General features: G+C 37.3%; 23 protein-coding genes, 4 long non-coding RNA genes, 2 other non-coding genes and 5 pseudogenes across 56 annotated transcripts; 13 read left to right on the top strand and 21 right to left on the bottom strand.

Annotated features, from left to right (window-relative positions):
• Positions 1 to 1,400: 1,400 nt before the first annotated feature.
• Positions 1,401 to 5,126, top strand: LOC104709743 (uncharacterized protein At4g04980-like). Its single transcript, XM_087460660.1, has 8 exons — positions 1,401 to 1,732; positions 1,937 to 2,320; positions 2,424 to 2,519; positions 2,665 to 2,788; positions 2,872 to 4,009; positions 4,084 to 4,249; positions 4,329 to 4,646; positions 4,723 to 5,126. The coding sequence occupies exons 1-8, from the start codon at positions 1,667 to 1,669 to the stop codon at positions 4,942 to 4,944; spliced, it is 2,514 nt and encodes an 837-aa protein (XP_087316786.1). The 5' UTR covers positions 1,401 to 1,666; the 3' UTR covers positions 4,945 to 5,126.
• LOC104707670 (uncharacterized) lies at positions 5,046 to 5,681 on the bottom strand. The gene is given in 3 exon segments (XM_010424066.2): positions 5,046 to 5,323; positions 5,325 to 5,394; positions 5,500 to 5,681. Coding segments are annotated over 3 exon segments (345 nt in total). The 5' UTR covers positions 5,648 to 5,681; the 3' UTR covers positions 5,046 to 5,196.
• A 168-nt stretch (positions 5,682 to 5,849) lies between these two features.
• Positions 5,850 to 9,367, top strand: LOC104707669 (heat shock 70 kDa protein BIP2 pseudogene; annotated as a pseudogene). The gene is made up of 5 exons (XR_015564548.1): positions 5,850 to 6,129; positions 6,790 to 6,866; positions 7,085 to 7,615; positions 7,968 to 8,758; positions 8,837 to 9,367. The product of XR_015564548.1 is annotated as a heat shock 70 kDa protein BIP2 pseudogene (transcript).
• Positions 9,368 to 9,664: 297 nt separating this feature from the next.
• On the bottom strand, positions 9,665 to 12,668 carry LOC104707667 (uncharacterized). Of its 2 annotated transcripts, none has more exons than XM_087463217.1 (7): positions 12,486 to 12,668; positions 11,625 to 12,089; positions 11,337 to 11,453; positions 10,825 to 11,255; positions 10,104 to 10,739; positions 9,987 to 10,033; positions 9,665 to 9,881 (listed from the first exon to the last, which is right to left on the bottom strand). In XM_087463217.1, exons 1-5 carry the CDS (start codon positions 12,589 to 12,591, stop codon positions 10,527 to 10,529), a joined length of 1,332 nt encoding a protein of 443 aa, XP_087319343.1. In that variant the 5' UTR covers positions 12,592 to 12,668; the 3' UTR covers positions 9,665 to 9,881; positions 9,987 to 10,033; positions 10,104 to 10,526. The 2 variants fall into 2 exon arrangements, with proteins under 2 accessions (XP_087319343.1, XP_010422367.2); XM_010424065.3 differs by having other exon boundaries at positions 10,126 to 10,739.
• A 6,047-nt stretch (positions 12,669 to 18,715) lies between these two features.
• On the bottom strand, positions 18,716 to 19,820 carry LOC104707666 (uncharacterized). Of its 2 annotated transcripts, XM_010424064.2 has the most exons (4): positions 19,603 to 19,820; positions 19,448 to 19,511; positions 19,266 to 19,374; positions 18,716 to 19,143 (listed from the first exon to the last, which is right to left on the bottom strand). In XM_010424064.2, the coding sequence occupies exons 2-4, from the start codon at positions 19,507 to 19,509 to the stop codon at positions 18,868 to 18,870; spliced, it is 447 nt and encodes a 148-aa protein (XP_010422366.2). In that variant the 5' UTR covers positions 19,510 to 19,511; positions 19,603 to 19,820; the 3' UTR covers positions 18,716 to 18,867. The 2 variants fall into 2 exon arrangements, with proteins under 2 accessions (XP_010422366.2, XP_010422365.2); XM_010424063.2 differs by having other exon boundaries at positions 19,448 to 19,676.
• Positions 19,821 to 27,178: 7,358 nt separating this feature from the next.
• Positions 27,179 to 28,748, bottom strand: LOC104707665 (uncharacterized). The gene is made up of 5 exons (XM_019228799.2): positions 28,454 to 28,748; positions 28,244 to 28,290; positions 28,044 to 28,146; positions 27,660 to 27,961; positions 27,179 to 27,451 (listed from the first exon to the last, which is right to left on the bottom strand). The coding sequence occupies exons 1-5, from the start codon at positions 28,562 to 28,564 to the stop codon at positions 27,382 to 27,384; spliced, it is 633 nt and encodes a 210-aa protein (XP_019084344.2). The 5' UTR covers positions 28,565 to 28,748; the 3' UTR covers positions 27,179 to 27,381.
• A 253-nt stretch (positions 28,749 to 29,001) lies between these two features.
• LOC104707664 (uncharacterized) lies at positions 29,002 to 30,463 on the top strand. Its single transcript, XM_087460429.1, has 5 exons — positions 29,002 to 29,273; positions 29,436 to 29,482; positions 29,580 to 29,682; positions 29,770 to 30,071; positions 30,188 to 30,463. Exons 1-5 carry the CDS (start codon positions 29,163 to 29,165, stop codon positions 30,288 to 30,290), a joined length of 666 nt encoding a protein of 221 aa, XP_087316555.1. The 5' UTR covers positions 29,002 to 29,162; the 3' UTR covers positions 30,291 to 30,463.
• Positions 30,464 to 47,610: 17,147 nt separating this feature from the next.
• On the bottom strand, positions 47,611 to 49,072 carry LOC104707663 (uncharacterized). Of its 2 annotated transcripts, XR_015564743.1 has the most exons (4): positions 48,889 to 49,072; positions 48,564 to 48,775; positions 48,275 to 48,378; positions 47,611 to 48,171 (listed from the first exon to the last, which is right to left on the bottom strand). It is a non-coding gene; the product is annotated as an uncharacterized LOC104707663 (long non-coding RNA). The 2 variants fall into 2 exon arrangements; XR_015564742.1 differs by lacking the exon at positions 48,889 to 49,072 and having other exon boundaries at positions 48,564 to 48,883.
• Positions 49,073 to 49,140: 68 nt separating this feature from the next.
• LOC104707662 (putative FBD-associated F-box protein At1g05080 pseudogene) lies at positions 49,141 to 53,127 on the bottom strand (annotated as a pseudogene). Its single transcript, XR_015564741.1, has 2 exons — positions 49,671 to 53,127; positions 49,141 to 49,584 (listed from the first exon to the last, which is right to left on the bottom strand). The product of XR_015564741.1 is annotated as a putative FBD-associated F-box protein At1g05080 pseudogene (transcript).
• A 3,173-nt stretch (positions 53,128 to 56,300) lies between these two features.
• On the top strand, positions 56,301 to 58,432 carry LOC147940363 (uncharacterized). The gene is made up of 4 exons (XR_015563108.1): positions 56,301 to 56,657; positions 56,754 to 56,816; positions 56,917 to 57,007; positions 57,585 to 58,432. It is a non-coding gene; the product is annotated as an uncharacterized LOC147940363 (long non-coding RNA).
• A 27,229-nt stretch (positions 58,433 to 85,661) lies between these two features.
• On the bottom strand, positions 85,662 to 87,095 carry LOC147940362 (uncharacterized). Its single transcript, XM_087461273.1, has one exon. The coding sequence runs from the start codon at positions 87,093 to 87,095 to the stop codon at positions 85,662 to 85,664; it is 1,434 nt and encodes a 477-aa protein (XP_087317399.1).
• Positions 87,096 to 94,706: 7,611 nt separating this feature from the next.
• Positions 94,707 to 95,432, bottom strand: LOC147940361 (uncharacterized). Its single transcript, XM_087461272.1, has one exon. It carries the CDS (start codon positions 95,430 to 95,432, stop codon positions 94,707 to 94,709), a length of 726 nt encoding a protein of 241 aa, XP_087317398.1.
• Positions 95,433 to 101,906: 6,474 nt separating this feature from the next.
• Positions 101,907 to 106,669, bottom strand: LOC109124873 (uncharacterized). The gene is made up of 3 exons (XM_010424055.2): positions 106,498 to 106,669; positions 104,318 to 106,069; positions 101,907 to 102,483 (listed from the first exon to the last, which is right to left on the bottom strand). The coding sequence occupies exon 2, from the start codon at positions 105,112 to 105,114 to the stop codon at positions 104,320 to 104,322; it is 795 nt and encodes a 264-aa protein (XP_010422357.1). The 5' UTR covers positions 105,115 to 106,069; positions 106,498 to 106,669; the 3' UTR covers positions 101,907 to 102,483; positions 104,318 to 104,319.
• A 1,733-nt stretch (positions 106,670 to 108,402) lies between these two features.
• On the bottom strand, positions 108,403 to 112,910 carry LOC147940359 (uncharacterized; annotated as a pseudogene).
• LOC147940360 (small nucleolar RNA R71) lies at positions 112,255 to 112,361 on the top strand. The gene has a single exon (XR_015564950.1). It is a non-coding gene; the product is annotated as a small nucleolar RNA R71 (small nucleolar RNA).
• Positions 112,911 to 117,035: 4,125 nt separating the features above from the next.
• LOC104707660 (uncharacterized) lies at positions 117,036 to 118,158 on the bottom strand. The gene is made up of 5 exons (XM_087461271.1): positions 117,983 to 118,158; positions 117,655 to 117,872; positions 117,460 to 117,571; positions 117,250 to 117,380; positions 117,036 to 117,157 (listed from the first exon to the last, which is right to left on the bottom strand). The coding sequence occupies exons 1-5, from the start codon at positions 118,156 to 118,158 to the stop codon at positions 117,036 to 117,038; spliced, it is 759 nt and encodes a 252-aa protein (XP_087317397.1).
• Positions 118,159 to 129,009: 10,851 nt separating this feature from the next.
• On the bottom strand, positions 129,010 to 133,463 carry LOC104707658 (disease resistance protein RPS6-like). Of its 5 annotated transcripts, XM_087462160.1 has the most exons (7): positions 132,810 to 133,413; positions 132,208 to 132,744; positions 130,942 to 132,061; positions 130,521 to 130,817; positions 129,999 to 130,406; positions 129,572 to 129,906; positions 129,010 to 129,477 (listed from the first exon to the last, which is right to left on the bottom strand). In XM_087462160.1, exons 2-7 carry the CDS (start codon positions 132,660 to 132,662, stop codon positions 129,465 to 129,467), a joined length of 2,628 nt encoding a protein of 875 aa, XP_087318286.1. In that variant the 5' UTR covers positions 132,663 to 132,744; positions 132,810 to 133,413; the 3' UTR covers positions 129,010 to 129,464. The 5 variants fall into 5 exon arrangements, 3 of the variants coding, with proteins under 3 accessions (XP_087318286.1, XP_087318285.1, XP_010422352.2); XM_087462159.1 differs by having other exon boundaries at positions 129,010 to 129,906; XR_015564026.1 differs by lacking the exon at positions 129,010 to 129,477 and having other exon boundaries at positions 129,579 to 129,906; positions 130,521 to 130,683; positions 132,810 to 133,463.
• Positions 133,023 to 139,206, top strand: LOC109125870 (uncharacterized). Its single transcript, XR_002033013.2, has 3 exons — positions 133,023 to 133,231; positions 133,346 to 133,434; positions 138,719 to 139,206. It is a non-coding gene; the product is annotated as an uncharacterized LOC109125870 (long non-coding RNA).
• A 358-nt stretch (positions 139,207 to 139,564) lies between these two features.
• LOC104707657 (uncharacterized) lies at positions 139,565 to 141,316 on the bottom strand. Its single transcript, XR_754690.3, has 3 exons — positions 141,024 to 141,316; positions 140,278 to 140,418; positions 139,565 to 139,998 (listed from the first exon to the last, which is right to left on the bottom strand). It is a non-coding gene; the product is annotated as an uncharacterized LOC104707657 (long non-coding RNA).
• Positions 141,317 to 152,731: 11,415 nt separating this feature from the next.
• LOC109125970 (uncharacterized protein At3g43530-like) lies at positions 152,732 to 154,273 on the top strand. Its single transcript, XM_087461270.1, has 3 exons — positions 152,732 to 153,451; positions 153,531 to 153,692; positions 153,773 to 154,273. The coding sequence occupies exons 1-3, from the start codon at positions 152,732 to 152,734 to the stop codon at positions 154,271 to 154,273; spliced, it is 1,383 nt and encodes a 460-aa protein (XP_087317396.1).
• Positions 154,274 to 155,648: 1,375 nt separating this feature from the next.
• On the bottom strand, positions 155,649 to 157,127 carry LOC104709736 (protein FAR1-RELATED SEQUENCE 4-like). Its single transcript, XM_010426300.2, has one exon. It carries the CDS (start codon positions 157,125 to 157,127, stop codon positions 155,649 to 155,651), a length of 1,479 nt encoding a protein of 492 aa, XP_010424602.2.
• Positions 157,128 to 159,971: 2,844 nt separating this feature from the next.
• On the top strand, positions 159,972 to 162,018 carry LOC104772953 (uncharacterized; annotated as a pseudogene).
• Positions 162,019 to 162,673: 655 nt separating this feature from the next.
• Positions 162,674 to 163,404, top strand: LOC104772002 (uncharacterized). The gene is made up of 2 exons (XM_010496640.3): positions 162,674 to 162,941; positions 163,012 to 163,404. The coding sequence occupies exons 1-2, from the start codon at positions 162,750 to 162,752 to the stop codon at positions 163,249 to 163,251; spliced, it is 432 nt and encodes a 143-aa protein (XP_010494942.2). The 5' UTR covers positions 162,674 to 162,749; the 3' UTR covers positions 163,252 to 163,404.
• Positions 163,405 to 163,474: 70 nt separating this feature from the next.
• Positions 163,475 to 165,431, bottom strand: LOC147940358 (uncharacterized protein At3g43530-like). The gene is made up of 4 exons (XM_087462154.1): positions 164,536 to 165,431; positions 164,281 to 164,442; positions 163,825 to 164,199; positions 163,475 to 163,721 (listed from the first exon to the last, which is right to left on the bottom strand). Exons 1-4 carry the CDS (start codon positions 165,259 to 165,261, stop codon positions 163,599 to 163,601), a joined length of 1,386 nt encoding a protein of 461 aa, XP_087318280.1. The 5' UTR covers positions 165,262 to 165,431; the 3' UTR covers positions 163,475 to 163,598.
• Positions 165,432 to 166,576: 1,145 nt separating this feature from the next.
• Positions 166,577 to 172,795, bottom strand: LOC104707656 (callose synthase 11). Of its 16 annotated transcripts, none has more exons than XM_087462148.1 (5): positions 171,676 to 172,791; positions 167,266 to 171,569; positions 166,958 to 167,178; positions 166,791 to 166,872; positions 166,577 to 166,691 (listed from the first exon to the last, which is right to left on the bottom strand). In XM_087462148.1, exons 1-2 carry the CDS (start codon positions 172,684 to 172,686, stop codon positions 167,277 to 167,279), a joined length of 5,304 nt encoding a protein of 1,767 aa, XP_087318274.1. In that variant the 5' UTR covers positions 172,687 to 172,791; the 3' UTR covers positions 166,577 to 166,691; positions 166,791 to 166,872; positions 166,958 to 167,178; positions 167,266 to 167,276. The 16 variants fall into 16 exon arrangements, with proteins under 16 accessions (XP_087318274.1, XP_087318275.1, XP_087318276.1 ...); XM_087462149.1 differs by having other exon boundaries at positions 166,962 to 167,178; XM_087462150.1 differs by having other exon boundaries at positions 166,958 to 167,158.
• On the bottom strand, positions 169,552 to 169,630 carry LOC147940357 (small nucleolar RNA J33). Its single transcript, XR_015564913.1, has one exon. It is a non-coding gene; the product is annotated as a small nucleolar RNA J33 (small nucleolar RNA).
• Positions 172,796 to 174,288: 1,493 nt separating the features above from the next.
• On the bottom strand, positions 174,289 to 176,841 carry LOC104707654 (L-type lectin-domain containing receptor kinase VII.1). The gene has a single exon (XM_087462394.1). It carries the CDS (start codon positions 176,481 to 176,483, stop codon positions 174,423 to 174,425), a length of 2,061 nt encoding a protein of 686 aa, XP_087318520.1. The 5' UTR covers positions 176,484 to 176,841; the 3' UTR covers positions 174,289 to 174,422.
• A 6,506-nt stretch (positions 176,842 to 183,347) lies between these two features.
• Positions 183,348 to 186,731, top strand: LOC104707653 (allantoinase). Its single transcript, XM_010424038.2, has 15 exons — positions 183,348 to 183,688; positions 183,784 to 183,886; positions 183,979 to 184,102; positions 184,206 to 184,279; positions 184,375 to 184,451; positions 184,549 to 184,585; positions 184,670 to 184,755; positions 184,851 to 184,910; positions 184,993 to 185,132; positions 185,224 to 185,350; positions 185,437 to 185,592; positions 185,673 to 185,783; positions 185,923 to 186,033; positions 186,133 to 186,231; positions 186,344 to 186,731. Exons 1-15 carry the CDS (start codon positions 183,593 to 183,595, stop codon positions 186,470 to 186,472), a joined length of 1,530 nt encoding a protein of 509 aa, XP_010422340.1. The 5' UTR covers positions 183,348 to 183,592; the 3' UTR covers positions 186,473 to 186,731.
• Positions 186,732 to 193,416: 6,685 nt separating this feature from the next.
• Positions 193,417 to 195,165, top strand: LOC104709733 (putative FBD-associated F-box protein At1g05080; annotated as a pseudogene).
• Positions 195,166 to 195,399: 234 nt separating this feature from the next.
• LOC104707651 (uncharacterized) lies at positions 195,400 to 197,267 on the bottom strand. Of its 2 annotated transcripts, none has more exons than XR_015564134.1 (5): positions 196,693 to 197,267; positions 196,498 to 196,552; positions 196,302 to 196,351; positions 195,874 to 195,947; positions 195,400 to 195,793 (listed from the first exon to the last, which is right to left on the bottom strand). XR_015564134.1 is itself a non-coding variant. In XM_087462398.1 (5 exons), exons 1-4 carry the CDS (start codon positions 197,028 to 197,030, stop codon positions 195,942 to 195,944), a joined length of 426 nt encoding a protein of 141 aa, XP_087318524.1. In that variant the 5' UTR covers positions 197,031 to 197,198; the 3' UTR covers positions 195,400 to 195,793; positions 195,874 to 195,941. The 2 variants fall into 2 exon arrangements, 1 of the variants encoding a protein (XP_087318524.1); XM_087462398.1 differs by having other exon boundaries at positions 196,498 to 196,529; positions 196,693 to 197,198.
• Positions 197,268 to 208,683: 11,416 nt separating this feature from the next.
• LOC104707650 (monothiol glutaredoxin-S17) lies at positions 208,684 to 211,041 on the top strand. Its single transcript, XM_010424035.2, has 3 exons — positions 208,684 to 208,984; positions 209,075 to 209,149; positions 209,614 to 211,041. Exons 1-3 carry the CDS (start codon positions 208,814 to 208,816, stop codon positions 210,832 to 210,834), a joined length of 1,467 nt encoding a protein of 488 aa, XP_010422337.2. The 5' UTR covers positions 208,684 to 208,813; the 3' UTR covers positions 210,835 to 211,041.
• A 6,508-nt stretch (positions 211,042 to 217,549) lies between these two features.
• Positions 217,550 to 223,929, top strand: LOC104707648 (uncharacterized). Of its 2 annotated transcripts, XM_087462387.1 has the most exons (18): positions 217,682 to 218,011; positions 218,114 to 218,141; positions 218,264 to 218,364; positions 218,528 to 218,731; positions 218,840 to 219,083; positions 219,444 to 219,619; positions 219,702 to 219,784; positions 220,088 to 220,160; positions 220,526 to 220,591; positions 220,770 to 220,812; positions 221,169 to 221,308; positions 221,612 to 221,824; positions 221,946 to 222,030; positions 222,150 to 222,444; positions 222,548 to 222,812; positions 222,924 to 223,149; positions 223,233 to 223,447; positions 223,539 to 223,929. In XM_087462387.1, exons 1-18 carry the CDS (start codon positions 217,886 to 217,888, stop codon positions 223,686 to 223,688), a joined length of 2,733 nt encoding a protein of 910 aa, XP_087318513.1. In that variant the 5' UTR covers positions 217,682 to 217,885; the 3' UTR covers positions 223,689 to 223,929. The 2 variants fall into 2 exon arrangements, with proteins under 2 accessions (XP_087318514.1, XP_087318513.1); XM_087462388.1 differs by lacking the exon at positions 218,114 to 218,141 and having other exon boundaries at positions 217,550 to 218,015; positions 218,242 to 218,364.
• On the bottom strand, positions 223,906 to 226,409 carry LOC104707649 (sphingolipid delta(4)-desaturase DES1-like). Its single transcript, XM_087462396.1, has 2 exons — positions 226,051 to 226,409; positions 223,906 to 224,905 (listed from the first exon to the last, which is right to left on the bottom strand). Exons 1-2 carry the CDS (start codon positions 226,234 to 226,236, stop codon positions 224,078 to 224,080), a joined length of 1,014 nt encoding a protein of 337 aa, XP_087318522.1. The 5' UTR covers positions 226,237 to 226,409; the 3' UTR covers positions 223,906 to 224,077.
• Positions 226,410 to 227,923: 1,514 nt separating this feature from the next.
• On the bottom strand, positions 227,924 to 235,628 carry LOC104709732 (mediator of RNA polymerase II transcription subunit 16). 2 transcript variants are annotated; one of them, XM_087462385.1, is made up of 16 exons: positions 234,880 to 235,628; positions 234,730 to 234,798; positions 234,549 to 234,637; positions 234,338 to 234,450; positions 234,090 to 234,191; positions 233,647 to 233,737; positions 232,831 to 233,427; positions 232,021 to 232,639; positions 231,847 to 231,926; positions 231,432 to 231,514; positions 230,763 to 230,999; positions 230,196 to 230,367; positions 229,344 to 229,846; positions 228,906 to 229,082; positions 228,394 to 228,768; positions 227,924 to 228,285 (listed from the first exon to the last, which is right to left on the bottom strand). In XM_087462385.1, the coding sequence occupies exons 1-16, from the start codon at positions 235,191 to 235,193 to the stop codon at positions 228,139 to 228,141; spliced, it is 3,768 nt and encodes a 1,255-aa protein (XP_087318511.1). In that variant the 5' UTR covers positions 235,194 to 235,628; the 3' UTR covers positions 227,924 to 228,138. The 2 variants fall into 2 exon arrangements, with proteins under 2 accessions (XP_087318511.1, XP_087318512.1); XM_087462386.1 differs by having other exon boundaries at positions 229,344 to 229,843; positions 234,880 to 235,593.
• Positions 235,629 to 236,023: the final 395 nt, after the last annotated feature.

Here is a 236,023-nt window from a genome sequence, read left to right as displayed (position 1 = left end):
GTATATACGTACACAATTAACGCATACATTGGTTTACATGCATATCTAGAATTTTTTTAAAATCAAACCGAAATGGACTAATTAATACAAGGAACCAAAAATTAACTCTACATGCATGCACCAATTGGTATATAGGGCTATATGATGAGTTTTTCAATGATATCCTTCTTCAACTACAGTATAAGAAGTTAAAAACAAACTCTTCTAATTTCTCTACTCAATGCATCATGCATGCATGCGAATATGAAATGCATACAAAAGTTGTTTAGCTCATCGATTAAGATGTGTGTTCTGTTTTGACTGTTTCCATAATTGGGCAGAAAGTGTAGTTACGTTTATAATATGGAGTTTGGTGTGGAAAATTCGAATCAATACAGGCTAATTTCATTTTAAAAAATTTCTCATATGGAAAATGATGGTGTATGAAGTTTCGAGGCTCTTACCTGTAGAGAATGTAGATTGGGGTTTCATCACCTAAAAGATCTCAGTGGGTTACACACACATCATCTTGAGTCATTATGACGCTGACCAGTCAAAATTCATGTCGAGTGACAAAAGAATTTGCATTGCTATATAATTCGAATCTTGACTTATAAATTTTCATGTTGAAGGTCAAAACTCAAAATTTAAAATATTCGAGTCTACGACACTCGTTTTGAGTAATGTTTACAATTCTTAGCAAGAATAAGTTTTAACAATTTGCTGTCTAATTGTCTAATTTCTGAATTCCTTCAATTGACATTTTTTTTGTTTTTGTTTTTGTCATTAGAGCTTTGGATGAATTTATATTTATGTAATTATGGTCCGTCAGATAATGCCCTGCCACGGAAGAGCAGAAGATGCATCATGCATGGACTGTAATAAGACGTGAGCAGTTTATTATATATAGCTCGTCATAACGATTACTAATTTACTACAGAGTACTTGTATATACTTACATAACATTTATCTATATTTTGTGACCCAATTTTATTTTGGGTTAATACTACTGAGCTACCTTGTCATATTTAATAAGGGTCTATGACTCAATCCACACCACACACATGAATCGGTTGCTTCTTTGTCAAGAAACTGATTTAGGTTTATGCAGATTAACTCTTCGATCCTCTGTTTTTCTACTTGTAAAGTCGATTTGAATGATAACTTGACTTAGTAAATCGAATTTAAGAAAAAAGCGTTCTTAGCTAAACAAATCTAATATAAGGACTCTAAAAATATTTTCAACCGTTGTAAAAAAAGTCCTTACGAAACATAAGAATAACAGCTAAAGTCCAACGTAATATAGCATAACCTTCAGGAGAATTTTAAGTGTTTTAATAGAATTAACAGCAGTGATAATAATAGTCAAAGATTTCAATCATTCGAAAGTTTCTAATAATAAACCAAAAGGGTTAGAGATCGAGATAGAGAGAGAGAGAGACAGATATGGATACAATCTTTCTAGGATTTTTCAGACTGATTTTGTTTCCGAGTTTTTCTTCCACTGTTTTTTTTTTTTTTTAAAGGGTTGAAAGAACAAAAAAAACACATTTCTTTCTTTCTTTCTTTCTCCTGAAAAAATATTCATTAAGAAAGAGAATCCTATCTCTTTCCAATGGATTCTACTGATTCAATCCTTTTTCTTAGTTGAGAAATCGATTTTCTTTTGTCGATTTCACAACTCGCAATGTCAAGCGGGAGGCTTTGCGGCTTCACGCCGATAACCTTCTGTCGAAAGATCACAAAGTTGCAGGTTTTGTTTTCTGTCTTTAATATAAACATCATTTGTTCCTTTTTTACGTTTACTTTGTGTTTGTATGTTACTCTCTTATTTTATTAAAACTTTTAAAAGCAGTTCATATTTTTATAAATTAGATTTTTTTAAACTGACTTTTACATGTATTTTTGTGTTAATTTGCCTCAAATATGTTAAAGCTTTACAATGTTGTTTTTATAGGTCGCTCGAGGGCTAGCTCTAAAAAGGCTTATCAAAGGAAAACACGAATTTAGACGTGCAGCAACATCAAAGAACAATGTTGATCAGAAAAACAAAAATAAAGAGATCAAACGCACAGCTTCACAAATATCTTCTGTTGTAGAAGCTTCTCCAAAGAGTTTGCATTCTACAAAACATGTTTCTACTCCCCGTGGCGCCGCATCTCCTATGTCGGTAAAGAATGCAAAGAATCAAGTGAATACACCGAAAAATAACACTTCGGATGGTTCTTCGCCGAAATGTATGGCAAATTTCATCTTGATGGTGGAACTAAGGAAGAACATCTTTGCTTTTAGAGATATGATTGATTTACCTTCTCTTGATGGTTCTCTATCTGTCACCGAGGTCAGTAGCCACAAATAAATCATTTCTTTTAACAAATTAGTGTCCAGTTTATTATATGATAAAACCTTCATGTCTTTGTATATTTGTTTTTGAGTGTTTATAGATTATAACACAAACAATGAAGGATTTACAAAAGCTTTCTCCTGAGATTGTAACCATTAATCAATCTTTTGTAATGGAAGGAGCTGACATGGATAAGGTATACACATATATGATTTAAACAGATTTTGAGTTACTTGAAAAACATTCCAACAACAAAATAAAATAATAATAACAATTTCTTGAGTTAGTGTCATTTGTTTACTTGATGAGTCTTGTTAATCCCAGAAATGTCCCAAAAACAGATGTTGATTTTCTTCTACGAAGATCTCAGAGCTATTGGGGATTCTTGGATTATGGATACTGACTGGATCTATCGATCCAAGTACAAAAACAGTGGAGTTGGCAAGAATAAGTCTGATCGTCTAGGTTTGTTTACTAAAACACTTTATTTAGTTGAGAGTTTTGGTGTAAACATATAGACTAAGTTATTTTTTTTAATGTATGCACAGTGGAGCATGTATTAGCAGCTCTTGATGGACTAATCAAGACGACAAGAGAAAGGTTCGGTATGATGGATCATGAATCTGAAGGAAGAAAGAATTTTACACCAAAGGGTGTTTCATCAGAAGCAAGAAGAAGCTTTACAAGATCTGCTTCTTATTCAGAAAGTAACAACTCTTTTTACCCATCCCCATTAACACCAAGATCAGTACTTCCGGGGACAATGCTAATGTCTAGTAACTCAACATCTCCAAGTCTTTGGAACTTGAGAGCTCAAGCTTTGGATAGGTTAAGCCCTGTTGATTTGAAGCGGTTTGTGCAGATCTTGTCACAAAGAGACTCAGAGAGTGTTAATGATATGAAGATTAGTATCGAAGAAGAAAACGAAGAGAGCGATACATCATTAGCAGAAAAGGAAGAGGAGGAAGAAGAAGATAATGATTCCTCTGTTTTCGAAACAGAGAAGCATGATATTGAAACAGAGGATCATAGGGAAGGTTCTGGAACAGAGCATGAGACTGAAGCAGAGCATGAGATTGAAGAACAGAATCACATCGATGGTTCTGACACAGAGCCTGAGATTGAAACAGAGCATCATCTTGTAGGTTTTGAAACAGAGGACCATAGTGAAACCACAACTTCAGAGAGTAACTCAATAGACTATTCTCAAAAAGAAGAAGAATCAGTACCTCGATCGCCTCCACCTCCGCCACTTCCATCACCGCAATCGCCGTCACCAATAGCCTCAATGTTAAACAACAAATCCACTCTTATCTCGCAACCACCACCCCCACCTCCATCACCACAGTCTGAACTCAAAGCTCCGGCTCCTCCACCACCACCACCTACGTCAAAATCATCTGAAAGTGGAGCTTTTTGTCAATTTCCGAGACAACAATCAATGCCGGCACCTCCAGCACCACCAGGTAGCGTAAGATCTTTGCGTGCTAAGAAAGCAACTAGCAAATTGAGAAGATCAGCACAAATAGCAAATCTCTATTGGGTTCTCAAAGGGAAGCTAGAAGGCCGAGGCGTTGAAGGGAAAACAGGAAAAGCAAGTAAAGGGCAAAAGAATGTTCCAGAGAAATCTCCTGTTAAAGGTGCAAGATCAGGAATGGCTGATGCACTTGCAGAGATGACAAAGAGGTAAAATGACTTGCGTCACATGTCATATCTATGTTATGTTTTGAGTTTAACTAACTCATTCATTTGTGTCACAGGTCAAGTTATTTCCAGCAAATCGAAGAAGATGTTCAGAAATACGCTAAATCAATCGAAGAACTGAAATCTTCAATACAAAGTTTCCAGACAAAAGACATGAAAGAATTGCTTGAATTTCATAGCAAAGTGGAATCTGTTCTTGAGAAACTAACTGATGAAACTCAAGTATGTTTTCTCCTTGTGTTTTTTTTTGAATCGGCTCGCCATTTCTAGCTGAGATGTAAATTTTGGTTTGGTAATTTAGGTTCTCGCGAGGTTTGAAGGTTTCCCTGAAAAGAAACTAGAAGCAATAAGAACAGCAGGTGCCTTGTACAAGAAGTTAGATGGGATTTTAGTTGAGCTCAAGAATTGGAAAATTGAACCTCCATTAAACGATCTTCTAGACAAGATAGAACGTTACTTCAACAAATTTAAAGGAGAGATTGAAACGGTTGAGCGAACAAAAGACGAAGACGCTAAAATGTTTCAGAGATACAACATTAACATCGATTTCGAAGTTCTTGTTCAAGTCAAAGAAACTATGGTTGATGTTTCATCAAATTGCATGGAGTTAGCACTAAAGGTATATATAATTATATATACATAAATCAAGAAATTGATTCTTTGACGATGATTGATTGACTCTTTATGAATTCTAGGAGAGGAGAGAAGCAAACGAGGAAGCGAAGAACAGTGAAGAAAGCAAGATGAATAATATGAAGGCAGAGAGAGCTAAGAGGATGTGGAGGGCATTTCAGTTTGCTTTCAAAGTTTATACATTTGCAGGAGGTCACGATGAACGAGCAGATTGTTTAACAAGACAACTTGCACATGAGATTCAGACAGATCCTGATCAAACTGATTCATCGAACATGTCCTGAAATCAAAAGAAAAAAAAAAGCTTCATCATTTGTTTTACTCTTTGAAACCAAGAAGAGATTGATGCGTGAAGATGATTACAATTGTACATTTTTGTGTGTCTCTAGTTTTGATTTGGACCAATGCAAAGAGACAGGAATCAGATTTTTTCATTACATATATATACATATAATTACATGACAAAGAAGCAATCAAGCAAAGATCTTAAGAAACGAAAGAAGTCAACGTAGAGGTCATCATAGAGAAGAAAAGTTTCAAAAGAATCCACCAAAATCAACGACATACTCTTCTTCATGAACATTATCTTCCATGATCTTGTCGTTAACTCTATGATCCTCTCTTTCTGTATCTTATTCGGTCATATCAATGTCTTCTTCTTTTTTCTTGTAGAGGTTCTTGAGAGAAGGCTATTCTCTTTACTTCTCTTTCATCATCTTTCTTAATAATCGTATCTGTCAATATCAAAAATCATTGTGATCGATCTTATTAGAGTCAGTTTTTAGTAGACGAAACACAACGCTAAACTTGAGTATGAGTTTTGTAATAGAACAACTTACTTATCTTTCTCTTGCCTAAAGAAGTTTCTTCTTCATCTTCTCCGGATTGAAAAATATTTTGCACTTCTGGGATCTCTTCTTTGTTTACATCGATAGGAGAAGAGCTTGAGAGTTCATAGGAAAACATAATGATCTTGTCTTTTGACATTTCGAGACGAACATATCTCTTTACACAAAAAAAACAAAATCCTAGTGGATAATGATGTCCTATAACGAACTCTGGTTATGAAGTGAATTATTTAAAAGACTTTCAAATTACTAGAATATCCCCGGTGTAGCTCAATTCAATGTGTGATGGACCTTGATGGTTATATATAGCAAATAGTACTAATCTTGTCAACGTTTCCAAACCACTTTGCCTTTGTTCTAAGAGACGTGTCAGCATTGTATTGGTCCAACAAAAAAATATAAAAGGGGAAAACAAATTATTTGGATCCCATATCATTTCTTTCCTTCTCTCTATTTCTCTCGCGACTGCGAAAAAACGAAGATTTGTATTTGGAATCGAAGGGTGTGGAGGAATAGGAGATTGCGGTCGGAGGAGATGCTCATCATCGTGAATTGATGACTCAGCCGTGTCCCATCGCGATAGATTAAATAGGAAGAGCTTGAATCAATTGGAATCCCAAGGTAAGGGTTCTTTGATGTTTGTTGTTTGAATCAATTAGGGTTCTTTGAATTTGGACCGAAAATCTGTAAGATCTCTCAGACACTTTCTCCTCTCCCGTCTTTTTCGATCGGATTTGAATCGATCACGTTGAGGTTTTTTAAATTGTACCTTGAATTCACGTGCGTGTAATACATCTCGTCGGAGATTCAGGAATCAAACATGGGTTCCCTCTTACTTGGCAGATTTTTTGATATCTTTAATTTGATTTCTTAATATCCTAAGGTATGAATTGGTCGTGTGTCTTGTGTAGATTTGATTGCTGCATCAATGTTAGTTCCCAGGATTCAACTGAACGTAAAATCTCTTCTGAAGATGATTGAATATTTGAACTCTCTTACTCTTGGAATTGAGAATTGTAAAACGGGAAACACTTAATAATGGGTTTCAAATTCTTTGAATTGGGTTGCTTGACGTGGTGATTTCTTCAAGGTAGCTTGGTTGATGTTAGAAATAGTACTATAATGGTTTTGTTTCTTGTGCTCTAAAGATTTTATGGATGTGTTCAAGCTTTGTAATTCATAGTCTGTCTTCTTTGTTTCTTGACTATTTTTGCTTTGAACTCTCGTTCTGTCAACATGTAATGGAGTAAAAATATCTCATCTAAATTTCTCTGATAACAGGATACATCTTACCTTGGTCATTGCCATTCCCCAAAACGAAGCTGAATCTCCCTTTTGAGATTACTACATCCCACAATGTATTAATGTTTTTTATGTTTACAAATTAATTAGACTCGAACACGTTACATCAAAGGCTCTTAAAGGGCGAACATAACCACTATACCACCACAACATTTCTTGAAATGATGCCCTCTCAATGATTAATGGCGTGTAAAGTCCTCGCTTTACTCGCTTCTCTGTCGATTTTTTTTTTTTTTTTTTTGGATTTTAATTTCTCTGTCGAATTATGAACCAGCCATGGTTTCTTGGAGAAAAGGTGGAAGCTTTGATTCTGAAGGAACTGCATAAAGTTTGGAGCTTTGTCAAAGAAACATAATAAGAAGGAAGCTTCGAGCTAAATTAAGAAAGTTCTAAATTTTTGTCAAAAAAGCTTAAGTTTTACCAAATAAAGGTGACACCCTGTCCCTATGAAGCTCGGAAGACGGAGGCATCGCGAACGGGAGGATAGAGAAGAATCGGGACTAGTAGAAAGTTGGAGGATGTTGCGAGATCTGCAATTAAAAGCAAAGGAAGAAGAAGATCGTTTGTTGTAAATTGTAATCACAGGAACGGTTAGATCCAAGAGACTGAAGGGAGAACACTAGGTCATTGATGTTGTTAAGAATCTGTGGTTTATAAAGTAGCATGAGGATGGTGTTTGGTCACGGTTAAAGATGGATTCAGGGTTCATGAGAGGCATGAGACAACTTTCTCTGGCTTAATTCTATGAAATGGGAATCGGTTCAAATCTTGAAAGACAAATTGTTTGATTCCCTGCCAGTACAAGGTATTTTTGCGATTATCTGTACAGTTGTTTCTGTTTGTTCTTGATCTGCATAGTAAGAGGATTCTGAGTCCTGATAGGACACACGTTTGTATGTTGACCTCTAAGAGGATTCTGAGTCCTGAGGATTATTGCAAGTTTTAGTACCGGGTTTCTCAGTTGTTGTTTTTTGCTTGGGTTAATCTGGTTTATAAGGTTGGATACAGTGAAGGTTCAAGACTGTTAGATTGATGGTTGTTGTAAGTTCATAGATTCTTGGAAATAGGGGACGCGCTAATAGTTAAGAAATCTATGAGCTGATGGGTGTATTGGTATATCAGCTAAGGGTTAAGATTCAAAGAAAATTGAGTTGCAGGTGAAGCATTCAGAGACGTGATCCATCATGTTTACAGTTGGAGACAAGACAGGTTGTGGGCAGTGTGGAATTTAAGATTGGTTAAGATTTGTGGTTTTGGTTGCAGGATCAGTCTCAGTCTCGATGTTAAAGGTTAGATTCTTGTGAGTCAAATAAACTCATGTTTTAATAATCAAGGCAGATCATTAATGGAGCTTGTAGCAGCAAAGATAATATCCATATAAACTGGATTAAGGCTTCTTTGTGTTTGTTCCTGGTTATTTTGAGGTGCTTGTGTGCTGGAACAGTTGGACTTATGTTGGAACAACAAGCAAGTGTTTTCTCAATGATGGACAGACAGTCATAGGCTCATTAAGTAGGGAAGAACTAAAGTGACATCAGAGTCAATACGGAGGCTTTTGACGCATTTGATACATGTGTGAATAACATGATTAAGATCCGAGATAAGATTTTGTAAGTGGCTGACTTAAAACTCAAGGTTTAGAGTTTCAAGGCCATGGATGATGCTAGTCTACAGAAGAGCCAGATCGATGAGATTGTCCTTGTTGGTGGAAGCACCAGGATCCCAAAGGTTCAGCAACTATTGAAGGACTTCTTTGGAGGTAAAGAGCCAAACAAGGGTGTGAACCCAACCCGGACGAGGGGCTGTTGCTTATGGTGCTTCTGTTCTGTTCAGGGTGGTATTTTGAGCAGAGAAGGCGGTGATGAGACCAAATATATTCTTCTTCTCGATGTGGCACCACTCACACTGGGTATTGGGACTGTTGGTTATTCCAACCAAGAATTCTCAGGTTTGGTCTCTCTTCTGTTAACTGTAAAATCTGGCTCATTTGAACTTCAAAATAATCATCATTCTTCTTTTTTGACAGGGGAACCCCTCAAACTAGACGCGGTAAATCAGAGAAGATTACAATCACAAACGAGAAGGGTCGTCTGAGCCAAGAAGAGATTGACCGGATGGTGAAGGAGGCAAAGGAGTTTGCTGAGGAAGACAAGAAGGTGAAGGAGAGAATCGACACCAGGAATGCCCTGGAGACATACGTGTACAACATGAAGAGCCAAGTGAGCGACAAGGACAAGCTTGCAGGCAAATTGGAAGGGGATGAGAAGGAGAAGATCGAAGCAGCAAACCAAAGAGGCCTTGGAGTGGCTGGATGAGAATCAAAACTCAGAGAAAGAAGAGTACGATGAGAAGCTCAAGGAGGTAGAAGCAGTGTGTAACCCCCAATCATCACTGCAGATATCCGGCGGAGCACCAGGTGCTGGAGGAGAATCAGCGACTGAGGAGGAAGATGAGTCTCACTACGAGTTCTAGATGTCTAATTCTTTGTTTTTATTGTTGAGTTGTTAAACCAATAGAGACAAGTTTTGAGGATGAAATTAAAGAAGTTTTTAGGAAACAGAAGAGATTTAAGTAACGTCCCTTTACTTGTCTCCCTGTTCCTCTGATACCTTTCTGACTTTCTTCATAGCAAATACTTTTTTTTTTCCTGGCAACAAAATATGATTGCTAAAGGTACAATTATATTGTATTGGTCACAACTGTTCAACCATTGACATATCTTGATTTTTTTTGTATGGCCCCTTTGTGGTCTAGATCAGTAAAAAGTGAACTTTGTGCACTAGAGTTCTAGCACAATCTGGTTATCCCTAAGCTAATCACCAATTGATACCTCATGTCTTCTATGCTCTAACTGTGATCGAAAGCAGGGATCATTGTAATTGATTGTTATGAGCTCATGGATCGGTGTTCATAGTAATTGGTTTACAATAAGGAAAGAGATTACAGAGTAGATCAGAGATAGGAGAACTTAAAAAGAGTATTATTACAAAACAAACGACAAACAAGCTACCGAACAATGACCTGCGTAATAGATGTGTTCTGCTATCCTCTCAGAAGAACTTGAGCACCTCCTGACAAAGTTGATCAGAAAATTTCAGTTGCACATTTATGGGTTTTCTGTTTATTTCTTCCATGTCTAATTAAATTGCAATCTACACTATCATAACTTAAAATACCTGACATAATGCAATTTTATCCATTCTTATAATCACCAGACGATTCCCTGCAATAATTTATACTATCAAAATTGTGATAAACAAATCAACAACATTATCATTGAGTTTGATAAATACCTCGACTTAGTTGGATAAGTACCTCTACAGAAAACGTCGACGTCTATGCTGCAAGAAGAATTTGGACCAATACGATGCACGGATCATACCAACGAGGAGTTTTAGATGCATTGCTATGAATGATATCCCGGTGAAGAGAGCCAAACACACTAAAGTGCCAGCCCTCCAAGCAATCTTTGAATGGTGCATAACTATCACGGCGCCACAAAAGGCTACGACCATTGCTACTATAGATACGAACAGCATGAGAAGTCCCAACATCAGGCTCGAAGGAAGCATCGTCCGGAATTCGTTAGAAAAATTCCTGGATGTCAATATTGACATGAAGAGTATAATGGCCAGTGATGAGCAGATGAATGCCACAGTAGCTGCACCGTAAAATGTCTGAAACCATTTGCTGCCCGCAAAAACGGGATATGCATCTTAGTTGAATCCACCAGGGACAGATATAGAAGTAGCAAATACCAAAGTAGCAATCAGAGTTGCAACGATCATGCACGTAGTTGATGCCCCTTTTAGCCACTTCTCTCCTTCTTTCCGCAGAGCCTGATGCTCCTCTGTGAATATGACATCTGGTGTATTATGCTCACTAGTATTGCTTTCTATGCATCTAGGGGGTACCATATTTTTCACGGCCTTAAACACACACACACAAAAGCTGTTTTCAGAGAGTCTAATTAGAAAGAAGGGAAAAAAACTGAGGAATGAAGAATTAAAATACCTCAAACCAAAGCAGCTCGCGCTGCATCTGAAAAGCTGCTCCGGATACTACTTGAAGCCGATCATATGGAGGTAGCCTTGCCGTAAGATGCAATATGTTGCAACCTGTGTTATCAATTAAGTCTAGAATTCTACTCTTTGCAGGACCTAGGTCGAAGATCAAACCAAATACGCCCTCATGACGGTTTTCCGCAGCTACGTGGAATATGCTTTGGTTCTTCTCATTAACAAACCAAATGAGATCTGGGAACTTGGAGATGATAATGGCTAGAAACTCTGCGTTCCCAACACTTGCAGCGTCAAAAAGCATATTTTTTGGCTGTGTAAATGAAGTGAAGGTGCCATGTTGATTCACAAAATGGTTCCATAGATTTTCTATCAGTTCCCGAGCTGAGGATGACATTCTTTCTCCACGGAAGAAATTGGACAACACTAGAAAAGGGAGTTTGATTTAAAGTAGTAAAGAAGAAGAAAAAAACTGACGACAGAGATTGTATGGATCAATCAACTTACTGCGGTTAGGCGAGAGAGCATAAGGCTTTAAAGCCATCAAGTGCAAAGCTGTATAGCCGTTGGAATCTTGAGAGGCAGCTACTGTGCTCGTTCTATCCAACAGCCTCACAGCAAAATCTGAACATAAATGTGGATCATTATTAATTATGCATGAAGAGTAATCAAAAGCAACTAATATATAGAGAAGTGAAGCTGATAGCTATATATAGAGTGTTTAAGCCAAATGCTGATTGCTATATATAGAGTAATAGATTGGACCATAATGAAAAAAGAAGAGGATTTACGTACCAAAGAAATCTGAATATATGAGATTATGAAAGAGCTTTGTCAACATCTCATTGTTAATGATATTGAAGTTTGTTCTCTCGAAGAGAAGTGAAGCTGTCTCCTTGTGCCCAAGCATGATTGCAATCAACAGTGGAAGGTCTCCCTCATTTCCAGGTATCTGTGCAAGACTAGGGTTCCTGTCAATCATCATCTCAACAATCTCTGTAGCCCCTGACTGAGCTGCAGAATAGAGTGCTGTGAAACCGAATCTGTTTCGAAGAGCCAAATCATTATTCTGCAGCTTCTTCAAAAGTTCTCTGACAAATGCTACTTGATTCATTGAAGATGCTACATGCAGAGGAGTATCAAAATCAATAGTAATGGCTGTGCGAACTATCTCGTTGCAACCATTAATTATTGTGCTGGCTGCGTTCCAATCCCCTCTCATTGCAGCGCGACTCATTGGAGCACATGTATAGAGAAACTCTGTCAAATTCACAAGTAAATGAAGTTACATTATTAGAGATAAATTTGTCGAAACTCTTTCCTAATCTGTCAAAATTGAACAAGCTTAGATAAAAAACACCCTAGACATATACTATTGTTAACATTATCAGTGCCTAGTGTAACTAAATAGGTCATAAGGTTCGACAATTGATTGATATATGGTCGGTTCCACATATATAGTTTGAAAGAGCTTTAAGATCTAATCGAATATTAAAAGCCATATATTCAATCGATGATCAGTATCTAAGCAAACTTGAAAACTAAACTGCTATCATCGTAACCATTTAATCGATTTGTAAAACAGTATCAAGCAAACTTGAAATGCTATCATCCTAACCTAATCTGTCACAAAGCTTGGATTGGTACACTATGTACCTTCGTTATCGGGGTATAAGCTACGACTACGAGCTGTTCGAGTTTCGTCAGGTACTCTAGACTCTATCTCTGGGTTCGCCGATGTAGAAGCAGAGAGATTCGCCATGGTTTCCGTCGCGCCGTCAGCGCAAATGTAGGGTCGTCTGTCAGCGAAAATTTAGGGTCCGTACGTGTTGACAAAATCTAAAGGGTCGCAATCATTGGTAATCATTTTAATGGGCTCAAAGATTCAGGTGCCCACCAATATAGTGTGTTTTTATCCAAAAAAAGAAAGATTCAGTAGGCCCCCAGGATTTGTATTTTATCCCACATTGATAAATTACTAACGCCCACTTAATTTATTTTTTTCCCTATGTGTAAGGGTCGGGGTTTTTTCAAATTTTTAATGTTAAATACTCCTTATGTTTTGCATCATTTTAGAGATTATTTTTTTCCATTTTGTGTGTCTTTCTATATTCTTAATGCATTATTTTATATTTCTAATACATCTTTTATATTATATTTCTTAGTTTTTTTAACAAAAAAAAAATATATCTTATATAATACGAGAAGGTTTTCTCCTAACTTTGCATAACAAAACGACATTTGGCAGCATATATTTCCGACACCTGTCCTCACTTCTCAATTATTAAAACTTTTCAATTTATTTTTCTCAAAATTATATATATTATTTTTCATCTTCACTAAATATAAATGATATTTCTGTATTAAAAAATATATTAACAATTATACAATATCCTTTTAGTAATTATATATAGAAAGGTTTTCTCCTAACTTTGCATAACAAGACGACATTTGGCAGCATATATTTCCGACACCTGTCCTCAGTTCTCAATTATTAAAACTTTTCAATTTATTTTTCTCAAAATTATATACATTATTTTTCATATTCACTAAATATAAATGATATTTCTGTATTAAAAAATATATAACAATTATACAATATCCTTTTAGTAATTATATATAGATATCATTTATCAATATTTTATATAATTACCATAACATTATAATTTTGCAAATAAGAAATAATTAAATAGTAATATTATAATTTTGGACAAAATAAATTTCCAATAATTAAAGATTCAAATATTAATATCATAATTTTGGAAAATATAATGTGATGGTTATTAATTTCTTTACTAATTCAAGCCATAAAAATATTATAATGTTATAATAATTATTTGTTGACAAAAAAATTACAATATTTGTTTCACAGTTTTTATGCCAAAAGATCAAATCAATTTATTCAAAAATAATTTCAATATATAAAACAATATGATATTTTATTTTTCTTTAATAGTAATCATTAACACAATTTATTGCATATTAATTCTTTAAAATGCAACTCCCATGATGTTTGAAAATTTTTAGAAATACATCTTTCATCATATGAATACATTTATATGTATTAATTGCAATACAATTTGTGTGTTTACAAAAAAGAAGAAGAAAAAAAGAACACATACAAAACATATATATGGTATATTTATTATTTGAAATGTAGTCATAACTCTCATGATGTTTGACAAAAAAAAAAAAAAACTGAACAACCTCTCTTACTACTACAAATTTATCTATAAATAGTTAGAAAAAGTTTTCATCAAACATCATATTCTACATCTCACATAATTTTCAAAATTTTGTAATATTTAACTCTTTTTTTTTTGTCATATTTAACTTTTTCCTTTATGTGATATTTGTAGGTTTTGAAATAAATAAATTGAGTCAACATTTTGGAGCATATATAGAAGTGAACATGTGAAATGTCGTTATTAATTAGAAAGAGTTAGATGAAGAAGGCCTTAGGAACATAACATATTCTCACTTGTAAATGTTGTTTCGAATGTCTATTTTGTATATCAATATTGTAATTTGTTTTTCTTTTGATCCATTTGATATTTAGATCATAATTCATAAACCCTAATAGATTTTATATCTAAGTCACAATATTTATGCTACTTATTACTCATGCTATATTTTATACAAGTATGTTTGATGTATTACCATGAAAATGAGTTTAAACAAATATTAACTGTTTTGAATACTATTACCTTGAATTTGTTCCTTAACGTTACAACTGTGTTTGTATGTATTTATTTACTTTCTTTCCGAGAACCATTTCCATGGTCCTTTATTTTATTTATAGGTTATGACTTTTGATGAGAAATATTTTGCGATGGTTTAGGGTTTAGGAACGAGAAAGATTTGGACGTCTAGGTGATATATATCTCATGATATGGGTTTCCAAAGCCATGTGATTCTTCCAAATTTAGTTTTTATTTTCTTACAAAATTTAGTCTTAATTATTTTCTTAAAATATAATTTCTTTCCACAACATTATTGTTTGGGTTATACTATGTAATTTCTTATTTTCTCCTCTCATATGTTCCATTATTTTTCATAGCCTTTATTGTTGATGATGTGATGATAGTGTTTACCCGCAAGCAGAGCAAGACAATAGGATTTGACCATGTGTGCAAGTTTCATCAATATGCATTTAGCAAGACTCACCTCTAACACGTGTTTATCAAGTCTAAATATCCAAAGATCATTCTAAGCTAATTCCAATTGCATTCTAGAGAGAGATACGGAGGGAAAGAGAGAGACAAACAATGTCTTGGAGAAGTAGGAAGATTTGAGTTATCTCTTCTTCCATCCATCACATGATTTTAGAAACAAAAACATAGAAGAAAAGTTAAGATTATCTGGTGAACAATTATTTTATGTTTTCTTAAGTTATACAGTTAACACTAAAAAAGTAACTCGATAATACAATGGTATGTTTTTACTCTTTTCCGTTGGTCATTTTGAGTATAATACAACATATATATATATATATATATATATATATATTATTTTTAAACAGAAAACTATAACACAAAAATAAATTTTTATTTGATACATCAATATATACTAATAACATTGATTTACTCAATTCTAAACTAAATTGAATTTAGTATGTTCAATATATATAAAGTATGTGATAAAAATATAAAAATATCTAACAGAGAACTTTCTTTCCCAAATGCAATTAATCAAGAAACAATAAAAATTCTACTTCTAGAACACAAATGCATTTGAAGTCATTTGTATAATTCATTAAGATTAAAATATTATATTGCTAAAACATTCAAATTATAATAATAAAACCTTTTAAGCATGTGTGAAGCAGGCTGGTAATCTATAAATATTAAAATTATTTATGCTACCTTTTTTTTTTGTCAACCAAACATTATTTATGCTACCTTTAGTTATCTAATTAATGAAATTAATTACACAGAGAATGAAGAAAGAACATGAGTTTCGGCTCAAGAAGAGGTTATTCGAAAAATTCAAACTATTGTCTCGTCCTTCTTGGAGGAGTCTGGTTTTAGAAGATATTGATGTTTTATAGATTATGGTGAAAGTAGACAAACTAACACATAATGTCCATGCTCAGCCGCATTTTATTTTATATGTAATCAATGTTCTTTTTCCCAACGTAAAAAATGTTTGTACATCTTGATTGTGCATCAAAACATGAAGATTTCTATATATTATGGAATACAAACTAAATATTTTAAAGTAACCTTTCATATTAACAAAAAAATTCAGTTTAATCATTAATGCTTAACTAATCAATAGTCATTCATTTTAAGGGACTGGGAATACTTATTTAAAAACAAAACAAATAACAAACATAAGATAATTTATGATTTATTTATCAAAACACAAAATATAAAGTTTTAAATATTTTAATAAATCTAAAATATGTTAAAATTATTATAAAGTTATCTCGCGCATCGTGCGAGTCTACTTCTAGTATTATATATTTCATAGTTTTACCCTTAATCTATGACTAAATTAATCCATTAAACATTTCTTAAATAAAGGCATATATGTATATTTTATTGTTTTCTTAATTTATGTGAAATGAGTCAAAATGACACTTTTTGTACAACAGAGGAAGTAGTATGTGGAGAAAAGATCCCACATCTGAAAGATATGAAGGGACTTGAGTAATATATAAAGGGTTAGGGCCTCTACACTCATTGCCAATTGGTTTTGAGTTAGAAGCCAATAACAAACCCTAATTTTACATAGTATATTACTTTACTAGATAACGAGGAAGGGTTCCTCGCTACAACGTGGGGGATTATTTTCGGTTAATTGATATGTTAAACATTACATGGTGTGATATTTTGATCCTAACTAATCATATTGTATTTTATGTGGGAAAATTTAGTAGTGTTATGATTTTGTAGGAAATAGTAGGAACAATTCAAATGTAGTAATTGGTAATGTAATATGCTTTTTATGCTTTGTCTTCATTCGCATAGTTCCGACAATCACTTCCTGGAAGGTCACCCATCCTGAAACTACTCCAGCATAAGCACACTTAACTGTAGAGTTCTCTCACGATCTTTGACCGGAAATATAAGTGCACTTTGATGACATAGGTGGCCAACACAATTTTTTTAGCCTCTCCACAAACCGGGATGTCACAAAAATATTTTGTCAAATCGGATTACATGCTAGCATGAGAAATGGTTGACGAAGTTGAGTATGGTCCGACCTGTACAGCTCTCTGAGTTCACGCTTGGTAACTTAGAGTTGCACCAAAACTTCAACACTTTTTTGGCAAATTTCCTATGGATTTCTCCTTGTGATTGACCAGCTAGCTCACCGAGGTGTACGGTGTGACACTCGGTTTAAAAGATGTGACTCTGCGGTCGATACATTTAGTCACGCCCTCTTTGAGTGTCCACATTTGCGTAAGATTTGAGATTTTTCTCCGGTTCCAATAGTATCAGTAGGTTTCCTTTATACTTCGGCGTATTCAAACTTAGATTTTGTTTTCTGGAAAGGATCGCCTCAGCCGGGAGAACCAGACACACAATTTCAGTTACCATGGATTTTTTTGTCGCTCTCAAAATATAGGAATAAAAAGTTTTTCAAGGTATAAAGGTAGAGCCAATAAATGTTATAAATCAGGATTATTTATGTGATAAGTTATTATGGGAGGAGGCACAATCTTTCTCAGAGGATTCCTCCTTTGGTCCTTTTAGTAGTCCGAGATCAATTACCTTGTTGTCAGATTGATAACTTTTGGAAGGCAACAAATTTAAATACTGGCTTAGGCTGGCGGTGTTTTAACGGTGAGGATAAGACTTTGTTATTGGGAGCAAGATGTCTTCGATGAAGCCCTTCCAGCTCCATTCGGAGTTAGAAGCATTGATATGAGTCATGGAAAATATCCTTTTGTTGGACTTGTTTATCAAAGTTTCGAGATGGATTGTGCTGAGCTAGTCTCGATGGTGCAGACTCCTGAAGATTGGCCGGCAATTTTCAACCTGCTGAATGAATTAAACTTGCTCCTAGATTCTTTTCCACTCTTCACACTGTTTAAGATTCCACGTGCATAAAATTTGAAGGCAAATTGCCTCGCTCGATCTTCGAGAACACTAATCTCTGAAACTTCATTTGTAAATTCTTTTCCTCTGGTTTGGATCACCAATCTTGGAATTCTCTTCTAATAAATGTTTGGTTGGCAAAAAAAATCATCATGCATGCAACCACACATTGCATGGGCTAACACCTAGCTATCCTAAAAACAATAGTTTCTTTGGTTTAATATTGACAGAGTAGCGAGCGGCTAAGACTAAAAGATTCTTAAAATCTACGGTCATGATTTAAAAGAAGTTAGGCAAAGAATAGCTGAGATTATAACATAAAATCGGGTCAGAATATCGGGTTAATTAATATAACTCGTGTTTATCCAATTTCAAAACTATTATAATTACGTTTTTTACCTCTTTCACATATTTTTTTACTATTATAGTTACGGTTTTTTACCTCTTTTACATATTTTTTTGTTTTGTTTTCATTGACATTTAGATGTATTTTTCTACAAAACTAATGTTAGTTTTATTAAAAACTTTCCGGTGGTTAATAAGAGGAAAGTGTTTGACAAAAAAAAAATAAAAAAAAATAAGAGGAAAGTACTAAATTTTTAAGAGCAAACATTTGTTCCGATAAAAGTTAAAAAGGCTGATTACGTAGTAAAACTTTAAGGAAAGTTAAATTAAATGACAATTGCCGCCTGCCGGTGAGAAGAATCAAACTCACCACCTCTCTTATTCTCATACCCACTTTAAACTATTATTAACATGACGACCGTTCCAATAGTCAAATCGAATTGGGCCAAAAGCACAAACTTGTATTGCTTGGTTTCAGGGCCCCACTAGTAATTGGACAAAGTGAAACCTTTGTATTGCTTGGTCTCGGTGGATACTTAAGATATTTCTTTTAGATGTGATTCCAATGCTCGCAAGGACGACAAATTATCTTTTCTGCCAAAATTTAAAAGTAATTAAGGCTTTCACAGAAAATAAATTAACCATCATACTACAGGAAAAATAAATCTCGGCCCTTCATTGCATCTGTTTAGCCTCTCAAAAAGCACGGCATATGTTGGCCTGAGGGCGTGTCCAAGACTCCAGCGAATACGATTCAAATCGCCATCGAGATCCGGTGTAGATGTTTCTGTCCGGCTAATGATCTTGAGTTTGACGTACTGATCAATGAGTTCTCGGACATGAATCCTGTCGATGTAATACTCTTTGGCCAAGATAAGCAATAGCTTCTTACGATCTTCGCATGAGAGACTCAAGTAGGCCTACGCACATGCAGGAAAACTCATCAACCCCGAGTATATATCCGTCCACACTCACTATACACATGACACATATTCCTTGTAAACATGAACAAACACACGAATGTACAAAATCTTATCCTTACCACTCTGAATTCATCGAGAATGGTGTCCAACATATTGGTTCTACTCATTGAAATAGCCAAATGCATCTTCTCACGCACTTCATCAAAGTCGCCGCTTTTGGATAACCCTCTTTATCAATTAAAAAAGATATGAATTACAACTTTATCATCAGTATTGAGATGGAATTATCAAAATGCATTACCCTTTGTCGTCAATAGTAATAGGAAGATGAATAACGTGCGATGGCTGAAAATTCGAGCTCATTACTATATAATAAGAACAACACATACGTTTCAAAAATTACGGTAATTACTAACTAGATTCAAACCAGAGATATAGTCACGTAAAAAATCATACGTTCTATTGGGTTCGTATGCCTAAACGTTCAATATAATTTGAAGGGGGAAAAAACACACGACGGGTGCCTATTACGACATAATGTTCACAAGAATCTTATGCTTGCTCAATACTTTTACGTTGGCCAATCCACACCAGGAAAAACAAAAGAATAATAAAATAAAACAAATACAGAGCATATGAGTTACTGCTCACTGCTCGTAAGAAATAGTATGCTGGGTTTTTATGCTCACTGCTCGTAAGAATATAAATAATGAAATTTGCTAATTATCATCCGTGTTTTACTAAGTCACAAAATAATTTACTTATGAAAGCCAAAATCTTTGTTGCCCATTTTTAGGATATTGTTCATTCTCATAATACCTGATTTAACGCTAAGAAAACGGATCAAGATGCGTAAGTGCCCTATATTGCGGCAACTGTCATTTACACATCTTCTATTTCTTAAAGTAGGAATATTATAGGAGAATTTTGTTTATGCATTTGCACGATAATTTTTTTTGTGAACACCGAGTCGCACAACAAGAAAAATTGTCCACATCCGCAAATTAGCTACAAACATGTTGTGACTAAGTAATTTTGTACAACAAATAAGACACAATCTTGAAAGTGCAAAATCCTTAACTATTTTGTGTCTAATTTGTGGCCATGGATACAAAACGTCAAAACCACAAACATTTCTTGTTATTATTTGTGGCACAATAGCTAAATATAGCCACAAATTTTTTTCGTAACTATATAACCACGGTATAGTCAAACATATCTTCTGGCAAAAGATAATTACAACCAAAATTTGTAAATATTTGTTGATATAGCCATAGAACTATCCTCACTATATCTGGCAAATGTGTTGCTATTTTTGGAATGAATCCAGTACCTCTTATCATTAACTATGAAAAAATCATAGTATGAATCGTGCTTTACTCATGGTTTCATCGAAGACAAATCAAACTTAAAATTTTGAAATCTTCCAAGAAAATTAAAAAACAAGTGTTTGGTGTTAATCCAACAAAGAGACGAAATGAGTTTGACATTCATGGTTCATATTAAGTTTGATTATATGATGAAATAACTATATAGCATAACCGCATGTCCAAATTATACGTTTGTTTTCACATTTCCGTGTAATTAAATCGGTTTTGGGCCTTCTGGACACATTTTCGTTCTCATCACGTGATCACTAATCAGTCGCCAACAAAAGTAAATAGGTATACTCAAATTTGAAACAAGTACGTAGAAATAGAAATGAAACACAAACAACAATTAAAGTGTAAGATCAGAGAAAGGAGATGAATATTTCTGTGTATATATCTTTGGGTATCAATACCAATATATATTGTTACAAACGCGTAGCTAGCAAGACGTAATAATTACAGAGATTTGGAGAGAATATACAGTGCAGGATATGGAACAAATAAAACTCTAAGGTCGTGATATATGGAATATCATTGCAGGGACAATAATATCCCATTATAAAGGAACACATACCAACAACAAATGCAAAACTATGCCAAGTGGGAAAGTAGACGGAGAGGATGGCAGTATACGCAACCACGCCTCAAACCAATACGTACTGGAAATATACGAAACCACGTTCTCCGGTATCAACTAAACCAGAAAAACTACTTGGATTGGGAAGATTGAACTACCTAACACAAGCCAAGAGGCCCAAGACATAGAGAACCACAAACAGAAGAAGGTGAGGAAACAAACAACGACACCGAAGTTGAAGCAAAAACAGAGGATATATATAGGAGAACCGTGATAATCCAGACGGAGGTGAAACGCCTAAGGAGCTATCATTTTACGATTGTTGAGATGAGATTGAAAACTGAGCAGCAAACAACCACAAACTGAGGCGAAGGGGAACCAAACAGAGACATGGACTACTTAACCTTTTTGAATAGAGCACTGTGTTCAAGCGCCAAAAAAAAAACAAAGAAGAGAACCTCTTTCAAGGAAACCCATACCGCCAATTCCTTGACCACGAGCAAAAACTCCTAAGTCCCAACCACGAGCAAAAACTCCTAAGTCCCAACCACAGAAAAATAAATACCTAAAAACCACAACAACAACGAAGCCACTCCACCAACACCGCCACGAGACAACCGCAATGAAGCATCCCAGATTTAGTTCATTGTCTTATGCAATCTAGAGATGACACACCGTAGGAAGCAACTCTAACGCCCCAGACCGCGACCCGGTCACTCGGCCGGACAAACCGCGGGACGCGGCCCGGGAGAGCGTCACGTAGGTCAACCGCCCGCAGTCTAGCCGAGGTTCCACCAACGAATTAGGATCCCCAGCCGGTCCGCCGGCAGACGCCCATCCGCTTCGCACGCCCTCAGGCTTTGCAACCCTATGGGACGCACACGGCGTTGTGCTAGTCCAGACTAGACCATACCATACCACTTGTCCGAATATATAATAAAATAGCAAGATTTACATATATATACTTGCAAGGTTCACAAATGATAAAAATCATTCAAGGAAAACAGTTGGATCCAATCGAATAACAACAAATTCAAGAGACACGGATTTGCAATACAGCACGAAAACATCCTATCCAGTTTCCTAATCCAACTCTACCCACTTACTTTCCCTGCAAGAAAAACAATGGAGGAGAGGAGTGAGTAATCTAGGATTACTCAGTGAGTTGGACATCTAACTACATGCTATCCTCTAACATGCTATCTCATCTCAATCCTCTACCCCAAACAATCCCAACAAAGCATGCAAAGCGGAAGCGTAACAAGCAATCAATCAAACAAGCAATCAGTCAAGCAAGCAATCACATAATCAATCTAGACAACAATCAAGACACTTGACTCTTCTAGACTCCTCAACCTAACTTGGCCTTCACACCACCACACCCGCAATCACTGCCAGGTGGAACTGCTAGCGGTGCATCACTCACTTGATCACCCTAGACTTCTCATGAAATAGGACCATCAAGCGGATCCCATCAACGCTTGAGTCCTACCATGATCAACACACACTTCCTAAGGAAACACTTCCTAGGAACCAACCACACATCCTAGGCCCCCTCGATTCTCTATCCCATCCCATCACACTCCGCGTTGAAACCACACAGGTAACCAACCGGACTCACACAGGTCTCCGTGTTGAAACCACACACGTAACCAACCGGAGAACCAACACTTCCGCGTTGAAACCACACAGGTAACCAACCGGACTCACACACGCCGCATCGTCATGCGGTTCGGGCTAGTAGCTAGCTAGACACCGAAAGATTGTCCCAACATGAGATCCCTCTAGAATAGCTCACCGGACAATTCACCACTCAACTCATGATGGGAATAGAGATCGACTTCTAGCTACGACCTGAGACTCCGACTCAGACTCTACCTATAACACACACTTAACTCTATGTCTACCACACTAGAATTAAGCATACAATCACATAAGCAAGCAAGAAACAAGCATACAAGCAAGTAAACAAGCAAGCAATCAAACACACAATCACCCCAAAGCTTAAGATGCAAGATGAATGCACATGCAACCTAAGATACTACACATGCATGCAACCCTACATGCACCCACCCCAAAGTTTTAGGTTTAAATTAAATTAATTCTTCCAATTAAATTTCTTTTTAGCACTTCACCAATTTAACACATGCATGCGACTCTCTCCTCCCTGGAGATTCACACATGACTTCACCAAAAATGATTCACCATGTCCGAGCTCACATCAAGACCATGGGAACATTTTTCTCAAGTTTTGGGCCCTCATGCGGCTTTCTCCTCCCTGGAGATTCTCGCATAGACTAACCCAAAACAGCCCATACCGTAGACTGGTCTCACATCCAAAGTCATGAGGAGCCAACTCAATTTCGGGGCTTACATGCGGCTCTTTCCTCCCAGGAAATTCTCACATGGCTAACCAAAATTTCTCCACTCATGAATCAACCTCTCACCCAGTCTACGAGGGATTACCACCACAACCACTCAAGCAAAAATTAAAATAATTAATTTTAATTATGCTTAACTCTTCTTTAAATCTCCGACTAGACATTCTAGGCATTTCACACTTGCAACTAATCTTAAAAATAATTTCTCCAATTTTAAAAATTCTTAAACCCCAAAAATTAAGCATGCAAGGCATTTCACACTTGCAGCTAATTTTTAAAAATGCCATTGTTCCCTAAGAATGCATCAACCCCTTCAAATCTAGCATGCAACGCGTTTCACACTTGCAACCAGTTTGAAAAATGCAATTCTAACCCAAGAATGCATAAACAAAAACCCCACAACCCTCTTGACTACATGCAACCATCTAGATCTACATGTAGCAAGAGAGATCAACCACACTACAAGGCCGATGCAAGAGCAAGAGAGCTAAAGCACCTCCTTAAGCACGATCTCCACTTGCTCTTAACAAACAACCACTCAACACATCTACAACCAAAGCCTCAACTCACCTTAGCTTGTAGATCTTGGCAGATTGATCTTCACCATCCCACTTCTCCACCACGCCAATCTGACAGCACTTCCTCTAGATCTTGAGTTTCCCTTCCTCTAGATCTCTCCTTCTTCCTCTTCCTTGGTCGAAAATCAAGAGATTTTCTTTTCAAAAGCTTGAGAGAAAATTTTAGCAAAGTTTATTTGTCTAGAGAGAGTTTTGGTCGAAAATAAGAGATTGAGGGGTATATATAGTCCTCTCTCTCGTTCTCTTGGCTGGGCAGGTGGCGAAAATCAAGTGACAAATGTCCAGAATTTTGCATGTCACTAATGCTCACTCTCACTCACTCGCGTGTGTATCTCACTCTCTTGCGAAACACACTTAATCGCGCGACACGTGGCGTTTCTCTTGCATGCAGAGAGACTTTTCCACTTCCTCGTCCGTCCGCGTCTCTCTTGCGTCCCAAGCTCCCGCGTTCGACCGCAAAACCGAACTAAACATATGCGAATTGATTCTGTGCCACTCTCCGGTCCTCCCGACCGTGGCTTCAATCTTTCCTGACCGTTCCCGGACTCCTCGTCCGTAACCTTGGTCTTTCGCGTCTGTCTCCGGACCTTGCGTCAGTGATTCCGACCATTCCAGTCCTACGATTATTTGACATCCATTTCCTCCTTGGACTTGGTAACTTTTCTTGCAAATCACTCATTCAATTTTTGAGATTTTATTTTTCTCCGTCTGCCAAGGGCATCGCACGTCCCTGGCACATCTTCTCCGTCCGGTACGTACTTCTTGATACGGGTTATTACAGCAACGCTGCAACTTTAGAAGAAACCACCTAAACACAGAGCACCACGAAACCCAATATGAAGCCAAATATAGGCATGAATAAATAAATACGCACATGAATACCCATATTTTATTGCTTCATGCTATGAATATGATAACATGTAAATAAATTACTTACATTATAGTTGATGAAACACAAAAGTTACTTTTTTTTTAATTTATTTTATGTACGTTACTTGATTTGTGACCGCTCCGACTACATCCTAGGTAGTTTGTTTAGACAATATTTTTGCTCTGTTTTGAGTTAATAAGCGTGAATTTTTTCTATGCAGAGTACAATGAGCGAGCTGTTTTTGGAGAAGTGAAAATTTTCACTTGTGATTCATGTTTCCACTAATCATGTCACATCAATTCTTGATCGTCCCATCTCGAAACTCATTAAAACCAATCTCCTATAAATAATTATACGATTAAGATTATTTGTGTGTGCTTTATATAGTGTTTTGAAGATATATGTTGTAAACATATCTTCTTTGTTAACTAAAACAAACACTACATGCATGCAACCGTCAAATGCATAGTTAAAATTAATGGTGTCTAACTTCATTCATATTCATCAAAATTTCATTTTCAATAAGTTATATTGTTAACCAGATTTCAAATTAATACCACACACATATATAGCAAATGTTGTCGACTTATCAATATAATTAGGTTTGAACTCGCGGTATACCACAAAATAATTGTTTATTATATATATATAGATATATATATTCGATCTTAATTTTTTACTCGGAGTGGTATAAAATTGTTTTTTCTTTTTCATATTGTAATGTTGCTCTATAAGTTTATTTTCTTGGGCAAAATAACTATAAGTTTTTAATAGTCCACATAAATATTTAAAATAAATATAAGGTAAAACACGCAAGGGTTCTTAATTTGTCAGCCATTTTTCTCAGACAAAAAAAAATATAACTTTATTTAAGAGAATTTGAAGTAGATTGTTTTAATAAATCCATTATAGAAAATGTAAAATACATATAATGAAAAATCAAAGTTTGACAATGTAAAAAAAACCTAACTCCTTGATAAGCTTATTCCACGTACTGACGTACGACACCTTCGAAGTAAACGGTGCCTTATACCTTGAAATGAAGTTTACCATTAGCTTCTTGTGGACAAAATACTCGCTGCAATCCCATGCTTCCCAGGAGCGTGTGAGTATATAGTTTCCTATCAGAACAAACATTTAAGAAGCTAGTGCCACAAAAGGAAATGTTACAAACCTGTTCTACAATAGAGTTATCAATTATAGCCACCCTCTGGTTTAGCTATCTATATCAGCTCTTGTGTAAATCAGTTCATTTGACATTCTTCAATGTCGGTTTAGATTTACAAATGAGGTGGTTAGGATTTAAATTTTACAATTAAAACAAAATTTTATGTCGGTTTGAGTTTACAAATGAGGTGGTTAGAATTTAGATTTTACAATTAGAATAAAATTATATATCGGTTTGGATTTACAAATGAGGTGGTAGGGTTTAGATTATACTATTAAAACGAAATTATCGATCTATCGGTTTGGTTTATAAAAGAAGGGTTTGAGTTTTAAATTTTACAAAGATGCATACAGATTTTGTTTCTTTATTTTATAAAGAAATGAACAAAGAAGTTTACCCCTAGGGGTGAACCTAACTATTGTCCGTTTCAATAAAGTAACCATAATTAGTTTCCAAACACCTCTTTTTTGTATGAAATCCTTCAAAATACAACCTATAGAGATGTGATCATTTGGGTCATATATTTCAGCTAAAAATTAGAAAAATTCTCCTAAAATCAATTGCAATAATATTTTATGGAACTATTATAATAATTTGAACAATAGATTTGATTAGCGTTTACAAATTATTGATTAAATATATAACATGTGATTGTAAATTATTTTAAATGAATTTATATAAATTTCAAGATCAATAACATCGGATTTTTGAAGAATTTTAGCAATCATCAGTTGAATACTCTAAAATTTTCTAAACTACTAAAATCAATACACCCCCATATATCTCAATTATATTGGTCAGTTCCTTCGACACAATGTTATACCTCCCTCATTATGTATGACCATACTAAGAAAATATAATTTTCACCTATGAAGAGTAGAAGAACAAAGCTATGGCTTCTTTGGAAAGCTGAGTTAGAGGTGAAGATTGTTCATCGCCAGTATGTCGTTTTGTATCAAAAAGATTGATTTTATAGAGTTTTCACACAATATTAGAAAGAATATGTAATGCTTAGCTTGAAATGCATTATTTATTCATATTAACATATTTCATAACTATTAACCAATTGTAATTTACCAAGTTTTAAAATCCTCAATTAATGATTCTTAAATTATTATTATTTTTTTTTTTTGCATCAATTGATAAAGATTTACATAAAATCACAAAATAACACTTCAGAAAATCAATGTTTGTGATACAAAGGAAGTATTATTTTAATCAGTTAATTCCTTTGATCCATTTTCATGCCTCCCACCTTTATGTTTCCCTCCTCCAACTCATTCCACTTGATTACCAGTAGCCTCGGAGCATGTCCATCACCCGCAACTCTAATGCTCGCAACGATGGCACATTCTCTTTTCTGTTTAAAAAATATGGTTTTATCATAATATTTCCATTTTATAAGAAAAAAAAAAAGATGTTTTAGGCCCATCCCCGTATATATAGATCTTTACTAGTTGAGCTATTGACTTTTGATTAATATACTTCCAATTACATGGGATGAATTTACCAACGTTCATTAGTTAGGCTAACAAAAGAAAAACAAAAGTGTGGACAGTTGTACTTACGTGAGCATTGATAGAATGTCTACTTCGAGAGTGCATAAAAACTTGACTCCTCCGGAACTTTTGTGTAGCCTCTCGAAGAGAATATCATAGTCTGGCCGGAGGGCATACTTGAGATTCCGCTCAATGGAGTATAATGCATCGAGATTATCATGCGGCTCCATCTCATTCCTTGGGCAAATCTCGAGTAGTCTGATGAGATATTGGTCAATGAGTTGTTCCACTTGAATGTCATCGACATAATATTCTTTCGCCAATCCAAGAAGTAACTTGTTCCGATCATTACATGAGAGAGTCAAGTAACCCTTCATGGATGTTAAAGAAAAAACCTCATCAAGACCATATATACCTATGTGAATATATAGCACGACTATATTATGCCATTACCTCTTTGAAATCATTCAAAACAGAGTCTAATGCCTCGTTCCGATTAACGGAGATTGCCAAGTGCATTTTCTCAAAAACTCCATCAAAATCCTTAACCGCATTTCTAGTTAAACCCACGTTTCACATTTAGTTTTTTCTTGACTACTTATAAAAATATTACGTACTTACCATAATTATTGCAAATAACGAGAAATATGTACCTTCCTTGGCTACACAAATAAAGGTAGTCTAAGTTGTTTGGGTACCTCTGTCAACCATATATAAAACACATAATTAGAACATAGAAGTCGCCCATCGCTCAACCTTTTCAGTATGAGCTTTCGGTTTCCGTCTAGATATTAGAATTACAAAACGTTTGATGACTTGAAAAACCATAGCAATTCCAGTGAGGATTCAGAGAGAGCACTTACTCGTACTTCATCTGTGAAAATAACGTTCTCATTTGATGGCCTTTTGATGATGCCTTCTTTCTTATTAACACTTTTTTCTTTGTTTAATAATCCAAAAAAAATCTTCTTCATCGTCCTTTTCGAATAACGAAGAGCTTTTCAATGTGATAGTATTTAGTGTTTGAAACTGTAAAAGAAAAAAAGCCGGACTTAAATTTATGCTTTTCTTTTCTTTTTATTTGTTGAAGGACTTGAATTTATGGTTATCCATTAAATAACGAATTTGTAAAAATCACATTTTCACAAACAGATTAATATCTTGCATAATTGTTTTAAAAAAAGTTTTTATGATCACTATCACTGATCACATAAAAAAAGTCAAATTAAAACCCCAATTTAGAATTTATTTCCACATTTAGCTCTTCTCTGACTTGGCTTTTTTTTCTCCACACAACCCTTCCCACTTTTTACCTAGTCAAGTCAGAGAAGAGCTAAATGTGGAAATTAATTCTAAATTTGGGTTTTAATTTGACTTTTTAATGTGATAGTGATCATAAAAACCTTTTTTTAAACAATTATGCAAGATATTTATCTGTTTGTGATAATGTGATTTTTACAAAATTCGTTATTTAAAAGAAAAGCATAAATTCAAGTCCGGCTTTTTTTCTTTTACAGTTTCAAACACTAAATACTTTCACATTAAAAAGCTCTACGGTATTCCAAAAGGACGATGAAGAAGATTTTTTTTGGATTATTAAACAAAGAAAAAAGTATTAATAAGAAAGAAGACATCATCAAAACGCCATCAAATGAGAACGTTATTTTCACAGATGAAGTACGAGTAAGTTCTCTCTCTGAATCCTCACTGGAATTGCTATGGTTTTTCAAGTCATCAAACGTTTTGTAATTCTAATATCTGGACGGAAACCAAAAGCTCATACTGAAAAGGTTGAGCGATGGACGACGTCTTCTAAGTTCTAATTACGTGTGTTATGGTTGACAGAGGTACCCAAACAACTTAGACTACCTTTATGTGTGTAGCAAAGGAAGGTACATATTTCTAGTTAATTGCAATAATTATGGTAAGTACGTAACATTTTTATGGTTAGTCAAGAAAAATATAAATTTGAAACGTGGGTTTAATTAGAAATGCGGTTAAGGACTTTGATGGAGTTTCTGAGAAAATGCACTTGGCGGTCTCAGTTAGTGGGAACGAGGCATTAGACTCTGTTTTGAATGACTTCAAAGAGGTAATGGCATAATATAGTCGTGATATATATAATCATTTAGGTATATATATGGTCTTGATGAGGTTTTTTTCTTTAACATCCATTAAGGGTTACTTGACTCTCTCAAGTAATGATCGGAACAAGTTACTTCTTGGATTGGCGAAAGAATATTATGTCGATGACATTCAAGTGGAACAACTCATTGACCAATATCTCATCAGACTACTCGAGATTTTCCCACGCAATGAGATGGAACCGCATGATGATCTCAATGCATTATACTCCATTGAGCGGAATCTCAAGTATGCCCTCCGGCCAGACTATGATATTCTCTTCGACAGGCTACACAGAAGTTCCCGAGGATTCAAGTTTTTGTGCACTCTCCAAGTAGACATTCTATCACTGCTCACGTAAGTACAACTGTCCACACTTTTTTTTTTCTTTTTTGTAGCCTAACTATAACGAACCTTGGTAAATTCATTCTGTGTAACTGGAAGTATTATGATAAAATCATGTTTTCAAACAGAAAAGAGAATGCGCCATCGTTGCGAGCATTAGAATTGCAGCTTAAGGACAGGATTCGAGGTTATTGGTTAACATGTGGAATGAATTGGAGGAGGGAAACATAAACGTGGGAAGCATAACAATGGATCATGCATGAGTGAAAGCCTCAATTTTGTAGCGTGATTATCTTTGCTTTGTTTTTTTACCATAGCAACCTAAACTCAGTTTAATTTTTCAAATTGTATGGTGCTAAGGTATGGACTTTAATTCGCCAATATTGACAGATCACATATTATAATCCACTGACCAAATATACTGGCATTAAAACATTGTGAGCAATAACAAAAAGATAAAAACCATGGCGGTAACCCAATCATAGGTGTTTGTGCAATTTGTGTGTCATGTGGTTTTCTAAATGGCTTCCATTCAAGAGGACGTCAACGATTTGATCGGGTAAAACGCTTTCTTATATATTATATGTTGACAAATTCAAATCAGAGTGAAGAGTGGAGTTTTCTGGGTTGAGTGGGCCGAAGTGGAGATGCACTAGAGATTGCTGCCTCGTTAAAACTCCTTCGGTAAACCCAATTGGAACAAACCCGAAGTAAGAAAAGATTACAGCTTCTTCTAATGATTTAGGGATGTCTTCATGCTAGCGTGATGGTAAAGACACACATATCAAGCTTTTCAAAGCTGGTCGCACCCAAGCTCCTTCTTTGATGATGTGTTCCATGAACGCTTGGTGTACACATTGGAGCTTGGCTTGTTAGGTAGATATCCGTTGAAAGTGTCCATTAGATGACCTTGACTTGCTCCCCTTGATGATCCTTGGAGGCTTTTTGATGCCACAGACCTTATCCTTGACCATATGTTGATTGCTTGTCGTTGGCTCCTGTGGTTTTGGTCGTACCGCGGTATGGCCGGTACGCGGGTCTCATCACTCTTCCTCGGTGGAGACCTTACCATGGCGAAATAACATAGGGCTTTCAAACCTCATCCTCTTACTTTCTTGCTAGAGGACTAGCAAGAGATAAGTTTGGGGGTGTTGATGTCTCTCTATTTTACACATTTTTAGGTATTTTTTTAGTCATATTTTGCATTGTATAGAGTCTAACCTTAGCTTTTTTAGGTCCTTAACCTTAGATATTTGCATTTAGGTTGTTTAGGTGTTGCATTGTTGCATTTTGGATGAAAACAGGTGCTTTGGAGCCTAAAAAGAGCACGGATGAGGAGTAACTCGAGCAGGTACCCGATGGTATGATCATGCAAGAAGAAAAAATTGAGGCCTTAACCCGATCAAGCGGATCTAAGCTCAAAAGAAACTACCCAAAGCCCAACCCGAGGAGGTACTCGACCCTAGCCTCGTGTAGGTCTTTGGATGACAGCTGTGCAGCTAGGTCAAAGGGTTTCCATATATAAACTCTTTCCTATTTTCTCGAAACAGAACCGGCCACACAAGACAGAGAGAGAGAGAGAGAGAGAGAGAGAGAGAGAGAGAGAGAGAGAGAGAGAGAGAGAGAGAGAGAGAGAGAGAGAGAGAGAGAGGAGAGAGAGAGAGAGAGAGAGCTACTCAGAGAGATTGAGAGCCGATTTTACTTTCTTACAAGCTTTGATAGTTCTTATATTATGTTTTTACAACTCTTTTACACTGATTCTGTATTACACGTTGTTCCTTTTAATACATCATCTACTTTTATTCTATGCAATTCTTATTCGTTTATGCTTTCATGTTGATTAAGATGAGATCTGAGTAGTGAGCCAAAGTTTCTAGGGATGGGATAGGCTAGTATGTATTCTTAATCGATTAGGATGTTTTAGCTTGCTTGATTTTATGAAAATTCCCTTCTGGATTGGTGTTCTTAATGCTGGTTTCAGACCGAGAGGTTGAAACTAGATCCTAGGTGTTTCCTTACCGAGAGATGTTCGATGAAATGCTTGAATCAACTAATGCCAGAGAATTATTCACTTAGCCTAAGAGATTAGATGAGTAAGGGATTTGTGAATCGTATTTTAATGCATGTTTGGTCATGTTTCTCCAACGAGAGTTGTGTAGGAAAGTGATTAAGGTTGATTGTTTCTGCAATGAGAGTGAATTGGCAAGGATTAGAGATTCATTGTCGAGAGAATAGATTGTTTGAGACATTTAAAATATTCTAGGTTGATTACGAATACTTATGAACCAATTACCCCATCCTTAGGAGCTTTCTTATATTGATTGTTTAAGCTTTTATCTTTAACTCGACTCCCAACCCGATCTGGTACTTGATCATAAGCATTGTGTGGAGTCTCGAGTTGTTCATAATCCTGTTCTTATTTTCTTGTCACCTTATCACCTACTCGATCTGGTACTCGACTGCTTGCATCGTGTACATAGGTAGAGTAGCTCTTTGCTTTATTCTTTTTTAATTCTGTTCATACTTGGACTCAGACCCCCGCGAAGTTGCAAAAGAAGTATTTCAAAACAAAAACAAGTTAGATTAAATTTCAAAGTATATATTATAAAATCATTTGCTCAGGCTCTTCAACAAAAACAAGTTGTATTGGAAAAGACCTCCTAAAAGCCCAACTTGGTAAAGCTATTGGCTCAGGCTCTTCAACTATGATTTGGAGTGAACCATGGCTATCTATGACCTCCCCTGTAACACCTATAGGCCCTCCAACGGAACCATCCCGAAACATGAAAGTCCAAGATCTCATATGTCTGGTCTCAAAAGCATGGTACCTGGAGATAATCGATAATATCCTCCCTCAGTGCAAAACGGATATCCTGGAACTTCGACCAAGCAAGCTGGGGGCAAAAGACAAATTCTTCTGGCTGGCGACAAAAGATGGGGAATATAGTGCGAAGACGGGGTACTATGAGGCATCACGACAACTAGAGGACCAACCCTCCCAATCGAACCAGGCTAGGAAGTTTAACTGGATCAAAGACATCTGGAATGTCCAATGTCCACCTAAAGTAATATTCCTACTCTGGAAAGCGATAGAAGAATGCCCTTCCAGTGGGCAAGAACTTACAAGATCGAGGAATAAACTTGACTGCAGCTTGCCCCCACTGCGGTGTTGAGGAATCATGTCTCCACTTCTTTTTCCTGTGTCCTTTTGCGACCCAAATATGGGCTTCGACCGCCTTTAAGACGGCTTTCCACTCCTCGCAGGTAACGTCGGTCCATATGGGAATTGAGACCACCACAAAACTGATCTGTCTCCCCCCGTTAGGTCTTGGCCTCGACCCCCTCCCACCTTGGATCATGTGGTTGATCTGGAAAACTAGAAACCAACTACTCTTTGAGCAAAAACAGTGTTCACCGGGAGAAACCCTTTCAAAAGCTATCGTCCTAGCCAAAGAGTGGTTGTTGTCCCAAATCCGAGATACGAGAGATCGAAAAACCCTGGGACCCGCTTTCCAATCTAGGTCATAATACTGGATAATAAAGATCCGCGTGTTTATCTGTTTTGGGTTAATTAAAATATCGCTTTTACCCTTTTTATCATCCTTATCCTTTCTAATATTGTATATTTATCTCCATCCTTATCAAATTTTCCATTTCTTCTAAATGTATATGAAATATTTTTATAGATTAATGAGGATAATTTGTTAAGATTAGATATATTTCAATACTTGTTTTAGATGTATACCTTTCTTAAGATCTGGCAGATTTATTTTTTTAATAGATTTCAATATATCTCAATTTTTAAATTATTTATAAACTTTTAAAACAATGATATTATGTTTTTTCTATATTTTATATTGCGTTTAAGAGGTAAACCATCTCAATCTAGCTTAGTAATTTAAATTACAATCAATATAGCTATCTATATCTTGATGTTATAATGATTCGCTTAATATAGCATCTAGGTTATTAAGATAATATGACCGTCATAGAACATTACAAAACCAAACTTAATATGTGATCATATTCGTCGATTTACTTCAGGTATTGTGTTTTATCATTTAAAAATATGGGATCATATTTTTCCAGTGGATGCACTCGAATAATCGTATATGGGTCATGTAGAGATTAGTCGTTCATATTCTTGAATCTATTATTCTTGCATCCAGATTGTAGAGAGATATATAAAAATGATATAAATCAAAATTGTTTATTAATAAACCAAAGAGAAAATTTACAATTCCTTACATATTATCTATCTTTCTAAAACAATTTCAAATAGACACTAATTGTAAATTGTTTGAAAACTCTGCCTAAGCTTCTTTAATCTTCCTTCTTTCTTGATAAGTATTGAGAAATTAAATCGCGAATCCAATTAATATTCGTTCATTCTTCTTTCTATCAATTTAAGAGGGAAAAAAAATATTAGTCACAAACGTTATATTATTATTTTAAAAAATTAACATAATTAGAATTAAATTCTTTATTCGTTCTATTTATTCTTTATCTGAGCTTCCCTTCAAGCTCCTTCTCGCTGCAAAATCGTAATCCTTCACAACCATCGATTCTCCAATCGATCTAACATCAAACCAACACAACTTACCTGGATAACAGCTAGGAGAGAGTCTCCTTGTCTCTCTCAATCCACCACTAATTACTATCATCCTTCCTCCACACCCATGAGAAAGATCTATCACCTTCATCCTTCTCCTACGACACAACGGAACTCAGCCCTCTCCGCTCCTCACCCCACAAACAAACTCGGCTCACACTGGAGACAACAACCCCATCTCTTTTTCCCTCTCCCTTGGTGGTTGTGACCAAGAGACGTCCAAATGAGAAGAAGATTCTCCTTCCCCTTATAAAACTAGGGTTCTTGTTTAATTCCACCAAACCAGCAAACTGTTCGCAAAATAAACCAAACCTGTAGCCAGAACCAACTTGTGGTGTCAAGCGACACTACGCCATGGTGTCGGTCAACAGTCTAACTCCAAAGTTGGCTCCCGGGCGTTATAATTCTTTCCCTCTAATAAAAAAATGTATCCTCGAATCTGACAACAGCGCAGCCCAAACTGCAAAACTCCTCCAACAACCGTTGCAATGGTTCACAACTCCACTTGAAACCTACTGGTCAAAAAACACTAGCCCCGCCGGCCAACACAAACTTGACCGCACAGGTCAGCACAACCAAGCCGAGATTGAACCACCATCAACCTCTGAGGTCTACATCCAGTCATTATGCTTATATCCACGTTTCAGAAATTGTTTGCTCCATCACTCATCCATCTCAGGTCATAACCTTCAAACTGCACCTCCTGCACTCTCAGACCGTCGTCCTCGAGCCATACCGTCTCAATCTCGGATCTTCATCCTCGAGATCTTGGTACCAGGGGTACTACTCATCCCCTCCGAGGAAATAATCATCTCCTAGAAGAACTAATCATCTCTTCTGCCGCTCTCAGTATCGCAACTCCTCAAGCCCTCGGTGCATCAGGGGAACTAATCATCCTCTCAGGAGAACTAATGATTTCCTCAGGAGAACTTAATCATCTCCTATGGAGAACAACTCATCTCCCTAGGAGAACTAATCATCTCCTCATGAGCAAACAAGTCATAATATCAATAAGCACCTCCCGATCGGAACTACCTCCGGTGGTTTGCGTAAAACATCACAACGTCCTACCAATCACCATATTATATTCCCTCACCGGAATATCAACACAACTATGACCACTCATTAGGCCAACCCCTAAACATCCCAGCCACTATGGTGTTTACACATGCCTTATCTATAAATGGAAAAGTTATAACTATTCATAAAACTTCTTATTTTGAGCACCGTATACTCAGTAAACTCCAACATACACCAAGAATCCATAAGAACTAATCATCTTATTAAATCCTCTCCCACCAGCATTGTCAAAACAATTTGCCACACGGTCAACTGGGCGTGAGCAACCTACTACCACACTCACAACACGTGTGGAACTGACACCCACACTAGCAACACTCTCATACCCCCGCTTGACCTGCATGAAAATTCCTGACCTGCTATCCCGTGGCACTCCAAGCCCCGCTGGAACACCGAACAATTTCTTTCCTACTTGATCACTTCTGGATCCAATATCTCAACAACACCTATGTGCTTTTTCCGTAGCAGTTATCGTGTCTAAACGACCTAGATAAGTCTATAACCATCATAGAGTCTTTCATAGAACCGTATACGCTCTGGTACCAAACTAAGATGATCGCACCCGGATTCTCAATCGTCACACATGATCCACGGGAAATGATCTCACCGGAACCTTATAATTCTGATAAGACAAACGACGTAGAAATCACTCCTTGCAAAAACTCCCACAAATAAACCAAATCCGAACTCATCTAGTTACTGAGTCTATGACACTCTGATTTCATGGACATGCGGAGAGGTTTAAAAGAATTGATTTGGCCACCTATGTTACCAAAGTGCACTTATCTTTTTGTCAAGGGTTGTGAGAGAACTCCAGAGTTAAGCGTGTTTGATGTAACGCCCCAACCGCCACCTATTAGTGGGCCCCATGTCCAATCCCATTTCATGGACCCACATTTCTTAATGGACCTCACGTCTTCTCACTAGGTCCGTGAGCCCATCAATATCTGACGGTCGGTTTGGTACGTCTATGGGGTTTTAAAGACTTTTTACCGTCCATACAAATCACCATATTATCTTTTCCTGTGTTTTGTCTTCACTGGCACATCCGACAGTCACTTTACGGAAGGTCACCCATCTTGAGACTACTCCAGCATAAGCACGCTTAACTGTGGAGTTCTCTCAGGACCCTTGACCGAAATGATAAGTGCATTTTGGTGACATAGGTGGCCAAATTAATTGTTTTAAACCTCCCCGCAAGTCTCTGAAACCGGGGTGTCACAATTCACCTCCACTAACATATCACAACGTCCTCATTGCGCACCAAGACCTTCACTCCCTGACGGTGTGAGTCCACTCGACTCCACACTCTTCTGAGTTCGGCTCTGATACCACTTGTAACGCCCCAACCGCCACCTCTTAGTGGATCCCATGTTCAATCCCAGTTCACGGGCCCACCTTCCTTAATGGGTCTTACGTCTCCTTACTAGGCCCGTGAGCCCATCCAAATCTGACAGCCGGTTTGCTACGTCTGAAAGGTTTTAAAGACTTGTTATCGTCCCTACAAATAACCACATGATATTTCTCTGTGTTTTGTCCTCACTGGCATATTTCCAACAGTCACTTCCCGGAAGGTCACCTATCCTGAGACTACTCCAGCATAAGTGTGATACCATGGTTTGTGGAGAGGTTTATAAGAATTGACTTGACCACCTATGTCACCAAAGTGCAGTTATGTTTCCGGGAAGTGACTGTCGGAACTATGCAAGTGAGAACAAAACACAGGAAAAGATCATTTGGTGATTTGTAGATATGGTAACAAGTCTTTAAAATTTCCCAGACATAGCAAACCGTCCGTCAGATATATATGGGCTCACGAGCCTAGTGAAAGGATGTGATGTCCATTAAGGAAGGTGGGCCCATGGACTGGGAGTAGACATGGAGCCCACTGAGAGATGGCGGTCGGGGCGTTACAGAGTCGCACTACCAACCACTCCTAGCGATCGAGTAACAAGAGAGGTGGACTGGAAAATTTGATTTTGTCCAGCCATGGACAGCACTTCTCCACGAATACTCTGATTCACTATCACTCCTCCAGTGTTAATCGACACCTCCACCTGGTATCGATCGTCACCCAACGCACCACTTGCGATCCAACACACATGGTGTCGATCGACACTCTCCTAGTGTCAGTCGACACCGACACCCAAGGCACCACTTTCGTCGATCTCTCCTCATCCAAACCTGACTCCAGCTATTCTCCTATGACCCAAACACACCACAACATGCTGCTGGTGTCACTCGACACCACAACATTGCCACCACACGTCCATGGAAGACGTCTATGTTAACTTTCAGTTAGTTCACAAACTAACCATTCATTCCATAAAACCACCGTTGGATATCAATTCCATAGCACATCAAATTTCAGCCAAATCGGACTCTATTTTATCCTCCAAACATTGCTCTAAAGTAGCCATCTCGAACCAGTCTACGCAGTCCATCTGTAGGTGTTGGTGTCGACCGAAACCACAATTGTCTCAAACGACACCATCCCAGAAATCACGATCCGAGCCTCCTTTCAAGCTCCTTCTCTCCGCAAAACCCTAATCCTTAACAAGCATCGATTTTCCAATCGATCTAATACCAAAACAACACAACTTACCTGGATAACAGCTAGGAGATAGCCTCCTTATCTCTCTCAATCCACCACCAAGTACTCCCATCCTTCCTCCACACCCATGAGAAAGATCTATCACCTTTATCCTTCTCCTAAGGCACAATGGAACTCAGCCGTCTCCGCTCCTCACCCCACAAGCAAATTCGGCTCACACTGGAGGCAACCACTCCATCTCTTTTGCCCTCTCTCTTGGTGGCTGCGACCAAGAGACATCCAAGGGAAAAGAAGATTCACCGTCCCCTTATAAAGCTAGGGTTCTGGTTTAATTCCAACCAGCAAACCGTTCACAAAATAAACCAAATTCGCAGCCAAAACCAATTTTTGGTGTCGAGCGACACTATGCCATGGTGTTAGTCGATACTCCAACTCCAAAGTTGGTTCGTGGGCGTTATAGGGATCTAATAAAGTTTCTCTTGGTTTGGGTTTATATTTCCACTGAAAAATAGGTTTAGTCATGTAACAACCTCTAGGTTAGAATGAGCTCTCTTGTCCATAATATAAACGGCACTGAGTAATAACACTATAAAATTTAGTCTTTTTTGGGTGATATGTATCTAGTTTGATATAAATAAGAAAAGTAGCAGTATAAAATGTAGTATTTGTTTTTGAGTGATATGTATGTAGTTGATATTAATAAGAAACAAATAAAAAAACTACAAAATCCTCTTATAATAAAGTAGTAGTTTACTTTGGATAATTGGATATTATTATTCATAACATAAATATTATAATTTTAAAATCGAATCCAAACTTAGCTAAAGTGAATTAAACTCTAGATTAAACATCATTCACAATTTTCAACCACAAAATTGTAATTTTTTAATAATTTTTTTAATTTATTTGATATTTTAAAATTAAGTAATTAACTAATAATTACTCTGGCTTCAGTAAGAAACAACATCTATTATTTATATCCTAAACATAGAGTTTTTTGAGTTTTCATTAATACTATAATATTTTACTGTGTGTGTGGATAAGTAAAAATTTTCTCTAAAAACTTGATAGATAAAAAAACCCAAAAGATTGATAGAATTATTAAAAAATTAAATATAATAATTTCAGAGAACTTTCGTCTCATGCCATTGCCAACATTCCTCAATCAACCTACATATATATAATCACGATTCTTGACCTACTTGGTTTATTACATTACAGTTTAGTACATCCCATTGATGTGAACATGGTCTCTTAATTTTTTTTGTTATGGATCTGGTCTATTGTTAAAAGTACTTGCTTATTTTGTACTAACTTTGTAACATTCATCATCTACACTATTAGGAAATGGCATTATAAAGACCCTAGCTATCTTTATGAAGACCAATGTTAGAGTCAACACAATATAGCAAATATAAAAACACATAAATTGTAAATACAAAAGCTATCTTGAAAACAAATCATCAAAAAACTTCTATTTGAATTTGTTCTCTGAATCTCTCTCTCACACACATTACCAAGTTGTGTTATTACAGCTTTAGTAAAAAAAGTGATTCTTATAAGTGCAAGTTTTCAATGATTTGCAACACCGACTTAAACACAGTTAGTTTATGTGCAATATAAGATTGAGGGATACATGCAAGTTATGGTATTGTTTCAAACTCCTCCAGCCCTTTTGTAATCTTATTTCTAATCAATCTTGTAAAAACATAAATATTAAAAATAGATATTCAATACATAATCATGTTTTTTGTTGGTTTAACTACATAATCATAATCATGAATTGTTAAAAAACAATTCTTTAAATATTATAAGAACAAGTAGTAAATATAAGTGGTTAGATGTTTATATTAAAAATTATGAAGTAATTAAAATCCTTACAAACAATAAAGTAAGTAATTAATAGTCATATGATTAAGAAGGTAGAAAATATAACACCAAGTAAGTAGTAATATATTACATGAACTCCAACTAAAACCTAATTGACAAGTAAGTAGTATTATATTAAATATTAATATAGTTATCTCTCTTATTGATATGGTCATTTTCAGTCTTAAATAATGTATTTAGATTATGTATAAATTTCATGTGAACCATATTATTTAATGCTATACAAAAATGCTTGAAAAGATAAATATTATACATGATTTCAATATTAAACAACCATAAATTCTTATAATTTATAAATCAGTAAATATAAACTTTTTGTAAACATGGATTGAATATCTTCAAATTTTATGGTTTTTGGATTAGATTTGGCTATATTGAAGGTCAAATACAATAATATGATGATTTAGTGAGAGGTTTGTAAATTTTATTTCAGAGTTTTATCAAATTTTTGGATTCAACTTTTTTAAAAAGTGTAGTATTGAATTCAAATGCAATAAAAATTAAATTCAAATTTAAGGTTATTTGTTACATAGAATGATAAAAACAAATTCATTTTCTCTAAAATCTTGCTTTGGACGTTCATGGCGGCCTACGACGAGTGACCGTGACTAGTGTGACTACGGTGTATGAGAGAGAAAGAGACATCTTATAAAAAAATATATTTTTTTCTCTCCAATATCAAGATCATAATTGACAATATTGCCCTTTCGAGATAATTCTGAAGAGTATTTACTTTGGATAATTGTATACTATTATTATTCATAACATAAATATTATAATTTTAAAATTGAATCTAAGCTTAGCTAAAGTGAATTAAACTCTATATTAATAAACATTATTAACAATCTTCAACCACAAAATAGTAAATTTTTAAAATTTATTTGATACTTTAAAATTAATTAATATTTACTAGGAAACTACATCTAATATTTATATCATAAACATAGAGTTTTTTTTAGTTTTCATTAATACCATAATATTTTACTTTGTGTGTGTAAGTAAAAATTTTCTCTAAAACCTTTAACAGATAAAAACCCAAAACAATTGATAGAAATACCCAAAAAATAAATCTACCAATCTCAAAGAATTTTTCCCTCATGCCAACATTCCTCAATCAACCTATATATATATATCACGATTCTTGACTGACTTTGTTTAGTACATCCCATGCATTAATGTGAACATGGTCTCTTATTTTTTGTTTTGTTTATGGACCTGGTCTATTGTTTAACGATTTGCTTATTTTGTACTAATTAACGTTTGTAACACCCATCATCTCCAGTTCTCCACTGTTATGAAATGGCATTATAAAGATCCTAGCCATCTTAATGAAGACCAGTGTTAGATTTGATATAAAACACACATAAATGGTAAATACAATATAGCCATGTTGAACACGAATCATCAAAAATCTTCTTTTTAAATTTGTTCTCTGATTCTCTCTCACACACATTAGAAGTTGTGTTATAGGTATAGCTTTAGTAAAAACGCCATCCGATTACGTAATTTAGTGTAGGACAAAAATAATTGTAGCGTATTAATAAGCCGTCCGATGATCATCGTTTCACGTGTCATAAGATGAGGCAGTTGCTTCAACTTTCGTCTGGTAAGCTGGGAAGCCACATTAAATAGCATCTTATATTTATTTTTGATAAATGAAGGGGGAATGAAGAGGAAGAAGGATAAATGAAGAGAGATAAGTTGAAATAAAAATGTGTAAAGATTGTAAATGTAACTTACCTCACATTTCAGACAAGTTACTATTTTCAAAGGTTAGCTTCTTAATTCTTTTCCATTTCATAGTTATTTACTATAAATACTCTTTTTTTTTAAAAAATTAAAAGGTTTTACAAGGTTTTTATAAGACTTCAAAAGAATTTAAAAAGCTTTTACAAGGATCTTATAAGATTTAAAAGGTTTAACAAAGATTTTACAAGTATAAGTTTTATATGGTTTTAAAAAGCTTTAACAAGGCTTTTATAAGATTTAAAAGGTTTAGGTTTTAACAGATTTTAAAAGGTTTTTGAATACTTTACAAAGTTTCTATAAGAATTTTTAAAAGTTTTTACAAGGTTTTCAATAGGTTTTACAAAGTTTTTCGAATATTGTAAAAGGTTTTTAAAAAGATTGTAATAAACACATTTATATTCCTGTTGTAGTTGTATTTGAAGTCGTGATGAAATATCAAGTTGAATTATAAAACTTTGGCTAGCTTACGCTAGCTTGTGAATTTGTTTTGGCAGTGTCTTTGGACGAGGAGTCCGAGGACGAAATCTATCATATCACAATCGACCCAAGGATATGTGTACGCTTGAAAAGAACTCACCAATTCTCACCCTGTCATGTTATTCATGAAAGGTACTCCTGAGGAGCCTAGGTGTGGGTTTAGCAGGAAAGTAGTTGACATCCTGAAAGAGGAGAAGGTTGATTCGGAAGCCTTGACATACTTTCCGACAACAAACCCTGTTTGATGGGACTTTTCTCCGGGTCCGATTCCTCTGCATTAATCCATCCAATCTTTTTCTACTTGAATATATAGCAGATTTTTTTGGTTGAGCCTTAGGAGTGAATAAAGACGGCTGTTGCCTTCTACTCTCGTATTCACTGTTTACGATATATCACAACTGTCTTCTACAGATTGTGTTTAACCTCTTTCAAAAGACTCCTTTGTAATGTAGCTCTTACTGGATATATGGACCAGTAGTGGTAACGCATCTATGATGAGGCCTTGCTGATAATGCATATATTAAATTAATTAGATAGCCCTTCATAGATGCAATTCTTTAAAGGAAAACTTGTAAACTCATAAGAATGATCTATCATAACTTCATAAGTCATAACACAATTGAGCCAAGGATATGTGTATTTTTGAAAACAAGTCATTAAGCTTTATGCGTTACTATTGTGTTGTTTTCTTTTGACGAGGATGAATCATTCTATACATTTGACTCGTTGACTGTGTATAAATGAATAAATAAGAAATAAACAAGAATAAGAAAAGTAAAGGAAGAAAAAAAAAAAAGGAGGACAAAGGCTTGCATATGAGAAAGTGTGTGTTTAGCTATTCATAGTGTCATATGAGCAAAACTGTCATTATTATAGAAAATATAAAAAATATCATTGGGTGATGGTTAGAATGGTTAGTGAATTAATTAAAATTTTTTTGTTGGTTACTTCTGCCAATTTCTCTTTTACTTTTCTTATTTTCTTGTTTATTTCTTATTTATTCATTTATACTTTACAGTAAAATCTAGGACAATTCTCATAAATCTTTTTACACAAATTATTTGGATTTCACAATCTTACTTAAAAATAAACCTTTTTTATATTTTTATTTGATTTTTTTTATATGAACAACTTTAACTCAATATGTAACTAAAATAATGTAATTATTTATTCTACTATCCTATATAGAATACAATAATATTCTATTACATTTTCTTAAAAAATATATATTCTATTAATTTAATTTCCTTGTAACCTAATTTTAGTATGCACTTAATTCGATAGTTTGGGTTCTCTATGTTATATCCCTTAGGGTATCATTTTCACCATCACTGTTGTTTAACATGGTTGCTTGGTTTTCTATATTGTATCACTTACGGTATAACGTTTTTTCTGTGTTGTGCGTTTATTTTGATTGTTTATGTTTTATCTCTTATAGTTAGCATTTACATAGTTGCTTAGGTTGTTTATGTTATATCTTTAAGGTATATCGTTTTTTTTGCTTTTAATTGGATTTGAGTTATTTATGTTCCATACTATTTTTTTGCTATACTATTTCATTATAAACACTATTCATCACTTAAAGTTTTCAACTTCCGATTTTAAAAATTCAAGTTATGTTGAATGCAGAAAAAAAAATCCTATTTTTTTAAGATAAATTTCAAAGTTTTAATTAATTTTGTTGAAAATCTATATCACATTAAAATGTAATGGGTTAAGAACTATTTTATCCAAATAAATAAAAGAATAAATAAATAAAAAATTGACCTTGTATTCCAACACCTTTGTTTGCTGCGTGTACCATTCACATTACCCTTTTTTTTGTCTTTTTACATTAGCTAATAGTTATTTACTTAATTTTTTTCATTAGTGTGCTATATTCTTAGTTTGTTTTTGTTGTTTTGGTCATCTGGCAAATTCACCCAAAAGTAAAAGAAAAAAAAAAAAAAAGGGAGGTTGCACGTGAGAAAGTGTGTGTTTAGCTGTTCATAGTGTCATATGGGCAAAACTGTCATTATTATAAAAAATATAAAGAATATCATAGGGTGATGGTTAGTGAATTAATTAAAGTTTTTTTGTTGGTTACTTCTGCCTATTTCCCTTGATTATACACTACAAGAATTTGGAGTATTTATAGCGTCCAATAAACGCTATATATTGTTTTTATAGCGTTTTAATAAGCGCTATATCTACCTCCGTCATCGTAGATCGGACACTTTACATAGTGGTTTTTTGTTGTGCTACAATAGAGTTATTTACTATAGCGATCATTTTGGTGCAGTTCTAGAGTTTATAATAACATTAATTTTTTGTTATTGTTTATTTTTTACACAGCAGTTTTTACTATAGCATTCATTTTTGTAGTGCTGTTATTTTTGGTTTTCTTCTAATTGCTAAATACAGAAACCTGCTTTCAGTAATAAATCTGTGAACGAACCAAACATTTTTTGATGAAAAAAGATATGCTTATATTCTCAAAGCCACATCTGACAACGTATGAGATAACAAGTTATTAAGGAAAGCCACATCTGATAACAAGTTATGTAACACACACAAAGACAATGTTTCAGATAAAAACTATTTTGTCATTTGGCCAAGCCACTGTAGTACCTAATAAAACAGCAATGATTTCGACTTCTGAATTTGGCCTCCAGACTAGTGCATCTCCAAGAAACTTATACCCAAACCTTGGTAGCATTAGCGCTTTTTTCTCCTGTTCGAGAGCAATCTAAGAGGATGCATTTCTTCTTTCCACCTTTGATGGTGTTGGTGTTGTTACTTACACTAACACTAGTACTCTACAATCAATAGTAAAATCATCTTAGATTTAATCACTACAACAATTTATTCTCAAAATGCAACAATCCAACACCACAAATCAAAAAAGGTTTAGAATTATATCTTAGGTGATGAGTTTTTGGAAACTGGTTCAGGGCGTGACTGTGGTTGAATGAACTGTATCTTATTTATAGGCCAGAGAAATGCCCTTAGGCGCCTCTTGAGTCCATCACGTCTCACCGACACTCTATACAACAAAGCACCTTAGGCGCCTCTTGAGTCCATCACGTCTCACCGACACTCTATACAACAAAGCACTGACATACATTAACAACCCAAATAGGTTAATGACAGATTCTACGGCTAGCAAAAGAAGAATGATACATGTACCACTAATAAAAAGAGCTATACTAACAACGCAGAGACATCAATTTATTCAGATATATGTATGCCTATACTAACAACGCAGAGACATCAATTGGGATCAAAACCATCAAACTTTGACTTCATAAAAAATAAATAACACAAAAAACATATATATTCTTTTGTCCCAATTAATTGGATTTAATGGCCGAGATGGCAAACAACTTTGTAACATCAATTGGGAACTAACCATCAAACTTTTTTGGAGAAAACTAAAACCTTACCTTGTTTAATGGTCTGCTATTTTGATGCAGCACAAAGAACCTTCGAGATATTGTAAATAGTCCGGCTTTGGTTCAAACATAGAAAATAAGAAAGAGCAGAAAATAAAACATACATAACATAAACTAAAGATAATAACTTTCATATTTAAGAAAAAGAAGAAGAAACTTACAACTGAAGCTGCAAAGACACTCCAAAGCTGTGAAGCTTAGTGGTGTGACCATCCCTCTTTTTCTCACATAATGCAAACAGGTTTGGTTCAGTAGCATCAGTTAGCATATATTCTAATCATGACATCTTCCTGCAGAGGAGTACATGTTCTTATCAATGGTTTCAATCAAACATTGTCTAGCATTTGAATATAAAACCTCAATTTGATATGATCCTCCTAAGGAGTCGACACTCTAAGGTGGTGAAACGGATAAACTTTGCATCCAAGAGACTGTGAAGTCTAAATGATCAAAGGATGTGGAGCGAATGGTTGCACAAGAGCTGCGGAAGACTCCTAATATACCGGTGGATCGATTCTTTGGATATTACACACCAACAAGGAATGGATAGAGAGATGGATCGAGAGACGCCACAAAGATCTGTGAAAGGATCTATGATAAGTCTGAACCAACCATGAACATAGATATGATGCACCATGAACATGGAGTTCCAAAAAATACAAGATATCACATCTTGAAAGAGAGAAACTTCTCTGATTTTTACTTAACAACAAAACTTATTTTTTATTCATGAATTAAGCCTCATTATATAGAAGAGATACAACAATTTCCTATAACAGTCAGCAACTTGGGAATGCAGCAACTTGGGAATTGAAATTCAAACTCTATAGTGCGTGCAAGAGAGAGAAAACCACATAATTAAATGTTGTTTTGAGAATGGACGAAAATCTCTCTTTTCTTCTTGATTTTGGGATGAATCCACTTTGTTGGGCTTCTCTGATGGACCAAGATTATAGAACAATTTGGTTTGTAGCTTAATTCAATCTGGTCTGGTCAGAATCCTCCTTTGAATAGGCGTATGTCTGAATTCGCGTAAGCTGGAGATCACCTGTTTTGTAAATTGCGTAACTCTTTCATCTGAACTCTGTTTGATCTGATTCTTCTTCGAGGAGTTTTGTAATTGAGCTGAGCACATTCTACAACTGGTTTCATGCATAAATTCCTCGTGGTTGAGCAGATACGCATCAAACAATGAACACATGTCATGACGCTTCCCATTATCATATCATACTCTCCCTCTTGAAAAAAGGATTTGCCCTCAAATCCGGATACTATTCTTTTTTTTTTCGTTCCATTTCCTTCTTCTTTTTTTTTGACAAAATAAAGAAATAAAAATAAAACAGAAATAGAGGATGAAGAGATGAGAAAATGAATGAAAGAAGATGGAGAGATGAGAAGATGATAGAATAATAGACCAAGCTTAGAGTGTTGCTCTGATACCATTTGATATGATTCTCCCAAGGAGTCGACACTCTAAGGTGGTGAAAGGGATAAACTTTGCATCCAAGAGACTGTGAAGTCTAAAGGATTAAAGGATGTGGAGCGAATGGTCGCACAAGAGCTGCGGAAGACTCCTGATATACCGGTGGATCGATTCTTTGGATATTACACACCAAAAGAGATCGACAACTTGCTGAATATGACACACCAACAAGGAATGGATAGAGAGATGGATCGAGAGACGCCACAAAGATCTGTGAAAGGATCTATGATAAGTTTGAACCAACCATGAACATAGATATGACGCACCATGAACATGGAGTTCCAAAAATTACAAGATATCACATCTTGAAAGAGAGAAACTTCTCTGATTTTTTACTCAACAACAAAACTTATTTTTCATTCATGAATTAAGCCTCATTATATAGAGGAGATACAACAATTTCCTATAACAGTCAGCAACTTGGGAATGCATTAACTTGGGAATTGAAATTCAAACTCTAAAGTGCGTGCAAGAGAGAGAAAACCACATTGTTAAGTGTTGTTTTGAGAATAGACGAAAATCTCTATTTTCTTCTTGATTTTGGGCTGACTCCACTTTGTTGGGCTTCTCTGATGGACCAAAATTCTAAAACAATTTGGTTTGTAGCTTAATTCAATCTAGTATGGTCAGGATCCTCCTTTGAATGGGCGTATGTCTGAATTCGCATAAGCTGGAGATCACCTATTTTGTAAATTGCGTAACTCTTTCATCTGAACTCTGTTTGATCTGATTCTTCTTCGAGGAGTTTTGTAATTGGGCTGAGCACATTCTCCAACTGGTTTCATGCACAAATTCCTCGTGGTTGAGCAGATACGCATCAAACAACGAACGTCCTGACGTTTTCCATTATCATATCACAATCTATCTACTTTTCTCCAACAACCGTATCTCAAGAATTAAATAGAAACCAAATCTTATCGGACCCAAAGTTGAAACCTTATGAGCTATTGAAGCAAATCGTTGGAAAGTGAAATGAGTTAGCGAGCTTACGCAAGGTTGCTTGACAAAACAACAGGAAGGTTGTTGTCTGCACCACGCATCTGCAGAAATCTTATGAAATTAAATTGAGTATTCCTCCATAGCTTTGATACATACTTGTATGTGATTATTTTATTGTTGTTGAATCCAGAACCCAACAAAAAAAAGATTAAGAACTTGGCGAAGTTTGAGGAGCAAAATTAACCAAAATCGAAATCAGAAATCAGAAGAAGATGATACAACATACCACGAGACGCATGTCTCAGAATCTCTCTTGAGTGGTGCTGATTGAGAAAGCTCGATCCATATGAGGCGAGATTTCTCGGCGTTGAGCTTTTTACCGCTGTTGACGAATCCATTGGACAAGACCTCTTCTTTGCGACAACACTTCTACCGCCACAAGGTCTAGAGTTTGCTATGATTCTTCTTCCTTCCATCATCAATTGCCGAGAAAGAAATCTACAGATCCGGAGGAATCAGAGTAAGAAGAGGAAGAATCAGATGAACATGAGAGGTGCTGGCGTTGCCGGTGTTGTTTCGATATAAGACAGATCTTCTTCTGTAATCTGTACCTTGAGGATTTCGTCAGAGGAGAAGCATGGTTTCGAATTGGTGACCAAAAAGCAAGTGATTTCGATGAGTATATGTGGTTTACTTCAATGTTTTTGAGAAAAAGATTGAGAAGATGAAATAATTGAGTGAGAGGGAGAGTAAACGAGGGTTAGAGGGAGAATGAAATTTTGAGAGCCACTTCTTGTTTTTCAGTAAGTTAGGGTCCGATGGTAAATACATTATTTTATTTTTTGGGTCAACAATACATAGCGTTTCGAAACTTACCACGTTTCCAACATTAAAACCTGACCAACCATACATAGCGTTTGCATCTTGGCTAACGCCATCTAAAACTATGAGATATATCAATTATAGCATAAAGGTCTTAAACGCTATATTAATCTGCTATAAATATTTCAATTTCTTGTAGTGATAAGCTGGGATTCTGTTAAAACCCTAGGAATGTCTTTCAACCGATCCATCGTCATCTTCTTTGCAAGCTCGAAGTCGGATTCAAACTCGCAGGTGAGTAAACTCAGAGTGATTGTTGCAAGCTTTAAACAGTTGGAGTTTGCTAAGACGTATGTCAAGACCTGTTCCTCTTCTTCTCTCCCTACATATCCATTCCACTCAAAATCCTTGAGTTGTGACGACACGCATCTAGGAACAGAACTCGGTTGGATCCAAGTAAGTGGAAGATCCTTGGTGGTATGTCCCTGCAAAGCAAAAACCGCTATATATATATCAAACACAAACATTCAACCTTTTAAGACATCAAACTTGGAGGAGGGAGGATACGTACGCAATAGATCACTCGATCTACTTCTTCTTGCTTCCCTTGCTGCTTGTTATCTCTTTTCAACTTCCAGCAATCTTTCTTCAAGTGTCCTTTCTTGTGACAGTAGTGACACTCCATATTAGCAAATTTATTAGATTTGCTCCTGCTCCTGCTCCTGTTCTTATCATTCTTGGGCTCTCTAAATGTACTCCTCCCCCTTGACTCAGTAACCAACACATCTGAACGCGAGGAACTAGCATTAGACTATCTTCTAGTTTCCTCATTCAAGACACTATTCTTCACTACATCCATCGAAATAGCACCATTCGACACGGAGTTACAAAGAGACATCCTAAACACCTCCCAAGAATATGGTAATGTACCAAGAAGCCACAAACCGTGAATCTCATCCTCAAACTTGACTCCCATATCAGAAAGTTTATTAAGCAGCCGCTGAAACACATTTAAGTGATCAGTCATCGGAGTTCTCTCCTGATACCTCAACTCAATCAACTTCTTGATCATGTACATCTTATTATTTCCGATCTTTCGAGCAAATAGTTGCTCCAGCTTCAACCATAAAAAACGAGCATTAGTCTCATTTTCAATATGATTCAACACATTATCATCTACCCATTGCCTTATCAAACCACACACTTGGCGATGCTGCAACTTCCACTGATCATCAATCTTATCTTCAGGTTTCTTCTCCTCAAAGACAGGAACATGAAATTCCTTCATGAAAAGCAAATCTTCCATCTTGCCTTTCCATAGATGATAATTAGAACCATTCAAGCTTAACATTCTACCAATATTTTCCATCGTTCACAAAAGCAATCAATAACCAAAGTTATTAAACCAGTGCTCTGATACCATTTTGTTGGGGAAACAACGCACAGTTGCGCAGCGGAATAAAGTTTCACCCTAACATATGTGAACCTGTGAGGAAAATATAATAATCTTGGTAGCAAAAACTTCAAAGCGTCAAATAAACGAGACACAGAATTATACGTGGAAAACCTCCGCAATGCAAGGAGTAAAAACCACGGGACCGTAGTCCACTCAAAATTTAACTATCACCAATGTATTTGAGTACAACCACGTCCTATCCAGAGACTAAGGCTACAAGTAGCAATCTCAATAAGAAAACAACACAAGAGAGAGAACACAAAAGGCTAAAACTATGCAATTCCAAACGACCCTATATTCACTAAGATTCCGGCAACCTATTCAGATCTCCACCGTACAAATCCTAGATAAACAAGTCAGGAACAACTCTGCAAAATTTCAGCTCAAACCGAGAAGATCTTACCGTTGGATCTTACAAACACTCACGATAGATGCTGTAGAAAAATCTAGAAATTCCATATACGACCAGCCACGCTAAAACTCAGATTTCTCACAAACCGTTGAAACAAGATCTCCACCGTCAAATATGTAGAACACTGAGTCACGAAGCTACCCTCCAAAAATCAGCCAGATCGGAGCTCGTTTAAATGTCCAAACGTGCAAAACACCAAACCCTAAAGATTCTGTTTTTCTCTTCTCCTCTAGATCCGAAAATCAACTCTCTCCTCTCTATTTTTTTTCTTATACCAATAATTAGTTTAAGAATGTTTATATAGTGTCTCATAACCTAAAATACAATATTAATCTCATGGACTAATATAATGGCCCAAGTCCAGGTTTGGTTAACCAAACCCAATTGGTTTCCCCACTAGGAGGAAAACCCAACATAAAGCACAATAAGCTAGGCGATACCACATTAAACTTGGTCACATTGTCATCCTTCTTGTGTCGTTTAACGAACAGTTTCTCGAGAACAGGACAGCTTGATAATAACTTAACAAGAGAATCATCGTCATTATAGACCACAGAGTGAAGCTTGAGAGTTGTGAGAGATGGAAGGGATGCGGAAGAAGGAACATCCATGAGAATCTTGTTGGAGAGAGTCAGTGTCATGAGAGATTGGCAAGAGTAAAGGGTCTTGGGCAAGCTGGCTGGATCTGCGGACCAGAGGAGTTTAAATTTCATCTCAAGCACCCAGCGATCAACAGCGTTTGCAACCAACTTCCCGACATCAGCATCGGTAGGACAATTTGGACCGAGTACAATACACAAGTTGGATATTACGGGTGCTTTGTGGAGTTGCAATGATTTTTCAAGAAACCACCAGACGCTCTTTTTGCTTTCATCCTCCACTTTCTGATCCTCATTCTCGTTCTCGTTATCACTGTCCACATGCTCATGCTCATCATCATCACTGTCCACATGTTCATGCTCATCATCATCATCATCATCATCATCATCACTATTATCACCATCACTATCATCATCACTATCATTATCATTATCATTCTCACTATCCTCCTCCTCCTCCTCCTCCTCCTCCTCCTCCTCCTCCTCCTCCTCCTCCTCCTCTTCGCTGTCTTTGTACTCAAGTCTCTGTTTCATCGTCCAAACAGAGAACCATCTTTTGGACAGAAACATGGTGGCCACTGCGTATTTTGTCGGAACAAGATCCAAGATCATTACGAGCAAATCCTCGGGTAATGCACTAATCCAGTCTTCACAAACAATTTCTTCGATTCGACTCACACCACAACAATTTGCGGTTTGTATCATCTTCACGAGGCAAAGCTCTAAGACCGTAGAGAGACTTGCGAAGTCTACACACTTTAGTCTCATCATCCAGATAATAACCAGGAGGTGGTTTCATATACACTTCCTCAGTAAGGTCACCATGCAAGAAAGCATTGTGCACATCCATCTGATGCACATGCCAGTTGTTACCTGCAGCAACTTCCAAAAACAGACGTAACGTTTGCATTCGCGCCCCTGGTGCGAAAGTTTCACCGTAATCCTCACCTTCAACTTGTTTATTCCCAACAGCAACCAATCGTGCTTTGTACCGCTCGACAGTCCCATCGGAGTTGTGTTTTATCTTGTAAACCCATTTAGAGCCAATCGCCTTCTTGCCAGGAGGAAGATCCTCAATGGTCCATGTTTGATTTTCCTCAAGAGCACTGACCTCAGAGGTCATTGCCTTCGTCCAGACTATACTTTTTATGGCTTGTTTGTACGTCCGTGGCTCAATCGCACCAGTGATAGCAACCAAATAAGCACAATGAGTGGCAGAAAAACGAGTACACCCAACATAATTTCGAATTGGATAAGAGGATTTCGAAGTACCCAATAACTTTATTTGAGCCGTATTGACGACATAGTCGTGCAAGGTGACTGGTAACCGGCGTGGTCGAGCTCCACGACGAAGAGGTATCGGCTCCGCCGGTGGAACAGAAACCTCTTCTTCATCTGATTCAGATCGTTGCGGTGAAGAAGACGAAGAAGTCGACGAAGCGGGAGGAGTCGATTGTTGTGAAGACTGAGACAAAGTCGGCGAGGGTAACACAGGCGGCGAAGATGGTGAAGATGGGGAAGATCTCGGGGAGAGGTCAGAGTTGAATGTCGAGGAAGAAGGATCCGACACGCTTGTTGGACCCGAGGAAACAGGGGATGCTATTGGGCTTTTCATAACAGTTGGGCCATGGGATGAAATAATAGTGGAAGGCCCATTATCATCATCGTCTACAACACCACTCACAGGAGAGGCCCGTGAAACATTGGCGTCGTCATCGTCCGTCGAAGTAACAGCGGCTGAGAATGGAAATTCTGTCTCACAGAAGACGACATCCCGAGATACAAAAAATTCATGGGATTCAAGGTCATACAGTCTCCAGGCTTTCTTACCGTATGGATAACCAACAAAGATACTCCTTCGACCCCGAGGAGCAAACTTGTCCCCTTTGTGAGCCTGTGTATGAGCATAGCACAAACTCCCAAAGACCTTGACATGTGCATAATCAGGAACCTTACCATGTAACTTCTCATACGGGGTGATACCATTCAACAGAGAGCTTGGAGTTCGATTTATTAAGTACCCTGCCGTGAGAATACATTCTCCCCAAAAACGAATTGGTAAGTGCGATTGAAAACGCCAGGCACGAGCAACATTCAAGATGTGCCGATGCTTCCGTTCAACCCTGCCGTTCTGTTGTGGTGTGCCCACACATGATGTTTCATGAAGAATACCCTGACTCTGAAAGTAGGCTCCCATGCTTACAAACTCTTTTCCATTGTCACTCCTCACACGTTTGACTTGCACATGAAATTGTCTCTCCGCTAAAGAGATTAAATTTTTCAGATTTGTGGATGTTTCAGTCTTTTTATGTTGTAGAAAAATCCAGACACTTCTTGAGTAATCATCAACAACCGTTAAGAAATATCTAGCACCAGAGGAGGAAGGTGTGCGATATGGCCCCCAGAGGTCACAATGAAGAAGCTCAAAAATGGAGGAGGTTTTATTATTACTAATCGGAAAACAATAATGAGTTTGTTTGGCGCGAAAACAGACATCGCATGTTTTATTGGAAAACTGAGAAGCAACATGTAAAGAAACGTTTGGAAGTAAGCCAACAATGCGTGGAGATGGATGGCCTAGCCGGTTGTGCCAGTAGGATTTGTCATCATGAGTGGTTACCGACGCCACTGTCTCCATCCTGCAGAGACGGAAAGTGCCACCATCACGCATCCCCGCACCAATCGTCATCCTCGAAACACGGTCCTGAATGACAATGAATCGAGGTGTTAGTTGAGCAACACAACAATTCTCATCCATCAACTGACCCACTGAAATAAGATCAGACTGCAATGCTTCAAAGTAAAAAAACTGATTTCAGAACCAAATTAGGGCCAACAACAACAGTGCCTTCGATGTGAGATACCCGTTCCCGACCATCAGCCAAAATAACTAAGATAGGAGCCATTTGTCTAACATCTGTAAGAAGATCAGAATTTCCGGTGAGATGATGGGATGCCCCACTATCAAGTATCCAAGAGGGAGAAGAGTACTTACCAGAGAGTTTTTCGGTACTAGAACTTGCACCACCACCGGCGCCAGCATTGAGTAGCTTCACAAAGTTTTGCAACTGTAAGTCGGTGAAACCGCTGACTCCGTCACGATCTGCATCCGTCACAACGTGGTTTGCTTTTTCATGACTCATGACATTAGGAACATGAACCGCATTGGCATAGCTTAGGTTCCTTCCACGACCAGCCGTAGCACCTTGCGAAGCTTGCCCGCGACCTCTGCCTTGCATTGTGCGACTGCGTGGGCGGTCTCCCCACCATTCCGGATAACCAATAACAGCAAAACAGCTTCCGTACGGGTGACCTCTACGATGACAGTGTTTACACAAAGATCCCTCATCGTTGCCACGAACAGGAAGTGACCGTGATTTTTGATGGACAGCAAATGCAGTGACTCCACTAGCATCATCATTGTTGGAGACACCTTGACGCAAGTCCTCCTCTTGACGCACCACGTTATACACACCTCTTCCATTGGTTGAATTGGTGTACGAGAGACCAAGCTTGATCGAACCGTCTGGAAAGAATCATGAAGGCCGGACAAAAGATCATGGACTTTGTCTTCCTCACGATCTTGTTCTTGCAAGGAGGTGAGATTACACTCACATTTGCCACATTTTCAAACCGTAGAGGCCTGTGATTCGCCATGTTATCCCAGATTCGATTCAACTTGCCATTATAAGCTTCAATGGCAAGTCCTCGTTGCTTGCAACAAGCAAGTTCGGCCTTCAGTTGTTGAAGACAGGTCCATTGGTGACGGAGAAGCGCTTCTTCAGGTGATCCCAGAGATCCTTGGCAACGTCCCGATGAGAGATGTTGGAACGTAACGAAGGTTCAATCGTCATGCGGATCCACGAAACTAGCAACGACTGAATTGTCCACCAGTCGTCAAAGTTAGGAGATCCGTCAGCAGCTCGGGCAGTGGATCCATCAAGAAATCCAAATTTCTTCCTTGAGCAGAGAGCGGTTTTGAAACCAACTGCTCATTCTTCATAATTCATCCCCTTGAGCAGATGATGAGAGATCACAGCGCCGGGATTGTCAGCGGCGGTCAAGTCATAAGGTGAGATGGTGCGTTTCACTTCGAGAGTCGTCGTAGTCGGGGTCGGGGTCGAAGAGTCGGAGACTCCATTTTCATTGTTACGAGACATGGTGAACAAGAAAAAGAACAAGAAAGAAAAGAAAGGACAAAAAATTGATCGGATTTTCACGTTTCTGGTTCTAATACCATGTAGAATCAGATGAACAATGTTTCTGTATATTTTATTGTGAGAAGAGTACATGAATATATATTACAGAGATGAGATCACTCAGTCTTAATGACAGAGATTGCAGAGAATATACACTAGAGAGTAAGGAAACTATTTACTGTAATTGCTAAACATACGGGATATGATTTGTGTTAACTAATATATCCCAATAAAAACGACTCTCTGACGTGACCCCCTTCAATAGAGGAATCAACAAGTTCCTTTCGTCTTTTTTTCACACAAAGAGGTTTCGTTATGATTTTTTTTGGCAACGACCTGTGTCATCCTAATTTTATTTAGTGAAAATAGACCACATTGATACAATTTTGCAAAAATATTGCTAGATTGACACTTTTTTTTTGGGAAAAATTAAAATGACACAATTTAGTGTTTAAATTACCAAAAGCTCAATTAAAACTGTAATAGGAAATAAAAATTAAGTAATAAAAGAAAAAAAATCGATTAAATCAAAAACACCCCAAACCCGACATTTTTTTTTTAAACACTAGAAAACTTTGTGTCGTCCGCTGGCAAAGAACGAAGAAGAGGTTTTACAGTCCCCAAAAAAAACCCGATCTGTCGTCATCTTCCGCCGGCGATTAAGAGCTGTAATCACGGTGTTCACTGCTCCATCCAAATACAGACGCCGGCGTAGTTGGGTTAAAGAATTCCGACGGCGAGATAAGAACTTAGCGGCTTCGGTGGTTGGTGATTTGTAATCACCGGTGTTCACTGCTCCATCCAGTTACAGACGCCTGCGTAGTTGGGTTAAAGAATTACGGCGGCAAAATAAGAATTTAGTGTCTTCGGTGGTTGGTGATTTTCTCCGGCGGTGAGTTTTTAATTGGATTATTATAAGAATGAACAGAATTGTTAATTGCAATTGTAGATTAACCTTGTTTTTGTTTGGGTCTTGCTCTTGTGACAGATTCGGTGGGAAGGATTAGGCTTCTTGTTTTGGGTCTTGATCCTCAATAGCTTCATAATTCCGGTTAGGCTTTATGATATGATTTTTTTCTCCAATTATCCATGTCTACATTATGCAAGTTCTTTGATTTCCATTGAATTGTATGATGTTTGTATGATTTTAGAGTCCTAAGGAGGATTTGATATACAAGTGGCATTGGAGTTAACAGAAGATTAAATCAACCATTTGCAGATAATTGTGGAAACTAAAAGCAGGTATATCTTTTATCCTTCTTCACGGATGGGATTTTTGTTTTTCTGTTAGTAAATTTACAGGATTCTATCAACTATGGCAATGTTTATAATTTGCAGATTAAGATTATTGCTTTCGAGAGTTGAATGTTTGTTTTTTACATTGGTTCTTGATGTCTATACTGAAGCTAATAGTCTAACAAACCTTTTTTCTTCTTTTCTTGGTGACTCTTGTTTGGTGTTAGTTATACTACATCTGAGTGTTGGTAGTGCGTGTCGGAAATCTAGAATATATAGTAACCAAATGGCCATGAATTGTTACGTAAGTAGTTCTCTTTTGAGATCATTGGATATCTAACATTTTTAAGTAATAGAGAAATGATTATATTGTGTCACTGATCAAGTTTCAATTCCAACTGTTGTCCACAAGTCTCAATTGATGGTCATGAGCTTCACTTTTTATATATTTTGGGTCTTTAGTTATTGAAGAATTTGGTCTTGATTTTATATATTTTTCTGTGTCGATTTGTTGTTTTTTGATATAATTGTTTATCGGATTCTCTTTGACTTCTATTAATGAGAGATTTGATATATTGTTTAGGAATGACATCTTCAAGAATAGCATCAAATATCCTCCTCTACTGTATGAAGAAGGGAAATCGCCTCTCCAACGTAGGAGCATGAACCACAACTGTTTTGTGTCGAAAATTGGAATTTTGAGAGAAGGATTAGGGGTGGATGTGTGGGAGAAACTGAAGCAATCATCTCTTGGAGTGTTTATAAAGTTTGCTAAATTGGAATACACATGGGCGGCGCAGAGAGTTCATTTTCTACTAACACATCAGCTAAGAATCAACAACATTCATGAGGTTTGGTCTTTGATCGGTGATAGACCAATTAGATTTTCTTTAAATGAGTTTGCAGAGATAACAAGCTTAAATTGTGATGCATTTGACCCTTTAGACAACTTTGATGTTGATCACCATGATTTCTGGAAAGAAATGAAAATACCAACAACCCTTGATGGTCCTATGTGGAGTGAGTTGCTAAAGGTGATGGATTTTAGCAAAACATGGCATGTTGATAAGAGGATGATGGTTGGTAGGTTATGTCTATTGTCAGTATGCGTACATGGAATTCATCATACATCTAGAATCCCGATGGCGACCACTGAGAGTTTTAGATCCAGTTACTTTTGAAAAACATCCATGGATCGGGTGACTTTTAGTAGTCTAGTGAATTCTGTTAACATTGTAGACTATGATAGAGATTCATACACATGGGTGTGTTCATGCTACACTATTTCCTTTTATCAATAGCGGAAAAAAAAAGTAAATTTGTTTCACGATCGAAAGAGGAATAATAGGTGAATTAAAGAAACACAACCGATTACTAAAATATTCCTTTCAGAATTTATAATGCAATATTTTTACAATCAGAAATAAAAAATCTCCTCCAATTACAAGTTGCATCGATAAATTTACATCCAAGCTGAAAAGAAAATTAAAAAACAAACGTTGATGGACCAAAAGACCCGTGACCACCTTGGTCATGCTAGTTTGATAGTTTTATTTAAAAGTAGTTTGACAAGTAATAAAATTATTATGTATGAGATTATTAAAATTAAGTAAATATGAATTTGATATAGTGTATATTATTTTGATATGAAAATTATAAGTCTTATCAATTGAGATTAAGTGCATATAATTTAAATTTTATTTATTTTTATGTAATATACAATTAAATTGTATTTCAAAATGGAGTGTGAATACTCTATATTAATTTTTTTGAGAGTATCTGGGAAGAAGATTATCAAGCAAAGTGGTTTCACATTTGTGAGAGGGGAACTTGGGTTTTAGAGAAGGCAAGCATGTTGTCTAAAAAAAAAAAAAAGAAGGCAAGCATGTTTATGATGCTTGCGGGCTTCAGCAGCTTGAAACTAAAAAAGAAATTATCCGCAACACTGTAAGAAATATAAATATGTTATCAAGCCAATCATCGCTAGCAAAATGAAATCAAGAAACAAGAATGTTGAGATTAATTCAGATTGATGTTGTGAAGCAATGAGTGAGTCTAAAGTGTTCTGGTGGGTTTTGAAGCCTTGAACTCAGAAAGTATGTGGTGCATCATTGACCACCAGGCTACTTGCATCACTAATAAGTAGGCATAAATTAGGGGGTATTGGTTTGGGATTTTAAGAGAATTTTAATAACTTTAAAAGTTATGTAAAATATGTTGTTATTCAATCAAGACGTTTTAAAACTCTTTTAAAATTTGGTGTTATTGGTTGTGGATTTATAAAAAGTTATCTAAAATCTTGATAAATCTAGTGTTATTGGATTAAGAGTTTTATAAAGTCATTAAAACTTTTATGTTATTCAAATAAAACAAATGAATCTTGGATTGTTAATGAATTCAAATTTTATGTTATTGGTTTAGGATTTTATATCATTTTCTTCATAACAAAAGTCATGAAAACTCTTTCATCAAATAGCTCTGTTCTAAAACGCGTTAGGCGGTCTCTAGGCGATAGACGAACGCCTAGCGCCTAGTTGTATATGCGGGTGTTTAGGCGGAGTCTAGGCGGATATTAATATATACTAAATAATTTTATATATATATATATGATATATAGAAATTATAAAATAGTTATATTTTTAAACCAGTTATTTATGCAGATTCAGTCATAGTTCATAGCAGCTGAATTTTGATAATAATCCCCTCTAATTTTTACTGAAAAACAATACAAAAATATAAACAAAAATAATTAAATAATCAAATCATGACAACATAACATGATTGTTACTCCCACAATCGATGTTATATAAACACTTCACAAGGAATAGCCACGAACAATAAACCAAAGGTATTAGAGGCATCAACAAACTATTAGTAATATAACATAATATTAAATAATAAAGAAAGAACTGTACCGCAAAGACTGCGATACACGAAAGTGACCATGAAGCAGCTTACTTTGAGAAGAAGGTCAATCAGAGTAGAGAGATAAACCAAAGAGGAATACCGAATAACAGAGAAGAGCAATAGAATTTAACGAGCTATGAAAACGAGTTATAACCAGAGAGATATCAATATTAGTTGGGATTGTATTTAGGGTTTTCATTAAGTATCAAGAAACTAGGTTTTTGTCCAATTAAGAACATGTAGGGACGACGTCTCGGCGGTGTTGTATACGCGGACTATGCGGTACCCAGGCGCCCGCTTTATAAGAAAACGCATAACAAGCCGTATAGGATGTATATGATACGTTACGACACCGAATAGAGAATAAGCGTCGCATATACAGGCAAAGCGCCCGCGTTTTAGAACACTGTCAAATAGAGAGATTGTGACATAGAGTCCATGACTTTTTTTTGTTGTTGTTGAAAATGAAAACGTGGGTTACTGGGATATATATTCATAACTTCTGTCCTCATCTCTTCATACTTCTCTCAGACTCAACAGCAAAACAGAACAAGACTTTTTGGGAGGCGGAGAAGAATCGCAAATTCCCAATCATCTTCCATCATATCTCCACCCATCTCAACCAAACTCATATACCCAGCATCTCAACCAATAGAAGATTGCGAGAGAGAGAGAGAGAGATAGAGCATGTGAATTGTGAAAGATATTATTAGCTACTAGCTAGGGGAGAAGACGAGGAGAGAGCAATGAAACAAAAAACAAAACAAAAACTTCTGAAAGAGAGAGAGGAGCATGTGCATCCTCGTGAAACAGAGAGGTCAATGTATAGTATATTCATCTCTCTCTCTCTTTCTCTTAACTTTCACTTCGAGTACCCTCTCTCTGATCTTCTTTCTTTATCTCTCTTTCTTCTTTGTGTGTGTGTGCATGTTTGTTTATGTAAGGATCATGACACCCTTATTGTATATATTAATGAGACACACAACGAGATCGCCACAATTTACGCAATTTATATAGATCAGAGAAGAAGAGAGCCTCCGTTCATGGCTACCACCACCGTGGTGTGCGGCGATGTTGAAGGTTGCGATGTCGAGAGAAGAACCGTGAGCACAAAGATTTTTTTTTTTTTTTTTTTCACAGAAGTGTTGAATCAAAAGAATATTGTGCAATATTTGTTGAGCAAGATTGTACAAGATTAGAAAACACAAATCAGCAAGATTTTAAAAAACTTTCTAAACAATCACTAAGAATTCTCAACTTTATACTTTCCATGATTTTATTTAAAGTCATTAAAACTTTCTTAAAATCTCAAATCAATACCCTCTAACTTTTTATATTTTTATATGGTGCACCTGCACCCCTTTCTAATGAACGTGGGTGCTCCCCTGTTTGTTGTAATGGTTTGTGTAAGTGTATAATGTAAATCACAGCTAAATTTATCAAATAAAATTGTTATAATACATATAAAATTTTCATTATTTTTTTAAAATATTTTTTTAGTAATTTATATATAATAGCAAACCCATTTTTTAGGGGATTTGCTGACGTCATCTTTAGATCTAACGGTTGAGGTTAGTTTTTTATTAATCTAAAGGCTGTGGTTTACTAAACCAAAGGATGTGTCTTTCAATTGCAACTTTTTATTCACGTACTTTTGTGAAGCATCACTTCTCCTTCGTCTCAACCTTTTGCTGTGCCCCTTCACTCCGCTTCCTTCAAGCATCACACTCCTTCAGTCGATCATCACACTCCTTCGCCCTCATATATAGAGATTCTTATTCCTTTAAAATCTCCCTTTTGCATTTACCCGGCCACTGATTGCTTTATCCTGCCTGTAGTTGTGATTTCCCCTTGGAGATGCCACCGTCACATTTGATATTTGAAGTCTTCTTTAGTCTCCAGGTAATATGTCGCTTGAAGTTTTCATAGTTCCCCTCCTTTAGTTATAAACGGAGATGATATGCAATAGATTCAATTCGTGCTTGATTCCAATTTGGAAAACCCAAACAAAAAAAATCGAAAACCCTGAAACTAATTTAGAAGACGGCCGTAGATTAACTCAGTCCATTGTTCTTGTTGTCTATCTCTAAAATATAGATAATTCGGATTTCTTTTTGTTACATGTCATCAAATAGTTAGTCTTGTAAATTTGGTCGATTCTATATATTCATATCTCATTGATTGATGAGCCGTTTGTGAAGCAGGTATATGAATGATCATTGAAGTTTTGGCAAAAAAATTGACGCTTATATCAGCAGATTGAAAATTTTCCTATCATTTTTAACTTTTTGTTCCTTAGAAATTTTCAATCCATTCTTCTTTTTTTTGTTTTTTCTGATTTTGTTCAGTTGAGAATAAGAAGATTCCCCATATTTCTGTGAGGTTGATTTTTCTACTCAATTGGTGTAGTCTATATGTAGATTTTTCTTTAAACTGTTGAAGGAGAAACTGATTATGTTGATGTTTAAACTGCTTATGTTCCTTAAAGTACTAATCTATGTTCTAGTTACTGCTAATAAAAGGGACAATTTGAACCCTCTTAAGAGTATCCACATCAGCTTTTCTACATTTGTTCTCAAATTGCCACGTTAGCATGTCTCATTCCTACTCTAATTTGTTTCCAAATTACCACATCAACTTCCTTCCAGTGTATCTTAAATTAAAAAACGTGTTACAATCCCAGTTATAACGCCTCCCTCCATCTCTCCTCTGCTACATGAACCAGCACAATCGAATTTACACCAAAGGTGCATCAACGATTTATTCATCAATAGTGCATCTTTCTCTTTCATATGTTCTCGTGATCACCGACGTTGGTTTGCGGTTCTAGCTAGGTCGCCGATGTCGTTTGAAAATCTAACCTTTGGTGTAAGGTTAACTCTTTTCTATTTCTCTTGGTGATTTTCTTTGTTCGTATTGGCTAAAGAGCGAAGAAAATGTTAATATGTTTAGTGAAACGTCTATGGAAAAGCAATTAGGAACATTTATCACTCCCCCTTTTAACCTTAACTCATCTGTTTTGAGTTCCATTGGGTTTCTCAGACTCTCATAACATGTGATTCCAATTTCATCTCTTCTCCACACTTTTGGTTTCCTAAAACTCCATTGTTCTACAGGTATTATTGTCTTTGTATTGAACGCTATACAAATCTTCTAGGTTCTTTAATTTATGATATTCTGATGAATTATCTGTTCAACCATGTTATTTTCCTTTTTTTAAGGCAAAAGTCCAATCTATGGGTTCAGTGTGGTGGTGGAGCAGTCGAGAAGAACCCACGGGAGTCATCTGGTGAGTAGTATATAATAATTGGAGACGAACATTGGTGGCTTTTTGTTTTGTTTTTTTTTTTTTGACAAACGGTTTATTTGGTTTTCTACATTAAAAAACAATAGTGCTTTCAATCTTAACGTCCCAATTGTACCAAAGTATATATATGTTACATGGAATCATACAAGTTTAAGAATATACTACATGTATATTGTTTCAAAAAATCTGATAGTGGTAATTAACATTCCTTTTCATAAGTCGTCCGTGTGGGATATACTCATATACATAGAAGAAGAGTAAAACCGATGTGACCATGTTGTTAAGAAGGAATATTAAAAACTAACTAAAGCTATGATGCGTAATTGTTTTAAACATATATTTCCTAAATCATTTTAATTTTCAGATCATGAAAAAGTGGGTGACAGGGAAAAAATCTGTAGGTGGTTAAATTAAAAAAAAAGCAGCTTCATAATAATCATATAGTTCATGTTTGATGGTCATTTTAGCTTTGAAATCACGTTTTTCGTCAACTCTGATATGAAAATCTATTTAATGCAATACCACCAATGTGAAGAAGTGTAAAGGCTTACACAGCCGTTCTAAAAAAAAAAAGATATTCACTGTAAATCTTGGGTTTAAAACCATATGATTTACTCCTTTTTACTGTTTTGCAGGGAATGTCGTCTCATTGTTTAAAAAAGATGCAAGTATAGCTAAAGCAAGATAAGTATATGAGACTTGAGCAACTTTATTTTTGTTTCCTCGTATATCGAAATCTAATTTTGATGCAAACTTTATAGCTATTTAGACCTTATACTACTATGTTTCGAATGTCAATTAAATGTAAAATTTGAAAGTGTACAAACTATAATATAATCTCCATGTACGTATAGATACGTTGCAAATTTGAATTATTTGCTACATTCATTTTGTTACTTCACAATCTTTGTGATATATATCACATTCACCAAAGTTTTTAGCAAACAAATTCAGTGGTTGTTCATTCAAGCTACATATAACGTCCTTCCAACCGAAAAAATGAACAAAACCCGAGTACAGAGGTGTTTGAGGAAGAGAACTTTAAGACTGGTCAATGGGTATAAAGAAATTGGTTCTTTACGGTTTTGTTCAGTTCTTATCTCAAGTTCATATATAAAAAATGAACTTATATGAATATGTAAAAATATTTTGATGAATAATTGTAAAACACAAATACATATAAATCACAGAAAAACCAAGTACAAAAATTCAGGCTCCCATAGATTAATCCAGAATCCATCAAGTTTTTTACACCATTAGCCATTATACTCAAAATCCGATAGAATTTGGGTTTTAGTAAGCTAATTGAGTTCAAATTCAGGCTGAGCTTGGTTTACTTACCCACACACAACATCTCTATTTGTGGCCAGTTGACCGTATTGTCAATGTATGAATGATTTAGTATTACCTTAATTATTGTAAGAATGTTAAAAAACAACCCACGCGTAGCGTGGTCTAACCCCTAATATTTTTAATATGCTCATCATCATTGCTTTTAGCTTGATCATCCTTAAGAAAACAAAACAACAATAACGCATAAAGCGTAACGATTTATTTATATAAATATACATTATCTTTGGATTAGTTGTAATTGATAAGTTTGTCCTCGTCCAAAGGCATACGCTTGAAACACTTCTATCAAATTCTCCCCTATATATTGCCAAAACATATTTACAAGATCGTCTAGTTTCTTAACTAAAATCTGATCCTTGGTAATATAAGTATATAACTCTCAAAGATAATAAATTTGATTTGCCTAACTATTTTTCTGGAAATTAGTTATGGAAGAATAAACTAGAAAAGTAAATATTTACGGGAAAGTAGGTAAGCAAAGAAAGAAAGAAAAAAAATAGTTATTTTCTGATTTAGGCTCTGTTTAGAAAAAGGTTTGAAAATAAATGAGCTCATTACACTATCAAACATTTTCTATATTATTAGTATTTCAATGTTTGTATTTTAGTGAAATTTAAATTAAATTGACATTCCTTTGATATTATGCTATGTATACTTTTATAAAATTCAACTAGATTAGGACCCGTGCTAGAGCACGGGTTGAAATTTTTTTATTTACATTATAATTTTAGAATAAAATATAATTTCTATTATTGTTTTTAAAAGTTTTTTTGGATAAAACATTATGTAATGAAATTATATGCTAAATATGATGGCTTGAAAAAAACACATATTATGTATGAGAGAAAAAGTTATGTTTGTTGTTTGTTTTTATTTTAATTTTTGAACATGTTTGGTGAAAGTTTTTTTTAATATGACCCGTGTTTAGATAAGATTTTATTTTCAACTACATAATAAGATCTTGGAAATCATGATTAAGTGTGATAAATTGCCAAAATTTTATTCTTTTATACGCCTAACAATATATGTTTATGTCTAACAGTATATATTTTGTAACAATACATGGAATACTAAAAATTTTATTTTGGAAATTGTATAAATCATTGGAATATTCTCTTTAAGAAGATTTTTTGGGATATTCTTAAGTGTATTCATATAGCCCACTAATTCACCAATTAATCTATAACATTTTTTTTGTAATCAACCTATATTTAATGTATAACATATTTTGTAACCAACTTATAAAAATTAGATATTTTACAAAAAAAAGTTGTGTACTTCCGTTTTATTATATAGGAGATAAAATGTTTTCTTTATATATGTGTTTGATATTATGTAACTAATCAAATCTCCCTTTTTTGTAATGGATTATACAATTAGAAGTTTCAAACCAACACAAAATTACCACGACAGAAATCGCCTGAGGAAGAGGCGAGGGCGGCGGGTTAATGGGTCAGATCTAACTAACTAAACGTTTTGTACAATGAAAACCCATTACGGATCGATCAAATGTGAACCGTTATTTACATTATACACTTAAACGATTACAACAAATCTATTGAGTTAGACCATCTTCTAATGTATATCTTTATTTTTTCCCTAAAATAGAGTAACTAAAAAATACAATATTGTTTTTCTCCAATGTACTATTTTATTTTTAACTCTAAAATAGAGTTAGTGTAAAAAATAGAGTTGCTCTATATATAGAGCAATCCTATTATTTTCTCTATTTTAGAGTAAAATATAAAGTAGGATTGGAACAAATATTACCCTATAATAAAAATTTGATTTTAAAATAGAGTAGGATTGGAGATACCTTGGTTCAATTACATAAGCGAGAGAGTCTTATAAAAAAGGAATATTTTATGGATGCAAAGAGGAGTTTTTTATTTGTAATTCCATTATAAAAAAGGAATATTTTAGTAATCGGTTGTATTTCTTTTGATTCTCCTATTATTCCCCTCCTCAAATTTTTTTTTCCCTCTATTGATAAAAGGAAATATTGTAGTTATATAAACAAGTCGTTGCCCAAAAAAAAAATCTTAACAAAATCTCTGTGTAAAAAAAAAAAAAAAAAGAAAGAAAAAACGAAAGGAACTTGTTAATTCCTCTATTGAAGTCACGTCAGGGAGTCGTTCTCTTAGAGATTTGCCTCGTGAAGATGATACAAACCGCAAATTGTTGTGGTGTGAGTCGAATCGAAGAAATAGTTTACCTAAACCAAATGGAGCTCGCTCTCGATGAACTCCGGAACAGAGGACCTACGGAAACAGAGGATAAGGCTCTCTGGAAGGGTAAACAAGACCGCTATAAAGACTCTTTCAACACTAACGAGACATGGGAAATCTTGCGTGTGCCACGAGGGAGGGTAAGTTGGTATAGAGGGGTTTGGTTTCCTAACGCCACACCGAAGTACTCGCTCCTTGTTTGGCTTGCAGCTCTAAACCGATTAACAACCGGCGATCGTATGCTACAATGGGGTGGTGGGGCTCTCACTAACTGTGTCTTCTGCCACTTCCCCATTGAAACACGCGATCATCTTTTCTTCAGTTGCCCCTATAGCTGTCAAATGGTCCGTCCATGTACCATTTGGGCGAGTCCATCTGGACATTCTTTTGCATGGGCCAAATGGACAATGATCCACAAAGTGTCCATGTCCATTAAGACCATTTCCAAATGGTCATGACCATGGACAGCCCATTTTTTTTTCTATTGTCATTCATTTATAAAATCTGAATTTTATTTTTGTTATTTTTTTTTCCTATTCACTTATAAAATCTGAGTTTTATTTTTGTTATTTTCTTTTATAAAATCTGAATTTATTTTTGTTGTTATTCACTTATAAAATCTGAGTATTATTTTTGTTATTTTCTTTTATAAAATCTGAATTTTATTTTGTTATTTCTTTTATAAAATCTAATTTTTTTTTGTTATTTCTCTTCTAAAATTATGAGTTTGGTGGAAAATTACGTAATTACAGTTTCTCCTCGAAACCAAAATTAGAGAATCCACATTTTTTGCCAAAACCGTAAAACTGTGTTTTCCCGCCAAAACCGTAAAATTACGTTTTCCCACCAAAATCGTAACACTGTGTTTTCCCGCCAAAACCGTAAAATTACGTTTTCCCGTCAAAACCGTAAAATTATGTTTTTCCGCCAAAACCGTAAAATTACGTTTTCCCGCCAAAACTGTAAAATTGTGTTTTTCCGCCAAAACCGTAAAACTGTGTTTTCCCGCCAAAACCGTAAAATTACGTTTTCCCGCCAAAATCGTAAAATTGTGTTTTCCCGCCAAAATCGTAAAATTGTGTTTTCTCGCCAAACCCGTAAAATTACGTTTTCCCGCCAAAACCGTAAAACTGTGTCTTCTCGCCAAAACCGTAAAATTACGTTTTCCTGCCAAAACCGTAAAACTGTGTTTTCCCGCTAAAATCGTAAAATCACTTTTCCGCAAATACAATAATTTATCTGTTTTATGAAAAAAAAATTAGAAATGTATTTTATGAAAATAAAAATTTATAAATATAAAATATAATAATTTAAAATTATTTAGTTGTAAATGGAATTTCTCATTTTGGTAATTGGGCAACCCATTGTCCATTTGGTTAAGCTCATATGGTCAATGGACAAAAATGGTCAAATGCCCAAATAAACCATTTATTTTTTGGTCTGACCATGGTCAGCCCATATGTATATGGACATGGGCATGTCCATGGGCGGGCCCGCCCAATTGACAGCTATAATTGCCCCTACTCAACTGCGATTTGGACAGACCTCATGTCAAGGCTTCTCGGTCAAAACTTCTCCACGATTTGGTCAAATAATGTCACCCTCTTAACAGATGCAACTCTAGGGAGGGATAAACTCTTCCTAATGAGATACGCCTTCCAAGCCACAGTTCACTCTCTCTGGACAGAAAGAAACAGACGCGGCACGGGGAATCACCAACACCAGCAACTCTCTTCATCAAGACTCTAGACAGGACTGTCCGAAATCGACTACTCTCCATTGATCAGGGGAATGGTTTTTACGCGATTTGCATGCTTCTCTGGTTAGGCTCGAGATTTTCCTAAGTTACTAAAAGTTTGTATTTCTTTAAATTAAACAGCTATAGCTCTTAACAAAGCTCAGAATCAAACGCTTATGTAAACAGTATTTTGTTTGAATAAATTTTACATTTTATTCACAAAAAAAAAAAAGATAATGATAGTGATGATGATAGTGATGGTGATAATAGTGATAATGATAGTGATGGTGATAATAGTGATGATGATGATGATGATGATGATGATGATGATGATGATGATGATGATGATGATGATGATGATGAACATGTGGGCAGTGATGATGAAGAGCATGAGCATGTGGACAGTTATGATGATGAGCATGAGCATGTGGACAGTGATGACGAGAACGAGAATGAGGATCAGAAAGTGGAGGATGAAAGCAAAAAGAGCGTCTGATGGTTTCTTCAAAAATCATTGCAACTCCACAGAGCACCCGTAATATCCAACTTGTGTATTATACTTGATCCAAGTTGTCCTCCGATGCTGATGTCGGGAAGTTGGTTGCAAACGCTGTTGATCGTTGGGTGCTTGAGATGAAATTCAAACTCCTCTGGTCCGCAGATCCAGCCAGCTTGCCTAAGACCCTTTACTCTTGCCAATCTCTCATGACACTGACTCTCTCCAACAAGATTCTCGTGGATGGTCCTTCTTCCGCATCCCTCCCATATCTCACAACTCTCAAGCTTCACTCTGTGGTCTATAATGACGATGATTCTCTTGTTAAGTTATTATCGAGCTGTCCTGTTCTCGAGAAACTGTTCGTTAAACGAAACAAGAAGGATGACAATGTGACCAAGTTTACTGTGGTATCGCCTAGCTTATTGTGCTTTACGTATGATAACCATAGGCGCTGGCCAAAAGACAGCGATGGTGGAGATAGTGGTAGGTGCTTGGTCGTAATACTCCAGCATTATCATACTTTAAAACATATGATACCACGGGAGACTCTTGCTCCATCGAGATGCCTTGTCTTGATACTGCTATAATCGACACAAATTCTTGCCCTGATGACCAGTTTCTAAGATCTCTTTCATCTGTCTCGTATCTTTGTCTCTATTTAACTGATGAAGCGGTAGCTCTCTCCCTCCCTCTCTTTGCTTGTGATCTCATTGTTGCACCTGGCTTATTTACTCATGTGTTTCATCGCAGGTTGTGTGGTGTAGATAGTGTACGATATCTCCAGAAGAATCAGATTGGATGGAACCGACTATAATTTTACATGAAAATGCCCCGGAACTAAAACATCTTATTGTTGATTATGTACGTATCCTCCCTCCTGAAGAATAAGCTCAGAGCCTCTTTTAGGTAAAGAACATTTCTCTCTTTTATTCACCTTAAAGATTTCATTACATTGTTTGGCCTTTTATAGTAGATACAATTTTAGGGTTTTTCACCCTGACAGCTCATACCAATGATTAGGTGTCTAGTGTGTCAAGACACTCAAATATGTTCCTTAGGTCGATTGGATCCGTACCTGCCATCTCTGTCTTCACTCTGATTTTTGTTCTTTTGTGCAGAAGAAGCTTTTGTCTCATTGTTGGGCTTTATGGAAGTGTTATTCTTGTTGGGCTTCATTGAAGTGTTAATGGGCTTCTGCTGTTTTGACACATTAACGGGCCTTGGTGATTTGGTGTCCACCAATGTCTCTATCACTTCAGTCAAAGCAATCTGTTCAGCTTCTTCTTCTTTCAAAGCTTCTCTCGATCGGATCTGGGAGGCTTGAGATTGAGTCTGAGACGATCGATTTATGTTCTCGACCAAAGCTGGTGGAACACTGCTGATACTCGCCCGTAAACTCTGTGTGGGAGGAAGGATCACACCGAGTTTGTATCATAGAGAGAAGAACGGTCTTTCAGGGAAAGACTTCCGTGAAGATATCTGCTATCTGCTGAATCCGAGGTATGTGATGCACAACGATAGTTCCAAGAGCAACCTTTTCCCTGACGTAGTGATAGTGATTTTTGAAGTGCTTACTTTTTTTGTGGAACGCAGGATTAGTAGTGAGATATACAGCGGAAAGTTTGTCGCAATATAACTCAGGAGGCTTGTACTGTGGAACTCCAAGTTCCTTGAGAATGTTGCAGATCCAAGTGATCTCTGCTGCGACATCAGACATGGCTCTGTATTCGGCTTCAGTAGAGCTTTGAGAGACAGAGTCTTGTTTCTGGGATGACCAAGAGATAAGGTTCGTTCCAAGGTATGTGCAATAACCTCTTGTTGATCGACTTATTTCTGCACAACCACCGTAGTCACTATCACTATAGACTTGTAAAGTGTTACTTTTCCTTCTGTCAAAGTTGAGACCCATTGTTAATGTGCCTTTGATGTAGCGAAGGATCCGCTTGAGGAGGAGGAAGTCAGCAAATGTCAGAGCATGCATTTTCTAACAAACGAAGTTGACCGCAAATTGGATGTGTGGTCTGGTAAGTGTCAAGTATTGAAGTTTTCCAGCCAAGCTTCGAAAATATGTTGGATTTGTGAAAGGATTCTGATTCTTTGCTCTTGCTCTTGCTGTTTCCAGCTTTTGCGGTAGAGGTGTCGAGACTGAGGTACACTCACTCATTCCTGCTACAATCAACAGATCCTCTACATATCTTTGCTGAGAGAGGAACAAGCCAGAAGAGTGAAAGTGAGTCTGTATTCCCAAGAAGTAATGCATCTGTCCAAGATCCTTCATTCAGAATTCAGTGTTGAGAGCAGCAAGAAACGATGTCATCGCAGCAGAGCTGTTGCCAGTGATGAGCATGTCATCAACGTAGAGAAGAAGAATGATGATTGCTCCATCTTTTCTGTAAACAAATAAGGAGGGATCGGGAATGCTACAGGTAAAGCCAAATTCTAGTAAATAATTGCTTAACCTGTCAAACCAAGCTCTTGGAGCCTGTTTTAACCCATATAACGATTTGTGCAGATGGCAGACCCAATCAGGTTTATCAGGATCCACAAAGCCAGCTGGTTGCTTCATGTAAACTGTTTCTGTAAGATCCCCATGAAGAAAGGCGTTTTGAACGTCCATCTGCTTAATATCCCACTGCATCTTGGCTGCCAAATCAAGGACAGCTCAAACCGTAGCTGTTCGCACAACGGGACTATAAGTCTCCAGGTAATCAATCCCTTCTTCTTGATTAAATCCCTGTGCTACTAATCGAGCTTTAAGCTTTTGTAAAGAACCATCAGCATTAAGCTTAGGTCTAAACACCCATTTACTACCTAACACACATGTCAGGTGTAGGAGGAGTCAAAGACCAGGTGTTGGCAGCTTTGCAGTTTGTTATTTCTTCTCCCATTGCACCAGTCCAGCCTGGATGTTTAAGTGCCTCTGCAACGGTCTTGGGTTCCGGGTAAGCAACTTTGTGAGATAGAAAAGCATATCGTGGATTCGGTTTACGAATTCCATCCTTTAACCGAGTTACCATTTTATGACTAGGTTGAACTTCAGGAGCAGGGTCTGCTTGAGTTATGTCTACTAAACCTGAAGAACCCGGGAGTGAAGCAGTAACAGATTTCTGATCTGACAAAGTTGGAGATGCAACAGATGAAGCATGTGACGATGTCAGAGGGGTATTATCACTTTGAACAGTTGTAGGCCATATAGGGATTTGAACAGGAGTTTGAGTAGGCGTATTGACACTGGATTCAATTACAGGTGTAACCGAAGGTGTTGGAGTCGGTGTTGGAGCCACTGACACATCAGAGTTTGAAGGCAGCGCAGGAGTAACTATCGAAGTAACTAGATCATCGCAAGGTGAAGGCTGCTCAGGAGTATCCATCCTGATAGGAGAAGAAGGAATGTTGTTGCCTATAAAAGCAGGATCACAGCCTGTCGTACACCCAGGACTTTCCTCCTCTCTCTCAGTAGACACTCCCAGAGGCTGACTTCTCTGAGAACTTGTTGTTGGTAAGGATGGAAAATCTTGAGGTGTGAACAAAGGTGTGATAGTAGATTCATCAGTACTCTTACTATTTGATTCCTCTGTCTGATCTGATCGTGGTTCAGGAAAACTTTTATACCAAGCAGCCATTAGAGGCGTACACTGACGTTGATTACCAGAAGAGAAGCTTGAAAAAGGAAATGCTTCCTCATCAAAGATAACATGCCGACTGATGTAAACTCTTCCCGTAGATGGAAGTAAGCAATCTGTTCAGCTTCTTCTTCTTTCAAAGCTTCTCTCGATCGGATATGGGAGGCTTGAGATTGAGTCTGAGACGATCGATTTATGTTCTCGACCAAAGCTGGTGGAACACTGCTGATACCTCCTTCCTCTAAACAATTTGACGGGATAAAAAAAATGTTGTGTTTGATATATATATATATATATATAGATAGATAGATAGATATCTAATGTAGTGATCGTTGCTTCTCAGATATGCACAAATCAACCTGAGGATCTGCCCCTTTCATGGAACCAACCGAGCTTTGTTCCCAGATGCTTGTCGTCACAGCTCGAGACTTTTGAGTGGAAGGCATATGGAGGAAGAGAAGAAGAGGAACATTTCTTGGCATACGTCCAAGCCAACTCCAATTTTTTAAAGTCTGCAACAATCTCCATCGGATGCTCATTCAGTCTTGAAGAGAAAAATATGATGATAGAGGGCTTGAAAGACATCCCCAAGGAGTCAACAGAAGCCAAGCTTGTATTCAATATTTGAACATGGTTATGTAATGAATAACTACTTATATATATATATATATATATATATATATATATATATATATATCTATGTTTTATTCATAATGATGGAGATGCAATAATTAGAAACATCAAAAAAAAAAATATGAATAAAAGAGCTAGAGGAGTTTGAATATCACTCGTCAGATCAGGCGTTTTCCTCAATCTTGCTAAACGGCCGGAGATGGTTCCCATGAGCCTCTGAACATGCTAGAAGGAACTGTGGTGACATGGTATATGACAAAGAATTGAAAAAATGCTTTAAATCCACTTGTACACACGAGTAATATTTGCATTTTATCTTGACTACGCTAGGCTCAACTCTTGTGACAATCAAAATGTTCAGCGCTAAATGAATCTATAAAAACTGTCAAGACCAAAGTCCCACCGATAAGAACTTTGAGTTCAATTGCTAAATTTAAGGATGATCAAGCTAATCTCCCGAGTAAATTAGTTTCATGTATCTCCCGAGTAAATTAGTGAACCTGGCTCAAGGGAAGAAATGTTGATATCATACAACAACATTATGGAATGATTTTTGAGTTTTATACATTAGAATTATGTTGAAAGAAAACTAATTAACTCAATTCAATAAATTTTTATGCTAGAAGCTGTTGCTTATAACTAGTCAGTACTAGTCCAATCTGTGAGGATATCTCTCAGGAACACAAAGTATAATTTTAACTTATTTGTCTTAGCCAGAAAATACAACAATAGAATGAACCAAAACATTGATCTTGTATCTTCTCTGGATAACAAGAAACCTCTTCTCTGCACAAAGAAACTCGTAAATTGTACCCCGAAAGCTCTTTTACGGCCTACTACTAGTGGTGCCAACCAAATTAGCTTCACTGAATCAATTAGCTCATTACATTCATTTAACAGTTTTGGCCTTTGTCTAGGTACGTAGGTCTTCATAGTGTAAGCTTACAAACTTGAGTCTCATAACTCTCTCCATTCAAGTAAGCAAATCTTCCTTACAAAACCATTGCTATACCAGACTGATGCCTTTGATGAGAATCAGACGCATGAATGTTCTGAGAGGTCTTAGCAAGCCCTAGAATCAGACAAAAGTAAACAATCGACAACACTCTAGAGTTAAAAGAGACAAAAAAAAAGTTGAAAGGAAGATTTGACCTGTCAGACAACGATGCGACCAACCGGGTGGCGAATCGTCTACAGCGCAGAGAATCCCGAAGGAGACACAGCTGTCAATCACATTCAAGTCGCACCGGCTAAATGTAATCATCCAGGTTAAACGGTCTCTCTCCTCAGAAACCAAGGACACAGAGGAACGAGCATATAGTTAGGTCGTGACCATGAATGATCTCTAGCGATATATAAACAACAAAACTTAACCCTCACGTTGTCGATGTGGGACAAAGAAACGAGTCAAACCTTTTCTAAACAGAGCCTAAATCAGAAAATAACAATGTTTTGAAACCCAGACCGGTTTAACCGCGAACCGGTTGATATCCCAGTCTGGGTTACCTCTAAAAACCGGACAGACTAACCAAGAAAACCCACTAAAAACCCGCGAACCGGTGGGTTGGGTCAAGTCACTTAACCAATTCAGTCTTTAATGGCCAAACTAATTTACTAATTTAGTGACAAATGTTACGATTTAATCTAATCTACTTAATACTCGATGTGGGACAAGGACAACATAAATTATATCAACGTGGCTTTTTTTTTTTTTTTTTCTTATGGTTTGTCTTTGTCCATTTTTTTTGTTCTTCTTTTCCATCTTGTTTTAGGTAGACAATTTCATTACTTATAAAGGATTTTAGTGTTTTGTCCAAAATTTTCTTTAAAATTGAATTTTAGTTCCTTAGTCCTAAATTATGTATGTGTTGTTCATGGATTTATAGAAAATATGCATATTATATTTATACACAAATAAACAAAACTATAAATTAATTGATCCGTGGTTCAACCGGTCCGACCGATTGACTCAGTGACGCAAAGGACTTCCGGTTCACTTTCTGGTCCGGTTTTAAAAACATTGGAAAATAACTAATTTATTTTTTTCTTTCTTTGGTTACCTACTTTTCAGAAAATGTTTATTTATTTAGTTTATTCTTCCATAACGAATTTCCAAAAAATGTTCGCACAAAAAAAAAAACTAATTCCAGAAACATACTTGAAGTAGGCAAATAAAATTTATTATCTTTGAGAGTTATATTACCAAGAATCATATTTTACTTAAGAAAATAGACGATCTTGTAAATTTGTTTTGGCAATATATAGGGGACAATTTGGTAGAACATGGAAGTGTTTCAAGCTTTATGCCCTTTGGACGAGGACAAACTTATCAATTACAAATTCCAATCAATCCAAAAGATATGTATACTTTTGAAAATAAATCGTTACGCTTTATGCGTTATTGTTGTTTTGTTTTCTTTAGGGTGATCAAGCTAAAGGCAATGATGATGAGAATATTAAAAATATTACAAAAAACAGGAAATAATGAAAAATCTGTTTGATATATGTATTATAACAATTTTATTTGATAAATTTAGCTGTGTACCGGTTATTTACATCATACAGTTAATCAAACCATTACCACAAAATCTATTGAGTCAATCCCACTTACATAATAAGCAAGAGAGTCTTTTAACCTTACTTGCAGTATTGGTCAAAGACTCACTCATTAATTCACAACGTCAATCTGAATAAATCTCAACATTTTTGTTTATTGATTTCATTTGCCAGCGATGACTGGCTTTTTCTCTACAAGAACCGCATGGTCCGCATGCAGCACCAAGAAGCTACCAGCTCGAGGGTCACTCCAAACTTTTTAATATAGTTCTTTTATGGTAAAAGAACTATACTATATTCACATTTATGGTAAAAGAAACTTTTTAATATAATACTATAGAAAGCTTATCTGATATTACTATATACATATTTCCTTTGAAAATATCTTCAGGTGACATGCACACGAGAAATCGTCTCAAAAATCTCTAAAACTGATATGAAAATCTCAAAACTTCTCCTTATAAAATCATTTTCTTTTTAAATTATTTTTAAATAGAAAACAAACAAAATTACACTCTTATCCAAAAAATAAATCAAAAATTACATAAAATACGTGAGTTTTTTTCCTCCACCTAGAAACCCAATCGGGTCTACAACCCGATTTCTATTTTCTTTACTTTTTTTTTTTGACAATCCAATCTTCTTTTCTCACGGTTATTTCCCACGAGAACTCTATTCCCCTATGTTCTTGAAAAATTAGGGTTCTGTTATCGATCTCTCCTCAAAACTTAGGATTTCTCATAATTATGGCGAAGACAAAATGGTCGAGATATAAGAAAAGAAAATTTGTTCTAGATACTCAAAACGAAGAAGGTTTGGATTTGGCGGCCACCTCCACATATTTTGGGTCGGAGGAACTCCGAATGAATGAAGAAGATGAGGAGCTTGAAGATGAGAGGGTGTCTCACTCCGGTTGGTGATAGAGATGGTGAGGAAGTCGAAAGAAGTGATAAAAAGGTAGAACTGTTTATTGGAAAACTGGTATAACTAGGTAGAACCATATTTGTGGGGAAAACTGGTATATATAGGTAGAACTATATGTCTAGTATAAGTTGGTAATACTTGATAAAACTGTGTGTTGCAGGAATTTGATGATGAATTGATAGCACTACAACCTATGAGAATGTACTTTCTGCCGGTGGAGTATAACAAGAAGATTAAGGTGTCACATTAAAGAAGTTTGTTGTAAATGGTGTATTTGTAGTGGACTCATTTTGATTTTGATTCGTTGTAAATGGTGTATTTGTAGTTGACTCATTTTGATTTTGGAGAACTTAGTAAAACTTGGTAAAAGTAAGTTGACTTGTTTTGATTTTGGAGAACTTGGTAAAACTTGGTAAAAGTAAGTTGTCTCGTTTTGATTTTGGAGAACTTGGTAAAACTGGGTAAAAGTAAGTTGTCTCGTTTTGATTTTGGAGAACTTGGTAAATGTAAGTAGACTTGTTTTGATTTTGGAGAACTTGGTAAAACTTGGTAAAAGTAAGTTGTCTCGTTTTGATTTTGGAGCACTTGGTAAAACTTGGTAAAAGTAAGTTTTCTCGTTTTGATTTTGGAGAACTTGGTAAAACTTGGTAAAAGTAAGTTATCTCGTTTTGATTTTGGAGAACTTGGTAAAAGTAAGTTTTCTCGTTTTGATTTTGGAAAACTTTGTAAAAGTAAATTTTCTCGTTTTGATTTTGGAAAACTTGGAGAATTCATACACAACAAAGGACGAGTACATAGAGAATTCATACAAAACAAATGATCAACATAGTATGAGTCCGCCTCAAAAGCTTCCATCTTTTGATAAGAGAAATGACATAAGAGCAAATTTGGAGATAGATCGAGAATGGGAAGGACTCGAATGAGAAGAGAGAGAAGAGAGTGAAAATAATGAGAGAGAAGAGAAGATAATGAGTGGATGGAAAAGACAAGGATAAGAAAAGAAGAAAATTTTGAAATTTTTTTGTTGTCTTTATCATTTGTGAAAAAAAATAAAAAAATATGTGTCCAAGAAAGTGTGTTCACACTATGTGTTCACATTATAGTTATACTAATCTTGCCCATAGTTCTACTTTTAGGTTTTTTCAATTAAATTAGTTATACCTAATCTTATAATTTTTTTTTTTAGTTTTACAGTTCATTAAACTCTTTTTAATCTATAATTATGAGTTTCTTATGCATTCATATTTTAAAAATCTTCAATTTCATAACTTTGTCATCTTAACTTGCTTATTATTTATAAAGTGATCTTAAAAGTATAAGGAAACAATTGTTTAGACTCTATCATAACAATTCAAAATTCACTTAATTTTAATAATTATTCATTATATAGAAACATTTAAACATTATTCATCCTTAGTTAACATATAAACATTCATTGTTAGTTGTTTTTTATTAATTCTTAATTTTATTATTTTTATTCTTTAATACAGTTTTACCAGTTTTTACTAGTTTTACCAGTTAGTTTAGTTTTACCAGTTTTCCTAGTATACACATCTTCTGAATGAAAAATCAAACAATACTAGATTTTAAATTAACTTTCATGATTATTGTGACATAAGCAAGTATAACTACATGAATCAAACACGAACATTAAAAGAATCTCCAAATAACAACCATTGGAGTGCTTGAGCATGTGTGCATCTTGTTGTGCCTTCTAATCAAGAAAAGCTTTGTATTTGGAATCCTACCAGCCAGTTTTACAACTTTATATCACTCTTGTCTATTATATTGTATATGCGACCTCCACACTTAAAATGAATGTTGACTTTCAAAAATAAATAAATTAGTAATACTACTAGTTTTACTGGTTGTACTACATTAATCAGTTTTACCAGTTTTACTAGTATTACCGGTTTTACCAATCGCGATAACTCAAAATCGAATCTAGGAGCTCGTTCTAATCTCTCCAATTTAGTGCAATTCAACAGTAAGATCCATTTCTTATCAACTAATAGCTCAGTCGATCCATAAACCATGGTAAAACACCCAATTTGCTAAGCATATCAACCAAAATCCAATCTAAATTTTAAAATTCCAAAACCTAATCCCATTCAGTTATTTTTATGTTTGTTGAAGAATGCACCTGCATTATGAAGGAAAGCTTGATACAACTCAAAAATGTGAAGACACGGCAGTAAATGGAGAGCTCTAACGAAGAATCGCCGGCGGCGGAATCAACAACGTCGAGCAGCGAGCTCGCTCATTTGTTTTTTTTCACGTTTTTTTTTTTTTTTTAATTAATTCAATATTTAAATAATAAGAAATCAAATCAATGCAATCGGGTAAAATGAATTGAGGGGTAAAATCGGGTTTTTATGTTACCTTAAATGAAATAGGGGCATGAAGATTAGAGAGAGATAGGAGATTATAATTTTGATAAGGGGGATTTTTCGGGTGATGTCTCCATGCACACGTATATGAGAGAGACTCACTCACAGAAGTTGTCACAAGACACATATATTGAATTTTTGGATATTTCTGTCAATCTTCTGGGTTTTTTATCTATCAAAGTAATTAGAGAAAGTTTTTACTTATCCACACATAGTAAAAAAATTATTGTATTAATCAAATCTCAAAAAACTCTATGTTTATGGTATATATATATATATATATTTATATATATTACATGTTGTTTCCTACTAAAGCCAGAGTATAAATATTAGTTAATTTTAAAGTATCAAATGAATTTATAAAAAAGTTTATATTTTGTGGTTGAAATTGTTATAGATGTTTAATCTAGAGTTTAGTTCACTTTAGCTACATTTGGGTTCGATTTTAAAATTATAATATGTATGTTATGAATAATAATAGGGATTCTTACAGGAGAACCTTCTGATTCAACACGTGGAGTACTATAGTCGGATCATCTTTGATCCTGACAGGCCCGGCCCGCGACGCATTACTAAGACACATTTGTATTGGGCCTCAGTTTTTTTTCTTTTTGTTTTTTGTCATACAATTATGCCTCAAAAAAAAATTATTGCAAATACAGGCCTCATTTTTCGAAAATTTAAGTTTTGATCTCAGTTTTTAAATTTTATCTATTTGTTATTGCAAAAATAGGCCCTTATTTTATGAAGTTTTAAGATTTGATTTTAAGTTTTAAATATTATTTATAAAACTCACTAAAAAAAATTGTTGTGTATTGGGCCTCATATTATGCTGGGCTGGCACTTGATCCTGAGTTTGACAAAAAGGTGAAGAATGAACATAAGGAGAAGGCCAAGAGGGAAAAAGATTCAACTGTTTAAAATGTGTAATATTTAATTCGAGTGCATAAAAAGTACATTCGAATTTACGCTTATCTGTTACATAGAATGATCATTTTGATAGTTTTATATGCTATTAAAATGCAACAATTAAAATTATTATTTATAAATTTGAATTTATGTATGTTATGTATATAAACGAATTCATTTTATAAAATTTGTAATTTATTGTCAATAATATTTTTTAAATATTACAAATTTAATTCTAAAACCATAAAATTTATAACATCCGAAAATCTAATCTTATTTTATGTCTCGATTCAGAATTTTAAGAATTGAACATTTCAAATATATATTCCTAAAATTATTAATTTATAGAGTTTATAGTGTGTAGTAGATTAGCCTGACTCCAGCACATACGTGCTGATTTTTGTATCTATCATTTTATTATATAATTATTTACATCCATTGAATTTATTTGTTAAAATATATTCTTCCAGAAAATTTTATTATTTGGATTTTGATGTATTTTCCTTATTTTCGAGTGAACAAAACATGGTGTTTTTTTGTTTGAACGACATTGTTTATCGCTCGTCCACAACCACAATTACTTAGTTAAAAATATTAGTATAATATATATCTTTTTTTTTTTTTTTGTCAACAACAGATCAGCTCAAACGAGCTAATTGGTAGGAAAATCGTTTACAAACAATACTTGGTGTGGAGATGTACACACTTGGCGTGCCAAAGAATCCGCCCTTAAATTAGCATTTCTAGGAATTAAAGATAAAGAAAAGGAAGAGAATTCCTCCCTATCAGTCTTGATGTCGTCAAGGTACGCCAAGAACGCTTGCCAGTCGGAAGGAGAAGACACCATCTTCACCAAGTCTGAACAGTCAGTATAAAAAGCCACCTCTCTGAAGTCATGGCCGATCATGCAGCGCATCGCCCAAAGGAACGCTTCAACTTCAGTATGTAATGGAGATAGACTTCGCCTGAAATTCTTGGCACCCAAAAACGGCAACGTTGTCTGGATCGAGGTACAACACCAACCAGCACCTGCATACAAATCCCCTGCTTTCCAAGATCCAGCTATGAAGCATCGATATCCTGAAAAGACCGAAGGAAGGGAAACCGTAGGCACCCTAACTGGCAACTCCGAAACTACTGGAAAGGTGGGACTGGTCACTAGATCATCCTCTATCTGAGCCTGCTGCCATGCTACAGCTTCACCCTTTGCTACCCTAACAATTTCCTCTGGCCTTTCGGCAATATTGTCAAAGACACGTGCATTCCTTGCTTTCCAAATAAACCACATAAGCCAAGGGAAAGCCGCAATATGGGCTCCCGGATTCTGCTGCCCTAAAAAGTGATCAACATTTGCATATACTGATTCCGTCGGGAAGGAATTAGGTCCCACCGGCACATTTGCTAGCGCCCAAACCTGACGGGCCGGAGGACACACAAAGATGGCATGATTTATTGTCTCCGAATCCGCGCCGCATCGTACGCACCGTACATCACAAGCAATACCCCGTCGTCCCAAATTTGCCGAAACCGAAATACAACCAGATAAGACCTGCCATATAAAATGCTGGATCTTAGGTGGGCAACGAGCCCTCCACACACTAGCGAGTAGGGGGTAATTTCCGGGCCATAACCAGTGGCCGCAAAAGTCCGAACCACGTCATGACGTGCAATATGATAGTCTGATTTGACTGTATACTTCCCAGTTTTCGTGAAATGCCAACCAAAGGGATCATCCCTTTTGTTACCACCCAACGGAATAGCCCTGATTAATACAACATCAAGTGGATCAAAATGCTCATTGAGCATATCCAGACGCCAAGAATTATTTTGTCGATCAATTAATTGATTCATTTGAAGAGAAGGGTCCTTTAACGGCCCCTTGCTGGAAGCTGGTCTCGGGAATTGAGCTGGTACCCAAGGATCTGACCATATAGAAATGGTGTCCCCAGAACCAACCCGTTTAATAAGCCCTTTATTAACCAGAGAGCAAGCAGAACATATACTCCTCCATCCATAGGAGGGAGAGTATGACCTAATTGGATCCAGCGGATGCGTGTTCCTATAATACCTACTTTTGAAAACCCTGGCAAACAAAGACTCTGGAACGTCTAGCAGACGCCAAAGTTGCTTGGCCAGTAATGCCGAATTAAAGTCATCCACATTCCTAAAACCAAGACCACCCAACTGTTTGCTAACACATAATTTCTCCCAGGCAAGCCAATGCATGCCCCCTGTCTGACCATTTGTACTCCACCAAAAATTTGCCACTGCACTGGTAAGCTTGGATGTAATTGTTTTTGGTAACCGAAACAAGACATCACAAACGTTGGAACAGCAGTTGCAACAGATTTAATCATCACTTCCCTTCCCCCTTTTGAAAGCAAATTTGCCGTCCAACCATTCGTCCGACTTTGAATCCGCTCCCGAACAAAAGAGAAAACCTTGGTCTTAGCCCCACCCAAACTTTCGGGTAAACCTAGATAAGACCCCATACCACCCAAAGTTGTGATCCCGAGAACATCCTGGAGCTCGGTTTTTGTCTGCTCATCAATCTTGTGCCCAAATTGTACCAAGGATTTTGTAAAATTTATTTGCTGACCCGAAACAGACTCATATTGTTTTAGAATATCTAAGATAACCCGACATTGTCCTCTGTCCGCCTTACAGAAGAAAAGACTATCATCGGCAAACAACAAATGCGTAATTGGCGGACATTTGTTCGCCACTTTTATCCCTGTAATAAGCTTCTCCCTCTCTGATTTCCGTATATTAGCAATTAACACCTCTGTGCATAAAATAAACAAATAAGGAGATAAAGGATCACCTTGTCGCAACCCCCTCTGTGGCACTATCAAACCATTCGGCTGGCCATTAATACGAACCCTATACTCGACTGAAGTGACACAAAACATTATCCATGAAACCCATGACTCTGCAAACCCCATCTTCTGTAACAGAGCTGCCACAAAATCCCACTCAACCCTATCGTATGCTTTACTCATGTCTTTTTTGATGGCCATAAATTTCCCTTTGCAAGACGGGTTTGTACGCAAGCCATGAAACATCTCTTGAGCAATAAGGATATTATCCGAGATCAGCCGACCCGGAACAAAAGCCGATTGAGTCTCGGAGATAAGACCAGGTAAAACCCTCTTGAGTCGCTGACATAAAATCTTAGAAATGATCTTATACCCAACGTTACACAGGCTAATCGGACGTAATTATGCCATTCGAGTTGGCTTTGCCACCTTCGGAATAAGGCAAATATGAGTCCGATTGAGGTCCTTGTCAAAAACTCTCTCCACTAAAAACCTATTAACCAAATCCACAAGGTCCGTCTTAACTATACCCCATGCTTTTTGGAAAAATAAAACTGTCATCCCGTATGGGCCTGGGGCTTTATCCGGATGCATCGTAAACAAAGCAGATTTGACCTCAGCCTCCGTAGCGGGTCCTGTGAGCCGCTCATTATCCTCGACAGTAATCACCGTATTGACCTCCCTTAGGACCTCCTCAAAATTTTCTGGATTTGTTAAAGTGAACAAATCTTCAAAATATGAGACTGCCGTGTGACAGATATCAACATCCTCAGTGGACCAGATGTCGTCCCTATTAAACAAACCTGTAATCCAATTACGAGCCCGTCTCTGCTTTGTTAAGGCATGGAAATATTTGGAATTCTTATCCCCCAATTTCATCCATTTACTCCGACTCTTTTGATACCAGTAAATCTCTTCATCCCCATACGCTTGACGTAAACGATTCTGCAATTCCGAGATTGTAGAAGGAGGAATTGAGTCATCTGCCAGAGCCACCTCCAACTCCCGCTTTAAGTCCTCAATGGTTTCCCTACCGTATGGGACTTGTGATTTACGCCACTGAGAAATCGCCTTCCGACAATTCACAACTTTTTGCACGAAGTTATCTGAGTCCTGATCCAAATCCCTATCCCACCCCGATGCTATCACATCCATCAGCCCCGCCTTACCAATCCAGCGGCAGTCAAACATATAACTCCTCTTCCCCCGCGACCTTTTAGCCCCAATATTAACCACTATAGGCTTATGATCAGAGGCTATCATTGGTAAATACTCCGTCACCGTATCCGGGAACAAATCATGCCAATCCTCATTCCCTAAGGCTCTGTCTAACCGACAGCGTATAGGTTTTTTATCCCGCCAACCCCTCCAAGACAAACAATCACCAATAAAAGGAAACTCCAAAAAGCCACAATCCCGAATCATCCAATTAAAGGAAAGAAAAGAGGAAGGATGACGTAATTCCCCCCCCCCCCCCGTTTTTCATGGTTCCCTGTCAGCTCATTAAAATCCCCAACCAAAAACCATGGGGTGGACCGATTAGAGCTAATTCTTAGAAGGCGTTCCCACACCATATCCCGATTCTTAGGGACGGGATCCCCATAAACGAAAGTTAAATGGATAATCCGGCCTTTGAAAACCGCTTCAATATCGATTAATCTGTTAGACTCAAATAAAATTGATACCTGAAAATCATCTTGATTATAAAAAAGAGTCATACCACCACTATAACCAATAGGATCAATTGTTTATAGATTCTTATATCCGAAATGACCAACAAACGTTTCTAGAATAGAAGTAGGTTGTTTGGTCTCCATGAGAAACAAAAAATCCGGCCGATGTTTGGACCATAAATCCATAAATCCTTATTACCCAGGCCTTGACAATTCCAACTCACAATATTCATGAAATAAATAAAGATTTTTGAGGGTAAAAACACCCAAATACATCTCCTCCCACCCTGGAGAAAATATAAAATTGAAAAGTAAACCATATTACAAATTTTCCTAAGAAAACCATATTACCACCAAAAAAGCCGTAAAGCAAATGTCCAGAAAAAAAGATACCCAAAAAATACCCAATAGTCAAAAGAAGCGTATGACCGTGAAGCATAACGACATAATATTCAAAAGAAGATCCCCCAAAAATAGGCCACCCAAATCCCATGGAACATCCGTAACCCAACGTACCGGAAAAAACCAACACGGAAGAAAACATCCGGCAATTAAAAACCTTCCCATGCAAATATAGAAGCATGCGAAGGGGATAGAACACCTTTGCTGCCGAGGGAAAGATTAGCAGGCCCAATAAGAGCCCAAAACCGGACCCCCATAATTTGAACTTAACCAACAGTTGATTTAAACTATATGAAACCCAACACGGAGACAAAAAAAAATTAAGCTAATGTACCAAAAAAGAGGCCAACAGAGATTTATTCTTACTTGTATAAATAAAAAACATCGGGTACAACCCAGAAGAATACAAACCAAAACCACAAAGAAAATTCAAAACGAGATACAACGACAACCATACGGAGCTGACATTGATGACTTATTCCAAAAATCAAAATGTGAGAAAGCCAAAAAAACCAAAGAAAACAAAGCTTGCTTCCGGAGGAAAGACCAAGTGAGGTAACCAGCGTCCTCATTCTCTTGCTGCCCGTTACGAACTAAATCCATTAATCAGCGGATGGGGTTGGAGGCTTCCTCCTTGGTGAGAACCAAGTTTCCCATTTGGTCCACCACCCTTGGCAACAATCTTTTTGCGCGGAGATGTTAAAGAGCACATGTTCCGCTTCTTAGTACTAGCACCTGGGAGAGCACTTTTTGCTTGACCTGTTTGGCTCGTAAAGGAGGCAATGTTCCCCCTCCTTCTTCACCCCGTGACTTGTCCTCAGAGACCTTCTCCATAACACCACTAACCGGTTCACTAACTGCTTGATCAGAGACATCCACCTCACCGGTGCTCTCCTCCACAACCTGCTCATCCGTTTCCTGTTCATCCGTGAGGAGAAAATCCTCCTGGGGAAGCCCCTCTGACACTGCATCTTGCTCCTCCATGATAGTGTCCATGAAACCCAAGGTTTGATCCTCACTGAGAGGAAACTCCGGGCCTAACAATGCACTGAGATCATCAGAGAAATGTACCACTTGCTGCGACAGACTCATGGAGCCTGGCTCCGTGACCCTCGCATCACCAGCACCAGGAAACAAAGCCTTACACACCCTCTTGTTAACACCTTGTGCAAGAACCGACAATGACTCCACAGGAGGGTCACCTGTAGCAACAGCCTCATCCACATTAGGACCCAGAAAGTCATCAAGCATTTTCTGCTCATCAGCCGTAAAGGTGTGTCTCACATCACTTGTAGCAAGTTGAACTTGACCATCCCCCGAGACAGGGACCTGAGAGGTTAAAGCGGTAACAGAGACCACAAGCATACTCTTCTTCACAAACCTTTCATCCGCAGGAGCCCCCCTTTTAGTCTTCCTCCACTTACCACTGAAACCCTGAGCAGCCCGATGATTAAAGCCCTGAGAACCAGCACCTCGCCCATTTCCACTAGCAGACCCTTGGTGAGGCACCCCAGAACTAGCACCACTTACCCCCAAAGCATTACCACTCGCCACACCATTTACCATTGTTCCCTTGTAGCTCTGGAGCTTATCCTCGGGTCGAGGATCAAAACCTTCCTCCACCCTCTGTTTCCCCTTATCTCCAAAGAGTGGACAGCGGGATACATCATGACACAGGCTGAAACAGCGCCTGCAATGCCCAAATAGACGCTCATAGCTCAGAGATATTATCCTCTCCTCTCCACTATGAAACTCGACTGTGGCATCAAAAGTTAATGGCTTGAAGCCATCCAGCAGAATCTTCACCCGTCCATTATCCAAGTCGACCTCCTCAACCTCGCCCAAGTCAGCCCCGATGGTACGGAAAGTCTCATCTGCCCAGAAGTGCAGAGGAACTCCCATCACCCTAACCCAAAACTTGATGAAGCAGGGGTAACGCGGATCCACCACCAGCTCCCATCTGACCAAAGAAATCATCCAGTGATCAAAATGGTTGGGCTCCATCTTCAGTACCTCTTGAATGTCATTCTCTTGCTCAAAATCAAATTGAAACCGTCCCAAACCCAGATCAGCCCCAATCACTCGCTCCTCCATCTTCCATATCTTCGGCAGCATAAACAGCAGCGCCTTCATATCTTGCATCATTGGATTCATGCATTTACCCATCAAGGTTTTAGCATAATGATAGAAGCAGTTCAATGGCTTAATCATATTTTTCTTAAGTATCAACTTAACAAAGGTTTAGTGTGAGAGTAAACCGGAGCTGGTTTAGCTTATTTCTTTTGTCTATCTATATATACAATGTAGAGAGGGTTAGAGAGCTTTATCGAGTATTTGGTGAGGTCTTTTAGGGGGAGTGGGAGGAGCTCCATTAACAAAATCCTCAGTTCCTTTTGTAATTCCAGTTCTATAATCTATCAAATCCTTTTCTATAAGCAAATCGTATCAAATTGGTATCAGAGCAGTTCGACCCAATGGGAGATGGTGATGGTTCTGTGGAGGTTCCTGTTTATTATGGTGATGAAGATCCGACGATGTGGATTTCATGGGTTGAAGATTACTTCACGGACCATGGATTCACAGAAGAGACAAAGATCTCTTTTGCATATGGATTTATGGAAGGTGTTGCTCTATTGTGGTTCCAGGAGTCACATGTTGCGTTTACAAGCTTGAATGAGATCAAGATCGGTCTGCTTCAACGACTCAGCAAAGGGAAAGAGAGCGTTGTGGTTGATCTAACGCAGAGTGATGAATTTAACTCTACGATGAGCAGATGGACGAGCTGTTTGGTCAAGCTAGAGAAATATCTCCTAGAGACTGAGGAGTGTCTTGAAAAACTAAGTGGTGAAGAGAAGGAGAAGACTGCAGCAGCAGAAGTGGTGGTATGTCAAAGAGTCGAAGAAAAAGAAGATCTATTGATACCGTTGGATAATATCTTCCAAAAAGAACAAATGGGTGTGCAAAAAGAGCCAGATATTGAGAAGAGTGAACATGTCCACCAAGTGTTCGATCAAATGCCTATGGAAAGAAAAGTGAACACGAAGAAGAAAAAGAAGAAGAGATGGAAAACGTTTTCAAAGATTGATGGGTCTAAAAGTGGTTTCAAACTCAAAGGAGATACAGGCTTTGTGGAGCTATTGACAAAGAGAATAGAAGAACATATGAACTTCTATTTGCCGCTGGTGTTAGAGGAACATCGAAACCATAGGGAACAAGCAGCTAAGCCAAATCATGCCTACCAGGTGTTCGAGGAATTGTCTCAAAGAGGGAAAAAGACTACCACGAAGAGAACTCGGAAGAAGTTCACAAAGGCTAAGGGGTTTAAATACAAAGCTGGAATAGTGAAATTGGGGACCTCTCGAATCCATATGAAGAACATACATGACAGACCAGACACAACTATATTGGTCTATGCTGGAAAAAACTATCATTTGCTATCTGCCAGCCAAGTATTTAACAAAAGGTTGAGGGGAGATAATAGAGTCACGAGAAAGAAAAAGAAGAAGCGATGGAAGAATCATTCAAATAACTATAACCCACATGGAGTGGCAGAGGGATGTGTGAAAAGTGAAAGAGTGAGGCTGAAAATTGTTGCAAAATGGTGGAACTGTGGTCTGTTGAAAGATTCGGTTGAGATGGGGAATAAGAAGACATGTGTCAAGATGAAGATGCACCACCGAACGTTCAACAAAAGGTTGTTGTGGCAAGGGTATCACGCACAACAGAAGAAAAACATGATGAAGATGGAGTATGCGAGCAAGGGTATCACGCACTACCTATATGTTCATCAATGGGTGTATGAAAAGCTGTCGTTGAGATATCTAACAGTTTTGAAGAAGCTCGCCAACTGGAGGAAACACAAATTCAAGCAAAAACGCAACAAGCATGAGAAGAAGAATAAAGAGAGGTTCTCTAGAAATCAGGTTGTCTTGACATTGAACTTTATACTCAAGTTCAAGTATTATGAGAAACGCTTCCAGGAATGGTGTAAGAAAGAGTCGTGGAAAGGAGAACATGTTGAGGTAGAGAGGAAGATAGACTATAACAAGCCACATAGGGTCAAGTGCAAAACTGTGAAGCTGGACTGGACAAAGCTAATCTGGCTTCGAAGATTGAACATGTTCATACGTGAAAGAATGGAGACAGTGAGAGGATCGCAGAGCCTTGACATGACGTACATGACAGTTGGCGAAATGACTGACATAATAGGGTTGATAAGCTGGGTTGTCGCGTATTTAGAGGAGCATGACAAACAAATTCATCAAGTGATCTTGGACGTGCTGAAAGTGGGAATCAGAACGGCTATGGAGATGATGAGTTGGTCTAGTAGAAAGAGACACAAATTTCGACATAAGCGCAAGTCGAAGCTGTTATGGGAATTGATGACAGTAGATAAGAAGCATTCCATGACTAGTGGGAAGAGAGTCAAATTTAAAAAGAAGTACAGGAACACTTGGGTGTTGCGAACGTATACGAAAGAAGAAACTCCACTAGGCAAAGGGTTAATGGAAACGATATATTTCAAAAGAACATGGGCCTTATCGCTCGGTAAAGAGCTTGCCATTGCTACCACAAGACATGCAGTTTGCATTGACGTTAACAAATGGATTCAGTTTTCAGTGCTGGGAATTGAAGAACTATTTAGTGCGGGCTTGAAAGCGTTGGATGGGAGGCAGGGTGTTAGCTTGGAGATAGTTCCCTTGGTTCTTAGTGCAGGTTTCATGGGTGGTGATGATTCTTCTCTGGAAATTGTTGCTGCAATGGAGGTCTCAGCAAACAGAAGCATACAGTTTCATTTACCTACAATACTGCAAGTGGATGGGTTTGCCTACACTACTGCAAGTGGAAGGGCGAATGAATTTAAAATAGTGCTAAAAATCAGTGTGGCTGTTGTTAGTGGAAAAATAGAAGTTAAGCTGATGGAGAGGGGGTTTCTTGTTGTCTATCTAAACAAGGTGGCTGAACGGGAAAAAGAAAAGAATGGCATGGCGTGGAAAATTCGTTATCTAGAGCAAAAACCTTGGGAGATAGAAATGGTGTTTCAACTGGATGATGTCACGGCCAAACAGATAATCATGTTGCCTAGTTCAGTGTCCTCTTTCGCAGAGAATATTAGTCATGACGAAATTGAAGACATGTTGACGTGTGAGACTCTGATACAAGCAAGAGACGTAATGTTGGCGCAGCTAAAGGAAAATCTCCAAGTCATATCAGAGCTGAATTTGGATTTGGAGGCCAGGGACAATCTGAAAACAGGGCATGAAGAGTTGTTGCTGAAGCGGGAAGTGATGCCATATTTTGAATGTCCTGGGAAGATCAAAGAAGGGGTTGGCTAAACAGTTTGCTCATTTCAACCTTGAGGACAAGGTTGTTTTCAAAGGCAGGGGTATTGATAGAAGCAGTTCAATGGCTTAATCATATTTTTCTTAAGTATCAACTTAACAAAGGTTTAGTGTGAGAGTAAACCGGGGCTGGTTTAGCTTATTTCTTTTGTCTATCTATATATACAATGTAGAGAGGGTTAGAGAGCTTTATCGAGTATTTGGTGAGGTCTTTTAGGGGGAGTGGGAGGAGCTCCATTAACAAAATCCTCAGTTCCTTTTGTAATTCCAGTTCTATAATCTATCAAATCCTTTTCTATAAGCAAATCGTATCACATAACCCTCAATCAATGCCGTATTATCAAACTGAGGCACCTTAATCTTCAGCTTACCCCCTGACCCTGACGAACTCCCTTTCATACCCTGAAGCAACAAAGCACTTTGAGACATGACCCACGATGGTAACCAATACCAGAAAATGCACCCGCTCCGAGATAAAAGACAACCCCCGTAACACTCAAAAAGAAACCAAAGACAAGTAAATAGACAAGCTTGTTGAAGCAATGTAGGATGAGGAATAGACACAGACCATGAACAATCTTTATAGACAGTCGCGGAAGACCAAACCCCACTGTCACTTAATGCCGGAGCAACTTTAGGAGAGAAAACCTCCATCCCGCAAGAACCGCTACCGAGATCCCCCGAATCTCGACCCTGATTTACCTCCCATGACAAGCCGCAATCAAAAACTAGAAGAGCCAAAAGAATCCTCGAGGCATAATCTCCGATCCCCTGAGTCAACACCCTCTCACTCCAATCTAAACGAATCCATACCAAATCGACGAACCCGATATCATCGCCAGAATACCACAACACAAAAAGAAAACTAACGGGAAAGCGCTCCTCCATAGAACCTCCCTGTGAATCCAAACAAAGATATAGAGATACCCGGTAAACCCTCAATGTAAGAAACCCATGACCCGAAAATCTCCATCGCAGATCTACAAAATCGTATTCCAGCAAAACCGAATCAACCACAGAGGATCTCAAGGCAAGATCCACCCTCATCAAAACCCAATCAAAACCAGATCGAAAACCAAATCAAAACCTTAGAAGCTGAGTTCCATGTCTACGAGAGAGAAACACTTCTACCTTTAAACAGTAACAAAGTTGTTTCTACGTTTCAGTATAATATATATCATAAAAATATTTTTAAATAGACAGAAAATTAATATTATTTTGATATTTCATATTACTTAATAAACCATAATTTCAACTTATATTTATTATAACTCATCCTACGTATATAGTATGAAAAATATAAAATTTATATTATTTCGATGTTTGTATAGTATGCTATGTATTACTTTTATAAAATTCAATAAAATGTTTTCTTTATATATGTGTTTGATATTATGTATATACATAATCAAATATCCCTTTTTGTAATGGTTTATACAATTAGAAGTTTCGAACCAACACAAAATTACCTCGACAGAATTCGCCTGAGGAAGATGAATCAAGCTCATCAAGAGTTTCGAATACTTAGGTTCACTCCTAGGGTGAACCTTCTTGGTCACCTCTTCCTTTTCAACCAATCAGAATCCTCTATACATTATTTTATTTTAAAAATAAATCAAAATTAAATTAAAAAGCAAAACAAATTCTGTATAATTTTTTTTAAGGAAAGTTTAATATTGGTTTGGTTTAGATTTTACAATTAGAATGATGTTGGGTATAATTTTATCTTCTCTAATAAATAAATAAATTTCGTGGTTAGTTCGTCAAACCCGATAAATCAAGAAAAGCAGAGAGAATATTCACAAAGATATTGGATAGAGTTAACTCATATTCTACACGAGAAAGTCAACATAAGTCTGTGAATCTAATAAGAGAAAAGTCGTGTGACCGAATCTATCAATGGGTTGAATGTCACGTGACTAACTCCATCAATGGATTGAGAGTCACGTGACCGACGTTGTCACTGGGCCAAGAGCTTATGACTGACTTTATCAATAGGCCGAGAGTCTCGCGACTGACTTTGTCTATAGGCCGAGAATCTAGCGACTAACTTTTTTAATAGGCCAAGAATCTCGCGACTGACTTCGTCAATGGGCCAAAATTCACATGACTGGATCTATTAAAAGACCAAGAGTCTAATGACCGACTTTACCAGTAGGCCAAGAGTCTCGAGACCGACGCTATCATAGATAGAGTCGGCAAGCCGAAGACATATCCTAAAGGATTAGGGTAAAGAGATCTCTATATAAAAAGGAGAGCGGCCTCCACGAGAGAGGGGATCGAGAGCAAAGCAAGAGACCTAAAACACAAGATAAACGACTCAACTCTAGAACACGACTATGGTTTATAGATTGATTCATTGTGCCTTGAATTCTTGTATTTGAGCTCAAGACTCTGATAAATAAAATGACTATTCAACTTATATTTCTTGTTTTCCGTATCTAAACGAAGTTTTTATTTTTGCCCAAACAAATGAAATGATGTATCGGTTTGGGTTTACAAATAAGGTGATTAGGGTTTAGATTTTACAATTAAAACGAAATTATATGTCGGTTTGGGTTTACAAATGAAGCGGTTAGGGTTTAAATTTTACAATTAAAACAAAATTATATGTCGGTTTAGGTTTACAAATGAGATGGTTAGGGTTTAGATTTTACAATTAGAATGAAATTATATGTCGGTTTGGGTTTACAAATGAGATGGTTAGGGTTTAGATTTTACAATTTGAATGAAATTATATATTGGTTTGAGTTTATAAAAGAGCAGTTTAAGTTTTTATCTTTATAATAATGTATGCAGATTTTGTTGTCTTATTTTGTAAATAGGTGAATGAATAAATTCTTAAATGTATTATGACATGTCAGATTCTCATTGGTTAAAATAAAGAGAATTGAACGGTTCACCTTAGGAGTGAACCCAAAATTTTGGGGAAGCCGGCAAGGTCATAGGCGAGGCAGCGGGTTAATGGAACGGATCTAACTAAATGTTTTGTACGAATGGAAACCCGGTTATGGATCGATCAAATGTGAGCCGGTTATTTACATTATACACTTAAACCATTACAACAAATCTATTAAGTCGGTCCAGTTACATAAGCGAGAGTCTTAACCTTACTTGCAGTATGGGTCAAAGACTCGCTAAAATCTTCACAACATCAATCAATCTGAATAAATCTCAACATTCTTGTTTCTTGATATCATTTGCCAGCGATGACTGGCTTGATCACATATTTATGTTTTTTACAATGTTGCGGATAATCCCTTTTTTTAGTTTCAAGCCGCGAGTTGCAGAGACCCACAAGCATCAGAAGCATGCTTGCCTTCTCTAAAAACCAAGTTTCCTCTCACAAATGTCGAAACCACTTTGCCTGATAATCTTCTTCCCAGATAAGCCGAGATACTCTGTATATAAAGTCACCACAAGAAAAGCAAACACATAACATAAAAGATTAGACATTCGGGGTTTCAACATTAGCTCTAAATTGGTATTTTTCTTGTAAAGATTGTCTACGTACAGGGTGTTTAAAGTGAATTGGATGTTCTTCATCTAGCTCGAATTCGGCTTCAGGTTCCCACACTACAAGATCTGCCTGTTTTCCAACTGTAATCGCTCCTTGTAATTAAATCATACACAATTCCACCAAGACTTATGTGCTGCGATCAGTACAGAATATTGAAGCTGTGGTTCTTATATAGAGAATAAGGCAGACACCTTAGAGTGTAGACCAGCGAGTTTGGAAGGCCTATCGATCCACCAAGAAGCTACCTGCTCGAGGGTCACTCCATACTTTTTCCCGTAAGACCATGTTACTGGAAGAACAAACTGCAAATTGGCTCCAACCAAATACAAAATTTCATGAGTTATTTCTACTAAGAATATAAATATGTACAACATTGATAATGAAGACACTGTTAAAAGACTTGTAACGAACCTGTAAAGACGATATCCCACCCCATGCTTTTAAGAAGTCACCATCACTCAGGAGTTTGAGTTTAGGCTTTGTAGGTGAATGATCAGAGCTCAACATATCATTGTCTCCTTTCTAAATCATAATTAAAAATTCAGAATCAAGGAAAATGAGCACTGCTACGTTTTGAATATGTATACCTTTAGAACAGAACAAAAGAGAATAAAAGAAGTACTCTTTCAATAAAAGAGAACAGTAACAACCAAGAGAAATGTTTATGTAGTCTCTTCCCTCCCCCTTACAATGTTTCACCCAAAAGATAGATAAAAACAACTCACACCCCAACCTACTACATAAGTACTACTTCTGCACCCCTATCCCTACACAAATGAGCCGTTACAACCAATTGCAGTGAGACAGTGACTTTTATTCTTTACTTAAATAACTCTTCCTCTCTCCAAGGCCCAATATTACTTCTTGGAGCTATTGGATCCATTAAGCTTCACTCTTAGCCACTTGGGCTTTTCTTCTTCCTCTGATAACGGTAAAGGAAAGGGGGATGCAGACTCTCAAATGTATCATTACCCCCTCCTTTGAAATTTCCTTGTCCTCAAGGTTGAATCCTGGAAATTGCCCTTTGATGGTACTAACCCATTCCCAGGAACATTCATAGTCTGGTAAGCCCTTCCACTTGATCAGTATCTCAGCTTCTCCCGAAACTGGGTTCTTGCGGTGGTCCAACACTGCTTCTAGTTCTGCCTCCAACACCCCTTCGTCTATGAGCTGCTCCGGTATCGCTGTGGACACGAGTTGCTCTCCTACCGCCTTATTAACTTGTGATATGTGGAAGGTGGAGTGAATCTTGGCTTCGGGAGGAAGCTTGAGTCGATAAGCCACTGCTCCTACTCTTGCCTCCATTCGATAAGGACCATAGAACCGGGCTGATAGCTTCTCATTTGGTCTCCTGGCCAACGACTTTCGACGAAATGGCCGCATCTTCAAATACACCTGATCCCCAACTGCCAACTCCATTTCTCTGTGGTGCTCATCTGCGCTCTTTTTCATCAGTTGCTGGGCCTTATCCAAGTGTTCTTTGATCAGCCTCAAAACGGCATCCCTTTCCTGCAATTGTTTTTCCAAGTTTGCGTTGGATGTGGATCCATTTTCATACCTGAGTATAGTGGGAGGTTCTCTGCCATAGGTTGCTTGAAATGGTGACATCTTCATAGCAGAATGATAAGAGGTGTTGTAACACAGCTCAGCCCATGGCAAGAACTTTGCCCAAGTACGTGGTTGCTCCCCCGCAAGACACCTTAGATAAGTCTAAAGGCTCCGATTAGTGACTTCAGTCTGTCCATCAGATTGTGGGTGATAAACAGTACTGAAATAGAGGTTGGTGCCGGCGAGACGGAACAGTTCTTTCCAAAAGAGACTGGTGAAAACCTTGTCCCTGTTCGATACGATGGACCTAGGGAACCCATGTAGCCGCAAAACCCCTTGAATAAACACGTTGGCCACATCAGTAGCGGTGAAGGGATGTTTAATGAGGAGGAAGTGAGCATATTTGGTCAGCCTATCTACAACCATCAAGACTGCATTATTACCTCCTGATTTGGGCAATCCCTCAACAAAATCCATGGAAATATCTTCCCACACTCTCTTAGGGATAGGTAGCGGTTGTAATAGTCCACTTGGGGACAATGTCGAGTACTTGTAACGTTGGCATACTTGGCATGCGGACACATGTTTCTTGATGTCTGTCATCATCCCGGTCCACTAAAACAACTCGCCGATCCTTTTTTGAGTTTTGAGCACCCCATCATGTCCTCCTAGCTTTCCATCATGAAACGCCCTCATGATTAATCCCGTGACAGATGAATCCTTTGGTATCACTAAGCGACCCTGTCGCAACAGTCTGCCTTGAACTAGGGAAAACTCAGGGTGTGATTGTGCATCTTCTCGCAGATCCCGTATGATTGTCTGCAACTCAGGGTCCTTGTCAACTTCAGAGCAGATTTCCTCCAGTTGTATTGCAGCTGGCACTGATAAAGCAAACAGTGCAGGAACCACTTCTTTTTGGGACAAGGCATCAGCCGCCTTGTTTTCCATACTTGGCTTATAGTGGATGTCAAAGTCAAAACCCAGTAATTTTGTCAGCCACCTCTGGTACTCCATGTTAATCTCTCGTTGTTCCAGCAAGAACTTCAAGCTCTTCTGGTCCGTCCGCACTATGAATTTTCTCCCCAAGAGATAGTGGCGCCATTTTTGTACAGCAAAGACTATAGCCATAAGCTCTCTCTCATAAACCGATTTAAGTTGCTGCCTCTCGGTCAACGCTTGACTATAGTATGCTATAGGACTCTCCATTTGCATTAGGGCCACCGCCAATCCAATACCTGAGGCATCAGACTCCACCACAAACCGTTCAGCAAAGTTTGGCAAAGCCAGTACTGGGACCGTGGTCATAGCAGTTTTCAGACCGAGAAAGGCCTCATTCGTCTTCGCGGTCCACTCAAACTGATCCTTTTTAAGCAGATTCGTGAGTGGTCTGGCGATTTCCCCATACCCTTGGAAGAATTTTCGTGTAATATCCCGTTAGTCCAAGGAAGCCTCGCAGTGCTTTAATATTCGAGGGTACCGTCCAGTCCACCATGGCACTGATCTTGCTTGGATCTGCTGCTATGCCGTCTAGAGTGATCACATGCCCCAGATATTCAATCCGCTAGCTTCCAAATTGACACTTCTTTTGATTAGCAAACAGCTTATGTCGCTAGAGGGTTCCTAGCACAGTCCTGAGATGTCCTTGGTGTTCTCGAATGGATCGACTGTATACTAAGATATCGTCGAATAATACAAGTACAAACTTAAGGAGGAATGGCCGGAATAATTCATTCATCAGCGACTGGAACGTAGCTGGTGCATTGGTCAGGCCGAATGGCATGACGAGGAACTCGTAGTGTCCGTCATGAGACCTGAACGCCATCTTCTGTACGTCTTCTGCCTTGACCAAAATCTGATGGTATCGTGACCTTAAGTCAAGCTTCAAGAAGATTTGAGCCCCATGGAGTTCATCGAGGAGCTGATCTATCATAGGGATGGGATAGCTATCAGGCATAGTGACCTTGTTGAGAGCACGGTAATCGACGCAGACCTCTAGCTTCCATTTTTTTTCTTTACTAGTAACACCGGGCTCGAGAATGGGCTCCCACTCTCTTGAATGAGTCCTGCTGCTAACATCACTGCAATCTGCTTTTCTATCTCTTCCTTTTGGGCGTGTGGATAGCGAAATGGTCTGACATTCACTGGTTCGGCACCTGGCTTCAAGTTGATGGCATGTTCCTTATCCTGAGAGGGAGGTAGTCCTTGTGGCTCAGCAAACACCACGGCGAACTCCTCTAACAGGGATCGGTACCCTTCTGATTTGTCTCCCTTGGTATCCTTTTCCACAGCTTGTAAGTTGTTGCAGTCGACAAGGAGCCCTTCTCCTTCCTGTTGGAGGGCTTTCCACAAACTTTTCAAGGATACCGCTGAGTTCTGTAGACTAGGGTCCCCTCTCAGCGTAACCCATTCAGCTTCTGCTCAGAACCCCAACCTCTGTTCCTTCCAATTCACCTTTGTATCCCCCAAGGTCTCTAGCCATTGCATCCATAAGATTACATCGGCCTCACCTAGTTCCAGAGGTAAGAAACTGGTGATAACCGTGTAACCTGGAAGCTGCAACTTCACGTTTTGGCAGACACCTGAACCGCGAACGAGTAACCCTGTCCCCATTCGAACCCCATATCCCAAGGTTCCCTTCGTTGCAATCCCGATCCTTTCCGCCATGGTACTGGAAATAAAGTTATGAGTCGCCCCACTGTCCACCATTACCACGACCTCTTCCTCTTGCACCCTTCCCCTCAATTTCATGGTTCTTGGGGAGGATATCCCTACCGCTGAATGGATAGACAATGCCGCAAACTATGGGACCTCTATCAACTCCTCCTTGGTTCCATTCTCGTCCTTGTTCCCCTCATCTTCCTCATCCCACTGTCCACCATTACCACGACCTCTTCCTCTTGCACCCTTCCCCTCAATTTCATGGTTCTTGGGGAGGATATCCCTACCGCTGAATGGATAGACAGTGCCGCAAACTCTGGGACCTCTATCAACTCCTCCTCGGTAGCTTATGTCTCTATTTAAAGGCTTTGACCTACATTGTAACCGATATACTTATGTGAATATACTTCTCTCTTTATTCTTCTTGCCGACTACTCTTTCATCTCTTCACTCCTATCTCTTTACTTCCGCTAAATTCAACATGGTATCAGAGAAAGTTTCTCGATCTATGACTCTCTAAACTCGCTTCGTCTCTTATTTTGCCTTTCTTAAACTCTCCTATTCTCTATATTCTACTCGGGTTACTCTTTTACTTTTTATTACTCTTTAACTCTCAAATCTTTGAACATGGATAACAACAAACCGATTGTTACCCCTGTGGTGCTCAAAGGAGCAAACTACTTGTTGTGGAAAAGAACCACAAAGACCGCACTCAGTGGTCGGGGACTATGGATCCATGTTGAGACGGACCAACTCCCCAAGAAAGCCATCAAAGAAGATGGTAAAGAAGAAAAGGAAGAAGACAAGGAAGCTGATCTTGAAAAGGAAGTCAAGTGGTTCCAAGAAGATCAGACTGTGCTTGCCATTCTCCAAAACTCGCTGGACGCACCAATCCTTGAAGCTTACTTGTATTGCGAGACGGCCAAGGAGTTGTGGGAGACGTTGGCAAATGTCTATGGGAACGTGACCAACTTGACTCGAGTGTTTGAAGTCAAGAAGGCGATTAACGGTCTCCACCAAGAAGACTTGGAGTTTACGAAGCATTTTGGGAAGTTCCGGTCATTGTGGGCTGAGCTTGAAATGCTTCGACCAAGCACCATCGATCCGGCGATTCTCAATGAGAGGAAAGAGCAAGACAAGGTCTTTGGCCTCCTTCTCACTTTGAACTCGGCGTTTAATGATCTCATCAAACACATTCTTCAAGGCGACAAGCTACCTACTCTAGAGGATGTGTGCTCACAAGTCCAAAAGGAACAAGGTTCACTTGGTCTTTTTAGTGGCAAGGAAGACTTAGCCACAACTAACAAGGGGGTCTACAAACATGAGGACAAGAAAGTGATTGTGTGTGACCATTGCAAGAAGAGGGGCCATATCAAGGACAAATGTTGGATTCTCCATCCTCATCTCAAGCCAGCTAAGTTCAAGGCAAATCTATCACAAGAAGTTTCAAGTGGTCAAGGTACCGGTGCAGCGAACCAAGGAGGCGCGGCGGCCATGGCTGCGTCCTATGGTGACCTTGTGAGGAAATCGGATCTGGAAACCCTCATCAAGTCCATCGCTGCACTCAAGGACTCTGGTATCACCTTCTTTGCTTCAAAACCTAGTAAATCTCTTGTTGTTGACTCGGGTGCTTCTCACCATATGATAAGTAACCCTAGTCTTATACACAACATAAAACCAGCAGTAGGCAATGTTATTATTGCTAATGGAGATCGTATACCTGTTAAAGGAGTAGGAGACTTGAAACTGTTTGATAAAAATTCAAAAGCTTTCTTCATGCCTACTTTTACTTCTAACCTTCTATCAGTTAAGAAAGCTACTACTGATCTAAATTGTTATACTATTTTTGGGCCTAATAGTGTACATTTTCAGGATATTGAGACTGGAAAGATTCTTGGAGAAGGGGATGCTAGAGGAGATCTCTATGTCCTAGAGAACACTTCATCAAGTCCTTCTAAGTGTTTTTCTTTTATGTCGAATCTTAGTAATATTTTGAGTGATGTATGGCATGCTAGGCTAGGCCACCCTCACGCTCGTGCTCTTGAATTAATGTTGCCCAATGTTTCCTTTGATAGCTATAGTTGTGAACCGTGTATCCTTGGAAAACATTGCAAGTCTATCTTCCCTAAATCTAATACCATTTATGAGCATTGTTTTGATTTAGTGCATTCTGATGTGTGGACTTCTCCTTGTCTTTCTAGAGATAATAACAAGTATTTTGTGACATTTATTGATGAAAAATCTAAATATATTTGGCTTACCTAAATACACCCTCTAAGGATAGAGTGTATGATGCTTTTATTAAATTTCCAAACTATGTTACTAATCACTTTAATGCTAAAATTAAGGTACTTAGATCAGACAATGGGGGAGAATACACAAGTCACAAACTCAAAGAGCACTTAGAGAAGCATGGCATTCTACAGCAAACTAGCTGTCCATACACTCCTCAACAAAATGGGGTAGCTGAGAGAAAGAATCGCCATCTCATGGAGGTTGTGAGATCAATGATGTTTCACTTGAACGTCCCAAAGAGGTTTTGGGGTGATGCCGTGACGAATGCATGCTATCTAATCAACCGAACTCCAACTAAGATTCTTCATGACTCATCTCCATTTGAAATTCTTAATCAAACTACGCCCTCTCTTGATTACTTACGAGTTTTCGGGTATGTGTGTTTTGTTTTGATTCTAGGAGAACAAAGGAGTAAGCTTGATGCAAAGAGTACTAAATGCATGTTCATTGGCTACTCTACTACGCAGAAGGGTTACAAGTGCTATGATCCGGCTCATGGCCGTATGTATGTCTCCCGGGATGTGAAGTTTCTTGAAACCCAAGGATACTATGCCAACAAAGACTGGGCAAGTTTAAAGGACTTAACTCAATCTACAAGTGATAGGGCGGCCAACTTGAAGTTCCTTCTTGATCACCTTGGAGTCACAACTACATCACCACACTCTTCCGAGACAAGTCTTCAGTTCAATCAAGACCAGAGGAGGAGGCAGTTCAATCTCAATCCTCTGATCATGTTGCCTCCACTTCATCAGATGACATCATGCCCACTGATACCGACCCTGCTCAACACACTGTCAGCTTAGACTCGGAACATGATGATGGTGCAGATGATGTGGAGCCAGAGCCCATACAGGACTTGTTGATGTAGTATATTTCAGCCAGTTAAATTATCAATCCACAATCTGCATTAATCAACTCACTAAGAATACACAAAGTTGTTTAATCTATTCTTAAAAGGAATTGGTTTTGTTGTAACAATCTTAACTAGCAAACAAATTAAAGCAAAGAAACAGAACACAACTAATAACAAACTTTGAATCAAGATTAAACAAGTGAACCTTGGGCAAGGTAATTGACTTGGGAGATAGCTAACCAATCCTAGATATCCAGGCAACAATCAAGAACAATCCTATGGCTAAGAACACTAATGCAAATCAATCCATTTCCATGGTAGAGATTCCTATGCTAATCAAGTGACAATCAACTTTTTCCAAAGGCAATCACAGAGCTAGCATGCATTAAGAAGAGGTCTTAATACCACTAAGCACCCTAATCATCAATTTCCATTGGTTAGGAGTGCAAAGCTCTTGAATAGTTTGGTTCAGGAATTTCATCAAACACTTTATGGGAAATGGAAATCCTAATGTCTAGATTCAAGCTTGATCAAGGCTTTCTAGCATTATTAACACTAAACAAGATAGGAAATACAAAAATAAGGTTGTAGATATCAAAGATCAGTCATCTATCTCCCTAATCTACCTGGCCCAAAATTCTAATGATCTACTCACTCATCATCATGATCACACAAAGGAAGGAGTTTGGTCTTTGTGAAATCATAATAAGAGATTATAGATTAAGAGATTTGAAAAAGAAATTGCTATTAAAAACTTAGAAGTCCTCAATTCTTCAACAAAGCAAGAGTAAACAAGCTTAAAAACTCACAATGGCTGCTAAAAAAAACCAGAGATAAAAACAAAAGCTCCCCCTCCCCTTAATAGGGTTAGAGTATTTATAGGAAGACATAAAAGGACCCAGGTCAACCCAAAACAAACCGGGTCGAACCCAGATTAAAACTAAAACAAGTGTGGGTTTAGGACAACCGGGCAAGCTTGGACCGATTGGGATGGCCCGATTGAGATGGCCGGATATGCTTTGGCCGATTGAGCTTGCCGCTGATACATCCGCTGATTTGTCTTCTTGAGCTCCATCGGCCATGGCTTGGCCGGTTGAGCTTGGCCGATTGGCTCCATCGGTCATGGTCTGGCCGATTGAGCTTGGCCGATCGGCTCCATCGGTCATGGTCTGGCCGATTGAGCTTGCCGCTGATACATCCGGTGATTTCCTGATTCCTTCACATTTCTCCAATTCCACTCCTCTTTGCTTCTTTGCACCAAAACAAGTGCAAATGCTCCAAATGTGGTGAGATTACTCCAAGAACCTGAGAAATGAGACACTAGATGCATATGTTTCTAACACAATCTAGAATGACAAGAATATGCAACAAAACTATGCAAAAACATGGCTTAAAAATCCAACAAAAACACAAGATATCAACTCCCCCAAACTTATCTCTTGTTAGTCTTCAAGCAAGAACCAAACAAAAAGTGAGAGAGATAGGCTTGTAAAAGGGATTCAGAACAAAAAAGTATCAACAAAGGATTCAAACCACAGTCCTTAAATGTAATGCAATGGTGCTAAGATCAATCAAAGTGCTTACAAATATATATATATTTTTTTTTTTAATGCTTATCACAAGGCACCACTCTAGTTCACTTTCTATCTATTGGTAAAGACTTGCAACCTATTGGACATCTCTTTCACATTCATTAAAGTGTTTGGTTTGATCTTGCAATTGGAAAATAAATCAAGCTCAATTGGTTTAAGGGGAAGACTTTTTATAAAGTGGTTGGAAATGGTGTTTTTGGGTGGTTTACTCTCAAACAAAGACGAATGCTAGATAGTAGTGAAACCTATCTAAGACTGAGAATAATTTGGGCATACAAAGCTTAGCTCTTGATGTTCTACCCACTAGAAACTTTTCTACTTTTTTTTCTCATTCTTCTTTTCTTTCTCTTAATACCCAAAAACTCAACTTGATTCAACTCAAACCCCTTTCTTTTCTTTGCTTATGGTCTTAAACTTTTGAATATCTCTAAGGCTTCTCTTTAAACACAAGCTCTCTCTTTCTTTTACTTCTTTGAACTTAACTTGTTGATCTCCCATTCTTGTTAAACTATGCTTTAGCATTCTTTTTTTTTTTTTTTTTTTTTTTTTTTTTTTTTTTTTTTTTTTATTATGCAACTATTCTAGGAGACAACAACTAGACATTTCTTTCTCTTTTCATTCTTAGAGACTTAGAGCTTTTAACAAAACTTAATCCTTAGAGATAGATCTTTTCTTTTATTTTGACCAAGCAACTCTTTCTTTTTCCCCCCTTTTAAACTCTTTTGTTTCCCAACCTTTACCCAATTCAAAAATTATAACCACCTATTTCTTTCAAAACCAGTCCCATTAGCTAGTACTAGAGATTCCTAACTTAGCTAAAACAAGAGCCAGTTCTTTGTCATTCTCAATACTCTCAAGACTTCACAACCTATAGCATTATCAAGAAAAAAGCCTCAGTCAACAAATCAATACATGGCTTGAAAGAAAATGGTTGGTGTTCAAAGGTATGGCAAGAGATTGGGTTAATCAAAATAGAGTGGCAAAAAGAGATTGTTAACCCAAATGAAATTTCCATGAGCTAGTATTCATAGTCCAGTTGCAAGATAATTTTAACTCAAATTAAGGTCCAAATAATATAGAGATGCAACAATGATCATGCAAGCTTTACACTAGGAGAAAGTGCTTTCAAGTGACCCTTTGCTTAAGCTTAGACTCTTCATTTTTTTTCCAAAGATTAAACAAGCACCAATGAACTATAAATGAGGGCTGTGGGTTCAATCCTAAGTCTTTACCTTTACAAGGCAGCTTCATCATTATTCCCAAATGAAAATGCACCCTAAATGCTTTTAGACTCAATCCTAAATGCAAATTTTTTTTTTCTTTTTAAATTTTTCAAATTTTTTTTTTGATTTTTTCTCAAAACATAGATATTAACAATGCATCACAATGTAAATCAAAAAAAAAACACAATGTTAGATGGTTAGTCCCTCCCCCAAACTTAATTCACACAGTCCCTGTGTGAGAAAAGCTAGGAAAGAAACTAACAAGGACAAGAAAATTAAGCTGAAAATAAGAAAAGACTCTATGTACAAGGACTTGGAGTGTACCTCTAGTTCATGGAGGAGTCAAGAGAGTAGGAGGAGTTACTAGTGCATGGTGTTGGAGACTTCTCAGCCCTTCTCTTCCTTCTTTGTCTCCTCTCATATGCTGAAGCTCTTGGTGGGTCATAGAATCCTAGTGCAGTACTAGCTTCACCATGAAATGAGTGTCTCTCCAACTCATCCTCAACCTCATCAGCTTGCTCTCCTCTTGGATTCACTTCAACTTCAGGGTTTGGTCTTGAAGTACTTGTAATGTCAAGTTTGGCTTCCACATGCTTCAACCTTATGTGAAGACCCTTCCCTCCCTTTACTAGCTTCTTAATGTTCTTCCCTTGCCATCTAACCAAGCACTGGAGAAGGTCGATATGGGTGTGTGCAGCTCTAAGAGACTTGTTTGTAGTGGCTTCTTCAAATGGTTGGAAGTCATACCTAGCACTCCCATAAACTGGACTGGGAGAAGCTGCTTGTGAAGTGTCTTCAGTTGGATTTCTCCCCTTCCATGAAGTTGTTATTGGAATCACTGGTCCATCATGCTTAGAGGAGTACAAGAAGTCATCTTTAATCTGGCAACATATTCCATACTTGATATAAAGGCTTGTGACATCCTTTTGAGGGAGTAGGAGCCTTTGCTTTTGCATGCTTTTGAAAATGTAGCCATAGTAGGCATAGAAACCTTTCTCAGTTTGGCCATCCAAATAAGTTGTCTTCTTGAGGTAGACTGGATCAAGCCTTGCAATGTCATGGTCAAACTCACCAAGCTCAACTCCTTTTGCTTGCAAAATGGGGGTGACAAGTCCACCCATACTTAGGATAGGAGTCCTATCTCTTGTTTCCCAAACCCAATTCTTGTAGTGAAGCAATTGGTGAAGAAAAACAGCAGCAACATAAGTGTTTTCAGCATTAGACAATGGAGGATTCCTTTCTTCATAGGTTCTTATGAAAGGTTGCAGTCCTGCTATAAGACAGCCAAGTTCATGGCTTGAACTGCTCCAGCTTCTCTTCTTGCAAAAAGAGTGTGAGAGAGAACCTTGTGAGCATATCTCACTGTAGGGTGTTGGATGCCTTAGTTTTTAGCTTGACCAGCTATGTATCTTCCCATACCAATATATTCCCAAAAAGAACTATACTCCTTAGGGTTAATGTTGTATTCCAGCCTTGCTCCTGGTTGAAAACCATAGATAGTTCCCAACTCTCCAAAGGTCATCTTGTAGTGCTTCCCTTGAACCTTAAACTCAAAATGCCCAAGATCATTATTCTCCTCCACCATCTCATCCTCATAATAAGTCACTAACAAGGATGCAAGAAACTCTATTGTCGGCTCAACATAGGTGGGAAAAGCCATATTGAAGAACTGTCCTAATCCCAAAGTTGTGAAGATAGTTTGCATGTCTTCAAGGAGGCCAACATTGTGAAGGAATTCATGATCTGGGTATCTAGTTGGAGCAAACTTGATTGTCTTAAGGTGCTTCATCAATTTGGAGTAGGTAGGTTTCTTCTTGGTTGGTTTAATCTGCTTTTCCTTGGCAGCTGGAGGTGGTGGAGAAGCAGACTCACTCTCACCCATGTCCCTGTCCTCTGAATCAGTATCCTCAATCACAAGCTCCTTATTCTTCTTCTTGCTTGCTAGAGCTTTTTGTTTACCAAGTGAACCCTTAGACTGAATTGCTTTCTTCTTTTTCTTTTCCACAATCCTCTCTACAACTTCCTTTGCCTTAGTTTGTTTTTCCCCAAGTCTCAAATTGGTTCTTCCCATTGTTCCTAAAAAAACAACAACAACACTTGAAAAATATTAGTAAGGCTCACTAAGAGCCATAACTTGAATTCACAGCCGGCAAGTGTTAATTATCTTAGAGATAAATCAATCATAGTTATCCAATGAACAAATGAGAACCAACTCAAACTTTAAATCTATAGGAGATTTTAACAATACTTCTTAGGAAATTTAAAAACCATCAAACATGGTCAATTGGTCTCCAAACTTGCTAGTCTCCTACAGATTGATTCAATGTATCATAGACAAGGTAGAGAAACAATAAAACCCAAATTCCCCCAAATTTTATATTTTAGCAATTATTAAGAACCCTAAGTGCTTCAAATAGCAAATTTTCCGAAATTAAACCACAAGCCCAGCAATTCAAGCTCACACTTTTGGATTCAAACTTTAGAAGAGAAAGTTGGTTCCTTACCTTGTATTCGACGAGGATTGATGCAGAACTAGCAGATGAGATAATAAGTAATGGAGAGAGCCTTTCAAAACCGAAACCAACCCACCAAAAATCTTTAAAATCGATTGAGAGATGAGAGAGATACAAAGATTTTTGTGTTCTAATGGTGGTAGGCTTTGAAAATCGACCAAGTGAGGGAGAAAGAGGATGAAATCGGGTTTTAGGAGGTTGTGAGAAGGAGTAAACCGGCCAAAGTCGATTTGAAAAGTTGAAAATTAAACCGGTTTACTAAGATTGGACCGAATTAAACCGGTTTGGATTAGAAAAACTTACCTGGATGGACAGCAGCGGCCTCCATTCCGCCGATGACCATGGCCGATGGTCAAACTCGGCCTAGGTTTGGCCGATGGCTCCTCCCCACTGGGTCATTCACTATTTGCTCTTTATTTCAACTTTCACGATCCAGCGGCCTCCATTTGGCCAATGGCTATGACCGCTGGCTTCACTCGGCCAAGGTTTGGCCGATGGCCCTCTACCGCTGATACATCCGATCATAGTGGCATTATCTCACACGGTCTCGACTCGACCGATCGCTTGAAGCGATGGCAGCACTCGGCCCTCCCTTGGCCGATGGTCGTGGCCGCGTGTACTCCCTGTTTAAAACAAATCCACACAAGTCTCCCAAAATTTTCAAAACACAAAAAGAAACACACAAACTATAAGAAATTAAGATAATATGTACATAAGGATACCATGGGAGTGCCTCCCAAATGCGCTTGTTTTACGTCTCTAGCTTGACGTTACTGCACCGCTTAGGCGTCTTGAGGGTCGGAGAGAGAAACGGTTGTCCCCTCCTCAATGAAGTCATTAGCCAAGTAGTGCTTCAACCTCTGTCCATTAACCACAAACTCTTTTCCAGTTTTGTTCAGCAACACCAAGGCTCCATAAGGTCTAACCTCCTTGATCTTGAATGGTCCTGACCAGCAGGACTTGAGCTTTCCTGGGAATAGCTTCAAGCGGGAATTGAACAGCAACACCAAATCTCCTTCCTTGAAAATCCTTGGAAGAATTCTCCTATCATGGAATGCTTTTGTTCTCTCCTTGTAGATCTTTGAACTCTCATAAGCTTCAAGGCGGATCTCCTCTAACTCATTCAATTGTACCAAGCGTTTCTCATGAGCATTCTTGATATCAAAGTTAAGAAGCTTGACTGCCCACATTGCCTTATACTCTAACTCAACTGGTAAATGACAAGACTTTCCATAGAGAAGGTTGAATGGAGTGGTCTCAATTGGTGTCTTGTAGGCAGTTCTATATGCCCAAAAAGCATCATCCAACTTCTTAGACCAATCCTTCCTTGTGATACCAACTGTTTTCTCAAGAATTGATTTGATTTCCTGTTTGAAATCTCAACTTGACCGCTGGTTTGGGGATGGTAAGGTGTAACAACCTTATGCTTCACTCCATGCTTCTTGAGAAGACTCTCAAAAATCTTGTTAATAAAGTGCTTTCCTCCATCACTTATGACCACTCTTGGAACACCAAACCTTGGAAAAATGATTGTCTTGAACAACTTAAGTACCACCTTTGCATCATTAGTAGGACTAGCTATTGCTTCCACCCATTTAGAGACATAATCAACAGCTACCAGTATGTAATTGTTACCATATGATGAAGGAAATGGTCCCATAAAGTCAATACCCCACACATCAAACACTTCAACCTCTAAAATAGGAGTTTGTGGCATCTCATTCCTCCTACTAATGTTTCCTCTTCTTTGACATGAATCACACTTAGAGATAATCTCTTGAGTGTCCTTGAACATGGTAGGCCACCAAAGACCAGCTTGGAGGATCTTTGTGACTGTCTTGAAAGTAGCAAAATGACCACCATATGCTGCTCCATGACAAAGTTCTACTAATCCTTCTATCTCTTCTTTAGCAACACATCTTCTGTAAAACTTGTCTTTACAAAGTGTGTAGAGGTAAGGTGCATCCCAATAGTAGTTGTTAATGTCCTTGAAAAACTTCTTCCTAGCATAACCCACTAAATTTGGTGGCTCAAGACCACAAGCAAGATAGTTAACATAATCAGCATACCAAGGACCATTCTCTTCCAACCTCATGACCTCTCCAAGCTTTTTCCAAGTTTCATTAGTCTTGTCAAGGAGTTGAATTGCCTTTATCTGCTCCTCAGGAAGTGCATCATTGATTGGGACCTCATTGTCAATCCTTAACCTTGATAGGTGATCAGCTACTCCATTCTCAATACCCTTCTTGTCTTTAATATCCAAATCAAATTCTTGAAGTAGCAATATCCATCTCAAGAGTCTTGGTTTAGCATCTTTATTTGCCAAAAGATATCTCAATGTTGCATGATCAGTATGAACAATGACCTTTGAACCTACCAAGTATGACCTAAACTTTTCAAATGCAAAGACAATAGCCAAGAGCTCTTTCTCTGTTGTAGCTTACTTGATTTGAGCTTCATCTAAGGTTCTACTTGCATAGTATATCACATGAAGCTTCTTGTCTTTTCTTTGACCAAGCACAGCTCCAACTGCATAATCACTAGCATCACACATGATTTCATAAGGCAAATTCCAATTTGGAGCTTGAACTATTGGAGCACTAACTAACTCTTCTTTTATCATCTTGAAAGCTTGCAGACACTCCTCATCAAACTCAAATGCAACTTCTTTACACAACAACCTTGTAAGAGGCCTAGCAATCTTTGAGAAGTCTTTAATAAACCTTCTATAAAACCCAGCATGGCCTAGAAAGCTTCTTATTCCCTTGACTGAATTTGGTGGTGCTAGATTGGTCATCACATCAATCTTAGCTTTGTCAACCTCAATGCCTCTCTCTGAAGTCTTATGCCCCAACACAATCCCTTCTTTTACCATGAAGTGACACTTTTCCCAATTTAAAACCAAATTTGTTTCCTCACATCTCTTTAAAACCCTGCACAAATTAGAAAGACAACCAGAAAAAGAATCTCCATAGACAGAGAAGTCATCCATGAAAACCTCCACTACATCCTCAATTAGATCGGAAAAAAATTGACATCATGCATCTTTGGAAAGTAGCTGGAGCATTATATAGTCCAAATGGCATCCTTCTATAAGCAAAAGTACCATAGGGACATGTGAAAGTAGTCTTTTCTTGATCATTGGGATGTATGGGGATTTGAAAGAAACCAGAATAACCATCAAGAAAGAATTAATGAGAGTGACTAGCAAGTCTCTCTAGCATTTGATCAATAAATGGTAAAGGAAAGTGATATTTTCTAGATGCAGCATTGAGTCTCCTATAATCAATACACATGCGGTGTCCAGTTATAGTTCTAGTAGGAATTAGCTCATCTTTATCATTCTTAACAACAGTAACTCCTCCTTTCTTTGGTACCACATATACAGGTGAAACTCATGTACTATCTGATATAGGATATATGATACCATCATCAAGGAGCTTAAGAATCTCTTTCCTCACCACATCTCTTAAGTTAGGGTTTAACCTTCTTTGTGGTTCAATGGAAGTCATTGATTCATCATCTAAATGAATTCCATGCATGCAAAGAGTTTCAGTTATTCCTTTGATATCATCAAGTGAATAACCAATAGCTCTTCTATACTTTTTTAATTCACCTAATAGAGTAACAGTTTCTAGTTCACTAAGTTCTTCACTGATAATGACAGGATAAGTTGAGTTGTTACCTAGAAAAGCATACCTTAGCCCCTTAGGGAGTGGTTTAAGTTCAATCTTGGGTGCCTTAAGCTCACTCCAATCTTCATTTGAGTGAACTTCAACTGAACACACCATTTGCTCTTTCAACTCAAGGAAGCTTCCATCATTACTAGAGGGTTTGTGAGAGTCAAGAATCTTTTCATACCCTTCACTATCTTCCTTTAGTAAACCAAACTCTCCTTGTTTAACTGTCAAGGTGCTTTGGAGCTCATCCTCTATGGCCAATTCCTCTAATAGCTCATCAGCTAAAGCTTCCATCTTCTCAATGTAGAAAACTTGACCATCAATTGTAGGCTTCCTCATTACTTTGTTAATGTCAAAGGTCAAGGCTCATTTTCCCAAATTCAACTGAATTTTCCCACTCTTCACATCAATCATTGGTCCTGCAGTTCTCAAAAATGGTCTCCCTAAGATGAGTGGATCCTTTGGTTCTTCATCCATTTCAAGCACAACAAAGTCTGTTGGGATCTCAAAATGACCAATCATCACTGGCAAGTCTTCAAGCACTCCTACTGGTGTTCTAACTGATCTATCAGCAAGAACAAGAGTGACCATACACTTTTTGTAGCAGGTGAAACCTAGTATCTTTGCAAATGAGAGAGGCATCAAGCTCACACTAGACCCAAGGTCACATAAACAGTGGCAAAAATATAAAGGTCCAAGTGTACAAGGGAGAGTGAAGCTACCAAGATCTTCAAGCTTCTTTGCTACTACCTTATTTTGAATGATAGCACTACACTCATGGGTTAAGATTACCATTCCTTGGAGAGCTTTCTTCTTCTCCATAACTGCATCCTTAAGAAACTTGTTGTATGATGGGTTCAGCAAAAATGCATCAATGATTGGCATTGTGATGGCAACATCTTTCATTTGAGCATCAAACATAGCTCTATACTTATCCACTTGTTGCTTCTTAAACTTACCAGGAAATGGCAGTCTTGGCTCATAAGGTGGAGGCACAAATAGAGTCTCCTTGGCAATCTCCCTACTCTTCTTGAAAATTTCATCAATGGTGTTGCCTTGCTTTGGTTCCTCAACCACCTTACTCTTGCCTTTGTCAACCACAACTCCATCATCTTCGTTATCTTTACCCAAGTCTTTCACTACCAAATCATCATCTTCAATCTCAACCACTACCTCCCCTCCTTTAGGTTCAATGTCCCTATTGAGCTCATTAGTAGGTAATTGCTTACCACTTCTCAGCATTATGGCATTGATGTATTCTTTGGGGTTTGGTTCTGGTTTTCCTGGTAAGGAACCCAGTTGTCTTGGTGAAGAGGAAGAAGCTTGGCTCTGTACTTGTGTTTGCAACCTCTCAATCTTAGCATTTAACTCACCATAAACATTCTCAACCTTGTGGTGCATGTTCTTCATTTGTGTAGCAAGTTCAATGGCATTTCTCCCTTGGCCTTCTAGAATTTGTTTTAGTAGAGCATTTGTGTCTTCTCCTTGAACATGAGGGTGCGGTGCATTCATTTGTTGCTGAGGATGGGAATAGGTTTGAGGCTTACCTTGATAGTTCCCTTGAGGTTTGGGTTGATAGTTTGGTTGTGAAGTAAAACCAGGAGGTTTTTGTGGTGGATAAGTCTGGTCTTGTGGGTTCTCCACATTGTTGCTGTGGTAAGAGAGGTTTGGGTGGCTGCGGTAATAAGGATTGAACTTGTTATAACCCTGGCCACCGACATAGTTGACCTCTTCTTGTCCCTCAACACAAGCTTCCATACCCTCTTGATAAAGTTCACAATCATTGACAAAGTGAACTTGTTTTTGATTGGCACTAAGCATCTTATCCATCTTATCATTTAAAGCTTTGATCTCCTTGCGGTGTTGCTCATTCATATCAGAATAGTCTCTTGGAGTTCTATCATAATCTTCTAAATAGTTTCCATCACTTTGAGCAAGATTCTCCACCAAAGTCATACCAACATCAACATCCTGCCCAAGGAAATTATCATTACTTGCTGTGTCAAGCAACATTCTTATCTTTGGAAGCACTACTCTATATAATGTGCTGAGAAGAGACTCCTTGGAGAAGCCATGATGAGGACATTGCATAGTGTAGCCTTTGAATCTTTCCCATGCTTCACAAAAGCTCTCATTTCCCTTTTGAGCAAAGCTTGATATTTCATTCCTTAGCCTTGCTGTTCTAGTAGTAGAGAAGAATTTGGATAGGAAAGCTCTCTTACATTGATCCCAAGAGGTAACTGAGCCTACTGGCAGGTTCTTCTCCCAAGTCCTAGCTCTATCACCAAGAGAAAATAGGAAGAGGCGGAGCTTGAATGCATCTTCAGAGATACCATTGATTTTCACTGTCCCACACATCATGTCAAACTGATCCAAGTGGTCAAGAGGGTCTTCCATAGATAGACCATGAAACTTTGAGCTTTGTACCATGTTGAAAAGACTTGACTTGATCTCATAGTTATTGTTCTCAACAGGAGGAGCTCTAATTCCCATGCGGTTCCCATGAATGTTTGGTTGATCAAAAGTTCCAATGACTCTTGGCTGTCTTGGAGGATGGATAGGAGCTTGTTCAACATGGGGCTGGTCATTTCCATTGTGACTAGCTGGGGGTGGAGGGTTGTTATCCATAGCTTGGCGGGCTATTCGGCGATTTTCACTTTCAAAACAGCGCATGTCGTCAACACGCTCAACTAAATTTGCTTGGCCTTGACTTCTCAAGTTCATACACCTGGCAAAAGAGAGTTCAAACCACCAAAGCAAACCAAGTAAGTAACAATGTAAAGTAAATGAATAGGCTCAAACAATGCTGAAATCCTAATGAGTGAATGGAATGCAAATGGGCAACGGCGCCAAATTGATGTAGTATATTTCAGTCAATTAAATTATCAATCCACAATCTGCATTAATCAACTCACTAAGAATACACAAAGTTGTTTAATCTATTCTTAAAAGGAATTGGTTTTGTTGTAACAATCTTAACTAGCAAACAAATTAAAGCAAAGAAACAGAACACAACTAATAACAAACTTTGAATCAAGATTAAACAAGTGAACCTTGGGCAAGGTAATTGACTTGGGAGATAGCTAACCAATCCTAGATATCCAGGCAACAATCAAGAACAATCCTATGGCTAAGAACACTAATGCAAATCAATCCATTTCCATGGTAGAGATTCCTATGCTAATCAAGTGACAATCAACTTTTTCCAAAGGCAATCACAGAGCTAGCATGCATTAAGAAGAGGTCTTAATACCACTAAGCACCCTAATCATCAATTTCCATTGGTTAGGAGTGCAAAGCTCTTGAATAGTTTGGTTCAGGAATTTCATCAAACACCTTATGGGCAATGGAAATCTTAATGTCTAGATTCAAGCTTGATCAAGGCTTTCTAGCATTATTAACAATAAACAAGATAGGAAATACAAAACTAAGGTTCTAGATATCAAAGATCAGTCATCTATCTCCCTAATCTACCTGGCCCAAAGTTCTAATGATCTACTCACTCATCATCATGATCACACAAAGGAAGGAGTTTGGTCTTTGTGAAATCATAATAAGAGATTATAGATTAAGAGATTTGAAAAAGAAATTGCTATTAAAAATTTAGAAGTCCTCAATTCTTCAACAAAGCAAGAGTAAACAAGCTTAAAAACTCACAATGGCTGCTAAAAAAAACCAGAGATAAAAACAAAAGCTCCCCCTCCCCTTAATAGGGTTAGAGTATTTATAGGAAGACATAAAAGGACCCGGGTCAACCCAAAACAAATCGGGTCAAACCTGGATTAAAACTAAAACAAGTGTGGGTTTAGGACAACCGGGAAAGCTTGGACCGATTGGGATGGCCCTATTGAGATGGTCGGGTATGCTTTGGCTGATTGAGCTTGCCGCTGATACATCCGCTGATTTGTCTTCTTGTGCTCCATCGGCCATGGCTTGGCCGGTTAAGCTTGGCCGATTGGCTCTATCGGTCATGGTCTGGCCGATTGAGCTTGGCCGATCGGCTCCATCGGTCATGGTCTGGCCGATTGAGCTTGCCGCGCTGATACATCCGGTGATTTCCTGATTCCTTCACATTTCTCCAATTCCACTCCTCTTTGCTTCTTTGCACCAAAACAAGTGCAAATGCTCTAAATGTGGTGAGATTACTCCAAGAACCTGAGAAATGAGACACTAGATGCATATGCTTCTAACACAACCTAGAATGACAAGAATATGCAACAAAACTATGCAAAAACATGGCTTAAAAATCCAACAAAAACACAAGATATCATTGTTTCTACAATTGTGCAGTCATAAACAACAGATTCAATAGGCGATGCGACTTCTTTGCCTGGGCAGACAACGAACCACCTAGTGGCTGGAAAAAACTTGCAATAATTAACGCAAGGGACCAGATCCGTAATCTGAAGAGAGAAGTCGATTTCTACAAGCATCAAAAAGCTGTTTCAGATGCAAAGGTAGAGAGCAATGAAGGGTTCAAGAACACGTTTGTAGGGTTCCGGACAACCAACTCGAATCGCCTATTTGGCCTTTCAGTGTTAGCATGCATGCTATCTGTTTCCGCTATAATAATTTCCCTCGCCAGCTAGTCAAATGTACTCGCCAATATGCAAGTATTAAACTAAATAGGATTGTGTTTTTATGTGTAAAGCAACTTATGAAGCAATTTACATCCAATGTTTGTCTATTGGACTCTTTCTCATTGGACGGTATGAACAACCAATGTTGCGTCTTAGTGTTATGTGTTTGGTTGTTTATAGACTAATCGGTCTACGTTTGTTGTACTGCTTAGTGTTTGTTTCCATTGTCGTACAACAAACATAAAGCAGTAGGAGTGGTTTATATAAGAAACTCTCTGGAGTCCATTCATTTATTAAATCAGAGCAAAGTAATACCTTTGGTGTGATATTACTCAACTTGGCTTCCTCTTCCGGAAATTTAGCCAAACCGTACACCTATTACAAACCACTATAATCGAGTGGAAGGGGGTTCAGAACTGAATGAGTATACTGTGAACATTAAACAATAAATGCGAGTACATAACATAACGATAGTCAACAAGTAGTACACAATCCTGGATGAGGGTACATATTTCAGCTAGCAAAAGCGTACACAATATCTTCCCCACACATGTCAGACCTAACGTAATCCGTCCAGAAGTCGTAGTCGTAGTCTTCGTCATCATCAGGAACCTCATCCCCCACAAGTTTCTGTAAGTTTGACTCACGTTCGGCGTAAGGATGACGATGAGTCACCACACTTTCTTCAGTTCTGAGTTCTCCATATGCGCCCCCATCCCCGTAATGGCCAACTCTAGCTACAACTCTATAATTTTGGCCTGAACAAGTAACATATACATTTATGGCCTTGTTTGTCTTATGGAGTAGACGGAAACGACTGTACTCGGCGACTGTGGTTATAGGCAATGGAAAAGGGGACAGGTCAGTATGTGTACCAACCTGTTCGGCGACCCCGTAAGTCATTGAGGAGGCAACCTGACTGTGTGAAAAACAATAGGCTGCATCCACAATAGACCAGAGATCCTCAACCTCACTAGTATTAGCGGTCTGAATTGACCTACCACCACGACGGACGTCGACTGTGAATTCCCACCGATGATTATCATTCCGAATCCATCTTCCGCTGAGGACGGTTATAATGACGACTTCAACTCCAGACATCGAGAATTTTTTTATATTTGTGAATGTAAATATACTTTGAGATACTCAATACTGGCCTGATGACTGGATTGATAGGCCAAACAGTACATTTTAGCAACACCCTATTATTTTTATGGCCACCAACAGGTAGGCAAACTATTAGTTGTCGTTCATTGGGAGATTACTTTACCGTTAGGCCGAAGTATCCCATAAAGAAGCAGGAGTGTTAGATGTAAAACAAAAATCTCTAACCTTAAATTAATAAATTGCTCTTATAGTTAGGGAAATCCCATGGGTTATACAACCATGTGAATGTCAAAAGAATTAATAACCTAATATCATTGTCAAATTTAAGTTTTGAATTATTATTCGATTTATCCAACAAATAATAAAGACAGGTATAATCACTTTTTTTTTTCAATTTATTCACCTTTTTCTCATTTTATTATTATTTTTATTTCTTCTTATCCTCTATGGATTAAGTCCAATGGATTTGCTCATAATGTAAATTTAATTTACCTGATTATTGGACAGTTAATTTAAGAGGAATGTTTTTTTGGGTATTTTAATACTTAAAACAAAAGTATTATCACGTGTAGTAGCTGTACGTTTGAAAACTATTTTCAAAACATACTTGTACCAAGCAGTATGAATTAGCGGTGATTAACTTGTACTAGTGGTAATTAATTAGACAGGAAAAAAAGAAACTGTTACAATAAACAATTGCGATTATACGTTTGGATGTTACGTGGATAAATGACTGACAAAACATGCAAATATAAGTAAGCTTTTAAGTATTTGATGGACTGTGTGTTAATGAACAATGCGTACTGTTTCTGTTGCGTACGTACGTAAGTACTACATAATTTCTAATCTTTGCAAGGTTTACACTCGCACTACACCTTATTATGTTATGGTATATTAAGGTCAAAATAGTAAGATAAAAATGAAGATTCAACTATAGCACAGTCGTATGTTTAGAAATTTTTATTTCAACACAACGGTACGTAGTTCTTATTATATTAAAAAAAATGTTCCTATCATTAAAAGAACTTTATAGAGTGACATGAATAGAAAGAGAGTTCAGAAACGTAGAAGTACGAAACACAGAATAGGATAGTGAACGTAGTTTAAGTATTATAAATGAAAACAACTTGCCGAAATGCAAAGATAAGCTACGCATCATCTACTATCCTCTCACGCTGGTTGAGGTACTCCAACCTGAGTTTGAAATTTGCACCTCTGGAAACAACGGATAAAACAACACTTTTGAAACACCCGGTTGGCTGACCACCTCCATTCCTCCTTCGCCTACATATTCAATTTGTCACAAAAAATTTCTTGTAATGTAATGTCTCTCTGGTAGTACATAATCTGGTTTAAAACGTTAATGTCATATTTACCTCTATCCTTAAACTTCGCCCTCCAAAACCGTAAGACCGCAACAACTGGTTTGCCTGAATCGGCCACCCAAAAGTTATGGGTAAAGTAATCAGCGGCTTCATTATAAGCTACACATTGCAAGTGATGACCCCTACATCCAAAAACATATATGGTATTGGCCCGTTGATATTAATAAATAATTAACATTATTTATCGGAAGAACAACTCACTGTAGATTCCTCAAGGAAAAGCGTTTCATCCGGGATTTTTCGGCTAAACGTGGAGCAGCTGGATCATCAACGTAAATGATTGGCTCGACGTTGGTAACTTCCCCCATCGTATCTAACATGTCATGTGATTAGAATGATGAAACCGAGAAGATTTTAATTTAAAGGGTATATCATAATATGTAACTGAAACGTTACCTAAGCAGCAGTTTTTGGAGAAAGCAGACCACCCATCATAAATCTTGTCGAAGTTATGGTAGTCGATGAAGTGGTTGTTCGACAAGCCATCAATGTTTTCAACAACGGTGTCAGCCGTGAATTTGATCTGGTAGTTGGTGTCGACGACCTTGACAGCGAATGTGTCGTTTTCCAGCGCGAAATTCGAGATGGTTTTCCACTCATCCTCCTCAGTCCTCCTACGTACATAGAACTGGGCCACTAGGTTCTCACTAATTGTTACCTGTATCTTGTCGCCCTTATGGAGTGGGGACAAAAGGTTTATTACGAATTAGTAAATCATGATTACAAAGTAAAAGTGAAGATAGTATGATTACGAGGGTTACTTGCGAAAACATCGGCGACAATCAGTTCAACAGTGGAGACGTTGGCTTCCCTCTTGTTCCATTTCCTGACGATCTTAACGGAGACTTTCCAATCAGAACGCCACGTACGGAAATCGGTAAGTCTGTCGAAATGAACCATGGCTTTGTTGCGCTTATGTTTGCAGATGATGTACGGTTGTAATAGACGAATGAATATGAAACCGAGGAGTTTTTGTCTATTTTTATAACCAGCAAACGGACACCTATTGGTTTTCCCTATTGTGTCTTTTCAAACCGTCGTAACTGCAGTCTTTTAGGATACATGTCATGTAAGTACCAGATGTGTTGTAAGTGCACATTTAACTACGCAGATACATCGCATTTAACTTAGTTATCATTGACTCTGCAGTTTTGACTACCGATTGAATAGATTCTAATATTCGGGCCAGGCCTACAATTAAATAAAGGCCCATACGATTTATAGTCCGCGAAAGGTGAAGTGGAAAGTATATATGTGTCGGACACTCACACTTAAATATAGTTTACAATAATTCACGAATTATATTCGTGATGATAAGGTGTTTAAAATCCTAACACCTTTCAATACCACTATGTGGATCGAGGACGGGTTTCTATGTGTAGCCATCATCGCCAAGTTAAACAATGTATCAGGAGTCCACCTTCTATTTATGAGGTCTAGACACTACACAGACAGCATAGTTGATATTCAATACAAAATTGTCAGAACAATTCACGCGTATTCATAGTAACCCTGTACTCCCATATATTGTGGTTCTGTACTCCAGAACAGGGATTCATAATATAAAATTGATATCCACAATTTAGTACACATTTAGTCGGAAATTGTAAGTGGTTAAACACAACAACAATGAGACAAAAAGAGAGAGAGAGTCTTCCTGGATACACTACGTTAGTAATTGTTATTTACAGAATTTTTATACTTATTTGATTTTGTACTTGTTAAATGTGTCTCTTCGTATGACAAATTTACCTTCCAATATTACTATGGATGTTGGAATGATAGACTTTCCTACCATGTACCCCTGCAAGGAGGATTCAAAAAAATTTGCTACCGAATCTACAAATTGCTATTGCGAAGACATGACACAAAGCAGTTTTGATTAGACAACTCAGACCTGTCAAAATATAGAGTAGAAAAGTCGTAATAACTTTAACGTAAATGTGAGTTAAATGTTATCATTGTGCGACGGTGGACTTAAAATTATTAAAATTACCCCATTTAAAACCAATAAGGTTGTGTTGTGTCTAGTGTAAGACGCCATAACGACGATGTATTAAAAGTATCACAAAGGCGGATAAGTAGGTGTACTCCACATCTAACCCCTACACCATTGTGTTTATATAACACGTTTGTTGTTTATGTGGTACCACTACTTCATCTTTCCAACATTTGAATCTGAAAATCCCAACAATATGGCGTCTGCGAGAAAAAAAAACACAGATCTACCTGATGAGATGTTGGTTAAAATCTTCGGACATCTCGCAATTGATGGTTTTTCGTACCTTGCTCCAATATTGAAGGCGGGTCATCGAGGACTCGAAACAGCACTTAACCCCGAAGTCCTAAAGGATACTAACATATTCCACATCTGTTGGGAGCCTTAATGGTTTCAAACATCACATAACCCAAATGGTGGAGTCCAAGACGAAGGGATGCAGCGGCGCATATTCGAAAGATGCATTGAAGCAGGTAACAAAATTGCAATCTACATCGAAGGTTTGTGGGTTGTTGCCGAGGAGAGAGACATTCGGCTAGGGATTTCACTTCTAACTCGTAACGTTCCCGCAGATCCACATGCCAAACTAGCATGTGGATTTTTTTATATGTTAGATGGGAACGAGCAGATGGCGGTTCATTTTCTTCACCTCTTTGATGCTGACCACCATCCACTGAAATCGGAGAGAGCAAAGCTTATTGGGCGGGGGGGGTGTTCAACGTGTTGTGTAGATTTAAGACGGCGGTTTTAAACACTTACAAGCATTCTTTTTTGTATCATTCAAGTCCATTGATCCCTCCTCCGGAATGTGCTGTATTTTGCATAATGGACCATGGTTTCCACTCTATCAACTTTCGAGAGTATGACATGGTGTGTACCAATTGCGGCCTATGGTGGGTAGCTCACTCGATAGCTGAGATCCTGTAGTAGTGTATTTATACTTTAGGTGTTTCAACTAAACTACGATCTGAAGGTGTTGTATTATGTTCGTTATTTACATCTACTAGACTACTACAAACAGTGAAAACTGTTTGTCCATGCGTTTACGTTGTTTAGATATGTAGTATATTTGTAATATACCAACTACTGGTGTACCCTATCTTTACACCTGTTTTCATATGGTCATATCCATTTGCTTACATAACGATAGATGTACCTTTCAGGTATTCTTCATTAAAACAATTTAATGGATTGACTGACCTATTCAAGGTCACAATCCAGCCCACAAAAAAAATATAATGTCAGCGCTGTAAGCCTTATAAATTGCGGGTACATTACTTTCCATGATAATTGGGCGGAAAATTTCGGTGTTTGCATGATTACATTCATAATTACAATTAATTACATAGTGAAATAGTTGTACCTTACTGATAAAAAATTTTCAATACACAATTACGAGTAATATCTTCCACATTTATTTAGTGACAACAACACAAAGTTGAATTAGTAGTTCCTACCGCAGTAGTCGATCACTTTAGTCAGGTGCAGACATTACATACCTATTTTTAATTATACGCATCACTTTTAGTTTACGTTGAAAAATTGTGCACACCATGTTTTAAGAAACAAATGAACAGACCACAATAATACCATCGGGTGTGTACCAATATAAAAACCAAGAGAAGACCAACTCGTTTCTATTTAATTAATTAAAGTACTTTATAGACTGAAAACAATAGAAAGAGAGTTGAAAATAGTAGAAGAAATACAGAATAGGTTTGTAAACGTAGTAAAAGTATTGTAAATAAACTCCACATTCCGAAATGCAAAGATCAGCTACGAATCATCTTCTATCCTCTCACGCTGGTTGAAGTAGTCTAACCTGAGTTTGAAATCTTGCACCTCTGAAAACAACAGATCAAACAACACTTTCCAAACACCCGGTTGGCTAACCACCTCCATTCCTCCTCGTTGACCTAAAAAATGAATTAGTCACACGACTTTAGTTTTTTTGTAAGCCATTTATGGTTGGAAATATTTATAAGGTTAAAAAACTTTAATGTGAATACATTCATCCTTAAACTTAGCCCTCCAATAACGCAACACCGCAACAACTGGTTTGCCTGTGGCTAGCCAAAAATTCGTTGTTAAAATTATCCGCTGCTTCATTGTAAGCTACACATTTCAAGATATGACCCCTACATACGAAAGCAGGTATGGTATTCAGCCATTTTTAGTTACAAGGTCAAAAATTAAATAATGTGATAAATTGACTCACTCAAGGTTCCTCAAAGAAAACCGGGTCATTCGGGACTTCTCGGCAAACCGTGGAGTAGCGGGATCATCAACGAATATTGTTGGTTCGACGTCGGACACTTCCCTCATCGTATCTAACATGTCATGTAATTAGAATTATTAGTTTGGGTATGAAAATTAATAGGGTTATAGAATCATCCGAAACTGAAATGTTACCTAAGCAGCAGTTTCTGTTGAAAGCAGACCATCCATCATAAATCTTGTCGAAGTTATGGTAGTCGATGAAGTGGTTGTTCGACAAGCCATCAATGTTTTCAACAATGGTGTCAGCCGTGAATTTGATCCCGTAGTTGGTGTCGACGACCTTGACAGCGGATGTGTCATTTTCCTGCGCGAAATTTGAGATGGTTTTCCACTCATCCTCCTCAATCCTCCTACGTACACAGAACTGGGCCACTAGGTTCTCACTAATTGTTACCTGCATCTTGTCGCCCTTATGGTGTGGGGACAAAAGGTTTATTACGAATTAGTAAATCATGATTACAAAGTAAAAGTGAAGATAGTATGATTATGAGGGTTACTTACGAAAACATCGGCGATAATCAGTTCAACAGTGGAGACGTTGGCTTCCCTCTTGTTCCATTTCCTGACGATCTTAACGGAGACTTTCCAATCAGAATGCCACGTATGGAAATCGGTAAGTCTGTCGAAATGAATCATGGCTTTGTTGCGCTTATGTTTGCAGATGATGTACGGTTGTAATAGACGAATGAATATGAAACAGAGGAGTTTTTGTCTATTTTTATAACCAGCGAACGGACACCTATTGGTTTTCCCTATTGTTTCTTTTCAAACCGTCGTAACTGCAGTCTTTTAGGATATGTGTCATGTAAGTACCAGATGCGTTGTAAGTGCACATTTAACTACGCAGATACATCGCATTTAACTGAGTTATCGTTGACTCTACAGTTGATGTTATGACTACCCATTGAATTGATTCTAATATTCTGGCCAGGCCTACAATTAAATAAAGGCCCATACGATTTATAGGGCCAGATAAGGGAAGCGTCGGCGTATGTGTCTACGACTGAGAATCCAAAATATTTTACAATACTAATGGAATATGATCCGGGTTTATAAAGGTATTTAAAATTCGTACCCCTTTCAATATTACCCTGTTTGTAACTGGTTTTAAATGTCAAGGGGGGAGGGGGTACGACAAGTTAAACTATGTTGCACAACTCCATCTTGTATTGGTGAGGTGTATTGGTGAGGTGTAGAGTTGATATTAAACAATAATATATTGTGAGACAATTTCCTCGTACTCTTAGTACCCTGTACTACGGATAATGAGGTCCTGTACCCCAGCACAGGGATTGATGATATTAAAAGGAAATCAACAACTTTATAGATACTAAAACGATGAAAAATTATTACACATTTACTCGGAAATGTGGAGTGTTTAAACACAACAACTACATTACGATAAGAGAGAGTCTAGGTGGACACACACATCATAGAAGGAACGATATGTCGGACCATAAATGCAATCGCGAAGATGAATAAATGACAGAGATAAATATACAGTAGAATCCCTTAATACATTAATATGGCGATGATGGTTGCAAGAACCAAAAGCGTAAATGCGCAGCCGGATAGGAGACCATAGTAGAACGGGTATTTTTTCCGGGTTGCTGAAATCGAAGTATGGACACCATTATTTGTCTCCAATTGGTTGTCGCTAGTAGATCTAAGCTGCTTATAGAACTGCACTTCAGTCTTCATTTTGCGAATCTGGTCTCTTGCGTTAATCAAAGCCACTTTTTGCCACCCATGAGGTGGCTCGCTGTCTACCCAGGCGAAGAAATCACACCCCCTGTTGAATCTGCTATTGATCAGGGCACACTTGTAAAACTGACGCCCCGGGTTAGCGTCAGCCCACGAAGTCATTACTGCCGGAATATCGCCACAATCGCACAGGGGAGACCCTAACGGGGGGAGGGACACTGAACTAAAGCTAGGGTTGCGGTGCATGACAAAATATGTGGAAGTTTCGTTTTGTTATATTTTAAAATGATAACAAAGGGGAAAAAGGATACTTATTGAGTGGGGGATATAGTTGGGGGCGAGATTAGTGATTGTAAAGTGTCACACTTTACGAGTGTGGACTTAAAATGGGAAAACATATCTACTGTGCAGAAAATAGGGAGACGGTGGGAGGTCCTGATATGTTTGCTGACACAGGAGGGCAAGTGGTGTGCCTTTATTTATGTCAACTCTAAAGTCATATAAGTTGAGGCTGAAATAGGGTTGCGGTGCATGACAAAATATGTGGAAGTTTGGTTTTGTTATATTTTCGAATGATAACAAAGGGGAAAAAGAGATACTTATTGAGTGGGGGATATAGTTGGGGGCGAGATTAGTGATTGTAAAGTGTCACACTTTACGAGTGTGGACTTAAAATGGGAAAACTATCTACTGTGCAGAAAATAAGGAGACAGTGGGAGGTCCTGATATGATTGCTGACACAAGAGGGCAAGTGATGTGCCTTTATTTATGTCAACTCTAAAGTCATATAAATTGAGGCTGAAATAGGTTTGTCACCTACAATAGACGGCTTACTATACTAATTTATTGGTTGAAAAACTGTTCATTTTCCTTAAATATTTGTTGTGTTCCTTAATTCTCAATTTCTAAAGCCCATGATCTTCATACTATCCAGGCCGACGAAACAGCGTTTTGCCATATTAGAGGGGTACTGGATAACAAGTGAGTTTCCTTAATTATAACGGCCCACCCAATGTAGGTTTCCTTATTAATAACGGCCCAATGTAGCCCATTGGACATCTCCTAAGGACTTGTTATGCTTTCGCTTAACTACCCGTAATATCTGACCTCTCTCACATACCCACAAAGATACAAACAGCAAAACCAAACATCCCTAAATATTCCGTTTGTTTCCAAACTAAACAGGTAACAAATATGCTTCCAACATAAATGGTGGTACTTAGGAATGACGAGTAGTATCATCACACCACTAAAACTTAGTTACGTTACATTTACTACCAGATGATAACAGGTGCTGCTCCCCACATACAAAAAGATAAATTATGAGTTCTCGCTGAACCATAGCGAAACGTACTTATTGTACCATACTGAAACGTACCTTAACAGTTTGCATAGTGAACCGAACTGAACAGGTTCTAATAAAAAAAAGCGGACGCCCCTGCCTTACATATTACCTGGACATGTTGTACGGTTGTGGACAACATGTTGACATTGAGAACAAGCATGCTGTTTACGGGGCCGTTTCATCTCAAACGCCACCTCGTGGAAAGACTTCATTATGGACATCTTTGGCCTTCTTGGAGGATTCCTTACGAAAGGCAGTTTACATTTGTACTCTCTATCTTTAGTAGGAACGATGCAGGACTCATCACTAGGCATTATCGAATTCTCATAACCACGGCAGAGGTAGTCTTTGCGAAAGTATTGATGACACTGGTGTATACGAGATAGGTTAGCCTTCTCGGCGGCTGCAATGGCATGTACGCATGGAATCCTCTCCAGATCAAAACGCCTACATGAACACCTTTTATATTTAAGATTGACGACATGCATTGAGGTACCTCCACTTACTTGAAATTGATGTTTATCTATTTCTTGGACATTTAGATGCCTTGCCTCTTCAATACATTCCTGTAAAAAAATGAATGAGAATGCGTAAATGTTGATAACCCAAAGAAGCACATTATTTCCACTAACATTTTATAGTTTGAACAAACACACTATCACCCAACTAAGTGTACCCTTAAAAAACATATATCTCTATGGATATGTTTATGAATATGATACCTCTAACAGGTTCTCCACTCCTTTCGTGAGTACAGTTGGGATTCCGGCAGCTTGTTTTCTCCTACTGGCAAACCAACGTGTCAACATATTCCAAACCGCTTCTAGTAACTCCACAATTGGATACGCTCTCGCGGGACTCAGTACTTTATTTATCGATCCTGCAATGTTGCTCGTAGTGAAGTTGTACCTATCACCAGGAAACTGAGCCCTGCTCCACTTGCATACATCTGCATGCACCAAGTATGCATGCACCAAGTAAGCATGCAGTTGCGGATTCGCTTCTTGAATTTGCTGGAAGTATTGATTGAAATCAACTACACGGTAGGCTGCAGCTGCTTTTTTTACGAGCCGGAATGTTTCACTTCCGCTAAACCTCTGAATAATATTCCTGTGAAGATGATAAGTGCAGATTCCACGACTGGCCCTAGGGTATATTTTACCGATAGTTTTACCTATAGATTTATGACGGTCAGATATCAGTGCAAGACCTTCATCATCAGGAATTACACAACTCAATTGTGTGAAGAACCATTCCCAAGACTCGTCGTTCTCTGTATCAACAACCGCATAGGCCAAAGGAAATATATCAAAATTCCCATCTTGTGTTGTTGCTATGACTAGAGTCCCTTTGTATTCACCCTTCAGAAATGTTCCATCAACAACAACAACTTTCCGCATATACTTGAATCCTTGATGCAACCAGCAATCGCAATGAAAACATACTTGAATCTATCTTCCGCATCAACGTCCAGTCTCGTAAGGGTCCCCGGATTAGAGCACCTCAACCTGTATAAATATGAAGGTAACTCAGCGTATCCACTTTCAGGTGTACCCCTCACATATTCCCGCGCCTTTATAAGTGTACGATGTGCCTTCCATTAGCCAAGCTGTTATATGAAAGTGTTCAGTAAAACACATCATCATTGAACAACATCCAGTGGACAAGATTTCTATATATGTGTAGTGCACCCCAAAAAAATCAACAACTAGTCTGTAAAAAAAAAAATAAGCATCCACTACTACCATTCACGAGTTGTTATTATTCCAACTATGTCGTCAATAAATCTATAATTACACCCTCTGTACCCATTATATTACAATTTGTTATTAATTGTACCCCATACAATTATAGAAACACCGTCTATGCCCAATGACAACAAAACGTACACCTTTACATATTAGTTCATCCTATACATCCAAATTGTCCAATGATCTGTACCCATACAAAATAAAAAGAATGCATTATGTTATAAATATTTATGACTCCCACCTGTATACCATAGCGTAGGTTCAGCCCTTCTCCCACAATATTTGGCACAACCGAACCTCCGATACTACCAACAGAATCCTTGTATAAATGACCTAGGATTGGTGGTGTAGCATTACGGGTACGGGCTGATTGTTCCGTAACAGAGCATGTATGTTGACGACAATATTTGCGAATATGAAACACCATAGAATCCCCAATTTTCGAAGCTTGTAGTCTCCATTTACAACCTCCTACCCAACACTCAACGATTAGCAAACGGGGTCTTGAATCACGAACATTATAATCAAATTTCTCTAATACACATAGAACCTTCAATCTTGCCACCAACGAGGCTTTGCTTTCAAGCTTTTGCCCTATCGCTAAATCACTAACTCCCATTTCTATTTTCCTAACCTCCTTCTCAATAGCACACTTAGTGTTGCGGGTACAGGACTTTGATTCTATTTTACACACATTTTCCTCTGTACAACACCCCCCACCAACTCTGTTGTCCAATGATTCATCTCCTCCATCCGGTGCAAAATTGGAGTACAGACGATAGTCTTCATCCCCTGAACTTGCGTCATTGCTGTCGTCACAGTAATCAAATCTACTGTTCTCCTCGACATCTTCTACTTCGTCTTCTACATCCTTTCCTCCGTTAACTTCACCGTCAACCTTCCGACTCTCATACTCTACATCTTTCTTTCCCAATTCCTCTGCCTCTGCAACGAAATCATCTACAACGACTTTTGGGGTTTGGCCTTACCCTCCATGGTGTTCGGTTTAACTTCCTCGAACAAGGTTTCACAACATTTTTCTTCACTCTGAACACATAGCCGGACGGGTTCACCTCTGCACTGTCTGAGATAATTTTGAAACTGCCGATAATTATTAACAAACACTGGTGGGATATCACTTCCACTTTTTTTAAATCTTTCTAACATATAGCTCAGCTGTATTCCAGTAGTTGCTTCACATAAACCAAAGTCGTCAAACACCATAGCAGCAAAATCTTCAAACTTCGTTTCCATATCAGCATTGATGATCCTGCAACCTTTCTTATTATCAACATCAAACAACCATCGCTTTTTGTCTACCCTCCACCTCCCACATACCAAAACAATATCTTGCATTTCCGTCACCAAAAGAAGGATATTGGGAACTGATAAGCTAACGTGTTTAGCTACAGAAGTAGAACAAGAACACAATTGATTCCGATGTACAAAAACTATAAACACGATTTTTGTGGAAGCAGTCTCAGGTGATACAAGTTAAAAATGTCGTAAAGGTTCCCACATAAGTCTATCGCAACTCTATACTGGCTTTTTAATATCTCTAACAAAATTAGTACTATTTCTGGTAAGACTTACATCTTTCGAAATGGTCTACCATAACTACAAATAGTTTTGATAAATCTACCGTAACTACATATAAGTCTATCGTAACTGCATGACCGCTACTTAATCTACCATAACTATCACTTTCTCTACAACAAATTATAAGTCTACCGGTACACTATTAAAAATCTGTCAGATAGCTATGTTAGTATACCAAAAATATCTATTAAGCACTAAGTCTATCACTTATATCTGTTGCAACAGCTAATTACTCTACCATAAATATCTTTCCCACCTATTAAGTATATCAATCTACCCGCTTAAAAACTAAGTCTATCATCAAAGACAAATTGCTCTACCAAGTTAATCTAACATCATCATATATATATCTTATTAAGCGGCCATTCACATAAGTGTACCATCACTACAACTCAATATACCATTTAAATCTAGCGTACACTATAGTCTACCAACTAAATATACCAACTTTTTCCTACTATTTTATTGTACCCGATTTGTATACCATCAAACAACTGATAGACTTTCTTACACTTCCCAATATATATTTTTTTCATTAATGGCATTTTTCGTAATTGGGTTTTTTGTTTACATTGGTTCAAGGGGTATGAAGGGTACAAATCTTATTCTAGTAATTACCTACATTTTTGATCTAATCATGTAAAAAGGAAGCTTTTATGCATTATTATAGTAACTGACCCTATTATAAATAAAATCATAGTGAATCCAAATTAGCATACAGGTTCACTTAATATTTAATAAACATTCAATTTTAAAGTTTGTTTATGGTTTAGTTTTACCATATATAGTAAATATTATAATTGTTTTACCATATATATAGTAAATATTATAATTGATATATCTAAACTTAATCGAAAGTTAAAATGATATTATTTAGGGAATAGAAGAAATAATTAAAATATACTCCATATTAATATTGTAAGACAAAAAATTTTGGAAAATGTGAGATACCATGTCTATAATTTCTTTACCAAGACATTTTCATTGAATAGGTTATTTTTCTTAAAACACTCATAAAATAAAATTAGTACTCCGTACTATTAAATTTATGTTTAGAAACTCATAAGACCATCTTTAGTGGTGGTTGCTTCTCCAAATTCCTTTAATAAAAATTAATAAAAAATTACAAAAAGAGAAAAAAAAGTAAGAAATGTTGCTGCAGTTACCCAAGGTAGCAACGCTTCTCTTACATTTTAAACATCTATCAATTTTTAATTAGTTAATATTAAAATATTAATTATTTTGTTTTTGTTGAGCAATGATGAATTCCTTCTCAATAGAAATGCTCTAAAGTCTACGCAATAGAAATGGTATAAAAGAATATTTAAAACGTCTTTTTCTTTGCTGGGACCCACAGATGAAAGTAGAATAGCAAGCTCTGCAAAATTCGTGAACTCTACAAGCTGATATATAGCACAATCGATCGCGCGCCATTGATCATGAGGAAAGAAACTCTTCAGAAATGGAATAACAGGATAATCGTCCCAACTATCGTTTCGCAATCTATCCTGGAAATCCCCGCTGTCTGTCAAGTCAACCTCCTTAAGACGTTTCAAAATAATAGAAGAGTTATATTTTAAATTTTTGCATTCCTTCATACGTAGGCAATTGAGTCTAGAGAATCTATTGACCCACCAAGGAATTTCTTCAATCCCTGTTTGGTTTAGAATGAGAAGGATAATGTTTCTTGAGATATTAGGGAATACCCTCAACTTTGAGCATCCACCAAGATTGAGACAATCGAGAGATTTAAGGTTGATGTTGGTGGGTAACGTCTCTAGATTTATGCAATTTTCCATGTTCAAATAATTGAGTTGATTCAGATTCTTAATAGAGTAAGAAGGAAGCTCCACCAAACTTGAGCAGCCCTCGAGATTCATCCACTCAAGATTAGTTGCCAGCGAAAGATTTGGGATGTCTTTCAACTTTTTAGATCCCGACAAATCTATAGTTGTGAGGCATGTAAGTGGCTGTAACAAAAAACAAGGGAGAAAGTATAAAGTCTTTATAGTATTAGTTATATAACTTATAAAATTATAGAGTTGTTGTAGATATCATTTACCTGCACTCCGTCCCACAATTTGTGACTCTTGATTGCTTTCATTTGGAGAGTACACAGATTACCTAGCCGCAGGATAGAGGGGAATACTTCAATCGCTGTTTGGCTTAGATTAAGCCATGAAATATTACTTGAGATATTAGGAAATGTTCTCAGCGATGCGCATCTAGCGAGATCGAGCCTATTGAGAGATTTCAGGTTGATTCCGGATGGAAGAGCCTCAAGCTTCGTGCACCAACTCATTTCCAACACCAACAATTTATGGAGATGCCCAATAGAAGAAGTAATTTTCACCAAGCTTGAGCAATGTCTAAGCAACAATTTCTCAAGATTGGTGGCCATCGAAAGATCTGGCACTTCTTTCAGGTTCTTAGATCCTGAGAAATCCATAAGTCTGAGACCTACGAGGGGCTAAACAAATAAACAAAGACAGAGCAAACCAAAACTATGTTATTATACATCAACAATAAAAGAGTAAAACTTTTTTTTTTTTTAAGAGTATAACATATTCTTCTCAAAACTCACATGAACTCCTTCCCACAATTTCTCGAGCTTGCTATTCTGCATTTTGAGCTTAACTAGGTGTTGGGGACAAAATTTAGAAGGCAAACTTCTTAATGGGCATCCTATCCAGCTTAGTACTTTGAGTTTTGGGGGCAAATAGTTGAACCCTTCGGATATGTGCCATCTGACATTTTTATATGGTTTATTGTTAATCTTTAGAAAATAGAGATTACGCATCTTTTCAAATGCTCTCTCATGAATGTGCAACTCATCAATCCCCGACATATCCAGCAATATACCTAAGAGTTTTTTTGTACCCTGTATAATTGAAATATTGAAATAGAAAAAATCACCATCTTAACTAACAAGTTACAACAAAAACACACTGGTAGTTAGATGACATGCTTTAATAATATAGAGTGAAGATCAAAAGAAAACTTACAGTATTATCCTCAAGTACGTCGCAGATATCCTTACAATCGAACAAGAACTCTTGTTCCCCGGGTTCATTAGACTGTGTACGAACGATTTCTTTACCCATTTCTTGTACCAAACAGTGCATCCCAACAATATCCCCTCTTACATGTATGAGGGATTTATCAACTAGATTTTTCAGCCCTATTTTAACATCCAAATCACTATCTGCGAGGACCATTATGATGTAATCAATTTTTGCACCATTGAAGAGACATGCGATGTGACGAAACAACGCTTTATCTTCTCTACTATCTAACTCATCATAGCTGACTCTCAAAGTCTTCTCAATTTTTCCATCCAGTCTCTTCCGAAGCCTAGGCAGCAGATCCACCCAATCCTCTTTGCTCCTGCCTCGGAATAACGAACCAAAAACTTTAAGACCCAAAGGAAGACTACCCGCACGCTTTTGTACTTCAGAAGCAAGTCCCATGAAACCATCAGGTGGATAGTCTTGCCTAAAAGAAGATCGACAAAATATCTGAAGAGCTTGCTTTTCAGATGGGAGGCCAACATTGTAAATGCAATAAATCCCATGAGCTCTCAAAAGATGCTTATCTTTAGTAATCGCAATTATTCTGCTCCCACGTCCGAACCATTGAGTTCGACCAACCAAGGCATCTAGCACCACTTGATCATCCAAATCATCAAGAATAATAAGAAGTTTATGGTTCTTTAGTCTCTCATCCATTGCACTAATATGATCCATCTTTATGTCCTTTTTCCCAAATATCTCAGACAAGAAAGCTCCTTGGAAATGCAACTTCATATTATAGTCATCTGGGTTGGCTTTATAGTAATCCTTCCTACACTTAGATACAAAAGCAATGTCTATGTAGACACTACCTTGGAAATGACGAGAGAGTCGACTAAACAAAGCTCTTGCAATAGTAGTCTTGCCAATTCCGGAAGAACCCCAAATCCCAACCATCCTCACTTCTTCAGATTCTAAACGCAACAATGAACTCATCTCTCCTATATGATCTTCAATGCCAACAAAATCATCAACATCATCCTTTGATGGATTTAAACTCAGTTTAACTAAAACATCATTGGCGAGTTCTTCTATCATTTTTGCTTCACTATCCCTAAAAAATAACAATAATAAAAAGATCAACACACAAACATACCAAAACAAGAATCAATGGAAAATTATGCTAGATCCATTTTGCTATACTAACCCTTACAACAAGAACCAAATCAACTAATATGAAGAATCAAATCAAGAACATACCAGTTCGCAGAATGATATCCGAGAGTGTTAGCTACATCGATCAAAGCTCTCCTCCATAGATTGATCTCATCCTCTGTTCTGTTCTGACAAGTCTTCTCAAATATGTTTCCAAAATCTCCGATCTGTTTCCTAACATGAGAGGGATCCAAACCGTAAAATACCGGAATCACCACCAATCGATTGCTTTCATCTTTGCATCGAACAATCTCAAGAAGCTCATTTAAACACCAGCTTGAAGAAGCATAGTTTTTGGAGAAGATAACAACCGCGATCCTTGAATCCCTAATGGCTCGTTTAAGCTCTGGATCAAGCGATTGGCTTCTCTCGATCTCGTTATCTTTAAAAGCAATGATCAGTTTCCGATCAAGCTCCTTGAGAAAGCGGCTGAGGAATGTGTGACGAACATCTTCACCGCTGAAGCTTGGGAAGACGTCGTATATCCAATTGCGACCCATACGTACGTACCTTCTTCGTCAATGGAGCGATCTAGGACTGAGATCTTTTTTTGAGAGTCTAATCAGAGAAAAGAAGTGAGAACTCAGCTTCGTCAAATGTCGGGGTATAACTAAGGGGCCAAAATGAAATGTGATTGAAGCTTCAACAATTAAAATGTGTCATCTCCTATTGGGGTTGCTTTAGAGGTTGCTTTATATTTTTGTGTCCCAAGAATAAATCAAAAACTTCAAAAATTACTTACTTTTCAGAGAATCCTTTCCTATGGAGGAATCGGAAGCAACCTTAAAGACACGCTACGTGTCTAATTTTTGTTGGATAATGAATAAATAAAAAACATTTTTTTTCCATTTTCTTCTTTCAAGTTTTGGTGACTCTCTCTCTCTTCTCTCTTCTCTCTTCTCTCTCGACGGAAACGACTACAACCCAATCCATAGAAATCAATCGATTCAAGGTGAATCGATTGATTTTCCCGGCTTAAACACGAGAGTGGGATAACGACGGCGGATGGTGAGTCTGATTGCCTTAAAGGGACGGCGGAGTCCACCGGCGAGCGAATCGGACACACAAGGTTCGTCTTCTCCTGAGGCTTTGAAATGTTAGGGTTTCTCACCAGAATTTGTATCTAGTGATCGTGGTTGATCCGTTTCACCGGAAACATCTCTCTCTCTGTCTCTCTCTCTAGGGTTTAAACATCTCGATGGAGATACAGAGTCGCCAACCAGTATGCGGCCAAGAAGCTCTCAATCTCTCAGAGAATGCATTCTCTCAAAGGTTCCTGTTTTATATATTATTATTGCTCTAATGACTGATCTACGAGTTTTGCTATTCAATTCCTAAAGCACAGTCAGTGATTAGCAATCATAATCTCAATCCAAATCTTTGTTTTTCGTTTTTGATTTTTTTGGAACTTACTTATCATATATATCCACCATTGATCTATCAAGTATATCTAAAACTTATGCTTTAGTACAGTTTTGACGCTGCTCTTAGGTAATTGATGTTAAGTTGAGACTTAAGAAAGATAGAAGAGATGAGAAAGATGAGATATTGACCTTGGCGGCCTTGGAATAAGAGAGAAATAAGGAAATGTTTTTACTGTTCATTCATAAGATAAGGATACCCTAATAATGGACATCCTTTAAATACAACCTTAGTTTAGGTCAACAATTAACCGACACAATATTATTATTGAACCCTCTCTTTCTAACCGAGACTCTCCCTTCTTCTTTGACTCTTAGCCACTTTCTGTTGACTTCTTCCTTAACCACACTCTAGCCTTCCTTCCCCTTGTTCTCTTCTTCTTCTTCATAAACACCAATGCTACTCTCAACCTATCAATATCTCCGGGTAATGAACTGACCTTGTCCTCAAGGTCGAACTCAGGAAACTGCTCCATTATTACTGTTAGCGGTTCCCAAGTCGACTCGAAATCAGGCAATCCCTTCCACTAAATCTTAACCTCTGTTTCATTACCCTTCTTCGGACGTCGCACATCAACCACTGCTTCTGGTTCATCTAACCATTCAAGACTTGGAGACAAACAAGCCGGAAGATCTTGGGCGGTTTGATCCGACGGCACTGCAGCCTTCAACTGGGATACATGGAACACTGGGTGAATCTGACTGTGGGTCGGTAATTCCAGCTTGTAAGCAACCCTGCCAATGCACTCGGTGATTTGATACGGACCAAAGTATCGCTGAGACAATTTCTGATTCCTTCGCCCTACCACAGAGTTTTGACGGTATGGACGTAACTTCAAATAAACCCAATCTCCTACAGCAAACGACACCTCTCTTCGATGTTTGTTGGCTTCTCTCTGCATTTTAGATTGAGCTAGTTCCATGTTCTCCCTCAGCTCTACCAACAACGCATCCCTATCCTTCAACAGCTCCTCAACTTCAACATTAGCCGAGGGTGTGTCCCTGTACCTCAATAACTTAGGTGGTTCTCTCCCATACACCGCAAAGAAAGGTGATGTCTTGATAGTTGAGTGATAGGAAGAGTTGTACCAATACTCAGCCCACGGCAACCAATGCACCCATGAGGTTGGTTTCCTACTCACAAAGCATCTTAAGTACGTCTCTAAACACCGGTTGACGACCTCAGTCTGACCATCCGTTTGTGGGTGATATGTTGTGCTTCGATGCAGAGTAGTTCCTTGGTTCTTGAATAACTCACACCAAAAGTGACTGAGGAACACCTTATCTCTGTCAGATACGATGTTATCTGGAAACCCATGGAGCTTGACTACCTCTTTGATGAAAGTCTCAGCCACTGACTTTGCGTTGAAAGGATGCTTCAAGGCAATGAAGTGTCCATACTTGCTAAGCCGGTCTACGACTACCAAAATGACAGAGAATCCCTTGGAAGATGGTAGCCCTTCAATGAAATCCATGCTGATATGAGACCAAATTTGCGATGGAATTGGCAAAGGTGACAATAAGCCGGCTGGAGTCAGTGTCGAGCTTTTGGTCTCCTGACAAGTTTGGCAATTCATGATGAACCTTGCAACATCTTTTCTCATTCCCCACCAGTAAACCTCTTGAGACAGTCGTTTGTACGTTTTCAGTGCTCCTTCATGGCCTCCTACTGTGCTAGAGTGGAACTGCTCAAGTAATTCAGAAATGAACCCTGATCCTCGTGGTATGACCAACCGCCCATCCTTAAACAACAACCCTTTCTCCAACTTGTACCCCAGCTTAGAAGGCTTCTTTAGCAGTTGGTGTCCAAACAAACCCGTTCTTCTTGAGAAGCTCAGTTAGAGGTCTGCAAATCTGCCCATAGTTCCTGATAAATTTCTTGTAGTACCCGGTTAACCCCAAGAACCCTCGCAACTCTATTACATTCTTAGGGTTTGGCCAATTCGTCATGGCTGCAATCTATTCTGGATCCGCAGCTACACCTTTCCCTCATATGATATGGCCTAGGTATGAAATCTCTGAACTCCCAAAAGAACACTTCTTCTTGTTGGCATAGAATCGATTATGTACCATCAGCTCCAGGACTACGTTCAAGTGCTGCAAATGACTTTCTAGATCTGGACTGTAGACGAGTATGTCGTCGAAAAACACGAGTACAAACCGTCTCAAGTGGGGCCTGAAAAGGTCATTCATTATAGACTGGAACGTCGATGGTGCATTCGAGAGCCCAAATGGCATTACCATGAACTCGTAATGAGTCTTAAAGGCAGTCTTCTCCACATCACTGCTCCTTATTCTGATCTGGTGATAGCCTGACTTCAAGTCTATCTTCGAAAAAATGGTGCCTCCCTTGAGTTCGTCCAACAATTCTTCGATGATAGGAATGGGGTAACGGTCCGGAATGGTGGCTCTGTTCAACGCTCGATAATCAACACAGAATCTCCATCCCCTATCTTTCTTCCTAACCAGGAGAACCGGACTCGAGTATGGACTGATGCTTGGTCGTATGACCCCTGCTTCTAACATCTTCTTAACCAACTTCACGATCTCGTTCTTCTGAGTAAAGGAGTAGCGATACGCTCTGACGTTGATTGGAGGTGTGCCTTCATGGAGAGTGATAGCATGTTCGCGGTTTCGAGCTGGTGGTAATCCCCTTGGAGGCTCGAACACGTCTGTAAATTTAGACACTAGCTCAACTATTGCAGCATTCTCCTTTTCATAATTGTTTTGCTCGCTCCCTTCGAACAAAGCCTGCAATTCAAGAAGGTAAACGTCTCCTTTCTCCCTTTTGATGACCTTCCTCATTGCCTTGTATGAAATTTATCCCTTAGATAGGCTGGGATCCCCAACGATCGTCACCCAGGAGTTGTGGATCTTCCAGCTGAGTTTCAACAATGCCCAGTTTGTCTTGGTATCACCCAACGATGCCAGCCACAGGTATCCCAACACGACATCAACGCCCTCTTCCAGATCAAACAACAAGTATTCTACCATTATCTCGACTCCTTGGATTTCCAACAAGATGCCAGAGCATCTACCCTTACTCTTGCAAACTTGGCCATTAGCCATTTTCACTCCGAACTTACGCGTTGGTGTCACCTGCAGACCAAGTTATGCTACGAGCTTATCGGAGACGAAGTTGGTGGTTGCTCCCGAATCAAGCAAAATCACCACCCCTTTGGGGCCTATGTTTCCTCGCAACATCAACGACTGCTCCCAGTTATACTTCCCATAGAATGTAGGGTCTCCACCTCTGGCCTGATAGCAGTTGTTCTTCTTCTTGCTGCTCTGTTTGGTCTGCCTCACAGTCCTCCGTTACATCCTCACCTTCCGTGACTTCTAGGCATTTCAGCTTCGGCTTACACCTATGACTAGGGAACCATTTATCTCCACAATGCCTGTAAGGGTTAAACCCACGGTTCTCCCCACTCACCCCTGGTTTCTTGTAGTCATTGCCACGAGTGAAGGATGGGTTTGTAGGACGGTGTGGTTGCGAAAAGGAGGGTGTTATCGCCACCTTAGGTTGGGTTCGAGCCATAGAACCACCAGACTCACTGTCCTGTGGTCTACACCTCACCACTTGGTCGCGTATGCTCTTCCTGAGCCCTCTTAAAAACGCTGACTCCAACACATCGTCAGGGACGTGGGGTAGCTCGACCGTCAGCTGCTCAAACCTTTCCGTGTACTCATCCACGCTCCCTGTTTGGCACAACTGCAACAAGTGGTCGACCGTAGAGTTACCTTTGCTCGACTTAAAACGTTCTCGGTACTTGTCCTTAAAAATCTTCCAGTTGACGATTCCCTCGCGTTTGTGGTAACACCTCCACCACGTAATAGCTTTGCCAGTCAAACAGCAAATGATCTCGTCTAACTTTTCATGCTCGGGGGTCTGATTTGCGACCAAACACTTCTCGATCCGGAATAACCAGTCATTTGGGTTACTGTCGTCCCCCGTCGGTAGATCGACTCGTCTGTAAGGGGTCTCAACCCTTTGGAAAAGCAAATCGACCCTTTGGTGTGGAGACTCCATCCTTGGAGGAATGGTTGGCGGAGGTAAAATCCCTTCCGTCGGTCGCGGGGTCACATAGGTGAACCCCTTCTCATGACCGACTTGTTCCTCAGGCAAAGGAGTCGTGCCAGACGTATGAGGGTGTTGTCCTGCAATCGGTGTGGAGAAACCCACCGAAGTGGTAGATCTACTCTCAAGCGGTCGCGGGGCGAAAGCACCAACGGTCAAGATCAACTCTTGCATCGATTCCTTGATCCATTGGATGTCAGTGTCGTGGCGAGCGTTGATCTGATCCTGCGATTCAGACTGCCGAGAATGTTCAGTAGCGCGTGACTCGAGTTCGGAGGTAGTGGTACGCGGCTCCGGAGTAGACGCCATAACTCTCAATGAAGAAGCACCAATTTGTTAAGGTGAGACTTAAGAAAGATAGAAGAGATGAGAAAGATGAGATATTGACCTTGACCGCCTTAGAATAAGAGAGAAGTAAGGAAATGTTTTTACTGTTCATTCATAAGATAAGGATACTCGAATAATGGATCATCCTTTAAATACAACCTTAGTTTAGGTCAACAATTAACCGACACAATATTATTATTGAACCCTCTCCCTCTAACCGAGACTCTCCATTCTTCTTTGACTCTTAGCCACTTTCTGTTGACTTCTTCCTTAACCACACTCTAGCCTTCCTTCCACTTGTTCTCTTCTTCTTCTTCATAAACACCAATGGTACTCTCAACCTATCAATTGATTACTCATATCCCTCATAGAGATCTTTGAGAAATTAGCAGATTTACTAAATATAGAGAATGTGAAGTTCTTGGTGAAGAATTTGTCGTTTTTGGTTATGTTAATTATGAAGGGGAAACTAGTAAACATGTTTTTTGAACAACAAGGTACTCACATTCGTTGATACAACACGTATGTTAATTATCTCTATATGTTCAATCATTGATACTATCTATGGTAGGATCTTTAGAAGCATCCCACTCTTGGCTTCTTGTGTTCCTCTCTAAAAGACCAAAAAAAAAAAAAACTCGCTGATTAAACTATTATAAACTTACGTATAATGAATGATTTGCCGATTGTTATCTCTTGTGATGTTTTTTTTTTTGGTTTAATAATGCAGGGAGCCTTCCATGGTGTGACGTTGAACTGAGTTTAGCCTCTTCTTGCTTCCAGAGAACAGCTATAGATGTCCTAAATCTCTTGTTTCTCTCAATCTTGTGGTTGCTGCTATATGTCGTGTTATTACTAGCTTCGTTTTGCTTGGTGTTATCCGATGATGATCAAGAGCCTTTGATTTCTCATTTCAAGATTAGAGAGAGTGATCGATGGGAAGATGAAGATTGAGGAAAGACCATTTGATCAAGTTAAGCAAGCCATTACGCTTGGACTGACAAACCACCATTGAAGCAACCAACCTTGACGCAGATTTATGACTTGGTGTCTTCTTTGTATGAGTCTAGTTTAAGACATGAATGAGAGAGACGAGAGTTTAATCTTTATTTGCTTTGTTTTCGATTTTCAGACATGTTTAGGATTTGAAAGTCTGTATTTTTTTTTCTTTGTTATGATTACTGCAAGTATCAGAATGAGCACATTAATGTTTTTCAACTTGCAAAGCAGTTTCAGTTTTATGATTGAGAAACCTTCATAGGTTTCTCTAGTGGAAGGTGAGTTTGGTTTAAGTTGCTATTGAACTGATTTAATTAGTTTAATATAAATTATATGATTACTTTGTTTTTGAGCAACTTAGATGGGTTGCTCCACTGGAGATGGTCTAAGAGCATTCACATCGGTATACTTTTTAATGGTGTCTTAAATATAAAATAACATTAAATTTAATATTAATCTAATCAAAACATCTTAGTAACTTTGTATCATTATTTTTCTCTCCATTGGTGATCCCTAAATGTGGGGGTCTTAAGAATTTAAAACCTGCAACCAGCTAACGATTTCCTTATGATGCTAATTGAGAAATAAAGCATTTTCGAAATATGATAATTGAGAACAGAAACAGCCTCTAAAAAACCATCAGTAAAACATGTATTCTCTTATTTTGATCGTTTCTGCAATATTATGATTCAAATCTCATCACCAACTAAACATTCTGCAATATGCATCTCACGAACTTGAGGACCGCTGGGACGACCTCCTCCTCTTCTCTGCATCACCGTTGGTTCCTGGGCTCAGCTCATTTACCTTGGTGAACACATGCTTCATCAAAGCTAGAAACCATTTTAATAACAAACCTAGAAATTAGCCATAAACAAGTCTCCTTCATGTCACTTCTTCTAAAATTGTTGCTCCTTCCCCTGCTTTTCGCCAACTGTTTTTTTCCGGCTGAAGCAACTGTACTAGTAGAGTCTTATTCTTCATAACCATTACCAAAAACGAAAGCATCTCCTGCATACACCAATGGGAGAAATTAGAGAACATAGATAAAGGTTAATAGCAGCAGTTTATTGCCTAAACTGAACAATAGTCTATTTGAGTGAAGGTTGGGTTTTATCAATTACAAAACAAAAAGATAGAAGCGATATAATGGTAGCAACCCAAGGCAACTTAATCAAAAAACAAATCTGTTTAGTTTACTGAGACATTTGTGCTAGAGAATGTAGCTTTGTTCTCAAATTCTTTTCAGCAGAGACAAAGTAGTAAGTATACAGAGACAAAGTCACATACCATGATGTCAAATTGCTCTGGTTTCATGGTCAACATATCTTCTTCAAAATCACAACATTTCCCTAATTATGATGGTCATGAGGATGATATGCTCACAAACTATCAAAGTTCACCATGACATTGCTTAACAGTAAGAAGCAACTGCATAAAGAACAAACAAAACTCAGATACTTTATTATATAGTGATAATTCATTGCAAAGAAAAAACACAGACATTTTATTCCTTCCATCAACTAACTATATAACTTGCCGAGAGAGATTTCATTAAATAAGGAGTGGTGTGAGTTAGTTCTAACTACATGGCCTCATGAGACTAACTAAGACGACAAAAAAAAGGTTCAAACTTCACATAATATGATTCGGATTTCAAAGCAATTCCCACAAACTTTACACAATTTGATTCCGATTCTATAGCAATTCTCACAAACCAATCGAAAGGAACCAAGCTGAGAATGGTGAAAACCCATGTACTTGTCTATCCTAAGAGCCCATCATCCTTCCCTCTTAAAATTATCATCAGCATTATCATATCATATAAGCCTAATACATGTCTTCTACAACCTTGAGCTGATCTAGCAAAAGCTTGTACAGCCATAGGATTACAAAGCAAAGAGTAATCAACATTACAAAACCAACAGTCCAGTTTTAACCACTAAAATCATCCACACCAGCAATTTCTATACCGAATAAAATTAAAAATAGCAGTCAAATGGAAGAGATATAAGGAAGAAGATAAGCATACTTACCCGGAGAAGCGACACCCGACGGTAATGGCGGAGAGCAACAACGACATTTCTCATCGTCTGCGACAACACGAACGAGACGACGTCGTTCTGAAGAACATGCGAAAATCCCATAGTCCATCTGAAGTGAATTCATACTTTTGAGAGTATCTCTCTCCATGTTACGGATCGATTCATCAGAGAGGGATATAGCTTTTGTGTCGGATTCGAATATAATCGAAAGACGAAGATACTTTTTGCGGAGGAAGAAATGAAAAAAAATTATTATCACTGACCAATGTCATGTTGATCAATACTATTTGCAAAATAATTTTTTTTTTCTTTTTATTAATTGCTCTTTTTTCTAGAGCACTTTAATGCTGTCGTTTTCTTTTTTGTCAAACACTTTAATGCTGTCGTTTACTAGCTATATCAAATTTATAAGTATTTAACGTAAGTTCAAGGTTTCCGAGCTGGAGGCTCAGGTAGCGGAGTTCTTCCGGTTAGAATCGGTAAATGCCAAAAACATGAAGAAGGCCGAGCAGATTCGATCCCAGATGAAGAAAGCTGAGCTTCAAGTACTCGACCTCGGGATCGCCAACGAGGACCTCAGGGGGAAACTGAAGAAGGAAGGTGATCTTTTTTATGAGGCCTCGGAGAAAAAGAAGGCTACCAAGAACAGGCTTCATGAGGTCGAACTCCACAATCAACTCTTGAAGGCCGGCAATAGCTGCGAGATGGAGAAGGTTCGGAGAGAAGAGCGCCAATCAATGAGACGATCCCTTCGTCCCTTGATAGAGGATGTGAAGGCGCATTTTGAGGAGAGGGAGCGTCTAATCCTGGCTCTGATAAGGGCTGCTGAGATTAAGGTGAACCGAATGCTGGTCGAGGAGATCTTGAAGGGAGAGATTGAAGACCTTGAGGCTGAGCTTGAATCTATTTGGGCTGACGAGGAGAAAGCCGACAGCGATGTCGCGAAGGTAACCCTCCGTGACTTTGATATTTCAGCCTTCTCCAACCTCTTGGCAGACTCTCCCCCTGAATTGCTGTGCAGAAAGCCCAGACTGAGCATCGTAATCGATAAATCTGGGACTAACATCGGGCAGATGTCGAACCAGGAATTGGAGGTGATCCGAGCTAACACTCCCAAGGTAGTCGCGCCCGAAGTGTCACTGTCCGAGCTTTTCCCTGATGTTCCTGAAGAGGTGGTTGCAAGCACCGTGGATCGCAGTTTGGGTCCGGATCCTCCCTCTATTTCGTGAACTCTCTCTTTGGGGTTGTTTTGGGCCTGTATGGCTCCCCCTTTTGTTGTTGTTTTTCTTTTTGACTCGGTTTGGGAGTTTTTGGTCTTGGTGACCCTCCCACAATACTATCTATTTTATTAGCTTGAATTTTTTTTTCTTTACATACTGCCTACCCAACACTTATTTTGCAAAGTGCGAAGAAAAAGGTAGGAATCTGTACTCCGCTAAGGTTCACGAAGCGAAGTAACTCACATGATAACCTTAACTTAGCGAAATAATTTTTCTGACAAAGAATCATGAAATTGACTTAGAGCCAGTAGAAAATTGGAGTCTTAAAGTTTGGCGATGTGCGTAATCGGCCTTGGTCGAAAGGTAGTATGAAGTTATTTTTCGATTTTTAAGGTTTAATACAAAGTAAGACTTCAGTTTTAAAGTTTGGCAAACTTCAAGTTTGATTTACGAAGTCACCACCGGTTAAAATTTAGTACGAAGTATGACTTCGGTTTAAACATGACGTGAGGTGAGACTTTAATTCTTAGGATAATGCGAGGTGGCATTCCAACAAGAGATGATATGAAGTGGAACTTCGGTTTAGGGGTACGAAATGAGACTTTGGTTTTAAGATACGAAGTGAGACTTTGGTTTTAAGATACGAAGTGGGACTTTGGTTTTTGAGCGTACGAAGTGGGACTTCGGTTTAGTGGTACGAAGTGAGACTTCGGTTTTGAGATATAAAACAAAGCATGTGAATGCTTAGTTAAACTTTCGAATTTTATTTTAAAAAGTAGCTGGACCCATAAATGGGCTGCCTACGTACCCTCTTCGGGATCAAGCCAATCATAATTCGATACAAGGTTAAAATCGAACAAAATGTAAAAACATTTAATATGTAAAGAATTCCAGGACCTCGGGACGGGTTTCCCATTTGAATCCTCTAGCCGGTAGATGTCGTTCCGAACTTCGCAAGTGATCTTGTACGGACCTTCCCAATTGATTCCCAACTTTCCTGCATTATCCTCTTCGGTGTTTTTGTGGACCATCCGAAGGACTAAATCGCCAAGTGCCAAATGCCTGCCTCGGACCCTGGAGATGTAATAGCGGGCAACGACATTCTGGTTGTTCTGCATTCGAACCGAAGCTCGATCTCGACACTCATTTATGACATCGAGTTTGTCCTATAGAAATTCTTCATTCTCCATGGCCCGAAGTGGATTCAGAGTCGTACGGACTCCGGGTACCTATATGTCAGTTGGGACTATAGCGTCAACTCCATAAACCAAAGAAAAGGGAGTCTCATTAGTAGCTCGGCGAGGTGTTGTACGGATTGCCCAAAGTACGCTTTGCAGCTCGTCTGGCCAGCATCCTTTGCGAGAATCGAGCCGTTTCTTTAAGTTAGCCAATATGACCTTGTTCATTGCTTCACCTTGCCCATTGCCTTTTGGATAACGAGGAGTTGACTTGCTGAGACGTATTTTCCACTTCGCACAGAAACTTTCAAACTGCGAGGAGATGAACTGCGGGCTATTGTCTGTGACGATTTCGTGTGGAACACCGTACCGGTAGATTATGCTTCTTAACATGAACTGCTCTACTTGCTCGCTTGTCACTTTTGCATAGGCCGCTGCTTCAACCCATTTGGAGAAGTAATCAGTGAGGACCAGCACGTGCTGAACTCCTCGCGGTCCTCGATGTAAAGGGCCAATGATGTCCATAGACCATTTCATGACCGGATAAGGTGCAGACACAGTGGATAAGAGCTCGGTAGGCTGGTGGATTGACGAAGCATGTTTTTGACATTTCTCACAAGTTCGAGTGTATTCCTAGCAGTCCGCAACCATGGTGGGCCAAAAGTATCCTTGTCTTTTGATTTTGAAGGCCAGGGTCCATCCTCCGGAGTGGTTTCCATTGGGGACATTGTGAACAGTTTGCATTAATGTCGCGGGCTCTTCACCATAGACACACATTAAGTAAGGACCTGCAATACTTCGGCGTAAGAGTGCTCCGTTATAGATGCAATACCGTGCACTAACAATTTTGAGTTTCCTAGCTGCCCACTTGTCAGCTCGGAGTTCATCCTTTTCCATGTAAGCCCAGATCGGGCTCCGCCAGTCTCCTGCTCCCCAATTGTTGGTGTTTGTGTTGCCTGAGGGCGAGGTGGGAGTTCAGGTAGGTCAAGAATTGGTGGACCAGGCATTGTTGGTGTTTGGGTGAGTTTGTGCTCGCCTGTAGGTGAATGAGTAGCTTCCATAGCTGCCGCGCTGGATGCCGAATCTACCCCTGGGGAGAAGTCGGACACTGCCGCTCGAGCTATTTCCTCAGCAGCTATCTTTTTCTTCATTGCCCGAGTTACCACATGCGAACTCTCTAAACGTATACTTGGGAATTCGATGACCTCCACTGGGATAATTCATGTAGTTGCGGGGTCCGAAGTCGAAGCCAACACTGCTAAAGCGTCTGCGACGGAGTTCTCATCCTGTGGGATCTTAGTGATTTTGAAATCGTCGAACTTAGCTGCTAACTCCCAGGATGCTGCTAGGTAGGCTTCCATGCGCCCATCCTTAGTCTCAAATTCTCCCAGAAACTGGTTGGTGACCAACTGCGAATCACAAAAAGCCCGGAGCTTTCGTACACCAATTCCTACTGCGAGAACCGGCCAGAAAATACTCATATTCGGCTTTGTTGTTCGATGCACTGAACGCTAGGCGAAACGACTGCTCGATCACTTCACCGGTAGGGGAGGCGAGGCGAACCCCAATTCCTACGCCCGTCCTAGAAGACGCACCGTCCACATGTAAAGTCCATGGGACCTCGATATTGTCTTCCACCGAACTGGCGAGTGGGAGCACTATAAGGAAATCTGCTAGTACTTTCGCTTTAGCACAAGTTTGGGTTCCAAACTCGATGTCGTACTCGCTAAGCTCGACTGACCACTTAGCTAATCTGTCGGACTGGCTCGGACTGTGTAGCACTGTTCGAAGTGGTTGTCTTGTTAGGATGACGATCAAGACTGAGTGGTTCTCCTTACTCAGGCTTTGCCAAGACTGGAGGTTCAGATAGGTATGCTTTGAGCTGAGCTAATGCTTCTTTGCACTTCGCATCCCACGCGAATTTTTTCCCTCCCTTTTTCAGCAGCTGGTAGAACGGGAGGCACATGTCCGTCGATCGAGAGATAAAACGATTGAGAGCTGTGATCCGTCCGTTAAGACGTTGTACTTCTCGTAATGTCCTTGGGGAACTCATGGATAAGAAAGCGTTGATCTGCCTCGGGTTCGCTTTGATCTCCCGCTCTCCAGATGGAACTGCGAAAGTACACTTTGTGGGGTTAAGTTTCATTCCGAACTGGTTCAGAATGTCGAAACAAACTTTCAAATCTGTAAGGTGCGAGCCGGCTTCCATGGATTTCACCAGCATTTCGTCAATGTAGACCTCCATGGTCTTTCTGAGCTGCTGCTCGAACATCCGATTTACTAGATGCTGGTAGGTTGCTCTGGCATTTTTCAGTCCAAACGGCATCACTTTATAACAGTAAATTCCACGGTCTGTAATGAATGCGGTCTTTTTCTGGTCCTCCGGATTCATGAGGATTTAGTTGTAACCAGAGAAAGCGTCCATGAAAGACATCAATTCGTGTCCCGAGGTGGACACGATCAGCCTGTCGATGTGCGGAAGTGGAAAACTGTCCTTGGGGCATGCCTTGTTTAGATCGGTGAAGTCAACGCAAACTCGTGACTTTCCATTTTTCTTCTTTACAACCACGGTGGTTGCGAGCCACTCTGGGTTTTTTTACCTTGCGGATCTGACCGGCGTTAAGTAGGCGATCCACTTCTTTGTTGATGATTTCAGCTCGCACAGGACCGAGCTTTCTTCGCTTGTGCTTTACCGGCCTGAATGTGGGATCCACATTCAACTTATGTGAGTTGACCTTTGAGCTGATCCCGGGCATTTCGTCAACGGACCACGCAAAGGTGGACATGTTTCCTTCAGGAAAGAGATCAGTTTGGTTCGGAGTTCGCTTTCTAATCTTGTCCTGATCTTGATTTCCTGGTCCGGAAACTTCTCATTAATGAAAATGGATTTGGTGAGGTCACCTTTAAGCTGCTTTCAAATTGGGTTCTTCGTGACCTCGATCTATGGTTTCTATTGGACCAATAGCTTGTGACTTGCGAGATAGCAGCTTCTCGACACTATTTGACTTCCTAAAATTTCCCGAACTCCCTGCGGGGTTGGGAACTTTACACATTGACGCTACGTTGAAGGCACAGCCTTCATATGGAAGAGCCAAGGTGTCCCCATTATCGCATTGTAGGCCGCAGGTCGGTCGAAGACCGTGAATTATACCATTTTGACCACTCCTTGAGTGGAGACTGGCAGAGTTATTGTCCCTAACAACATTGAAGTCTCACTCGTAAATGAAACCAGAGGAGAAGGTGGGCCTATGATGTGTTCTCTTCCGATGCCCATTCTATTAAGCGTCTCCAAGAAGATTAAATCCACCGAGCTCCCAGTATCTATCAGAATTGGGAAAACTTCATGATTCGCGATATCCAGTGATTTGACAAGTGCATCATCATGCGGAGTATTCAGTTCCTTGGTTTCTTTCTCCGAGAAGGTGACTTTGGGTAAATCACTCGTAGTGACTTTAATTCGCTTGGGCTGCGGGTTCTTGAGTTTCCGTTGGTGATCCTTTATGGTTGTATCACCGTCAGCTTGCTTTGGTTTCTTCAATGGTGGGGCATCCTCATCGACCTCGGATACTGCTTTTTGATCGAGCTCGTCGATAGTCACGCTTGGCATTTCACCATACACAAATTTTTCTGCGATAAGGTGCATCAATTTCTTGCAGTCCCGGGTTGAGTGATTGTTTGCTTTATGTAGTTTGCAGTACGCGTTCTCGTCTCGGACCCATTTGTTACTTGGTAGCACTCCGCTCTTAGAACGTGGTGATAATGGAGGTTTGGATGGCGAACTCCTAGGAGAACCTTTTTGCGGAGACTTATCCACGGCGAATGTAGCAAGCCCGGACTTTGGAGTTGGTGAAGGGGTCTTCTTGGCAGGTACTTCAAAACGCGGTTTGGAAATAACCTTATGTTTTTGGCCGCAGCCACTTTCGCCTCTTTGGCAACTATCCATTTCGAAGCCCGATGCAAAGCTTCTGAATGGTAGCGAACCGATTCACAGTCAACTCTTCATGGAATCGAGATACGTGCCATAAACCGTTCTTCAGAGTGGACAAGTCAGTTGAATCTGAAAGCCCTGGAATCTAGACTTGGATTTCCTTGAACTTAGTTATGTATGAGCGAAGTGATTCCCCAATAACTTGGTTCAAGTTCCAAAGTTGGGCATCCGTTACCGCTGTTTCGATCAAGCTGGAATATTGCTTGATAAAAGAAGTTGACAGCTCCGTGAAGTTGTTAACAGAGCCAGCTGCCAGAGATGCGAACCAGAGCAGAGCTGGCCCACAAAATGTTTCTGCGAACAACTTACAGTATCCGGCGTCTGCTTCGTGAGGCTTGAGGTCCACGCGGCTAGCCGTCAGCAAGAAGGTTTTGAGATGAGTAGTCGGGTCTCCTTTTCCTTCATAACTTGTGAACTTTATTTTCTCGGTATCCTTAATGCGAACTCGGGCTATCTGATCGGAGAAAGGAGTTCGCTTAAACTCTTCGATTACTCGGGAGATGTCTGGTGCCGAAGTGGTTGCACTGTGCATCATAGATCACATATCTCGGATCTCGCTCTGCATCCTATGAAACTCGGGGTTGGAAGAATAACCCGGAATAATGTTCTCTTGAAGGACATTTCCTCCCACAGGGAGAGGGATCCGAACTGGAACTTCGGAGGATCCGACGACTTCGACTTGAACCGGAGTATGGCTATCCCCAACCAGCGGTGGTGCTGCCTGAGGAATTGGCTGAGGTGGGAAAGTATTCCCTGGAGTCGCTGTTGTCGTTGCCAGCTGGGAGGTGAACGGCGGAATGATGCCCGTGAAATCTAAAACGCATCATCGCGGGTTTTGCTCGGAGTAAAGGAGATCGACCCAATCGGCATACGCGCGGTGAGAGGCTGAGAGATCGACGACCAAACTGGTGACTGTCTCTAAACGAGTAGAGACCTGCCCTTCCAGACTGTCAAAGCGTTCGGACAAAGCAGCGGAGGCTACTTGCTGATGGTCAGATTTCTCTGCCAAATCCTACAAAAGTTTTTGGATTGTTTCCAAAGTTACCTGGTTGGAGGACTCATTAGCCATAGCGATGTTTGTGTGGCGTGGATCTGGAAGTGGAGTCGGAACTAGCAAGAGTATAGGTGATGGTCACCCTCCTTCTAGCGCCAAATGTGAGAACTGAAGTTACACTTCTATTTTCAAAATGTTTTCCGAGCGGGGGTACTTATCACCGTTCTAGTTCCAAACTGAATGACAACGTAAAATAGCTATTGCGAAGTGAAAAAGTAAAATAGCTATTGCGAAGTGAAAGTAAGATATTATTTTCAAGTAAAAGTTTTCTCGACCCCCCTTTACAATCTCCCAACTCTTCATTCTTATACTGTTGAACTACAATTAATGTCGTAGTCCGTAAATCTCGCCCTTTATTTAATACGATTATGAGAACCTTTGACCGCTTCCCCGAGTTCCGAGGTGATTCATTGTTACGTTTCATCCTTCTTCGCTTCTCCCCGACCATGCTTAATGGGCCGGCCACGCTGCAGGCTTGGTCCGCAATATCCATTAATCATGGGCCTAAACCCACAACTCGAGGTGACGAATTGCGGTACCAACACCCAGGGACTTGGTACAACCATTAACTTGGAAAAGCAAAAACATAGCATACTAAAAATAAAATAGATAATGCATTGAAAAAGTCAATAACGGGCAAAAGTTCTCACAGCTCGGAGAAGGCCTTCTGGCATCAGATATCCCCCTTGCAAGCCAAATCTCTCCTAATCCACCGGGCGAGTTTCCAACACCCTAAGCTTCTGCTCGGACTTCGACGTTGAGCCTTCAAAAGAAGGATACTCAATTTCAAGTCTTCAAGTTCTTGATCGACCCTATCTTTTTTATTACAGTACAATTTTAAAAATTACAAACCTGCAAATGTTTTTCCTTTTGGGACTAATATCTTGGTACAAGAACTGTATTCCTACAAAATTTAAAAACACCAACAACTTTGTGTGTGCTGAAGTAGTATCCCGGACCTAAATGTTACAAAAATAACAGCAGTTAGATTAAAATAAATGGAGAGCTACACGAGAAGCACATATTTAGTCTCCGAAAAGAGAGAGGCTAAACATGTCAAAAACATTACCATTTCAAATCTATTGAACACATATCAAGCTCATCATAGAGTCATATTTCAAATAAACAATAAGAAAAGAACTCATGCAACCTACCAATATTCGCATAGCTCAACTCAGACTACAACAGGATATGAATGCAATGTGTGTCGGCAATGATTACATTAGTGTTAAAATAAGAAAGTTAAAATACTACACAAGGAGAGACTCAATAATAGGGACACAAAACATAGAGTCTGTAGATATACTAAACCTTCAAAAAGATTAAGGAAAATAATTATACAAAAGATAAAATACTCACATACCTCAACCACATAAGGCCTTGGAGATACCTACTTCAGCTCAGCAATCTTCATTCTCTGCTGAAGCAGAGAAAACAAAGTTTTTTAAGAATTATATTGCCTAAATAGGTAGTAAGAAAACTCAGAACAAAGAAACTAACTAGATTACTATAGTTTCTCATCGAATAAGGTGAGGCAATAATTCCACGACAGACCCTTCTTCTTCTTCTTCTTCTTATTAGAGATGTTTTTCTCCTTGTATTTGAATCTGAACATGAATCAAGTTTCTTCTTCAAATCTATCTTTTCCTCAGACAGTCAGACTCATCCATTTTCACATCCTCCTTCCAAAGAAAAAGTGTCGATAAGGTTAAAGATTGATCGACCAACGTTAAGGTCATTCTCATGAGTCAAAAAATAGTCTATAGTCATACCTCAGAGGTACCAGATTCCCGAAAGTTAAACTTCTCAAATATTTTCCTAAATTCATCGTTGTGACCATCTTCATATTCTTTCTTGTTCTAGAACATACTCCACCACAACCTCCTCTGCAATCTATGAAAGAGAAATCGACAAAAGAAACTTGATCATAAACCCTGGAAATCAAACAACCTAAAATTTTCAGAGAGAATGAAACCCTAGGAAAATCCAAGACCAAGGTAGAGAGAACAAAATAGAAGAAAAAACAACGCTGACCTGTTGCTGTAGATCCAAATTTTTCTTACAATGAGAACCACCAGAAACATGAAGATGCAGATTCTGGAACAGCTTGTTGTGCAGAACAGAGAGCTATGTTGGAACAGGAAGCTGCCTCAGATCACAAACACTTGCGTTGCTGACAAAGAAGCGGAGCTGACGTGTCAAAGCATGACTGAATTGGATGAGGTGTTATGTCGAGGAAGTATGTTGACTCGGCATTGAAGATAGAGCTGGAGTCAGGCGAGGAGATATGAAGAATATTCGTCTCGACAATTAAGGAAGGAAGGATCTTGCGGAGCAAGTCATTTCCTTAAGCGAGATACTCTAATATACTCTAGTTGGGATCTTGGGAGTATGTGTATAAGTAGTCTAGGACTAGCCGCAAAAAGGAGTTAGTACTCTAGAGCCATTTGTGAGTGATTGCAAACTTCAAAGCTAACGAAAAGAAGCTAAGAAGGTGACTGTGGTGCTCCTTCTCTTAGATCTACACAAGTGTGTGATTAGATAGACAAGAGAAGTGTGCATCGATTTAATCTTGTAAACGATACCTTTTATCAATAAGATTGAATAGAAAAGCATTGGCATTGTAAATGTAAGAACTACTAATCTGTATTGATTAAAGTAATAGAACAATGGTTTCTTTAAACTCTCTTTTGATTAATAGAAAATTTGTTTACAAGTTAGTTCTAAACAATTTCTTATTCTCTCAAAAACTCTTTTTCTAAGATTATACAACAAATCTTAGAATCCTAAAGAAACCTTAAGCCATCTTTAAGTTCTAAGCTCTTTTTTCTTTTAAAGCTAAAACTTAATGACTAGATAATTTTTTTCTTGTTTGTGCTAAAACTTACAAACAGTTTTTGTATCCTATTTATAGAACTAGACCTATGCTATACAACAAACAAATTCCCTATTTTGTTTCTAATAGGATTCGAACAAATACCTTTTTCTTTATGGAATAGGTAACTGTCCTCTTACTTCATGTTTCATTTTCTTTTGTAAACATAAAACTCTTCAATCTTCTATAAGCACCGTATGTCTTCTAGGATTAAAATCTCTCAGGCCCCTCTTCCTCCAGTTCCATTCTATTTAACCCCCTCTAATAAAAAACATATATTTAAATGTTTGTTTGGTTCAGATAGTCAGTAAAAGACTAATAAATTTAGGATTTTTGACATATTTACAGACCCGACCTCATTTTGGATCTAGATCCATATTAGTTTCGGATATCCATATTAATTTTGGATCTTTTAATTCCCAAATCCTTCGAAACCCTAATTTCATTCTCTTTTTTTTTTCTCGTCTTCTTCTTCTCCGTCTTGGGTCGACGACGGCTACAGAAGAGGATCAGTCTCGTTTCATCTTCTTTTCTTCTCTCTTCTCCCGAAACTCTTTCGTCTTATTCCTCTCTTTTCTCTCAATCTCCTTTCTTCTTCTCTTTGGATAAATCCACCGTGAGAAATCGAATTTTGCCGTCCGTTTTCTCTCAGTTGTCGGTTATTATAAGCCATTCTTTTTGTTTCTTTCTTTTGATCCCTAATTTTGATTGATTGTTGGGTTTAGTTCTCTGAATTGTGTGAAAAAGAATATGAATTTGGATTGTGAGTTTTGAGTTTGGGAATGTGTTTGGGAAATGTGCTAAAAACGTGTTATATTTCTTATACGAGAACATGTGAGTTTGTGTTTGTGTTCGGATTGAGTTTGTGAGATTGTGTGAGTTTGAGTTTGTGTCGGATTGAGTTTGTGAGATTGTGTGAGTTTGAGTTTATGTTTATGTTCAGTTTGTTTTTGTATTTGTATTATATGAGTTTTTATCTCTTGTTGCTTTCGATAATGAGATTGTATGAGTTTTATGTAGATAATGAGACTGCTTTTTAAATTTTGATTTTAATTTGTTGTTGCAGGTACCTATCCAAATGGTTAAAACCAGAGGAGGATCTAATGCAAGAGGTACTACAAGCTCACCCCCTATTAGATTCTCCAAAAGACTAAAGCAATTGGAGAAACAAGGTGAAAATTTAGTGGATGATGTCGTTGAAGATCAAGTAGGTGAATCTGCTCCGTGAATTCATCACCTATCCACCCGAGACATGTCTCTGACCAGGAGGTAATTAGTATATCAATCTTTTATTTTGTTTAGTACAACATATTACAACTAGGTACAACTATGCTGTGACACTTAATTTCTTTGTAAAATTGTGTTTGTATTTCAGGAAACATAGATGGATACAGAGGAGGACACTCAACCTGTTGAACCAAAGTTATATTTTAGTGATCCAAGCGTCTATGGAAATCATGGCAAGATTTCATCAAGGTGTCAAATTGCTAGTACGCTGGATATGTTACAGAAGCTCGAACCATCAGAAAAGGAATGGTTTAAGAAACACAAGCAGTTCAGGCACGTATGGCACATGGCTAGGCACGAAAATAATAAGGTTATGGCAATGTGGATGCTTCTATTACGAACTGCTCGTATAGAGAAACGTAAAGTCTGCTGGTTCGTAGTGAATGGCGTACCCATACGCTATTCAATGAGAGAACATGCTCTCATCACTGGTTTTGATTGCCATGACTATGAGTTAGGATTTAATGAGAAGGAATATGGAAATTTTGACTTTGTCAAAAGGGTTTTTGGGTCTAAAAATGTTACAGTGAAGGATGTGGAAGAGAAGCTAGATTCAATGAAGGATAAATGCAATGGAGATCGCTTGCAAGTGGCTGTCCTTTTATTCTTAGCCAAGGTAATAAGAGGAAAGAAAAAGTATGATAGCATATATCCTTTCATTCTGAAGATAGTGGGTGATTTGAAAGCGGTAGAAACATTTCCATGGGGGCGAATGACTTTTGAAGACAATATCAAAACGATATATCAAGAGATGGAACATTGCAAAGGCAAAGTGCTAGATCAAATGTTATTTCCAGGGTTCATAATTCCTCTTGAGGTAATAGATAAGGACTAATTAATAAGTCTGTTTATTTTCTATGATTTTAAGATATTTGATTGTGTAACATATTTTACAGGTTTTGGCGTTTGAGTGCATTCCCCAGCTGTCCAGAGAATATCAAGAAGTGGTAATAGGCGCTAGAGATGGCTGCCCCTTGATGTGCAAGAAAAAAATCAAAGATTCTTTGATGAAAGGTTATCCACTTGAAGAAATAAATGAAAAACTTGGAACAAATAAGGTAAGATGTTGGTACCATTAGTGGAGTAGCAAAATTTTATAAGATCATTATTTTAATCTTTGTTTTATTGTACTTTACAGGACATCATAAGTATCTTAGAACCATTAGAGGAGCAGCAAGATCTTTTGCATCGCATCATGGAACAACATGAAGATGATGATTTTATGGACCCAATTGCTGATGAATGGAACAAGCGTCTCGATGTAGAGAAGAAGGAGATTTGGTGGGAAAATCTTTATAAGTTAGATATTGCTTCTCGAGGATTTGGAGAGGCAAATGTTCCACAAGTCAAACATTTGGAGGAGCAGCAACAAGAAAACGTGTCAGCAGCTGAACATATGGAGGAGCACCAACAACAAAGAAATCTGACTAGTTTGAAGGAGCTTGAGGAGAGGTTGATGAAAGCCATGGAAAATGGATTCATAGAAGTTAATCAGAAGATAGATAAGAAGATAGATGAATTTGATAGGAGGCTCAAAAATATTGAAAGCTTGGGAATGAATTTCCAGTATAGAGAGAATATTGGGAATGCATTTTCTGCATGGAGAGATGCTGAAGCTGGGAGGACAGAAGGAGAATGAGAAGTTGAAATTCAGATGGGAGAAAGAACAGGAACGGGTCCAGAAAAACAAGGAGAATTTGTGAGTGATATGAAAGAAGGATTTGAGGTTCAGATGAGAGAAGGAATAGAAAAAGAAGGAGAATAAGGAGGAAAAGAAAAAGAAGGAGAAGGAGAAGAAATAGCAAAAGAAGGAGTTGGGGAAGAAGGAGAAGGAGAAGAAGGAGGAAAAGAAGGACAAGAAATAGCAAAAGAAGGAGTTGGGGAAGAAGGAGAAGGAGAAGAAGGAGGAAAAGAAGGACAAGGTGAGCCAGTTGGTGATGGTGAAGGACAAGAAGAAGAAATAGAAAAAGAAGCAGAAGGAGAAGAAAGAGAAAAAGAAGGAGTTGGGGAAGAAGGTGAAGGAGAACATGAAGCTCCGAGAGAGCCAACTGGTGATGGTGAAGGAGAACATGAAGCTCCGAGAGAGAAGAGGAAGCTCCGTCCGTCAAAGTTCATCACTACTCCTTTCACGGCTGCGAAAAAAAAGAAGAAGTGATATTTGTTTGTGTAGTTTTGAAAACTTGTCTGGATATCCAACTTGTCTTTTGTGTATCCTTTATTATGCATCTGATTTTAGGTACAACTGGTGTTTCTAGGGACAAATACGTTCTTGGGTTATTTTCTTTTGTGTTTATTATGCAACTGATTTTAGGTACAACTTGTGTTTCTAGGGACAACTATGTTCTTGGGTTTTTTTGTTTTTTTATTATTATTCTGGTACAATTGAGTAAAGTTAAGTACAACTACGTATCTGTTACAATTGATATTTTGTCCTTTTGGGCCGTCAAAAGTCTACATTGTGACACTTGGCACCGTCAAAGAACATCACATGTATAAAAATTAATTGTTTGTGCCGTCAAAAATTCATATAGTTGTCCAGTTGTACACAGTTGTACTTAAATTAACATAGTTGTTCTTTGTTCTAAAAACCACAAAAATTAGTTGTTCTTCACTCTAGATCAATTTTTTCTAGTTGTACTTATGATATTACATAATTAGAATAGAATCCCTATGTCATCTTGTATATAAATGTTTGAAATCCCCATTATTTCTTGATTCTCATAATTTATGGTCATTATATACAAAGAAACTTTAAAATACCAAGGTTATTTATTGAAGAATTTGGATTTATATGGTTTAGATTTGTTTTTTACATGTGAAGTGGATTATGTTAAAATTTTGTGGTTGTTACATACAAATTAACCTTAAAAGACCAAATTTTTATATTTTGGTTCTAAGTTTTCTAATTTAATTTTATATTTTGGTAATAGACTATAGTTGTACCGGTTGTACTTAGTTGTACCAAGACCAAACACCAACGTTCCTAAAATCATCACAATAAAAGCAATTAGAAATCAATTTTGGTCACCATCATTGTCCAACCACTCACTCGTACCAGTTGGCTTCTTCGACTTCTTCTTACCTCCTTTGTCTCTATCTTCTCCAGCAGATGCGTACCTTTTTTCTTGTCTTCTTCCTTGTTTAACATCATAATCCGGAGGCAAGATTAACCGTTTCATAGTCTCCTCAGGAACTATCCATTGACAACTATTGGGAACCAGATAAATCGTCCTTGAATACGTCAAAACCCAAAGGTCAATCCAGTAATATTTTGAGCACAAGTCATGTAATTGTATCTCAGGATCTGCTTCCTTCTTTGCTTCTCTTGCAGCTGCTACTGCATGCACACATGGATATTTTTCTATATCAAATTGTTTACAGCTGCAAGTTTTGCTTCTCAAATTAACCACATATTTTAGACCATCACTACCTATCACACTATATTCAAGTCGGTAACAGTTTAGCTCATTCACCACCAACAGTTTTGCTTCCTTACATGTTTTGTGAAGTTCTTTCTCCACAAAAGGAACCAGCTTCTGTGCAGTTGATATTTCTGCAGAAGCTTTTCTATGTTTAGCAAACAACTTAATCATTTTCTCGATAATAGCATCTATCATTTGTAACAGTGAGTAGTTCCTTGCATTTTCTAGCACACCATTAATCGATTCAACAGCATTGCTTGTGTCTAGGTTGTATTTTTCTCCAGGAAAATAACATCTAGCCCAGTGCTTTATCTCTGTGTGCTCATGTAGATACAAACGTGCCGAAGGATATGTTGACGAAAAATCACAATAAAGTTGTAAGAACTCTGCCTCCGTATAAGCCCGAGCACATTGCCTGAACTTTTTGGCACATATTGCTTTGTTTACTCCAATAACTTTTCCTTTCACATTCTGAGACAAATGGTAGATACAATGCCCATGGTGAGACAATGGATAGAGCATTGCTATTGCCCTGAGGAGACTGAAGTTTCTGTCAGAAACAAACACAATTTCAGGTCCATATGGTATAAGCGATTTGAGCTTTTCGAGAAACCAAAACCAACTTTCATTATTCTCGCCATCCACAACACCAAAAGCAAGCGGATAATGGTGATGATCGGGATCTTGAGTTGTAGCAACAAGTAGCACTCCACCATATGCAGTCTTAAGGTGGGTTCCATCCAAAATGATCACTTTTCTCATGACTCGGAAGCCTTCAATGGAAGCTCCTAGTGCGAAGAACAAGTACTTAAACTTATGTTCCTCATCCACTTCCACATATGAAACTGTATCAGGATTCATCTTTTCTAACATGAACATATACCAATACATAAGCCTAAAACCTTCCTCTGGTGTAACTCGAACATCATCTGCAGCTTCTTTTTTTCCTCTCCACGCGGTAGAGTATGACACCTGCACACCATATCTTCTTTGAACCAAGTGAATGAGAGCTTTTGGAGTTGGCGTGGCAATTTCACCCGGATAATCTGCAGCCAATAAAGAAGCAACCATATTTGGTGTACCTTTCCTTCTAATTCGCCCTGTACTTGTTCTTGACCGAGAGCATGTATGAATATTTCTATGAGTTCTTATAGAGAAAGGCTTAGACTTATCACTCCTTGCAGCTCTTACATACTAATTGCAACCATTCTGTGCTTCAGAACATTTTGCCACATATCTCAACGGCTCCGACTTCTTTGCAACAAACTCAAAACAATTCTTATGTCCAGCCTTTTCAATTAAACTTTGTATTGCTTTTTTGCTTCCAAATTACTGGCCTATCGTAAAATCAAGACCATCTTCCCATAAAAGAGGTCCAGACTTGTTTCCTTCTACATCTCTATCTTCATTCTCGACCACCTCCAGATTTTGTAGTGATGGTTCTCTTACGTACATATCTACGATACCACCACCACCACTGCCATTCGTTTCACCAACTAGAGCAATCTCTTTATTCGCTCCATCAATTAGAGCAATCTCTTTATTCGCTCCACCATTATCATTCGTTCCACCAATTAGAGCAATCTCTTCATTATTTGGAAGATTTCTTGTTGCCAAATCCTTTATCAAAACTTGATCAAACCCCTCATTTTCATCGATCCCCTGATTTTGTTCTTCATTATTGGTAACTTCGACATGCAAAACACTTCTAAACCCTTATTTAGACACATCCTTTAAATAACACACAACATCTTCATCATCTCGAATATAATTTGGTATTCCCTTATAGTTTGGGAATGAGAAGGGAAAGTAACTAACTCTCAGATTTTTCATAGCCTCATCTACCCTTATCTTGCTGCATATCTTCTCAACCAACTTAGCATATGATACATCACTAGATGATGTCTTCATAAGAAAAGAATACACTTCCTTATTTTCTCTTGAAATCCATCGTACATCTTCTCCGATACTTGAATAATATCCATCATAAAGAAAGCGTATGATTGAAGTCTTTGGCATTGTCACCTGAAAAAGAAAGAGAAAGAAAACAGTCAATTTCCATTTTTTAGTAGCAGTTCATAAACATAGTTGTACCCATTTGTCTGAGTTGCACCAAATTTTTAGATCCTTAATTCCCTACATAGTTGTACCCAATGGTCCCAGTTGTCCCAGATCTGAAATCCCCAAATTTTTTTTACAAAATCTGGCATTCAATCTCAAATTCAACATTTCTCAATCATAATAACCAACGCAAGACCTTAATCCACTAAGAAAACAAGTCTACTAATCTGAACAAGCATAAAGACCAAATAAATTTACAAATCTACAATTTTTTCAATCCAAATTGAGATTCCACAACAATTTCATGAAACAATGTTATATCTAAGGAATATTTAGACAATAAGAGAGATTAAAATTACCTTCAAGTGAGTGTTAATGGTGGATGAAGAAGAAGAAGAAGAAAAGAGGGAGGAGGATTCAAAATCGTTCCAAGAATGAAAGAGGAGCTCAATAATATCGGACCGTTTTATTTGATTTTTGACAAATGAGAGAGGAGAGAGAGTTTTAGTTATTAGTTTTTTTTTTCTTTTAAGATTCAACTTTATTATATAATATAAGAAGGATAGAGAAGGATTTAGATAATATTGGAAAAGATAGGGGGTAGTGAGAATAAGTAAAGGTTTTCCAAATTGGAATTGGAGTAAAAGGGGCTAGAGAGATTTAAATCCTGTCTTCTAAGCTTTTGCGAAACCTCGAGAGTTTTTCGTGGAAACAGTAACGCATTATTAACGGTCATATTCGCCTAATCCCTGAGTAGTATGAGGAGTTATGCGAACGAGAAAGAGTAAAGTGAACCAAGAAAAGATATTAATAAATACACAAAATTCGACGTATGGGAAAAAAAAAATTAATCTCGGTTGGTTGGGTTCGTAGATTGTTGTTCACTTTTTCAATGATTATTTTTCTAAGTTGTGAAAATTGAATTGCCCCTCTACTTTTTGTGAAATGCTTTTCAACAAAGCTTTTCTATGGGGAGTTAACGTCTCAAAAATCCCTAAATTGTTTTGACAAATCTCCTATCTCCTTTTCTATTCTTCATACCCTCATTTTTTTTAATAAGAGATGGTGAAACGATTTTAGCCTTCTAATATCACTGATTTAGATTAAATTTTTAAATAAAAAAACAAACTCAACTCTCGTTTTCGACCCGAGAAACCCACCTGGTTACTCACGTCTCAATCCAGCCGCCGGCGATTCTTCCGTCGTCGGAGCTCCTACTGCTGTCGTTCTTCACCAACTCGATTTGAATCAAGTTGTTCTTCAAAATGCAGGTGCATTACTTCTCATTAGAGTAGCTTTTGGTTGAATTTGTTTTTGATTTGTAAATTCAGAAATTCAATTGGATTTAGATCGAAGAAAGCTTAGCACATTGGGTGTTTTACAAAGGTTTATTGGTCGATTGAGCTATATATTAGATAAGAAATGGATTTGGCTTTCGATTTCAGTGAATTAAGGAGATTAGAACTCGTTTACCATTCGATTCGATTTTGATAGGAGAGAGAGAATGTGGTGAAACTGGTAATACTGGTATATTTAGTAAAACTAGTAAAACTAGTAGTAGTACTAATTATGATTTTTTTATATTGGTTGGTTTGGCAGGATACAATATGCGAGAACGTCAGCCTACATTTTAAATTTGAAGGACGCATGTATAGTATAATGTTCAAGAGGAATATAACATTGTTGATGTTAAAAGCAAGGATACAAAGGAAGCTTGGGTTTGTTGAAAGTAACGTTCAGTTGCAGCTGAGCTACAAGCCACTACTGGTAGAAACATTTGAGCATTGTGAGCTTAATGATGATGAGGATGTTAATGTTTATCTAGACTCTGTTAATTATGAGAAGCGAAGATGTATGTTGTTTGTGAATGTCATCCCTTCTGAGCCTCAGCCTGAGCAAGTTCCCATAGTGCCCATAGTGCCCATAATGCCCATAGTGGACCAAAGTTCTGTCGGTATGAAATTTGAAAACCAACATGCGAAGGATGGTGAAATCGGACCTAACGCCATTGTTGTCTACGTAGGCAAAGAAAAGGCTGTAGAGGGTGATTCTAATAAAGAGGGTGAAGCTGAATCACGTGATGAATGTACTGAGCCACGCCCTGTTGTAGAACCGTGTAAGTATATTGAACCATGGGATGACGGTTTGGATCTGACTAAACTTCAAGAATTTCCAAACAAGAAGGCATTGCAAGATGTGGTGGATAGAGCTTCATTCGCTAACTGTTTTAGTTTTGAAATAGTAAAGTCGGACAAGGTGCGTTATGTGGTCAAATGTCCTAAAGAAGGATGTAATTGGGGTTTACGAGGTGGTAGGATTCGAGATACATATATTTTCTCGATTAGAAGGCACAACAAGATGCATACATGCTCTCGGGCTAGTCAAAGTTCAAGCAACAGTAAGAGACAAGGCACTCCAAAATTAGTTGCTTCTCTTTTACATGGTGATTATCCAGGGCAAATGGAAACTCCACCTCCGAAAATTATCATGGATCTTGTCAAGACAAAATTAGGTGTTGATATATCATATTCCACGGCGTTGAGAGGGAAAATTCAAGCTGTTACTGATTTGAAAGGTAGCCCAGAAGAAAGCTACAAGATGCTGCGATGTTATCTTCACATGTTAGAGAAAGTTAATCATGGTACAAGATCATATGTGCATTGCAATGAGAATAATAAATTCATGTACTTGTTCATAGCTTTGGGAGCTAGCATTGAAGGATTTAAAGTCATGAGGAAAGTTATAACTATGGATGCAACTTTTCTAAAGAACGGATATAAGGGTGTTCTTGTTTTTGCGTCGGCTCAAGATCCTAACCGTCACCATTATCCCTTGGCGTTTGGTGTTCTTGATGGTGAAAATGATGCAAGTTGGAATTGGTTTTTGGAGATGTTGAAAAACAACTGGGGATTCTTCTGAAATAGTATTTATGACTGACAAAAATACAAGTCTCATTACAACCATAGCTAATGTGTATCCTCTGGCTCATCATGGTTTTTGTATATGGCATTTATCCCAAAATGTGAAAGGTTATGCTCGTAACGTCAACAAAGACGTTGTTGCATGGAGATTCATGGAGTGTAGTAGGTTTTACACAGTGGCTGAGTTCAACATTGCTTACGCTTCTTTTACGACAAGATATCCTTCTGCTGCCAAGTATCTTGAAGAATCTACCCAGAAAGAAAGATGGGAAAGATGTGTTTTTCCAGGAGATAGATACAACCTAGACACAAGCAACTGTGTTGAATCGTTGAACAGCGTATTTAAAGATGCAAGGAGGTACTCCTTGATACCCATGCTTGATGCAATACTTAAAAAATTCTCTGAATGGTTTAATGAACATCGGAAATATGCTGTGTCTGGATCAGTCGCAAATAAATTGGTGCCTTTAGTGGAGAACTACTTACATGATTTATGGGCAACTGCTGAGAAACTAAAGGTGATAGAGCTAAATGGTTTCAAACTTGAATACAATGTCATTGACAGTGACGGAAAGCCTTATTTGGTGAAGTTGCGATTGAGAAGTTGCAGGTTTTTCGATATACAAAAGTATCCTTGTGTGCATGCATTGGCGTCTTTCATTACATTCCAAAAATATGGAGGTAAGGATATCGAGTTACATGAGTTGTGTTCTAAGTATTATTGGACGGAGCTGTGGGCAATTGCATATTGCAGGACACTTTATTTAGTACCTGATAAGTCTCGATGGGATGTCCTAGATGAAGTCCAAGATATGCAGATCATGCCTCCGAATCGGAAAATAAAAGGGGGAAGAAAGAAAACAAAAAGGTATGCATCTGCTGGGGAAAAACGACCAAAAACTCGACCTAGGACGCAGAATAAAAGGCGCTGGAAACAAGGACTCCAATGGTTGTTATTTGGAGATAATGTTCATGTTTGATTCACCTCTTCATGTATCAATTGTGTTTGGTTTGAAACTTAATGTAAAAATTGGTTTGAAACTTAATTTGAAGTCTATTAATGTTTTCTTCTTTCAAAATGTGTATATAAGAGAGTAGAACTGGCACAACTAAGATAAAACTGGTAAAAATAATAAAATTGGTACTACCTAAAACCAATACATATTGTATAATACATGTGTATAAATGTTCTACATAGGTTTCTACTATAAATGAATAATTTTTGAAAATATACTAATTTTAATTTATTTATGAAAGAATCTCAACAAATGTTTCCTTACACTTTTAATGTCACTTTGTAAATAATTACCAAGTAAGCATGAAAAAGTTATAGAATTATAAGTTTTAACTTATGAAGTTGCAAAAAGCTTGTAATTGTATGTTACTTAAGTTTAATCAACTGTAAAACTAAAAAAAGTAATGCTAAGGTTTAGTATAACTAATTAAACTGAGAAACCTCTAAAGTACAACTATTTGCAAGTTTAGTGCAACTGCATTAATCGGTAAAACTGTGTGTGAACACGCAGTGTGAACGCACACATCTTTTACACGTGGCCAGAATTTCGTTTTTTCTTTCTTTCTTCACCACAGCCCCGAAGATTTATCTTCCTCATATCCATTCATTCATTTTCTTCGAAACCTAAAGTACACCTTCTCTCCTTCTCTCATCTTCAAAGTCGCATTCTAGATCTATTTCTCTCCTTCTCAAACTATGGAACAATTTGAAACCGACCCATATTATGTTGATCAGAAGAGGGCGAGGAAGTTAGAAGCGTGGCGACAAGCCATAGCCGATGGTGATTTGGGCATGCCTCAAATTTGCCCATGTGGCGAACGAATCGTCAATGAGATCTCTCCAACAGAAACAGAGAAAAAGAGATGGTTTACTTGCGTTAAGTATAAGGTAAATTAAATTAAATCAAATACAATTGAGAGACCTGAGTATGATGTCTGTTCGTTGATATATTTTGCAGGATGATGGATTGCACAGGCGGAAAAATTGGGCTGATGCAATTGAAGAAGAAACCCAAACCTTAAGGAAGGATGTTGATAACCATTGGGAGAGATTGAAGGAATTTGAACCCCATCATACTAAGATCTATAATTTGCAGATGCAGCTTAAGGAGAAGAGTGACGAGATTGCCAAACTAAGGGAGGAGGTGGCGTTGCTTACCACTCGAGTCGATCTCCTGGATAGGTTGTGTTTCGATTGATATTATATGAGTCGATCTCATTCTACGTTGGTTTAAAACTTGTTGAATCAGTTTCTGTTTCTTATCTTTTCCTTGAATTCTCTTGTTGAATCAATTTCTTATCTTTCATGTGACTTCTCTTGTTGAATCATGATGTTCTATCTCTCTTTTATGTGACTTCTAGGATTATGCCTCCTTCTTAAATTGAATCATGTTCTATATTTTTCTTATATGAATTCTCTAGTTTTGTTTAGTTTTACGTAGTTTTACCAAAAATACGAACGGCAAATCCAAGAAAATAACGTAGTTTTACATAGTTTTACTAGTAATACTAGTACCAATCGCAAAACCAAGAAAATAATTAAGTTTTACATAGTTTTACTAGTACTACGATGACAAATCAAAGAAAATAACATAGTTTTACTACTTCTTAGACCTTTTTCTCTTCGTCCCTCTCCCTCCTTCTTGCGAAGTACTCGGTTGCTCATCATCTACATGCGCCGGACATGAAACCAAATTTTGTTAACACCTTCTAGTATTACCAAGTATTACTATAGTATTACCAAGTATTACTATAGTATTATGAAGTATTACCTTTGATTTCTCTTGCTCTTTCACATATACTTCCAACGGTTCGATCCTTTTTTCAAGCCCATCAATCTTCGCAGAAATGTTATCGAACTGAGTTTTCATATCCTGCTTCATGGTCCTTAGAAGATCCACCAACTCAATAGTATCTTCTCTCAGTTGTTCATTGGCGTCTATTTCCTCATTCGCATCATTTTGTCCTGAACGAGTAGCCACATCGGCTGTGTACATCTCCTCCAAAAGTACAGGTAGTCCTCTACGAAGGCGCCACATCCAACTGGCAACTACGACATCATGGGTATCGTCTTCCTCAGCTTCTTCCATGATTAAATCGAGAAGAGGAATTTCTTCATCAATATGAGGGATCACACTAGCAATTGCCTGTGTAAACGACCTACTTTAGATACATTACAAACCAATTTATTCAAATGATTAATAATTTCAATTGTTAGGATGACTAACCTTTGTTGTACCAAGTGTATCACCTATATTCTTTAGAGGAAAACCTTTCTGACCGGTACTCTTAAATTTCTTCCTGCACATCCTATGACAAGTTGCATCCGCCTCAGAAATTTGGTCAGTGTAAGTGTTCGCCAAAATTGGAACTGCCTCAAATAGTAAAAACTACACAACACACAAAAAAAAAAAAAAAAAAAATCAGCTTCACTTATAAGAAATATCAACAATGAGAAAACTTCAAATTTTAAACTAACTAACCTCCAATGGAATACAGAAACTTGGAACAGGCAATATCACATTCTCTTTATGCACGACCCCATTAAAATGCCTCATTGTATGGGAAATCTCTTCTAGCATGTTCTCGAATGATAATCTCCCCCAAGGAAAAGACACACAAAAACCTAGATCATTCACTGCTCTTACAACAAAATCATCGATACCCGCAGAATCTTTCCCCGAGTCTTTTGTATAGCCTACAATGATGCTTCCTAAAAAGTAGAGAACCGCCATCTTCAACCTATCACGAGTACGATCTGGTTGCATTACCATTAGCTTTCCCCTCACATCTTGAAGTGTAATCTTTTTTTTTCGTAAAAAATACTTCCTTCGAAACTCGATACCCCCGGCTTCCTTGTAATCAAGTGGATAGCACCGACAATCTAATCCAGACATCAACGCATGTTCTCTCAGACCATACCGGATTGGAACACCATTCACAACAAACCATGCTTTCTTCTTTTTTTCGATTTTAGCCGTTCGAAGTAAGAGCAACCACATTCCCATAAGCTTGTGGTTCGGTTCCCTTGGCATGTGGAAAATGTGCTTGAATTCTGGATGTTTCTCAAACCAATCCCTCTCAGAACTAGTCAGTGGATGCTCTAATTTATCCAGCGTTTCCACAGTTTCAAAAATATGACACCTTGTCGATAGCTTGATTTTCTTGTTGTACTGACTAGGCTCAAAGTGCATTCCTAAAGGTTGCATCGCTTCTGTTTCTTCCTCTGATTCCTGCAACAATATCAGTTTTACATGAGTTATACCAGTTATACAACAACTAGTTGTACCAGTTCTACTAGTTCTACACCACCTAGTTGTACCAGTTCTACTAGTTCTACACCCATTAGTTGCACCAGTTCTACCAGTTCTACTATATCGATTTCAAATTCCAATTCAATTCTGAAAGAATGACACAGACTTGTTGTACTTACACTTGCATCGTTGTGCTCCTCGTGCTCCCTCTCACTTTCGCTTGTACTCCTTCTCGAGTTACCTACCGAGTTCGAACTTCCCTCCTTATCTTCTTCTTCTTCTTCTTCTTCTTCTCCTTCATCGTCTTTTTCTTCTGATTCTTCTCCTTCATCATTTTCTTCTTCCCCTTCATCGTCTTTTTCTTCCCCATCTTCACCTTCTTCTCCTTCATCGTTTTCTTCTTCCACTTCATCGTTTTCTTCTTCCCCTTCATCGTTTCCTTCTTCTCCTTCATCGTCTTTTTCTTTCGATTCTTCTCCTTCATCGTTTTCTTCTTCCCCTTCATCGTCTTTTTCTTCCCCTTCTTCACCTTCTTCTCCTTCATCGTTTTCTTCTTCCATTTCATCGTTTTCTTCTTCCCCTTCATCGTTTCCTTCTTCTCCTTCATTGCTTCCTTCTTCTTCTCCATCGCTTGATTCCACAGAAGTAGATCTCTTGTTATCTCCTCCTTCTTCATCATCTTCTTCTTGATTACTTGATTCCGGAGTACCGGATTTTGCTTTCTCTCCTTCGTTCGCATTTTCTCTTCCGACCACCGGATTGGGTTCCTCCGAAACTCGACTTTCACTTTCTTCTGCCACCATACTCAAAGCTCTCTCTCCTCCTACTGTCGTCGGACTCAAACCCGACACATCTACTTCCGGCGAATCGAATTTTGCTTTCGAACCACCATCTCCTTGTGAGATCTTCTTCTCTTTCAGACGCTCTACTCCTCCTCACACGACCCCCCCCCCTTGTTTTCACCATCTTCTTACTCGATTTTTGGTTGATTGAAAGAAAACGAGAAAACCCTAGTTCTACAGTTTCACCCAAATCGATTCGAGTTTCCCGAAAAAAGAGAAGAGTGACGAGAGAGAGCGGTTTTAATTTACAGTTTTTTTAAAAAAAAGAAACCGATTCAGTTTTTTGGATCTTAGATCCGATTTCGTTTGGTTGGATGGATACTACCCATGTATTTTTTTTGTAAATATCTTAGTTTTCTTTGGACAAGAATATAAAACAACACATTCTTGATTTAAAAAAAAATAAAAAAAGAAAGAGACTTTTGAGATTGTCACAAATCTTTGTTATAATGCTTTGTTATAATCGTGAGAGATTACCGTAGAAATAATTCTCGTGGATTAAGCAATAAATCTGAATCAAAACACGACAAACGATTTGAGAATCTGTAAAGAAAAAAAGAAAAAAGTGAATGACAAAAAAAGATTCTCCACAAGGAAAAAATATGTGCAAAAGAGTGTTTAAAGCAAGAGTCAGATCTGTACAAGACCGAAACAAATGGTGCAGCCTGAAACATATCTTCATTTTAAAGCCCCTAAATATTAACCTCTCACCAAATCAAGAACCCTGCAGTGTGACGGAATCATCCATTAATTGTATGGTCTCTTGAGAAATCATTAGCTGACACCCAAAGTGAAAAGATAGATCATACCTACGTTTACAAACACGCCTAACCAAGGTCAACTTCAAAATGCAAACACCCTAGCCTTGCTACCGTAAGCTGGTGCAGCGCCGCAAAAAAGTGGAGGAGGATATCAAACCTGGCTACTTCAAGTGAATTCTTTTGCCAGAGAGAATGATATCTTCGACTTATAGCTCCTATAATGTCTTAAACCTTCCCAGACCAGTTAATCTTCAACAAAATTAAGAATTCTGCAAATCTGAATAATGAATTCAATCTTACTATTGGATATACTCAAGAGTAACCAGTTACATTAAAAAAAAAGGTTTGATCCATACCTTTATTTGCTTCAAGTGGATTTTTTGCCAGCGAGAATGATAGAGATCTGTAACCCTCTGCTAAAAGCTTCATTGAACAAAATCCGTGTTTGCATATTCTGAAAACCGGGCAACCATGAAAGCAATGCAACTGGAGCCATAACTATCAGCCCAAAGAAGAGGTCGTAAAGGCGAGCAACAGAGATTACTGTGTCCCAAACCACTGTTGATAACAGAAACGGTTTCAATACTTGAGCTATGGAAATCAATCCCCAGCCTGTGGGAACAAAAGCCAAGAGACTAATCAACAAATCAACAACTGTAAGTTTAGTGAACTGCAGCATCAGCACGACCACAAGAACCGTGAGGACGATTACTAAGAACTGAATGAATCGGTATTTAATATGCTCCTTGACAGAATATTTCTTCTGAGCATAGATTGTTGTGATGTATATCGCAGCAATTCCGATGATGCATCCCCAAGAAATCAAGTATACCCCAATACTGGTCCGCTTCTCTGCGATGCGAAGATGGTACACAATACTGTACTGGAAAAAGAAGAAGCGAAGATCAAGTATAATCTCAAGCAGTTTCCCCCACACTCCGGTTGTTTTGAGATGCTCTTGTTCCTCATTCCACCACGTAAACCAACTCTGATCTGCTTTCGTAAACAACCCGCCTCTAGACCATAGCCACGCAATGAAATCGTCAAAATCATACACTGTTTTGAGCCAGTCAAAACCAGACGGGTTAAACAGAAATGGAGAAATAATCCAAGATGTAATAAGGAACCAGCTCGATATCGTCATCAGTATGTAAACAAGCGAACTCTTAGCCAATGGGCTATAAGCCGCATATACCAACAGAATAATCGCGAGCTCAATAGCCTTGATGAAATGAGTTCGAGCATACAATCTGTAGTTCTCGGCAAATTTCTTATGCTCCACTACGAACCCTCTTCCAGTTGCACGATACTTGGCTCCACCATGGAGTATTGTCCGGCCAAAGTAATGGGTTCGAGTTCCCATGGAAAACGTGTAGAAAAACGATGCAAGTTGCAGCTGCATTGTTATGAAGTCCCAAATCGCTGGAAGAAACCCACGCTCCAGAGAATTTTCAAGAATCATTGGAAGTGCAGTGAAAAGTCCTAGCTGAATAATAAATTGTTGATTCAAGATTGCAGCAAGAGCTTCATTGCTGTTACTCCTATCCTTTGCTATTTTCTCAACACCACTAAGTGCTAGATAAAGCCGACCCCACAAGAATGCATAAACTGTAAATATTATCAACATTGTGTTGAAGTAGTAGCCAATCGTTGTGTAGAAGAAAGAGAGCATTCTAAAAAAGTCCAGCCTGTGACCTAGCCTGTATACATCTCTGCTCAATGCTTGCTCACCATTACCACTCGCTACCTTGGCTTCAAACATAGAGATCTGATTCAAACCCACATCCCTTCCTTTGCCTACCTGAATGTATTCATGGTGTGTCACGTTCCCACCTCTTAAAGTACAATTGAATCCAGCAAATATATCCTCACTGATATTTATAACTCTTGAGGCCTTGCTAATTCCACCCCGAGGCAAAAACCAAAACCGATCAAATACATCCGGATGACCATAATGCATCCTCACTTTCAGTGGGTTGGCAAGAACACGCTGTCCTAAGGTTACAAAACTTGTTTCCTGAGCAGACATGAACCATGCGAGTGAAGATACCGAACCAGTGAAAACTTTCTCACGGACTCCAAGAATAGTGGGCTTCCTTATGCCATAGGTAGTCTTGAATGATTCCAACAAGTTCCTCATCTTAAGAGCCTCCTCAAAATGGTTATCTTGATTCATATCAATGGTCTGAATCGCATCTCCTCGTGTAAAGATTAGAGCATGGTTTTGGTTTTCTGGTTTTCCCTCGCCAAGCTTCAAGGGGCCTGGTAGTCTGATACGATAGACCTCGACCTCTCTTTGAAGTTGTTGATCAAATTTCACAAGAACCGAGTAGTACTCGACCTCCCTTCCCAAGATGACCTCATCAATATATGCAATACGGAGAGCCTCATGATTTTTCATCAGGAACAGAATCTCCTCAGCTCTATGGTCCCCCCTTGCTTTATGCTGTCCATATACTTGGCATGCCACAACATATGTGAATTTCATCATTGCACTCCCATACTCGGACCCTTTAAGCAAATGGGTTATACCACTAGCCATTCTGCTGATTTCCTGAGAAGGTGTTGGCTGCAGTGTGTTATCCCCACCATCATTTGTGTAGTAAGAACGACGTGCCTCAGGAGCAATCTGAGTTCCCATCCTGATGTCCATTTCAGAAGCAGAATCAAGAAAGGCAAGCTTCTTCAAGGCACTATAATAATACATCATCCCTCGCACTGTTCTGGACAACGTCTGTCCCCTATATGAAGCCCAGAGGCGAAGATCTCTAACCTTCTTCGACCAAATATCATTCTCATTTTCTGCTCCCTCTCTACGCATCCGCTCCACAAAATTCACCCATTCGTCCTCATAGATTCTTTGAAGGTAGAATAGGGTAGATATTCCATCCTCATTCTCAGCTCGGAGCATTTCTTGCCGATACATCACCTCTTCGTCATAGTAAGGAGTCAACACGCTGAAAGCCATCATCTTTTCTACACTGGGAGCCTGGGGCATGTTCATAAAGAGAGAGTTGCTAAAGAAAGCAAGACGCTCTCTGGCCTCAAGATTCTTTGGCACATTATGCATTGGATCTCTAGAAGTAAGAATTGTATGGACCCGACGAATCTGCCTATAAAAGACAACATCATCAAGAGGAGGGAGATTAATGGCATTGACAAACAGCAATTCAGTGCCTGCATCCAAACTAATGGGTGCCAAGCCAAGCTGTCGTAACTGCGGAGTGCTCCTCCTAATTCTTGGAAACTCCCATGCACAGAGTTCATACAGAGCTTGCAGTATATTCACGATCCTGAATACTTTCTTTTCTGGGTCCATCAGACGCTCAAGAAGTGATATCAGCTTTTCATGAATCCGAAGTAGTACCGTCAGCTTATATACATCAGTTATCTTTTCGTTTTCCATATTTTCATCAATCTCCATAAACAACCTGTTCAGTATGGATTCTTCCTCTGTGCCATTTTTAACAATTTTAAGAATCACAAACTTGATGCTATCAAAAGCTTCTATAACAGCACAACGCCTGTACTCACTGCTACAGATTTTTGACCAAAGCCAGCGATCAGGAGCGTCACAGAGCTCGTTTGCCTGACTTAGAGCAAGCAGGAGCTCATTGCAAAGGAGGAAACACGGCCAACGGATAACCCGAATATTCCAACAATTAGGCGGCAACTCTAGCAGCTCAACCTCCCTGTCACTAATTAGGTCTTCCTCCCTAAATGTGAGGATTATCTCATTCCAAATCAGGGCAAACCAAGTTGCTTCAACTTGACTGGATTCGATCTTGTTGAAAGGCTGACCAATTCCATAGCGCAATTTCAGCCGGTGTATAGCATCACGAGCCTTCTTTAGCATTGTTGCTTTAGGGCTCAGAAGATGCTCTTCAGGTTTAAGGTTAAACTGCATAGCACTTGAGAAAAACTGAAATCTAAGTCTCAACTGATCAATGTTCCGGATCTCCCCCAAGTGAGAAAACAGACCAATTGTTGCACCTACAAGGGATGAGTAGATCGAGTACCAAATTTGCAAATCCATCAGGTAAACCAAAATCACAGGGAGCCAGAGCATCCCTACTGCTATCCTGTGAGTGCTGCCAAAAAACTCATGCCAATTGTAGGTCGCATTCTTAAGGTTTAGCAGTGCCCTGGTCGGAGCAATAAGAGGCTTAATTTGTAAGTAGTAACTGAATATGAATTTAGAGGCCAATACAACAATCCAAAAGACTGTATATTTGAAATTGTCCACCAGGCCTTCCCTCATCCCACGACCAACAAAAGTCTTGCTATAGAACCACCATGTCAGAAAGTATACAACTCCCAGATTCAGCTCCTCGATCCAGTTTCTTACCCAAGGAACAATAAAGAGTACAAGAGCCAATAACTCAGGCATAACATACACGAATACTACCTTGAGAAACACGATAATCCTATCGTTTGCAGCATCAGACCACCTACCATCCTTAATTTTCTGGCTCCAAATCCTTGCATAGAAGACCGAAAACAAAACTGTCCATGCCACAGCCACAACGAACTTCAAAATTAATCTGATGAAAAGCCAGACAGTTTCTTTGCTCACCAAACTGTACTGAGTACTAGCATCGAGCACAGATTGGAGCAACCTCAAGCCCGCCCATGTAATGAAAACAGTCAACAATGCAACCTGCAAGTAGAAGAACAGATAATGTCTTTATATATGTACCAACAAACACAACTCAACACTCTTATATGGTATATAGATTAAAAAAACAAAGTAAACGTTTTTAGACCTTTACATCAGGATCTTGCCAAGGAAACCGAACATCACTGGTAGCCACAATAATAGCTGCCTGCAAGTAGAGAAGCAATAGAATCCATAACCGATCAAAGCTTCTATAGACATTCCAAAATGATCTTTGCTCGACAAAACCAGTCTTCCCAACTCTACTGCTTTTAGGTGTCGTATCGAAGAAATTACTGGAATAATCAAGAGGCCATTTAAGGCTCTTCAAGGCTCTCTTACTCCAAAAGTACTCATTGATGTCGTCGTAGTTTCTCCAAGCAGAGTGTGGCTTCGTCCCATTGTTGCTACTCTCAACCTCCGTCTTAACCGTCTTATAAATCGGCATGACCACACTCTTGAGGAAGGCACAATCACCGGAGAAGGAAGGCCAGTAAGGCATTCCGGTCATATCATCAAACTCTCCGTCGAGGACTTTGTTGAGCTCCATAGCCATGTGGTGGAAAATGTAACACAGACACTCAGGCATGAACCTGAGATTCGCAGATTCTCCCCAAATCAAGAGATAGAGAGCTACATAGAGAAGCTCACGGCGGAGATTCAAAACAACATTAGTTTGATGACGGCTCTGGGTAGGGCTGGTGACGTGGCACCTCACTCCGAGGAAGGAACACCAATTCGTGTAGTTCCGGAGAAGCTTCTTGCGAAATCGACGGAGAACAGTGGGATCGAGACCGTCGGGATGAAGCGGCGGCGGTTGAAGTCGCATTTGAGAGTTAGCCAAGTGGAGGACGAGATTCTCTCGCTGGTTCCGAACGTTGTCGATTTGAAAACCAAATAGAAGACCAAGCCAGTCCATCAAGTCCATGCGAGTTGTGAAATCAACAAACGGAGGTTTGGGAAGGTCTCCAACTATTCTAAGCGCCGCCGCCGCCGCTCTAACCTCCGGGTAACGCAGCGACGGATGCTCCGTTAAGAAATCATGAATCGGAATGATATTATACACCTCAAGCGACGGTGACGCCGCGGTGGTGGCTACCGATGGCCGCTGCCTTCTCATCGCCGGCTAACGGTTTCTTTACTTAGAATCTTTTTTCAAAAATTACTTCATCTTTTTTCGTTTCTTTAAGTTTTCAAAGACAGTGACGAAACGAAACTGTGTTAATGGAGAGATAATAATAATGATATTACCAAAAATAATAAAAGAGATAACGATATGTGTCTCGTCGTACAAACAATACATGCTCCTTAAAGGTATTGACCGTTCGATTGATTGATGGCTATGATCTAACGGTAGATATTAGGTAAACCGAGCGTCCACGAAACAGAGACGTGTAGGGTTATACGACACGTGCGACAAACGCGCGTGTCAGAAACTCGAGAGAGAATCTCTGAAATCGAGAGAGAAAACAAGACAAAAGAGCATTTATATCCGTTATATTATCCTCGTGGGCTATGAAAACGGCAACGTTTTTAATGAAGGTTAGAGTTACCATTGAATTGGATAACGACTCCGTATTGACTAGGATTGAAGATATAAACTGAGAAAGGCAATTATATTTTGTGGGATTATTAACTAGTGATGGTGCGGCTGATGAGTGAAAGTGATGGCACTTTTGCGTTGTTTGAATCCTAATCTTTTTCAGATAATCATATAATTAGAATGTAATGAACAAAACTCTTTTGCTAAACTTACGGCACGGTGTCATTCAGAATATGACAGTCGAAACAAATAAGGAATCACGTTCTTAAGTTGGATTTTGACACTCCAAAAAAAATAGAGAACTTCATAGAACCCGGCAACATCGAATCTTTGTGTCTTTTAGTTTGTCTTTTTATCTGAAATACAATAACCTTTTAAAAATATGATAAGATTCAAGACCATAGCTTTATGCTCTTTCCAAAAATAAAATGCTTTTTTCTTTTACCTCTCTGGCATCCATATGCATTATACTTATATGATTGATTACATTGGGAGTATGGGACTCGTGACAGTTAGGATTTTTATACGTATTAGTATAATGCAAATTAGATCATGTCAGAATATAATTTTTTTTTTATCACAACCTTATATTTCTATTTATGAAAGAAAATGATTCATAAATAGAAATATAAGGTTTATTGCTCAATTTTTCTAATATCATAGCACCAAAACATTGCTTTATGAAAGTGATTCATAAATAGAAAAATAAGGTTTATTGTTCAATGTTCTAAGATCATTTACAAAAATTTGAATGATAATTGCCTATTGGGAAGGATTCATGAAAGCTTAAATTAGTCATATTCAAGTTTATCACCTTTAGTTTTCAAATTTGGATCCGCATAATACTTTTTTTTTCTTGATATGAAAAGATCCGAATAATACTAACAGCTTATATTCGAATTTGAATCCGATAGCATAGCACCAAAACATCACTCTCCCTCTACGTGTTAACCTTACTGCATTTGGATGTGAATCCTATTTTAGTAAAAACGTTTTATAGTGATCTATATATGTTTTTTACTTTTTAGGGCTTGTTGATTTCTGATATGTATTCGCTTAAAAGCTAAAACTCTTTTTGGTCATTGTCTCTTAATTTTTTTGATATAACTTATAACTTCTGATGCAAAAATTATTTAGTTACATATTAATAAATAGAAAACTAATTTCACAAAAAAAAAGTAAAAAGAAAAATCTAACAATATATGTATAATGAAGTGCGTTTACAAAACCTTATATGTACTCAACATCAAACAAAGTAAAGCCACAAAAAGTAACTACATCTTTTTAGGTTTCTTAAGCCATTCATTCATACATCACCTCCCGTCTAAAATAGAGCTATTCCAAGACGAAATAGATACAGACAAGGACTGAAGTCTGATCTGCTCCATCGTCGGATGGGACGAGGTTCCATACCAAAACTCTCGTGAGCTCCCACGAGATCCCATCTTCCTCAGCATCCATGACTCAACATCTTCACTACTTTCCGCTTCAAAGATCTCTGCTTTGTCACCTTCAAACACTTGAACCACTTGTCTCATTGACGGTCTCTTGGCCGGATCAGGATGTGCACAAAGCAATCCAAGCTGCAAAACTCTCTCTGCTTCATCAATGGCATGATTCATTGCTTGTGTCATCATCATCCGTGAATCAAGCCCATTTAAAATCTCACCTTTTTCCATTAATCCCCAAACCCAATCCATTAACGATTTCTTCCCTTCTTCAATAGGTCTTCTCCCACACATTACTTCAAGAACAAGTATCCCGTAAGCAAAAACATCTGTTTGTGTAGATGCACGCCCTGTCTTAACCACTTCAGGAGACAAATAGCCAGCCGTACCAACCACCCTAGTGGTCCTAACCGCTTGCTCGTGTCCATGAACCCGAGCTAACCCGAAATCACTAAGCCTCGGTATCATATCTCTGTCAAGCAACACGTTGCTAGCTTTAATATCTCTATGTAAAACCTTAGATTCCCATCCTTCATGCAAATACAATATCCCTGACGCCACACCTTTCAAAATCCGGATCCTCTCTTCGCAGCTAAGTATAGTTTTCTCCTCATCGTTTTCGAAGATCCATCTGTCTAAACTTCCATTCTCCATGTAATCATACACCAACATGAAACTACCTTTCTCTTTCTTGCACCAACCTCTTAAAGAAACTAAATTACGATGCTTTAACCTCCCAAGACTTGAGATCTCAGCTACAAACTCTCTCATCCCATCGCTACTCTCCTGCGAAATCCGCTTAACCGCAACTTCCACAACCCCCCCTTGTAACAAACCTTTATACACTTTCCCATTCCCACCAATCCCAATCACATTCTTCTCATCAAAACCCTTAGTCCCGGACTCAATCTCCTCATACGGAATCCTATGAGGCCAATACTCCATTTCCCAATCCTCCATCAACGCTCTCTTCCTCGCCTTCTCTAATCTCTTTCTCACCACACCAAACAACACCAAACCAAACAAAGAAACGATCAAGAAACAGAACAACGCCAATACAGAAACAAACCATTTCGCTTTAAGAATCGAGTCCTTTGGTAAAACAAACGAAGGCAAACCAGTAGTGATCAAACTATCACTCAATGAGAAATTAGAGTTACTAAAACTCCAAGCTAGAATCTTATGACTCTGAACCAATCTCCCTGTAGCTGCAGTGAATCCAACAAACATCTCATCTTCCACAACGCCAGAAAGATTCAAAGGCGTACTAAGCAAAGGAGCCTTAGGTCGAATCTTACCAGCGACTTGCATAGTAACGTTAACCACAAAGTCTCTGTAATCAATCCAAACTTGATAGTTTCTTCCATCGTTAAGCTTCAACGGCTTAAACACTCCATCGTCAGACCAATACCCAGATGTGTTAGCATACATTGAATGAAGCGAATTAACATCGATGCCGACATGGTTAGCATCGATGTCGCTGAATTCTTGATTAGCGAAAACGTCAAACTCAACTCCAAAGATGTGGTTATTAGGGTTACCATTGTTAGTCAAATTGAACAGACCCAAGTGTTGAGCAGAGCTAGACCCGTTGATTCCAGTGGTGGGTGCGAAGAGGAAAACGATTCCGTGACCAGGAAGCGTGTTCTTGTAAGGAGCCATGGCGAAGATGAAGGAAGTGGAGAAAGGTAAAACAGAGGAAGTCACTGGATCTTTTGTCCGGATGATTTTTCTGTACAGAGCACGACCGGTCTCAAACGATGTTTGGTTGGTTAAAGTTAGGATTTTGGATTCGATTGTGGCGATCCCGAAGAGGGAGATAACAGATGAAGAGTCATTGAAGCCGTTGAAGACGAAATCAACGGCTGAAACAGAGTTTAGAAGGATGAGTTCCAAAAGGGTAAGAAGAAAGAGAAGAGCTTTCATGGCAGAGGAAGAAGACGAAGACGAAGAGGGTAAGCGTGAGGTTTGATGTCATAATTGGGAATTGATTAAAGAGGTAATGAAGACAGTTGTTGAAAAGGAAAGTTGAAAGCTTTCGAGGCAAAGGTTTGATCTTTTTTTTTTTTTTTTTTTTTGTCAATGTTTCTGACTTTTTGGATTTGGGTTTTGTACTTTGGACTTTTTGTACTTTTGGTCTCGTCACGTATACGTATTAATGAAGCGTGTACTATGTGTTAGCATAGGTTTAAAATTAATTTGATAACAATGTTGGTGTCAAACTATCAATGTTTAGTAATTCGATAAATGTAAGTTATGGCAGAAGAAGAATTGCAATTTTATGGCAGAATAAGAAGTTACATTTGAGGATTGATAAAGGCATGAAGCTTTGAGCAATAATGACAGTTGTAATTTGGGAAAGTTGAAAGCTTTCGTGAGGAAGGAAAGGTTTGATTGTCTTTATTGATCTTCATTTATTGTTTTTTTTGTCCGTCAAAGTTTATGACTTTTTGGATTTGGGTTTGTGTAATTTGGACTCTTGGTGTCATTGTAGTTATCTGGAGTAATTATGGTATTTGGTGTGGTACGTAGTCTATGTTGGTGTGGTACGTAGTCTATGTTGCATGGAAACTCTTTTTGAAGTCTGTTTCCCGTTTTCGAAACGTTTCGGAAACATAAACTCTTGGAAACTCGGAAACAAGGCACAAAAACACGATTCCTAGAAATTTCTGTTTGGAAACACGATGGAAACTCCATCTTCGTTTTGGAAACACGACGGAAACTTCTTTTTTAATTTGAAACTTAATAAATAAATATTTTAAAATATAAAACTTCATTATAGATATAAATATATAATATTATTAGTGTTTTAATTCAACTATTTAATATTTATATTTAAAGTTTTATTGTTTGAAGTTTTTTGATATGCTTTTTATGTTTGGTGTTTTAATATATATATATTATAGATATAAATATATATATATATATATATATATGTATATGTGCATACGTTTCTAAAACGTTTCCATTTCCTAATATTTGAAAAAAACCGTTTCCCATTTCCGAAACGTTTCGTTTCTGCGTATCCGTTTCCGTGTCTATGCAACCTAGGCCGTAGTACAATTTAATACAGTATAGATGAAAGATTTGAAAGTTTCCACATTAAGAAAAAAATCGATTGTATGCGACTTTTTTGGAATAAATTTGTTTATGTTAACCAACACGTGACATATGAATACCATTTCCTCAAAACTATATATTTACAGAAGAAACAAACGAGATATTTGATTTCCGGGATAAACTCTACGCAACGTGTTAGTGTTTACCAGATCTTTATCTGCCTAGACAGAAGCTTTAACGACGTAAATGCATGACAAGTTTTGGAGAGACGTAACACTAAATGAGACACATTGACTTTTACTACTTATAAAACAAATTTTACCGATCTAGGGGACATGATCTTTACGACTTTACTACTAGTGACTACAACACCACAATCGATCGTATTTGTATAAGGTATACCGTTGTGGCTGAAACCATTTTGTCATAGGAAAAACCCAAAAACTTGATTTGTCATAGTTGATAACCAAAAATTATACAGTAACCACTCAAATACTTTATTAACCCCAAGGCTAGACATTTCGAGGAACTCAAGTCATTTTGGATATTTCAGATAAGGATCAAATGTGAGTTTGACTAATTGAAATTTCAAAATGTGGCAGCTATTTATATCGAGATGCGTTGAATTTTTTATAAATGTCAATGATCATATCAGACATGAAAAGGGCCTTTCGTGACATCGAATACTATGGACCCAATGATTGAACTTCTTTCTGTTTTGATTACTCAAGGTCGTCTTAGATTTATATCTTCAGGAGACACATGAAAGTCATCTAACATTTCGTCTTACATCTACAACTAGGAGATATCCCGTTAACATTTTAAAAAAAATTATAATATAATAAGAAAAAAAATTATTATATTTCTTTTTAAAAACTATTTTGTTTAAGATAATATTCATTTTTAATTGTTCTACACATCTATATGTTTAATAAGAATTATTTTAGAATATTATAGTATTTTTATGTATATTACAGATTTATATTGTTTGTTTGTTGTATTTGCATCAATATATTGTGAAATATGAAGTAATAATTTTAATATTATAATTGTGAGCAAATAAAATTTATTAATTTATCAACTATATAAATTTAGTTTTACTAACCCGCTAATGTGGAAATTAAAACAAACATTTTCTCCATAAATTGAGTAATATGTATTTTACATTAAAAAAAAGGTGTAATATACCATCGTTTTTAAAAATTCTAATCACAACATATGCAGAAATTTTTTTAATATTTATTAATCATAAGTATTATATGAAAATTCTAAACAATTTGTAAATAAAATAAAAGAAAGATGATAGGAGAATCATAATTTGAAATGTTAATAAAATTTTTGAAATCTAGTAATTAAAAATAATTTTATTGTCTACTTGAATATAAAATCTTAGTTTTTTGAAATTCTGATTGGTTTATATTAAAATATATATATTTATTAATTTTCGTCCATAATTTTATTAGAGAGATAATAATTTTTTTAACTAATAATTATCTGTATTTTTTAACTAATAATTATCTGCATTTAATAAAATAACAAATACTTAAGTTCATGATAGATGATATATATATATATATATATATATATATATATATATATATCCATATTACATTACATATTCCAAATATTTCTGAGAAAACACTCTATTTATTTTTACGAATTTTACCATCTTAGCTTTCACTTATATCATAACTAGATGAGGTCCCGCCCGATGTGCAGGTTTAAAATTTTAAAAATTAAATTAAATTTGACAAAAATATATTAAAATTTGTTGTACGTTATTTATAAATTTTATTTTTGTTATAATACACTGATCTTGTATCCATTTACAAATCTTTTATGTATGTTACTATTAAAAATGTATTTTTTACACCTAAATATACTCTATGTTACAAATATATTCTTTATCACCACCTAGAAAATGTCTATATGAACACATTAAGCCAACTATTTTACTTTCACTTCTGCATAGTTTTTTAATTACTAAAGTTGCTATCTGAAAAAACATTTTGAATAAAAAATATATTACATAATATATTAATCAGTGATGTATCATCACAATAATGTATGACCACCATGGAAAAACCTCGGCTCCGCCCTCATCCCTTGTGGAGAGAACTTTGCGTCCAACCTCCTCCACCATGGAGAGAATCTTGGCTCCGCCTTCCTCTCTTGGGGAGATAATCTTGCGTCCAACCTCCTCCACCTTCCTCCATTGGGGAGATAACCTTGTGTCCAAACTTCTCTACCATAGAGAGAACCTCGGCTCTACCCTCTTCTTGTGTGGAGAGAATATGTTCACATTTTTTTTGCCATCTCAAAATGGCTTGCTCCAACAACCAATAAAAGTAAAAACATTTTTCTAACGTCACAAAATCTTTTGATAGTAACTGATGTTAAATTTCTCAATGTATACGTGGAAGTGTCTTTGACATACCATGATGTAGCCTCTGTCTTTGTAACGCATCAACCACCACCTTGCTTAGTGAGCCTATGTCCACTCTCAGTCCATGGGCTCATCTTCCTAAGTGGGCCCTACATCTATTTCCGGCTCGTGGATCCACCCATATTTGACGGTCGGTTTGTTACGTCTGAGAGGCTTTAAAAACTTTTCTACCGACCCTACAAATAAAAAAATGATATTTTTCTGTGTTTTGTCCTCACTCACACAGTTCCAACAATCACTTCCAGGAAGGTTACCCATCATGATGTTTTCTCAAGACCCTTGAACGAAAAAGTAAGTGCATTTTGGTGACATATGTGGCCAAATAAATTCTTTTAAACTTTTCCGCAAACCAGGGTGTCACAGTCTTTGAGCTCCTATGGATCTATCAACAACGATTTATGTTTTTCCAATCTATATATCTATGTTTGTTGTAAACTTGTGTTTGATTAGCCTATTTTATCCATCTATTAGGTTGATGAACTTCTACTCGTTATCTCCATTTGGGATTGAATGAATAATGGTAGCAATTATGTTTGCAAAAAAGAAGGGTTTATGACCAACCAATCAAGGTTGAGAAATTAGAAGAAAATTAATTTGACAAAATTAAAGAAACAATAGAAAATTATAAGCACAATAATATATGAAACCCAAATAATTCAAAGATGAAAAAAAAAATAAAACAATCTAAAAATAGTACAATAAATTTTAAAATATAGTATTAACAAAAGAAGACACATATATTAATCATTTTTTTGGATCTTTCCTATTCCCAACTAAAAAAAGAAAAGTATGAGAAAATTTTAGTTTAAAAACATAAGAAAAATTGACCTTCCCATAAAAAAAATTCTCGATTAAACAAAGTTGAAAGCAGTGTTTTTGAATAAATTATTTAAATATGAGACGATTTATGTTTATATAGAAGTGAGTATTTACAAAATTTAAAATTAATAATTAACTGTATATTTTCCTTAATATCTTTTTTTATTTTTTATTTTGTAGAATTAATAATTTAAAATTAAAAATAAGTAAATAATATTATAATTTCGAATTTTATGAAATATATATATATATATATATAATCTCCTTATAATTAATTTTAAAAACTTTGCATTTTTTATAAATTATGTAATTTTTGATAATTATATTTTTACATTATTAATATTTTTTAAATTAAAATATTTTATTTTTTTTGTAATCAAATTCCTCCTATTAAATATTAAATTTTACACATGTTGAAATCTAAGGTTGATAACTTGACACATGTCAAAATCTTGTTAATGACTAACTTTCAAAACCCAACTTTATATAATAAGATTCATCTCCAAATTTTATTTTAAGATCTGATGAGATCAATTAAAAATCACCATCCAATAATACCTCTTTAAAATTAATAAAATGTACAAAAGAGGTAAGCAATTAGGTTTTGACCGAGCACAAACCTTTTTCTTAACCAACTCTTTAGCAGATATATATAACTTATGACTTAAATTCCTTGATTTCCTGGAAACTATTATGGACAATAATCCAAAGGTGTCTTGACTAGTTAGATTTCCTTTTGTATAATTGAAACTACAAGTTTCTGCAAAAAAATATATGATCAGATGGTAGAATAAGACTACCAATATACTATTCTATAAACTCACTATCAATTTTCTTTTCAATTTTTAGTACATAAGATATTTTGTTTATTCGTTGGAGCACACATCTTTTATACTCTATATGTTTCAAATTAGAATATGTTTAGTTAAATACATATATCTTAAGAAATATATTATTTTCTTTTACAAATTATCAATAAATTTTTGTTTTAAAAGACTGTTAATACTAATGATCACAAAATACAAAAAAAAATTTACAATTTGCATAAAAATTGTATAACATCCTATATAATGGAAAAAGAAAAAATATCTAAAATATTTTATATTTTGAAATAGAGGGAATGTAATTTTTACATAATATGTAACAAACATCACTAACTTATGTCAAGAATCAACGATTTCCCAATGACAAACATCACTCATATAAAGGAACAATATCAATAATTTTAAACGAAATATTCGTACAAGTTATGCAATATTAACTTTTTAAGATATCCATACTTGTTAAAATGATGATGGCTAGTTCAAATTGTATTTGAATTCCAAAATAAACATATAATATAGAATAAAAGGAAACATAATAGCTCTTTCCAATTTATATAGAGAAATATCAAAAAATAGAAAAATGAAAAAGATCAATCAACTATTTTCTAAATCAAAGATAAACTTACAATTAACATTTTGTATATATATTAAAAAGGGAAAGAATGGAGCAATTTTTTTTATTAAGGTGTGACCATCACATTCATTGTTAATTTTTATTTTTATTTATTTTAATTTAATTAATTTATTAGTAATTGCTGTCTTTTATGGCAAAGAATTTCATTGATGTCAAATTAAAATTACATAGTCAGTATACATAATGTTTACATAGTCAGTAAACAAATTTATGCGTCAAATAATTAACCTAGAAAACAATTGGGTATATTTAAAAGATGAGTAAACCAATTGTATAAAGAACCAGTCCCAAAATTTATCAACGTAAGATCAAAAATTAAGTATGACTAATCGTAAATACACTAAATCCTCATATATTTTCCTTATTTTTCCACACTTCATAAGCATAAATATAGTTTTTTTGCTAACCTATAACACAAATCTGGGTATATTTCCCAACAAACAAAAGAAGAAGAAAAGAACAAACATGTATATTTGGAAATCTGAAAAAAAATCACCTCATAATTTCCCTAAGCATTTGGTAGAATCTTATGTAGACGGACCTTCAACATATCAAAAGATCTGGAGAACCAGAAAATATCAAAATCTTTGAGAGAAATAAAAATAAATCAAAAACCAAATAAAAAAATAAAAAAAACCATATACATGCATGGTATTGAATTCGAGCAAATGATTATGATATCCTATGAGGCTTGATCTTTTCCAATAAAAGAATGACATGTCAAACTCTAAGCAGTTCAAACTCTGTGGTTTTGAATGTCATAGTATTTTAACCATTAGCTCTAAATTGGTATCTTAAGATTTAGTTACATCAATAATTTTTGTTTTGTTTTGTTTGGTAATTGTGTCTGATCACTCTAGCTCGTAGTCACAAACACTGACCCATGCTTAATGCTTTAATGCTACCAACGAGCCACTAGCTAGAAAAAGTATTTTTTTTAAAAAGAAATATTTTAAGAAAATATTTTTAGTTGGACTTGAATGCGCACACAAGTGAACCAACCAACCATATGACGGAGGAATCTGGACATACTCCAAGTTGCTCTCGATATCTCTCTCTCATCACAACCGTCCATCTTATGAATCATTCACACAATCTAACGGTCTTTAAAGAGTCTCAGAGCGTTCGATAACCGAATCTTAAGGAATCTTTTCGGTTTAATAATGTTTTCATAATCCAAGTGGGTCCAATCTTTTAACCAATAAGAGAGACCTCTCAGTCTCACAGACCAGAGAGATAGAGAGAGAAAGAGATGGAGAGGACTCTGCTTCAATGGAGATTATTGCCTCTTCTAGCTCTCATCGCTGCTCTTTTATACATCTTCTTCGCTTCCCCTCGCTCTTTCCAGGTTTCGATTTCTCAAAACCGACTTCTCTGTTATCTGATTGATTAACAGGGCCAAAAAAACTGATTCCGATGTGTTTGTTTATTGATGATGGTTAGGAAACGCAGGGGAATAATAAGAAGTGTAGTCTTCTTCCTCATGATCATTACTGGATCTCTAGTAAACGCATCGTCACTCCCGATGGTGTCATCTCTGGTTCTGGTACGTTTCTAGTGGTTGTTGATCAAAGCTTTGGAAATTCTATGGAAGCATCTATTATTTCTAGTTAGCATACTCTTGATTTGTTTGATCAGTGGAGGTGGATGGAGGCATTATTGTGTCGTTGGTGAAGGAAGTTGATTGGCATAAGAGTCAAAGGAGTCGAGTGAAAGTGATTGACTATGGAGAAGCTGTCCTCATGCCTGGTCTCATTGATGTGTATGTTTATCTTTTTGAAACCATATATTATGATTCGATCTTTGTTCTAGTTTCTGCTATATCGCCCTAAAATCTTGGAACTTTTCTTGTGTTGGTTTAAAAGGCATGCTCATCTTGATGATCCCGGAAGAAGTGAATGGGAAGGGTTTCCTTCTGGAACAAAAGCTGCAGCTGCTGGTATGTTTCTCTTACTGAGACTGTTCTAGTTTCAAGAGTGTGTTCTGTTTTGTCTCTTCGCGCTTACCTGCTTGATATTGTCTTTTGTCTGGCAGGTGGAATAACTACATTGGTTGATATGCCCTTAAACAGTTGCCCTTCTACTGTATCTCCTGAAACTTTGAAACTCAAGGTAAAGCCATCCACTTTAGTTTTCCAGTTGGTAAGTTCCACACTATTCTTACAGCCTTGGTTGATCTGAAATCGAGCAATGCGTGCATCTTTTGCAGATTGAAGCTGCGAAAAACAGAATACATGTTAATGTTGGTAAACACTCTTTGCTATCAAACCTTAACCACATCTGTTGATTCAATACTGAATACATGTTCCCTAAATATTTGTATTCTCTAGGGTTCTGGGGAGGTCTGGTACCTGACAATGCACTCAACTCAAGTGCTCTTGAGTCTCTCTTAGATGCTGGAGTTCTTGGTCTCAAGGTAGGTATCATGTGTCCTTTGAATCCTTATGAAGCTGTGTCTTGCTTTTCAGGTTTTAAGTGTCTAACATGACTTCTTGTCTTAATCTTTTTCAGTCTTTTATGTGTCCATCAGGAATCAATGATTTCCCAATGACAAACATCACTCATATAAAGGTTTTCTTTCTTGAGTCTTATGCTTCTTTCTCATGATTCAAGAATTATTACGGAATTGTTGATTGGCTCTTTGTTTCTGCAGGAAGGACTATCAGTATTAGCTAAGTATAGAAGACCATTGCTTGTTCACGCTGAGATAGAGAAAGAATCGGAGATTGAAGATGGAAGTGAAAATGATCCGCGTTCTTATCTGACTTATTTAAAAACCAGGCCAACTTCATGGTGAGACACAAACATTGAGTTCTTTCACTCTTTACAAATTCCTATATAATGGTTATTGTACCTGAAACCAAATCTTTATCTGAGAAATTAGGGAGGAGGGAGCAATCCGAAACCTATTATCGGTTACTGAAAACACACGGATTGGTGGTTCTGCAGAAGGAGCTCATGTTCATATTGTGCATTTATCTGATGCCAGTTCTTCCTTGGATTTGATAAAGGTATTTGCGATTTTTGGCAGTTAATATTACTATGATCATTTGGGTGTTCCTCATTGCTAAAACCATCATATTTGGTTGGATTAAAGGAAGCAAAAGGCAAAGGAGATAGTGTTACTGTTGAAACATGCCCACATTATCTAGCTTTCTCAGCCGAAGAGATTCCAGAAGGTGATACTCGTTTCAAATGCTCCCCTCCTATACGTGATGCAGCCAATAGAGAAAAGTTGTGGGAAGCTATGATGGTATAATATTTTCCATTTGAAATCCTTTATACCTTATGCGTGCTCAGTTCCTTGATTCTGACGTTTTAATTATGATTTAGAAAGGAGACATTGATATGTTGAGCTCTGATCATTCACCTACAAAGCCTGAACTCAAACTCCTGAGTGATGGTAACTTCTTGAAAGCATGGGGTGGGATATCGTCTTTACAGGTTCATTACAAGTCTTAACAATGTCTTCATTATCAATGTTATTGATATTCTTAGTAATGATGAAGCCCGGTAATATGTAGAAACTGTGAGAGCACAAAGAACTCATGAAATTTTGTATCTGGTTGGAGCCAATTTGCAGTTTGTGCTTCCAGTAACATGGTCTTACGGGAAACGGTACGGAGTGACGCTCGAGCAGGTAGTATCTTGGTGGAGCGATAGGCCTTCCAAACTCGCTGGTCTACACTCTAAGGTGCCTGCCTTATTCTCTATATAAGAACTACAGCTTCAATATTCTCTACTGATCGCAGCATTATAAGTATTGGTGGAATTGTGTATGATTTAATTACAGGGAGCGATTAAAGTTGGAAAACAGGCCGATCTTGTAGTGTGGGAACCTGAAGCCGAATTCGAGATAGATGAAGAACATCCAATACACTTCAAACATCCTGTACGTAGACAGTATTTACAAGAAACATACCAATTTAGAGCTAATGTTGAAACCCGAAGGTCTAATCTTTTATGTTATGTGTTTGCTTTGCTTGTGGTGACTTTATATACAGAGTATCTCGGCTTATCTGGGAAGAAGATTATCAGGCAAAGTGGTTTCGACATTTGTGAGAGGAAACTTGGTTTTTAGAGAAGGCAAGCATGCTTCTGATGCTTGCGGGTCTCTGCAACTCGCGGCTTGAAACTAAAAAAAGGATTTATCCGCAACATTGTAAGAAACATAAATATGTGATCAAGCCAGTCATCGCTGGCAAATGAAATCAAGAAACAAGAATGTTGAGATTTATTCAGATTGATTGATGCTGTGAAGATTTTAGCGAGTCTTTGACCCATACTGCAAGTAAGGTTAAGACTCTCGCTTATGTAACTGGACCGACTTAATAGATTTGTTGTAATGGTTTAAGTGTATAATGTAAATAACCGGCTCACATTTGATCGATCCATAACCGGGTTTCCATTCGTACAAAACATTTAGTTAGATCCGTTCCATTAACCCGCTGCCTCGCCTATGACCTTGCCGGCTTCTCCAAAATTTTGGGTTCACTCCTAAGGTACTTAGTGAACCGTTCAATTCTCTTTATTTTAACCAATGGGAATCTGATATGTCATAATACATTTAAGAATTTATTCATTCACTTCTTTACAAAATAAGACAACAAAATCTGTATACATTATTATAAAGATAAAAACTTAAACTGCTCTTTTATAAACTCAAACCAATATATAATTTCATTCAAATTGTAAAATCTAAACTCTAACCATCTCATTTGTAAACCCAAACCGACATATAATTTCATTCTAATTGTAAAATCTAAACCCTAACCATCTCATTTGTAAACCTAAACCGACATATAATTTTGTTTTAATTGTAAAATCTAAACCCTAACCACTTTATTTGTAAACCCAAACCGACATATAATTTTGTTTTAATTGTAAAATCTAAACCCTAATCATCTTATTTGTAAACCCAAACCGATACATCATTTCATTTGTTTGGGCAAAAATAATAACTTCATTTAGATACGGAAAACAAGAAATATAAGTTGAATAGTCATTTTATTTATCAGAGTCTCGAGCTCAAATACAAGAATTCAAGGCACAATGAATCAATCTATAAACCATAGTCGCGTTCTAGAGTTGAGTCGTTTATCTTGTGTTTTAGGTCTCTTTCTTTGCTCTCGATCCCCTCTCTCGTGGAGGTCGCTCTCCTTTTTATATAGAGATCTCTTTACCCTAATCCTTTAGGATATGTCTTCGGCTTGCCGACTCTATCTATGATAGCGTCGGTCTCGAGACTCTTGGCCTACTGGTAAAGTCGGTCATTAGACTCTTGGTCTATTAATAGATCCAGTCATGTGACTTTTGGCCCATTGACGAAGTCAGTCGCGAGATTCTCGGCCTATTGAAAAAGTTAGTCGCTAGATTCTCGGCCTATAGACAAATTCAGTCGCGAGACTCTCGGCCTATTGATAAAGTCAGTCATAAGCTCTTGGCTCAGTGACAATCCATTGATGGAGTCAGTCACGTGACATTTAACCCATTGATAGATTCGGTCACACGACTTTTCTCTTATTAGATTGACACACTTGTGTTGACTTTGTCGTGTAGAATATGAGTTGACCCTATCCAATATCTTTGTGAATATTCTCTCTGCTTCTCTTGATTTATCGGGTTTGTCGAACTAACCACGAAATTTATTTATTTAATAGAGAAGATAAAATTATACCCAACATCATTCTAATTGTAAAATCTAAATCAAACCAATATTAAACTTTCTTTAAAAAAAATTATACAGAATTTGTTTCTTTAATTTGTTTTGTTTTTTAATTTAATTTTGATTTGTTTTTTAAATAAAATAATGTATAAAAGATTCTGATTGATTGAAAAGGAAAAGGTGAACAAGAAGGTTCACCCTATAAGTGAACCTAAATATTGGAAACTCTTGATGAGCTTGATTCATCTTCCTCAGGCGATTTCTGTCGAGGTAATTTTGTGTTGGTTCAAAACTTCTAATTGTATAATCCATTACAAAAAGGAAGATTTGATTATGTATATACATAATATCAAACACATATATAAAGAAAACATTTTATTGAATTTTATAAAAGTAATACATAGCATACTATACAAACATCAAAATAATACAAATTTTATATTTTTCATACTATATACGTAGGATGAGTTATAATAAATATAAGCTGAAATTATGGTTTATTTTTAAGAAATATGAAATATCAAACTAATATTAATGTTCTGTCTATTTAAAAATATTTGTATGATATATATATTATATTAAAAATTTTAACTAAGTAATTGTGGTTGTGGACAAGCGATAAACATTGTCGTTCAAAAAAAAACACCATGTTTTGTTCACTCGAAAATAAGGAAAATACATCCAAATCCAAATGATAAAATTTTCTGGAAGAATTTATTTTAACAAATAAATTCAATCGATGTAAATAATTATATAATAAAATGATAGATACAAAAATCAGCACGTATGTGCTGGAGTCAGGCTAATCTACTACACAGTATAAACTCTATAAATTAATAATTTTAGAAACATATATTTATTATATTATAGTGTAAATTAATAATTTATAGATATATATTTTAATTGTTTAAATTCTTAAAATTCTGAATTGAGACATAAAATAAGAATAAATTTTTGGATGTTATAAATTTTGTGGTTTTAGAATTGAATTTGTAATATTATTAACAATAAATTACAAATTTTATTAAAAAATTCATTTATACACATAACATACATAAATTCAAATTTATAAATAATAATATTAATTGTCGCATTTTAATAGCATATAAAACTATCAAAATGAACATTCTATGTAACAAATAAGCGTAAATTCGAATGTACTTTTTATGCATTTTAAACAGTGAATCCTTCTCTCTTAGACCTTCTCTTTCTTCTCCTTCTCCTTAGATCATGTTTATTGGTTATATTGGTGTGACGGTCAGACAAATAAAAAATCAAAAAGTAATAAAAAGGTGATGAAAGAGAAAGAGATAAGGTCTCTCCCGAGAGTGTTAAAGACACCACGAGATCTTATTTTTGCTAAATGCCATAATTTGATTGGTTGATTTTTAAAAGACAAATAAAATTTAAATTAAATAATATTATGTACTCGGGTCGGGTTCAGGTAGGAACCTTTCGGGTAGAGGAGTTTAGGACCCATTAAAGTAAATAGAAAATATCGGTTCGGGTTCGGTTCAAGTTTGGGTTGGTTCGGATCTAAAATTTCAGAACCTATAAATACCCGAAAAACATCGGGTATCATTCGGATTTAGGTATTTTGTACCCGATTACCCAAAATTTTACCCGATTACCCGAGAAACTCGATTTTTACCCGATTATCCAAAATTTTTAATGCTTATTATTTCCGGTCTTTCGAGCAAACAGTTGCTCCAGCTTCAACCATAAAGAACGAGCATTAGTCTCATTTTCAATATGATTCAACACATTATCATCTACCCATTGCCTTATCAAACCACACACTTGGCGATGCTGCAATTTCCACTGATCATCAGTCTTATCTTCAGGTTTCTTCTCCTCAAAGACAGGAACATGAAATTCCTTCATGAAAAGCAAATCTTCCATCTTGCATTTCCATAGATGATAATTAGAACCATTCAAGCTTATCATTCTACCAATATTTTCCATCGTTCACAAAAGCAATCAATAACCAAAGTTATTAAACCAGTGCTCTGATACCACTTTGTTGGGGAAACAACGCACAGTTGCGCAGCGGAATAAAGTTTTACCCTAACTTATGTGAACCTGTGAGGAAAATATAATAATCTTGGTAGCAAAAACTTCAAAGCGTAAAATAAACGAGACACAAAATTATACGTGGAAAACCTCCGCAATGCGAGGAGTAAAAACCATGGGACCGTAGTCCACTCAAAATTCAACTATCACCAAAGTATTTGAGTACAACCACGTCCTATCCATAGACTAAGGCTACAAGTAGCAATCTCAATAAGAAAACAACACCAGAGAGAACACAAAAGGCTAAAACTATGCAGTTCCAAACGTCCCTAGATTCACTAAGATTCCGGCAACCTATTCAGATCTCCACCGTAAAAATCCTAGATAAACAAGTCAGGAACAACTCTGCAAAATTTCAGCTCAAACCGAGAAAATCTCACCGTTGGATCTTACAAACACTCACGACAGATGCTGCAGAAAAATCTGGAAATTCCAGATACGACCAGCCACGCTAAAACTCAGATTTCTCACAAACCGTTTAAACAAGATCTCCACCGTCAAATATGTAGAACACTGAGTCACGAAGCTACCCTCCAAAAATCAGCCAGATCGGAACTCGTTTAAATGTCTAGACGTGCAAAACATCAAACCCTAAAGGTTATGTTTTTCTGTTCTGCTTTAGATCTGAAAATCAACTCTCTCCTCTCTATTTTTTTTCTTATACCAATAATTAGTTTAAAAATGTTTATATAGTGTGTAATTTTTTTCCTTTTGGTTGTTGCTCATTCCCTTTTCTCGCCCCCCTTTTCCCTTCCTCTGCTTTTTTTTTTTTCCTTCTCTTTTTTTTTTCCCCTTCTCTTCTTCTTTCTTCTTCTTCCTTCTCAAATACAATTGGAAACTTTGCTGAGCTTGATTCATTTTCCTCAGGCAATTTCTGTCGTGGTAATTTTATGTTGGTTCGAAACTTCTAATTGTATAATCTATATATACATTTTTGGAGACATTTAGCAAATAAATTCTAGAGTTGAAACATATTTACAATCATGTCATTAACATTAATTATTAATTTATATTTTATTTAATTTATTAATATTAAATTTCAATTTTTGGAAACAAGATTTTTCATCCTAATAAAATTTCCAAAACAATAGGAACCACTCCCTTTAACATTAAATATTAAGTTTAAAATAAAATAAATTAATATTAAATTTCCAATTTTACAAAACAATATTTTCTCCATAGAAACATTTTCTAAAAAAAATAGATACACACATCTTGGGTCCATTTTAATAACCATGTAGAATTTATGTCAAACAAATAATTGTTAACAACTTTTATTTGCATTTCACAACAAAACTATACATACTAAAGTTAACTGATTCTTTATATATAAAACATACAAAACTATAATACAAAATTATCCTGTACATATGTATATCTAAACAATTTAAAATAATAAAAATACTACTATCTGTAAAAAAAAAAAACACAGTATATTCCTTCTATAAATCACTACCTATTTAATTGTATGTTATACTATAATAGAAAACAATAAACCTCAAACAAAATACTTTCTAATTTCTATACTAACTAATATATCTATATTTGTAACGTTGTACATTTAAAAAAAATACAAATTAAACATTAATTATATACAGTATATAGTTAATCTATAAAACAAATTATATTTTTTTATTAAAAAAATAGCCGCGGGTGAATATCTAGTTCATTACAAAAAGGGAGATTTGATTAGTTATACATAATATCAAACACATATATAAAGAAACCATTTTATTGAATTTTATAAAAGTATACATAGCATAATATCAAAGGAATGTCAATTTAATTTAAATTTCACTAAAATACAAACATTGAAATACTAATAATATAGAAAAGGTTTGATAGTGTAATGAGCTCATTTATTTTTAAACTTTTTTCTAAACAGAGCCTAAATCAGAAAATAACAACTTTATTTTTTTCTTTCTTTGCTTACCTACTTTCCTGTAAATATTTACTTTTCTAGTTTATTCTTCCATAATAATTTCCAGAAAAATAGTTAGGCAAATAAAATTATTATCTTTGAGAGTTATATACTTATATTACCAAGGATCAGATTTTAGTTAAGAAAATAGATGATCTTGTAAATATGTTTTGGCAATATATAGGGGAGAATTTGATAGAAGTGTTTCAAGCGTATGCCTTTGGACGAGGACAAATTTATCAATTACAACCAATCCAAAGATATGTATATTTATAAAAATAAATCGTTACGCTTTATGCGTTATTGTTGTTTTGTTTTCTTAAGGATGATCAAGCTAAAAGCAATGATGATGAGCGTATTAAAAATATTACTAAAAAATATTTTAAGGAAATAATGAAAATCTTTTTGATATATGTATTATAACAATTTTATTTGATAAATTAATTAGCTGTGATTTACATTATACACTTAATCAAACCATTACAACAAAATCAATTGAGTCAATCCCACTTACATAAGCAAGAGTCTTAACCTTACTTGCAGTATGGGTCAAAGACTCACTCATTGCTTCACAGCATCAATCTGAATTAATCTCAACATTCTTGTTTCTTGATTTCATTTTGCGAGCGATGATTGGCTTGATCACATATTTATATTTCTTACAGTGTTGCGGATAATTCCTTTTTCAGTTTCAAGCTGCGAGTTGCAGAGGCCCGCAATCATCATAAACATGCTTGCCTTCTCTAAAAACCAAGTTCCCTCTAACAAATCTCGAAACCACTTTGCTTAATAATCTTCTTCCCAGATAAGCTGAGATACTCTCAAAAAAATTAATATAGAGTATTCACATTCCCAGAGCCGGCGCTATGTTTTTTGTGGCTACAAGCAAACTGAAAAAAAGGCTGATTTGCACAGATTTAAACTAATTTTTTTTTTATCAAACTAAATAATAAATCTGAATAGTTTTAACAAACTCCTTTCAATGGACATCATCACTGTTATTTTTGTTAATCTCCTCTGAAGTCTCATCAATTTTAGAAGCTTCAGTTCGTTAAAAAATATATTAAAAATTAGCATAAACAAAGATATAAAAAGAAGAAAAAAAAATAATTTAATCTCGAAATATAATTTAATTGTATATTACAAACAAAAAAAAAAAATTAGTAATCGGTTGTGTTTTCTTTAATTCACCTATTATTCCTCTCCTCTTTCGATCGTGAAACAAATTTACTTTTATTTTCTTATTGATAAAAGGAAATATTGTAGTTATAAATAAAATTAGGATGACACAGGTCGTTGCCAAAAAAAATCATAACAAAATCTCTTTGTGTAAAAAAAAGACGAAAGGAACTTGTTGATTCCTCTATTGAAGGGGGTCACGTCAGAGAGTCGTTCTCTTAGAGATTTGCCTCGTGAAGATGATACAAAACGCAAATTGTTGTGGTGTGAGTCGAATCGAAGAAACCGTTCCTGAAGACAGGATTAGTGCATTGCCCGAAGATTTGCTCGTAATGATCTTGGATCTTGTTCCGACAAAAGACGCAGTGGCCACCATGTTTCTTTCCAAACGATGGTTCTCTGTTTGGACGATGAAACAGAGACTTGAGTACATTGACAGCGAAGAGGAGGAGAAGAAGGTGGAGGAGGAGGAGGAGGAGGATAGTGATAATGATAATGATAGTGATGGTGATTATAGTGATGATGATGATGATGAGCATGAACATGTGGACAGTGATGATGATGAGCATGAGCATGTGGACAGTGATGATGATGAGCATGAACATGTGGACAGTGATGATGATGAGCATGAGCATGTGGACAGTGATGACGAGAACGAGAATGAGGATCAGAAAGTGGAGGATGAAAGCAAAAAGAGCGTCTGGCGGTTTCTTGAGAAATCATTGCAACTCCACAGAGCACCCGTAATATCCAACTTGTGTATTGTACTCGGTCCAAGTTGTCCTACCGATGCTGATGTCGGGAAGTTGGTTGCAAACGCTGTTGATCGCTCGGTGCTTGAGATGAAACTCCAACTCCTCTGGTCCGCAGATCCTGCCATATTGCCCAAGACCCTTTACTCTTGCCAATCTCTCGTGACACTGACTCTCTCCGACAAGATTCTCGTGGATGTTCCTTCTTCCGCTTCCTTGCCATCCCTGACAACCCTCTACCTTCACGATGTGTTGTATAAAGACGATGATTCCCTGGTTAAGTTATTATCGAGCTGTCCTGTTCTGGAGAAACTGTTTGTTAAACGAAACAAGAAGGATGACAATGTGACGAGGTTTCGTGTGGAAATGCCTAATTTATTGTGCTTATCGTATAAAAATTTAAGAGACGACAGTGGTGTAGCAGACACTGGTAGGTACTTGGTTATAGTTACTTCGGCATTAACACACTTTGAAATCTTTGACGCTTCGGGAGACTCTCGCTCGATGGAGATGTCTAGTCTTGATAGTGCAACTATCGCCATTGCTTCTTATCCTGATGACAAGTTTCTAAGATCTCTTTCATCGGTCTCGTCTCTTGTCTTGTATTTGACTACTAAAACGGTAACACTCTCTCTCTCTCTCTCTCTCTCTCTCTCTCTCTCTCTCTCATTGTTGCATCTAGCTACTGATTTGTTGGCTTTATTCATCGCAGGTTGTGTGGTGTAGCACTATCAAATTTTCTCGGCTTAGAAAGTGTGCGATATGTCCACTAAATCAAGAATGGGTGAAATAAACTATACTTTTTCTTCAAAATTCTCCGAAACTAAAATATCTCATGTTCTATTGCGTACGTATCCTCCCTCCTCCAAGTTCGATGTCTTAAAAGGTTGAATGTTTGTGTTTGATATATATATAGCGGTTTTTGCTTCGCAGGGACATACCACCAAGGATCTTCCACTTTCTTGGATTCAACCGAGTTCTGTTCCTGGATGCTTGTCGTCACAACTCGAGGATTTTGAGTGGTATGCATATGTAGGGAGAGAAGAAGAGGAACAGTTCTTGACATACCTCTTAGCAAACTTCAACTGTTTAAAGACTGCAAAAATCTCTCTGAGTTTACCCACCTGCGAGTTTGAATCCGACTTCGAGCTTGCAAAGGAGATAACGATGGACGGCTTGAAAGACATTCCTAGGGTTTCAACAGAATCCCAGCTTGTAATCAAAGTTTTAACATGATCATGTATTGAATACTTTTTTCATACTAATACACAGACAACGAATCAAATGTATAAAATGATTCATCCTCGTCCAAAGAAACCAACACAATAGTAACGCATAAAGCTTAATGACTTGTTTTCAAAAATACACATATCCTTGGCTCGATTGTGTTATGACTTATGAAGTTATGATAGATCATTCTTATGAGTTTACAAGTTTTCCTTAAAAGAATTGCATCTATGAAGGGCTATCTAATTAATGTAATGTATGCATTATCAGCAAAGGCGTCATCATAGATGCGTTACCACTACTGGTCCATATATCCAGTAAGAGCTATATTACAAAGGAGTCTTTTGAAAGAGGTTAAACTCATTCTAAAGAAGACAACTGTGATATAACGTAAACAGTGAGTACAAGAGTAGAAGGCAACAGCCGTCTTTATTCACTCCTAAGTCTCAACCAAAAAATCTGCTCTATATTCAAGTACTTTGGTTTGCTAAAGAGTTAATCGGTAGAGTGCATGAAGACAACTCAACCAAATCCAGCTTTACAGCCTTAGGCTGAGGGCAATCTTTCTTTTCTGTTTCTTCACCTTTTTCTCAAAAGACATTCTCTTCATCTCTTCAACTTTTACCAGCTTCATATCCTTCAACAAGTTGAAACCAAGTTAGGTTATTGTCAATGAGGTGAATATATTAAAGTTTAGCAACACAAGCAAAATTTCACCTGCTTAAGATCTGATTCACGTCCAAGATAGCTGGTTAAGTTGTCTACAGATGACTCTTTTCTCACCATCATGTCTTCATCACATTCATAAAGAGACATTTTCATCACATTCATAAAGAGCAATTTAACAACAACAGCAACAAGAGACCTATTTACTGTTTCTCTCTATGACATCTCTAACACTTTCTGGGACGCAATAGGGAAAATGATTCTTATTGAATCCTAACAACAAGTCTTGACAGAGACAACAAGTCGTTTTCTTTTAATGAAGACGCAAATAGATAAAATCACAGAAAATTCTTAACACTAACAAGAAAATAAAACCTCGGGAAAATTGTACAGCGGAAGCCAGAAACGAAGAACAAATCTTTACGGAAACAATGAGTAATAATGAAGACGCAATTAGAGAAAATCAGAGAAAGCTGTACCTGTTCTTCCGTGAACCTTTTCTTCTCTCCCCTAAACTTCTTCTTCAACCCTAAATGAGAAGAGGAGGAACTTATTTTCTTAAGAGAAATTGAAGAAAAGAAGAAGAAGCGCTCGCGAATGTGAAACCGAAACAGAGAAATCACAGGAAAAAAAAAAAGAAGCAAGAGAAAATACAGCGAGTTCTTGATAAATTACCTTCTCTTCCGTGAAGGTCTTCTTCTTGGTTGCTTCAGTAGATACAGAATCAACCCTGGGAAAACGAAATTAAGAAGAAGAAGAACTTTCTCTCAGGAAAATGAACTTTTTCTCGGGAAAATTTGTTGACAGAAGCGAGAATGAGAGAGAACACAACTGAGAAAATACGAGAGAAGATTGTAAAAGAAGACTTACGAGTCACGGAAGATAGAGGAGAGGGAAAACAAATGGTTTTTCCTCCAACGTCGTATAAAGTAGTGACAGCTGTCACTACTCTTGTAACGGCCTGGATGCGGGTCGAACATCTGGAACGGGTCGGATATCCGGATTCGGATCCGAACACATATCCCGTTAGAAAAACCCGGATATATGTCCGGATCCGACCACTTCCCAAGTCGAGGAAACACTAGACCGAGCCGTCGTAGAAGGAAGTCTCCCAATCTCCGGGCAATACACGCCCTAGATCTTTTACTCTCGCTTTGAATCTGGCCACCGACGCAGAAATCTGCTGAATCCACCGTCGCGAAATCCATCGCGGAAGAGACTTACGGCGGCGCATCAAGTACTGTAGTGATGATAATATCGAACGGATCCACTCTTTGAATTCGAAGACGAGGCGGAGCATAGACGTGGTGGCAGTCTCCCCGATGATGAGTGCATCGTGTGGAATCAGGGAAGTCTTTTTTTGTGTGTGTTGTGTTGACCAAAAAAAAACCCTAAGATTTCATCCCAACCAAATTCGACTTTATGAGATTCATATGTATTGGGCCAAGTCATACATTAAGCCCAAACCGATAATACATTATGGTCACGTTGCTATCGTATCTTGGAAAGAAGTCCAAAAAACAACCGCATCTGATTTTTTTTTTAACATTTAATCTCCCGTTTTTTATTGGAATAAAATTAACACCAAAAAGTTAACAGCCGTCACACCAACAAACTAACAGCCGTCAACAGACGTTACAAAATTTCTGTATTAGTCGTATTCGTATACCATTCGTTTCCAATTGATAATCACATTTATTATCGTGGTTTGTTAGTTTCCTCTTTTTTTCTTAATTATTATTTTTCCCTTCACTCTTCACAGAAAACTCCTAGGGGTGAAACTGAAACCCAATAATTTTTCTTTAGATATATAAAAAATTGTTTAACAACAAAACTAAATAGATTTTGTCGGGTTTATGGGATATATCGGCTGAATCTTTATATATCCAAGAAAAGAAAGAGAGAATAAATGTAACAAAATTCTAAAAACGGGTTATGATTTTAGTTGATTACTTGATTTCAAAATCCAAAACACAACGGTATAGGAATTAATAGATACATGTAACAAAATTTGAACAATTAAAAATACATGTACTTTATAAATTAATCGATAATAAATATTAACTTATAGTGATAAATTAATAGAATATCGTACTGCAAATTAACATTATTAGTTTATATAAATTTTCCTATATTTACTAAGAATTAAACATCGCAGGCCGGGAACTCATGTTTACAAAAATATTTTAGGCTTAGATTGATATGGATGTTTCTTGTATTAGTGTTATAATCATTTTTTTCTGTCAACAAAAGAATCAGCTCAAACTAGCTAGTTTGGTGGAAAATTGTTTACAAACAAAACATGATGCAGATTTGTGCGCGCTTGGCGTGCCAAGGAGTCCGCCTTAACATTAGAAATGCGAGAAACATAAACCAAAGAAAAAAAAGAAAACTCCTCCCTGTCAAGCTTTATGTCGTCTAAGTATGTTGCGAAGGCCAGCCATTCGTGAGACTCGTGCTAGATCACAGGTTGAAATTCATTTTATTTATATTGTAATATTTATTTAAAATATAATTTATGTGATTGTTTTTAAAAAAAATTTTGGATAAAACATTATGCAATAAAATTATATGCTAAATATGAAGTCTCGAAAAAAGACACATATTTTGTAAGTTTTATATTGTTAATGATTCTACATAAGTACATGTGCTATAAAACTGGTTAAATTTTATTTCGTAATGTATATTGTAACCCACTATTTAACTTGTAACCATTCAATCTATCAATTTCGTAATCTATCTTTGGTTAACGTTGTGGTCTATCGAAAAAATCTGTGGAAACTAAATTTGTAATATTGTGTTTAAAGATTTTTGGAAACAACATGATATAGAAATAAAATCTTCTGAAAATACAGTTTGGAATATCCATGATTTTATTTATTACTATTAATATATCAATTATCAATTTGGAATATCCCTAGTATTTAGGTGTAACCGATTAATATTAATATATGGATTAATCTATAACCTATTTGTAACCATTTGTAACTATTTATTAAAAATATAAATTCTACAAAAACTATGTTATGTACTTCTATTTTATTAAAAAGGGGATTTATGTTTGTATGTACGTATCCTCCATCCTTCCTCCATTATGGGATATAACAATATGTTGTGTTTGATATATCTAATGTAGTGATCCTTGCTTCTCAGATATGGCAATGAATTGAAAAAATGCTAAAGATCCACTTGTACACACGACTACACGAGCGACATTTGCATTTTATCTTTGACTAGGATAGGCTCAACTCTTGTGACAATCAAAATGTTCAGCTAAATGAATCTATAAAATTGTCAAGACCAAAGTCCCACCGATAAGAACTTTGAGTTGAATTGTTATTGACTAAGGATGATTAAACTAAAAGAAGACTTACGAGTCAAGGAAGATAGAGGAGAGGGAAAACAAATGGTTTTTCCTAACGTCGAATAAAGTAGTGACAACTTGTAACGGCCTAGATACGGGTCGAACATTTGGAACGGGTCGAACATCTGGATACGGGTTGGATATCTGGATCTGAATCCAAACACATATCCCGTTAAAAACCCGGATATGTTCGGATCCGACCACTTCCCAAGTTGAGTAAACACTAGACCGAACCGTCGTAGAAGGAAGTCCCCCAATCTCCGGGCAATACTCGCCGTAGATTTTTTACTCTCGCTTTGAATCTGGCCACCGACGCAGAAATCTGCTGAATCCACCGTCGTGAAATCCATCACGGAAGAGACTTACGGCGTCGCATCAAGTACTGTAGTGATGATGATATCGAACAGATCCACTCTTTGAATTCGAAAACGAGGCGGAGCATAGACGTGGTGGCAGTTGTTATTTAGAAGACTTGGATGCCTCTCTCTGTTGATTCACAATACAATATATACATGATTACAGAGTAGTGTCTAAGCAATATCTTTACAAGTATGGTAAGTGAATATTGTAGTCTATCACTCCCCCGTAGTCGTAGCGGCATCTCGGATGATGCTAAGGCTGGATCGAAAATCTGTGAATAGAGGAGTAGGGAGTCCTTTGGTGAAGATATCAGCATATTGATGAGAGGATGGGATATGTTGAACGCGAACCTAGCTGAGAGCGATGCGTTCTCGTACAAAGTGAATGTCTATTTCAATATGTTTTGTTCGTTAGTGTTGGACAGGGTTGTTGGAGAGATAGACAACACTAAGGTTGTCGCAGTAGACTAAGGTTGCTTTGGATAGAGGACAATGTAGCTCTAGCAAAATATTGCGAAGCCAAGTGGTCTCGGCGATGACGTTAGCGACACCGCGGTATTCTGATTCAGCACTGGAGCGAGAGACGGTGTGTTATCGCTTGGAGGACCATGAGATCAAGTTATCCCCGTGGAAGATGCAATATCCGGAGGTGGAGCGTCGTATAGATGGGAAACCTGCCCAATCTGCGTCTGTGTATGCGACAAGACCCAAAGTGGTAGATGGGTAGAGCTGGACTCCGTAATCGAGAGTACCCTTGATGTAGCGGAAGATACGTTTAAGTGCAGCGAGATGCGTCTCGCGGGGATCATGCATGAAGAGACATATTTGCTGGACCGCAAAGGAGATGTCAGGTCTCGTAAAGGTCAAGTATTGAAGTGCTCCGGCAAGACTGCGGTAAAGGGTTGGGTCAGGAACAAATGGTCCTTCAGCTGCGTCTAGTTTGGTGCGTGAGTCGGCAGGGGTTGTGCATGAGTTGCAGTTGGTCATGTTGGCGCGGTGTAGGATATCGGCGGCGTAGTTCCGTTGAGAGAGAAACAAGCCTGAAGCATTTCTCGTGATTGCAATGCCAAGAAAGTAGTGGAGTTTTCCGGAATCAGTCATTTCGAATTCAGTGCTTAAGGAAGAAATGATGGTGTTGAGGAGTTTGGTGGACGATGTCGTGAGGCCAATGTCATCGACATATAGAAGGAGATATGAAGTTTCATTCGCATGATGATAGACGAACAGGGATTGATTAGCTTTGCTTTATTTGAATCCGATGCGACGAGCGTATTGAGCGAACCGTTGATTACATGCGCGTGGGGACTGCTTGAGGCCGTAGATAGACCGTTTGAGGAGGCAGACATGGTCAGGTTTAGAGGGATCATGGAAGCCAGGAGGTTGGTGCATGTAGACGGGCTCACCTAGTGTCGCGTTGAGGAAGGCGTTTTTTACGTCGAGCTGATGGATTGGCCATTTGCGAGATAGGGAGAGCTCCAAAACGAGACGAATGGTGGTAGGCTTGACAACGGGGCTAAAATTCTTGTCACAATCAACACCGAGCTCCTGAGATTTACCATTGGCTACTAACCGTGCCTTGTACCTAGAGAGTTTGCCATCTGCACCACACTTATGCCTGTGTAACCACATAGAACGCACAATGTTAACATTAGGGGGACACGGTACGAGATCCCACGTTCCCTTTTTAATTTGAGCTGCATATTCCTCATGCATGGCTGGTGTCCAGTTAGGATCTTCTAAAGCTTTTAAATAAGATAAAGGAAGAGGGGAAAGAGTTTCAGTATGAAGAGAAAGAGGTTGTTTAGGTTTGGTGATACCGCTTTTACTGCGTGTTCGCATAGAATGTCCGCCGATAGGGGGGCGATGGTGCAGTGTTTGGCGGAGGAAGGGGAGGAGTTGGTGCAGTGTTTGGTGGAGGAGGGGGAGAAGTTGGTGCAATGTTTGGTGGAGGAGGGGGAGGAGTTGGTGGTAAGGGAGCTGTTTGCGGTAGAGGAACTATTTGTCGGAGAAGTGGGGAGATGGTTTGCGGGATGGAGGGCTCTTTTTGGGGAGTAGTGGTTTCAGAGATCTGTTTTGAGAAAGGGAAATTGGATTCATCGAAGGTAACATGGCGGGAAATAATTACCTTGCAAGAGGAGAGCTCTAGGAAGCGATATCCTTTGTGATTAGACGGATAGCCAAGGAACATGCAAGCTGTCGAGCGGGCATCGAGTTTATGGGAAGAAAGCGGGAGGAGATCAGCATAACATAGGCACTTGAATACTCGGAGGTGATCATATGTAGGAGGTTTATGAAAAAACTTGGTGAACAGATTTTCGTTTTGAATGGCGGATGAGGGAAGGATGTTGAAAAGATGAGTAGCTAGCATGAGTGCTTCAACCCAATATGTAGGTGGCATACTCGCTTGGAAGAGTAATGACCGAACATAATTGTTAAGTGTCCGGAGAGTACGTTCGGCATTTGCCGTTTTGCTGGGAAGTGTACGGGCAAGAGAAGCGAGGAATGATGCCATGAGAAGAGATATGATCAAGGAATTGTCGGTTTTGATATTCACCACCATTATCGCACTGGAGAGATTTGATACTTCGGCCAAATTGGTTAGAAACGTAAGCCATAAACGTTAAGAAGGTTGAGAACACATCAGATTTATTTCGAAGAGGAAAACCCCAAAGAAAGTGAGTGAAATGATCTAAATAAATAACATAATATTTATTCTCGCTAATGCTAGGAATCGGTGAGGTCCAAACATCCGAATGAATTATTTCAAAAGGTCGAAACATCCGAATGAATTATTTCATATGAAACAACTGAATCAAAAGGTAATCAAATGTGTTTCCCCAGTTGACATGCATGACAAAGTGACATATCAATAAGAGAACAATTTATTAAACGAGAAGAACGAAGAAGTTGAAGAGTTGTGTTTCCCAAATGGCCTAGACGGCGGTGCCATAACATTAAATCAGGGACCGTCGTGACCATAGCTTGTGGTGGTGAGGATGGAGTTGCGACCGCTGGTGGTGAATGGACCGAGTAGAGAGGACCGATGCTGTTACATCGGAGTAGATGTATTTGAGATGGGAAATCCTTAACACAAAAGCCAAACGGATCAAACTCCACAGAAACAGAATTATCGGTGGTGAATTGGCAGACAGAAATAAGATTTTTGATGATGGAGGGACAAACAAGTACATTATTAAGGTAAAGAGGACGAGTTTTAGATGGTAGAAAAGAACGATCGATGGCTTTAGTGGGAATAGAAGATCCGTTACCAACAATGACTGATGGGGATGAGCTTGAATTAAAAAGGGAATGAAGGGTACCTGGTTGTGCGGTCAAATGCGATGTGGCTCTAGTGTCCATGTACCAACTTGCGTCGGTGGGATCTTGCATGGTCATAGTGCCAAATGCGGCAGCCATGTTGGTAGGAAGCTGCGGAGGTTGAGGAGCTGGTGCGTGCGGGGACTGTCCAAGGAGACCAGCGGTTGGACTTGTGGTTGTTAAATGGGCCATCGGTTGTTGTTGCATACAATTTTGCTGTGGCCAGTGTGGGTATGGCGTTGGTGTCGCGAACCAGGGTTGTTGTGTTTGCCAATTCTGTGGGTTCAGCAACCAGTGTTGTTGTGGCCATTGCTGACGGCCACGTCCCCTACCGTGACCCCCACGACTCCGTCCGCGACCCCTACTGCCACTGTTGTAGCCGCGATAGCCCGTGTTGTTGTTGTTGTCTCTAGGTCCATAATTGGTGCCGTCACGGTGGGCATAGTCGCGAGACCCGGATTGTTGGTGGGTCGGAGTGGAGACATACAAGACGAGTTTGCCAATGAAGACGACCCGGTTTTGACTTGTTTAGCAAGGCGGCGTTCTTCCTCTATGAGCATCGATCTGGCAGTGGAAAAGGATGGGAACGGTTGGCAATGCTTGATGATATTGACGATGTTGTCAAATTTTTCGGACAGTCCATTCAGCATATGCATCACCATGACACGGTCGGTAATAGAGAAAAATACTTAGGTTCACCCCTAGAGGTGAACCTATTTGTTCACCTCCTCCTTTTCCACTAATCAAAATATTTTATACATTATCTCATTTTAAAAATAAATTAAAAAGCAAAACCAATTATGGAAACAAATTCTGTATACTTTTAATTAAGGAAAGTTATATATTGGCTTGGTTTATATTTTACCATTAGAACAAAATTATGTGTCGGTTTAGGTTTACAAATAAATTGTTTAGAGTTTAGATTTTACAATTAAAACAAAATTATATGTTGGTTTGGGTTTACAAATATTTTTTTTAGGTTTTAGATTTTATAATTAAAACAAAATTATATGTCGGTTTGGGTTTACAAATGAGGTGGTTAGGGTTTAGATTTTACAATTAGAACGAAATTATATGTCGGTTTGGGTTTACAAATTAGATGCTTAGTGTTTAGATTTTACAATTAGAACGAAATTATATGTCTGTTTGGGTTTACATCTGAGATGGTTAGGGTTTAGATTTTACAATTAGAACGAAATTATATGACGGTTTGGGTTTACAAATGAGATGGTTAGGGTTTAGATTTTACAATTAGAATAAAATTATATGTCGGTTTGGGTTTATAAAAGAATGGTTTAAGTTTCTAATTTTATAATAATGTATACAGATGTTATTTCCTTATTTTTCAAGGAGGTGAATGGAGCGGTTCACCCCTAGGGGTGAACCCAAGTATTGTTCGGTAACAGGGGAGTCGACGTTGGCGAGCAGATCGGATAATGTTTTCAGCTTCTGGCAGTAGATGGGACCATCATGTCGCCGATGGTGACAGAGCGAAGGTCGTTGTCGAGCTGGATTGCTCGTACCTCCTTGTTGTCGCAAAACAGTTTTTCGATAAAGATCCATATGTCACAAGCACTGCTACGAGTCTTTAGGATTGTGTCATGGAGAGAGGAGGAAATTGTCCCATAGATCCACATCTTAACGATACTGTCACGTTCTTTACACGCGATGTCCGCATCGTTCGCCAGAGTGGAGGTGCCATCGAGATGCCCATACACGCCAAAGCTGTAGCAATGGGTTTCAAATAATTCACGTCACACATCATAGTTCATCTTGTGCATGTCGAGGACAAGAGGTATGTGAGACTTAATGTGGGTCACCGTGAAAACCTTATCTAGAGGTTGAGCTGTGACAACCCGTCCCGCAGACCCCACCGTGGATAAAGGGTGGGGACCAGGGTTCGAGGAACGTCTGGCGCACCAATAACCTACTGGTGGATTTGGATGTCCACGATGAGGGGTTATGATTGATGTCCTGCAGGGCCAGCTTGGGGTCCGTTGGGGCGGCTAGCGGTGGACTAGTGGGGTCTATGGGACGGGTTGTCATATAAAAATCGATTTTAATGTGACAACCCATCCTGTTGACCCCACTAGCCCAGTGCTAGCTTGCCCCCATAGGTCCGAAGCTGGTCCTGCAGGGCAACGATCGTAACCCCTCACCGTGAAAATGGAAGTATTCATCCAAATCTACCAGTAGGTTATTGGTGCGTCAGGCATTCCTCGAACCCTGGTCCCCACCCTTTAACAACCTTCCCACAGGACAAGGTGTCACCAATTGATACATTTTTAGTTTTACTAATAAATTTAAAGCACATTCTTGTAGATGTTTGGAGGCATTTTAGGTACCGTGCTTGTTGATGTATCTGGAAGACGTACGTTCCTATTGGTAAAACAAAATTTAACACTCGTGCCTAGATTAATCTATTGGTTTTTTAAGAATGTTTTAGGATATTTTTTTGGGAGTGATGGTAGGTTTCTCAAGCTGGAATGTTCTTGGGTTGTCTTGCCACAGCCATTTCGTTCTTCTTGAAGGCATGCATTCTTACTTATTGTTGCATCTTCTCCACTAAACTGGAAGTTGGTTTTAGTTTTTGTCAAACCGAACCGTAAATTTTCCGGTTATTTCGTTCTGCAGGAGAACAATTGCTGGGAAACAGGAACACCTATCTTGGCTCAGATTAGTGTTATCGTAATTAATATAATTGAGAATAAATCTAAAATTTTATATCATCTAAAAGAATTAGGTTGTTGAATCTAGAATTCACACAATGAATTTGTTTGAGTGGGGAACAAATTCACGTAAGATCTCTCTCAAAGAATCCGATCAAAACTAGAAATTAAAAGAGGATTTAGATCTCTTGAGGAAGAAGCTAGGGTTTCTCTCAAGAACGATGAAGAATTAGGGTTTTTGTCTTGATTATTCGATGTTTACAATGAAGGAGCTTCCCCCTCTTTATACTTTCTCTAGATTACAAACAATATTAACTTTCCCTATAATTCGAACTAAAATAAGGAAATCGGCCACCAGGCGAATTGGGAAGTCGACTTATCTTCGGGCTAGGCCGCCTTCTTCCGAACAGGCCTCAAATAAACATTAAGTGGATTTTAACTTGATTCCCGGTTAATCAATTGAATTGTCTTTCCGGTTTAGATCGGTATGTTGGGGGTGCTAAATCCCGCACCAACATAGGTCAATTTCTTTTATAGGTTTTCGAGTATAGATTGCAGTTTCTAGGACTTATGGTTTAAGTTTTTAACTTTTAACTTTCTTTTATTTGAAAAAACATAGAAAGAAATTTACGATCTTCTTCCTCAACGATTAATCACCACTAGGTAATGTGCGGGTTAAATCGATTTAAAGAAAATTATTATCCTATAACCAATGTATGTTTGTGTCAACATAATATCTAACTTAAGTTTTTTATTTATTTATTCAAACTACGTTTTTCGTGTAAGAAATACGTTTCATCTATGAAATCTTTGAATGTGTAAAACGTTTATGGTAGAGAAAATATTGATAAAATGTTACTATTTATTGCAACATGTCTTTTGTGTGGTTTAAAAATCAAATTCATATCTTCTTATGTTTTATTTTGTAATCATAACAATTTTGTATGTTTCTTATGTAACCATAACAATATATACTAAATTACTCGGTAGTTTAATTATTCAATTTTATATCTTCTTATGTTTTATTTTGTAATCATAACAATTTTGCATGTTTTTTATGTAACCATAACAACATATACTAAATTACTCGGTAGTTTAATTATTCAATTTTATTATATGTTAGTAACAATCGGATTCTAAACTAAATTTCTAAAGATAATCTAATTTACTGATTTAATATTTTTGATTAGGCTATTTAAATCTTTTGAGTTAGTCGGGTTGTTAATATTTTCTATAAATGACAGATTATTACCAAAAAAAGCCATTATGAAAAAGTTAATGAAATTCCAAAATCAACGTATTCGTGTAAGAATACATTTCACCTGTGAGATATGTGAACGCAGTAAATAAAATATTTATAAAGTGCTACAATTTATGGAAATATATATGTTTGTGTGTTTTAAAAAATAAATTTATATTTATGGTTTGTCGAGTAACTATAAATTTTTTGCATAATCTAATAATCACTCATTTTAAATATATTATGATTTTTTTTGGGTACTAAGTTTATTTATAATGATAAGGGTTATTGTCACATTCCTTTTTAATAGAACGTAAATGAATATACAATTAGAACGTATATTCTTATTCAATTATCAATATTTCCATTTTTTAATAAATAATCACACTAAATGTTGAGATTAATTAGTTTACATACTTAGATATATATAAATAATCACACATCATGATATCCCCTAATTTGTTGTCATTTTTATATTTATTTATGAATATATATAAATCTATATTTATTAGGATTTAAGTTTCTTTTAATGAGTTAGAGATATTTCAGGGATAATATACTTCTTTTTATAATCTATTTTAATAACTATTGAAATTGTTATTTAAATTATTATGGTAATAATACTAACATAAAAATAACATTTCGTTTTTATATGATTATGTTATAAGTTATATGTTTAATAAGTTATATATTCTTTATTTTTATTAACGTTATATTAATTGATATGTTTTTATAGCCTTTTTAGAATATTTTACCTATATTGATTTTAAGAAATTAATATTTCTATTAATTTTAAGAAATTATTATAATTTTGACTTGTATATTTGTAAGTAAATTTTAGTGAAATTTTGCCTTACTATTAAATTTGTGTGAAAATGATGACATATCTAATTATTATTCAGTTAATTGTTTTTATAATAACAACAATAACAATGACATAGAGCTGAAATTAATTAGAAAGGGGGTGGAGATGATGGGTGTTACAAACGTTAATTAGTACAAAATAAGCAAGTCCTTTAACGATAATAGACCAGGTCCATAAACAAAAAAGATTAAGAGACCATGTTCACATTAGTGCATGAGATGTACTAAACTGTGATTATATATATATGTTAATGAGGAATGCTGGCGTGAGAGAAAAATCTCTTTGAGATTATGATATTTATTTATTGGGTATTTCTATCAGTTGTGTTATGGGATTTTCTATGTGTCAAAATTTTTAGAGAATTTTTTTACTTGACACACACAGTAAAATATTATAAAATTAATAAAAACTAAAAAACCCCCATGTTTATTATGCAAAAATTAGATGTTGTTTCTTACTAAAGCCAGAGTAGATATTAGTTAATGTGAAAGTTAATCCGGGAGGGGAGGGTTCAACAGCTTGCGACCAAAGTTCCTCTTTCTCATTTTTTTTTTTTAATTTTTGATTTTAACTGTTTTATTTTAACTTGAACATTCGGTTGGTTTTGTAGATTCCTCATCGAGTTTGAGGCAAGGATGAGTGCTTGCGGTGAGATAACGGTTGAGAAGGCTTCCAAAATCATGAATCGTTTGGCACGTTCTACTTTCGTGGTTTGGATCAACGCTCAGAACAAGGTGAATAAGGTGAATTTTATTCTCATAAAACATTTTAAAGTTTTGAGTCTTCAGAATTTGGTTACAATTCTTGTCACTCTCTCTTACAAAGATTCAACGTATACATTGTTCACCTTGGTCGCGGCAATTTAAAATTTAAAATGACAAGAATTGTAACCAAATTCTGAAGACTCAAAACTTTAAAATGTTTTATGAGAATAAAATTCGAGGAGGGTTGATTGTGGCAATTTCTCTAATTAGTATCCTAATTCGTAAGGTTTAATAGATTGAGAGGGTAACTAAATAAATATTGTAAACTAATGAATGAGCATCACATAAAAAAAAACCTAAAGTACTTTTTTTTATTTTTTTCTTACAGAACTCTCCTCTCGTTCCTTCCTCCAGCAACAGAAGGAAGAAGTATTTCTAAATCGAAGAAGATTCATCTCTTTGCTATTGGAAGATGAGTGGTACGGTGAAGGATGTCGCATCAAAGGCGGAGCTTGATAACTTGCGGCAGAGCGGCGCACCAGTCGTGCTTCACTTCTGGGCTTCTTGGTGTGACGCTTCCAAGCAGATGGATCAAGTTTTCTCTCATCTCGCTACCGATTTCCCTCGTGCTCACTTCTTTAGGGTTCGTCTCTTTTATTCTCTCTTTCTTACCAATCAAATTCTTTAATTCTCTTTCAATGGTTTTTTTTTTTTACGGTTTCTTCTTATGTAGGTCGAAGCTGAGGAGCATCCTGAGATATCTGAGGCTTACTCTGTTGCTGCTGTGCCCTATTTCGTCTTCTTCAAGGTAAATTTATGGGTTTCTTTTTTTCCTATGATTTCATCGAAAGTTTAGGATTTAGGGTTTTTGTTTTGATTGGTTTGTGTCTCTCTGTTAGATTACTTTAAACTGATTAGCTAATCTGGTAGAAGAAGAAGATGATGATGATTCCACAAATAATCTAGCTTTAGAGTTGGAAGAAGACATGATTAGCAGTACTCCTTGATGCAATCATACTTATTTGATTCCTTGTTTTGTTTTGTTTTGTTTGGTTCCCCTAACAATCTAGCTCTTGAGTTGGAAGCAGACATTATTAGCAGTACTACTTGATGCAATCATACTTGTTCATTCTTTGTTTGGTTGCAATTTTCTGTCTTTATAGCATTGAGAGTTTGTTCAAAGCTTGAATCTTTGTCACTGCTCTGTAGTGATTTTTCTGAAAGTTGGTAATTATATTGACTGTGAATTCGTTTATTTTCCTCTTATTGAAGGATGGCAAAACTGTGGATACACTTGAAGGGGCAGATCCATCAAGTTTAGCTAATAAGGTTGGCAAAGTTGCTGGTTCTAGTACTTCTGCGGAGCCTGCTGCTCCTGCTAGCTTAGGTTTGGCTGCTGGGCCAACGATTCTTGAAACTGTGAAAGAGAATGCGAAAGCTACTGTACAAGACCGTGCTCAGCCTGTATCTACCCCTGATAGTCTCAAGAACCGTTTGGAAAAACTCACCAGTTCTCACCCTGTCATGTTATTCATGAAAGGTACTCCTGAGGAGCCTAGGTGTGGGTTTAGCAGGAAAGTAGTTGACATCTTGAAAGAGGAGAAGGTTGAGTTCGGGAGCTTTGACATACTTTCAGACAACGATGTGAGAGAGGGTTTGAAGAAATTCTCTAACTGGCCAACGTTTCCTCAGCTGTACTGCAACGGAGAGCTTCTTGGTGGAGCTGATATCGCAATAGCGATGCATGAGAGTGGTGAATTAAAAGAAGCTTTCAAAGATCTTAGTATCACTTCAGTTGGTTCAAAAGCAAGTCAGGATGAAGCTGGAAAAGGAGGAGCGGTAAGTTCAGGCAACACGGGCTTAAGTGAGACCCTCCGGGCTCGGCTTGAAGGTCTGGTCAATTCCAAACCAGTTATGCTGTTTATGAAAGGAAGACCGGAAGAACCAAAGTGTGGGTTTAGTGGGAAAGTGGTTGAAATTCTCAACCAAGAGAAAATCGAGTTTGGGAGTTTCGATATACTCTTAGATGACCAAGTTCGTCAAGGGCTTAAAGTGTATTCAAACTGGTCGAGCTATCCTCAGCTCTACGTGAAAGGCGAGCTTATGGGTGGGTCAGACATTGTCTTGGAGATGCAAAAGAGTGGTGAGCTGAAAAAGGTTTTGTCTGAGAAAGGGATCATTGGAGAACAGAGTCTTGAAGATAGGTTGAAGGCGTTGATAAACTCCTCCGAAGTGATGCTGTTCATGAAAGGCTCACCAGATGAACCAAAATGCGGATTTAGCTCCAAAGTTGTTAAAGCACTGAGAGGAATAAACGTGAGTTTCGGATCATTTGATATCTTGAGTGATGAAGAAGTAAGGCAAGGGATTAAGAATTTCTCAAACTGGCCAACTTTTCCTCAGCTTTACTACAAAGGTGAGCTAATTGGAGGATGTGATATCATTATGGAGCTAAGTGAGAGTGGTGAGCTTAAAGAAACTCTATCCGAGTAAGTAATATAGTCCCTCTGCGTTTTGCCTTGGTGAGAGAGAACTTTTTAAAGTTCTGGTAATAATATGTTTAGGTTACAAACACATTGACATTGTTGCTACTCCAAGCTTTGTCTTGTTATTTCTATTGCTGAATGAGTTTATCAGATCCATCACATTTTTTTCCTCCCTTGTATCAACATAAATTGATGCCTTTTTTTATCTTAAAAACATGCTTTTTAAATCGAGCAAGAAACCAAAATTCAAGACAAAGGAAGCTTATTTACATACTCGTTTAAAATAAAACAAAGAAAGCTTGAAGTGACGGCTAGGATTGAACTCCTTTATGTCATTAAACCGAATCAAAGCGAAATGAAATAATATGTTTAGACCAAAACTTCAATCAAAATGAAATAATTTTTTTAATAGGCATTTTAACAGATTTTTTTTTTCTAAAAGGTTTACAAGGTTTTAACAATGTTTTAAAAGGTTTTTATAAAACTTTTAAAATTTTTTAAAAAGTTTTACAAGGATCTTATAGGGTAGGCGTGTGGGTTTAGCAGGTAAAGTAGTTGACATCCTGAAAGAGGAGAAAGTTGAATTTGGAAGCTTTGACATACTTTCGCACAACGAAGTGCGAGAGGGTTTGAAGAAATTAAATGCGCTAATATGGACCGGGTCCAATTACTCAACCAAACCCGATTTGGTGGGACTTTTCTCCGGGTCCAATTCCTTTGTATAATTGGAAAAAAATGTTAAATGAGCTTTAAAATAACAAAACAAGATTATTAGAAATCCTTTATTTCTTTGAACCTAATCGCTCTTTTGATTTTTGAATTGCAAAAACTCAATCATTCTCTTGGATCTCGTACTTTTCATCATAAATAATCATTTTCCCCCGAAATGATATGACCAAATAAGGAAATCCCAATTCATTAAGAGGTATATTGAAACCATGATTTTAAAGGATTCGATGGGATTTAAGAAATTTGGAATTTTAATAGATTTTAGGGAAGTTGATACTCCCTCCGTTTCAAAATGTAGGATGTTTTAACTAAAACACGCATATTAAGAAGTTTTTACTTTTAACAAGTTCAACCAATCAGAAACAATACTGCATAATATAAAATACTAAAGTAATCTAAAAGTTGCATAGAAACTTGAAAACATCCTATATTATGAAACAAAAAACTTCTCTAAAACATCTTATATTTTGAAACAGAGGAAGTATGATTTATGGTAAAATTCCTTCAAATCCCACATAAAACCATGAGATTTGGATTTCTGTATTTTTAACTAGACAAATACTTTCAAATCCTCTAGAATCCCTAAAACTTATTAAAATCTAAATCCACAAACTGTTTTGAATAACAGTAGATTTTAAAGTAGATTTTTAAATCATCAGTTCAATAACAGTGGATTTTAATGGACTTTTTGAAATCCATGATTGAATAATATAGTATTTGTAAATTATACACAAATCACTTTGTAACATCCGCGAACCGGAATCCCGGTTTGGGAGGTGCATCGGTCGATGCACAGGGTGTGTCGATCGATGCATAGCCGGTTTTGAGAGGACGAGTTTAAGTTAAACGCTGCGTTTTGGGTAAAGGAGAACCCTTAAGTCGTGTTTTGTCTCATTCGACGAGTTTAGTCGTTTTTGAGAGAAACGAAAGAGAGAGTAGTGTTCTTGAGTGTTCTTGAGGAATCCTGGAGATTGGAAGCTGTTCCTGTAGAGATCTGTACCTGAGATCGTTGTAGGAGCTTCCTAAGAGCGTTTTCTTCCTGTGTTAGGGTCGGATTTCTTCTGTGGCAAAGGTAAGTGCTTGACCATGGCTTATCTAAGCTAGAGATTCTATGATATGTGTGTTTATGTGTTGTGTAGCTTGTTAGAACGTTATCTAGGATCGTGTGAGGCTTTCTTGTGGCTTGGGATCGAGTTTGTGGCTTGTAGGAACGAAAATCCGGCGAGAAGCTTTGGGAAAACGGTACTCGGCATGTGCGTCGGTCGATGCACTTTGTGCGTCGGTCGATGCAGTGCGAGGACACCGCGGATTGACCTAGGAGCATCGGTCGATGCCATGTGGAGGCGTCGGCCGATGCAATTAGGGATTTCGCGTAATGTCGAGCATTGCGGCGGTCATTGCAATGTGAGTGTCGGTCAATGCTATTGTATCTTGTGTCAGTCGATGCAAGCTTGCGTCGGTCAATGTAACCCCAGTTGGTGTCGGTCGGTGCATGGTTGGTGTAGGTCGATGCAGAGTCTTGGTTTGTTGTTGTTAGTTATTGATTGTTGGTTGATGATTAGAGATGTCTCTATTGCTTGTGTGTATAGCCCAGTAGATGGGAGGATTGCCATACTGAGTGTTTTTAAAATACTCATGCATTGCAATTTGTGTTTGTGGTGCAGGTAAAGGCAAAGTGTGATCGTGGAATCAAGGCAACGAAGAGGAGGATGTTCTAAAGACTTGATTGGTTGTTGTGTGGCATTGTTAGGTTGCTAAAGTTGGGTCACTAGAACATTGTTAGGTTGCTGGTTCTATGTTTCCTGATGTTGATATTGGAATTGTTATGTTTTAATTATTGGTTATTAATTATTGGATAATTTATTAGTTATGAGTTATTGAATAATTTATTGGTTATTGGTATTGGTATTATTTCTGCTGGTTGGTTTAATTGTGGTTATGAGACTAGTGGGTATGGGACCACTAGTTGTAGAGTATTTGTTTATATTATCTTTCTTATTATTATTTATTAAAAAAAAAGGATCCGGTCGTTTCACACTTAAAATGTCAAGTTGAATACACCCCCCTAAGTCTTTCGATAAAATCAAAACCGTTTCCCAAGATTTACCACTCCATTTATATTATGTCATATAAACTTAAAACTTCTGTATAGGAATTTACACGGTGAATTAAATATGAAAAATACTTGAGTTCACCTTTAGGGATCCCTTTGTTCACCTTCTTTTTGATAAACCAATGAAAATATGTGAAGTAATATTTCATTTAAAAAAAAATCAAAATTATAAATTATAAAACCAAAACTAAGTAAGGAGACAAAATATTTGTAGACTTTATAATAAATAAGTTTAAATATCAGTTTGAATTTAAAACTAATATATAAATTACTTAATTTTGATTTATTAGGTTATATATCGATTTAGGTTTATAAATAGGGTTTAGATTTTACAATTAAACAAAATTATATGTCGGTTTGAATTGATAAATGAGAATTAAAATTTAGATTTTACCATTAAAAAAGATTACATATCGGTCTGGGTTGACAAATGAGAATTAGGGTTTAGATTTTATAGAATTGTCGTAAATCTAAACAATATATTTTCTCTCATAATAATTTTGATTTATTTTTTAAATAAAATATTACTTATCATTTGCCACTAGAATTACGGTCACTTCTAGGTTGTCTAATTTTTATGATGATATTCCAAATTATAAAGTAAAATTACAGCAAAATTCTATAAAATATCTCATTTTTCTCTTCAGCTTTGGCAAAATTCTACAAAATTCTATAAAATATCTAATTTTAAAATAAATCTATACTAATATTATAATAAATATTCCAAAATTCATATAAGTTCATTATTATTTCTTTCAAAAATTATGTTATCCTGAAATTAGAAGAAAAATCTGATTTGTTCTTTCTTATGTTTATGTACATTAATTTCAGTTTTTTCTTCCAATTTCAGGATAACATAATTTTTGAAAAAAATAATAATGAACTTATATGAATTTTGGACTATTTATTATAATATTAGTATAAATTTATTTTAAAATTAGTTAGACAAGTATTAAATTATTATGTATGAGATTACGATATTTGGAACAAATATATTAATGTTAGTTTTTCAAATATGAGATAATATTTGTTTTCATTTTTTCATTGAAAATTATGTTTTATTAATTTTTAATTATTAATACTAAGTAAAATATAAATTAGATATAATACACATATTCTTTTGATATGAAAATTATAAGTCCTACAATTTGGGATTGAGTGCATATAATTAAAATCTAATTTTATTATGATGTAATACTGTTAAATTGTATTGCAGGATGGAGTGTGTGAACTCTAAATTTTTATAACAAATAAAATGTAAAATCAATATTGTAATACTACTAAAAATTTAAGGCCATGAATGTTTGTTGGTTTTTAAATGAGTTCTAGATTTTGTTTTTGGTTTTTGGTTTTTGTAATTTTTGATTTTTGATGTAGATTTTAGTTTTTACAAAATCTTGAATGGTAACTTGATTAGTTTTTGTTTTTATATACACTTATTTAATTATTTTGGTCAACATATACTTATTTCATTTTATATGAAAAATAGAAATAAAAAAGTACCGTTGAAAACCCCACAAATTTTTGGATTTTAGGAAGGAATTGTCAAAATCCTCTAAAATCTGGTTTTCCTAAATTATAGAAAATCTATTTTGTTATAATCGTAAATGGCTTAAAAAGTAGATTTTGCATAATAAAAAATATGTTGCCATTAACAGGCTAACATATTTTCTTATACCATTGTATTTCGGCAGACCTAACTTAGTATGTTTATAATAAATAGATAAATTAATATTGGTTGATTAATAGAAATATTGTTTTCAAAACCTACATCGTTAAAAAAAATTATTATAAAATTAATATTTTGATGATAATCTTATACTCTTGACTTGGATAACTGAAGTTCATTAAAAAAAATGACAAATTATTGTCTTCAGTACAAAATTTGCATGTTTGCAATATTATGAAGGTTAGACAAATTCATTTTTGAAATAACATTCAAAATTTTGAATTTAAGAGTTAATGATCTCAATTTTCACAATAATCGTAGACTTTGTGTTCTTGATTGGTTATGATGTTGGTTTCTATAAATTCGTCATGTGTTTTTCTCCGTATCGATCACCATAATTTTTTTAACTTTTTCAAAATTTTGGGAAAAAAATAACACGTGGATACTCATTTTTACCTTGATCAACAAGCCTAATCTTATACAGATTCAGGTATTAAGAGCAAAGAAAAAGCTTGATCCGACAGCTGAGATTAAACTCCATTATGCGGTCAAACCAAAAAAATTTAAAATCAAACCAACTGAAAGGTCAATTTAAAACCAGGCTCAAGGTAGCGTCCAGAATCGAGATTGTGAACAAGCAAAACCAAACTGCAATCGAACATAAACCAAGATTCATTATTCGTATTCAATAACTAATCCAAAAAATCGAACCAAAATATCTCCAAACCAATTTGAACAAAAAAAAAATTTCAGTTCTAACTCCAAACCAAATAAAAAATAACATTTAAACCGAACGACACTGAACTGGAAAACCAAATATTCGGACTTCTTAAAGAAAAAAAAATAATTTGTTAAACCCTAAACCCTTTTGTTTGGAGTTGTTTGTTGTGTATGTGTGTGTCTTTGAATCCCTTTCATGATGGTTTTCTCTTTCTGATCTCTCTTTGTTTCAAAGTCTCGTAGACTCTGTTCTTGGTTGGTTCTAATAATCGTAGTAGACTCTGTTCTTGGTTGGTTCTAATAATTGTAGTAGATTATGTTCTTGGTTGGTTCTGATGTTGGTTTCTATAAATTCGTCGTGTGCTTTTGCTTTGTACCAATGATCCCCATAATTTTTCTTTTAATTTTTCTAAATTTTGAGAAAAAAAAGCAAGATAACATGTGGGATACTCATTTTTACCTTGATCAACAAGCCTAATTTTTTTTAATAGAACCAATTCACAATCTTTACCAAACCAAAGAAAAGGCAAAGTGTGATTAGAGAAAGTCTCCCATCATGTACACTAGAGAGAGTCTCTTGTGACCATTGGTACATGAATCACTGGTTCATACAAAAAGTTCTGTCTTTATTTTGATTCATTGACACATTTAGAATTTGATCTTTCTTATGGAACATTGTTTTTGTACTCTCAATGTCCCTTCTCATTTTGTTGGGTTCAGAATTCGTGTTTGTTCACTGCAATGTGAATTTTTTTTTTTGACACATATTGAAGAAAGCAAGTAGTGCTTATTACTCTCAGATGAGATATTGTGGTTATAAAGTTACGCTGCCAAAGAGCAATAGTTATTTTTCTGCTTAAAAGTGACAACATAAGCCCATCATTCACAATTCTTCAACATCAACAATGTGAAACTGTCAAATAAGGTTTATATCACAAGAGATTCAATTCCTTATACTTCTTCTCTCCCTCTGCAAAGTTATCCAAAATTCCCAAATGACTGCAATTATTTTCTTCCCAAAAATTGAAGCTCACATTAGGGAGCGTGATTGGTGCAATATTATTGTTAGTTATGGTAATAATATGTTTAAGTTACTACTACACACATTGACATTGTTGCTACTCCAAGCTTTGTCTTGTTTTTTTTTTTTTTTTTTTGTCTATGGATGAATCTTTTTCTCCCATGTAATCAACTTATGAAACACATTTGCTAAGAAACTAAAAAAATATATACATATTAAGACCGTATTTAAATCCTCATCTGATAAGGGCAATGAAAGCTTATATATATATATTCAGGTATTAAGAGCAAATAAAAAGCTTGATCCGACGGCTGAAGTTAAAAATAAACTCCATTATGCGATCAAACCAAAATGTCTTAAAATCAAATCAAATGAAAGATCAATTTAAAACCAGGCTTAAGGTAGCGTCGAGAATCGAGATTGTGAACAAACAAAACCAAACTGCAATCAAACACAAACCAAAATTCATTATTCGTATTCAATAGCTAAATCCAAAAAAATCGAACCAAAATATCTCCAAACCAATTTGATGTTCTAACTCCAAACCAAATGTTCGGACCAAATCGAACCAAAAAAAATAACATTCAAACCGAACGACACTTAACCCGAAATCCAAATGATTTGTTAAACCCTAAACCCTTTTGTGTGGAGTTGTTTGGTGTCTCTCCCCATCGCTCCTGCGCCGCGTTTTCCCCTCTGAAGCTCTCTTCTTCGATTCTCTCTTCTCACAGTTACCAGATTGTTAATCCCAAAATCATTCCGTAGAAACCCTAATTTCTTGTTCGAAGCAGCATACAGACTCGAAGATGGGAATCTTCGAACCGTTTAGAGCTATAGGTTACATAACCAGTACGGTTCCTTTCTCCGTCCAGCGATTGGGTACCGAGACCTTCGTCACCGTCAGCGTTGGCAAAGCTTTTCAGATTTATAATGTAAGTAACTCCCCCCATCTTCATTACTTTGACTTGCGTGTTTTTTTTGTTATTCATTAGATTTCTTGGTTAATTTGGTTCCCTTGTCTCGTTTGCTTGCAGTGTGCCAAGCTCAATCTTGTCATCATCAGTAAGTTTGTCTGAAGCCTAAACTCGAATTTTATTGCTCTTTTTGTCTAAGTTAGTATCATTCTGGTTTGTTTCATTGAGCTTTGATTATTATTTAATAGTCTAATTTGGTGTTATCTTAAGGTCCTCAACTCCCAAAGAAAATTAGAGCTCTAGCGTCTTACCGAGACTACACTTTTGCTGCTTTTGGAAATGAAATCGCTGTCTTTAGGCGTGCTCATCAGGTATTAAAACTTAAAAACTTTGAGCATGTTCTTTAGCTTAGCAACTTGAAAACTCTTGATTTCTACAACTATCTTGTTTCTCATTGTGGTTTTAGTTAAGTTGGGTTTCCTGCTTTTTATATCTATGAGTTTAATAGTTAGAATTCTTGTGGATTTGTATCAGGTAGCAACTTGGAGCAAACATGTTGCTAAAGTTGACCTGCTATTGTTGTTTGGAGAACATGTGCTAAGTCTTGATGTTGAAGGAAATGTGTTCATTTGGGCATTCAAAGGAATCGAAGAACATCTAGCTCCCATTGGAAATCTTCAGCTTACTGGAAAGTTTACCCCGACCTCTATTGTTCACCCAGATACTTATCTGAACAAGGTTAGTCCTACTTGGTTCAGAGTTTTTTTTATTTTCTCTTCTGGTGTCCTCTGTTGACATTACTATATAACTTTTTTCAAATTTCTCTTCCTTGGAACCATACGTAAGGTTCTTGTAGGGAGCCAAGAGGGTCCGTTGCAGCTATGGAACATAAATACTAAGAAGATGCTCTATGAGTTCAAGGGTTGGGGTTCATCTGTCACCAGTTGTGTTTCGTCCCCTGCTCTGGATGTTGTTGCCATTGGTTGTGCTGATGGAAAGATCCATGTGCATAACATAAAATTGGACGAAGAGATCGTAACATTTGAACATGCCGCTCGAGGTGCTGTTACTGCTTTGTCTTTCAGTACAGGTAAACTAAACACCTTAGTCTTGTAGTTCTTAATTTAAAATCCTTGAGTGCTTCTTGGTTTTAATACCTTTCAAATAGATTTTGCAGCAAATTATAGTTTATCAATCATTTCTGGACCAAAAACATTTGTCTTCCCCTTGGTCTTTTAGTGGAGCTGTATATTTATTTTTCCATTACATACATAGCTATACCATCTATGCACTCAATATTTCATGAATTAGAATTGTTCACGCGTGTTTCAAGCTCAAAAGATTCATGAGTATAAGTTGTAATTGTACTAGTAGCTTTTTTCTTGATGTAGAGGGAAATATGTACATATGTCCACTTTCCAATGCTAACATGTGTATCCTGTCATGTTAGATGGACGTCCTCTTCTTGCGGCTGGAGGTTCCTTTGGTGTCATAAGCATCTGGAATCTTAACAAAAAGAGGCTTCAGTCAGTCATAAGGGATGCACATGACAGTTCTATAATCTCATTGAACTTTTTAGCAAATGAGCCCGTGCTAATGAGTGCATCATCAGATAACTCACTCAAAGTAAGCTGAGGTTTCTCTTACCTGTTGAATTTATTTTCATCCACTATGCCAAATATAATATTTTTATTCCTCATACTTGTAGATGTGGATATTTGACACAAATGATTCTGATCCTCGCCTATTACGCTTCCGCTCTGGGCATAGTGCTCCTCCTTTGTGTATCAGGTAATTAGCTTGGACGTCCGCATCTTACTGAATTTCCATTTAGCTTTGCCTTATTTATTTATGGGACTTCTTTTTTACTTTTTGGTGTGTAAGTAGCATTTATGATCCCTATACATTGTTAAAGTAACTAATATTTGATCATCCTGATAATATAAAACTTACCACTGATGAATTTCTGCCAGTTGGCTAGTCTTATAGTGATGAATATGTGTTTCTTAGAAAGAGAATTTTCCTCATGGTGTCTATATCGTGGGCATGCCATTAAAAGGTCTCCTAATCTTATTTGACTTCTGCATGTGGTAGGTTCTACTCTAATGGACGGCACATTTTGTCTGCTGGCCAGGATCGTGCCTTCCGCCTGTTCTCGGTCATCCAAGTAAGATATGATACAGATTTAGTAAATTCTAGATAACAAAACTATTGAGCTATATTGTAGACATTGACTATTCAATTGTCGCTTTACAGTCACTAATTTCAGTATTGTCATATTAAGTGATTAATAATCATTTTCCTCATCATGTACTGGTTTACAAAATTGGCTGGTTTTTTCTTGTCTTATACTTGCCATACCTTACAGTTCTTTTGATGGGAATTTTTTCAGCTTCGTGTTTGTCTGATTTTTTCATGAATCTGATTGCTCTTTTAAATTTTGAGTTATTGTTTCTTCATTTGTGATTCTTCCTGAAGATCTGATGTCCATTGACGATAACTGTCTTTACTTTACATTAATTACTTCATCAGGAGCAACAAAGTAGAGAGCTTTCTCAAAGACACATATCCAGGCGAGCCAAAAAACTCAGACTGAAGGTATAGCCTGATTTCTCTTAAGTTTTCAAGGGCGAGTTAGCATGCTTTTAAGTGGTTCTGATTCAATTTATCAAATGTTATGCCTAATATACTGTGTTTAGATTTTGCGTGTTCGTAGTTACATGTATGCTTGGAAATTATATACTTTTCGCTTATATTATTTTTCTTCTCTATGTAGGACGAAGAGCTTAAATTGAAGCCTGTTGTTTCATTTGATTGCGGTACTTATCTATATAACTTGATCCTTACTTTTCATGCAATTATGTTGCTTGGTTTCTTTCTATTCTACCACATTCTTAATATCATAATGTCTGAACAAAGCAAGACTTATAGGTTGAAACCAGTTAATTTCTACAAAATGTGTTGTGTAGTAATTAGGTCCAAAGTGGCTGTCTCTCTGTCAATAGAGCAAACGTTGATTGGTTGATCACTTTTTTGTGAAGTGGAGCTTAGCTTTCACCTTATGTTGTCATATGAATTTGCATGTTGTTGACGAGAAAATTGCATTTCCCGCAACTTGTTATTTTCCGGTTATACATCCTAATGACTGTAATTATTTTCTTTCCAAAAATTGAAGCTGAAATTAGGGAGCGTGATTGGTGCAATGTTGTTACTTGCCATATGGATACAGCAGAAGCATATGTATGGAGACTTCAGAACTTTGTTCTTGGAGAGCATATCCTCAAACCATGCCCTGAGAATCCAACACCAATTAAGGTTCGAGATTGAAATTGACTATCCTTACTTCTGACTTCTATCACTATTCTTAACAAGAAAAGTAGATGTGCGTTAGGACCTACAGGTTGAAATTGATGTTGAAATTGATTACTTTAAGACTTTACACTTTACATTATTGACCCTCTTGAATAACCAATCTTATAAAAAATAAGTTTAGTTACAGTTCCTTCTAGAATTTTCAGGGTTTTGTGGTACCTAGGAACCATCTTCTTTTAGCAATACTGTTTTTCTCTTCTTCTCTCTAGTGGTTGTTGAACTCTTAAAAAATTGCTTGTCTGATAGGCATGTGCAATCAGTGCCTGTGGAAACTTTGCAGTAGTCGGAACAGCGGGTGGATGGATTGAGAGATTTAACCTCCAATCTGGAATCAGCCGGGGTAGTTACTTCGATATTTCAGAGAAAAGTAGGTACGCCCATGACGGAGAAGTTATTGGAGTTGCTTGCGACTCCACAAATACACTCATGATAAGTGCAGGATATCATGGGGACATAAAGGTTTTTAAAAATTTATTTGTTTATCCTTCAAGTAATTAATTGCTTAGTTAGCTACCTTCAACATTGACTCTATAGGCTATTGACTCAAAACTGACTGTAATATATCGTTTGTGTAATACAGGTTTGGGATTTCAAAAAGCGGGAATTAAAGTCCCGGTGGGATGTTGGATGTTCATTGGTTAAAATTGTCTACCACCGTGTAAATGGTATACATCCTACTTATTTTTCGCTTGAACGGTCTCACATATGTATGTTTTTCCAGTCATTTTCTCCTAGGGCACCACTGTATTGTCTCTGACTTTGCTAAATCCTTATCCCTTGGTAGGTCTTTTGGCTACGGTGGCAGATGATTTTGTTATCCGTTTGTATGATGTTGTGACGCTAAAGATGGTTCGTGAATTTAGAGGTCATACAGACCGTGTAACGGATATGTGCTTTAGTGAGGATGGCAAGTGGCTCCTCTCATCTAGCATGGACGGAAGTCTTAGAATTTGGGATGTCATATTGGCAAAGCAGATTGATGGAGTGCATGTCGATGTACCAATAACAGCATTGTCTTTATCACCAAATATGGACGTTTTGGCAACTGCCCACTCTGATCAGAACGGGGTCTACTTGTGGTACGTTCTCAAAACAATCTTCCATTCCTTTTTCTCACAGTTACAATTACAGTTTCTCAGTAATAGTTTAGCGAGTTGACTCTCTGCCCTTGTGACCTGTCAGGGTTAACCAATCCATGTTCTCTGGGCTTCCGAGTGTTGATTCTTACGCTAGTGGCAAAGATGTCGTAAATGTTAAATTGCCTTCAGTCTCTGCGTTGACATCTTCTGAAGCTGATGATGATATGGAGACGCAAGTTTTAGAAAGTTCTGAAGCTCCACAAGCTAGCAGTTTCTCAATTTCCCCTAAGCAGATCCCAGAACTTGTTACTCTATCTCTATTGCCAAAAAGCCAATGGCAGAGTTTGATCAACTTGGATATAATAAAGGTTTGTGTGGTCTCTACCTTCTCAACTTTTATTGGTGTTATTCGCGTTGTTGCTTCTGCCAGTTTGTTTTGTGGAAATTAATCGCAAATTATGTTTGATGTTGTTTCATAGGCCCGCAATAAACCAATAGAGCCTCCCAAAAAACCTGAAAAGGCTCCTTTTTTCTTGCCCTCAATTCCTTCGCTTTCTGGAGATATATTATTCAAGCCAAATGACTCGGAAGCTGATGGGGAGAATGAGGAGAAGAATAAAAAGGACCAGGATAACATGAAGAACTTTGATGCATTGGAATCTCCATTCTCAAAACTTCTCAAATCCTCATGGGATTCAAAACACTGTAAGTGATGTCTCTAGTAGCAAAGCTTTTCTCCTTGATGTATGCTGTGCAATACGATTCTGAGCTGCTTGTACTTTTTGCAGTTTTAGATTTCACCAACTACATAAAGAGTTTATCCCCGTCAGCCCTCGATATGGAGCTACGGATGCTGGAAATCATAGATGAAGAAGATATTGAAGAGATTATCAAAAGACCTGAGTTTATATCGATTGGACAACTCCTGGATTACTTCATCAACGAGATCTCTTGCAAAAACGACTTTGAGTTTATGCAGGCGGTTGTGAAATTATTTCTCAAGGTAAATGAAATTCCAGACACCTTTTGCCTTTTTTTTTGTTCGGGATGTGAATGATGATTCTTATCAAAACTTGGTTTTATTTGTTCGACAGATACACGGTGAGACCATAAGGTGCCACCCAAGTTTACAAGAGAAGGCAAAGGCGCTTTTAGAAACTCAGAGTTTGGTGTGGCAGAAAATGGATAAGCTTTTCCAGAGCACAAGATGCATAGTTACCTTTCTTAGCAATTCACAGTTTTGAAGAAGCTTGTTAACATATTGCTCTGTTTTGTTTATGTTGCTCTGTTTTTCACAAAATAGCAGTTTTGAAGAAGCTTGCATTGAGATTTGAGATGTAGTCAGAGAAAAAAAAAGAAACTGAACGAGAAAATGTTGATGTTATTCTGAACCTTTGGGAGAAGTATTAGTTTAGTATAAAACCTAAGCCATTCTAAATCATATGATTAACTCTTAAATGATAAATTAAAAAGACCATTTTCATATATCTTTTGGTTTTCTATTATAGTAATTTAGTCCTAATATCACAAATTTGTTCTCCAAGGTAAAAAAATCAACGATTGTACACCCCTCTCATACAAAACAGAGTTTGATGTTAAAAGTGTAAGTATAGAAGAAAAAGAAGAAAGTAAATTAGTCAGACTTCTGTGTAGTTGAGAGCTTCCTCTTCATTCTGCTAAAAGGTCCAACTGTTCTATCCATAATATACATGTAAATCACTTGTGACCATGACTTATATGACTCCAAACCATCATAGTACTCTCTTGCAATCTCATTTACCAAATGCAGCTTATTTCCCGGTATCCTCGGGAAATCATGGTGCTCGTTATGGTACCCGACACTCCACGTTAGCAGATTCAATGGACCGTAATACGAATAAGTCTCTTGGTTCGGGTTGAAAACATAATGTTCTGAGATAAAATGTCCCGCCATTGGATGCATCCCGCCTCCAACAAACGTGGATAGGATTAGATACGCGAACGATCTCCATCCGAACAAGAGAACAACTGAGACATCTAAACCAATCTGAATGAAGAAATTGATGAACTCCCAGTAACCGGGTGGTTTTGGTTTGATGAAGAGTGGACGAAGAGCGTAAAAGAAGAGTTGTAAGAAGACCCATATGGTTTTGGCAAAGATATTGGTTACTAAATGAGCTTCTGTGTAAGTAGGAACGTCCATGTCAATACCGTCTACTCCTTGGAACCGATGATGCTCGAGATGGTATTTTTGGAAAGTTACTGACATTGGTACGCCGATTGGGAGGTTGGCGAATATACCGAGCCAACGATTGTAGACAGGAGTTGAAAAGGCGAGGTTGTGACTTAGCTCATGGATTGCTAAGAAGAGATTGTGATTGAGGAACGATCCAAAGAAGTAAGCAATGGTTAGAATCTTGAGCCATCCTGAGTTGTGAAGGATTGCAGCTGTTGAAAGTTGAAGAACAACTACTAACGTGATCTGTGTAGGCAAATAGAAAATTGGTTATTCATTTAAGTTCAGGTAACAAGCGAAAAAAAAACCAAAAAACAAGTTAAAGATTTTTTTGAAATATTTTGGTGAATGTGACATTTCATATAGTACTCTTTATCCTTTTGTCACGTTGACATTCATATACTCTAGACCGGGAATTCAGTATTTGATTCATGTGAATACAAAAGTTTTCACCAAAAATACTTGATTAGAGAGGGTGTAGCAAAAAAACATAAGGCGAAACCAAATTAACCGAAATAGGCAACTAAATTTTATAATAACCCTAACGATTTAAGAAAACTTTATGCTAAGTAGATTTTAATAGGGAAATTCTCATAAATACCACTAAAATAGGTTTTTTCCAAAAATATCACAGTTTAGTTTTTTTTTCCCAAAAATACCACTGAAATACATTTTTTTCCAAAATCACCACAAAATTAATTTAAAGATTTAATACTAAAAACTAATTCCTAAATCCTAAATACTAAACCCTACCTCCGAAAAACTATAACCTAAAACTAAATTTGTCAACGCAAACCTAAAAAAAGATTCTGCACTCTTAAAAATCAATTTTTTTTTGTGTTTGTGGTATTTTGGAAAAAAAAAACTTTTGTGGTATGTTTGGAAAAATAAAATAAATAGTAGTAATTTTGGAAAAATAGTGGCATTATGAGGAATTCCTCATTTTAATATCTAATATTTCTAAGTAAAATATAGAGACAAAAAAAACCTGGCAAATAGATATACAAAATACAGTATACTAAAAATAATGGATGATATTGATTTCTATAGTTTATTTATTTTATAATTTTATCTGAACTCGAACCAAAATAAAATTCAGTTGTTCGGACTCCGAAACGAGAAAACCCTAAAACCCAAACTATCTATAAAAAAAACTAATGCCGATACTAAAAACCCTAATTAATGGTTAATGGATCGATCAGAAGCTCATAGGATAAAAAACGTATCCAAATTTTTTGAAAGATTCGTTTGTTTCTGTAACAACCTTCGTTCATGCATCAACTACAATCTTAAAAAGAGGACCAAGAAGAACAAAAACAGACGTACGAGAAAAATGTTTTTAAAGATCCAAAAGAACGAAAATGATATAGACAGAGATAGGAAACAAGGACCTTGACGAAAGCCCATGGATCAGGACCAAAGAGTTGTCTAATCTGAGGGTAACGAGACAGAATCTGACGTCGCCTCGAAGCGTGAGGCTCATCAGTGTAAGACCAAAAGAAATCTGTAGCCATGACTCCTTCTCTTTCTCCGTCTTCTTCCTTTGATGATACCTTCTCACGTCCTCCTTTCCCCATTATGGTTTATTCCTATGTTCGTCTCTCCCGTCGGATTTTTCTTTTTGTTTTTTTTTTACGGTGTGACGACGGGAGAGAGTTAGAGAGAGAGAAAGAGAAAGTGAAACGAGAGAGAGAGAGAGGTTAATTAGTTTTGAAGAATGGTGTGGTGCAATTTAGGAGATATGGTTGTAGAGAGATTTTCAATGGAATAACTCAATAATTTGCGGGGTTTTCTTAACTATAATTAGTCATTTATTTATCCTTTCAATTTTTAATTAATTTTTAAACATATTTTGTTTTTTTTTTTATCTATAATTGGAAGGGGCTTTTTGTAGCGGAAACTTATTTGAAGTTTGTTTCTTTAGAATTTAGATGTTTATCATATTCTTTAATTGGTCTCAAGAAAATGTGCGGATTACGTCTGATCACGTAAAATAATGTCATATGGTTGCCTCCTCTTTTGTATGTCGTCGATTGTAATTTGTAACTTTGTAAGGGAAAAGAGTTTTGTACAAACGAACGTTGGAGAGTCTAAAGCACTGAGGATTCATGCTCAAATGAGCTTAATTAAGAAAGAAATATAAAACTGAATATGGAGTAGCTCGTAAGGAGATTTATTGTTGCAAAGAAACTAAATGAGGAATGACTAAAATTGAAGAACACCAAGCTTAGTAAATCTTTGATTGATATATCATAAAAAGGTTAAGAAAGAGAGTTGGTTTAAGTCACGATTCCCTAGGTTATCTTACAGTGATGTTCTGAAACAAAAGTTATGACTTATGAGTCTCTACTTGCTAAAAAACCCCTAATTACATAGGCTAATGGAGATAGCATATTATTTCTTATATTATTTACAATTCACAACAATTTGGTTAAAATAAATTAATATAAACTATATTTCATATATGTTAATTAACTATATATTGATAAATGATACATGATGAGAATAATATTAATAAGTCAAGAAATTGGAAAAATAGTTACATAATAACTTTATGTGAATTACTTATCTTAAAATAAAATAGGAAATAAGCTACATATCTGAAGAGGATTAGTAAAATTGAAATAAAACCATCCATCATGATGTTTATATAATATATAAATAATATATATGCAATACTAATATCTCAAAAAAGTTAAGAATAAAGACTATTTAGATGATAGAAAATTAAACATTTCATCATATTTTAAAACAAAAATATCATATATATATATATATATATATATCATATCTTGTAGGAAAATGGACAAAATCAATTCTAAATATTTGTCAAACGCTTTTTCATACCTAGACTTCAATACCATGCAAATAGCAACTTGAACCTTGTTAAAAATTAAATTTGCTATCTGAATAATATGAAATATTGTCAATTTCAGCATCTGTTGGAACAATGTTAAGTTAAAGTTTAACATTGCTGACTCTTGGCGTTCCCATGGCAATAAAATTGACTAAACGACGTCGTTTTAGTCATTTTAATATGTTGTGGGTGATGACAATCATTTTAGTCATTAATAGTGTCTTGCATATCTTATATATATATATTGAAATAAGCTACGATAATGTTTAGTTAAATACTAAAAAATATAAAATTTACAAAATTACGAGATTTAAGATATGAAAATTAGTGAGATTAATAACTTGCTATTTATTGGGAAAATTGTAGTTATGATCATATTGTAAATCTATTATTTAATTGGGTAGTAGTTGTTGCACCAATCTTTATATCAATTCATATTTATAGTCATAGTAGTTACATAAACTATATACGAGTTACAAAAATGCAATATGATTAGGAGTAAAAGAATAAACTTGCATCGATAGCATAACAATAAGGTGAAATTTGTGATGTCTGGTTACTGAATTTCTGGTTATCCAATCAAAACCGGTATACGTAGTGGATGCGAAGTTCATTTGCCCGTCTATACAACACGGACCCACGTGCCACCACACATGGGGCAGCAGTAAACCCAACGGCTGGTCCACCATGTTTCTCGTTCATTCGGATTTGACTGCTTCGAAGCACCCGGTGAAGCAAATGCAGATGTCTGCCTTAGACATCTTATACACTGCAATAAGAACGACAATCATGTTACTAAAGTGTGAGTCGTGTGACAAAAGAATTTTTCTCACATTACAACTGTAAAGAAATGTTCAGGGAAATATATGGGAGTAACCTTGTACCAAACTCCATCAAGACCAGTTTTCCATGTCGCGGTGACAACATCCCTACGAGAACCCATGATTCCAAGATATGCACCCAAACCCACAGAAGTGTTTGAACCAAAAGCTGCATCTCTTTCAGACATCCTGCGTTTTCTTGGCCAAAGACTATGGACTCTGTTGTATCCCTCAGATACTCCGGAAAAGCTTGTATCAGAAGGATCTAAGGTACTCAGCTTCGAAGCATCGTCGGTTGGGACCATATCCTCGGGCTCTGATCCAGGACCACCAAACAAATTTCTCCTATGCCATTCTTCGGAAGGCGGATGAAGCTCTAATTCTCGAAGTAGAAGACCAGCAGCATCAGCTCCTCTTGGGCGAGGCATGTTCTGTTTTTACAGCAAATTATCTTATGAGAAACCAGAAATAGATATCTAAAAAAATCATTTCATCTCGTAGTTGACCAAATAGCACTAACAAGAAGAAACAAATAGCTTCAATATTGTTGCTGTAAAACACAGAATACCTGCATATGTGGTCCAAGAGCTGCTTCTACCACCTCGGGCAACACAGTGTAATTTCCATCAATATAATGCAGTCGAACTTGGATGTTTCCACTACCTACCTGAGAGCCAGGTAAGGGATGCGCAAGACCAGATGTTCGCTTGCAGAGATCCATTAGTATATGGAAAAGAACTCTCACCTGGAAGTTCAGAAGTATACCTTGTCATTACAAGAAACTTTCTAGATTATTCTACCATTAACATGGCAATGTTTTCATCGTTTCAAAATCTACGAAGTCTATCATATTCACTCAGTTTAAATCTCCACCAAACTAAAGAGGGTTCCCATTAACCTTTACCCATATTGATCAGATTAAGCCACTACTCTTGAGGTAAAAAACAAAATGGTTCCACGGATAATTGTATAAGAGTAAAGAGGACACAGGACTACAGGTGCCAACCTCCTCAAAAGTATATCCTTGACCAGCATTCCCAGAGCCCATCTTTGTTGTACGAGCAGAATTTTCGTCAATCCCTTTCAGTCCAGCACCCAACTGGGAGCCCCGGAATCCCTGGGCTTCCTCTATCCTGTTCACAGCCGGAGTTGGTTTAGCAGAGTTGACCTCTTCCAACTTGCTGGTAGCACCCGTTTGAAGTTTTTGTGAACTAACATCAGCATTTCGCTGGGGAAATCGTGACAACCGCTGGAAATAACAGAAGAGCAACAGCTGGCATAACCGATGAAGGAAATGACAGTCCCCAATGAGTCGAACAGCAGGCGTTCCTGGAAATGTTCCTGTATTGATGCTTATTGGCATGAAGGTAGCTGAACCACTGATTGGATTTGCAGTAGAGTTTGGTACTCCATCATTCGAGCTACTAATTTTCGCTATGGCACCCTGCATCCAAGCTTGCATTTGTGTGCTTCCGCTGGAGTTTGTGGTAGTCGTAGTAGGTTGGCCTGCTGCATGATATAGTGACTCGTCAGGACTGTACATATAAGAGTTGGGATATACCTCAACTGCATCCATAGAACTAGAAGAGATATGTCAAGTCCAACAACAAAGATAACCAGTTGTACCTCCCATAACGTACGTAGAAAAATAGCTGGACAATACGCTATTGTTTACAGAGATGACAAATATCTAGACTTCAGAAGCTCATCTCATATTCATTAATTCTAGAACAAAACCTGTGATTCCTATAATTACCAACTCGCAAGGGAATGAAAATTTCTACCGCTATGCCATTTTCAACCCCCCTCTTGTCATGCTGGAGCAAATTAGACACGAAAAATTCAATGGCATACTCACCCTGAATTGTTGCAAGAGATGATGCATTTTGCGTGGGAGTGGTAACTACGTTGCGATTACTGCCAGTTCCAGCAGAAGCAGCATGGCTCGCAAGAGTCCGACAAAAACTCGCATAGCGCCTTAAACGTGTAATGAAATGAGAAGCAAGATCAAGAACAGCATCTACATAAGCCTGTAAAAGAAGCGGAACAGGAATTAAGAGTACAGAAAATTTTGCAACAGGAACCAAACTTGTGTATAAAGATAGTGTATTGTCTGTTTCATATTCAATGATATTGAGATCTTTGATCAGAAAATAAAGGTCGACTACACAGTTTTCTAATTTAAATTGTCTTCAAATAGTGCCCAAGTAACCAAATCTAATACACGTACAACATGTGTTGGCTGATTTTTGAATATACATCAGGCAAACTAACACAGCAAAGAGTAACAACTCTTTAAATGAAAACACAGCATGAAACCTCCCCAGTTCATGATCCTTAAATTTCCATATATCATAAAAGAAAAAACCTAGAACATAAAAGAAAAAACCTAGAACATGATCCTTAGACGTGGAGGCAGAGATACCTGAATACTTGAAACAAGAGCAGGATCGACAGCCATTGCCTCAGGATTGATGCCTGATATTGTCTCCCCATCTGCTCGCCATGGCTCAAAAACCAACGCCGAAGGGTTCACAAGAGCTGATTCGATTCCTTTGCCAAGCATGTCCAACAACAACCTTGCTTGCATATCTAAAACCATTGCACGAACTTCTTGAGCATTGGTTCCTTCAAGTAACCGACATTTGATCCTGTCTAGGTTCTGAAAACCATAAAAACGCAACTTATTACCAAACAGTGCAACAAACCTAAATGGAAAGAAAGCAAAATTAAATTAAAAAAAAAAAACACAAAGAACCGCAATAGACTGCCAAGATTTTGTTCAGCGTCTAAGAATCAGTCAATCAGATGCATTGTATCCATATTGGCTACTCATATAATCCAATATCAGATTAACTACAGGCAGTTGTTCTTTATTTTTTAAAAAAATATGTATTGATAAAAGAACAGATGAACGATCTGAACAGATTCACAAATAGGCTCTGCATGCACATGGAATAGAGTAGCTTTATTATAAAAGCCCAAAAGAAAAAAGGTTTTATAAAGACATAATGGACGGTCCGCGATGCAAACAGTTCAGACATTTAGAAATGAGAAAAGATAAAAGAGTTGGTATGGGTTTAGAAAAACATACAGGTCCATATTGTTGTCTGTGCTGCGTTGAAGGAAGGGAGTGGAAATCAGCATCCATGACAGCAATCACGCTGTTCAGTGAAACTGTAATCATCAAGAAAAAGAAACACATCATCCGATGCTTCCAGCCGTATATTATTCAAACAAGACAGTATAACATTTCAACCACTATGCTCCTTAAAGGTTATATCACTCAAAATTAAGTTTAAAGCAAGATTTAAAAAAACATAGAGAAAAGGTTCTTTGAACGATACTCAGCCATTAAAAACCAGAACTTATTCCGAAACTAAAATATAAACGATCATTTTCTAAGAAAATACAAATATAATGGCTGTTCCATAACTACAGATCAACTCATTTATGACTGTAGATAATAAAATACCATTCAAATAAAAATTCTTAGCACTAAAGTATACCTATCCCATCTTCTGCAGCACTCTGTGTACAGCCAACTGCATCCCACCAATCAACTCCGACCAAAAGACTCCACCAGAATCTGTTAAGAAAAAATGCAGAGTCATATCTCAAGTCACTATATAAGTTCCTTTGCAAGCGGACGCGGTAGACAATATATACCAGATATTACATACCTCTCAGCAATTGCACGCTCCCATGTCGATTGATCAACCTTTGATTGGTTACGTGGAAGAGCAGGAGGAAGAACACGGATGATTTTCAACATTGTGCAGTCCTTACCAGCATCATGCCATACAGACGCCGAACAACAGCTTGTTGGAGAAAATGCGGGTGCAGCAATTGCAGATCCAACATTTATTTGATAGTTTTCAACGGGTGAAAATGTTGGACCAGAAAAGATATGAACTCCACCACGAAGAAAAGCAATCGCAATTTCACCACCATGAGCAGAATAGACAATCCGCGCCAGCGTACGAATATCACTTGGCAAATCAAAAGGATCAAAAACAACCTTGTTAGCCTTGTAATCACCAGAAACAGGCTCCTTTTGTGCATCCACACTTGGTCCTGCTGCAGCTACTTGATGATTCTTAAAATCTTGAGTCGGTGGTATGCTCATATCCACTCTGGATACCCAGACAGTTTGTGTGGGGACCTGTCCACCAAAATTAGAAGTTGGGTTTCCAAATATCTGATGCAGTACAACAGGTTGAACACTAGATTCCCAGCGCTGTACTCTCCAGCCTGTGATTGAGGGACCTTCATCAGGATCATACGGAGACATGTACTGCCCTGCAGACGCAATCAATTAGCATTTATTTTAAACAACATATTGAAGCCGTTGCGCTTCACCACCAAAAACCAAAAAAAAAAAACGAGATATGAGCATTTCTATATGATTCGCCAACAACTCAATGCAAACCGGAAAATGTTTATTCTATCATGGAAACGGTATGAGGTTCAGAGAGGGATACGAACAATACCTTCAACAATAACAACTGCTATCACTGACCCACCACGAGTTGGATCAAAAGCAACAGCAGTAACTCCTGATCCCCATGTTGTGGTTGCTGCAGACTGAGCTGCAGCCTCTGGACTTACATAAGCAGAAAAATTGGATACCGGTGAGCAACTTAGCAATATAGCATCACTAGAATCTTGATCTGTATGCTTCTTCCCTTGCTTTATCTCGGATATCAAATATTCTTGCCAGCTGAACAAGTAAGCAGCTAAAGGAGCAAAGCCTGTCCAAGAAGAAGAACTAAGGGATGGTGGCACACGACAGCCTGTAGAGATTTTTGGAGTTGCCTGAAGTCCATTTCCAGGGCCAGGGGTCACCTCCCATACTACAATTGTTGAGGGGTTTACGATTGGAACTCCTGCTACATGCATGGCACCACTGTCCGTTATAATAGCATCAGCAGCCATTATTCCACTAGGTCCTGCACCTAAAAGACCTTTCTTTGTACTAAACCACTTTGGTGCAGTGCCTCCCTGGTTAGAAGGCCACTGGGACCAATGAAGTTGAACAGAGCCGGATGAGAAAACAGAGCATACACAGAGAAAGTTGGGCCACCGAGCTGCAATAAATGGTCAAGAAGCAGAACCGTCACAGAACGTGGAGGAAAATGCACTAATGTCATACCATGTTGCATTGATCTTGACACATATAAATACATACACACACATTTATATATATATATATATATGTATGTATGTCAAAGAAACTGACATAATTAAGTGCATAGTTCTAAATATATCGTCAAAAAGTGAGCCATGAAAGGTGAGTAGAAGTAAACCTGAGCTTTCAGAGCTCTGCGAGAGAAATTTCTCCTCGAAAGTTGACTTTGCATTCGTACCAGAACTTGGCTTGGAGGACAACCACCTATACTGATTTTCAATATAGGAAAAACAAACAGAATAAATTCACTAGGATAAAACTAGAGCAGTAAACCAGGTGGCCAGAAAAAATATCATATTCGTCCTTCAGAACATATACTTAGCAATGGCAGTATCATCTATCCGTTACTCATTCCTTATGTGTTCATGCCGATCATTATAGAGATGCAAATTGGAAGATCTTTTAGGAGTCTAGTAATTTCGCAAAACAGAGAGTTGGGATTTCCAGGAAGTTGTGGTTTCTCCATCTCCGTTATTAATTTAATAAAATTGTGAATCGTGAATGCACAAACATGTCATGCATATGATAGAATGGCAGCTAAGTAAAACTTAAATTACATACTGGAGAAGCCCCCGTCAGCCACTTTGTAACAACGGCAATGTCCTGACGCCATTCATGCTCACACTGCCAGGAGGTAGCATCGTGCACTAGATTAGCCGAACCCTGCAACACCAATCCACACAACAAGATCATCTGAGTGTGTTGGTAAAACATCTTGACACAAGTGCGACGGTTGAAAGAATAAGATACAGAAGAATTATAAAGGGTGAATAAATCAATAGTAAATCCCAGTGATCAGGAGCACTAACCTGAGTAGGCTGCGTCCAGATAGTTATCCGTCCATGAAAATTAGCAATGAGTAACGCACGAGGACAAGAAGTGGGAGACCATTCGATAAATTGGACAGAATCACGAGGAGAGTCTACACGTAAACAAAGATTACATAATAATCTGAATCAAAAACTCTAGTTACTAGTAGAGCAACCAAGTTCATAAATAAGCTAGTGATATCAAAAATACCTGCCACAACATTAAACACAGCACACTCAGTTGGGCGTTCAGGTATCATGATATGTATTGGGATCCAAAAAGGTGGATTTGCTTTCGAGCTGAAGCAGATGAGAAGAATTGATCATCTCTAAGAAATCTTCAAAATTACAGAAAGACATACAAAATTAACAAAAAAAAAAAAAAAACAAACCTTGGAATCCTGGCACAGGTCTCGGAAGCACAAGCTATAGCATTCAATTTACCACACCAAGCAACAGCACTGACAAAAGAAAAGGAGAAAAAGTTGTAGGAACTGATGAATTTGCAAAGTGGAAATTATCAAAGGAGAAAGAGTAAAAACCTGAAGTTACGGCACAATTCAGGAACGCTCATCTTATGAAGCAAATTGGAATTGGGTTGCTTAAGCTTAACACAGAAAACAATAGCTGGACTCACAGGATCAACCTCCATGTTATTATTACTACTACTATCGTCCTCTTTCTCTAACGATTTCTCCTCAATTGGATCCGTAGAAACAGTCTCCTCCTGCTTCTGCTCTACTACTACTACTTGTTCTTCTTCTTCTTCCTCCACCTTAGAAGCTGGAGTCTCGACGTCTCCTCCACCGTTGTTATTACCCAAAGAAACTTCTTCTGGGATTTGTTGTTGATTCATGTCAGCGAGAATATATAAAACAAAACCCTAACTTTAATAGGAAAAAATCAGAGAAAAAGAGAGAGAGAGAGAGTGACAAAAAAAAAGTCGCGATTGAAGGCGACAGAAAGCACTGTTGCGTTAGAAAGAGAGAGAAAGTGACGAAACTGCGAGTGGGGTTTTTTAACGAGAGAGACTGACTTAGTGCGGAGATAATTCCAAAAAAAAACAACACCAAAGACCAAAGTCAAAATCAAAATCACGAAAAATTCAATTTTGATTTTTTAGGGTTTCAGTCACACAGTTCGTCCCTCGCCGGGAAAGAGAAGAGAAGAGAGAAAAAAAAAAAAACTCGGTGAAAGTGAATCCGCAAACGACTCTTCTCTCTATTTTTTTATTACCTCTCTTTTTTCTGTGTTTTGCAATTTTACCCCTTTTTAAAAAAAAAAATCGTTTTAGATCTAATAAAAGAGAAGTACTCTGTTAAAGCTGATGTATCGCCGCTAGAGAACTTGAGACACATTTAGCAAAAAAACCTTTAAATTTTCTACTTAATTACATTAATATACCATTATATTTCCATAAAAAAATAAATAACTGAATAATTATTATTAATTAGATATGTCATCAATTCTCACAGAAATTTAAATATCACATATTAAAACTAATTAAATAATTACATACTATTTTAAGTCAAAATTTCACTAAAATTTACTTACAAATATACAAGTCAAAGTTATATTATTTTTAAAAAATCAATATAAAATATTAATTTTTTAAAATCAATATAAGTATAATATTCTAACAAGGTTATAAAAACATATAAAGTTAATAAAAATAAAGAATATATA

Source organism: Camelina sativa, chromosome 8 (assembly GCF_030686135.1).
Source record: "Camelina sativa cultivar CO46 ecotype springtype chromosome 8, ASM3068613v1".
NCBI lineage: Eukaryota > Viridiplantae > Streptophyta > Magnoliopsida > Brassicales > Brassicaceae > Camelina > Camelina sativa.
This window is presented reverse-complemented; position numbering and strand designations above follow the sequence as displayed.

What these genes read in the sequence shown, in the direction of transcription:
- LOC104707665 (XM_019228799.2), bottom strand. Translation starts at nt 28,564, where the DNA reads ATGAAGAAGATTTTTTTTGGATTATTAAACAAAGAAAAAAGTGTTAAT. An exon ending in TTTTCACAGATGAAGTACGA is followed by an intron (nt 28,291 to 28,453) that starts GTAAGTGCTCTC and finishes TATGGTTGACAG; the next exon opens with AGGTACCCAAACAACTTAGA. An exon ending in TATTTGTGTAGCCAAGGAAG is followed by an intron (nt 28,147 to 28,243) that starts GTACATATTTCT and finishes GGGTTTAACTAG; the next exon opens with AAATGCGGTTAAGGATTTTG.
- LOC104707648 (XM_087462387.1), top strand. Translation starts at nt 217,886, where the DNA reads ATGGGAATCTTCGAACCGTTTAGAGCTATAGGTTACATAACCAGTACG. An exon ending in CATCAGATAACTCACTCAAA is followed by an intron (nt 219,620 to 219,701) that starts GTAAGCTGAGGT and finishes TCATACTTGTAG; the next exon opens with ATGTGGATATTTGACACAAA. An exon ending in GCCTGTTCTCGGTCATCCAA is followed by an intron (nt 220,161 to 220,525) that starts GTAAGATATGAT and finishes TTACTTCATCAG; the next exon opens with GAGCAACAAAGTAGAGAGCT.
- LOC104707667 (XM_087463217.1), bottom strand. Translation starts at nt 12,591, where the DNA reads ATGGCGAATCTCTCTGCTTCTACATCGGCGAACCCAGAGATAGAGTCT. An exon ending in TGCTCTCTCGCCTAACCGCA is followed by an intron (nt 11,256 to 11,336) that starts GTAAGTTGATTG and finishes TCCCTTTTCTAG; the next exon opens with TGTTGTCCAATTTCTTCCGT. An exon ending in GCGAGCTGCTTTGGTTTGAG is followed by an intron (nt 10,740 to 10,824) that starts GTATTTTAATTC and finishes TGTGTGTTTAAG; the next exon opens with GCCGTGAAAAATATGGTACC.
- LOC147940362 (XM_087461273.1), bottom strand. Translation starts at nt 87,095, where the DNA reads ATGAAGGCGCTGCTGTTTATGCTGCCGAAGATATGGAAGATGGAGGAG.
- LOC109125970 (XM_087461270.1), top strand. Translation starts at nt 152,732, where the DNA reads ATGGATACAGAGGAGGACACTCAACCTGTTGAACCAAAGTTATATTTT. An exon ending in GGTTCATAATTCCTCTTGAG is followed by an intron (nt 153,452 to 153,530) that starts GTAATAGATAAG and finishes CATATTTTACAG; the next exon opens with GTTTTGGCGTTTGAGTGCAT. An exon ending in AAAAACTTGGAACAAATAAG is followed by an intron (nt 153,693 to 153,772) that starts GTAAGATGTTGG and finishes TGTACTTTACAG; the next exon opens with GACATCATAAGTATCTTAGA.
- LOC104707650 (XM_010424035.2), top strand. Translation starts at nt 208,814, where the DNA reads ATGAGTGGTACGGTGAAGGATGTCGCATCAAAGGCGGAGCTTGATAAC. An exon ending in CTCGTGCTCACTTCTTTAGG is followed by an intron (nt 208,985 to 209,074) that starts GTTCGTCTCTTT and finishes CTTCTTATGTAG; the next exon opens with GTCGAAGCTGAGGAGCATCC. An exon ending in CCTATTTCGTCTTCTTCAAG is followed by an intron (nt 209,150 to 209,613) that starts GTAAATTTATGG and finishes CTCTTATTGAAG; the next exon opens with GATGGCAAAACTGTGGATAC.
- LOC147940358 (XM_087462154.1), bottom strand. Translation starts at nt 165,261, where the DNA reads ATGCAACCTTTAGGAATGCACTTTGAGCCTAGTCAGTACAACAAGAAA. An exon ending in GTTTCTGTATTCCATTGGAG is followed by an intron (nt 164,443 to 164,535) that starts GTTAGTTAGTTT and finishes TGTGTTGTGTAG; the next exon opens with TTTTTACTATTTGAGGCAGT. An exon ending in ATACACTTGGTACAACAAAG is followed by an intron (nt 164,200 to 164,280) that starts GTTAGTCATCCT and finishes TCGTTTACACAG; the next exon opens with GCAATTGCTAGTGTGATCCC.
- LOC147940361 (XM_087461272.1), bottom strand. Translation starts at nt 95,432, where the DNA reads ATGTCACCATTTCAAGCAACCTATGGCAGAGAACCTCCCACTATACTC.
- LOC104709732 (XM_087462385.1), bottom strand. Translation starts at nt 235,193, where the DNA reads ATGAATCAACAACAAATCCCAGAAGAAGTTTCTTTGGGTAATAACAAC. An exon ending in TGTGTTTAATGTTGTGGCAG is followed by an intron (nt 234,451 to 234,548) that starts GTATTTTTGATA and finishes GTTTACGTGTAG; the next exon opens with ACTCTCCTCGTGATTCTGTC. An exon ending in ACAGACAACAATATGGACCT is followed by an intron (nt 231,000 to 231,431) that starts GTATGTTTTTCT and finishes TATGGTTTTCAG; the next exon opens with AACCTAGACAGGATCAAATG.
- LOC104707653 (XM_010424038.2), top strand. Translation starts at nt 183,593, where the DNA reads ATGGAGAGGACTCTGCTTCAATGGAGATTATTGCCTCTTCTAGCTCTC. An exon ending in AAAACCAGGCCAACTTCATG is followed by an intron (nt 185,133 to 185,223) that starts GTGAGACACAAA and finishes CTGAGAAATTAG; the next exon opens with GGAGGAGGGAGCAATCCGAA. An exon ending in AGTTGTGGGAAGCTATGATG is followed by an intron (nt 185,593 to 185,672) that starts GTATAATATTTT and finishes ATTATGATTTAG; the next exon opens with AAAGGAGACATTGATATGTT.
- LOC104707660 (XM_087461271.1), bottom strand. Translation starts at nt 118,158, where the DNA reads ATGGTTCATTTCGACAGACTTACCGATTTCCGTACGTGGCGTTCTGAT. An exon ending in ACTATCTTCACTTTTACTTT is followed by an intron (nt 117,873 to 117,982) that starts GTAATCATGATT and finishes CTATGTACGTAG; the next exon opens with GAGGACTGAGGAGGATGAGT. An exon ending in CTCCAAAAACTGCTGCTTAG is followed by an intron (nt 117,572 to 117,654) that starts GTAACGTTTCAG and finishes ATGACATGTTAG; the next exon opens with ATACGATGGGGGAAGTTACC.
- LOC104709743 (XM_087460660.1), top strand. Translation starts at nt 1,667, where the DNA reads ATGTCAAGCGGGAGGCTTTGCGGCTTCACGCCGATAACCTTCTGTCGA. An exon ending in GTTCTCTATCTGTCACCGAG is followed by an intron (nt 2,321 to 2,423) that starts GTCAGTAGCCAC and finishes GAGTGTTTATAG; the next exon opens with ATTATAACACAAACAATGAA. An exon ending in AACTAACTGATGAAACTCAA is followed by an intron (nt 4,250 to 4,328) that starts GTATGTTTTCTC and finishes TTGGTAATTTAG; the next exon opens with GTTCTCGCGAGGTTTGAAGG.
- LOC104707649 (XM_087462396.1), bottom strand. Translation starts at nt 226,236, where the DNA reads ATGGGGAAAGGAGGACGTGAGAAGGTATCATCAAAGGAAGAAGACGGA. An exon ending in ATCCATGGGCTTTCGTCAAG is followed by an intron (nt 224,906 to 226,050) that starts GTCCTTGTTTCC and finishes TTGCCTACACAG; the next exon opens with ATCACGTTAGTAGTTGTTCT.
- LOC109124873 (XM_010424055.2), bottom strand. Translation starts at nt 105,114, where the DNA reads ATGGGTGGACTTGTCACCCCCATTTTGCAAGCAAAAGGAGTTGAGCTT.
- LOC104707664 (XM_087460429.1), top strand. Translation starts at nt 29,163, where the DNA reads ATGAAGAAGATTTTTTTTGGATTATTAAACAAAGAAAAAAGTATTAAT. An exon ending in TATGTGTGTAGCAAAGGAAG is followed by an intron (nt 29,483 to 29,579) that starts GTACATATTTCT and finishes GGGTTTAATTAG; the next exon opens with AAATGCGGTTAAGGACTTTG. An exon ending in GACATTCTATCACTGCTCAC is followed by an intron (nt 30,072 to 30,187) that starts GTAAGTACAACT and finishes GTTTTCAAACAG; the next exon opens with AAAAGAGAATGCGCCATCGT.
- LOC104709736 (XM_010426300.2), bottom strand. Translation starts at nt 157,127, where the DNA reads ATGGTTGCTTCTTTATTGGCTGCAGATTATCCGGGTGAAATTGCCACG.
- LOC104772002 (XM_010496640.3), top strand. Translation starts at nt 162,750, where the DNA reads ATGGAACAATTTGAAACCGACCCATATTATGTTGATCAGAAGAGGGCG. An exon ending in TTACTTGCGTTAAGTATAAG is followed by an intron (nt 162,942 to 163,011) that starts GTAAATTAAATT and finishes TATATTTTGCAG; the next exon opens with GATGATGGATTGCACAGGCG.
- LOC104707651 (XM_087462398.1), bottom strand. Translation starts at nt 197,030, where the DNA reads ATGGATTTCGCGACGGTGGATTCAGCAGATTTCTGCGTCGGTGGCCAG. An exon ending in TCCTCTATCTTCCGTGACTC is followed by an intron (nt 196,530 to 196,692) that starts GTAAGTCTTCTT and finishes TATCTACTGAAG; the next exon opens with CAACCAAGAAGAAGACCTTC. An exon ending in AGACCTTCACGGAAGAGAAG is followed by an intron (nt 196,352 to 196,497) that starts GTAATTTATCAA and finishes CTTCTCATTTAG; the next exon opens with GGTTGAAGAAGAAGTTTAGG.
- LOC104707656 (XM_087462138.1), bottom strand. Translation starts at nt 172,686, where the DNA reads ATGAGAAGGCAGCGGCCATCGGTAGCCACCACCGCGGCGTCACCGTCG. An exon ending in GGCAAGATCCTGATGTAAAG is followed by an intron (nt 171,570 to 171,675) that starts GTCTAAAAACGT and finishes TTCTACTTGCAG; the next exon opens with GTTGCATTGTTGACTGTTTT.
- LOC104707654 (XM_087462394.1), bottom strand. Translation starts at nt 176,483, where the DNA reads ATGAAAGCTCTTCTCTTTCTTCTTACCCTTTTGGAACTCATCCTTCTA.
- LOC104707666 (XM_010424063.2), bottom strand. Translation starts at nt 19,533, where the DNA reads ATGTGTTGTTCTTATTATATAGTAATGAGCTCGAATTTTCAGCCATCG. An exon ending in ATTACTATTGACGACAAAGG is followed by an intron (nt 19,375 to 19,447) that starts GTAATGCATTTT and finishes TAATTGATAAAG; the next exon opens with AGGGTTATCCAAAAGCGGCG. An exon ending in TTCTCGATGAATTCAGAGTG is followed by an intron (nt 19,144 to 19,265) that starts GTAAGGATAAGA and finishes GCATGTGCGTAG; the next exon opens with GCCTACTTGAGTCTCTCATG.
- LOC104707658 (XM_087462159.1), bottom strand. Translation starts at nt 132,662, where the DNA reads ATGGGTCGCAATTGGATATACGACGTCTTCCCAAGCTTCAGCGGTGAA. An exon ending in AATTGTGGGAAGGAGTTCAT is followed by an intron (nt 130,407 to 130,520) that starts GTGAGTTTTGAG and finishes TTATTTGTTTAG; the next exon opens with CCCCTCGTAGGTCTCAGACT. An exon ending in AATTGTGGGACGGAGTGCAG is followed by an intron (nt 129,907 to 129,998) that starts GTAAATGATATC and finishes TTTTTGTTACAG; the next exon opens with CCACTTACATGCCTCACAAC.